The sequence below is a fragment of the Carassius carassius genome, chromosome 7 (genome assembly GCF_963082965.1).
Source record: "Carassius carassius chromosome 7, fCarCar2.1, whole genome shotgun sequence".
NCBI classification, from domain to species: Eukaryota; Metazoa; Chordata; class Actinopteri; order Cypriniformes; family Cyprinidae; genus Carassius; species Carassius carassius.
Window position 1 is genome coordinate 33,650,452 of NC_081761.1, and position 271,957 is coordinate 33,922,408.

A 271,957-nucleotide genomic window follows, 5' to 3' on the forward strand; every position below is an offset into this window, starting at 1 on the left:
AATTTGTTAGTGAAAATAGGTGCTTAAAGGGTTCATCGGATGCACTTTTACTGTATAAGTTGTTTGAACTGAAATGTGTGTTGGCAGTGTGTGTACACAGCCACCTTATAATGCTAAAAATCCAACCAATGTTTTTTTTCTAAATCTCGTTAAATCATTTCCCCTTTCTCAAATCGAGCCGATCTCAGATGCCTGTCTGTGTGATGTGAAAAAGGGTGTTGTTTTACACTACCATTGAGAAATTTTATCCAAACTATGTTACATGCTTTTCATTAAGATGCCAAAAATCATATCTATCCTTGTGTGTGATCTTGTAGATATCCTTTGATGAGGTAGAAAGTCTGACATCATTGTGCCACACAAACTGTCTCTTTCTGAATGTCAGCAAAACCATGGAGTTGGTTGTGGACTTCAGGAGGAGGCAGCAGCGGATCTACACCCCACTCATCATAAAAAGGACCCCACTGGAGAGAGTGAGCAGCTTCAAATACCTTGCTGTACACATCTTCGAGGAAATGATCTGGACCAATCACATTCAAGCTCAAGTTAAAAAAGCCAGACAATGACTGTACCATATGACACTCCTGAGAAAATTCAAGGTTTCCACTGGAATCCTGAAAACTTTCTATATTGGAGCTATAGAAAGTGTATTGACTCATTGCATTTCATCGTGGTATGGAAACAGCTCAGCCCAGGATTGTAAAGCCCTGCAAAGAGTAGTGCGTTCAGCTGAGTGCATCTCCAGAACTGATCTCCTCTCTCTGCAAGACATCCACACCAGGAGATGTAAATCTAGGGCTTTTGAGATCCTCAAAGACTCCACCCACCCTGGAAACCCATAGTTTAATCTGCTACAGTCAGGCAGACGCTTCCACAGTCTGATGAAAAAACAGAGAGGCTCAGGAGGAGTTTCTTCCCTCACGCTATCAGACTACTGAACACTCAGACTCTGGTAGTGTAGAGTTACCCAATAAATCTCTGCACACTGCACTTTTTTGAGATAAGCTAGCTATGCAACTCATCCTCACTGCACATTGTTTACATCTCTACACATCATCTGTAGCAGTTTCTGTGTAGCATCTGACACTTCACTTGTGTAGTAGTTTAATGAATTGTGTATATTTAATTATTTGTATTTAATTTTTGGCACAGTCTAAAAAGAGTATGCCAGACCTACATTTCACTGCTTGTTGTATGTCATATAACTTGTACGTGACAAATAAAATCTTGAATCTTGAATATCAACTTGTGGAAAATGGGAATCTAATGACTCCTTTAACCTTGTTGAATTACCAGCATCAAGAGGTCTGTATTATAAGATAAAATATTGTTAGGCCTAATCATTTTTAACACTAGTGTATGCAATCTTTACAATCCGGTTATCAAACTTTGAGGTATGTCTAGATACAGTATCAAATAGGCTGATTGTGATCCTGCAATTTTCTTGCAATAAATATTAGATACACTTAAAACATTCATACTTAAAGAGATCCACCAATAATAGGAAGAAAATATATTAGGGAAAAATATATACATACTTATTTTTTTGCATTTTTTCTTTCTTTTTTGTTTTTTTGCTGTAACATACTAGAGCTTGGTGAATGCACTCATACAATGTCAAGAAAATATACAATTATAAGGCTACTCAGAAAGATTCTGTTCACCAGGAGTGCTTCTCTTGGCCTCTAAATAGTTTTCCTGAGTGACAATGATTCACTGACAATGATCTGTGTGGACTTTTATTTGTGTCATCAGTTGAGATTTGGGTTGAGGTCATTTTTTAGAAGTCTGAAAGCATGATGCTATTTAAAAAAAAAACTACATATGTTACAATTATAGGTGCACATGACTTATAAATACACTACAATTTAAATTGTTTGTATCATCATAAACGATACAGCCAAGCAGCTCTTATTATGATTCCATTGTCTACCATAATAATGAGTAAGTCTTTTTTCATTTCAAAATTAGACCTGGTATGTTTGTTCATGAATGAGCCAGTCATAGTGAAAGTGTGAGGCTAGAGAAGAAAAAAAAAAGACAATAAAAAGATTTATATCCAACCGTAACCATGTGGCTTCCGTCTAATTTCTTTGATATCTTCAAATCAAAATGGCTACACAGGAAGTTGGCTTCCTCTCTCTACATTCCACCACCACAAAGTTCAATTCCTATTCTAGATTTAATTCTTTTTAAGAATCTACTGTATCACATAGCGGTTCTTTATAGATTGTATTATAATATTATAATCACAATAGCTTTACTATTGTTTTTCTTTTTTAATAACAACTTAGATTTTTTCATACATGTTTAGACAAGCCATCGTACAGTGTCACCTCATTCAGCAACCATTAAAGGTCAAAAAAAGGTTAAAACCTGTATTTGACCTTTTAGCCACACCATTTGTTTATCATCTGTCCACATACTTACTGTTATAGAACAGGAAGGTGGTCATGATGTTTATATGCATTCCCCTGGTATGTTTTCCCATCAAAGAGCTTTCAATATCAGTTGATCCCACTCGCCTGACGTCAGACGTCTGTCAGTTTCATCACACCAAGTCCAGATCAAAGTGGATTACACAGAAGAGTTCTGTTTTCTTTGAAGGCAGAAACTCTTGAGAAGTTAGAAACTGGTTGAAGAACAGTACTTCCCCATGAAAATATATATAAAAAAACAGATATTTCTCTTATCTTTTCTTCACGCTTACTGGAGGTTCATGCACAAATATTCATTCACGCCGGCCTCATGTAAACAATTTCCTCGTAAGTGTCTTTTTTTTATTATTGGAAGGGTAATCTGGGTTGACAGCTTGTAGTTTATGGCAGTGGGGAAGGTACGGTATGGGGTGAAAGAGAAAAGCGGACGAAACGAGAGAGAGCGGTGCGCCTGTGGTCATATCAGTCAAGCTGGTGAACATGCAGCCTGTGGCTCAGCCGAGAGAGGGAACACTTAAATATGTTCACCAACTATTAGCACATCACTGCACACTTCACTGCCAGAGCGGATGGAATGTTCCCGAGGTGAAAGGGAGAACCGTAAGTTCTAATTTGGCAGCAAGATTTCCAAACACTCATTCTAGAAGTCTGTACCAGATGCTTCTACTCTCTGCCTCTAAAACATCTGTGTTTCACAGGTACTTTGAAGCTGAATATAAAACGCATGTTATGATTGTGGCAATTCCCCTAATTTTCTAATATTTGTGGGTCATGAAAAGTCACTTCTAAGCTCTTCTGGACAACCACGCTTGTCAAGTTCCAAAAAACATAATTAAAGGTAGTGACTCATGCACTATACTCTAAGTCATAAAGGTCCTTTAGATTAAATAGAAGAGCATTGCACTAACAGTGGCAAGATCTTGGGTTCGATTCTTGGGGAATGCATAGATGAATGATAAAATGTGGATGTTAAGTGCCTTTAAGCTTTTTTAGATAAAAGCATCTGCCAAATGCACAAATGCATATCATTAGAAAACGTGAAATATTTCACATGAGTTGCTCAGACTGGGGCCTTCTCTTTTTTTGTCCTTGCAGAGTTTGGTAGACATGGATGTGAAATGTTGTTGTATGGCATAATGAAAATGAAAGCATTGAACACACACGTAGACTCACGAAATGGCTCGTGCAATTACACATTTGATACACACTTCTAAGGAATCTAGTTGAGCAAGGAAACTAGGTACATTCTAGTTCAAAAACACTCAAAATATAATTAAAATCTATGAACAATAAAAAGACAGCATATTAAATGTTTTTATGTTTTGGTTTATAATTTGTTGAGACTTCCATATTATTACAATAAATAATTATCACAATATTTGTGAGTCAAACTGACTCTTACTTTAATACAAACCACCGAAGTCACAGTGTGAAAAATAGTTAATAATAATGACTTTACTAAAATAAACATGATAAAATCACAAATATATTTTTACAATATCTTGTACATATAAAACAACTGTTAAACTTTTCAGTGTTATTTTCTGCTTGTACTTTTGTAAATGGGTCTTTGCTCTTAAGTCTATCTAGGCTTATTATTTAGTTTATAAGTTTAACTGTTGAAAATATACTTAAGTTGATTTATTTTTACTCATATTGGTGTGTACTTTCACCCATGTGATATAGTTAATATGCGTATATGTAAATAACTTCACTGTAACTTTCTGGAATGATTAAAACTGTGTGGAAAACATTTCTGACACTTGTACAGGCCCTGTTATAGAGTGCATTCAAACAGTCTTACTTCAATATAACACTGACAGTTAGTATGTGGCCAACTTGAGAGGACACCAAAAACCAGGACTGTCCCCTGTAAACTACTGTCAAGCACTTAACAAGCCAGCGGATAACATCTCTCTGTCTTCTTGGGCAAGGTTAGCATTAGCATAAGCACTGATCCGTGAGAGCCCTGTAGGAGTCATGAGTCAGGTAAGAATGACTCTTTGTGTCCCCACAGGCAAGGAGAACAATGTAGAAGTCCTTCACAAGCAAATTACGCTTGTACGAATGAAAGAGTGCCATCATATTAAGAAACTTTTGAGTTAGCTAGATTATTAGATGGCTAGTAGCATTTTAAAATCAAGCATCCCCACCCCCCCTTTCACCACGCAGGCCTTCATTATCCTGCTGTGCTGTGGGTCAGGGGTCTGTTGTGTCCGTGGCTAATCGCGCTAATGAACGCTCTGCTAATCGGCACTCTGTGACTGCGCAGGAACAGCCACATAGCTGCAGGTGATGATCAGAGGAGCCTCATAGCAGTCGGAGACCTTTAGCACAAGGCGAGCAGATGTCAACGGGATGAATGAGATTGGCATGAAAAGGCCGTGCCGCGCCACACTGCCACTCGAGGGCATGTGTAGACAGACAGGAGGCATATGGACGACAATGAGGAGGGGAAATATTTAGAAAAGCACGAGTGAAGCCACTTGACGACATGCCAGACGCCAGTTTAGGGTGAAATGTTACTCAGGTTTTACAACAGCGGTGTTACTATGCAGAATTTTTTTGTCTTTTTGAATGTTAAAACAGTAGTGTCACAATGTAAAATAGTCCACATTTAAATATAAGAAAACTGTAGTCTAGTTTAGTTTTGAATTTAAATCACAGACTGCATCCACCTTTTTCCTAAACGCGGAAGTAATGCTATGGGTCAGACTTCCATTTCATTAGCCGCTATAGGTAAATAACGAGGAGAATAACAACATACAGTAAACGGTAAAATTGTTAGCAGTACAAACTAGTGTGTTCTTAATTAAGATAACAGATTAAAATAATATGATAGGACACAGCAATTGTCAATATCAAGCAACAAAACAAACTGTTTTGTACCTCTGAAAATAGCTGGACGCAAATGAGACCGGAAGCTAGACCCATAGAATTTACAAATGTCGGCGCACATTTTTACGTCAGGAAAAAGGTGGATAAAAACATGGACGTAGTGTCCGTGACGCACCCATAAGTTTCCGAAGAGCATTTTTGAAGCCAAAAGTGGGTGGAGGCGGCCGTCGTCACCTTGGCAGCGTGTCTAGGAAAATCACTTCTGGAAAATCCAAAAAGGCGGGAGCTGGTTGCTGAAACCACGCCCACTTAGCGGGACGGCAGTGTCAGCAGCGGCAATCCACCTGTCACTCAAGTGGCCGGGCCCTTAATTATACAGAACTTTAAGGCTTAATATAATTTTAACGGATGATATTTAAAAAAAATTCACCCCACCTCACAGTTGTCATGAAGGGCAAAATTAGCTATATAGACCAAAATTATTTTTTGAAGCAGGCTGTAAACGTTTTTTTCTGCTGTAAAGTAAAGTTGGGCATCTTAACATTGGGAGTCTATGGGACTGACTCCCTTTTGCATTCAGCCTCAAGCGGCCAGTCGGAGAATTACAGTTTTAGTCACTTCCATTTGGGCTTCATGAGAGAGAGCGGGAGGTTTGCCGCTTGATTTAAATACACCACCTTGAGGTTTCTTCTTCTTCTTCTTTCAACTTAGTGGTGGTTGGCAAACCAACTTATAGTGCATTTCCTCCACCTAAAGAAATTATGCAAAAAAAAAAAAAAAAAAAAAAAATTCTTAATTTATTTCTTAATTCTGAATTGACAAACCACTTATACCTCTTAACTTGATTTGAGTATTAACCTTTCATTTTTATATCTGGTGCATTCTAACAGAACTTGCTCTACTCTCTCTGGTTTTTTTAAATTTGGATGAAATCTTAGAAAATTTTGTAGGCGTTGGATGAGATAATCCTACTCACAATAGCGATTTAAGAACAAAATTGGACGAATCCCTTTAAATATATCATCTGATCGATGTCTTGAGGTGTGGTAACCATAGTATAAGCGGAATAATTGACGACGGGCCAGAGGTGTAACAGCCACGACGCATCACCACCTCGAGTGTGCATTATTTTGCCAGTAGGCTAATTCAACGGCCCGTCGTCAATTATTCCTTACGTGTTTTAGGTGATGAAAACAATGAAAACTACATGTGGTTTTGGAGGGAAGTGAGAGTGAGTACCTAAAGTCTCAAATCTTTTCTACTTTCCCAAAAGGGCGTTACCCAAAAATAAGTAAGGCAAAAGAAATATATAAATAAAAGCAAAAATGTTTAGGTTATGTATTAAATGTACGAATATGTATGCACTCATGGTATCTACTGCATGTAGACCTGTATTTGCAAACTGAAATTATTTTAATCTAATTAATGTTGGTTCTTGTAGTTTATAGGTAATCTATTGAAGATAATTATGTATTCTTTCAGTTTTATTGTTCTTAATTTAGCATCTTCTAAAAGTTAATTTGAACCTTTTTTCTGTGATAAATAATCTGAATTGCTGTATCATGCCAGAACTTGTTATGACTGAATTCCAGACTGCACTGCACTGTTTATTGGCTTAGATTCCGAGAATTATAGGGAGCTTTGCCAAAAAGCAGTGATCAGGAAATACTGCTCCACCCAGTTTGATAATGGTTCACTTTTTTGGAATTTAATAATCACATTTTGTCTTATTGAAAGGTCAGAGGTCAAGTGTTGTTTGACCAGGGACTCAGGAATGACTACAGGTCACCAACAGCTCATGAAAAATGATGTCATTTTCTGATGATGTGAGATCAGAGTGTATCAGTGAGTGTTTATTGTGAGTAACATCCCACACACACCCAAGCAAATGGCATCACATGCATGTGAGAGACTATTCATACTATTGAAAGCACAGTCACTGTTTGGGTTCCCTTAATTTTCTCTTTCTGTGACACAAAGACGCCCCCAGACTTGGCTTTACACCAAATGTTCGAAAATTTTAACAAATGTTTTCGTCTTTGTAATGGCATGACTTTTGTTAAAGTTGACGATTAAGATGTTTTAGGTACAATAAAATTACATCAGACACTCTTTAAAGATTTTGGATATTTCCAGACAGCATTGCTTCTGAAACAGCGTTGCAAGGCTGTACCTTAATGATTGTTAAAAAATACTTTCTGAGTGGCAGCCATTGCAACTGACACTGCAAGGTAGTCTTGAAATATATTTAGCTCTCTGAGGTGTTGGTGATTTCCCTCTGTGTTGGTGCTCTGTCGGCGAAGTTTCACTTAAACGCTGTTGGTAACTGTAAATTGTAGGGCGGACATGCATATGAATGCATGCACACATTTGTAGGAAGGAATATTTATATTCTTTCCATATCCATGCACAGTGACAGAAGCACATTGGTCTTTATTTAGGGCCACAGTGTTGCATCACACGGTGTTGCAACTAGAGTTTTTGTTATTCACTAATCGTACACCCACCCAAAGAGAAAGGGAACAAAAGGGGAAAAAAAGGAAAAGAAAAACAGAAACGTGCTCTTTAACCACCCCAATTAGCCATTAGTCTGGCTTTTTTTCATAACTCTGGAGTGCTTCCTCTTTTGAAATTAGCAGAAGTGTGTGTGTTCCAGCACAGCCCTGACTACAAACACAAGAACACACCTTTAATACTCTGTTTAGTGTTTTAGGATGCAAAGGTTTAATATTGCATTGTTTAATTTCATCGACAAAATGTGTCAGGATTTCATGCAAAGAAAATCGCTTGTCTGAACACCCTTCTTAAACCTGGTTTGCTGGTATTAATTTATCCCAGTCTATCTGTCAACATGGTTTTAGTTTTGGGGTTCTTTTTCTTTTCTGAAACCAGTTAACCAAAATGACAAAATATGCACAGTTTGAGCAGGAACTGGTATTAAAGAAACAAATACGGTCATTTTTTCAGCGTTCCCGATATATATCCACAAAAGACAATGACCTGCCAAAACAGTTAACACCTTCAAAACAAACTGCCCTCTGACACATCTCGTTTTATCACTTATCTTCTTCATGTTCTGTAAGTGAGATGCTCAGAAGACCTGTCTGATTGTGTTTTATGGATTTCTGGCCCTGCAGACTCATTAGTCAATATTATAAAACAGTGAAAGCCATTTCCAGAAACTAGTGTTAACTCGCTTCCCTGCAAATGGGTTTCAAAGAAGTGTGAGTGTCTATGTGTGAGAGTTTGATGTATAGAAAGAGTGATGTCTGGAGGAAGTGTGGTTGGCCAGCCTGCATGCACTGCATTTAGGTGATGCATTTGAAAAAGGATACACGCACTCACATACACAAGCTATATATATACTACGCAACGGAAATAATTGACAGAGCATTCATAAATTCGAAGTTGGAGAGTAAATGTGATCCACATGACCTTATAACACAGTGACCTGCTAATTAAAAAACAATGCAAATAGAGAAATGGTGTACTATGCACAGAGTTCTTAACAGCCAATTGGTGAAATAGTGGTATTGTTATTATTTTGTATAATTCTTTCATCATCATCAATCATTGTATGATTCTTTAGTCATGCAGAAGTGGTTTCAAATTTAACTTTTTCCACTTTAATTTTCCTCTAGATTTTCTCCAATCTTCATCAAAATTAGCACTCGTGACAGTGCCACCTATTGGTCAAAACAATCACAAAAACAGGCAATACTCCAGAATGCCTTAGCCTAAAATTGAGGTCCCATATTCATTTGGTTGTGCTAAGTTAAACCATGCCAAATTTGTCAAGATTTACCATATTACAGCATACTGCCAAGTATTTTTTTCTACTCTTTCTAGGAGAAACATTTGTTTGATTTGTATAATATAGCCTGTTACATACACACTTAAGTTCCTTGAATCTGAACAAGCCTTATTTCCCCACAATGACAAATCAAAACATGCAAAAATAACACATGCGTGTGAAACTACAGTAAATATTCACCTTTTCCAGAGAATGATTTCACTGAGAAACCGATGTGATATCAGAAGCATAAAGGTGAGCAGTATTCGGTACTGATCTCATGTGTTACTCATCAACGAGTGTCAGAATTACTGCGCTGTGCATCTGCTAATAAAGCAGCCATGGCCTGTTCGTATGTGTTTCCCTGAGAGCGTTCTGTGGTAACACTGGTGTGACCCAGCGGTGTGCTTTCAGATGCTCTAGTCATCTCAGTGTGGTCTGATCGCCCAGTTTGAGTTCCAGCAATGCATCTTCCCATAACCTGTCCTACATGTGGGTGATTCTTGCGAAACGTACCCAGGTTGTGTTTAAAAAACTGCATGAAGAAAATTAAGCCCTTTTAGGGTTTTATGTTTATGTATTTAACTTTTGGATTATTTTAGTCAGCGTAAATTAAGGCATTACAACAAATACAACGATTTTTGATCAGTTTTCTTCAGATGGAATATCATTTCCTAATTCTTGTATTTGGTGTGTTTATTTTCTGGTTAAAAACGACCTTAACACTTTCTTGTCTGGTTTTGTGAGATTCACTCCTGCACGTACACACAGAATACCATGTAATCAGATCGGTCTGTTTTACTCACCCTGTGAATTTCCTGATATTCACGCACACACATACTTGTACTCTCTGTCTGTTTGTGAGTGTGAACAACAAGAAAAACGCAATGTCACATGTGGTTATGTTAATGTGTGTGTGTGTGGGTTTTGTCGAGAAACTAAAAGCGCCGTTCTGTGTGTGAACTGGCCCGGCTGCTGCTCTTCCACGGCTGATGTCTGAAGCTGTCAGAAGTCTTGATTAACATCAGGGTGTGAGGTTCAAGGCTGCTGTGCTTTCTACAGCTTAATAATTTCTGATTTCTCTGTATCCCTCTCTGTCCTAGATCTTACTCATGACATGCACGCTAATGTGTGCAAGAACATCCGCTGCTCGAGTGAACATGAAGTACTTCACCGCGACAGAGTTTACATCAGGTTACGAAAAGTGCATTGCAAGTTGAATAGATTGCGGTTTAAATAAAAAAACAAATACATGGTGCTGTATTGCAGAATTTGATTACATCTCCCAGAGGAACAATGGTAATTTTTTAAGAGATAGCTGTATCTAAAATTCAAAAGGATAGTATATCTGACTGTTTTTGCTTATAAAAGTCATGACGCTCCAAAACGAATTGTACTCTATTGACTTTATGGATAAAAAAGAAACATTGACACGGTTTTCAAAATTTCTGATATCAAAATATTACAAAATCCCAGAGCGTTAGAACAACATTTGGGTGAGGAAACAATGATCAAATTTCCTTTTATTTTTATTTGTAATTTTTTAAATTAAAAATCATGGTTTCAAATTCTTTTGGTTAACGTTAAGTAGCCAATCTGTCAAAAATCACCATGTCACCTCCTGTTCCTCCCTAAATTGTGGTTGATTTATACATACTCAGAACATGTCTCACAAAAATGACCAAAAAGATTTTAAATTGTCAACCCCTTTTCCAATAAACTGATTGGATGGATGCATTATGACCAAATTTGACTTGTTTGGGAACTTATCAGGTATTTCTTATGAATAGACAAAAATTAGAATGTTGTTGACAAAATGGATGTGGATAACTCGGATAATTTGATCCTGAGAAATTTGATGTGAAAGGTTTGAGTTTATATTGAGATTTTTAATTGCAGACTTTTTGAATTTTTCCAGGCTTCCAGGCTTTTGATTGCAGACTTCTGTATATTGTCAAAAATAAGAATAGTTGGAGACTTTACTGAGATATCTTTTGAATCTTCTGAAACAAATTTGTGATTTATTATTTATATATTTATTCATTAATTTACTCATGAGGAATATTTAGAAAGGACAGTAAGGGGTTTAAGCAAAAGTCTTCATTTAATCTCATTGCTGTCTCTTATGAGACACTTCTAGGACATTCGAAATATTTTTGTTAAGTTTTCTTAGTGGTTAATTGTGTTTTCTAACTCATGAAACCCTGAGAGAGTTATCTATAAGCCAGCTAAACTGTTTGGTTATGCCAGAATGTCCCTTTTCACACCACAAAGGATGACTAAATATGTCAATCAAGCTTGCATATTTGGATGAGGAGCTGCAGAAGCAGGTGTGGCTCATCAGGGCGTGTGGTGTGTGGTGGTCTCGTGAGAGAGGTGGCATTTCTCAGAGTGAGAAAGAAAGACGAAAGCGCTGAGAGCTTTTAGTCAATCAGACCACAGGACACTCAAAACTGTCCGGTACTCAAACGGTTAAACAGCTCTTTTTGTATCGCTCTCCCTGTTCACATTGTACAGTCAGTTCATTCACCTTATAAGGAATCCGTCAGCTTTTACAGTAAGAATAAGACAGACAGACAAATGTGTGTTCTTATGTACTGGAATTGTTGTTGTTGTGGTGCTGGTAGTTAACAGGTTTAGGCTAAAGGTGAGAAAATGAGAGTGTTATCTCTTGAGTTTCTCAAATCCATCAGGGTGGCTTCTTCATCAGAGTGCATTTTCTAAGCAAGTAGTCCACAAGATGACAGGTTTAGGGGTGAAAGGTGTCACCTCTGCATCACTACTGACATGAAATGGAATTTCACAAGTAGTTTTCAAACAGCTTTCTTGATCTCAAATTAAAAAGAGGAGTTAAAGTCTGATTTTGTGGTTGCTGTGGTTTAAAATACATTTTTTTATCATAATAATTCAAGTGATGAAAGATTGTGAGATGTCTGTCAGTAATCAGTGTTTAGTATGCTGTAAGGGTAGCCATAAATGTTTCTAAATGCTTAAAATTTAGACTAGAAATCTTACAAAAAAATAATCAGTTACATGATTTTAATAAAGTAATTGAAATAGTTACTCTGCTTATTACATTTTAAATAGGGTAAGGTGTAATCTGTAACCTATTGCATTTACAAAGTAACCTTCCCAACACTGTGTGTGTGTGTGTGTGTGTGTGTGTGTGTGCTCTTGTTTTTGTGACATATCAGGACTCAACTCTGTATAATGACATGGGTATGACACAGGTATTACAAGGAGAGGGTGACTTATGAGACATAACCCATGTCCCCATTTTTCAAAACGCTTATAAATCATACAGAATGAGTTTTTTTTGAGAAAGTAAAAATGCACAAAGTTTCCTGTGAGGGTTAGGGTTAGGTGTAGGGCCATAGAATATACAGTTTGTACAGTATAAAAACCATTAGGCCTATGGGATGAACCCACTTTTCACAAAAACAAATGTGTGTGTGTGTGTTGGATTATTAATCTAAACTGAATGGATTCAATTTTGATTTCATCTTGGATTAAGGTAATAATGGGCACTACAGCTTTAAACATTTTCCTTCAGTCTCATTGATGTAACATTCCAATTAAAAGTGAAGTATCGGTGACATGCAGCTTCATGCAGGATGCACCAGATGCACACAGGAGACATTAACGCACCCTTCACAGTGCTCACTGCTGAGAGTGGGATACAGCGATGCTCTGTTCCTCTGCTAATTAAACCGGACAAACATCTGTCTGTTAATTTGCATCGGCATGGCTAGCCTTAACAAGCTGTAACGAGCACCTGCATAATTGCCCAATTATAATCAGTCTTCCTGTGTGCAGTGGGAGATGAGCAGGGCCTGTGGCCGTCACCAGTAAAGCAATTGTCCAAAAATTCACATGCTGAACTGCCAAGAACGCTTGAATGAGATACTATTAGTTGTTATATGTTAGAATCTCAAATTGTTTGCTGCTAAATGCAGACCTTTGACCATGTGTATTAATGTGCTGGGTTTCAGAATAATTAAAGGGGACCTATTATGCCTTTTTTACAAGGAAATATAAGTCTCAGTTGTCCCCTAGAATGTGTCTGTGAAGTTTCAGCTTAAAAACACCCAACAGATCATTCATTACATAATTTTAAAAATGCCTATTTATTTTCTGTGCACGTCTATTTAAATGCAAATAAGCCTCTGCTCCCCACCTCCTTTAATATTTATATAATCATAAAATATTTGATCTGATTAAATATCATATTATTAATATTACTATTGTTATAAAAGCAATAAGTTATGAGAGTCTTACATTTGATTTGATTTCCTCATGTTAATTCACCTGTATGACACTTGTGTTGACAGTTGATCAAAAGAAGATGCATCACTGATCAGATCATGAAAGTGACGTGCAGACTGACGTCGAGATCTGAGAAAAGTTTTCTTCAGTGTTTTTCGTGTACAGTATTTTTTAAGGATGTTGACGCACATCTGTCTTACTATTAACCTTCTTCAAAGATGCACAGGTGTATAAATACATATGGTTTCTTTCCATTCAGTCATGGAAACAATGATCTCAATATGATTTCTTTAATATATTCTCTGAAAATACCGCAGTTCCCAATAGTTGCACAGCAGATGTGTGAACTTTGCACATTTGGTTCAATGTTTCAACAGGTGAGAGTTTTTTTATTTGTGGTTATTGACGTCAATAGAGGACGAGAGATGAGTTAAGCAATCTGTGAATCAGACAGCTTCCTCCAGCAACTTTTTCTTCACAGATTGACATTGTTTGCACTCGTAGGGAAACCAGAGGTGGTTTTGCGCTGTATATAGCCATATACTTTTATATAGTTTGCGTTAGAAGGAGGAAATGGCAGAAACAAAGTCATTGTTGGGGCTTTTAGTTGGAATTCTTCTAAGCCTCATTTGGATCAATAAAACATCCTGGAAAGAGGGGTTCCAATTGTCATCTTTTATCATTATATTTCTATACATGGCTTCTAGGAATCTGCTTCTGTTCTGTCTTCCTAAAAATATACTTCCTGCCACTTGTTGTCCCACTTTAAGGCGCTCAACTCAATTAATTCGCACGTTTGCATGGATTCCAGTCACACCGTATTGCGTTTCATGCCTGATATTGGTTGTCGTGTCATTTGTGGAAGAGAAATGCTCTGTGGACTGTGCAGAAATGGTTCTAACTGTTTCCTTTGTGTACAGACGACTGTGTTTCGCTTCCTTTTTCTTTGTGGCGAGGGCCAGAAGAGAGAGAGAATGCCTTTTGCATTCCTCAGAAACACTTCCTAAATCAACGCTCGAAAGAGGGTCTTGAAATATGTGTCCGAGGATATGGAATAACTGACCAAATGGTGTGATGCACACTCTGTAGTATATAGTATGTAAACTGCACATAGTGAGTGTACACTAGTCTATGTTTCTTTATGCATGAAATGCCATTCATTTTCCAAAAAACGCTGTATCCCGATGAATACAACAGCAACAGATCTTTTTTTTCGTATTGTGATGTACATATGACAATTGCAGTTAGTATACAGTATTCTGTACAGTATTCAGTAAACCGTATACTAGCTTTCTAATTCGAACACTGCCTGTATCTTCATGTTGCTGTGGTTACTGGCCTGTGAACATGAGTTTAGGGATTGTGATTTAATAGAAGAAGAAAAAAACACGCAATAAAGGAGGAAATATCAGATATAATACAAACAGGTTCAAGATTCTCTGCCGTCACATTGAGGCGTGCAAACAATCCCCACACTAACTCCTGGCAGATCAGAAGTGTGTGGAAGAGGGTGCGTATGCAATCATGCACACGCATGTCTGGGAATAGGCTCTCTGACGCACTTGCTCCTGAACACCAGCTGTAGAGCCTTGGCAACGTGATGCCGCGCTCCAGATCTCTTCTTCCTTCGCATGCCTAAATTGATTTATGGGGTACATCATTTGAATCTTTTTTTAGTTCATGCATTCTTTTTTTCCCCCTCAGGATCAGGCTTTTATTTAGTAAATGCACCAGTCTGTCTCGAAACAAAGCACCATAAGCCAATTGAGCCAAACAAACAGCAAATATACAGCAATAGCTGTGAACCTTGTAAACTTCCTTTTAAGAATAATGAATCAGAACATGATTCAGTTCTTGCCTTGAACAAAAGAGGAATTCATTATTTAATTTAAGAAAACTTTGTCAGGTCTTTCCATGTTTAGTTCGAGGTACTTTTAAATTTATTTTATTTTATTAGCCAAAATGATTTATTGCACTTGAAGAATGCATTTTATTTTATTTTATTTTATTTTATTTTATTTTATTTTATTTTATTTTATTTTATTTTTTTATTTTATTTTATTTTATTTTATTTTATTTTATTTTATTTTATTTTATTTTATTTTATTTTATTTTATTTTATTTTATTAGCCAAAGTGATTTATTGCACTTGAATAATGTATTTTATTTTATTTTATTTTGTTAGCCAAAATGATTTATTGCACTTAAAGACTCTTTTATTTTATTTTATTTTATTTTATTTTATTTTATTTTATTTTATTTTATTTTATTTTATTTTATTTTATTTTATTTTATTTTATTTTATTTTATTTTATTTTATTTTATTTTATTTTATTTTATTTTATTTGTCACATTACATGCCTAGCTGAGTGGTTCTTCTCTCAAATAAGCTGCCGTCTGGAGTGGACTGCACTTTTTCACCATTAGTCAAAATTCAATCTATATAAAGCTTAATCATCAACTCCTCACTTTTATGGGTGTTAAAAATGATGAGTATTCTGCTTTCTGTGCTTTCCTGCCGCACATCCGCCCCCGTGCATAGCGCTCAGTTTTCCATTATTCCTCACCTTACAATGCTACCCCAAGGAAGCAATTTACAACCTCAAGATGTGAGCGAGATGCTGCATGTTATAAACGTTTCCCTTGGGATTGTTTGTTTTGCATTATTGCCACTGGAAACAGAACTTTATGAGCCTTCAGGTTTAACAACAGTAAAAGTGGAATCAGACCCATGCGATGGCGATGACCTCACTCTGAACACGAATCATGGGCTTCATTACAGAACTGACTGAGTGCCGCGTTCTTTCGGTTAGAGCAAAATTAAAGCAGCATGAGCTGGTTAAGCTGATCTTAGAACAGCGTAAGAAGAGCAGCTAGCTGCATGGTTAACCAAGCTTACCTACCAGTGAAGTGTAGGGGGAGAGCTTCTCTGTGTAAATGTTCAGGCCTGGAAGTCCCAGACCACAAACCTCCCCAAATTCCCTTAATCCCCCCAGGTGAGGACGTGGGCGGGGGGTGGTGGGGGATGAGCTGGATTCCCCCCTCAAAGTTTCCCTTAGCAGCAATGAAATCATGCTTCAATTGTTAACTAGTATTCTCAGGACGGACATAGTGCCGTGTCGCAGGATTTGGCCTGTGCAGCCTCAGGGCTTCCCAGCGGAGTCAGACAATTCGTTTTTTTTTCATGTGTGTTTTTGTTTATGCTGTCTGGGCGGCTTTCATCAGTTCAAAGACTGTCTGAATATTTGAGCATATAAAAGAAATACTCTCCTGTTTCAGTCTGCAAATGTACGTGAGTCGAAGTGAGTCACTGGCCTTCCCCAGAGCTGGACTGCTTAAACCGATCATGTGTTCATGTGTTCTTGCACTGTAGCCCTACAATATATCCACAGCATTACATATGTGTGTGTCTTTGAATGTGTGCATGTCTATATGAGAAAGACAGGGAGAATATGGCACATTTCACAAAGCATTACGAAACTTTATGTGTCATTGTTTTTTTTGTTTTTTTGTTTTTTTAAAGCATAAGCACAGATGTTTTGCTATGTTTAATAAATAATTATATGAAATATAATTAATTACTTTTATTTTAGGTGTCTGCATTTCTCCTTAAAATAATGTCTTCTCAAAAGATGAAAATAAAATGTAATTACAATTATTTAAAATTAAATATATCTGAAAAATGGCATATTTAACATTTGTCATATATATTTTATTCATGTCTGAAATGTATAATTACTTGTTATAAAATATAATGTGAAAATATAATCGAAAATTGAATTGAATTGAATTGAATTTTTTTTCATTTTATATTGTAATTGTATTTTTTTATTGCAATATATTACAAATGACAAAATTTGGCATATAAATATTTTTATTTTATTTTATTAACCAAAGTGACTTATTGCACTTGAAGTATGCATTTTATTTTATTATCCAAAGTGACTTGCTGTTGAGGTTTAAATTAAATTAAATAAATTAAATTAAATTAAATTAAATTAAATTAAATTAAATTAAATTAAATTAAATTAAATTAAATTAAATTAAATTAAATTAAATTAAAACACATATATGTGATCTAAAATGAATTGTAAAATATAAAATTACAAACCTGCAACAAAACTGCAATATTGAAAAAAGATCTTAATTGAAGTTAGACTACATGTATTTTTTTAACAAAAAAAACTTTTTGTCTTTATTTGTTGTTTATATGTAGTTTAGTTGTTTTAGTTTTTCTGTTTTTTCACTTGTTTATCGCTATGAACATAGCAGAGGTAGCAATCAATCAATCTTACTTCCTGTTGGTATGTCCTTCATTTTTGTCTTTAGCTCATTTTTGTCTCACTGATCAGACAGAAGAACGTTGTGGTGCGTGTGTTTTTATGTAAACATGTCTCAACTAATGCATTCAGCTCTTTATATGAAGAGACACTGAAATATGTGTTCAATCCAAAATACAATCACATGTGGCCAATTTAGTGACTCATCAGCAGCTGTAGACCCTTTAATCATGAGAAGATCTTGACTCTCTTCAGAACATCAGGGTGTCAGATTTTGGAAAATAGAGCCACGTGTGTGAGACTGACTCAGGAATGTGTTGGCATTGGAAAAATGTGTGGGAAAAAAATAAGTCTGATTGGATCCTGAGGTGTAAATTGTTTCAAATCAAACCATTTGGGAGGCCTGCCAAAAAAACGGCATTGAGAGCAAACGCAGCAAACAGCACGTGTGCTTTTGGGAAGAGAGTGGAACATCTGATGACTTCTGGAAATGTCAAGGGGATTTAAAGCATGTGGGTATTTTGAAAGCTTTTTTGTGTTCAGTGCATCTGATGGAGCTTTAAAGCTCATGTTTTGAGACTGTCTTTATTCTTGAGGTCCTTAAGAACCCTGTGACGTGTGCTTAAAAATAACAAATGAATGTTACTTTCCCTTGACATTATCTTAATATGTTCCTCTGAGATTGGTAGAGACCCTCGTCATCCAGTAAGATAATATTTTTAATGGAGGATCCTGTAGATGAGTTTGTGTCTTCATGTGAACAGATTTGGAGAAATATATTATTACATCACTTGCTCACCAGTGTATCATCTGCAGTGAATGGGTTCCGTCAGGATGAGTCCAAACAGCTGATAAAAACATCACAGCAATGCACAAGTGCACTCCAGTCCATCAATTGTCAATGTTAATAAGAAACAAATCCCTATTAAGAGATTTTCAACTTTAAACGGTTGTTTCTGATCAAAATAATAACGCTTCCTCCAGTGAAAAAGTCCTTCCCCTGTTGTCCTTTCACATCAAAATCCACCCACATATTTGTTTAGAACAATTCTGGATTGTGTTTGCTTTAAAACACTGATTGATCTGCGCATATTTCTCTCCTGATTCAGACAGTTTGAAGTTAAAAACAGCTTAATCCTTTAAGTCACCTCCATTTTTGAACATGGACATGAAAGTGTCTAAATTCATGAACAAGTACGTTTTGTAATATGATTTTGAAGTACCAATTCCATGGTAATGCAACTTCCGATTTTAAAATGGTTTGAATTTTGGGGTTTTAAGCTTTCAAGTGATATATAATTTATAAGTGACAAAGGTCAGAACTCCTGTTATGATGTAGATTCTTGAGGTGCACTCTTGTCAGAAATCAGTCTATTACTGTTCTCACATAACCTGTTACAAAAACAGTGGTAAAATCTCTATTTAGGAGTCTTAGACCTTTCCAACGATATATAGTTTGTCACGATTAGATTAGTAAACCTCTGAGGAGACGGATGACCGTTATGGACTGGAGTGGTGTGGATTATTGTGATGTTTTTATCAGCTGTTTGGACTCTCATTCTGACGGCACCCATTCACTGCAAAGGATCCACTGTTGATCAACTGATGTCATGATAAATTTATCCAAATCTGTTCCCATGAAGAAACAAACTCATCTACATCTTGGATGGCCTGAGGGTGAATATATTTTCAGCAAATTATTATTTTTGGGTGAATACTTCTCAACAAACACGGGTTTGAGAGCAAAATGGTAAAGTCGACATAAGACTCATCCCTCCATAATTTATCCTGGAGACTGGAAGACAAACCGACAGTGACAGTGAGCAATTGTTTGGAGCACAGTCGTGCCATGTTTGTGACCAACAATGTGCCTACAGCATCTGACAAGTGCTGGCAATACTCCTTATAGAGAGTGACAGACAGCACAAAAAACCTCTGACTCTTCACTACGTCAGTCTGCGTGTCACCACCACCTCCCTAATGAAGGGTACATAGCAATTCTGACAGCATGCTGGGTGATGTTTACAACCTTTAAAATGGTCATTTCTCCCATCGTTTTGTTAACCCTTATAATTACTTCTAACCAGTTGGATACTATTGTCTTGTTGGAACTTGCAATTTTAGTCTCTCTGGAGCCTGTGGTGGAAAACTAGTAGATTTGATTATTCCCAAACTGAGGATGTAGTCTAAAACAATCTTTTCTCTATTTTCGGTGTGCTTTAAATTTAGCTGTCACCTCTCTCCGCTTGAAGTAGATGAAACAGGATGTTTATTTTGTTAATGGGCTGTTCAGGTATGGTGAGATCCCGTTTTTCGGAATTTAACTACTTAGAGCTTGACGCTGTTACAGAAAAAAAACAACAACGGAAAACAATTGCATTAAACTGATCAAAAGTGACGGTAAGATTGTGTATAATTTCGTTTTCATTGAAGTTTCCATTTATCAAAGAATGAAAAAATCAATCAGTTTCCACAAAAATGTTTTAAACATTAATGAACAGAAATGTTTCCTGAGCAGCAAATCAGCATATTAGACTGATTTCTGAAGGATCATGTGCGCGCAAGAGGAAGTAAGTGCACAAGACTGTCAAGATTTTAAAAACGCCAAAGCTAAGTGCCCTTAAAGCACACAGAATCTACACAATCCAGAGCAGTATTCAAAGCTTAGTGTATCCCATCATGCATCATGTTGTGGAAATAAATCGCAAGACTTTTTTTCAAGATCGCGAGAGGTCATGGAAACCCTTTCCAATTTAAGTTAAATATTAATAATAATTAGATATTACATATAATTTGGTAGTAAAACAAAGTGCGTAGTCTGGTGAGCAGTCTGTATTTCTTTTGTACATCATTTGCAACTGCTTTTTATCACTTAATTAAAAGCACCAGAAATTAAAGTGTGTCCCATCACGGAATGATAAGTTTGACACACATTTGTGGTCTTCATCCTCACTTGAACACTTGGGCCAAATACAGGAAATACGTCATATAAGTAGTCAAGTGATCAAGTGCAAAGCCTGCAAGTGTGGGTATTTGGACAAGGCATGAGAGTAATGATGCTGAAAAAACTGCATAAGATGCCACAACTTTTTTCATCTTGAATGAATTTTAAAGCAATATAATAATATTATAAATGTTGTATTAATTGATAAGAGGCACTTCATTATATTTGATATTTTATTAATTTGATTACAGAAACTTGTAAACAGGGTAACGCAGAAATTGAATGCAATGTTTTCTTAATCTGCATGTGGAGAAAATGCACGCACTGTAGATGCATGTCAAGCCAGAGATATCTGTTTGATGCATGTAAAACAAAAATGTAAAAATACATCTTATTTCAATGCCATACTTTAGTTTAGGTTTTTTTCTTCTAAGAATACATATTCAGGGTTGACGCCATATTTAATGGTTCACAAATGAAAGCAAGGCTGTGAGGGACACGTATAGTCTTTTTAATTTGTTGTGCTGTTATGTTGCTGCCTGGGTGCTATATGTCTAACAGATTATATGTGTATCCCTCACAAGCTTGTTTCCATTCGCTTAAATGATACGGCGTCTTCCCTGATTAAGGTCCTTGAAGGCTTGGCGCGTTTGGTTCGAGCAGTAATTTACAGCAGTAATGTTAGTTTGGCGATGTTGTGACTCAGTCATTTTCGCAATCCCCACCACATCTGTCTCAATAGGTTTGACGGGAACCGGGCGTGTTTTAGGGCTTTTTCTTTTCAGCTATATGAAGAGCAGAGCCGGGTCAGCCAGTTTAGTAAATGTTTGTGTGTGTGAATGTGTGTTAACTGTCTCTGGGTCCGTGTCTAATTATCACTGCTGGCTTGTAGAGAATTAGACTGGGTGCACACACAGCGGCCTTTTGTTCCTTGGTGTCTTATGGGATTTACGTGTAAAGTAATGTGTCGTCAAGATGGAAAAATAAGAGCGTATTGCTGTATTGAAAGTTATAGATGGATATCCTTTTGTTTATATTATTCATTACATGCATTACTTTTCAAGGCAGCTGCTTCTTCACCTTGCGACTAACAGTTTAAATAAATATCTTATTAGTGTGGTTTGCAGCATCAAGGCAAGAGTCATAATTATTATTGCTCATGCTTAGGGTTGGGGATTAGAACAGTATTAAACTTCAGTGCATAATTTGCATTGCACTGTTTGTGCTACACCCTTAAAAAAATAAGGGTTCTCTGTTGGGTTTGATGTTTTCATGAAGAACCTTTAACATCCATGGAATCTTTCAACTGCAAACAAGGTTCTTTACAGGGAAAAAGGTTCTTTAGAGGTTTCCTTTAAAGGGTTCTTCTGTAAAAATATTTAAAAAATCTAGTTAGCAAATGTAAAAATCTTATAAGCTGTTTAATAAAGGCAAATCTGCAGTGAGGTACCAGTACAAATAAAAGCATAAATATGGTGACAGAAGTCTCACCGTTAAACCAGAAAGTGATAATAGGAACACAATAATCACACTTTTCTATGCACATTCAATCTGAGGAAGTGTGTGTTAGTTAACACAGTTTGTTTTCTTGGTGAAAAGGTGAAGGGATTATAGGGATTGCAGCTTTTTATCCCAGTCATGACATCATTTCTGGGGCAGTGTGGTAATTATGATGACGATTATTAATTATAGATGATAATCATCAGTGATTCCTGCGCTTATAGATAGGTGCCTATGTTGATTAATAACTATGCTTCCAGCTGTTCTGGGTGGTTGCTTGGGTGGTTTGGGGGATTATAGTGGTTGACTAGTAGTTCAAGTTGATTACTAATGCAAAACTGTCCATCCCTAATCAGTATTTAGGTAAATAAATGTATCTGTGACTTTTTTTTAAATAGAAATTTGATTTTAATAAAGAAAAAAAGGCTGCACAATAAAAATTTTAAATAATGTATATATATATATATATATATATATATATATATATAGAGAGAGAGAGAGAGAGAGAGAGAGCGAGAGAGAGAGAGAGAGAGTATCAAAATGAGAAATAATGCTATTTTATATTAAAATGAAAACATGTATTTAAGAAAAATATAATAATAACCGTCAATAGTAATAATAAATGATGAACAAAATAAGAAATATTAACATTTCATATTAAAATAAAAAAATATATACTTATTTAATTTTACACTGCTACTCTAACATTACATAACTGATATAATGACTTTGTTTATGCTGCTTTAGAGTTTGGCTAAACTTTGATTTATAAATATGACTTATAATAGTAATAACAATAATAGTTTTTTTTTACTCTAAAATAATAATTACAGTACTACATTTTAATTTAGTTATTTTATTTTACAGTCCTACTTTAAAATTACAATATAAAAATTTTGTACTGTATTAACTTAATTTCTTCAGCATTTGCAATTTAATAATCATGCTATCCATATTATAATTTTTTTGTAAGTTTTATTTTGTCTCAATGATATTGAGGTCTCTTTATATGGACGCGGGACCCTTCTTCAAAGTAAATAAAAAATTTTTTGCTTCTTTTATCATTTTTTGATCATTTATCATCTTTAAAATTGCTTTGAAAAACAATATCACACCTCTGTTCAACAAGACTTGAGATTGCACACAAGCTCTTAATACTGAGGCTTTGGGGTTTGTTTAAATCTTTAATCCTAAGCATGAGCAATATTGAGGATTTCCTCAGCAAACATCGCTAATTACATTTGCAATCAGAAAGTAGATGACCTCCGGATCATCTCTCAGAGGTGTTTGTGACCCATCGCTGCCTTTCATAAGTTTGTGTTTCTCACCTCCTGTCGGGCCAGACAGTGGCATTTTCAGCATGGATATTTCCTCCCTCCTCCTGAGGAACTGTTTATGTTGTGTCTTAGATGGGATTTTTCCAGTCAAGAAAGGCTATTTTGGTCAGAGAAACTGACTGGCGTGGGTGGGATCGCTGAAGAGCAGCACCCACTCGCACGCCCTAGGGAGGTGAGGAAACAACTTTAGGACATGAACCAACATGGGTGAGACATTATGGAGTGTGCAAAAATAGACACGTTTCCATTCCACCTCAAGGTGCCCTCAGGGCGGAAATTACCGGATAGATTCTCTGAGGACAACACCAGATGAAACAATACAGCAGAGAATTGGAGGAAAATAAATCAGATGGATCAGTCTTTTTGTCATGCATCTATTTTGCAGGTTGACTCGAATAGAAAAAAAATTACATTTTAGGCTCTTTTTTTTTTTTTACAATATTACATTTTTAACACAATATTACATTTATTAAGAAAAGACTATATGAAACCTCCCAGAACTCAACCTCCACAATTAAAAAAGACCATTTATCAAAACTAAAATCCCAAATGGCCAAATCTTCAGAATCCATAATTACGAGGAACAGACCCATATTCAAACCTTTATTGAATAATCTTCATCTCCATCCTTAGCAGTGACAATAAATATCTAAACATGCATTTGTTACAAGAATTTGCTAAATTGTCAAGAAGCTTTATGGCAGTGAAATTAAATGCTCATACAGCACAATCCCTGGTGTTAAATTAACACTGCTGGGTGTCTATATGTGTCCACACAACATAGTGTTAAACACGGTGTAACACTGAAGTATTGTTAAAGTTAATGGGGTAATTAAGAGAATAATTAAGTGATGATTGACCATTATTGAAGACACCTGATGTTAACAAGCAGAATCCCCAAAGAAGAAATCAGTGTTTACTTTAGTCGACATTTTAATAATACATTTTATTTGGCTGCTATAACTGAATTATAACAGCCAGACTTTTGCAAAGAGCAAAAGTCATCTGGTGGTGATTAATTAAACTTATGCGCAAAATTGGAGTATTGCATAAAACCATTAAAGCGTTTTTTTCCATCCAGTGAGTTGAAGAAAACAAAATTGTCACTTTCTAATTAACTTGCGCTAAATGTAACAAAGAAAAATGTTATTTGCTTCAGTAGGAGAAGGCACTGTATAGAAGAATTTTTTTATACAATAAATTTGTGCTTCAGAGCTCGCGGACGAAACGCAGTCATGTTAGTTTATTTTCTGAGACCACTGTTTGGGAACACAGTTCTGGAAGTTAATTATAACAAAGCATTTTTTACACGACTGTGCTCAAACATTTTATAATGACAAAACTAGCATTTCAGATGCTGTGCAATGAGATTGGTCCGTTGGCTGGTCCAGGAATGCGCTCCCACCATAAAGTCACATGTCTTTTTGATGCATATTAAGCATGTTATGTTATGTTTTTCTTTATATTTTAAGTAATGGTTATAGTTAGGTATAGAGTTATGAGTGGGATTAGCAACTCAAGATATACTTTTAATGCTATATTTTATAATTTTCCTGCACATGTATGTTATTTTTATATTCTTTCTAAAATGGTTACGTTTAGGCTTAGAAGACTAATATAAAACCGCACCTTTTAAAAAGTTGATGGAGTGTGTTTTTGCCATTATTTATGTGTCATAGTTTAATATAATTAATCAGTCTCTTTCTCCAGCTTGGTGTGCCTCGCACACTCACTGCATGCTCCTGAACGACACCCTGTTGTGTGTGATCATGGGTGGATTTCAGTTTTGCACCAGTTTTGTCTGTGCTTCACAACCAAGAAAACACTGCATATATATAATATCACAATTTATACTTACACCTGTATAAATAACTGTGCTCACAACAGGGTCAGATATTGACCAGGATATTATTATTATTTTTTATTTATTTATAGTAAAGCAGTTGTTATATTTCATTAATTACATTACCTTCTATATTTGAAGTCTGTATAATTTTATAGAACCTCCGATTGAGCATTTATTTCATTTAATTGATTTAATTCAAGTGCATTAAAATCAATTCCAGTTAATAAAAAAGTCAGGCAAGTTAGATTCATACATTGTGTGTGCATGTGTATTTGAGAGTGCCGGTGATTGGGAAGTCTGTGTGTGCGTGTGTGTGTGTGTGCGTGTGTGTGTGTGTGTGTGCGTGTGTGTGTGTGCGGTGATGTTATAATGAGGTCACCATTCTACTGACTCAGGAATTATAATATGACACACCCTAATACTGACAAGACAATGGCCTTTCAGCCTTTAATCTCTCACACACACTTCCCGACGTCTACGAGACTTAGCAGAGCATTCTATTGGTATTCAGTCCTTCCTCAGACCACTGCCTGTGGGGTCTTTAGACATAAAGACCTGAAGCTGTATCCTCCGATCATGATGCTGATTTTGGGGTCAAGTATCCATCTGTTTCCATTTCCATCCATTCTTTAGTTTTAGTAGCTTTAGTAGATTTAGTTTGAACTTCTTAAGATGTGTAGTTAATTTCACTCTTATTTGCGATCTATTGTAGAATTTTAACAGTTTCTTGTATTATTTGCATATTCTAATTGGTCTTTACTTTCTAATGCAGCATTTTATTTACACTGATCCAAAGCCTTAAACTTAAACTTAGCCCAATGTGAACACTATTCTATTGCCGTGTTGCAAACATCGTGTCTGCCTCTGAGTTTAATTTTGATGTCACTTTAATTACCATTGTACGTTGTTGTGCATTGTGTGGTAAACCTGACTGGTGTCGGCATCCATGTGCCTCTGCTGTCACATCATCAGATGTGTGTTGGTCTTGTCTCCACCAAGGACAGCTCAGTTTGACACATGAGGTGCGACCGAGCCATGATTGGCCAAGTCACATGTCACACTCAAGTCCGGCTGCTCAAGTCAAGTCACAGATGATCTGATGGAGATGTACACAAAGTCAAGACAAAGTCAAAGGCTGCATGGGGTTGGGTTGAGACGCGTGGGGACTGTACCTGCCATTTACAACAGATTCTCATTAGGAGGGTATGCAGAAACAATCACAGTAAGCTCAAGTATGCCGCATTTAATGGTTCAGCGATTAAATGGTTAATGCTTAATCTCTGATGGGCGAGAGGAAAATAAATGACATGCTTTTTCATTTTTGGGTTAAGCCACACCTGCAGAATGCTAAGTAATGGAGCTTAATTGCAAACAAAATATGATGGAACAAAAATAAAATGATGTTTTGTTATAATTATATAAAGATTATTGTTCAGTAAAAGTTAGTCCTGCTTTGTCTGAATAAGTGCAAGCAGGCGGTGTCAGTGAACATGTTCCTGACACATTGAGCCTTGGTGCTCATCCAAATGGTCCAGGTTCGAATCTGGACTTCTTTTACCTCATTAGGTTCTTGTTCATTTCTAATGTACATGTCTTAAAAAGAAATGAAGATGAAGAAGGATATGAACTGGAAGCCAATTGAATTCATTTTTAAGTTTATTGAAAGTATGAATCATAAGTGACTCGGTTTAGATCAGGTTGACTTGAGCCACACTGTCTGTTGTGGACAGGTGACAACAAGTTCAGAAATAGTCACATTCCAATATTGAGTTTCATTTATAAAGGTGTCTCAAATTTTGATTCCTGATTTTTATTTCTTGACATTCAAAGAAACCTCTCGATGAAACCTCACAATAAAAGTAGAGTCTATTTGTGCTGTGAAATACTACTACTACAACTACTAATAATAATATTAATATTAATAATAAGTCATTTAAAAAAAAAACAGAAAATACTGTGGGGTTCTAAAGACTACATTGAAGAGCAGTTTTTATTTAAATGAATACGCAATCACTATTCAGAACAGCTAAAAATTAATGTTTGACTATATCTAGTGATATCGCATTGAAATATCTATTCTTTTGTATATCAAATAAACAATTTATTACATTTTTAATCAGTATCATCAAATTCTGTTCACTGATGTAAAAAAATATAATTTCATACATTTAAGTTTGCATTTATTTTACATTTGAGAAATGGAAATGCAGTTGTTTATTTGTGAGTGAGAACAAAGAGAAAGCAGGACGCAGACTGATAATGACACACAGTTACAGTGATGAAGCTGGACAGCTCACAAACTCACAAACTACTGCTGAATCACTACTAATGTCACTTTAACCAGGGACAGGGAGACACACACACACACGCGCACACACACACACACACACACACACACGCACACACACACACACACACACACACGCAGACATTTGTTTTTGTGAAAAGTGGGGACATCCCATAGGCGTAATAGTTTTTATACTGTACAAACTGTATATTCTATCGCACTTCACCAACCCTACACCTAACCCTAATCCTCACAGGAAACTTTGTGCATTTTTACTTTCTCAAAAAAACTCATTCTGTATGATTTATAAGTGTTTTGAAAAATGGGGACATGGGTTATGTCTCATAAGTCACCCTCTGCTTGTAATACCTGTGTCATACCCATGTCATTATACAGAGTTGTGTCCTGATATGTCACAAAAACAAGAGCACACACACACACACACACACACTGTCTGCACATATATCTAAATAGACTAAGTTTATAGTAAAGAGGAAAGTATAGTAAATACTTTAATATGCCTATAAAAATGGTCCCAAGTATTAAAGTCACACGTAAGTCACACAACTGTTTTAATATGATAGCATAATATTACTAGATAGCATGTGTCAATAAATGTCAATAAATTCTCAGAAATAACTTTTCTGAGTCATTTTTGATAAAAAAAAAAAAATATATATAAATGGCTAACACTCATATTTTGATAGATTTCAGAAGGTAGAACAAAACACACAAATATTTCACAAGAAAATCTTCACAAGATATTTTGCCACTCAACTATTTTTCCATAACAGTGTGTGTGTGTGTGTGTGTGTGTGTATTAAGCAGGAAACAGTGGGTGTATGGGCGTGTTTGGCAGGTTCGATGTTCATACCTGTGTAGGTGTGAAGTTTGATAGTTACAGTACCACTGCAGTTGAACTGGTTTAGTTAGAAAAAACAGAGGTTTGTTATGAAAATAGCTGCTTTTCACAGAATCCCAAACATTCCCTTCCTTAAAATAGAGATTCCACAAAATAAACGTCTTTCCTGGGATTCGCCTGCATTCGAAGAGCACTGAGAGTGTAGCCATTTTCCATTTCTGGGGTTCTCAGAGTGAAAGTCACCATAGTTTGTGAAACTTGTGATGAACGGAAACTACAGCAAATATAATTTTTGCCCTGCAACTGCAAACGAAAAAATTACGGTAGCGTTTCAGTAATTTTTCCAAAAGCGGAAAACAAATCGAGCGATTAAGTTGGTCGGAAGAGAGAAAGCTCTCCCTCAATTATTGTTTTAAAATGCCACAGAGCAGCTTGAACTAGTTTTCTGTAATTTGACTCTTTCAAGGTAATAAAACACAAATCATAGTGTTTTAAATGCATATTTTTCTAAATGAAAATATAAAAAATGCTGTATTTATAATTTGGAAATGTGTCATCACAGTCAGTGAAAAGGCTTTACAAAAAGTTGAAATGCTGAAAATTTTGGGTCTCCACTTTCACCTAAAATTTGATTAATTTAAGATGATAAATTCGACAAATGTATTTACTTTAGCGGTATATTCAGTGGAAAATTCTACATGTTATGTGTTAATAAGCACTGTTCTTTTGGATGCCGAGGTGGGGTGTCATTTTGTCCTCAGGCCGCTGAGGCGAGGTCATGTGATGCTGCTCCGGGGACGTCCGTGTGCATGTGTAAAGCATGTGTGTGTGTGTGTGTGTGTGTGCATGAGGAGGATGCTGTCAGTTCACATCAGCACACCTCTCTGGACACATGGGACAGGGGGACACTGACCCTGCGGTCACCCAGCTGCAGTGAGGGGCCTCTGGGGCTCAGGACGGCCCACGTCCCCCTTCAAGAGCCTCGCAGCTGGATGACTAGGAAATATCTTCCAGTGTTTCTCAGTATCTTGTTCAGAAGTGGAAAGAGTGCTGTGTACAGACATTTGCACACTGTGCTATACTTGGAAAACTTTCATTTATATTTTGCTCTAAAAATAATTTTCCTTATTTTTATTTTTCCTATTTCCCCTTGAAATGTCCATTAACTTAAGATGTCCTTGCCAGTATTTTCCTATTTTTTTCTTTGCATTTTTATTTTTTTACCTTACTGTGTTGTATTCCCTAATACAATATATGAAAGCAGGTCTAAGTAGCTATCCTCTTTAATTAATTGGTTGCTTTAAGGATTGTTTGATGTTTTCACTGGAACACAATGTTATTAAAAAATGTATTCATAATTTTTATTTATTTTTATAGGGTAGGTAAGATGTCAAAAAAAAAACATGCAATGATGTTGAAAATATTTACTTTTTATTTAATTTTATATAAAATATAATGAAAAATACACAAAATTCACAAATTCACATTTATATTATTATTAATATTATGCATTTTTTATTTTCTTGAAAATCTTTTGTTGAAGAACTATAAGCAGACATTTGTTAGGAAATAAAAAACATATATATATATATATATACTGAAAAAAAACATTAGACTTATACTACTCTAATATCATATTATAGATGTAAAAAGATTTTGGCCATAGATCTGCAACTGTTTGGACCTTTTCTGTCACAGGATTGTCTCTGTCAGCACCAGCAGCAGCAACTAAATGAAAATAAACATAATAAAGGCAAACGCTCAAAACATGTTCTGTGATTAAATACTTGCTCACACAAGTCACAACCGAATTCCATTACCTCAGTCTCAGCTAGTGTTTACAAACATGGAATGCACAATCCAGTTTATGTTTATTTGCCAATCACAGCACTTTATCATCATCAACCCTTGAAATCAACTGGGAATTTTTTACTTTTAATTCCTTCATTCAGTTTATTATAGCTTTCAGGCCATCTGTATACTGGTGCACCCATATGTGTAGCCAAAATGATATTTTAACTGACACTGTAGTTTTCCTGGAACAGAAAACCAAAAATATTGATGACTCATCCTGCACTTGCTGATGAATACTCATAATGTCACATAAAACACTTTCTATGTTTAATGTCTAAAAGAATCACTTGCGTTGTATTTAAGGCACATTTTTTAATGAGTTCACGCATTCAAATTAAACCCATGAACTTGTTGCTAGTGCTCTGTTGTTTGAGCTACAATAGTGTTCGATTAACTGTTAGTTCAACTAGCAACAGCAAGTGGAAAATCATGGTTAAAGACTGTGATGTAAACGTAAACCTATAGAGCACTGCAGGGGTCTGCCGTTATCACTGGCCAAAACTGAGTTCATTTTTTAGCATGTCTAGTTCCATTGTCCTGAAGTCAATGGGTTTTTGAATGGCTTTTTGGTTAAAAGACTGAAATAAGGTCTGTGGTTTGCACAAATAAAGATATTTTCATGTGTTTTTCTACAACATAAAATGGATCAGTAATAACCCCTGCTGAGTTTTCTTAAAGCTTTAACTTGCATTAAAAAAGTCAGTTGCTAGCAGGTGGCTAAAGGAAAACAGAGTTTTTCGGGGGAAACTCACTAGTCCATATTCATAGCCTTATTGTGTTTTTAATCATACTTTTGCTATTCTAACTAACTGTTCTAACTATATATTGCTATGTATGGCGATATTCCTGCCCCATATCCTGTTTTAATAGGAAGTCCATCAATACTGGAAGGAAAGGGCATTTCGTTTTCTTTTTTGTAACTCTTTTCTTCCACTATTCTCTATTCTCTAATTACTGTGATATCTAATGAATCTGTTTTGTCATTCTCAAATATATGAGCTGGTTGTATGTGCACACACTGGAGTGGGTTTATGGTGCTTTACGATGTTTGCTCATGTTACGGTGCCCGGAGGGTGAAAGTGTACCGCAGGTGTAAATCTGAAAAACCTGCAGCGCGCGCACACACACACACACACACACACACACACACACACACACACACACACACACACGTATGAATCAACATGGGGGAGGGATTTGTTTTCAATTTGTTGCCCTTGCCAGCCTTCTTTTAGCGCTCTTATGACCTCATGTCTAGGAAGGGGTTGTTTTCTGCTGTCTGTTTCGCTCTCTTGCACACACACACATTGATTTAATCTTACGGCCGTGTGTCATGTACGGTAATACGTGGGCATGCTGGCATGCTTCCAGGTTGCTTGTTTCATATTTATGCACACTACCAGTCAAACAGTTGGACACACCTACTTATTATTTTTTTTTAAACATTTTAGAAAGTGAAAACTGCAAACCACAAATAGTCTATCTCAGAGTTGTGGAGTTTTTCTTTACACAAAAAAACTGAAATAAGTAAAAAAAAAGAAGAAGTAAAAACAGTAATACTGTATATAATTAGTTCTACTATTATATATTATACTATTATAAATGTTACTACTATTAAATATAAAATGTAATTTATTGCTGAATTTTCAGCATCAATACTCCAGTCTTTTTTAAATTTTATTTTCTTTTTACAAATTTATATGGATTATTTGATTTAATAGAAAGTTAAAACCTGCATTTATTTGACAGTAATCATTTGTAACACTTTTAGCAATTCAATTCATTCTTTTATTATGGAAAAAAATATTCGGACAGGGCGTCCAAATTTTGACTGTTACTGTATGTGATATGTTTCTATGACTATGCGCACTGTGTGCATACGCCTACTCTCTCTTTGTTTTCTGTTTTGAGTATTGACAGTAGGCTGTCCGTAAACAGTAGGGGATGAACAGAAAGCAATTTGCTCGACAATGAAACCTTGTGAGCGTCATTATGAATTACATGGCAGCCAACCTGTATAAAGTGAAGTATTAGTATGAGTAATAAATGATGATATGTAGAAAACAGACAATACAGTTAATTTAATACTAAACTTTCTTTACTAAGTACTAAGGTTGCTCTAACCAATGACAGGAGTCATTGCAAAGTTAACATTAAATCAAAACTTAGACTGTTTACTTTCCTCTTTGTCTCGTTACGCCTATAAAACGATTTTCCTTTTTGCCTTAACAAGGATATTTGGTGGTGTGTTCAGAATTCTGGTTCATAAAGCAGTTGAGCACTATGTTTATAGTGCTAGGTGGTGCTAGCGCAGTGGATAAGACACATGTCTTTGGTGTGAGAGACCCGGGTTCGAATCCACTGTGAGACACCAATGTGTCCCTGAGCAAGACACTTAACCCCTAGTTGCTCCAGAGGTGTGCGACCTCTGACATACAACCCGAATTCCAGAAAAGTTGGGACGTTTTTTAAATTTTAATAAAATGAAAACTAAAAGACTTTCAAATCACATGAGCCAATATTTTATTCACAATAGAACATAGATAACATAGCAAATGTTTAAACTGAGAAAGTTTACAATTTTATGCACAAAATGAGCTCATTTCAATTTTGATTTCTGCTACAGGTCTCAAAATAGTTGGGACGGGGCATGTTTACCATGGTGTAGCATCTCCTTTTCTTTTCAAAACAGTTTGAAGACGTCTGGGCATTGAGGCTATGAGTTGCTGGAGTTTTGCTGTTGGAATTTGGTCCCATTCTTGCCTTATATAGATTTCCAGCTGCTGAAGAGTTTGTGGTCGTCTTTGACGTATTTTTCGTTTAATGATGCGCCAAATGTTCTCTATAGGTGAAAGATCTGGACTGCAGGCAGGCCAGGTTAGCACCCGGACTCTTCTACGACGAAGCCATGCTGTTGTTATAGCTGCAGTATGTGGTTTTGCATTGTCCTGCTGAAATAAACAAGGCCTTCCCTGAAATAGACGTTGTTTGGAGGGAAGCATATGTTGCTCTAAAACCTTTATATACCTTTCAGCATTCACAGAGCCTTCCAAAACATGCAAGCTGCCCATACCATATGCACTTATGCACCCCCATACCATCAGAGATGCTGGCTTTTGAACTGAACGCTGATAACATGCTGGAAGGTCTCCCTCCTCTTTAGCCCGGAGGACACAGCGTCCTTGATTTCCAACAAGAATGTCAAATTTGGACTCGTCTGACCATAAAACACTATTCCACTTTGAAATAGTCCATTTTAAATGAGCCTTGGCCCACAGGACACGACGGCGCTTCTGGACCATGTTCACATATGGCTTCCTTTTTGCATGATAGAGCTTTAGTTGGCATCTGCTGATGGCACGGCGGATTGTGTTTACCGACAGTGGTTTCTGAAAGTATTCCTGGGCCCATTTAGTAATGTCATTGACACAATCATGCCGATGAGTGATGCAGTGTCGTCTGAGAGCCCGAAGACCACAGGGCATCCAATAAAGGTCTCCGGCCTTGTCCCTTACGCACAGAGATTTCTCCAGTTTCTCTGAATCTTTATGATGTTATGCACTGTAGATGATGAGATTTGCAAAGCCTTTGCAATTTGACGTTGAGGAACATTGTTTTTAAAGTTTTCCACAATTTTTTTACGCAGTCTTTCACAGATTGGAGAGCCTCTGCCCATCTTTACTTCTGAGAGACTTTGCTTCTCTAAGACAAAGCTTTTATAGCTAATCATGTTACAGACCTGATATCAATTAACTTAATTAATCATTAGATGTTCTCCCAGCTGAATCTTTTCAAAACTGCTTGCTTTTTTAGCAATTTGTTGCCCCCGTGCCAACTTTTTTGAGACCTGTAGCAGGCATTAAATTTTAAATGAGCTAATTAAGTGGATAAAAGTGTAAAATTTCTCAGTTTAAACATTTGCTATGTTATCTATGTTCTATTGTGAATAAAATATTGGCTCATGTGATTTGAAATTCCTTTAGTTTTCATTTTATTAAAATTTAAAAAACGTCCCAACTTTTCCGGAATTCGGGTTGTATGTGGCAATTGTAAGTCGCTTTGGATAAAAGCGTCAGCTAAGTGAATAAATGTAAATGTAAAATGTAATAGTGCTGGACAGAATTATTTATGACCTGTACATCATAGTTTGTAAAATGTAAACTGATTGTCTGTCTTTGCATTGATGTTATATTGTCTTTTTTAAAATCCACAACCCGAACAGCTTGAGATTCCAGAGTTCTCGGTCAGTTTTCTGTGATTTTTGTCTGGGAATATGTAGGAGAGGTCAAGGGTCAGGCATGATGAGTGAGTGAGTGACACTCCACCTCAAACCACTCAAAACCGCCTTACTGATAATTTTACACAATTCCTCCTCCTCCCTGTATTGCCTATAAGAGAGAGAGAGAGAGAGAGAGAGAGAGAGAGAAGTACCACTTTTATTTTCAGGAAGGAAGCACATCTGTGGAACTGTAACAGAGACAGAAAAGCGGAATCTGTAAGGAACATTTAAATATAGATGCCCTTCGCTCCCAAAACACGCACCTACACCCACGTCTATGCCATTTCTTTAAAATACAGTCTCCTAGAAATGATACAATTACAATTTTACAACAGCTACTAAGATTACTTCAGGGTACAAGACCTCAGACAATTAAATATAATGAGCTCTCTTTATATCATAATACATAATCATCATAATCATCATCATCATCAGTGTTTCAATCATACAATAATTTTCAAGTGGGCTGTGCTCCAAAGCAACAACAACAAAAAATCTCCATTTTCAAAACCAGTGTAAAAGCAAGGAGAAGATGTTTTTCAGTCAAGCGATCTGAATTGGATTTGAATTTTTTAAAAGGGAATTCAAGTGGTAGATTCCAAATGCAAAAGTGTTTTGTATTTATTTTCCCTGTTTGCATTTCATAACATTATTATATAGAGTTCTAAACCATTAATCAAACCGACCAGCCTTAAGTGGAATCACTGCATCATAAACACTGACTTAAAAAATAAAAAACTCTAGAAAGACAAAGTATTCTGGTCTTTCTGAGAAAAAAACAAAACATGCGCCATTAAGTCTTTTGAATTAAATAGTATATAATACCTATAAGAGTCTAAGATAACAAGTCTGGTACTCTTAGATAACAAGTTTTCTATTGATTTCACAGAGAAGGTTAAGCCTTCCAGGCAAAAATGTAAGTCTGAACTGTTTCAACTGAAATAAACTTGCACTGACTAATCTTAAAATATATCAGTGCATTTTTGTTTTGTCTCAGGATGCACACCAGTAATGTTTTTTTCTAAAGCACATTTATAAAATATATACTTAAATGTCCAAATTGAACTATGGCCTAATCATGGATTAGTCTAAGCCCTGTCTGTGAAACCAGGCCTTTTAAGTTTATTGCAATACATTCATTTATTTATAATTATCTTTAATATAAAGATAAAAAAGTAAAAATAATTCCGAAAATGAATGATTTTTATTATAAAAATCTATTTTTTTAGCTATTAATCTCACAGAAGTAAAACTGTTGCAAAATCAAAAATAGGTTTTTATTGATGTGGTTATGCCAGACCCCAAAGTGACACAGACTTTCTTTGTTGAATCACATCATCAAACCATAGAAAACCAGGCTACATGCCACCACTGAATTCCCCACTGCTGCGTGTAAAGAGTCAGACGTCTAATGGCTTGTTGTGTCTGAATCCATCCGACAGACAGTTACAGTCTGTTTACTTTACAGCACTGATAAGAGCAGTCAAGCACACAGACTGAAAAAATGAGACTGTACTCAAGTGCGTATTGATAAGAAAGAGACGGAAACGGGACAGGAAAGTGTGTGTGAAAGCAAATCGGCCTACTTGGCTGAAATTGAAGCTTTAATTGCTGGCTGGCTGGCTGGTTGACTGACAGATAGACAGACAGGTACACAAAGAGTCAGCGTTGTTCGAGGTTGTTTGCAGACAAACAGGTGTAGTTTCGACTAGACAACCTTGCAGGCTGTCTAGTCTGGTGGGGCTGGACGACAGTTAAACATGGCAGTGGAGAGAAAGTGTAATGCTAAAGTCCACATACACAGACACACCCACGGCCACATCCACATAGACACACGCACATCCACATGCCAACACTTAGATACACCCATTTATCTGAAAACAGTTACACGCATTGGTACTCGCACATGTAAACAGTACAATAATAGAAAAGAAGAAGTGCCTGTGTTTCTGTGAGAAAAAGAGATACGGGTAAGATGTTTACTTGCACGAAAACCACTCTTAAATCACTGTGTGGAAACAATGATGTAGTGTTTGTGTATAGGATTATGTGAGTTGCTGCTTGCTTTATAATGGCTAGTTTGGCTAGCAACACCACACACAGATTAAAGACAGCGGTGGAAAAAACTTAAATTTCCGTAGAAACAAAGGGGAGTTGAGAGACCTTCACTCAGGGTCCTTCCTGACTAATGAAAGTCATGTTTTCTATAACAGCAAAACCACACACTGGCTTATGGGTAATTCTCACATTGCTCAGATATGCCGTGTAACCCATCAGGTATGTAGCTGTTTGGTGTGACTAAAGCAATGCATCGCTGTGGTGAGCTAATGTAGTAATTGAGTAATTTTCCCATTCATTTTCGTTTACGGGGCACATGAGGCTATTTTTTGTTTTTAACAAGAAGAAAAGAAAAGATATAGGCTACAGCCGCTCCTGTGCTTTTTTAAATAGCATACCCAACCCCTATGTTGTGAATTAAACATTTAATAGTAATGATTCAGTCTTATATATTTAAAAAGTCGTTTCCTGTGTTCTGAGGGAAATTGGCGGGATTCATTGTGTGGCGGCATTTCTTCCATAGCCTTGATTGTTTTTTTTCTAAACGTGTTAATTTTCTCAATTCAAACTCTAAAAGGTACAATGGTATAAAAGGTTACTTGATTTTCAGTCTAATTTTAACTTAAGACGTTTCTTTAGAGCGTTTGAATGAACTCTTGAAGCATCATCTTGGTTCAGCAGCGCACCCGTGTGGTGACATTTAGTAACAGCTCGTCTTTATATTCCCCTCAGATTAAAAAAATCGACTAAATCTTCGTGAATCAATATTTCTTAATACAGCTCTTAGTGAAATTTAATCTAATTCACAATAAGAGTATTTTCAGACCACAAATGCTGGTTGAGAAGTTGTCTCTACTACTTAATCTACTCATCTCTAAAAGCTTTTACTCATTTGAAAACACTCACTTTGACTCATTCAATAGTAGGCCATGTGTTTATTCTGTTCTGGTCAAAATAAGTTGTTCTCCTCTGGTAACTGCCAGTTAAGTGTTCTAGATGAAGATATAGGCTACTGATAATGTGAAATCTTGATTGAGAAAAATGGTGGGGTATTGGGTTGACAAACGAAGCTAGATAATTGAGAATGTTTTTGTTGACAAAAAAGAAAACAGTAATTCCGCTAATGATTATCTCTTCTTGCAATTATTTGGACAGTCATCATCAAAGAAGAGTCTGGATTAAGTGTCTTCGTGAGTCCCAGATTCAGTGAGTTCCAAGAAGTGTGTCTGTAAACCTCACCTCATTTCCACCCCTCATCTGATACACACGCATGCACAGACACAAATACCCAAACATAGTGTGCACTGTGTGGTTTGTGGTAAGTTTATAAATGCACTGCAGCCTAGAGAACAGGGGAGAGTTGCAAACACCTAACACATATTTTCATAAAAAACACATTCCTAAGAACACCCAGTTCTTGTTCTCATCACTCTGGTGAAGTTCTTAGAATTGCCAAATTGACCGCAAAAACACACACACACACACACACACACACGCACAGCTTTCACATGCTGTCCACACACTCTAATACAGAAAATTTGACCTCAGAAGCCTATTTTCTTGCTGTACATATTCACTTTGAAATGCCTATACCACTAGGCCCAGTGTGTATGTATTTATTTATAGGCTTTTTATATGCCTTCTTTGATGACCTGAACATGAGGTTTTTTTGCAGCAATGCCATAGAAGAACCTTTGTTTTGTTTCCTCAAAGAACCAACAAGAAAATGTTATTTCTTAGTCTAAGGAACATTTTAATTATCTGAAGATCCCTTTTCAACTTTCAAGTGCAATAAAAAGGTTGCATGGATTTTAAAAGTTCTTCATGGAACTGTCAATGCCATAACCTTGATTTTAAAAAGTGTGTGTGTGTTTTCTGGTCAGCATCTCTTCTCTTCTATTCTCTAAATCCTCTTCTGTGTTTTGATTTCTCCTACACAATACAGTTGTCCTGCTGGGTCATACACATAAAATGTTTTTTACTCTGTGGATACCTGATGTGTTCAGAACAGAGAACACAGGCGAAGAAAACAGTGTGGTAAGCCAAGAGAAAAATCCATACTGATTGATAAAGGATGTGTGTTATAAATAATAATTTATAAGTGTCTGTATGTGATAACAACACCCTGAGCTGGTACACTGTACACAGCAAAACAATGTATGTTGCTTGCAAAAAAAAAAAACAAAAAAAAAAAACGTTTTGTCAGAATATATGGCTAGTTTTGAATCTACACTGGAATAGTGGAGAAAGATGGCCACAGATAAGCCATTTACAGACAGTGACCACTGCCTCTGAATAATGACTGACATTAGTTTTGTTTGCTATTGGCTTGACACATTTATTCTATTGTAGGTCACTGACTCCACCTTGAGGCTTTCTCTGTAACTGCAGTCAAAATGAAATTTATCTTTATGGCTTCAAAACTCATTTGAGTGAGTTGCGTGATCAGAATAAATGTAATTACTAGCCTAAAAGAAATTCAGACACGAATAAAAGAGCGCATCTCTCTTTTTTGTTCAGCTCTCAGAGGCCAAACTCGGATGATTTAAAGATATATAACAAATGCATGGCTATAGTCAGTGTGTGTGTGTGTGTGTGTGCGTGTGAGTCATTAGAGTGTATGTGTATCATTGTGCTATGTAAATTATTTGATCTTAGTGGTCAGATATCAGAGAATGAAGCGAGAGATTCAAGCCATCGTCAGTCATTTCTCGGCCAACAGAGAATGTCTGCTGCTCTCAGGAGGGCCTGGCTTTGCAAGGACAAACTAAGACAAAATGATGAACTTTTTGAGGTCCATATTATGCGTCCTACACAGGGATTGGTGAGACACTGTCACTTGCTCCATCTGCTGGACAGTGAATGCGTTAACATGCACAATTTTGCTGAGAGGGTATAGTCATTATAAAATACTGAATAAGTATGCAGATAAGTAAATGTCAGAAAAAGTTCTGCCCAAACTAAGTTTTTCCAGATAGTGTATTGCCATCTGGTATTATTTAAACAAGATAAGTCATCATGTCCTCTGAAACACACGTTGTTGGATATTTCTTCTTTCTTTCAAAAATGGATGTGTTGTTAGGGTTTTTCAGTTATAGTGGAACATTTTGTTTTGAACATTTTAATGCCTTATACCGTTAGATGTTTGATGAAAGATTCATTTCTAATAAGAATTATGTGGCTTAAATCAAAGCTGCAAATAAATGGAAGTTCTGGAGAAAGATCTAGCTATATCAGGTTTGGTCAATCTTTTTCTTTAATTAACAAGTCCCTTAGTTGCATTCCCATGGGATTTTTTTTCTTCTTCTTCTTTTATTAAAGGTCGTAAATATGATTCAGACCACTTGTCATGTACAGTGTAGCCTACCTGAAGAAACACTTAACACTTGAGCTCAACATCTGACTTCTGTTTGAACTTCAGGTGAGGAAGAGCTTCGGTACCCGTGAGAAAGAAACCATTTACTCAACCATAAACACATAAGTAAGTGATTATTGTGCATAATGGTTTTTCATAGTGAAATATCGTAACTATATTAGTATCAGTGTTCTTGTTCAGTATAAAAATCATATCTTGTTCAAGTTAGCCTATTTTTGTAACGTATAATAGCCTATAGGCTATACATATAGGCTAGCCTACATACAAAAATAAGAATGAAAGTTGTAAAATGAAGACAAAAAAAAAGGTAAAATCACACAACAGCTAAGCCTTTCAGTTCCCACGGGGAATAGCTAGAGATGAAAGGTGCACTTATCACTACCTTACGAAAACTCACCTGCACTCTCAGCCGTTATTCAGACAGGTACAATAGCTATTTAAATAATAAATAGCTATAATAAAGCAATGATGACCAATCATCAAAGAACCCGTTGAGAATATATAATGGTCATCTCGGGCTTAATGTCCACAACGACAGCAAGGTGCCCATATACGGGATCTTGAACCGCGAGATTGCGAGATAACGAACGACTTTCTTCAGCGATTTTTTTTTCTTGAGTGACAGAAATCGAATTTCGAACTCTCTATAGTGTGTAACATTCTTTAATTAACAAAAATGACGTTTCAATTAAGCTTTTTTATTCTGTTGTCAGTGGTCACTTTGGTTGGCTCTTTTTTCCCTCGCAGCGCTTTTCAGCGGGACTTTCACCGACACGTCGCGAAAGATTTTGAATCTTCCGGGAACGAACCAGACGAACCTCTTCGGGGATCTGTCAGGGTTGTCAAACTAAGCCCTCATTCTCTGCGACGGGCAGCCGGTAGTCACGTGTCGCCCAAAAACTCACCGGGTAGAGGCGCGTTCCCCGCGTTCTTGGCTCTCGGACGTCCCGGTCCATCAGTCCTGTCCCATAACAGACCTGCGGTCCTGCTCCCTCCGGTGAGCGCGAGCAGCACCAGCGCAGACGCCCGGAGGAAACAGGGGCTGGAGATGTGGCAGAAAGTGATGCACAAAAGCGAGCGAAGCAAAGAGGCCATGGCGTTACGCATTGATCCCAAAGACATGAGCAAACAGAGCTGTGCCACAGTGCCCTTCACACAGGTAGCTTACATTCATTCATTCATGCATTTGTTCATTGTATGTATGTAGGTCTATGTATTTTATTTTTTAAAAAGGACGAATATTTTTTCATATTTAAATATTTCATATATTTAATATGTGTGTGTGTATATGTATGCGTGTGTGTGTGTGTGTGTGTATATATATATATATATATATAGGCTATATATATATTACAAATGATCTATTATTAATTAAGTGTTGCCTTATTTGGTAAGCAATATAAAGACATAAACAAAAATCTCTATTTAATTTAAATGCATTGCATTTGTTTGATCACTTTAAATTAAATTTCTATAAAAAATTTTTTTTTTTTAGCAAAAAGCATAAAAACAGTAGGCCTATAAGCCTAAAAAAATAAGAAAAGTCCAAATTCAGTAGCTATTAAATTGAGTGAAAAAGCATGCTTTCATTTAAACGGGTAGGCTATTAACTTGCTTGTTCTTGAGCCAAATTTTTCTAAATGACTTTTTCTTCCTTATAGCGCATAACAGAGGACGGCTGTGAGAAGGTGACGGTTCACAATAATCTCTGCTACGGTCAGTGCAGCTCCATGTTCGTCCCGTCCAGCGGAGAGTCCCGTGGACAGCAAAGATCGCAGTGCACTCGATGCAGTCCTTCTAAATCGCGCTCTGTGCTCGTACCCCTGCGCTGCGGGACAGAGGTGCGCGAGAGGCGAGTCGTGATCGTTGAGGAGTGCAAATGCGAAACAAGCAGTGAAGAGGTCGAAGTTAAGAACACGGAAATGTTTCATTTATAACAGACATTTGAAAGTTTTTTTTCTAAAACGTTCTAATATTTAAGTGCACCGATGGTGTGTATATTTATAGGATTACCAAGCCACACAAATGTGGAAGATCCGTGTCGTGTGTCTAAAGAGTGACCGAGATTCGGTTCAGAATGTGTTAAACACGAGTCCCTGGGAATACAGGGAAAATCTTTCTGTAAACTGCCGTCTGTTATTCAGCGGTATCGTTTGTGTTAACTAAAATGACAATGCTGCTCTTGAGTTTATATTTTTTTTTAAGAATTAGTAATTTTATGGTTACGTGTAATTCCATAGCTGTACCGATAAGTGTCGCTGTGGCATGCATATGATTTCAGCATTTATTTAAACTTTAGTTTATTCTGTTGTGTTTAGAAAAAAAAAAATTGAATTGAGGTACATTGAAACACATTGCAGCGAGTGTAAAAAGTGGCCTGGTTTACTCGACTTCTTTATACACAGTATTAATCTTGCGGATAAAAGCATATTTGGTTACACTTTATCTTAAGATGTCCTTGTTACAGTGTAATTATACATTTAGGTAACAAGTAATAGTAATTCACTACATGTACTTACTAAATGGTTAGGGTTAAATTAGGGTTTGGCATAGGGTTACTTGCATGTAATTATGCAGGCTATGCGCAAATTTATTGTTATTATAGCATAGCCTAATTTGTAAGTATGTAATATGTGTAACAAGGAGACCTTAAAATAAAGTGTTACCATATATTTGTTGTATTTTGTGAGACGTAGGCTATTTGAGTCTGGTAGCATTATCAGAGAATTTAGTTCTTAAATTCGTGAAGAAAAAATATAGGCTAATCAGTTAAACTGTATAAGCAACAAATATAAAAGTGGAGTGGTATTAAATGTAAAAGGTGCTAAATAAATAAAACATCTGAAAAAAAAACCCATAACCTAAGCCTGTATGTTTTTGTTTAAATGCCCCCTAATTCATTTTTATTCATAACAGCAAACTAAGCAACCTCCAGAATATGTATGTACTGTAGCTTCTGTTCTTTGTGTTTGCTATTGTATTTTATTTATATGTATTGTCTGCTAATATCGACAATTGTTAGCCTGTATATTATTGAAAGTTCATTAACCAATGGGTTCTATAGCTAACTTGGGGTAGCTAGAACATACATTTTGATCGTCTTGCAGCTTAGGTAAACAATAAAAGCAAGAACCTAGTTTGCTGCTTTAATGAGATTATCGTTTAACATTAAAATGCACTTGTAAGTCTCTGTTGCTGCCTAAATCACAAGCTTTTCAAAACTGTGGGAATCGTCCTCTCTCTATAAGAACAGCTGCAATGCAGTCCTAAACGTGTCAGAGAAAAATACAAGTTTTATTAATTGATTTTCTGGCACCTGGCTGGAAAAAAGGTAGAGTTTACTCGTCCTATACGAAAAATCGCAGGAGGGAGAACAAGGGGGTGCTTTAAATCGCCTGGCAGTCTGTCAAAACTTACTGAAATTTAAATTGCGCGCGAAATAGCGCCCTCCATCTACTCCTCGTGTGTATTGTGAATTTTACTGGCAGTTCTGGTCTACGTCAGTCTGCTATATGGGGATAATTAGGTAAATTTAAGTAAATTAATAATTTATTAATATAATTAACCCGCAAGCGTCTTAGTAGGATATCTGTGAGGGGTTGAGCAAGCAAAGAAAGGCGGGAGAAATACGCCAGAGAAACGCGCCATTAAAACTGCGTTAGAGGAAAGTGGTGTGTGGTTAGTGCAATTGCTAGGTTGACATTGCAACCCAGGGTGGCAGATTGGTGTGATAGGCAACTAGGGAAATTTGATTAAAGCATTACAAAGAAACAAGCTTTTATGTTTGAAGCTAATATTAATAAAAGCCTGTGTTTGCATCATAGACTGTAAAAAAAGATGGACGACGCCCCTTCGCTCTCTTCCATTGATGAGAACTGAAGCCGCCAGAGTCCCGATATGGCGCTGACATATTGAACTTGAGTCTGCGCAGTAGCGATCTCGGGACCAGACATGCGCAGTATTGAGCAGGAAGTAAAGCCGTGAAAATCAACGCGCCGCCCTCACTCTCGCAGAATGCACTCATGGAGAGTGGATTCTGCACACTTTTTAAAAAATTGATTGCAGTACGACAAAAGGCTTGTTAAAATAAAGTAAATACAATATCCACAGTCCTCCGAAGATCCCGAAAAAAATGTCCGTTGGTGCTTCAGTGACTACTTCGCTCGAGAACCTGTCAATCACAGCTGTCAATCATGACGTTACACCACCGCATCACGTAACTAACTAAAAAACAACTTATTTTTGAAACAGACACTTGAACTTACATCAGCGTGATAAAAGATACAGCAAATGAAAGAAACCACCTTTGGAAAAACGATATTTGAAGTGTAATTTAATTGTTTAGTTTGTCTCACATCCCGTTGAAAAACATGGGGAGGCGGGACTTATGACCTATACTAGGACCAGCCACCGGGGGGGCGATCGAGACGTTTTGGCTTCACTTTTTAGGGCTTGTGCGGCACTCTTGGTTTGCATGAACAGCAGTAAAAAAACTAGTAGCCTATAACTTGTCACTCAGCCCATCTTATTGTGTTTGTTCAGCCTGGTTTAGTATTCAGTCACCACACACATGCCCAGCACTGAGTATCTCCAGAGAGTGGACCAGTTGGACTTTTGCATATTGAACCTTTTTAATAACGTGGCACTGATTGAGGCCTTTGAAATGCAGACTTGGGTCTGAAGCTGGTCCATGGGTGAATAGTGGATTGGTTGGACCTGACAGCTCTAAGCATGGTGAGAGGGGCCACGTTCCTGCATGCCTCAGGGTCTTTAGTGTGAAATGCCAGGGTAAACTTAGAGATGGTACGGTTGCAATGAGATGGATGTGGCATGGATGCCTAGGAGCAGCTGGGCAAGGTTGGCACATGATTGCTATTGGGAGTTTGTGCCGCAGGGCACCACCAGCTTCCAGTGCTTTAGTTGAATCATATAATTCTCCATTACAATTGTACATTGAGTTGCCTTCAATTCACGTCCAACCTGCAAAACCCAAAGCAGCTGTATGTAAAAGCACAGAGGGCCAGGGTTTTTATAGATCACATTAATTCAGTGTATGGCAGCAAGTTAGCTAACTGTATCTAACTCTAAAGAACATACATAGAAAAACTCTCTGCTTTAGAAGAAATTGAAGTAATAATTCATTTATCACATGTGAACTGTGTATTTACTTACCCGCATGTTGTTCCATTTCCAAGTTGTAGTTTTTTTTTCAATGGAACATAAAAGGAAAATTGGAAAAGATTTTTATGTCTCTGTCAAACTCAAAAAAAAAAAACATAAAACACTATAAAAGTATCATAAAGGTGTAGACAATGTGACTTGCTTACACATATTCTGAAACCAATATGCAGGATCTCAAGATTGCAAGACAAAGCAAGTTTATTTATGTTGCACATTTCATACACAATTTTAATTCGAGTCGAGTTTAAAGTTCCATTTATGAACACAAAAAAGTAAAATAGATTTAAAATAGATTTAAATACATTTAAATATAAGGCCATAATTGCAGTTTATGTTTATTCACAGAATCCGGGTACTGTAAAAGCCTCACTTTAATTTCTCACTCACTCTCATGTACAGTACATGCACAAATGCATGCGATTTTCGGTATTGGTCTTTGACCTGCAATGTGCAAACATATTAATTAGACATTATAGATTAAAGACTGTGAGATGCAGTTGATGTCACATACCAACTCTAATTGCATTAATTAGAGTAATTAAGGCCAGACATTTGGCGAAAGCATCTTGTGTAACCCTGCCTGATGTCATATTTTCCTGTCGTCTGCCTCACCGTGCCATGTTTCCGAGCTCAGCGTCCATGTGTGCCGGTGTCTGCTGGCATCAGGATAACCGTGTTCATTTACCCTGAGAGAGCAGGAGACATACGCTCTGTTATGGCGCCTAGTGAGCTGCCTACATAGCCCGTATTTTAAGGCATCATATGTTCATTTACAACATGAAGGCTGCTCCAGAAGGTAGGCAGTGTAATTCTGCTGACTTCTTAGATATGTATTTTATCAAAAGGCAGTCAGACAGTGCTCTGTGATGAACACTGAGAAAAATTTATTCAAGATGATAGGCATACAAAAACAAAGCATTGATGAAAAATGGTCCATGGTCCTTCTATGGGTTCTTATAATGGTAAAAATAATTTTTAGATTATTAAAATGCTCTTCACATTTAGAAAAAAAAAATAGTTCTTGTAAAAACTGATCTCTAAAAGGTTTTCCTGTTGCATTGCTTCGAAAATCCTGACTTGCAACATTTATTTTTCAGAGTGTTGGTAGTAAACAGCAAGGCTGCTCACAATGATTTGGAACAGATGCATAGAAATGTAGCTACTGTAAACCATTAGATTCTAGTGTCTGGGAGAGAAAATGTACAAAAAAAGAAGCTACGGAGTGGAGAAACTATGAATTTCTTCCAGGAATGTATGCCAGGTTTTAATGGGGAGAAGCTCATTATTTGTCTTTTCCTCAGCTCTCGACACATGGCTTTTGAGTGCACAAGGGGAAAGAGGAAAAGGAAAAGGAATTCTCTTTAAGAATTCATCACTCTCAGAGATGCAGGAAGTGCCCGTGGGAGCCATTTTGTTTCTCAAATTGTGCTGAGCAGAGTGCAGTGAAGAGAGAAAATCTGGGCACAGATGAGCGTGCATTCTGAATGTCACTCGGACTCCAGAGAGTCTCTAATTGATTCGGAACTTTGATTCTTCACTCGTTTCGAGATCACAATGCTCAGAGAGTGGTAGTGAGTGACACAGCCGCAAGCTTTTAAATGTCTTGTGTTAAACATGGCACAGATGCTGTGCAAAACTTTTTTTTAAAAGAGCTGTGAGAATATGGCAGATTTTGGAATAGTGTGCTAGCATTACCAATTTGCAGTACATAGTATCTACACTCTTAAAAATAAAGTTATTATTTTTATTTTATTATTGATAACTATGGTTCCGTGAAAGAACCTTCAAAATCCATGGGAGCTTTCCATTCCACAATTGCTTCTTAACAGTGGGAAAAGTTTCTTCAGAAATAAAAGTATTATAAAGTTTTAAAATGTTCTTCACAGGAAGAAAACTTAGGTTCTTTGGGGAACCCAAAATGGTTCTTCTATGGCATTGCTGCAAAATCCTCCTTTTGGAACACAGAGTTATCAGTTAAGTAAACAGAATACAGTAGGCTATATACAATGCAGTATTCACTAAGTAGTAACTATGCTAACTTTCTTACATTAACATAAATAAAACGTCCATTCAAAGTTGTCTGGTCTTTAATAATGTCTGTGAAACATTAGCACGAACACATTCATTATACTTTTTACTTTTTATTTTAAATGTCATTATATTTGTTTTGGAACTTTCAGAGATTATTCAAAAACAATGTTACCTTATATTTGCGAAATAAAAAGTCCAATGTTTTCTCAATTTCTGTATCCTTTGCATAACCAAGGAAAGGTTTTGAATGCTCAGAGAACATTCAGGAAAAACATTTCTGACTGAATTGGAACCGTAGCAAAACATTCTTAGAACATATTTTTGTTGGACGCTATAGTATTCCATTCCAAACACAACCTGTGACTTAAAATCAAAAGAAAAGTACCTTTGCATGATGAAAGTGAAGGACTGGATGTGAATTTGCTACCAAATAGAAAGAAAATAAAAGGTCTAATTGTTTGAAATGAAATGTTCGAGAGATTCTGGCCTGCTTTACTGCTGGATTTCATCCGTCCACTGCGCCTAACTCTGTTGGCCAGGCTGGAGTAATCGTTCCGCCAGCCTTGCACTGTCTGCATGAAGATAAATGAGACAATTAGAGCTTCTCTGTTATCAGTTAAACATCCAGGACGGCTGTTTTACATCAAACACTGCAATTGTGATTCACTGTGAATCCAGATTCTTTTGTTCAGACTCCCATCGGGCACCAGTCTAAATTGGGAATGCCAGTTTTAGGTAAATTGTTTTTTGGACATTCATGGCCAATTTCAAATGTTTTCGAATCTTTTTGTGCTTTGTTTTGGTTTTGCTACAGTGATTGCCTAGAATTCAAGCTCCCTCACATACATGCACACAGAAAGCATATATACGGAAGTGGGAGAGGGGTCTCGGGCTACAATTTAGGGGGTGCAGGTGGCGCTAAGCCGGTATGGGCTCTGCCCGCTGTCCCTGCACGATGCCAGCATGCTGCACGCATACAGACACATACACAGATGATGCCAATACCATCTGTCATCGGTGAGAACATCTGCAGCTCAAGGTGCCCTTGTCACCCATAGTTAAAGTAACGAGAGGGAGAGAGAAAATACAACTAGATCTTATTAGGATCAAGTAAAATCCAACTCAGCTGAAATAAACCTACATCATGTTTCAGGAATTCAATTTTCAATTCAACCCTATTACAAAAGTCATTGGAAGATACATGACTATCTTATTAATTGGAAATATAATTTTTAGCAATAAACCTAACAAACCGAAATGCTGTCTCATTCCAGCCACTATGGACTGAAATCTTGTTTAGACTAAATCTGGTCATTGTCTTATTATTATTATTATTATCAGGATGTTTGCAAAAGCTTCCCTTTCACGAATGTTCCATATTTTCAGACTTGAAGACATGCAAATATGCCCATATGAAGTAAAACTATAATATTTAGTTCCATCCATTTTTTGAAGAAGAAATTAGTTAAGTTTTTTTTTTAAGTTTACTATCATGTATTACCTACAGTAAAGTAAATCTATAATAATAACTTATGATTTAGAGCGCTCGCGACGGATTTCCCGGGAACTTTCCGTCATTCATTAGCGCGCGTTCTACGTCATGCTCCTTTAAAGAAGTACCGGCTTCTATAAGGTGTGTATGGTGTTGAGAAAGGCACAGTAGACTTTTTTTAGGATATCTGCCTTTTTCTTTTCCCTCGTTATTTATACAGCCCCACTTAGGAAGCCGTAGTGTTAAACCGCAAGTAACCTGCAGTTTTACGCTTTAACTGACAGAGGGCTGTACATTAAACAATGAATGTCTTTAAATTACATAAATAATTAATATGAATGAAATACGAATTAATTATGTTTTGTTTAATATATAATTCACTTCTGGGAACAATTTATCTAATCAAAACAACATCTAAAATCATACGCACACTTATTTTTAGGCATAGCTACTTTGTCAATGCATTCTTTTGGAAGGTTCTTCGTTTTTTTGTTTTTTTCTTCTGATCCTGTTTTTTTGTTCCTTTAGAAACACAGATGGTTTCTTTTTCATCTCTCTATCTCACACACTGCCTCCCACCATCCGACAGGTGCAGAATAAACACCCACACACATGCAGACATTATCAATGACATACGTCTCCTGAGAATGACAGTCGTCCAGGGCATTAAGACTCTGCCAGGCTGAGTTTGGCTCTGTAGGGTGAGTCTTTTGATAGAAACACCTGCAAGATGGCTGAGTTTATCTGTCTTTAACGCCTCTCCTGTCTTTGGCACGCACTCTATAACACGTTGGAGACAGGAAAAACAGGGGAGAGGGGGCTTTTATTCTGCTTAAGGTTAAGTGATCAGTAAGACTGTATGTGTGTGATGGGGGTTTTTGGCCTGAATACATCTGCTCTCATATACGCACCTCCTGATTAAGTGTTTATATGTTTTTGTATGTGGATATGTGTATATATGAAGTGTGTGTGAAGCAGATGGCATGGCTTGGTAACTATGCCAGTCTCTCAAATATATTCAGTGTTGTGCTCCATCTGTGACCCTGCATGCCAAGACCTGGCCCGACCCTAAATCTTTCTATTTAGGTGCATATAAATGACATTTTTATGTCCCCGGTTTTAATGATATTCTTTTTCTTTCTTTCTTTTTCTTTTAACACATTAAAATTGTCTTGAAAACTTTTCCTTATAGTTTTTGTCCTACTTTTTACATACTTTTAATCAGTTATTATTACTTTGTTGTCCTAGACCCAGATTTTCAGTCATAAACTGTGAAAATGTATTGTAAAATAAATTATATGTTTCATAAAGAGGGAAATATAAACAAACAAACCATAATTAATATTCATTATGTATGGTTTTTAAATAATTGTCTTATATTTTCAAATTACTGTCCATGCTTTGTGTCCACATGGCATAATTTCCCTATAAGATGTATTATTGTTTAATTAAGGTTTTTTTTTTTTTTTTTTTTTTTTGGTGTACCTGGTTATCAAGAGAAAAAAAACAGTGTCTGTGAAAATCTTGAATTGAAAGAAATGATATGTGAAAAAAAATAAAGACAAATTAAGGTAAACTTGTGAACAAAATATTTTAGTTTTTCCAATCAAACTGTTATTTTGCTAAACTATGCAAATAGTGTGAAGATATTATTTAAATTAGGCTATGTGTATTTAGGATAACCTACACATGTGAGTTATAAGAAAAACAATTTCAATCCCAGAATTCTATTAAACTGAATTTATTATTTGAGACTGCCATCTAATGTTGCTCATTGTTATTCAAATTAGTAATAATGTGAAAAGTGTTGTAAGAGTTTCTTCTTCTTTTTCTACTTAGTAAATGCACAGAAGGCCATAAAAAGAACCCAAATATGAAACTAATCAGCAGATAGCCAAACAGTTTGACTTCCTTAAGTAGAAAACCTATCCAATTTTATATAGGTTACATAAGCTAACCTATATATAAGGCCAAAATACAGAAAAATAACCACATCCATGACGATAAAAAAATAAAAATAAAATAATAATAATAATAAAACGAATTTAAAGGGGTTTGGACTCAAATCCTGAAAAAGTGTCACGTGATTGCATTTGCACAATCTTTCCCGCCGGGATCAGAGAAGTCAACAGGTGAGTCTTGAAATGATTAGTCAAAGAGCTGCTTGTAGAGCTCAGTTTTCTCCATCGTCCTCCTCACACAGTGAATCTAAAGGCCTGTGACCTGCTGAGGCCAGTTATTTGTTGTTCAAAGGTGATATTATTAACCATTGTCGCTTAAAACTACGAGGTCTGTCACGATTAGCTGTGGTGAGTAAATAAAACACTAGTCAGTCACTCTGACGATATCAAACTTAGTGTAGCTTGTCTGGAATAAGTTTCAAATTCTTTGACTGTAGTCAAATATCCATTATTCATTGAATCGTTGTACCAAAAATATATTATACACTTTTATTTATTAATATAAAAAGTCGAATGTTGCATTAAATCCATGAATCCCCGAGAGGGCGCCAAATACTATTTTGAAAAGAGTTGTCACAAATACGTTACTACAAAACAAGCAGAAATGTCACCCCTTCTCCATTTATTATTTATGATACTCTGACAAGTGAGTGTATTTTCTGTGAACATTTATGGTTACACTTGTGAGGAACAATAAAAAAATCACTATTTGGAGCTCTAATAAATCTGTCAAACCATGTTTTGCTTTAAATCTACTGATGTCAGTAGGCTTATTAGAGGGTTAAACTGGGCTTTAGCATATGTAATCACCATCAAACACAACATTTGCATCTACTGCATGAGATGTGTCACTGAAGAAACATCCATGTGAATATTGAACCCTCCTGTTTAAGTTTATAATATTTCGATAGACCTCCATGTTTGTGGAAAAAATCATTTAAAATATATTTTCCATTAAATTTTTTTACAAGGTTGCCTTTATTGAAAAGACCCAGCTGACAGATATTTCTAAAGATTTAATCTTTTTTTTATATTATAAAATGTATGCAAAAATATATGTACCTGCAAAAATATATTGTTGAAAAAATGTGACTACAGCATTTGATAGATTAAAAAATATATTTGAGAACTATCTGTTTGTTGGAGCAAAAATGGCTGTCAAGTCTCTGACAATAAACAGTATATGAGGAGTTTATACACTTATGTTTTAGGTGTAAAGGTTTATGAAAGTAGAAGAAATCTTGGTTTGACCCTGTAAAAGTTGAACAATAAAGCCTTTTGATGTTTTAAGGTGCGTTTGTTTGTGTGGGAGCTAATATAACGCGGCCTAGTATTTTCAACATTCTGGGCATCTAGAGTGCCTGAGACTTATAGGAACCTGGCATAAGATTTTACAACACACACACACACACACACACACACACACACAATAGTCTGCTTTATAAGGTGCCCACGATACCATGGCAACCCCCATGTTCTCAGCGAGAAAGGATACCGTATGCCAAATAAATACCATGGTAACTTAAAAAAGAACAACATGTAGCCCAGCAACCTCTGAAAGTTATTAAGGGAAATAAGTGGATACAGAGAAATTGATAGGGTGTTAAAAAGAGACGTGGAGGGGGGAAGAGAAACAAGGACAGAGAAACAAATCTGACATTTTAGTGTATACTTATTTCTGGGCCAATTCTTCATTGTATCAACTAATGCTGTGATTCTGTAATAAGGCCATGATTAAATGTGTGTGTATCATGCATTGTTGGAGTTACATATGTTTCCCAACAAGGCCTCCCAGAGGTCTTATTACAGAATGTTTATGACTGCATATGCATGTAAAATCAGGGATTTTCAAACTTTGGGGAAAAAAAAAAATCTATATATATATGTCGATGCCCCCATTGTAATTGGAAACCCTGCTATATATTTTCATGCATAGAGATCCATTTATAATATTGTAAGAAACTGTGTGGTATTATAAAGAGAATATGTTTCCAAAATTCAACTGTACAAAATCCAAGACAAATAATAAATATTATATTATAAAATATTAATTCTGCATTAAACTGAAAACAGCAGAATCCTCTTTGTGTAAACTAAAAGTTATTCCCTAATGTAATATTAGGTAGAAAAAAAGTATTTATGGGGATACATTTTTTCTACCCTAATATTACATTAGGCAATAACTTTTAGTTTTGTAATTTTTATAGAGCTTTTGATAAATTTCCCCCAAACTTAGAACGATGTATTCAATCTATCTATAAAACGTTCATTGCCTATCAAAAGTTAGGTACCAGTAAGATAATTTTTTTTTAAAATGAATACTACTTTTATTAATGCATTAATTTGATTTATCATGTTTATAATCTTACAAAAGATTTCATTTCAAATAAATGCTGCTCTTTTGAACTTTATAAAAAAAAAAACCCTGAAAAAAGAATCCTGTTTTCACGAAAAACACTGTGCAGAATTGATAATGGATTCAACATCAATAATAATAATAATAAACATTTCTTGAGCTCTAAATCAGCGCATTAGACGCTGAAGACTGGAGTAATGATGCTGAAAATTCAGCTTTGCATCCCAAGAATAAGTTACATTTGAACATATATTCAAATAGAAAACAATTTATTTTTTAACTGTATTTTGGATCATATAGCTTTGGTAAGCATCAGAGACTTATTTAAATAGTAGAAAGCTCTGTATGAAAGCAACTTCATTACTCTGTGTTGGCAAAAATTGGTGTGTATTTACAGACACTTTCTTACCAGAGCTCTGGTTGAAGTAAGTGCATTTGTTGAGGTGTGATGATTGCTGGAGCTGATCGCTGGGGAAGCAGTTTAACAGCAAGACAAAAACCACAGCTACTAATAAGAATGTAATTCCAACAAGACTGTAATGCGGCTCAATGAAGGAAGTGTCATGTTTTGTTGGTAGGACTAGAGTGTGAATTTCCAAAACTATATGTTTGCGTTTCCCATCTCTCTCTCTGTGCCTGTGGTTGTATCTTTCCATATAGCCTGGAGTGATATGGGCCTGGTGCCCGCTCTCAGCTCTCTTTGTGTATGTGTGTGTGTGTGTGTGTCCGTTGAGGCACGGGCAGATTAGAACAGGAACTGCTGCCACAAATGCACCCTGTCTAGTGCTCTTTAATTCCTCTAAATTAGCACCTCGCGCCAGGCACTTTACACACTCGCGCACACACTAAGCAGTGCCATGCTTTTAACTGCCTTGATAATCACAGCGTTAACTAATAGTTTTTCTCTCACGCTTTTCTTGCTCGCGCACACAGACCCTCTCACACATTTTCACTAACTCTTGGCGTCAGAGGAGTTTTTTCTGTCCTGTGAGATGTGGCTCTCAGTTAGCGGCTAATGTGAAGCTGATAGCGCCGTACGCTCTGATGCCCTTTAATTCACTCACCAGTGCTGAACTAACACAAGACCTCTGAGCTACAACGAGCCAAAGTCTCAAATCCTTTTAAACCATACATGTGTTATGTGTGCATAAAACTCTCTAAAATCTATCTATCTATCTATCTATCTATCTATCTATCTATCTATCTATCTATCTATCTATCTATCTATCTATCTATCTATCTATCTATCTATCTATCTATTTGTATACCTACAGTATCTATCTATCTGTCTGTCTGTCTATCTATCTACAGTATCTATCTGTCTGTCTGTCAATATCAGGGTTTTTGCAAGAATATGAAGAGGTTCATTGTTGTCCATATAAAGGTCTGCAAATTAAAAATAGATAAACAAGTAGTCTCAAATCATCTCAAATAGTTTGAGAGAATAAGCATGACAACATTTGTATGTGAAATGATCTTGTAAAATATAATAATAATAATAATGTTTTTGCTTGCAGGAATTTTTAGATTTCTTTGACTATATACTGACACCTGTTGGCGTGGATGCGGTTTTACTAAGAGTTGCAGTATTTACAGTATTTTAAATTGCAAGGCATTGTTGGTCATGTGACCACAAAATAGTGATCCCTTGTATGTTTTTAACCTAAGCGACATGCATTGTATTCAAATCATATTTGTTGAAAGCCATATTATTATTATTATTATTGTTATTATCATTATTGATTAAATTCTGAATGAAATATTAAACTTGTTCCTAAGAAATATGCTTGACTCATTGTGTGTGTGTGTGTGGGAAGCAGGCTGCATGTAGAGATCTATTCACTAATCCCCACTGTCCTCTGCATCTGCACACACACAGTGCGCTATCTGAGGCAGCAGAAGGTCTGGGCATGAGTTTTGCACTGTTGGCATCGCAGCCTGGGCACTGGCACTCATGAGACTGAGAGAAAGCTGGGTGTGGTGTGTGTGTGTCTTAGTATACTAATGAAATTAAGGGAGGTGGCAAGGAAACCATAAAATACACTACACATAGCATACATACTAAATTACTGTTCATTGCACAAGTGACTGAGACAATAGAGAGAAACAGTGAAATGCAGTAAATGGTAAAGTAATTGATTGTTTGGCTGAGAGACATTAATAAAACAACACTAGTCATTCCTTTCACAGTTCTATCTGATATTTGTAATCTCTCGCTCTCTGAGAGGGCAGATGTCCAGGTCATCCAGCAACAGCTGGCTCTCCATGTGCTGTGACCAAGTGTTGGAGGGCCTGCGTGTGTGTGTGTGTGCGGTTTCCGCAAGTCATCATAAATATTCATTGTCTCAGTGAAATTTTATTGCCAAATGATTCTCTCTAATGCCAAATAATTAACTCTTTGTTACTTTTGTTCCATTGCTCTCCTCTGTAGCGCTTTTTTGTCTTTATATTATAACATAGCTTCTTACAAATACTATAAAAATTTAACACACACACACGTTTGTTTTTGTGAAAAGTGGGGACATCCCATAGGCGTAATGGTTTTTATACTGTACAAACTGTATATTCTATGGCCCTACACCTAACCCTAACCCTCAGAGGAAACTTTGTGCATTTTTACTTTCTCAAAAAAACTCATTCTGTATGATTTATAAGCGTTTTGAAAAATGGGGACATGGGATTGTCCTCATAAGTCACCCTCTCCTTGTAATACCTGTGTCATACCCATGTCATTATATAGAGTTGTGTCCTGATATGTCACAAAAACAAGAGCACACACACACACACACACACACACACACATATATGTGTGTATATATATATATATATATATATATATATATATATATATATATATATATATATATATATATATATATATATAAATAAAAACAAAAACATTTTAAAAAATGAAAATATAGAAGCTTTGGAAGTCAATATATTAATATTATTTATTTAATTGCCATATTATTTCTTTTTGCAGTTTTAAATGCACATTTGCATATAGGTATGTATTTACTGTGTAGTATTGTACAGCCTTTTATAGTACTGCTACTACAGTTTGATTAAAGGCCAAAAGAAATACCAGTTTCTCGATGTTCGTTCTTGGTAAGTGGCTCTTCAGACATCTTGGAAGATCTTTTCCTTCGACTGTACAGTTGCTGTCAGGAATACAAAAGGTGGAGACAGAAATGGCAGTCAGGAATGTTGATTTAACAACAGCAGATCAATACATATGGCTCATGCAGAAATGAATTCTGATTGATATGATTCACTCACTCACTTAATCAGGCCCAGATGGAGAGCTGAAAAGAAAAAGAGCTAAAGCTCACAAAATAGAGATGAGGAATGGAGTAAAAAAGAACAGAAGACAACAGAATCTAAACCTGTAAAAGACAGATGGGGAGAGAGAACAGAAGGGCAAAAACAAACAAAAGATGTAAAGGCCAGGAATTTTAGGAAGAGACCGGTAAGAATAAGAGGGAGAGGGAAAAAAACATGAAGTCAGAACAGGACATCATCCAAAAATTGAGAAAAAATAAATAAAAATCTTTAGAACAAAAGCCTCCCAGTCAGGAGTTGCAAACTCAACCAAAACTTCAGCTATATAATGCATTTATTAAACCAATTCTTGCATTGTTGCACACCAAGTACTGCACTACAGTCAGCCAAGAGTAAAACAGCCATGTTTACACTGTATGCCCTTGAGTAAAATCTGAACAATAGTTGACAATGTGCTACTACAAAGTAAAACAGAAGGGCACAGTGTGAAGGAACATGGAAAAAAAATCTATTTCAGTGTCTTTTTTTTTTTTGAGATTTTTTAGTAGATTTGAAGAGTCAAACAACATTCAGTTTCAAAATTTGTGTTACGCAGGTTTTACAACCCCTGGCAAAAATTATGGAATCACCACACTTAGATGTTGTTTACCCAAATTTTTTACTTCATAACAAATGACCGATATCACACAAAACAATATTTGATTAGTAAATAAATTATTCTGGTAATGTGAAACATACCCCCCCCCCCCCCCCAAAAATAAAAATAAATAAAGATATTAAACTTTGAATGAAAACTGGTTTTCCCTATCAAGTAGAGGAAAAAAATATGGAATAATCTACCAAAACACAGTTAGGACTTTGTTGCTCCTCCTCTTGCTTTTATGACGGGTTGAGTTCTTTGGGGGCATGGATTTCACTAATGAAAATTAATTTTCTTCATCAGGCTGGTTCCAACTTTGTCGAATAGTGGTTGACAGATCAGCTTTGCAAGGTGGAGCCTTGTCATGGACCAGTTTTTTCAATTTCCACCATAAATTTACAATCGGTTTGAGATTCAGACTTTTTGCTGGCCATGTCATTGAGTTGATATGCCTTTCCTGAAGAAAAGCTTTAACACTCTGCTCTGTGGCAAGATGCATTATCATCCTAAAAAAATTACTTCATTATCAGCAAACATCTTTTCTATTGATTTCATTGTTCTTTTCATTTCTATTGAGAAAAGTGTCCAAAATTTCAGTGTACACTTGTGCATTGACTTTTGAGGTAAGCTTTGCCATTTCCCCTGGTCCTTTACCTGACATGCAACCTCATACCATGAATGAGTTAGAAAATTTAGTTGTTTTCTTCAGGAGGTCATCTTTATACATTTAATTGGAATGGCACCAGACAAAAGTTTCAGCATTATCTCCTTGTCCAGTGCAGATTTATGATTCATCACAAAATATCACTTTCATCAAATCATCCACACTCCATGACTGCTTCTCTTTAGCCCACTGTTTTCTTCTGTTTAGGTGTTCATGCTGGTTTTTGTTTGGCTTTTCTATATTTAAATCCCATTTCGTTCAGCCGATTTCGCACAGTTCTGTCACACGCATTGACTCCTGTTTCCGCCCATTTGTTTTTCGTTGTGCATTTTCTCTTTCAAAGGCAAATTGCTTTTCTAACCTGACGCTTTTAGGTCTTCCTTAGCTTGCCTGTATGTTGTCCATGTGTAACCTTTCCATTTTGTTTATACTTGCACCAAATTTTAGAAACAGCTGACTGGGAACCTCCACATTCTTTTGCCACACTCCATGATGGATTTCCTTCTTAAAGGAGTTTTATAATCCTTTCCATTGTTTCAACCGTCAGCTCTCTTGTTGGTGCCATGTTTCCTTTCAATTAGCCAATTCCAAAAGCTCGTTAGGGTCTGCAAGCACTCATAATTAACTACAGTACATACTTAACCTTGAAGAATCAAGATGGCGCCTGCGTGTGTGGCGAGCCGTCTGCCCTGTTCGTTTTACGTGTTGATGTTGGCTGTTTTAGCTATTTTAACATCATGTTTTAACTACTGTGAACTCTACATTGTTAACTGCTGACTAATTAGCTTTTTAGATATGTTCCAGTATTTATTTCAGAAATGCAAATTACAAGCTCCACAATTCCATATTTTTTTCCTCAACATTGAATGATTCCATAATTTTTTCCTCTACTTGATATGGAAAACAATTTTCCATTGATTAAATTTTTTGAGGTATGATTCACAAAGTGTTGAATTATCAAGCAAAAATAGTTTTGTGTCAAATCTGTGATTTTGTTTATTTGTTATAAAGTCCAAACTTTGGGTGAACATCCTCTAGGTATGGTGATTTCATAATTTTTGCCTGGGGGGGTAAACGTAAAATATTTTATTGAATTTTATCCTGAGTTTTTTGCCGTAAAGATAAGTGGAAGCAGGCATGGTGTTAAATTGCACAAACGCAATTAGTATTGTAGTTTATTTTTATTTGTATTAGAAAGTTGCATATGTGTGTGCATAAGTCCCTCACTTCAATCTGTCTTTCTACAGTCCTTTCAATCTCTACATAAATCTGCCCCCCTGAATGTACACATCACAGTACTGTTGCTGTCCTGCATCCAGTGATCCTCTTTCACATGCCGATGACCCCCAGCATCTGCCTGAATGCCCTCGGGCTAGGCTCCCAAAGACCCCAAAGAGCCAAAGTCAACGCCCTCGACTGTTCTACAGTGACCGGAACGGTGGCGTTCACCCAGGAGCCCGACCTCTTGCTTCCCAGACTCTTCCAGAGGCGTTCACCCAGGAGCCCGACCTCTTGCTTCCCAGACTCTTCCAGAAACAAGGTAACAAGGGCCAACCGAGACAATGAGGACACTCGCTGTCATCAAACAACTGGTTTGTTGATCAACCCCATGCGATGGACCAGTAGGAGGCAAGAAAATTAATAGGCATTGGAACAAGTAAAAAAAAAAAGTTTGAACTAAATGAATTGTTCACAGTAGCAATGTTGTGTTTTGCTGTTGGTTTTTAGCTGTAAGCAGAGGACAGGAGTAAGCAGCCAGACATATGCCATGACCCTGGGTGGATATCGGGCCAAACGCCATGGGCAGTGTGCTCAGCTGATAAGGTCACTTTGTGGTGATCCAGTACAACAGAACATGATTTGGCTTTTAACGAACGTCCTTTGTTAGAGTTACTTGAGGAGAGCTGGTGGTTCCAGGCTTACCTAATCACAGACAGGCCTCGGGTTAAGATTGAACTTTACCATGAGAGTTGTATGAGATGCACTTGGTTTTCGGTGAAGATTACTTTGCTGCAGTGTTGATGTATTTTTGAAGGCCAACTTGGAAGTTAGTAATATCCTGGACAAAAGCCCAATATATTTTTTGCCGTTTACTTTTAGATTGATTTAGAAAATTAGCTCTGTTACCAGCAAAGTTACATGTTTTGTTCATCATGATAATCTTAACAAATAAACACAACACTTATGAATTTTAGGCCTACACAAACAAAGCTAGAAGCTAAGCAAAGACCTCGGTTGCATGACTTCAACAGCTTGGAGCCTCTCTTTTAGTCTTTATTTAAAAATCTTTCCCCTAATAGTTTGAGTTAGAATCGTTTTCTAAAGTGCAATTATAACAGTGAGGCTGTAAAACATTAGTGTGTAGATGAGTTTTCCCATTCAGCATAACATTTAATGTCCCGACAACCTCCGTAGTCTCATTTATCCACTTGTATGTTTAGGTATATTTATGTTGTAGAATAAAATATTTTGAGCTTGTGTAGACCACAAACCTTTTAACCATAAACCCTTTCAAAATACCTATTGACTTTGGATGATGGAACTGGAAATTTCTAGGTTTTGGCCAACAAAAATGTCATCCCTGCTGCATTCTATAGCTTTACATCTCACCTTTTAGACACCAGATGCTCAGTTAAAGTTTAAATGAGTGCAAAGATTGAGTGGCCGTGTTATACATTTTACCAGAGATCTATGCAACAATAAGAATGTGCTCGTTGTTCGTGGTGCATTATTTCAGTAGTTGCTTACGTAATTGAACTGGAACATGGACACTGCAATGGAAAGTGACACAAATTGAAACATTACGCCCCCGTAGAGGCATTTTTTGGAAAATTTATCCTGTGGTTATAATGCAGTCTGTGTGCGAAAACAGACGTGTTAAAGGAAAGAGAGATTATTAGTGCATACTCAAGAATGTGTGAGAGGAGTAAAACATTCAATATTTTTGTAGCTCTGCTATGAAAGAATTATAAAGAGGTTGGGATACAAATGTTGGTCATTTTAATATTCTGGGAGACTTGTAAATTTTCATTTAGAGGTAGATTTAGGCTGAAAAATGTATCTCGAGTCACAGCATTGAAGCCTTATTTTGCATCATATTCCTTCTTTGGCATATAAAACTGAAAGTCTCTAGCTGTTTTTGAGGTCTACAGTGATGTTTGACGAAACGACACTCGTGCACGTTAAGGCTGAGGTCACGTACGTCGAAACCACTCTGATTGCTGTAGACCAGGATTCTGCATAAAGATAGGTTATCCGGACCAAAGCGCCTTCGCTGTGGTCTGTGGCTTTGCCAGAGTCTGTGGGCTGCCGGGCAAATCTACAGCTATCAGACCACGAGGCCTGTGGTGGTGAACTGGAGATAAACGAACCGCTCACCACACCCCTCACTAAATTTACCACACACACTGCCTTAAACTGCTGGCTGTCACCTGAGGTGATGCTTTGTAGTTTAATCCTTTTTTCTAAAGGTTTGTTGTGGCTGAATCCATTGCATTAAATGTCCTTTCTTTTTCAGAATTTAATTATTAAATTTACGACTAAAAATGATGTGTCGTTTCCATTTCCCACAATAGCTATGTAACAGGATGTATCCCCATGTCCTGCAGTGAATTATAATCTAATTTGTGTCAGAGCTGTCTTAAATCCGTTTGCACTTTCTGAAAACGTCCTCTTTTAGATGAGAAAATGTTAAGAGCAGCAGTCGGAGCCAAGACTCGCATTCTTGCCACTTTGTTGCTTGGGAGTAACTGTGTTTTTCTTGGGTTTTCTGGCTCGCCCTCTCTCTCCGGCTTCCATTTCTGCTCAAAGTGAACAGCAGAGGACCGTTACAGAATACCAAGAAAAGAAGCGGCAGGGAAAAAAAGAAAGAAAATGTTTTGTAATTCAAAACTGCACTTAGAGAGCCAGATTAAAACAAGAGAGGAGAATCATATGCCAGTTTTCTTGTATCTGTCACAAAAAAGGTTAAACATCAGGAGCCAACAGCTGAAGTCATTTTAGTTTTTTCATTTTTTTTCAGAAATTATTTTCTGTCTTTGTGTATTTGTGACCATACATAGCTGCTACATTGATAAGTTTATTACAAAAAACTATAATTTTAAATAACATAGTTTTCATCAAAAGAGCAGTAATAATTATTAAATAGCAGTAATTAAATTTAGGCTATTTGAAATTTTGTTGAATTCTTTTTTCATGATCTTAGCAATTTATCTTTGGTAAAGCTGACAAATCTGTCCTGCACACTGTAAAATTGATGATGATGATAATATAGTTGTATAACTGAGTTATAATTTGACATAAAAAAAGAAACTGATTTGTCTTCTGTTTTGAGGAACAGGCCATCCATTCACAGGAATCTCTGAGTGAACCACCATATTTTTATAAAGTTTGTTTGGCTGTTTGTTTTATTTTGTGATGTTTAGGTCATATCTACAGCAATATTTCACTGCTATGTGTTACAATAATAGTATTTAGTATGTAGAATGCAGTTTTATTTGTATTAATATCCTTCAGTCGTCTTGTGGTCATAGTAACATATTTTAATGGTTCGCGTATGTAGGATGTAATTTATAATGGAAACTGCTTGTAACATCGTCACTGTTTTTAATGTTTCGGCAGCCACTGATGTGTATAGTGTAGTTAAAATATCATATCTGAGCACACCATATTTTTTGTGACCCCTCTTACAAATGAGTTCTGTTGAGGTCCATTCAGGTCAGAAGCACAGCACAGGTTTCAGTTTCTGCAGCAGCCTGCGCTGCACTGAGAGCCTTTTCAACTGTAGTTTATTACAGCTGATGTCTTGTCCTCTGCCAGGTATTAAAACAGCATGTCTCAGCCGACGCTGCATTGCGGTCACATTAGGAGGTCCTGTGGTGAGCAGGGCAGCGCTAGACTCTCATTAACTTGAGCTGAGATTTCAGTGATGCTGAACCCGCTCCGGTCTTACTCTCGCTCGCGCTGTGCGAGCGCAATTAACGGAGAGCTTGGTTCGCTCCAAACTCGACCTGGAACGCATTATTCGATCGTTAAAAAACGAAGTTTACTGTTGGTTCTGATTGTTCCGTGTGAACTAGAGCCAGTGGGGAAGGTTTCTCACAGAAGCTGCAGTGAGAAGTTTTGTTTTCCGCTCCGTCAGAAGGTCGTCTGCCACTCAATGCAATAAACTCACATCGGGCATTTAACAGTTCCACAGATCTCGATTACAAGGTGATAAACACACCTTTTGATGATCAAAACAGAAGCTGAATTATCTTCTCGGTAGCAGTGCATATCTATTTTCTACTTCCACTGGAGGCGTCGTAATTATTGCTGAAAATGATTAGACTTATTCCTCATTTAAATCCCCAGCACGGTTAAAACGACATAATATTGGTCTGTATACGAAAATATTTTCGAAGAGATTCAACACTGTTTGCATTTGTTTTATGTTATAAGTTATATGCAGAGAATTTGAAAATAAGCATAAATGTTTTATTAGGCAAGGGTACGTTTTTTTTTAAAACTGTTTGCTGAAACGCATAACAAACATAAATCACTGAATTCCCCAATTTGTGGCATTAAAAATGTTTTAATTTGGCACGAAATTTAAGTCATTGTTCTTTGGTGTTTTTTGGGTTTAAATTTATAAAAATGTGGGGTTTTGGATTTATTCAGTCTGTTAAATCGTTCTTTCTTCACTAAAATTAATTATCGATAAAAATAATTAGTAGGCTACATTACTATAGCATTATTTTGTATAATCAATTTCTATATGTATTATACAATATTTAAAGTGGATAATTCAAGCTGCACGGAATAGGTTTTTTTTATAGATATTATAATTATGATTCTAAAAATCTTGTGATTCATTTAGCAAACCATTTTTAGTATTAATTTGGTTGAACTTATGATTAATTAGAATTCATTAAAAGGTTAATCATCTTAAAATTCGTTAAAGAGTTTCAGAAATGTTTTAAAACCGAGTACTATAGACTATGCATGCTTAAACTAACGAAATCAAGGTTGGTCAATAACGAAGGATAAAACCAATCCGTTAAACATTAAACTAAATTTATACGGAAAAGACTTATTATGACTAATGCAAAATATTTTTTTCTTCACAAAGACTTCTTGTTTGTCGTTTCATACTGAACAATGAGAGTAATGGCAAGTTTAATAAAATATTATGAAATGCTAAACGTTTTTCATTTTGATAAATAATCAGTTTAATTTAATTTTTAACATATCTAGTGGGTCATAAAGGAAAATCTAATATATCAACAATAAAGTATGAGACGCTTATTTAAATATTTAAGGACTTTATTAATATTGTTTTATTTATTATGTTATATGAGCATATATTAGCATAAATTAATATATAGTCTATATTGTTACCAAATAACAAGAACTCATTTATTCAACTTATTTATTTACCATTATTTATCAACATAATCTTTCTATTTACAGTCTTAATATAGGCTACACAAACAAACAAAAAATAGCAAATGTAAAAAAAATAGCCTACAATTTTATCCAAAATCAGTGTCTCTATATATCATTTAGTTCTTACGAATTTTATCAAAAACGTTTAAAAAACAAAATGATCATTATAAGCTATATCAACAATAATTATATAAATGCAATGTAAAAACCCTGTTGGTTTTATTTTATTTGTAAGTGAAGATTTGTAAGTGAAGTGTCGTAAGCCTAATACATTTTCTCTATATGGGTGTTAGTATTTGGGGAAATAATTTAGAAATCCACAGTAGTATATAATAATTATTTTGTAAAATGAATTAGTAATGCACAGTATCCCTCGTGTGGTTCTCCTCTGATCTTGTTCAGGTCACGAGGAAAAGATTTTTCGATCGCTGCGGAATTCACTGCTGTGAAGAAACTTTGTCTTATTCTGTTCAACATGCATCATAAAAATTTATTCATCTAGATTCATCCATTTCTATCAATGTTCATGTATTTCAATCACAACTGTAGCTAACTCTAATATGTATGGCTCTTGATCAGCCAGTAGAAAATAATTTAGCCTGACTCCACTGCTTAAGCACAAATCCAAAGGACTTGTAGGCTATATTCACAATATAACATTGAGGCTAAATGAAACCCTTTCTGAAGAAAAAAACACCTGTTTGGTGTTTGCTTGAGGCGTTTCAGAAGGAACAGAATCTGATGGGTGGCACGAGACACCGGCTGAACCTGGCGACCATAGCCCCATAATTCAGCCTATCTATCCCCTCGTAGACTACTCGACGTGTAGGTAGTGAGAACCGAAACCCTCCCCTCTCTTGTCTCCTAAATTCTCAAAGTATCCTATATTTTCACAATAGATGTTACGTTCCAGCGGTGTTTGAAACAACGTTCCAGTAGCCCAGCCAAAACCAGTCAATAACCAACATTATTATCTAACAGTTTAGTCATTACTCACTAAATCTATATTGTTGCGAAAATGTATCACAAAAATCTACGTATTTTTTTTTACTTAAAGATAGAGGACAGTTAGACACCTGCACTAGGGGCGCCAAAAGTCAATTTGGCTTCTGCTAGCCGAGCCTTATTCTAAAATTACAGACAGAAAGTCTCTCTAAAAATGTCGACCCCCCCCCCCATCCCCAAACTCGCTGAATAGTTCGCGCACTGATCCTCTTTAGGCTAGAGCAGGCAAGATAGTGCTCTAGATATTCCTGTAGCTACTTCCTGCACTTTTGGTCGTGTTTTATTTGAGTTCTTTCCCCGTCTATCCCTGTGTGTACTACAGTCTGGCTCGGTGTTCAGCAGCTAATCCGCGCCGTCCATGATTTTCCCACAGCTCTACTAATGCCCCAAAGCCGCAGCTGCCACACGCTGCCAGTTGCTACATTGATCAATAATTTACCAGCTTGACGCCTCAACGACCCGCTACCCCCGTGCAGCCTCGGGTCGACTGAGGCGACGACCGATATTTACTCACGCGGAGGGGACGCTTATTCTCCCGTGCTTTAAATGCAGCGTCAGTAAGCATTAGCCAACAGGCAGGATCCCTTCGGTGAGTCTACGGATTAGACTGTCGCAATGTGCGCTGCGCGTATTGGTGACTGCAACGGCATTTGAGGACGCCTCTCGCGTTCATCTGTCCGGGAACAGCGGGGGTCCCGTTATGGTGCGGGAGATGCAGTCAAGGCAAACAGGAACTGACTGCAGGACATAAAGACGAAGAAAATCACTCACGGTCACGCAGAACGTCTTCGCACGAGCGGTTCTGCGTACACCGGCGCTCGCGGAGAATTTCAACCGAGCTTGTGAACTCCCCGGTCGGTGCCGCCAGCGAGGCTCCATCGTGACCGCAGGAGAAATATATTTTAAACGGAACGGTTCACGGTATACGAGCTGTGCCCAGGGTCGGCGGTAATCCATCGTTCCGTAAAGTGTCGGAGAAAGCTGTTCTTTTACAGACGGTACAAACTCTGGGAAACAGCCCGACTTGTTGAGTTCTTTTTTCGCTTCCGGTATCACCGGAGAAACCGACTGGTGCACCCGCTCCCTCTCCTTTTTTTTTTTTTGGACGCGGAAGGTTTTAAAGAAAAATGGGTCTTTGAGGAGAGCTGGCAGATTCCTCTCAACTACAATGGTACGTGCTATGAGAATCAATATCTTTCCCACTGTTTGCAGAAATCCAAGCCAACAGATTTCAAACATCGAAGCGCAGCTTTTTAGAAATAATAAAAAAGCGCAATCTGATAACTGTTTGTCGCTCAAAGATACAATTCTTTCAAACAATATAAGGTTAATAGCTTTTATAATAACATTGTTGTGTAGCTGTTTAGAAAGTGCTGTTAAATACCAAGAATACTTAATTTAGTTTTTATATGTCTAGCAGGAAAATTATAGCTAATAATAATAATAATAATATAATATTAATAATAATGGCGAATATGATTCATCGAAATACAAATACAAAATAACATTACATTTAGACAGTCTTATCTAAATGTAACAGGTAATTATTATTATTATTATTACTATTATTTTGCATGTCATGAATCTTGATTGTAATGTTTTCTTTTTTCTTTTTTTTTTAGGGTCATTTTAGGTTGTACTTCAGTGTTAATTTTTAAGTAGTCAGGGAAGGTCTAAATCCACATCATACGCAAAACTAACTCAATTGATATTAAAGAGATGGATATGTATAAAACCAACTAGTAGGATGGATTACTTATTTATTTTTGTATGATGTATTTTGCAAGATCTTATAGTAGAGGTTTTTGAGAGTATTGTGTTTGTATTTAGCATGCAGGCCAATGTTGTGATGTACTGCTTGAAATACAAGTAGTTTTAAAGATATAGTATATTAGATATATATAGTACTATCATTGTAATGTGATGAAAATGGGTAGAACATCTTGGCATGTCTGAATTTGAGATTTTCAGTCCCAGTTTTTCAGCTCAACAGGCAGTTTTCAAACAGCCGGATCTTAAAATGAGCTGCATTATTCAAGATGCATGATTCAGAGCCATTTGTGTTCTATATAATCAAGTTATATGAAAATAATACTTGTGATTTATTTCTTTAAAAAAAATTAAGACTTCAGTTTTTACTCACACCTGTGTGTGTTCAGAGGAGCAACATTATTTCCAGTTATTTGTTAGTTTAGGACCTGCATGCTCTAGTAATTTTGCCGGAATAAATATTTGCACAGCAAGCACATCAGGCTGTGTTTAGATTGGGAATTTTAAATCAGACCTTAAATGCGAGATTGACAGGCCTTTGCAGGCTGAAGGGGCTGGATCTGAATATGAAACACCACATTTGCCTGCAGCAAGCATTTTTTCATCATGACAAATCTTTTCAAAGCATTGAACATCCTCTTCAGCCAAGCACACCTGTGAGATCTACGCAATAAAGACATGCAAACTAATTCTCCACGAGCGAGGTCAAGCACTCAAGTCAGATTAAAGCGTCTGGATGGCTGTGAAGTGATGGTACACCGAACTCGGTCAAATTAGCGGTTTAAATGCATTTTGCAAACCTGTTTGCAATCTCATTGGCTGAACTTAGTTACGGAGACTCGGCTCAGGCTGTGAATTCCAGAGCCGTCTTTTCTAGATTGACTGGTTGTCACGATGCCAGGGTTGCCATGGATGCAGTGCCCTGCAGTGATTGGTGGACGGCTGCATGAACTTGTTTCTGGGTGTAAACTTCTTATGGGAGGACGTTTTGTGTTTGTGGCATCTGTGTTGGCACATGAGATGCCATAATGCAAAGCCACCTACTTGCTTTTATTCAGCTCATTAACAGTGATGAACATGTGCAGACGAACACCGCAACACTACTGCACACCTGCACACACTCACACACAAATGCTCATGCGTATGCCCTCATAGACTTCCAGTGAATGCATGCATGTGTAGATACACCTGGAGCGCTCACAGAGGCCCTTACAAGCACGTTACGGAGAAGACAAGCCGTGAAAGTGGAGATCAGAGGTGCCGGGTGCAAATCGGGTTTGGTCTGAGCCAGGAAACTCGTGTCAAAACCCCAAACAGAGCTTTAATAATTAGCAGCTTCTCATTCATTCCAGATTCTCTCTATCGGTCTGTCTCTCCATCTTTCTTTTTCTCCTTCTGCTATTGCCTCTGAGATGCTGGTGTGAAAAATCACATTTTTCCAACAGTTCTCCCTGAGGTGCTACTGGCAGACACACAGAGAAAGAACGCTTCATCCTTTTATATAGCACTCGTTCTCTCATTACTCCTCCTTTCTCCTCTCTTTTTTTTGACTCTGTCTCTCTTTGATGCGGTTGCCATAGAGGACAGGTTTATATGCGGGCTGATTTGGCTCGGTATTGCCAGCTAGTCAATCATAATGATAAAAAACAATGGTGCTAATAGTAATTGCTGTGTCATTTGACAAACAAAAGACAAAGAAAAAAGGGTGAAAAAAAAGGAAAATCAGTGGGACCTGTGCTGATTGTTCTCGGGCCAGCTGGTTTTTAAATGTGTGGAGGATGGCCAGGTGTGTGCGTGTGTGTGTGCGAGTGAGTGAGTGGGAATGTTCTGTGTAAAGTTAGCAGATACATATGTAGACTCTGTGTTGGAGGGAATGAATATGTGAATTGCTGTGGTTTTGTTACTATCACTATTGCTCATGTTTTGAGGGATTTCAAAACTGCAAAAACTGCTTAAACCCTAAATGTTAAATATTGGTGCGCAATTTTGGTTTGTTGTGGAAAGATGTGCTGATGCTTTATAAAAGGCCTTAAAACAGGTAAAAAAATAATTTATACATTTGAGGTGCCCGGACTATAGCTAAACTTTAAAAACAAATTCAGAAAACCTGTTACTTATAAATGCATTGGTTGCAAGTTGAAAATTTAATGAAATTTTGGAAGTTGCAAATATTTTGATGAGTTCTGTTGACACAATGTTGATCATTACATTACTTTACAGCTTAATATAGTGTAATTTAAACTCTTTTTTTATTTTATAAGTTGTAGTAACATAATAATTTTTTTAGAAAGTTTTTAGTGTAGTGGCCAAGAGCCATTTGCAGCAAACAGCTTAGGGTTAGTTAACCCCAAAATGAAAATTCAGTCATCATTTACCCATTTTCAAATCATTCCAAACATGTTGGACTTCTTTTCTTCCGTGGAAGACAAAAGAGGATATATTTTAGAAAGAAAAAAAAAATCCTTTTTGTTCTATACAATGAAAGTCTTTGAGGTCTAATGTTTACAGGTTTGAACTATCATGAGATTGAGTAAATTGATCAAAATGTTAATTTTTAGGTGATCTATCCCTTGAAGTGACCACTCAGAATACCCTAGAAACTGCATTGCAATGCATTTACCAGTTTAACGGACCGTGTACGGTCACCACACAAATTTCCTCTAATCTAGTTTAAAAGCAAAGTGTGATTTTCAAATAATATTGGCTAAACCAGTGACATGAAGTTTGGGTCCGAGAACACCAGTTTGTCCGAATAAGTCGAAGAAGATTTGAAAGTAGTTTGAAACAGTCAACATTTTTTGCAGTTCTGTTTATCACTGAAATTACACCCTTCACTCTTAAACTTTAGACCACAAAAGTGTGTGTCCGTGTGTGTGTGACAGAGAGAAACTTCATATTTCAGGAATTTAACCACTTAAGCATTCCACTAAACCACAAACGTATTGCCTGCCATATGCCTCCAACCCGTATAAACCGCTCTCTCTCTGTCTCTCTCCCCCATAAGGACCTATGGAGGAACCCCCTCATTTGATTCCGTTATTCCCACCAATTAAACATTTTAAACAAAGAGCTCTATTTATCGGTGAGAGCGAGGAAACTTGTCGTAATTAACACATTTACATACATCTCCATTGACTCCAATTAGGTCAGAGGCTCCCAGAGCCGCTTTGAAATGTCCCTCTTTTCTCTGTGCGCTTCGCCTCTAAAATGTTAATTAAGAAGAGGCTTGAGATTCTGGCTGAGGGCTGGCCATATGGACCCTGCATATGCTCCATATGCATACAGCCCATATATAATTAATAGCTAACTACAGAAAAATAGGAGCTTTTTGGAGGTGAAGACGAGGCTGAAGGTTCCTCCTCTCAAAATAAGGATAATAGCGAAATTCTGAGTTCCTCCAGGCGCCAACATAGACTTCTGTTCTCCATCTGTGGACAAGACAAATGAACGGATGATCTCAGCACGGCGAAATACGGTCGAGTTGAGTTTGTTCAGCTGGATTGTGCGGCCTGGCCTCGCTGACGGCTTTAATTTGCTGGTTTATCTTGGGGCTTGAGAATCAAGTCAATTAAATTAAGAGAAATTGAATGAGTCAGTGGAACGTTTTCCATTTTCTGCTTCGGTTCAGAGTGATGGGAGCCACTGGAAAGAGCGCATGGTGAAATCTGGTTTGCTGATTTCCTGGAACATGAGAGTAATCAATACTCTGAAACTAAACAAAAGTAAACACTTGAGTCAATCAATACCTAAAGTCCACGTAAAGAAATCAAACCGAGAGCATTCAGAGTTTGTCAGAGATTTTGACATTTGTGGAAGTGCTTAAAGCTTCCACTTGCGTCACTTTTTGCAAGACGTTTGGGCTTTTGGTTAATGCTCTTTAAATGACAGTCAGTTTTTTTTTTTTTTTAAGAACTGGAGAGCTTTACAAAACATCAGTGAAGGGCTCACCTGCTTACTGCTATTTGCTGCCCCATAAAATGCTCCTTCCCACAGCATTCACTCTAGAGCTCTTCTGTTTTCAACCACTTTCTCAGAACAGCCAGAGCCGTGAACTTGCCTCTGAGTAAAGTGTGCTTTTTAATTGTTCTTTTTAACTATCAAAATGCATGTTTATGTTCTAATAAAGCCAATCAGCCATTGTTCCGTGCTTGAATGAGATTTTAGCGCGCTGTAGCTAAGACCCTATAAAAGTGAGGGAAAATTGGGAAAGCCAACGTTTCATTGGGTGGATATGAATAGGCTTTGTTATTCACCACTGCCCGAGCCTAGTGCCAATGCCTGGGACTTATTATGAGCGAACTGTGTGTGCGTATATGGGCTGGAATGGATGTTGATATGTATTTATGCTCACAAACGCGCATTTGTGGTTAAAGTTTATTGTTCATATTTGAACATTTATTATTGTGTGTGTGTGGATGGTTGTTGAATGAGGTACTGGTTGGCTCTCTGGATACCTGCAGTGGTTTATGAAATTACTTTTTCAAAAGGTTCCTTTTGCTTTTCTGTTCTTTTTAATGGAGATCTCTTGCATTTTCTTGCATTTATAGTAATTTTCCTTCCATCTAGAGCCATGCATTCCATGCAAAAGAACATTTAGAAAATTCTCCAGAGAGACATATAAATGAGCATTATTAACATATTAGCATATTAACATATGCTTAAAGCTTTTAAATCTTGAAATAACCAATCTTACCTAATGCGTTAAAATGCACTGCCATTCAACAACATGAAAGTCAAGTTGTAGAAGTTGAGCTAAAATCGGAGTGCCATCAAACGTCATCTCAGTGTAAGGCTGATTTTGAGTTGTTTGGTTAATATGGATATTACTTAAAAATGTTTTACATACTTTGAATTTGCTATGTTGTTTATGCTTTTAATAAGTGTATAGCAATTTCAGAAGTGAAGATGTTTTTTGCAGTGCACAATTATTTTTCAAAGTAAATGAAGATTATTGGAGTACATTTTACAAGAAAAGACTATTTTTCACATTAATTCAAAAAGTCACTAGCCACTTGTTTGTAATAATTTGTGAAATTTACTAGCTATTTCTACACAAAATCCTAAACAATTTCTTTTTTTCACTGTATAGGCAGTACAGTTGCCTGTAGCCACTGATCTAGAGTCAGTGTTCGCTTCTCTCTAGTAATTAAATTCACATCTAATCAAATGGAACACGGAGAATAAAAAAAGAGTTAGAGACCATGTGATTTGACTGAGGTATGTTCCAATGAAGTCTTATGTTTCCAGCTTTGTTTTGGTCAGATTTATCTGACAAGAAGTTATTTTTAGTTTGACCCTATTACTTAATTTTTCTGTTTTGTGTTTGATTACAGGCCACAGAATCGTATTTGGTGCATGAAGGTCCCCATCGAGCCCCAGGCATCTCAGAGTGTTTCCTAGTGCCTGAATCCTACAGGGTACAAGCCATTTTCCCATTTCTTTCTGTGTTATTGTTGTTCATATTATAAGTTTCTTGATTTTTCTGAGTGTAACATGACAAACTGAACTTTGATTTCTTTCTCATGGTTGATGTAATTAATCTGCTTTCAGGGCAGACTGAGTTGGACTTCAGATTGAGATAAGATGAGTTGGAATCGGTTAAGCAAACTATCAAACTCAGATAGAGCAGAGATATAATCTATAATGCCTTTGATTAATTTTCTCTTTCATATCCCGTGTAGAGAGAACGGTGTGTATATGTGCATCATAAATCTCATCGCTCATTTATAATCATGTACGCTGCGTTTATATCATGGTTAGCGTTGAGAGGAATGCAGAGTTTATGTGGAGAAGCAGCTGCAGGAATTATCTTCATAAAATATCATCAGGATTATTTAACTGCCAGCCACAAGGCAATGGTTAAAAGCAAAGTGTTTGTGTTTGTATCGGGTTAAAACCACACACACGGACTATATCGCTTGCATATGGTTCTCTTATGTGAGTTTGAATGGAAGTCTTAGCTGCTGCAACCGCAACTCGACCGTGGGTCTGCTTTACAAAGAACTGGGGGTGTGTGTGTGTGTGTGCGTATGCGTGCATGTATGCATTTGTATGTGTGTGAAAGTATGTGCGCGCTGAAAGCAGAATCGTTATTTATGCACCTTGTGCTATTTTGTAGAGTAATGGCTGCAAGATCTGTGTGCATGAAGCACGAAGACTGTGGTTTTGGATTTGTGCCTTTCAATGTGGTAATGCCAACCTTTGTGCCCTTTTTCTGACTTTGCTCTTAACTCTTAATCTCAGTGTTTTTCTTCATGTTGTTGTTGTTGTATATCAGCTGTTTTGCAGATGCATTTTATCACAAGCAACATACTGTATTGTTGAGTTTGTCCTCCAATAGTGATCCATCGGTATCATGGAAATCATAGGTTCATGGGTTTTCTGTTGGGGAAAGTTACTTTGAAAAGTAATGCATTACAATGTTGCATTACCGCATAAAAAGTAACTAATTGTGTCACTTCTTATTAAATATAATGTTTTTTTTGCATAAACATATGTATAGGTTGGTTCAACAACATGAATATTAATAAATAAATATTAATAAATATATATATATATATATATATATAAATTAATAATAACAAATTCCCTTAATAAGACCAGTTAATTTAGATTTTACTTTTTTCAGTGCATCAGCATTCAGTTTCTTGTAAATTATTGAAAATAAATATATTCTTTACTCGTGTCAAACGTCAACCGATTTTAAATCCATTTTTCAACTTGTAGTGATAATTTCTAAAGGGGATGGTAACCTGCAACTTCATGGTGTTTTTTTCCTGTAGTCCTGGATTAAATTGTGCCATAATTGGTAAGTGCCCTTTGTGGTGTTGGCTCAAGCGGTCTATGAGAAAGCAGGCCTAATAAAAGAGCAAGCTAATCTGCCTCTTAAAGCTAGAAAGCAGTGGCACAGCAGAGTTTCACGGCTGGAGAAGGTGCAAGATAAGCATAGTTGAGCGTGCCGCTAGGCAGCCTGGGCGCTGTGGTTTGCCACAAAACAGATGTGGATTTAGGAGACCACCCTGCAATACTGTGATGCAGGACTGGGGGCTATAGATAAGTCATAGAATAAGAGAGAGGGGGAGAGAGGGGTTGCTTACCTTCCATTTACTGATTAAAATACAGATTGCAGTAGTGATGCACAGGGGAAAAAAGTATTGCAAACCGAAAGCAGCATTTGAAAAGGCCACTGACACAAAGAATGCAGTCAATCCTGCTGCCATTGATCAACCTGTGCATATTTGTTTAGAATTGCACTCATTCCCAAAGCTTAATGACTTTAGTTGAATTGTTTAAAGTTTGTTATTTATAATATTATAGTCATTAATGACTGATATATGTAATACACATTTATGACAATGCAAAATTAGTAAAAATTAAAATGTTCACCATGTTTACTCAAAATTACCTAGAAAAAAAATATATTTGAAACATTATAACATGTAAGCCACCAGTAGTAAATGATAGTATTGCATGCTTTGGAAACTAGTGTGATGTTATGGCAATGCTAAATCTGACTACTTCCCAAAAACTGTGGTCTAAATGACATGGGTGCATTTTATATAGGCTACCCAACTTTTCTGTCACTAGATGAATGCACGTCATCTGCAAGATTACTGAGAATGAGAAACTCCCAACTTAGTTGTTTTATCAAATGGGAAAAGGTTGAAGGGGAGAACAAGAAGGAGAGAAAAGTTTTTTTCCTTCCTAAAGTTTGAGCTTTCACTTTCTGCCTTCGAGGCGGGGTTAGCGGCGAGAGCAGCATGGAGTAAGCGCAAGGGGGGACGGCGAGCGATTTCAATGCAGCAACGCGGCGAACTTCCACTCAACTTCAAAACACGATTCATTTCCCGCCTCTGAGATAACTATGTACTCTCCGTACTGCCTGACACAGGTAAAATTCCTTTATTTAATCAATCAGTCGGGTCTGTGTGTGCTATGCTGCATTGTAGCTCCGTTGCCGTGTCTTGTCTCCTCTATTGCTGCTTAATAAATGCATTTCAAGTTATACGCTGCGCTTTTTAGAACATTCTTTTCGGCCGCGCGTTTATTTCCAGCTTCCAGCTCGCGCGCGGAATTGTTTCGGAACTCCTCTCGTGCGTTTCATTGCACATGGGATCGAAGAGAAAATGGCGCTTCTCTCAAATCTATTTTATATAAAAGGAGATGGGCTTGACCGGAGAGAAAGCGCGACTGGCATAGTAATCGGCTCGAATTTGTTGATGTCAAACTATAAAACGTTCTGGTCTGATTTCTTGAAGTTGTTTTCCCAAGCTGTGGTGTTTCAGGAGATGGCCCCGACGGTGTGTCCAACAGCTGCCGTGCATCAACGTCTCTGCGCTCGAGCTCAGAGGCACGAAGGGACATTGATCTACCTGTCCTGAGTGAGAAATGTTACCTAAATGTGTTAGCCTTTATGTGCATTTCAGGGATATGTTTCGCTCTCCTGTAATAGTTTAGTAAGCTTATTTTATTGTAAATAAATGGACCGAGGAGAAGATGTTAAAACGCGTTTGCTTCTAATGTGAAGACTTCGGGAAAGAAATGCCTTTTCGACGTTATGCAATTTGCTATTTTATGCATAGGCCTATAAAACTTATGATATGCTGTTTAAAAATGATTTATGTTGTCTAGTTCAACATATTCATTCATAATTTATGAACCATTTTTTCATAATCTTAGGCAGGTTGCAAGCTTTATTATGTGAATCGATGATACGGACGCTGGCCTATTATAGGCTAATTTTTATGATCTTGCTGTTTGTACAACACATAACACTGTATTTTAAAAAAGTACTTTCAGGATACAATTAAATGATTCCTTTAAAAGTTGAATGACAATAGGCTGTAGCCTAGGCCGAGGTTCAATAGGAGGAATTGATGCCTGACTTGATTTACAGTCCCCAATCTTTAAAAAAACACTATTCTCTTTGACTGTCTCTATACTTGGCAAGAAGTCAGATTTTTGCAGTTACAAAATATTTTACTAAACGTTCTTAGGTCACAAAAAGTTTTTTCTTTGATTATCCTACGAGTTTGTCTTATCTAAAACCAGTCTTAACTCGCTTTAATTGTTGGCTACATGTAATGCTTAAAAATATTAAGCAGTGTTGAATGTGTTCGTAGTCTTATATTTTATCACAGGTGTCCGTTTTGGAAATTATAGCCTATAGCCTACTCTGTCCCTGACGGCCTACACAAAGCCTATTTTGCACAAGCAGTAGCCTATTATTTTTGAAGAAGCATTTGTGTTCCTCATAGATGCGTGTATTTGAATAAATAATTCAAAAGTAAATTGAAAATGTATTTGCAGTCGTGCGCCATGTGCGCGCAGGGGCTTGAAGGAGTCGGTCCTCTGCGGCTGTAATCTCGTCCATCTCGGAGAGTCAGTTTGGCCCGGGTTCGTGGCAGTCGCTCTTTCTGGCTGTTAAATATTCCTGAAGCAGACATTCGACAGGTCTTTAAAATAACTTTCCTTTAGGCTCAGACATAAGTAATTGAATTCTCAATAGATAATGTCCTGCAGGCGTACCTAAACTTATTCTATCCGGTTCTTATAATTAATTTCTTTTTTCAGTTTCTTCATTTTTAAAGGATTTTGGTCTTGGCTTCAGTTTCTTGGCCGCAGATAGGCCTTTCTCCTGTTCCCCACACGCAGACTGGGTCACGCCAAACTGTCGCTGAATCCAAGACGTCTGGGTCTAAAATAAATCTCCTTTACTCTCATTTTGCATAGTCGACGGCTCTTGTTTTTGTGGCGAATAATTGTTTTCTTGCTAATTAGGTTTTTGTTTTTAAAGCAGATACAAACTTGGTCTTTTTTTCAATGTAAAATATAGGCTTGAACGGCAAGCCCTTTGTGAAGTGTCTGCAACCGGTATGCCTATTATTGATATTTTTTAAAGAGGTACATGTGTTAATAAAAATGTAGGCCTATGTGCTTTTTTTATTTAATAATGCTAAAGAAAATGAAAAGAGTATTTGCAGTCCTGTGCCAGGGCAGCTTCGAGCAGGGCCTATAGTCCGCGCACTCGTTCAGTAACGCATTCAAGTCTATAGCTATCAGGCTATATTCCTATTTTACTGTATTTATACTAGTTTAAGGCTGTGATCTATAGGTTTGTTATTCATTAAAGCTGTTGTTGTTTTTTTGTACTTCTGCAGCCGTCAATTCAACAGTTTGAATATTTCAATATTTGTTTATGTCGGTATAACCATTTTTAAATTGTTTTAAATTAAATATTTTAACCAAGGTAAAAATAAAAATTATATATATATATATATATATATATATATATATATAAAAGCCTACACAATATGGTACAAATGCAAATATTTAAAGGTAGGTAACTCAGCTTGACCTGAACTGTTGCCCATTCATCAAAAGGTCAAATGATGTAATTTCTTCTAGATATGTCCTCTGTTTTATAGCTTTGTTGTGATATGATAAAACATGTCTCTGGTTTGGAAGACAGCAGTGTTTAAATTTTAAGGCTTTAAAACAAAATTGCATAGTTGCAAAAATTATTTTCAAATTATTATTATTATTATTATTTATTTTTTTTGTTAATATAAAAAAAATCGCTTTTAGCCTCAGAAAAGAAATCAAAATGACTTTCTGAAAAGTTTTCATTGTGTAATAGGCTTATATTTAAGCAGGCCTAATTTTTGGGGTCATTTACAAATGTAGCCTATTTTCTTTTCTTAGTGAATCCGTTTGTTTGTAAAAAGTGTTTGTCTCAGGAGTTGATTTAAAGTGTTTTTTTTTTGAGTGTTAAATTCGCAATTATTAGGTGTAAATGTTTTTCTTTTCATCTGTAACAAAGTGTCTCAGACGCACCTAAGTAGGGAGTGCATGTGGGGCAATAAAGGCCACGGCTTACGGGTAAAACCCCAAACCTTCATCACAGTGATATACAGCGTCCTCGTCTTGAATCTTTCAGGCCGTCTTCTTGGCATCAGCTCGACTGTGATTTCGATTGCGGCGATAAAAGGTCCTTCAATCGCGCCACGTAGTGCGTGTTAAAAGGAATCCCTCCTTTGTCTCTTGTGGCTTTAGATGCGATTCAGATTGCAGGCTGGATAAATCCTGCGGCAGGCCACGTTACGCGGAGTCAAAACCTGGGTGAGGTTTGGCGGTTTATGGGACGTTTATGTGCCTTCACAGAAGATGGAGACAAGGGGAGAGAGGGAGGGCGCGGATGCTCTCGGTCCCACTCTAACTCTGTCCCGAGGTTTGTTTAGTCGTCTTTCTTCTTTAATTACGGTTAATTATTAAAATAAACGAGGACGCACACGGCGCGGCAACAAATGTAAACAATAACTAATGAATTATTAATGTTGAAAGGTTTTCTGGAATGGACCGAACAGGTGGGGAATCTCAAGCTTCATACTACGTAATGGAAGTTAAGCATGGGTTGCCAAATGTTCCGCGGTGCAAAATGTCTTTTGGGGAGTCTAAAGGCCTCGATAGGGGCCTTGCACGTACCTCAGGACAAGTGGATAGTATTAATAATGTATCTAAAAAAAAATCTACAATTTTTATTTTTTTATTTTTTTGCCCCAGCAAGGATGTATCTCGGATTTGAGGACACTGAGGTTTAGCCCTGGGTGATGGAATTTCCTAAAGTTTAACAAGTGCACTTTAATGTGAATTCATATGTGTATTGATGTAAAAGGAGGCCTTGAGGCTAAAGACAGATATTGATTATTATGTGGATCCAGGGGCATTTTAGTCTGAATAAACAATAGTGATGTTTTCAAATGTTACACCCTCAAAAAATAAATAAATAAAGTTTCCTTTTTTTGCTTCTGTGGTTCCATGAAGAACCTTTGCAAAAGATTCTTTATAATGGCAAAAAGTTCCTTTGGATTATTAAATGTTCTTCATGCTTAGAAAAACAAAATGGTTCTTTTTAAAACGATTCACTGAAACGTTTTTTGAGGAACCCAGAACGGAACTTCCATGGCATCGCTGTGAAACCCCCCTTTTGAAACCTTTTTTTAAGTGTGGAGTTTCAGGCATACATGTATCTTCAAATTAAAATATTTGTACACATTACTGACAGAGCAAATGAAACTTAATACATTTAGAAATAAATATCAAAAACCAATCTTAAATAATGTAATTTAATTTTAACTTGCACCATCACAATCATTAGTTGACATTGTCTTATACTGATTTTACAGATATCTATGTTGTTAGACTATATTTGATTCTTTATATTGTGTATGTTTATTTTTATCTGACATTTTAATTTGCATTTTGAATGCATCCTCAAAATAAAATAAAACGGGGACTCTTCCTAACACTAATGTTGGGTTAAATGAATCAATTTCTATTGCACTGTTAACAGACTAACTTAAATTTCTAATGCATTTTTCTGTTTTTGTTTTATAAATCATTTGCTCTATATACTGGGCTCAGTTTAGCAATGAAAGCTCACTTCTTGAGCGATTTGATTTTAACGAAACCGAGAATTGTTCTTACATTTGGTTTCAGATAAGCCTTGTTTAATTCACCTGGACTGAAGTGCTGCTTTTGGCAGGCCCCACTCTTCACTCTTCATCTTGATAGATATTGCAGCGTTCCTAAACATAACAGAGCAATTTAACGATAATGACTAATGCTGTTTTTCTGCCCTGTTTACCTATTGAATTTCCCCTTTCTATAAGGGTCTTTTTGGGATATGGCTCTGAGGGAGAAAGACATTGCATCAGACATGCACATTAACTACTCTTTCCTCCAGTTGTCTTGCTCAGCCTGGCAGGGAAATGGGTGAAACGGGAGGCTTTAAATGGAAGAAAGTGTGCGGGAATTGCAGAATATGCTTTCAGAAAGCAGAAGAGAACATGTTGGGACCGAGGCAGCAGCCCTGGGGAATACCATTCGATCTTTATCATAGGTTATTTCTATCAAGAAACCAGAGCATCTGCATGAACGTCAACAACGTTAAGAGTTACCATGAAGTCTTTGGACAGTGCAAATTGTTAATAGCTTCAGATTCTTCATGCATGAATCATTTTATAAAGGTGCAATGGCATTCCTCCCTCGTAGCCCAACATGACCCTGCTGAAGTTCTGCTGGCATAACCGTTTGGTGTGGTAACAATATGCAAAGATACGTTATATTTATGATCCTGGCAGACGCCGTCTTACCAAAGCGTCTTAGAAAATACATGTGCTATGTTTTAGCTGGCAGCAAAAGATGCAGCTCAACTGCTACGATGAAACCTCAGGTTCTAGAAAGAACAAACGTGTCCGCTGTTATAGCAAAAGTCTTACATTCTTAAAAATAAAAGTTCTTTATTGGCATCTGTGGTTCCATGAAGAACCTTTAACACCCATGGAACCACTAAAGGTTCTCTATAGTGGAAAAGAATCTTTAGATCATTAAAAAAGTTCTACACTAAGAAAAATGGTTTCTTTTAAGAGCTGTTCTTTGCTTGGAATGTTCAATTCTACTAGATTTACACTTTCATGGACACCAGGATGATAATTACCATCTTTTTTCCTTTCATTTCACAGTCTGTCTGTCCATGGCTCGTTTTTCAAGCTTTTTTAAATCTCCATCATCCATCACTTATTAACTTTGCATTTTAGTTCTGTAGTCATCGTGGAGTCATCGTGCACATACTATATGCACACACAAAGCCAAGCACATATTACTCAATATGTTCTCATAATCACTTCACTTAGCACAACTGTGTAACAATGGCGTCTTTCACAGTGGTGACCGCACTCTTGAATTTGTCTCCTCTCTTTTTGCTCATTTAAAAAGAACTGGCAGACTGGCCCAATACTGTTGTAATTCGCTAAAGCTGTGTGTCTTTCATTGGCCAGAAATAACCAACTTCCACTGAAAGGTCATGGTCAGACTGAGGCCAGCACAAGCATATGTTTTTTTGCTTTTATGCTAGGTCAAGCCTTTTCTTTACTGTTCATAATTTAACTTCAGGGTGAAAGACCTCAGGGTAAGTAAACATGTCGTAAATCACGGCTAAAAAAACATAGGCTTTCGTACATAAATAGAAAAAAGGCACTGATATTTTATTTTTTGTTTATTTTACTAAACTATTTTTTTTTTTACTGTTTTCATTTTATTTTAATAATGCCTAAAAAAAATTTTTTTATTCCTTTTTATATTAATAATTCTTACATTTTATTATTCATCCTTTCTATTCTATTCTATTCTATTCTATTCTATTCTGTTCTTTTCTTCCTAGGCTTGAAGGCAACTCCTCAGTAATATTTGTATCACAGTGTGTATCACAGTTTAGAATGGCAACTAACCACAAAATGAGAAAGAAAAGTCCAAGAGCTGCAAAAGGGGTTTGTAAAGGGCTTTCAGACGACGACGGCGTGTGTGAGTGTGTTTGATGAGCCCATGGCTCTCAGTGCAGGTGATAAATGGAGTGTTTAGAGCAAGTGTTTATAGTAGCACAGTAGCTTAAGTGACCTGCTGTACTGATGGGCCTAAGACACTCAAGGTCGATTATTTCTGTCTACAGGCTGTGTGTGTGTGTTTGAGATGGGTGTATTCAGTATGCTCACAGTCAGTTGGCATCTATGACTGCAGCTCTGCCACTTGTTATTTTTTGAGTAGTGGTCTATGCTGTAAACTATATTGAGTAAGCAGATGCTAAGAAAGTAGCTTTTTTGTTTTTAACATTTTGTGCTTCCACATTGACGCAAATTCCTTGCACCGTTGCCGTGGCTTTCGCTTGCTCCCCGTATTGTTGTTTGGTTTTTGGAATGCACTGGTGCTGCACCACAGGCAGGGAAAAGACCTGACAACAAACCTTAACATTACAAGACTTTAACTTGCCTAGGAAGATAAACTGAGAAGAGTAAGAAAAATGAATATGTTTGCTTGACAGCAGATGTTTTTTTAGGAACTATGCAGCATAACACCCAATGCACAGATCTTCCCAAAGTCATGCAGAATTTTGCATTACTTTGCTATGAACGCTGAACTGCGATACCCGTGAGTGCTGTGATCTTGGGAAAAATAAAGCAATTAGTCTTTTCTGTCATTTATGCAAACATTCCACTGGAGCGACTGTTGAATGTACACATATGCTCCGGGCTCTTGCCATTTGTGAAGGTACAGTGGGCACTCGTATTTGTGCTATAGCAAGATTTATGAATTGATTACAGTCTCGAAAAACAAAAATATGGTTTACGCCAAATGTAGTTTATTCCTGTGATGCAAAGCTGAATTTTCAGCATCATTCCTTCAGTCTTCGATGTCACATGATTCTTCAGAAATGCTGATTTGCTGCTCAAGAAACATCATCAGTATTCAAAGCCTTGTTACAATTTCAGGATTTTTTGATGAATAGAAAGTTCAAAAGAACTTCAAATAGTAACATTCTACAATATAAATGCCTTTACGGTCCCTTTTGATCAATTTAATGTGTCCTTGCCATGTAAAAGTATTGATTTCTCACTAGGATTTGTAACAGCCTCTATCACCTCAAGCTTCCATGCATGAACTCAATTAACATTAACAACTGTGTTAATAGTGAATATTTCATTGTCATCTTGTCAGCACAACTTTAGAGCGGTCAGCGTGTGAGAAATGTGCCGCTGCGAGCACGTGTTGTCTGACCAAGGTGCGTCCTGTAATCCTGTGTAATCTGGCTCCGGTCTATTAGCGATTAATTGATTGCGATATCTAATCTGAACGGACTATTATTTATGATGGTTATCATCAAAATTGCCCGTAATGGCAGATAATTATGGCCAGATGTGGTCAATCTGAGATTAGCTTTTAAAGTCAACACACATTACAGTAAACCATCGCAGATGTGGAATATGCACACACACTCTCCCCTTTAACCTAAGCATCATGTTTGTGGAATGCAAGAACATGCGCAACTCCACTTTCTCCTAACCTCAAATGAAAGACATTACCCCTTCTGAAGACAAACACACACAACACACACTCTCCATCACTACAATAATGCTTATTGTCAGAATTGTATACAGTACTTAATATTTCCTGTTTAATTTAGCCATTTTTGTTTCAATTTACGACTTTCTTAGTTATCTCTTATTTTACACTTACTGCTGCATTATTGACGTGCTTGCCAACGCTAGCATCATTTTTACTGTTGCTTGTATTTTTCTTCTGAATAATTCAATTTTTTTATGGCAGATGATTCTGATGTGAAGTGGAAAGGTTCCATAGATGTTAAAGGTTCGTTATTGAACTATAGACATTTTACATTTAAAAGTGTTTAATTTTAAAATGTAGAAATCCTTTCATGATAATAAGGGTTAAAATCTAGTCTTGCTTTGATGGAGGTGCCAGAATATCATAGTGTGACTAGTGTGCCACATAGCATCCATCTAGAACACCTTAGCATTATGTTTGCAAATTTGACATGGACAAACTTGTTAATATTCTGTCATGATAGTAAAGTGCACTAAATTGAATGCCTTAGATGATCTTGGATCAGTTACACACTCAGTGTTAGGTAATGCATGACAGTATTCTGTTACTTGAAAAGTAACCAGTTGCATTACTTAGTTACTCTTTATGAAAAGTAATGCATTACATTACTTTTGTGTTACTTTTTTTTCTCCTGGGCTGGACTTGCTTATGTTTTTTTTAACAACCAACATGACAAAAGTAATATTTTTGGAAACTGTAAAGGCCCTTTCACACAAAAAGTGAAATAAATAAGCCTCAGGCTGATAGAAGTGCTTACTCCCAATTTCTCTCGACCCAGAGACAGGAGAGCTGTCAGTCACTAAATTGGAAAACAAAGTAATTTGTGTTAATTATTTGAAAAAGTTAGTCAAATATTTTGACGTACATTAAAAAGTAATGGGTTACTTTACTAGTTACTTGAAAAAGTAATCTGATTAAATAAATTGCATTACCCCAACACTGGTCACACACACACACACACACACACACACTAAAATAGTGTAGTATTTCTTTTGAAACATCTAAAAATTGATGTCACAAATAATTACAAAAAATGGCAAGTAGAACAATTTAATTTTCTTGAAAAATGTATTCCAATAATCTTTATTTGCAACCTCTAAAAATCTTTTTTTTTTTTTTCAGCATAGTTGATGTTTGATCAGTAAAATGAGTAAGGTCATGATTTAGGTTTATGAGGCTGGATGCAGATCAGCGTCAGTGTCACCGTCACTCTGTGGATTTAGGGAGGAATGTGGTGGAAAGGGAGGGCTAGTGGTTTTTAAACGATTGGAGAGAGCGATGGCGGTTTTTAAATGAGTTCAGGGAGGGATGGTGGTTCTTAAAGGCGTGGAGGAGGTGATGTTTATTGACTTGTGGACCGCTGCAGCCATAGAGCGTTACTTAGAAGAATGGATGGCAGCGGTCCAGGGATGGAGAGAGAGACGCGGCACATTCATGCAGTATGTGCACATGTGTGTGTGTTTAACACGTAAAACTAATCAAGCTTTGTAACTTAAACAGGAATGAGACCAAGGGTGAGTGTTAAAAAAAGAGCAAAGTAGAGAAACAACAGTCTCCTGTAATCCCCCTGTGTTAAACAGATGTTTATTTTGTTGTAGGGTGTTATAAATGGGTGCAGGAGAAGTGGTGCCTGTTTCCTTATTGGGAGCATTTACATGGTTTAACTGTTCACACACTTACATGCTTGCTCTGTTCCAAAACCTAATGAGCTGCCTATGTAGCCAGTATTTAAAGGCATTAAAAAAGTAAGATTCTGTGTATGTTGAGCGTTTTAAATCAGTGAATGATGAGCTTCACGGTGGTGCCTTAGAAGGGAGTTCCCTATGTAGACAGCAAGGCTGATCACTACGTTTTGGAACGCAATTTTATTTTTTTGTCACTGTGTGCATATTTCGTAAAGCTCATTTGCTGTGAAGATCTCTGACATACTGAGATGTGTGTAGAGGCCTCTTGGCAACTGAACATAATTTCTGTCAACAGTTTTTATATTATATCAAAATGTGCCGACACAAAATACAATTGCATTTGATTTCCACAGTTTGCAAATAATGTGCAGCTGTTTATTTTCTTCTCCCTTGTTCCCTTTGGAGGTATAGGTTTCATGATTCACAGTTGTGATTTCTGTTTATGTAAGTAAGCTAATCAGGGCACATCTGTAAACAGATGACTGCGTTCAGTGTTATTGCCCATCTAAACTCATAAAACAAAAGAGCAGTCAACAAAATGTAAAAGATTTACAACTGAACCGCAATTTCTTTAAATGCAGTGCAATTAAAATGCTAGCATATAGCATCTCAAAGGTGCAGTGTGTAATTTCTGCACCCACAAGCGTTCTGTAGAGAAACAGATTTTTAAGAATACCTTGTAAACCTTTAAAGACTACAAGGTTGATAAACAACAGTTTTTGCTTTTTTTTGAACCCATTAGCCCCCATTATTTCAACTAACTAAAGAAAACATGTTTAACATTTAAATTTCAGATGGAAAACTACATTACCCATGATTCCAAAGAGAAATTTCTACTAATCAGAGAACTGCAAAAAGTCAAACTATTTAAATATCCATCTATATATGCATATTTTCCAATGATTTCAAAATATATTGGTTCTGTATACATAATTAACATCTATAAAATCAATAGTTTCATATTTCTCTGTTGTTTTTAAGTTGACCCTGTTATTCGCAAAGCTTTGTTAGAGTAGTTCTTTCGCTCATTAAAACCATTTACAGTTCTGCACCTTTTTTGTCAGATTTTCAAATGATTTTTTAAATATAAAGGTCTGTGATGTTATGATTCACCTTGTAGTGGTTTAGTTTGGTTGAAAACAAATTCTTAATGAAGATGCCTTAAAATTCTTCTGGGATAAATGAATGGCATAAGTTGGTGGGCCTATCTGTTCATCTGACCAATGATACAAGGATGGAGATTTTGGGAAACCTGTTTGAAACAGCCATTACACTATTGTTGCGGTTCTGTTTGGAGCACTTCTGAGAAATGTTATTGAAATATCAGTCACTGCAGCCACTAAATGCCTCAGGCTTCCCACTGTATTTTTATTCAGTAAACTAGCCTCAGTGAATCAGGTCCGTAGCGGTGGTGTGACTCGGGCCGTGTGGCGCGCTGCCAGCTTCCAGCCTCACTCCCGTGATATGTGTGTTTAGACTGGCTTTCACAGAGGTGGTAAAATCCAGACCTTAACCTGAAGGCATAGCACAGTCAGTCCTCTGAGTTATGCCAGCCTTTCACCAATGCCGCCCACCACAGGAAAGAGAGAGGGGCAGTATTTAAAGGCTCGCTCGAAATGTTTTGGCAGGGATGTAATCGGGATCTTGGCATTGAATGCAGGCTCAGCCTAAGGAACTGGGTCATGTTCGGGTTAGCACATTTGCAGTGTCTGCTAGCATACTCTCAGAGAATTACTAAATGAGCTCAATATTTGGCAGCGCCTGACAAAGCTTATCGTTACTCTTGAGTCGGCCGTCAAGGAGCAGAGTTTTAAGTGCGTTTTATAATTCGCAGAGGATTTTGTGATGATGTCATCAGCTCATTACAGTTGGCGTTGGATCAGTTGATTCATGAGCATTTCGTAATAGAAAGAGATCACAGGATATTGGTGGAGGGATGTTCTGGGATCAGTAAAAGATGTTAAACTAATTCTACAACCGAGGTCAAATACTGATCCTGAGCATTAGCATGAGCATGGTTCTAGTTTACCTGTACGATAAGGAACTTTTGGAAGCCAGCGTTTTTTCTTTTATTATGTTAACATGTTGTCCTTATCTCCTCCATTGGAAGCACTCGTTATTCTCTGTGTACAGACTCTGTTCTCAGGTAACACAGCTCGGGGGCCACTTTAGAAAATGCACATTGTATAAAATGACTTGATAATTAATTTGGGTTTAAAATATGCAACCAACAATTAAGACGTTGATGGGTGCCTTTTTCAGCGGCCTTGTTTTCTGAATTATTTTTCTGCATGGGTATCAAGACTTTAAGCCATGAACCAAACCAACAAGCTCTGAGACGATTCATGATGATTTGACTCAAAACAAAGTGTTGAAATGCAGAAAGATGACCAAGAGTATAAAATATAAAAATAATATTTTATTAGGAGAATAAATTTTATTAAACTAATTGCAAAATATTCAGAAATATACAAATTAGCTGTTTGATGGTGTAAAGAGTGGGTGGTCATTTCTCAGATTTTTATTGCATTATTTGTTTCTTGGTGGGGTATGACTGGTATTGTTTTTAATGGGGAATCTTCAGTCTTCAAATCTTTGTTTTTAATAGTGTAGGTAAGTTTTCGAAAGATGCTTTTAATTTTTTCAGAACAGTATCACTGAAGTGATTTTAACATGTAAATCATATGTAAATATTTTGAATACTTAATATTAAGAAAAGCAAATTGACTATAATTGATGTGTACATTGTGAAACCTATGCCCCGTCTGCAATGCAAACAAATGGCATGCATAGCATGCAATCAGCAAGCACGTTGCAATAAAATCCTTGTCTATTTGTATTTGGATTGTTTTGCATGATACAACACAAACGGCTCACAACACGAAAAAAATAATTTGTTAATACATAATTTGTTTTTACAGTTGTGCTGTAGATTCAGTAGCAGTATTTCAATACAGTGTTGAGTGCACATCAGCAGACATAAATCATTTTGTTTCTGTTTCTGTGTTTTTCTTTCTTTCTTGATCTTGATTTCCAGCCCTAATTACATTAGCTGGCTAGTATGAGTGTTTTCTTTCATTGTATCTGAGAGGTAAGGCCTCGAGTAGAAGCATTGATATGCACATATTGGATTTCTTAAAGGGATGCAAAGGAATGTTAACCATATTATCCCACTTAGAGGCTCTTCAGGTTGCCAAGTTCTGTCTTGGGATCTCAGGAACTTTGTGCATTGTGCTTGCCATCCCTCACTAGTCTTCTCTGTGGTCACAATCCTATGGAATGCATCTGAATTGTACGGTTGCCAGATATTATCGGTTTGATCAATGTCTCATGCTCCTAAAATTCACCTTGCAGTGTTTAGGTATTTTGTTCATTTTATCTCAGCGAGTCAGGAACTCAGAAACACAACACTGTGCGTTTTATACAGTCTTTTAAGGGGCCGGGACAGGGCTTCGTGTAATTTTTACTCCCAAATTCTGTTCTCTGGCATACGTCCATTGCCACACCCCATCAGCATTTAAAGAGGTCGTTGTACAGTTGTTGATTTTCAGTGCTGGAACTTGAAGTGCTGTGAATGTACTGGGTAAAATCCCACAAAGGGCTCAACGGAAGAAACCGGATCAGGCCCTTGGGTACTGCGGCGAAGAACTTCTCTGTTCTTCAACTGGACAAATTGTTCATTGAGCTTCTAGAGCAGATGCTAAATGGAAAAGTTCACCTAAAAATTAACATTCTTTTATCATTTACTCATTCGAGTAATTAAAAAAAATTATTATATTGTTTCTTTAAAAAAAAAAATCAAAAAGGCATACTGAAAAATCACTTTAGAATACAATGCCTTCCACTGAAGATGTGGTTTGGAATGACTTAGAATTGTTTTGAATTATGACAATTCATTTTTCTGGTGAACTATTCCTTTAAGTTTATTATAGAAGGGTTGTGTTTTGGTTAACCAATGTCGAGTTGGTCTCACCAAGCTAGCATTTTTCTTATGTCCAGAGAAGCCAGAGCTTTCCCTTTCCAATCTTTTTTCCCCCTCATCTCAAGAAATATCTGTGTACACACGAGATCATGAAACCAACACAAACGATGTAGTATACATGCCAGACTAGTATGTAGTGCTGTAATTCTGCCACAGAGATGCACTAAAAATGGAGAAGACGACTTGGACTATGTGCATAAACCTTGTGCGTGGTATACAAACAAACATGGAACGATACATTTATTAATCTGTGTTAATGTTAGTTAATAAGTAGGGGTTCACGATAAATATCGGCCAATAATTAATGCACATCTCATCAGTAAAGTCTGTTTTCTAATCAGCTGTAAATTCCATCAGGTTAACAACGGATGGAATTTACCGCTGATTAGAGAACCGACTTTACTGACGAGATGCGTATTAATTATCGGCCGATATTTATCGCGCACCCTTATTAATAATGTCTTATTAATAAGACAATCGTTCAGTGTTTGTTCATGTTGTTGTTACTTTTACATGATGTAGTGGGGTCTGACTAGGGGCCAGACATGATGTAAGAGTGCCGTTTTCAGATTTATCCACGCTGGGACCCGGTTTATAAAAAAAATATTGGTTTCACACTCCCAAAACGCCAATCTGAATTTTTTTTGCATCTACAGCTAAATGTGTCTCTGTGTATATGGGACCTAAGATTCCTCCCTTTCTCAATTTCACTTTTTCTCTTTTGTTATGATTAATTTGAAGTCTTGCACATGCACGCTTAAAAAAAAAAAAAAGAAAAAAGATGCATTTTTTTTTTTAATTATACAAAGATCACGTTTCAAGAAAGTTCAATTTCAGTTTTTAAACTTTAAATTGTCATGCTTAATTCAGTGTGTTACTTTCCATTTCTTATGTAATTATATAAATGGTAAAGTATAAAATGTACTAACAGTTTCTAAGCAAACATTTCTAAACCACATTTTCTTTCAGTGCAGTTCGGACTAGCTTTTAAAATACCTGGATGGATTCGTGTATGCAGTATCAACGATAATCCTCCTGGCAGTATGAAAAATCAAGCATAATTAGTCCTGAATATGTTTGCCGAAGAGTAAGCGGGCCAACTCTTTTTATTTATGTTTTTGTGAGCGTACCTTCCCACAGGTGTCAGGACCATGAGACCTGAGCAAACATGCAGGCCAGTGCAGCCAAATGGAGGTCAGGTTCTAGCGTGTGCACTGGATTTATATCTCTGCGCTCTGGAGAGAAACTCTGGTTCCAAAGACAAGATGGAGGAAGAGGTCGTGCTGTAGAATAACTCGAAATGCCTTTTCAAATCCTTAACTTTTAAACTGCAGTAACTGTTTCTAAAAACCTCTTTGTAACTTCCTCTTTACTTTGTGTAGAACTAGGACTACAGTATTACAAAAACAGGCTTATTTTACTTGAGTTTGTACTTTTTTTGTTCAAGATTTACTCTTTGTCTCTCTTGCTTCTGTCTGTCCATTTCCTTCTAGGTTTCGTTTTGAGAGACCACAGATGAGGTGGTAATGTGTTGACGTGTATGGCTCTGCTTGTGTCTTCAGGGCTCTCTAAAGAGCTCCAGCTGTTTCAGATTTTGTTTCCAAGCTCTAGCAAGCTTTTTTTTTTTGAGTGGATGATGATGACAACGATGGTTGTGGTTGTCATGAGAAGAACAACCGCAATATGTACATGTATGTATGTATGTGTGTGTGTGTGTGTGTATGTATACAAACAGGGAGGCAGTGAAAGGCACAAGCAAAGAAGCGACATTAACTTTTGTGCAGAATACTAATGCACTTGCAAAATGCCAGTAAACACAAACAACACTTTCTCCCTCTCCCTTATAAACACACAAATTCTTATCCCAGCTGCAGTATGTGCACACACACACATTCCCTCCCCCTGGATTAAGATTACTATAATGGGAAAGCCCTCAGTGCATGCAGTGTTACCCTCTCATTACCACTGCACCTGCCCTGAACTGACAGAATTAATGCTGGACAGCTCTTAATGAGAGAAAACGGCTGACAGATGAGACGAAAACTGACACAGAGAGAGTTCACTGTCACAAATGAAGCAGAAACGATTTCTGAACTTGGAATTTCACGCAGCAGTCAAAGTTTCAGTTTTTATTCATTAATGTGAAAAAGTTGAAATCTCTTCTGCTCACCAAGGCTGCATTTATTTGGTCAAAAATACAGTAAAAACTTTTAATAATGTGAAATATTATTACAATTTAAAATAACTGCATTCAATTCTCATCTAATTTAATATGTAATTTATTCCTGTGACACAAAGCTGCATTTTCAGCATCATTACTCCAGTCTTCAGTGCCACGTGATTCTTCAGAAATCACTCTAATATACTGATTTTGTTTGTTTTTGGTTCTCTTTGCATGTTATCTTATTGTTAGTGATAAAGAAAGTGATATTGAGGTTTTTATTAAGACTTATTTTTATCATATTTAATAATAAAATCCTTGCAGTTATTTCATAAAATGTCTCAGCCAAATGAATCATTTTGCAATTTTGAGAATATTATAATTTTAAAACTTTAGAGAAGTCTTGGCAATAACAAATAAACCATTTTCTAGTAAATGGTGGGTAGTGTTTAATTTATATCTCAACAAAACTGTGATTTATGGAGTCTTTAAATAGTGACAATGGCATCATTTATTTAAAAAAAATATATACCAACCACTAATTATTAATAATTCATTAAATGACCTTTTCTATCACAAACTCAAATACATGCTCCTCCATCAGCTCTTTTTTCTCTTCAACAAAGGGTTTCCTCACAGGCATTGTACCTCATTGTGCACATGTATGAGCATGTCATGCAGCTAGTGGCCATTCACTCTCATCTTTGCCATTGTAGTGTAATTATATCCAGTCACCACAGAGCGTGTGTGCGTGTGACCGGTGAGGCATTTGTGTTTTGTGTTCGTGTTGTTGATCTAGGGCTAGCACTTCTACTCGTTTTCTCTAGTCATCCAGAAAAGTAGTGGACTAGTCAGCGAGCCAATGTTTACCTTATTTAAATGTGCTGCCATGCAGCTGAAGAGTGCGTCTGTGCAGCTGAGATTTGAAAATAGTGTCTAAATTGACACAGGCCCAGCACTGACTAGTTGTAGAAATAAAATGAGAGTCCAAACAGCTGATAAAAACATCACAATAATGCACAAGTAGCCCACACCACTTCAGTCCATCAATTAACATCTTGTGAAGTGAAAAGCTGTGTTTATAAGAAACAAATCCATCGTTAAGGCATTTTAACCATTGCTTCAGGCCAAAATACAATGCTTCTTCTGATGAAAAAGACCCTCACCTGTTGTTCCCTCGCATTAAAATCCACCCACATATTGATAACAGTTTTGGACTAATTTTCCTTGTGCTTGGTCTGTGCATATTTCTCGCCTGATTCAGACAAGATTACTTTTTTTTTTTTTTTTACTGGAGAAAGCAACAGTGTTTGTTGTTAAACTGTTGAAATATTAGCTTAAAATCTCAAAGGCTATGTCAAGTAAAAAAATTAGGAATCCCATACTTTAACATGTTGCAAGATGAATGTGCATGCGAGAGAAGAGTGTATGTTTTGTTTACACTTGAACTGCTAGTTGAGGGTTTGTGGGTATTTAGTGCATTTTTGTCAGTTTGATCTTTGCACAATTACTGTAAACAACCCTAAACGCAAATGCAAATTAAATTTGACAATAGCATTCATTAATGAAGAAGTCTTCGGTTCGGTGTAATAGCGACATAACAATACAAGCTGGTGAGGAAAAACGTTTATATCTGTGAATACAGTATAGCATGAAGATTTCCCATTAAAAAGATGTGAGACATGAGTTTGATAAAATAATTAAAAATGAAGTGACAGAAATATAGGGAATTAGAGTGATCACAGGAAAAAAAGACAAAGGACATGACCAGTGTGTGTGGGGCACGAGAGAAGAGAGAGTCGGGGAGAAAGATGAAAAGAGAGATAGTGGCAGAAAGACAGGAGGTGGTGGGTGCCTCATTTGCATAAAGGGTAGGGCACGATGCCCAGTTTAGGAGAAGGGTTGGCACCTCGCCTCGCCAAGTGGCGGAGGTAAAGAAAAGAATGAGAATAAAAGCGAGGGTGGAGGGGTGTGCATTGGGGAGCTCAGAACATCTCTAGTTTAAACCTGGCCCTTGGCACTGGAGCTGCTGAAATATCAACCATAATTACATGCAGTTGTTTACAGGTTGTGACTGGATGTATATGCTGGAACCTGACTTCCTTATGACTGAGTACCGAGGTGATTCTTGGATGTCGGTCTTATGTTGTGTGCAAACCAGACAACGACAAATTATAAGGCTCATCCATGTAAATATGAGTTTCTTTCATTGGCAACTGACCATGATAGAAGTTTTCGTTAGTCGTTGGATTTATATGTGTGGCATTTTGATGCATAGACTCGCTTACAGTTGCATTTTATTTACATTGATGCATTTGATTTTAGTTGCGTTTTATGTTGTGAAGTAGTATGGAGAGTGGAGGGTTTTGCTTGAGGACATTGCTCTTACCAATGTGTTGGTCTATCACTGAACAGAGAAGGATAGTACTTTATTTAATTAACTTTTTTTTTTTTTTTACTGACTGGTAAGGTGTGTATTTACAGTAAAATGAAGCTGATGTCAGAGTCTTGACAGAGTCTTGCTTACTTCTGATAGAGCCACTGAATTAAAGGGTTAAATGAATATTAGCCCTTAAATTACTCACCCTCAAGTCATCCTTGGTGTATATGACTTTCTTCTTTCAGACGCATCCAGTAGTTATATTAAAAATTGTCTTTGATCTTTCAAGCTGTTTAATGCCATTCAGCGGTTGTTGCATGCATTAGTCCAAAAGAAGTTAAATAAAAAGCTCCCATCCTTAATAAAAAGTGTCTCACACAGCTCCGGGGTGTGAACAAAGTTCATGAAAACTGTTTACAGAGCCTAGAGCTGCCACAGAAAGAGGTGTGATTTCTCAAGACAACTAATTTTTCTCTATCTTTTAAGTAGTAATTGCTTACAAGGTCTATTATTGCAGATTTTTTTCAGGTTGTTCACTCATGGGTTGCATTAAAAAAAAAGAAATTGAACAATATGGCCTGAAATTCTGAAATATTTAATTTTGAAAATGTTGATTACTTTGATTTACTTAAAATAAATATTTTTTTTATATTAAGCTGTTACGTTTACTTCATGAATTCAATATAAACTAAATAGATTATGTCAAAGTGATGTCATTGTATGGTTTTACTTGTTAGAGGTACAGATATTTATTGAAAACTATATTATTTTCATGTTCATTTTAACAGTAGTTTTTATTAAAGGTGTTAAGTCCTATATATATATATATATATATATATATATATATATATATATATATATATATATATATATATATATATATATATATATATTAGTGCTTCTAATAAAAAAAAATCAGTGTACTAGGAGAACATGTTTATCTGCTTAGTTTTTTTCCCCTGCCCCTATATCAGAAGTCTTTCCATTTAATATTAAAAATTTTATTTGCCGTCTGTCTTTTTGAATCTTCTCTCTCTCTCTCTCTCTCTCTCTCTCTCTCTCTCTCTCTCTCTCACTCTCTCTCACACACACACTCACACACACACACACACACACAGACACATTGAGAGGGCAGAGTGCAGTGCGCTCAGAGTAGGCATCAATATTTGGTGTGGCTTCGGAGTCAGATCGGGTGTATTTAGTCGCTGGGTAAGCGTCTCAGTGCTGGAGTCACACCGTGCTCGTCTCGGCATGTTTTCCAGTTTACACTTCATGAGTCTGCTGACTGATCTCACCGACCCAGTCCAGTTCTCTGAGCTACCGACACATGTTCCCGCGGACGGAAACACCCTCATTCATACGATGAATGCTTCTACTTTCATAACGGTATTTAATAGACGTATCTAAATATAAATCAGAGTGTTATTATTCTTACAACTAGGATCATGTAATAGACATAGGCTACTGACACCTGAACAAACGGTAGTAGGCTAGATTAAAGAATCCAACTCGCATCTAAATGTTTATAGGCTTATGATAATAGCCAATTTAATTTACTGTGGTAGGCCTGCTAAATAACTGTCGGGGGATCGTCTTTTGGCATTTATTCACTTATTATTATAATTATTTTTTTAAGAAATAGGAAATAATTTATTTGTGTAATTTATAAAGTGAAAAATAAGTTTATATATATATATATATATATATATATATATATATATATATATATATATATATATATATATATATAAATAAATATATAAATATTTTTTTTTTACGTTTGGGTTGGTCTTCTACGTGTGGCGGTCTTCCTCTAAAGAAACCTCTGAGGTGCTTGAGGTATTTTTTCCTCTTAAGCACAATGCTTCTCAACAGATTTTCTGTGTGCATTAAGAATATTTACTCGTGGTGCTGAATTCCCATAAATTACTCCCAGATTTTTACATCTTGGAAACGCGTCCGTTTATAAAACTGAATTAATTCCACATAAAACACCGCAGCTCTCCAAAACACCTCTTGGATAACGGTTTTGTTTTAGCTGTCTCTGATTTGTAAGTAAAAATAATGTATTTTTTAATTTATTTGATCCTTAGGTTATATGCTTTGGCTAAAAATCTTAACTTGGGCTAAAGGAGATGCTTGCTTGCTTTTTGCATAGCCTGATGAAAAATATTTTCTAAGCTAAAGCACTAGGCTGTATTTACGCATGTAGATTAGATAGATTATAATTTTTTTTTGTTTTAAAACGTAAAATATGTTTGAACTGGTTATCCTTAGGCTATTAATGGTAGGCTAGATTTGTTGAAGATTTTAAAAGATGCTTATTTAAACATTAAATAGTTTAATAGTAATATCCTATATTATACGAAGATATATGAAGAAGTTTAAAAAGAGTAAAACAAAACAAAGAAAGACCTTTTCTTTTTCTTCTTTTTTTACGTCCCACTCAGCCTTAAATTCAACATGATTTGCCACTGCACTGAAAGTTAAAGAAATTAGTTATTAAATTAGGTTTATAGATAAAATATGTATTGGATGCACAAGGGACACATAAATATCGTTTTTAAAATAGTTTACCACCGTGTTTTGATTTTTCATTTGTTAGCCTACATGCCCCCAAGTTACGTCGGCTGGTTCCCAGTTCCTGAAATATATCGTATGTTTTCTTCGATTATATAATCGATTTCGTTTTTTTTTCTGTTTTTTTTCTTCATGTTTGTACTTTAAACTCTGAAGAAAAAAAACTTCAGTAGCTATATGTGCACATTATGGTGTTATAGCTATGTTCTTCAGTGATCTATGAAGAATTATTTCCCTCGTGTTGTGAAGGTATGTTCACACAAGTTCCATTATATTTTGTGGAAAAATATTTCTGGCAAAAAATCCCTATAGTTCATGTCAGATCTCCCGGCTCTCGCTCATCATCATGTGCTTCGCTCCATCCGCAGCCTTTTTTTCCTGTCTCGCGCCAATGTGGCGGAGCTCGAGCTCCCGCCACCGCGATTTAAAAAAAAACCGTTAGACGGTTACAGGTCTGTCATATTAGGTGACAAAAAAATAATATATTGTTTCTAAAAAGGAAAGAAAAGAAAGCAACGGAAAAGAATAAAACACATTCATCTTAAAAGAAAAGACTGAAGGCCAGAGGTAGGCTATGGCATATTTTTTAATAAGTCTTTCTTTAGAAGGAACACATTTTTGTCGTAATTGTCATTGAATGTCATTTGTTTTCTTTGTCGGTGTTATGTAAAATATGTGTTAGGCACTTTATATATATATATAAATATAAAAAGAACCTAACTAACTTATTGGCTTTGGCTATAATAAAAGGCAATCACGCAAACTAAAACATTTAAAAATGATTAATACTAACGTTAGCCTACTGTTGGTAATGTTAGACATTTGATGAGCCCCCAGAAACAACAACAACAACAAAAAACGAAACATTACAAATATTCATAAATGTGGTAAGACTCTGAACTTTTAAAATCTCAGCCTTTTTCTCTCTTTCTCTGGAAGAAGTAGTCCTTGCTATACAGAAACAAAAACACACAAGCAGCAGAGTGAGAGAGCCTTTCGTAGAAATCTCTCTTTTTTTTGTCCGTGTCTCTCTCTCAAACTTTTTTTTTATCTTCCTCTAACGCTCTCCTTTCTTTCTTGCGTAAAACAAAGATCACTGTTTAGAGAGGAGAGTGTCACACAAAGATAAGATAGGCTGTGGTATAAAAGAAGTTTGAATAAGGGCATTCGGCATTGAGCAGATCCAGCAAGCTTGCGGGGAACATGAGCAAACGCTGTTTTATTTGCCGTTTATGGCTTGCATACTAATTTAATCTCATGATAACAATATGCTGTCATAAAGTTTGCTTCATCCAGAATTCTGTCAGATTTGCTGCAATCATTCAACCAATAATTCAAGCAAGAACAATGAACTTGTTACTGACACTTTTCCCCCTCAGGTTATTTAACCTAGACACTTTCAAACTCTTTGTTTGCAGACATGGAAATTATTTAATGGAAATAAATGTGTCAGACACAAAACCCATGTAGTCTGTCAAACCAAATCAGATACGAACTGTAACAACATGCAGTATGATTGCAGTTTTGCCTACAAAATGTATAGGCAAAACAAAATATCAAGACATCTTGCTTTGTACACAGTCAACTGATATGAATTGTGTAGAACTTTCCTTTAATTTGGATTGGAATTATGCAAAGTGTTTGCAAGCCCTGGAACATTCACAAACAAAATGACACACCAACCTGCCGCTCGGCTTTGTTTGTTATGAAACGCTGCATTTACATAGCAGGCGCCTACTGGCAACTGCAGAATAGTCTGCAGTGAGTTGCTTGAAGAATGAGGCTGCTTCACCCGGTGGTCTCAGATGGGCCTGCTGGTCGCCCTAAGGTGTCTCGTAGCCCTGAGAGAGTGGCATATGTCGCGTAAACTCATTGTAGGGATTAAACCAGATTAAATCACTTGATACAAATCTGCTCAAGCTAGCGATTTCCCTGGCTCTGTGTATGGATCATAACGGATCATTGCAAACAGGGATTGACTGAATTCCTTTAATATGTTCATCATATCATCAAACTAATAATAGCTTGGTACAGGATTGCATTGAAGGTTTTGTATGCTACGGCTCAAGGCCAGTGTGAGAGAGTTTCAGGCCAGTTCATGAAACTGTGACCAATGCTGTGTTGTCATTACATCTGGTGTTCGTTGATAATGTACATGTGCCGTTGCAAACTTTAACATTTGGTTTTCAGTGATTTATTTATTATTGGTTTTGCAGATCCTGCTGATTTAAATATTCAACATGATGGCTGGTTTATATGAGGATGTTGAAATTGAGAGATTGATTTGCACTGTTTTTGGATGCATCAGTTAGAATGAATTCAGAAGAGTTAATAAATCACAGTATGTCAGAGTTTTCTTGTGAAAGGATTTTATAAACTTAAATCTGGCATGGAGTTCCTTATAGCAATATAAAGCAAATTAATCTTATTATTATTATTATTGGTAAAGTATACTTATGATATACAGTACAGACCAAAAGTTTGGACACACCTTCTCATTCAAAGAGTTTTTTTTATTTTCATGACTATGAAAATTGTAGATTCACACTGAAGGCATCAAAACTATGAATTAACACATGTGGAATTATATATGGAATTATATACATAACAAAAAAGTGTGAAACAACTGAAAATATGTCATATTGTAGGTTCTTCAAAGTAGCCACCTTTTGCTTTGATTACTGCTTTGCACACTCTTGGCATTCTCTTGATGAGCTTCAAGAGGTAGTCACCTGAAATGGTCTTCCAACAGTCTTGAAGGAGTTCCCTGAGAGATGCTTAGCACTTGTTGGCCCTTTTGCCTTCTGTCTACGGTCCAGCTCAGCCCTAAACCATCTCGATTGGGTTCAGGTCCGGTGACTGTGGAGGCCAGGTCATCTGGCACAGCACCCCATCACTCTTCTTCTTGGTCAAATAGCCCTTGATGCCTTCAGTGTGACTCTACAATTTTCATAGTCATGAAAATAAAGAAAACTCTTTGAATGAGAAGGTGTGTCCAAACTTTTGGTCTGTACTGTATGTGTATATTTATTAACTTTTCTTAGGTTGGGATATTTGGCATTTATATTATTTTTTGGTGAACGATACTTAATGCTAAATGAAAAATAGAAATATATTAACATTTTACAAATTTTGCTGGTTGGACTTAGGCTACTGTTGAAAATACTGGCAAGGGAAGTTAGTTAATAGTTGTTTGATAATTGCTGAGTCCTGCTATAGCGTTGCTTTTTTGTAAAAAGCATTATAAGGAGAATAGTTTAGTTTTTCATTTTAGTTTTTTTTTTAAGGAAACAACTATTGAAACACTTTCTTATAAAAGGATTTTAATGTGAAATACTTTTTTGTTTTTCTTTAAAAAAAATCTCTTTTTATTGTGTCCAAACATTCATGTTTTTTACGTGGTCACATTCTCAGATAAAGTTCAGAGAGAGAATGTTGTTCTGCTGTGGACCATGTCTCTGTCTTTGCTCTTTGTTTGTGTGCTGAATCTAAAGGCAGCTGCTGGTCTGTAGCGTCTGCTGGGAGTTCTGGCCTGCGTGTTCACACGCCGCTCAACAGAGGGAGGGGACAGCGCAAACGGGCACACTGCTGTGCGCTTGCTTGATGGAGGTGATGGCAAGTGCATTGGTGAAAATGGCAAAAGTGCATGTGTGCATCTGAGCTCGGTTCTTGAACACAAGAGGGGGAAAATGGAGGTAAATTGGGGTGGGAATGGAATACGGGCGGCGCCGCTGATTGGCGCATGTAAAATTAATGTGCTCTGGACTTTGCAGTTGCACAAGATAGGAACTTGTTAATTTGGCAAAGTAGGGAGCCAACCCACTGACCGAACTCTACACTATCTCCCCCTCGCTCCGTCTCTTTCACCCTCCCTCTGTCCCTGCCTCCCTCCCATTCAGCCCTTCAAGCGTGCGTATTGGCTGAGCGATTGGGCACCCGGTGCCAAATAGGTGGGCTCAGCTTCGCGCTGGCACACTCTGAAGCAATGGATAGGAAAAGAGCATGGAGAGGAAAAGAGAGATAGAGTTGGAGAGGAAAATTGGAAAAAAAAGAAGCTTCTATCGTGTTTGCCAGCGGTCGTACATGCTCTTCCAACATTGATTCGGTTCTCTCGTTTTTTTTTTTTTTCGCTCTCCATTCGCTTCTCTCTACCCCCCTTTCTGTCTCTCTCTCTTTCTCTCTGTCTATCTCTCGCTCTCTGTGTGTCGAATGCAGAGCACGCATATCTGAACAAACACCACTTACTGCTTTGCCAAACATTTTTTCTCTTTGTTGCGGTATTTGTGTATTTATTTGTGTAATTTTTTCTCTAACAGTGAGTACAATACTTTTTGATTATGAGCGATTTCATTGTCCGCTTTCTTGTGTTCATATGTAATATTTAATTTTTGGTTTTGGTGGTTGGCAAAATACCCTTTTTTTCTCTCTCTTGTTTCCCCTGTTTTGTGTGTTAAATATTTCTCTCTTGCATTTTTTGTTTTTGTATCTCCAGAGCTGTCACTGATTTTCATATTTTTTCTTCTCTCCTGTTTGACTGGACATTTTTACAAAATTTTTACTTTTTTGAATTTTTTTCCTTTTTTTTTTTTCTTTTGCAACAATATTAAAAACTCTGATATTGTGCACTGAATAATCGGGGCATGTAATGTCGAACTGAGTGTGAAGAAGACATTTCACTCGTTTTTCCACTCCAATCGGCCAGCAGGTTTATGATGAAAGTGCAGAATGGTAACTACAGCTGCTTTATTTAGTTGTTTTGCTGCATGTCTTGTGCATTTTGTCTGTGGCGTGCTGCTTCTGTCTGCCGTGTGGCGATGTAGTTTGGATCAGGACGTGCGGTAGCAGGGCTTGGCACAAGCGACAGTGAGCAGCTGTTGTGGACTCTTTACGTCTGTCCCTCAAAAACATCATTGTCTGTTTTGAACTGAGAAAAGGATCTTTTGAAACAAAAATGTCAGTGTAAAAAATGCAAAAGAAAATAGTGAGGTTACTTAAAATTTCAGTGTGTTATTGTTTTGTTTTTCATAATAGCATAGTCTGTAGTTTTATTATATACTATGGCTAGGAATTGTTGTTCTTAATTCTAAACTAGAATAGCATTGTCTGTTATGTGATGCTTATGACAAATGTTTATGTGTATGTGTGTGTGTGTGTGTGTTTGTCATCCTGGCAAACACGCACTCACACGTTTCCCTTACCTTCCTTCACAAAGCGCCGCTGAATCATGCTCCGAGATTCTAACGTCTTCTCCCCTTCCCTCCTCTCCTCTTCCCTGCTTCCCGTCTCTCCCTCCCTCTCTCCATCCCTCCAGGATGAATTCCATCCCTTCATCGAGGCTCTCCTCCCGCACGTGCGGGCGTTCTCCTACACCTGGTTCAATCTCCAGGCCCGCAAGCGCAAGTACTTCAAAAAGCACGAGAAGCGCATGTCCAAGGATGAGGAGCGCGCTGTCAAAGACGAACTCCTGGGCGAGAAGCCCGAGATCAAGCAGAAGTGGGCGTCGCGGCTGCTGGCCAAATTGCGCAAGGACATCCGGCCCGAGTTCCGTGAAGACTTTGTGCTCACCATCACGGGGAAGAAACCGCCGTGCTGCGTGCTGTCCAACCCCGACCAGAAGGGCAAGATCCGCCGCATCGACTGCCTGCGGCAAGCCGACAAGGTCTGGCGCCTGGACCTGGTGATGGTGATCCTGTTCAAGGGGAGCCCTCTGGAGAGCACAGACGGAGAGAGACTGGTCAAGTCCCCACAGTGCTCCAACCACACCCTGTGCGTGCAGCCGCACCACATTGGTGTGTCTGTCAAGGAGCTGGACCTGTACCTGGCCTACTTCGTCCACATGCCAGGTAAGTGGGTTATGCTCTCTTTCTCTGTCCTACAGCTACTGATACTTGACCGTGATTATTTGAGAGGGGTCAGAACTAAGGGTAAGATGACACCCACATAATCACCATCACATCCAGCACACTTATAAATGCTTGCTTTGAGTGTCTGTTCTGCGGCCAGAGCTGAAATTATACCTCAAACAGGTTTCCCACTTCATGGAAGAAGTTAAAGTTGTGATTTGTAGGCATGAAAACATTCAAAGTAATTTTTAAATATAGGCAAATGTACAGTATATATTTAGTTTGCAATGTATTTGGCTATGCTCCTATCGAACTGCATTCAAATCTCAGGATGATTTTGTGCTTTTTGGAAACATTTGTACAATAATAATAGCTACTACTTAAAGTTGTGATTTGCAGGCATAAAACGTCATGCTTTTTAAAAATCATGTATTTAATTTATAATCTCGTTGGTTATGCTTTATATGGAAGAAATCCTATCCATCTGCATTCGACTCTCAGGACGGTTCTGGGGTTTTTGGAATCACTTTTACAGGCACAAGGGCCGTTTTAAAGTGATTTCTATGCATTAAAAAGTCAGAAAAATGTAATGTCTTTCTTAAAAAGCATGCAAATTGATGTATTTATAATCTATGTGGTCATGCTCTTTATAGAAGAAATCCTGTTCAACTGCATTCAAATCTGAATGATTTTGTGCCTTGTGGAGACAGTTGTACTTTGCAAGGTTGTTAAAATCTTTTAATTCTAGAGATTAATAAACATATAGTAAATCCTTCCCAGAAATTTAAAAATACTAATTAAATGGGAAACCCTGCTGAAATGTGAATAGCTCTTGATACATTTCTGCCATTGCGCATAGTAATTCATGAGGTACTTTTATAATTATTTGATGTTTTATTGTTTATAATAAGATGCTTTATTTTTGTTTTGTGACTGTGTTTAATATAAATGTTATGTTGGTTGTATTCACAAGAAAACACAAGACGGCTGGCCTTTTCAGTTCTTTGGTGCCATCTTGTTTTCTCATTGGCAGTGTGTTTTAGAGTCGTATCCTTTTGGAGCGAGTGTGTGTGTGTGTATTCATGGATAAGTTACTAGCACAGTCTCATACGTTTACTGCCAAACAGTGTTTCTGACACGGCTAACTCTCTCAATGACGCACACAAGATCTGAATGGCCAAACACACTCAGGCCAACAGATCCATAATCATGTGATTACAAATCTGAAATAGCTTTTTTGCCTTCTTTCTGTTTTGCTTTTGTGACTAATTCATTTTCATTTTGTGGTACTGCAAATAAACCACAATTATTGGGGAAAAAATTGGCATATTTTCAGTTAAATACAATAAAAGAGCTGTTAACAAAATATAAGCAGCTGAACAGTTCCCTGCCAGTCTTTCAGTCTCTCGGTCAGCTCACGCACTGGTTCACTCTGTGCCCAGCAGGGTTGGCCATAGCGCTGCCCGTTCAGAATGTTTGCCGCTGTGCTGCGGTCTTATCTTATCAGGCTAATTCCAGTGTGCACTGCCGCTTTTATCAGGCTCCAAATAGCCTCGCCGGAGACTGGCACCCTGCAGGGCAGCCATGCACAATCCCGGGGCCCGTCGCATCCTGTGCCAGAGCTCAGGGGGCCTTTCTCAACCCCAGACACACACAGTCCCCATGTGCCGCTGTGGTTAAGGGCATTCAGTATTTTTTTTTAGCTGTTACTTTATTCTTGATTTCAGTTACAGTGCATTCCTAACTAACACCACAATTATCCTAATTTGAAATAAAATATCTCTGCATTCTTTGTCTTGAATGCTACAGCTCAACATTTAATTCATTGGCTTGCTTTTTGTTTTTGTCCTTGTGTTTGTTTATTTGCAGCACAAACTCTTTGTTTATGGCTATTAAATGTGGCCTTCGTTGTCACACTCTCAAATCGAATATTCCTCTTTTGTGTCAATAAGAAAGCAAGAGAGAACAAGAGAAAGGACAGCTACGGGAGTCGCTACAGTAATTGCTCTAGTTGGCACTATTGCGACGCCGTTGGTGCGGTTAGATGCGTGTGTGTGACTGAGTGTGTTTGTGCTCGGGGCACTCATTTTCAGCTCTCTTTTTGGGGATTTTAAAACACAGAGATGTAACCATTTAATTCTTGATAATGCTGTGATGGGTAGCTGGAGAGTTCATCTTTTTCATATTAAATGCTTTCCATTTTAAATGCCTAGGAAATTGATCACTAGAGTTTGAACCGAGGCTGAATCTTTTACCAATACCCTGTGCTTGACAGGTTTTTGGGAGTTGACTTGAAAATGTTCCATACTTTGCTAAATTTAGACTTTGAATGAAGTGCGAAATGAATTGGTTATTTCTGCAAGACCCTTAAGTTGTAATCCAGGTGTATTGGAGGTAAATGTGTGTTAAAGGTGTTTCCATTTAAGAATGGTGATTATGGGGAGAGTCGTCCTAACAGAGGGAAGTAGTTTTGGGTAAAGACAATATTAATTTTATATCCAGGGCTTTATTGTTAGTGATGCTAATATATCATTATTATGAGAACATAATTTAAAGTTTTCCCTACTTTAACACTCCACACAGGAAATTTCATATTTAACCATTGAAGAGGTGTGAAAAATGTGCTTTCTGCCATTTTGTGCATTTAACTGCAGCTCTTTAGAAATAAAAAAGCCTGTTAAATAAGAAAAATCTCTATAAAACATCCATCCAGCTAATACATTTTTTTTCCTGCGGAATAATTTCAGTATACATAATGATAATTATTTTTTTTAACTTCTTACACAGCAAATGATTAAAAATAAATTAACATTTTGTTATCTGTTAAAAAAAAATTCTTGATTTAGTAATTATTACTGTTTTCTAATTTAATTTATTGTAATTTTCTTGGACTTTAAGGCTTGACCCGTTTCTGAAATGAGCACATGCGTAAGAGCGTGCAGTAGTGATTTCTCTCTGTCTCGATGCGGCATTGTGGGAGCGTTTTGTTTGGAAATGAAATGTTTGGAATAGCTGTTAAACACATTATTTCACTTCCAGCCAGTGTACATAACGCGTCTCTCTTTCTTTCATCACTCCTTGCACTTCCAAGTGTCTCCTCTCTCCTTCTTTTGTCACTTTTCCTGTCTTCCTGGCTGTTTCTGAAAATCTGATAGACTGTTGAAATGGAAGGAAAATTCACCTCCTTGGATCATAGGTCAGATATTTATTTATTTATTTATTTATTTGTGTGGAGAATCTCCTTGCATCATTTTCTGTAATCCTATATTTGTTCTATATTTAGGACCGCACTCTGCTCTGACTCACCTGGGCTTTGGGTTTATTGCTTAAATATGTCACTGCAGCGCTATTAAGCTTCTGGCATTTCTTGACTAGTTTAAGTGATCTTTAAGCCTTTATATTTGATTCATTCCAAGAAAGATGTGAAGTATAACCGTAGATCTGCTTGTAACTCTGGGTTTTACTTTCTCAGCTCCCTACTCACCACAGACATTTATGGGCTTTTTAAAGAGCACAAAGGAAGGATTGTAAAAGTGAAACATGTTAACACAAATAAACCGGTATCAGCTCTATTGAATGAGCACCTGCTTTTAACTCCACATGAGGGACAGACAGAGAAGGAAAAGTTGAAAAGCTTTTTCTTCTCGGTTGCTGCTCTTTCTTTGTCTTATTTTTTTTTTTTTTTATATTAGTGTCAAACATAAAATCTGTTTATCTACATTGTGCTAGACAATATATTATTGAATATTTACAATTTATCTGAGATGATTTTGCATATGGTATATTATTTATCAACTTTTTTTTATATCAGCCCTTTCGTGTCCCACAACATGGAAGTATGAGAAATCTATAATATAGATTATTTTTATAGAGTTTTAGAAAGATCCATTAATTTCTGTGAATCAGATTCAAATTTTCTAAATCAGAATCTATTATTTATTTGCATATTTATTTAGGCCATTTATTTATTTATGCAGTCATTTCATGCATTTCTCATACATTAAAATGTTTGGTAACACATATTAAAGAGTCTTTGTTACACGTTACATGTAATATTATAATAACAATAAATTATGCATAATTATGTGCAAGTAACCCTAAGCCAAACCCCAATCCTAACCCTATAGTAAGTACATTAATATTACTCCGTACTTAAATGTATAATTACACTGTAACAGGGACACCTTGAAATAATGTCAACAAATGTTTTAATACAAATGTATGAAGGTTAATGTTGTTTTACACATTGAATCATTATATTGCATATAATGCATATAAATAATTATTAATTAGTCAATATTATTTTACTATTTATTTTCTTATTTTAAACACATTTTTAAAACATTTATAATATTATTGTTTTCGTAAATCATATATAATAGACACACTGTATACACACACACACACACACACACACACACACGTATATATATATATATATACACACACACATATATATTTATATTTAAAATATGTACATTTTTATTAAAAATATATACATTTAAATTAAGTGAATATATCACACACACACACACACATTTTCAAAACCATTTGCATATAATATATTTTAGCTCTAAAAAATAATATTCTAAAAAAATTGAATATTCTTAATGTTTTGAAAATGTTTAATTAAAATAAATTGTAAAATTACATTTCCTATTATTGTCGGAAGGCTGAAAGATTTAAAAGCAAAAAAAGTGTGTTTGTGTGCCTCGAGAGAAAGCAAGAGAGAGGGAGATAGAGACAGTAATATGGCCCACTCACAACGACTCTGGTTACGAATCAGAGAACACAATGCCGAGCTCAGTAACAGCACAGGCCTACTCATTACACACACACACGCAAATACAATGCAACAGCCGTGGAAAGTTGAGCCATAACTCCAGTCTATAGGAGTAGAAGTTCTGCATTAGTGCAGTTAGATTGAATTCTCATGGAGCTCATTAGATAAAACCTCTTTAGGAAGAGGAGAAAGGGATGATCAAGATCACCAAGGGGCAAGAGAGAGGGAGATGGAGAAAAGGCGAGGGAACGGGGGCAGCCTCGTCTGCCATTTTTTGGCACCATGTACGGTGAGCTCTATGTAGAAGGTGCCAGAAGCTCATCGTTGCCAACCTCTCTCCCTCTGATCCTTTCTTCCTCTCCCTCTCCCTCTCTTTTCACCCATTCTCTGCTGCTCTCTCGGGGGGCTCAACCCCAGCATCGCCCCTGTCGTCTTGATATGTCCTCCTATTTTCAGCTCAACAGTTACGTCAATTATTTTTTTATACAATTAGATTTTTGTTTTGCATATTTGTGTGGACGTGTGTGTGGGGAGGTGGCGCTTGTTTGCTTGCTTTTTTTTTCGTGATCGACTTTGTAGGACATCGAAGGCATTTTTCATCTGTCTCATTAATAGTAATCTGGATTCTGATTCCACTTAGCAATTCTGATTCATTTAACGCTTTTAATAAATAAAGTTTTTAAAACAAAATGTCATTGAATAAAGTTATTCAATCATTTACATATCAAAGTAAATTGTGTTTAAACCTATTGTATAATTATATTGCTGCGTTATATATAGGCTAATTATTAATATTGATTATGTTTAAAAGGTTTAGTATAAGACTGAAAGTGGCTTGTTCAGTGAGTCAGTTATTTCATTTTAAATGATTCACTTAATGAATGAGTAATTTTACTGAATCAGACGCATAACTATAACTAGTCTTTTTAAAGTGTTTATTAAAGGTGCACTTTGTAATTTTGTTCTTGCAAAATTAGTGCAGCATCATGCAAAAGCTTTCAGGTGATTCAGTTTTGTTCCCTGAGATTCTATTGAATCATATTTAATTGATCCCAAAAAGCTATCTCTGTTCCCTTTGTAGAAATGCACTTTAATCACAGTCTTGATTAATTAATTTCAGCAGTAAATGTGTCTGAAAACCAAATGGTTACCAATACATTTTTATTTTTTTATAAGTATTTGGTCATATGATATCAAAATGTCAGCCATAATGAGAAGACCCACTTATGTAGAATAAAATCTTCCCATTAAGATATAAAATTTAAAATCTGTTTGTAGTACTGTAAAATGTTTTATTGTGGAAAAAATTGCTGAGTGCACCTTTTGAATAAAACTGGCTTTTAAGCATTAATAAGTTGCCAACTAAATTTCACTGTTCATGCTGTATGTTCGTTAAATTATTTTGCTGGTATGCTGTACATTTTGTTTAAAAACCAAACAAAAACAAAACACCACAGGTTTTTCAGAATAACCTGAGCTGTTTCCTAAAGGTCAGTTTCTGTTGGTGTCCCATGGGCGTTAATGACTCCAAACTTTTCCTCCTCCAGCAGATGCACAAAAGGCTCAAAACTCAGCGGCTCGTCTTCCTCAGTGAAAGGCCGAGCCATCATAAATAAATTCTTTCTGGTGTTACTTACCCAATGCGAAAGAGATAAGGTGTGTTTTTTTGGAGCTCCTATAGTAAGGCAAAACGGTTGACAAGCACAACAGAAACACAGCGAATCAATTCTGGCATGCGTTTGTGTGTAAGGGAATAGGCCTGGAAAGCAGTTTGGACACAGATCTAGGCCGCCCGTCTCGGTGAGCGGGAAAGAACGCAGAGAACAAGGGATGAAACCGGAGAGAAAATGCCAAGGAACAGGGGGATGGGATAACAAGGGAAAGAAAGGCTGTGTGTGTGTGTGTTTCATAATAAGAGTGTGAAAAATAGGCCTGTAAATGAGAGTGTGTAAAGCTTCATGGCTCTCAGCTCCAGAAAGCCCCATTCATCAGACGGGAGCATCTTCCCGCTCTTAAAACAATGAAAGGCAAACCCCCCCCCCCCCCCCCACTCTGTCGGAGCAAAGGAGAGTCTGTCGTTTGTTTACAGAGATAACAGGATAAACGAGAGAAAGAGAGAGTGTGAGAAATAAAGTGTGTGTGTTTTTGTGTGCCGAGACAGAGGGACCCTGTATGCCACCGGATGAAGTGATGGTGGGATAGCGCATGATTAGTATGTTAATAGGCAAATATATAAAGTGTCTGTGTGTCTGGGTGTGTTTGAATTAGATCACTCCGGGCCTTATACATATGCATCCACATACAGAAGTGTTTTTGTTTGTGCATATGGGTGTGTTGAGCTCTGTGTGTGCTTAATTATGAGTTCACGTAGAAGAATCGGTGTGTATTTGCATGCGTGCATGTTTCGGCATACATTTGGGAGTGTGTGTGTGTGTGTGTGTGTGTTTGAGGCTTTGGCACCTGTTGGTCTCAGTGGGTTTCCTACTTTCTCTTTTTACATACTTTTCAGCAAAGGTTATGCTACTTTTATCTATTAAAAACATAAAATGGCTTGACAAGATGTTCTGTGTCCTGTGATGACACAATGTTAAAAGAGGCTTTAGTTACATCGCAGCCTTTAAATGTGATTTTGATACTTGCTGATTGGTCGCGGGGGAAGATCATTCTCAGTCTATAGAGCAGGATAATCATCGGTGTTTTGAGTTTTTTCCCCTAGAAGAGAAAAGAAAACTATCAATATGCACTTTGTGTCACATTTTGATCAATTTAATTCAAGCTTGTTGAATAAAATAAAACCTTACCAAACCCAAACTTTATTATATAATCAATATATTAAAACAAAAACTCTATTCTTTTACTGCTTTGCAAACTGTTTTCTATACTCCAGAAATGCAAACACATTTTTTTTTTTTTTTTAGTTAACTTTTCTGGAAAATATTAGATTTTTAGCATGAAGTCTGTAACAGAGTTTTCTAACAAAAAGCTCTGTGGCAAAATGACAGCGGTCCCACACAAACACATGCTCCGCCTCCACAGTACGTTGGCAGTGACAGGATTGGCTCTGATTTAGACTGGTGTCAAGGCAACCAAATAACCCAACATACCTTGTCTGGGCTCCATTCAGGGTTCTATAAGGGCAGCGGCAGTTCACATGGAGTCTGTGGCCGAGCGTTGGGATAGACATCATTTCTCTCAGATGGGTTTTTAAGGGTAATATCTTAAGCACCACATCAGTTAGAAAGAGAGGGAGAGCGAAATATACATTTACAAATATAGAGGATTTTCAGTGTCACGCATATTTATGTTGCATGGCTTGTTGCCCGGAGCTGCCTCCTACACGTGAGAAAGCAAGAGAGCACGTCCATAATAAACGACTGTACAGTACTCTATTTTAAATCGCACCATTCGTCTCGCATGAATATTCAGCTGCATGCATATGATTTGCAATCTTTCTGTCACATTAAAAACTCTGCAGCCATGAAGCAAATATCCATCTGTAGGGTACTTTTAGTCTCGGAGCCAAACTAATACCACCTTACGCTATTCACACAAGCTTTCTGGATTTCATCAGAGCTCAGAAACGTTTATTTATTTCACTTCTGCACTTTCTCCTTTTGCAACAGGCACTGGGACATTAACACTCATACACACACACATTGTGCAAACAAAGATAGTGGTTTTGCATGGCACAGTTCAAGGATTTTATTTGGTTTTCTGTAACTGCAAACAAATTTGAATATCTGTCTGCTTCATCCGCTGAAAGCCAAATATTCACACTGACCAGAAAGCCCTCAAATGATTTGTAGAAATTACAGTTGCGTCGTCTGTGAATAATTCTTATTTTGAGCATAACTGTATGTACTGTATGTGAGGAGAATGCAGTAATATTTATTCCGAGATATTCAGCATAAACACTCATATGTGTCTGTATACATATAGACTGCTGGGTGGTCCCCAAAAATTTTGGTTATTTCACGGTTTGCTATCCCTGTGGAGACATTTAGTGAAGGAAAACTTAACACACACCTCTACACACAAGGCCTGTATGAATGTGTGTATATGTGCAGGAGATCTGGTCAGGAAATTTTAGCATTACAGTATAAGCGTTTGGCTTTAAATGATGCTGAGCAATGTTTAAGCATGCCACACACACACACACACACACACACACACTCACACACTCTCACACTCTCACACACACACACACACACACACACACACACACACACACACACACACACACACACACAGGATATTTCACATCTGGCAGGGAGCATTTGCTAGTCTTATTTGCAGAATACACACTAATAGTCTGGCTGGCTCTTTATGCTAGTATGTCACAGGCTTGTATGTTTAGAAAAAGCAGAAGATAAATATTATACATTTTATTATACGTAAGCCCTTCATATATTTCTCTCTCTGGCCTGTAGCTCATACGATGTCTATCATATGACTGAGCAATTTTTAACAAAAACCATTGTATCTTTACTATTCAAACATTTGGGTAAAATGGAATATTACATTTTTCATTTCTTTTTTTTTTATTCGGTTTTTATATGAATATATTTTAAATGTAATTAATTCCTGTGACGTGAAGCTGGATTTTCATTATTACTCCAGTCTTCAGTGTCGTATGATCCTTCAGAAATATTTTTTGATAGGCTACATTTTTTTTTCAGCATTTGATGAATATAATTTCAAAAGAACAGCATTTGTTTGAAAGATAAATATTTTATAGAAACATTGTCACTTTTAATAAATTTTAACGGTCTTTGCTGGAGAAAAGCATTACTTTCTTTTTAAAAAGTCACCCCAAAGTTTTAAAACGGTCGTGTATTCTCAGCCTTCAGTGTGTTTGTGTGTGTGTATAAAATATGCAGTTTTGTATTTTATTTATTTGCAAAACGGTGAGAGTTTGGATTTGGGTTAGTCTGTATAAATTATAATTAGCTTGGCTGAAAAACAAAAGGAGTCTTTTAGACAGCTAAGTAAACGTATGTGCTTGTGTGTTTGTATAATCCTATATTTCACCTTGGAGTTTCGTCTTGGAAAGGATCCCTTGATTAAAGGAAGTGAAAGTGTTTAAACATACAGACAAACACAAGAGTGATATCTGGATCATGTGCTCACAGGCTGTCTGTGTGTGTGTGTGTGTGTGTGTGTGTGTTTTTGACCTCTTAAGTGTATTTGTGTCTGTGTGCTGATTAGGATTTACTGGCTTTTCATCTTCAGAACTCTTAATCTCCCTCTGTTCACATTCAGTTTTTTCTCTCTTTGACACACATTCAGGCGTTTGACGTATTCACACAGGTGCATATGTATGCAGGAGTGCCTGAAGGTGTTCTGTCTAAGCCAACTTGGGTCATTTAAGGTTGACATAGTTTATGAGGAGGGTGTGACTATTTAGCAAGCTAATAGTGGACTTTTGAGCATGTATCTAATGCAAAAAAGAATACAATATGCAAAATCCTTTTAACGGATATCTTGACATACTATATTGATAACTTCAATTTTTTAATATATAACAAGTCCATTCTATGAGTACAATCTTTTAAGTGCTCAGTTATAGTAAGAGTTTTATTTTGAATTGTAGAATGATGAAAGTTGTAGCACATTACTGTTGAGTTGGGGAACGTTTTTGTTTTGGGATCTACAGTAGCATGTTACCTTGATAGTTCTAGAATATTGATATCATGAGTGTTCTAGAACATTACTTACTCTAAGAGTTCTGGAGCATTAGTCTGTGGTTTCTAGAATATTGAGTGCTGCAAAGTAGAATTTACCATTACTCTAGCAAATTACTCTCGGGGGCTCTGGAAAATTACTCTTGAGAGTTCTAGTATTAAGGGTTGTGAAACATTATTATGAGAGGTTACTTTGAGGATTTTAGAACACTGAGTGCTGTACAGTGCATTGCTCTTAGGGTTTAAAACGTTATTCTGAGAGTTCTAGAACAGTACTCTGAGAATCCTAGCACATTACTCAACATAATTAGAGAGTTCTACATGAATCCAAGGGTCCTAGAATACTTGAGAACATAATTCTGAGAGTTCTAGAGGTCAAGTTGATTGTAGAATTCTCAGATGGGGTGAGTGTAAGCATTCAGTGTGTGTGTAACTGCAGCTGTCACCAGAAAATACTTGTGTGTGTCTGTGTGTGAACAGACGTTCGTGCCTGTAGGACTCAAACACATGGGAACCTCAATATTCTTTAGTAAGTATCAGAGCTCAACAGGAGATGATGGATTTTAATCCAGTGTTTAATCACACACAGATCTGAGTGAGGAATTCTGAGAGCACAAAACACACATCACCCCTCTGAATATTTACAAGTCAAAGCTTGACATGGAAGGAAGTCAGACTGAGAAATAGAGAACTGGAAGGTTAAAGGCTACGGTTAAAGATCTGATGAGAGAAATCAGAGACTGAATTAAGAGAGGTGGAGAACGTGACGAGCACTGGTGTCAAAGGAAAGTGCTGTGTGTGTGTGTGGTGGGTTTTCTAAGGTCACAGTGCAGAATATCACACTGGAATGTGGAATGCTGAAACACTGCCAACACAAGCACATCAACTACACACACTGTACTCTCTCTCCACTCCCCGACTCTTGACTCAGTCATTTGTGTTATGAAAAGTGCTTTAGTACGTGCGTTATGTCCAGTCTGAGAGCTCTGTATACGTTATACATTAGGCACAGTGTATCATACACACATACTGGATCAGACCGTGTGTCAGCCACATGCTCACACTGCAAGAGTCCAGGACTGCTCTTCATTTACAATATTTCTCTCTCTGCTGTTTGTTTACTTTGCAGGTAAATCAGATGGTGCACACACACACACATTTGTTTGATGTTCTCCAAGGGCTCCGGAGACTCAGTGTATTTTTTTCTTTCCCATTGGCACAAGCCAAAATTTTGTGGTATAAAAAACAGCAGTGAGCGCCTTTAAAAAATAAGGAGAGATGAAGGAAACTGTAAAAAATTGGCGTCTCCTGCCAAGAAAATGTTCCATGCGCCCTTAATGTTATAGCCAAGGAGGAATACAAGTCAGAAGGCACATTTGCAATCGATTTAGTATTCACAGAGCGAGCTGTGAAGCACAACGTCTCTGGACAGGTAGGAAAGGTACGAAGGATTAAAGAGAGACTGAAACTTTGGTATTTTAAAATGTTTAATTATACTAAATGATTTTACCATGCTTAATCTTCTTTTGTAAGTGTGAGAGTGTCATCTATTACGCTACTACGATCACTGTGTATGTGCACACAACGCAATACTCCAGTTCCCCCGTTTGAAAATATAAGAAAAGGCTTTAAAAATACTAATTCTTCTGGTTTAGTTTTATGTTTAAATGTACAATGCTGGTAAAAGACTTGGACAAATTTACTCATTTAGTTAAATATTCATTATTTTATACCATTTTTTTAATGTTTAAATAATAAAATAATCAAAGCTATAAAATAACAAAGTAAATTAATTTATATAGATACCATTGGAGTTCGAGAAATGAATACTTTTATTCAGAAAGGATGCATTCAATTAATCAAAAGTGACTTTTCATTTATAATTTTACAAAAAGTGCTGTTATTTTGACCTTTATGTTAATCAAAGAATCCTTAAAAAATTGATCACAGTTTCCAAAAAAATATATTAATGTTAAAATATTATACATACATATATTTGAAGACTGGAGTAATAGCTGCAGAAAATGCAGCTATGCATTCACAGGAATACATTTTTTTAAAATATGTTAACATAGAAAACAATTCTTATAAAAGAGAAAAGAGACTTCTTACAAAAACATTACAAAATTTTACCAACCCCAAACTTTTGAATGGTAATTTTGTAATTTTGTATGTCATGTAAGCAAAATTTATGTTTGCTTACAAAACTAATTTTATGCATTTAAGCTTTTTGAAAAAGAAGTCAAATGCGTCATAATCTTTGACCAGAGGTGCACATGTGTACTGTAGGTATATGTGTGTTTTTTAGTGTGCGGTGGTGGCGTGTTTTCTCCGTAGGTTCAGCATGATGATGATTTTCCATACCGTAGCGTCAGATAGCTCCACATCTGAGAAAACTACTCTTTCCATGTGCTTTTTCACTCTTTTGCTCACTCTCTTCAGATTTTCTTACCTGTGTGTGCGCATGTGTGTGTCTTTGTGGGTGTACTCGCTGTAGGCGGCTCTTAACAAGCAGGGGACTGCTGGCACCACAGGGGCTCCTTGTTTGGACTATGATTGATTCTTGCAGTTCATATATATGTTTATGTATGTGTGAGAGAGAGAATGGTAGTGCTGCAGAAGATAGTGATTGTGCTTTGGCTGTCCCAGATGAGAGTAATTTATACCTGCTCACATGCTCAGAGGCTTTGCAGGGTCTAATGAAATCATCGAAGGGGGAGACATCTGAGAGGAAATAAAGCAAAGTAAAACCTACAGCCAGTTTGTTTCTATATAACACAGCACTTTCATTTTTTTCTGTTTGGACTAAGAGCTCGGAAAAAATGACTGGAAGGTCGGAAAAAAGAGAGTTATAATGTACAGCGAAAGAAAGAAAGAAACTCTATGCTGCAACTCCATGAAGGACACAAATAAATAGTGCCTCTCTTGTGAAGTGCATGCAAGACTATACTGAAACAAAAAGTAGTGTTGAAAAAATGTTCACTCAGAAATTCATAGTAGATTTCACAAATAAATGCAAAGAATCAGGAAGTAATGCATTGAATTAAATATGAATAAAAAGTAGAAAAACTGAAACATGCTTCAAAAATCTGTTTTATCAAGTGTTTATTATGTATTAATATTTACATTTAGTTTTAAATTTTTAATTTCATGTTAATTTTAGTTTAAATCTTAAAAAAAAAATCTGTTTTGACATTTTTATTAGTTTTTTTATTTTAAAATGTCTATATATATATAGTTTTTGTTTATTATATATTTAGTTTTAGTTGTTTCAGTAAATCAAGTTAAACTAAAGTAAAAAATCTTAAACTTTTCCATAAAGCAGGGTTTCTCAAAGTGGGGCTAAAGGGGTTTGGCTGACAAAAAAGTTTGTGAACACCCGCCGTAAAGCATAACGTGTGAGGCCTTAGTAAGCAGCTCAGTAGGTTCCGTAAAAAATCCTTGCTGTAAATAAACAACAAACAGGACAAGAACAACATGCCCGAGCGTGAGTGTTGATGGTCTGTCGGCTTTAATCAGAACAAGTGTGTGAGTGTGTCTCGGTGTCACTGATGACTGGCAGTGTCATCCTTCCCAACACAAGATGTCTTTCTCTGGACTGTGCTGTCCACCAATCACACATTTGAGTCGTTTGTTTTCATTGCAGCACATTTCTCACTGTACCCGTCCTCGTCTGCAGTCTCTCACAGGAGTGACATCATACGCACACAAGCAGGAGGGTCTGCGTTGCTTCACTGTTTGCTGTTTAACGCTTTCTTTCTCATTTTAGCTTTGGTAAAAATTAGGGCTGTTAAATTGGAGTCAGAATGTTTTTTAAAGGATGCATTAAATTGATCAAAGTGACAGTAAAGACATTTGTCAAATAAATGTTGTTCTTTTGAATTTTCTGTTTGTCTAAGATTCCTAAAAATAAAGCAATCACAATTTCCACTCAAATGTGAAGCAGAACAACTGCGTTTAACCTTGATAATAATAATAATAAATGTTTCTTGAGCAGCAAATCAGACTGAGAGCAATGATGCTGAAAATTCAGCTTTGCATCACAAATATAATATATTCAAATAAAAAACAGATATTTAAAATTGTCCTACTATTTAACTTTTATTTCTATATTATTACTATTTATTAAATATTAATAATATTAAATATTACTATTAATATTTTTATTTCTACTATTCTTTTATGGTGTTTTTGTTCAAATAAATGCAGTCTTGGTGAGCATAAAAGACTTGTGTTTAAAAAAACTTCTACTTCTACAAATAAATTAATGAAAAAATCTTACCGACCCTAAATTATGAATGGTTGTGGAACCCGATTTGATCAAATAAATTAGCTGCTAAGAGGGTGTTTCTCTGTCATTTACTTATAAACAGAACCTGTCAAAGTAATTTAAGTTAATTATTTTCCTTTCACATTTAAAACACTTAAGAGTGTTAAAGGTAACTAATTAATTGCCTGTTAACATGTTAACTGTCACAACAAAACTATTTTGAGCTGGTATGCACGTTAGATGCCTCGTATTCTGCTAACAGTTTACATAAACCACATGATAATTACCTCTAATATTCTGAAGGGAAAGCACTCTGGAGGATGATATAATTATAGAGAGCTGCATGCAATTAAATATTACGGATCGGTTGATTTTGTAAACAAAGCCTCATAAGTGTTGATCTCTTCAGACTATCAGAGTACTGGAGGAGTTAATTTTAAATTATTTTACAATAATTGACTCATCCTCAGACGTTGTGATTGAAATCTGTCTCTGAGTTTCTCAGGGGTGATACTGACTGAACAAACCATCTAAACTGAGCTTCAGAGGACAGTTAGGAGACACTGTTAGATGTCAACATCCTCTTGACAAGATGCAAATATGTCTGCCGTCACACAGGTGTCCACTCACCCTCACAGCTGCTCGAATTACAGATTCCTGCTCTTCTTTCCCATGTGTTCCTTTAACACACTTCTGTTTACGATCATATTCATTAGGACACATTATTATATTTCTCCCAATGAGCCACCACAATGCAGTCCCAGTACCCATCTTAACTGGAGGACCAGTCATTTTGGTTTCCTCACTGGAAGCGTAATGCTCACATCGGTTGTGTATTTTTTGGGATCTGTGTGTTATGTAATACGGTGCTGTGTTAGGGTGAAAGTAATCCCCGCTCTTGTTTGAAGAGTGTTTCCCTGGAGGCTACTGAGGCATGTCGTGGGGTCAGAGGTTAATACAACAGCACGTGTGCGGGTCATGCCGATGCGTGTTAACAATAACAAGCTGAAGGTCAAAGGTTAAAATCGCTGTTAGGCATGGCAGCTGTGTGTGTGTGTGTGATAGGATAATTACTACATGTCAGATTTTTTTTACAAGCTTTTAGTAGATGTATACGTTTTCTGAAGAAAGGCTGTTCATGTCAGTGTGAAACTCACCACATGTGTTACTGTATTGTAGTCTAGGGTTTTCTGGATTGTTGCTAGGTGTTTAGGGCCCATTAACAAGTCTATATGATATTCTGGCACATAGAAATGGCTTGGGTCCCTCCTTCATTGTGAGTCTTTTGGCTGTTGTAAAAATTCTGCCATGTAAAAATTGTAGGTATTAAGTTCTCAAACATTTTGATGCCATAATGTGACCAAAGGTATATAGGCTGTGATGTATTTAATTTAATATACAAAATATTTTAAGATATTTTATATGTGAAATGTTATTGGAAAACCTACTTTCTAAAATGTTGACATTATTGTTTCTTCCACACAGCATTATTGTTAGTTATAAAAGAAAAATGAAACATGAAACTATTTTTGTTAATGGAATTAAATGAGATTTCTAATTAGTTTTTGGATGTAATAGCACAAATTATTTAGTTTGTTCATTTATTTATTTATTCTAATCATTTAATTGATTTGTTTTATTTTAAATCACTTTTTTGTGCTGAATATATTTATTTTAATACATTTTTATTCACATTATTTCTTTAGTTTTTACACCAAATTGAATAAATATAATTATTTAAAACTAATTATTTAAAACTAATTATTTTACACCAAGTCACAAAGTTCTTTAGAAAGCAGAATGAATGTAGTGTTGTGAATTTATTTTTATTTTTATACTTATATAATATAAATATTTTATACTATATTTATAATGGTCTTTGCTGAGCATGTGGCACTGACTCACAGCCTGCTTGGGATCCCTAGATCCTTGTTTGAAATCCCCCAGGATTTGGAAACAATTTGAGGTATAATTCATATTTGTAGCACAAACCGTGAAAGATGTGCTAATGTTTAATACACAGGGTTATTATTAATATTTCAGAATATATATTTTTCTCTCCCACACCCTTTTTAAAGTTATGTTCTGTCTTTGTTCATTTATTATCATTGTGAGGAATATAGATTTGTTTCATTTCTTCAGGGACTTGTGTGTATTTTGGCTTGATGTAGAACATCCATATCTCTATCTAGTCTCTGCCTTTTCTCTCTTTTTATGTGTGTTTGTAATATGCTGCAGCTCAGATTGAAAACAGATTTCTCAAGGGCCTCCACTAGACAAGACCCCCCCCCCACCACCACACACACACACACACACACACACACACACACACTGCCATAATTGCACAGTGTGTCTCAGCTTAGTGCCAGTGGTTTGGCACTAGATTTAAGCTGCATGTGTGTTTTAAAAGTGCCAACATGCCCAGTGTTATTTTTTCTGTATATCCTCTCAATCCTCCCAAATGATAGACTCCGCCACAATCACGCAAACTGTGCGTGTGTGTGTGTTGCGAATCGGTCTTACCTAACTGTGTTAGGATGTTATTTAGGTTGAGCTCTGATTGATTGAGATTTGAGTTATGTAGCTAAATCCTCCATTAAGGGACTAAACACCCTGTAACCTTTTGACCTCACATGGACGTACACAATCTCACACCCATTTCAGAACCAGGACCCTGCAGACCCAGATCAGCAGATCAAACATCTCAAATAACCTAAAAACCACTGGTATGGCTGCAGGAGTGCTGATTAGTTGAGCTCTGATCATGTGATGTGTCATTGGTAAAGATGCTTAGTGAGCTGTGAGAGATCAGTGAGATCAGTCAGTTCTGTGTGTGTGTGTGTGTGTGTGTGTGTGTGTGTGTGTCTGTTTATAAAAGTGTCAGTAAAGAATTGATTGTGGCTAGTGAAAAACAAGATGATTTATGGTTTTACAGGTGTAAAGACACGGATGTGAACACAAATTTATAAAAGCTTAATTGCACATGTTCTAAAATGTCAAACTGCATTTATGCATGTGTTGTTGTGTTGCATTCCTAAAGTTGCCACGAGGGGCACTATAACGGTAGTGTAAATTATTGGCACCATCTTTTATAGCTAGTTTGCTTTACGAACATTTCAAAGAGAACTCACTTGAGTACTGAGATTTGTTACTTATCATGCAAGAATGCATTAGGCACTTGCAATGTTTGCATACTTGCGTGCAAATGTTCTTTGTAAATTTTTAGCATTATTTTAATACTATTTCAGTTTAACTTCTGTTTCAGAAGTGCAGTATTAGTTAAAAATGTTATGTAGTGGTCACATTTCGATTGTATTTTATTTTAATAGATTTTGAAAAAAAAATATATATATATATATATATATGTAATATACAAAAGCAAGAAGAAACAATTTATTTAGACTCTGGAATAGTCACACTTTATTTTGTTCAATTTTTTGTACAAAAACGTTCAAATTACCATTGCATGTCTGAAACTTACCTGCATTACATGCTATATCGCCATCTGCAGGTGGCATGTGACCTGATTTCATGTAATGATGATGGTTGAAGAAAACAGATTTATTGTGTATTATTTTATTAGTTTTTAGTTGTTGGTCTAATTTAGTTTTGTTTAATTTACTTCTGAATATGTTTTAAACTCACCATAGGTTTAGTATGCACTAATATGCCTAATGTGAATGAGTGAGTGATAAAGGGTGTGTTGCAGTGTGAGAAACAAGTGTGTGTGTGTGTGGTGTGGGGGGGGGGGGGGGGCATGAGACGTCTGTCTGCTGCTTTGAAAGAGTGTGTTCATCAAAGATGAAACACGGAAGGAAATGAAGGAGTGTGAGATCTGGACATGTTGGGAGACTTCTGTGGTCTTGCTATTGGCAGACAAATGTTTTCATTTGTCTACTCACACTGCAATAATATAACCATGACTAGAAAGTGAGAGAGAGTTGGCTTAAGAAGACATTAGATATGTAAGTGCCAGAAAACTGTCTATTCTCATCCTCCTGTATTCATTTATATTCATATGTGTGGGAACCTAAACTGCTATAATTGAAAGTAGCTATATACACAACAAATGACTAATTAAGAGTAGATAACTACTTTGAAGCTATATTTTGGAGGGGTGACATGTTTATTTATTTATTTATTTATTTTCAGTTTGCTTGGGTGTAAAGTTGCGTGTGCAAAATAATGTGCCAAAAACAGTTAAAGCAATGTTACTTGTTTGGATAAGTAACTTGTACTATTCTGAGAAAAAAAAAAGAGAATTGTAAGAAGAATTTTGAGATGTAAACTCAGAATCCCTTGGTAGAAAGAAGCTTTAATATTAGTATTAAAGTTAGTAGTTTCATTACTTAGCTATTTATTTACTCCTCAATAGCACATTATTTTCAAAGAAAGATAGGCTCTAATGTTTTGATTTGCCTCGCTACTCTCATGCCACTTTCAGTGAATGTTTCATTGAAGAGAAAGTATCATTAAGGCATGTCCGCCACAGGACTATGAGGCAGAACCCACATTAAAGTTCTTCTCTAGCAGCGGTAAGCAAGCGTGACCAGTCTATTAAGGCAAGACACTCAAACACGGCTACAGGATCAGGGCACTGACACATAGACTGAAATATTTCTGTGTGTGTGTGTGTGTGATAGGGCATCAAAGAGTCTGGAGGAAGTGCATTATGAGCAGCACACACACATACACATCACATTCAGGTCAGTGAGGATACGGTTCCTGCTTCCTCTTGTCTCAAACAATGAAAGCTTTATTACTGGCCAGAAATATTTGGAGAGAGAGAGAGAGTTTATTCAAAAACTTGTGTGCTTACAGTTTACGCAGAGAACATACAAATAAACATATTTACAACAATTTCTTCCTTGTTTCCTGCTCACTAAATATATTTCCTCAGGCACCATAAACTACCATTCAAACGTTTGCAGTTGGGAAGATTTGTAATGTTTTTGAAAGTGTCTTTTGTTCACCAAGGCTTCATTTATTTGATCAGAAATACAGTAAAACAGTGATATTGCAAAATATTATTACAATTTTAAAAAGCTGTATTCCATTTTAAAATTAAGCTTAATTTATTCCAGTGAAGCAAAAGTGAATTTTTGGCATCATTACTCTTGTCTTTAGTGTCACATGATCCTTCAGAAATCTTTTTATCTTTAACATCAATATGCTTAGTATTTTTGCAGAAACCATGATACATTTTCTTTCAGGGTTCTTTGATGAATAAATCCAAAAAACTTGTTTATTTGAAGTCTATTTCTGTTAATGTTATGAATGTCTTTACTGTCAACTACTTTTGATCAGTTTAATGTGTCCTTGCTAAAAAGTATATATTTCTTTAAAAAAAATAATCTTACTGACCTCAACTTTTAAATAAAAGCCATGGCAGTAAAAAAATTAAAATGCAAGCACTAGATATTTGAATAAGTGCCTCTTGATATGCAAGTTAAGTGTTGCATAAATGGCCTAATATTTTCTTGTGGCCATTGTACGTACCATATTTCAGCAAAGGCGATTTGCACCCTAAAGCGATTTTCCTAAAGAGATTAGCAGGCTTGCCGTGTTCTATTGTAGATAGTTTATCTGCAAGCAAAACAATTGCACTATTCATCCTACAATCTGATTTGATGCTACTATGTGCAACAACACTCCTGGACCCAACACACATATTTAGTTTGCTGATTTCTGTGTCTACATGTGGGTGAGTTTGTAGTATTTAAAGCATATTTGTGTACTTTTCTCCATATATTTATCTCTTCCAGAGCTATAAGGCTCTTACATGCCGACAGACTAGCATTTGGGGATAAGTTCAGTAATCACACGCACCTCCCCTCAAAGTGTGTTTTGTAGCAGTGTGTTTGTGACTGCAGGGTATTACGATATTTTATAGCTAAACCTACAGCAGATCAACGGATACAAGCCATAAAGTATTAGATTGAGTGACTGACTGTCTGCAGGGATAAAGCCCAATAACACTCACATAGATTCAGCCTGAGCCCATATGCAGTGTGCCTGAGCAAAACGAAAGGGAGAATGGTGTAAAAGAAGTGGAAATCTGTGAGTTTTTGTCTGTCCCAGCCATCCCAGGGTCCTCAGGGACTCTTGAAACATTAGTGAGGTAAAGAGAAAGACGTGTAGGAGAAATTGAGTGCAATTCAGTACTAAATGTGTTAATGGGTCCCAGCTGCTCTGATCGGAGAACCAGAGAACTCAGAGTTTCGAGATTCCTGAACTCAGGGTCACTTTTGTTCTAGAACTTTCTGTCCTCTTATTCAGCAGAGACGTCGAATGGAGTAATTAACTTGTAGAATGTAATTACCTCAACTCAAAGCTAATGAGAAAATGATGAATCCTTGCCGGCCAGCTAAACACATGCCAGAGCACATTTTCTAATAGTTCTGTAACTAAATCTAAAGTAACTTCACACTCACAGACTACTCAGAATTTCAGCTTATATAATAATATATTCAAATAAAAAAACTGTGATTTTAAATTGCAAAAATAATTAACAATATTTTGTATTTTTGATCAAATAAAGGCATCCTTGCAAAGCAGAAGAGACTTCTTTCAAAAACATGAAAAAATCTTAGATTACAAACTTTTGAATGGTGGCGTCGCAATAAATGGACAAGGATGGACACCCAACAATATGGCAATGATAAGACGAGCCAGTTAACAAGCTGGACACTTGACTTGATCATAACCTCTCTCGAGCCTCAGACAGACCCTGTGTTACTCTCTGTCTCTCCATCTGATTTCACTTATCTGGCAGTTTCGGTCTGAAAGGATACTGATGGCCTAATAATCCTGCTTTCCTGCAATTATCTCTTTTTTTTACCTCTCATTCCATCTTCAGTCCCTCCCCCTCTCTCTCTGTCGAAACCCCTGATGAAAAAGGGGAAGCGAGTGGGACGTTTTTCTGCAACAGCGAGTGTGACAGAATTCTTGCGCTCTCTGTGATAATCTGCAGATGTCGGTGTGTCCGACGAAAATACTAGTCCATGAAAAGAACAGCAAGGAAGAAAACGAGGGAAAACCCAGCGTCTCGGCCGCAGGGTATGTGCGCTCGCTGCCAGTGAGGTGAACGCCACCCAACTAAAACAGAAAACTAAATCACTAAGCAAATGTTTAGATGTCTGAGCTGCATCTGGTGTTGCGAGCCGAAAGGTTGGACTGCTGCTACTAGTAGCTGAAAATAAATCAAATTGCATAGATCAGATCAAATTAAGAAATACAACTGAACTCTGGCAGCATTAAACAAATAGTTCATCCAGAACAATTAAAGTTTAGTCATTATCTGCACCTTCATGTTGTTACAAAAGGAGATTTTTTTGTATATAGCTTTTAGTGACCTCATCTGTAAAAAGTATTCATTCATCACAGGTCTCACTAAGGCTGCATTTATTTGACAAAAAATACAGTAAAAAGAGTAATTTTGTGAAATATTACTACAATTTAAAATAGCTGTTTTCTACTTGAATATATTGTAAAGTGTAATATATTCATGTGATACAAAGCTGGATTTTCAGCATCTATATATATATATATATATAGGATGCATTACTGTGATGCATTATTTTGAGTTTTATTTGATGAATAGAAAGTTCAAAACAAACAGTTTTTAATATAATACATGCTTTCTGAATTAGTGTATAAATGTCTTTACAAAAAAAGTCCATACAGTCACAACAGATTTAAACCAAATTTTGATAGATTTTTTTACTCAGAGGTTTGGAATATCAATTCTTTAGTAACACTATGAAAAACATACAAATCTAAGTACAAAACCTACTAAATGTAAACTACACGTTGCCTGCACTCTGTTTCTGATGATCATTTTTAGAAGTGGTCATGCTCTGGAAAGCGATGTGTAGTGATATATAGCTCTGGCAGTGCATGACATCTGGGCTTGTAGGTGTTTCTGAGGGGCGGTCTGTCCTGCTCAACCTCAAGGGCTGCTGAGGGCGGGAATAGAGCCGGTTCATTTGAGGTTATTGTGATTCGCTTCATGCCAGATGATAGAAAGCACCTGCCTCCCAGCTGTGCTCTACTGGCCCAAGAGTCACAGAGTTGATACATCTGTGGCCTGTTTCTGGACAGAGCAGATGTCTCCTCCTCTATTCCTCACGTTAAACATTAACCTCACTTCCTGCTTGCTTCTGGGGGGGAGAGGGAGAGGAAAACACACACATTATAAATAAAAAAATAAAATCTGTTTATATTGTGTCCTTTCTTCTGATGTGATGCAAATGGCTGAAATGAATGTGTTGGACTTGACTCAGTCCCAAATTCTGCTGCAAATCTCACCAGGTAAAACCCCTGGCATCAGTGTTCATTGTGTAATCACTTTGTCAGCTATCATGGGTACATGGGTCGAGATTCATATTTTTTTTTTTTGCATCCAACACACACATACTGAGAGTTTTCGGGATTCACTCCCACTTTTAAATATGGTTATCACACCAAAACTTTGCAGTGTGTACGTGGCTTTTGTTTCTAACTGCAGACTCCCTCTGATTCAGCCTCTCTCTCTCTCTTTCTCCTTCTTCCAACGTTTCCCCTTTTTTCCACATAAAGCTGTTTTTCATAAACTAGCCTGGAATAGCAGTCCCTGAGGCTGAGGCCTGAAACACTAGCTCTCTCTGAGCTTTCTCTCTGTGTGTGTGTGTGTGTGTGTTTGTGTGTGTGTGTGGAGGCTGAAACACTAGACTTTTCTGAGCTGCTGCCAAACAGATGCAGTCACTTGCAGTTCCACTAGAGAAACCTTCATGGCTCTTTCTCTCCCGTTCTCTTTATTTCTCCGAATCTTGAACCCCCATTCTCACATCAGCCTTGTAGTGCCTCTGTTTGTGACAGATTTTCAAACAATAACTGTTTGCTTTTTTATGATCACTCTGCAGCTCGTAAATATCAGTCGCTCATGCAGAATGATTTTTAGACGTTATTGGCGGTGTTTGCAATCTTTGTATCTTTCATCAAACTGCAATCATTTGCTCTTATTTAGAAGAGACCTAATGTTTAACCCCTTCCATCCCACCACTTTTCATGATCCAATCAGTTCATAGAGATTTCTTTGTTAAATATAGTGATTCCATCACATTATAGTCATCATATTATAGCTTTTTAAAGATCAGATTCAGAATGATGATCAAATCATCCTACCATACACCATTGAAAACACAGGAAGCCGGAAAAAAGTGTCAATGGTGGGGAAAGTGTTAAGGAACATGGTCTGTGATATTGGCCTGCAGGTTATTAATCCTAGAAATTATTATTTTTTATATTTTATTTTACTACTCACATTTTCTTTAGGACAAAATTAGATTTAACATGTTACATTTGGAAGGGCTCCACAGGCCTCCTCTGAAGCCTGGGACCGTCCTACTCCACATTCCTCAGACCGGCTGCCTCGTGTCAGGCAGCATCTGAGAAGAGAAGGTCCTGGATCAGATGAACAGTGGGAATCTAGACGGGACAAGCTCCTTATCTCATTTAATAAGATAAAAGCCGAACCGCACACACACACACACACACGCACACACTGAGCTCAGGTCAGCACAGAACAGCTGGTCTTTAGACTCTGACCTGTGTCTGCACTTCTTCATCGAGATGTTCGTTGTATTTGTTTACATATATGCTCAGATGTTCGCTTGTTTTTAGGACTACTGAGGATTCTGGGAAAAGCTTATTGGATCCTCTAATCGTGTTCTGAGGTTATTTATTGCGATAGCACTAAAAGATCATAGCGCTAAGCGCATAAACACACACATGCAAGCATTTCGCCCCAATCTCTAGTGGATAAACTCATGTGAGGCCTGTGTGTGGATGTGTAAAAGTTTCTTCCCTCATCCAGCTGTCACGATTGACAGTTCGCTAACCCCCAGTGACCTCAGATAACCGTCCGACCCACTGCACCACACACACTCATGACATCATTGAGCATCTGTGTGCTCCAGCTACACAATGCACAAAGAACAGCAAGGCAAGCAGCTCAGGGGGCGGGTTTGGATCGGAACCCCCATATGTCATTGGCCCTTGCAGTCGGTTTCCAGCTCTGTGATTGGCTGGAAAAGGAACCCCCACCTTCCACATGCAAGCATGTTAGGCTTCTGGCTCTGTGACTGGAGGTCAAAGTGTATGTGTGTTCATGTATCAGTGTGTGTCTTCTGTCTGTTATTCTGTTTGTTCTCCTCCTCTATTAGTTGTCTGTTCGCTCTGTTCTCTTTGTCTAGATGTATGTTGTGTACTCCTCTCTTCTCTTCACTTTCCATGGCAACAGATCCTGTCTGCCTTCCCCCTCCTTATTCTCTCTCCCGGCTTTTTTGGCAGAACCTTCTGTTCCCAGACCTCCTTCGGGCTCTTTCTCTTTGTATCACTTTCTTTCTCTTTCTGTGGCACAAAGTGGCGTTTTTATATCACATGATCAGTTCGGTGGATCTCTGTGGCACTGTCCAAAAAAGATCTGCACATTTTTGTGAAGATGAAGAGTGCTGGCCTGTGCAAAACTCACCGCTATGAGGATAGGGTGTTGTTAGCATCGAAAAGTTTGGGCTCAGTAAGATTTTTTCTTATTAATAGTTTTATTAATAAAGGATGCATAAAATTAATTTAAAAGTGACAGTATAGACATTTAGAAGATTTCTATTTCAGCTATATACTGTTTTTTTTACTTTCTATTCATTGATGAATTCTGAAAAAAAAAAATCTATATTACATTTTACAATATATTCAAATGGAAAAGGTTATTTTTATTCTAATAATAATTTACAGTATTTACTGTATTTTCTGATCAAATAAATTCAGCCTTGGTGAGCAGAAGAGACTACATTCAATAAAGTTTTGAAGAGTAATAGGGCTAGGCATTTGTTCAAATCACTAACTTTGAGTGTTGGATAAACTTGGAAGTTTATGAGTCAAATTGTTATGCACTACAAATAGTTGATAAATATGGTGAGTGTTGTAATACAGGTTATGGTGTGTGTTTTATACCTGGTATCCTGTTTAGCCCTTCACACAGTGAACTATTGTAAAGCCTGTTTAACAGTCACATCCTGTCTAGGTCACGGGGTGTTCTGTGTTCTGTGTTCTGAGGACACACACTCACACACATACACAAATGGATGCACATCCTGCTCTATCTGGCCAGATTTAGCATTAGATAGTAAGTCTGAGGAGCGTTATCAGCGTATTTCTCTGTTTGCATTGCATAAAAGTGTGTTTATGACTATCATTTATTGGACTTGTGCTTGCACTGTGGGCAAAGACAACCACAGCGATCAAACCACAAGTGTCAACAAACTGTTTATTTGTATTAACACTGAAAGGTGATGTTTGCTGATGTGAAATTGCACACCTGTGACTGCCCTGAAATGGCCCAAATCGCATCACCTGCTGTCTCCAAAGCTCTAGGGCCTTTTGCTCTGCTGTTTATATGTCTGACTTCCTCACTGCACTTAGGAGCCCCCTACTGGGCAGAATGAGAATAGACTTAAAAAGCCTGTGATGGGTAAACCTCCCAAAATCATGTCCAGGTCATAATTGGAGTGAAAAGTGAAAAATAAAATAATGCAAAATTTTATTGAGCGTGAGGAAAATTTTTATTTTTGCGTTATTGCAGGTTTTTACATAATTTCATGAAAATTAAGAATTCTCCTCCACTCAGTGGCTCAGTATTGTGGATATATATTGCAAATAAATTACATTTGTATGAGTCTAATGTCACAATAATCTATTGTTAGTATTGATATAAAATGAAGAAAGTTAATAAAAAGGTTAATAATGATACTATTGCAAAATTTTCTAATTTAATGTTTTAAAATACAATTTATTTCTGTGATCAAAGCTGAATTTTCAGCATCATTTCTCCAGTCTTCAGTGTCACATGATCATTCAGAAATCACTCTAAAATGCTGATTTGATGCTCAAGAAACAGAAACCTGTGGAAACCTTTTTTTTCAGGGTTGTTTTTTGAATATAAAGTTCAAAATAACAGCATTTCTTTTTTAAATCATGTATCTGTTTACTGTCTTTTTATTAATTAAATGCATCCTTTCTGAGTAGAAGTATTAGCAGTCCTCATTTGTAAGTTGACTTTGGATAAAAACGTCTGCTAAATGACTAAATGTGAATATAAATGTATTAGTACGAGAAGAAAGAAATATATTTTCTTGGTTTTTAAAAAGGAATGCAATAGAAAGAGTTAAATAGAACAAAATAGTGCAAAATAAGTTCACTTTTTTTTTTTACAAATTACAATCTATCTCTAGATGATTATTTTCACTTCTTTAGTGATTTGAGTAACACAGTAATTATTATTCCAACTTCTCTCTTCTTTTTCTTTCTTTCTTTCTTTCTTTCTTTCTTTCTTTCTTTCTTTCTTTCTTTCTTTCCTTTTTACTTTCTTTCTGTCCATCCTTCTCATTCTGTCTTTGTGGACGAGGATCCTCCTGGGGTTCCTTTGAGATCTGATGTGCCCATCTAATCAAAAGCCTGTAAAGAGCCCAAATCACGTCGTCTTTAGCCAGGGTGTCTCTCGCTGGTGTGAGTGTGTTAAAGCTATTTATGTCAGCACACTGATGGAGACACTTGGATTTATGTGTGGAAGATGCATCTTTATTTTTCTGCTCTCTTCTCGTCTCTCTGCCTGCATGTGCCTCTCTCCATTCTCCATGTGTGTGTGTGTGTGTGTGTGTGTGTGTGTGTTGGCAGACTCTGGCTGCAGACGGGCACACAGATGGGTGACAGGCTGTGCTGAAACCACTCTCACGCACCTGCTCCTTCATACATATACTTACACATGCATACATAGAAAAATGTACACACACAAATGCACATTGAAAAACAGCTTGCTTTTAATGAAATAACCTCACAAATGAGTTTACGTTCGTTGAGCTTGTTCCCAAAGCTCTTCATGTGTAAGTGCAGACAGATGTTTGTCTCTGCCGACTCTAACTCCCGAGCATCTGTAATCCAATAGCCCAGTACCGCAGTATACGGATGTCCTCCAGCTATGAGATATTTCTCATCGTGACACTGAGCTCAGGATGAGAAATAAATAATTAGAGCCGAAAGAAAGCCGGAGAATGATGACTATTGGCTGATAAATGAGTGTGGAGAGCCGCAGAGTGAGAAGGCAGAGGGGATTAGGATGCTTTGGAACACTTTAAGAGCATTATGGATTAAAAAAAGGTCAGAATGTTTAGCAACATAATGCTAAACCTCTTAAGCGAAACCCAACTGCATGCTGATAAATGGGGACGGAGGGAGGGGGCGACGAAAAAGAGGCTGTATGGGGTTTAACATCTGTTTGGGACTGAAAAAGAGAGACATGTTTGAAAGACACGGAGAGATCCGTTTTTATAGGAACAAGCATACATGCACCTAAAGTCATTATACATTATAATAAAAAGAACGTGTATGGACATCTACTCACTCATAATCATGAAACTTGATGCAACGTGCACCAAAATTAAATTTGACAGCTGCAGCGGATGGAAAGACTGTGCGTGAATAAAATTATGTTGAGAAAAAGTTTTAGTCTGCTCCTCACACAAAGCTATCATTATAACTTGAGAAGAGCTATGATTTATATGGCCCACTTTTATCAAATTAATAAGCAGCTCTTTTAGGAAAAAAAGTATAAGACAGGAAGTCAAAGAGATGACATGGATGCTTAGACTGACATGAGAGTGAGTAAATAATGTTCAATGTAGTTCACCATTTTTAGATGACACTAAAGTCACACCTGCTAAAGGTTATTCAGTCTGTTAAAATGAAAAATTCTCATGTCGCTCTAAACTAGTAACTTTTTCTATGGAACAAAGTGTATATGGAACGAAAATGCATGAGAATAACTGCCTATGAAGTTTAGTAGCACATTTGCTTGTTTTACACTGCTGTTCAAAATTAAATTTCTATTCTAAAAGCATAGCAAGACAACATTTGCCCTAAAATGAGAGAAACAGAAATAAAACATTTTTGCAAATATATATATATATATACACAGCAAGGGCACATTAGATTGATCAAAAGTGACAGTAACGACAAAAGATTTCCATTTCAAATAAATGCTGTGCTTTTTAACGTTCTATTTATCAGAGAATCCTGAAAAAAATTATCATTGTTTTCAACTTTGATAATAATCAGAAATGTTTGAGCAAATCAGCATATTAAAGTGATTTCTGAAGGATCATGTGACACTGAAGACTGCAGTAATGATGCAGACAATTATGCTTTGATCACAGGAATAAATTACATTTGAAAATGTTCAAATAGAAAAAAAATTATTTTTTGTAATTTATTTGTAATAATAAAATTAGTTTTGGGGGTTAAATGATCTAACACGTTACAGAGGTACTTAAAATAGTATTTCCCCCCTTTTGGTAGTCTTTCCTCACCTACTAGAGCACACTTGGAGAGTCAGGACTGGTAGCGATGCCATGAAGCTGCCCTAAACGGACAGTACATATAGGATGAATATGTTTTTGGTAATTTGTGTGTTGGTGAAATCAGTTACAGTGTTTACAGTCTGCACCAATCTGACCGAATGACTTGTGCACTCTTTGTGGCATCGCTTTTACTCTCACTCAGACAGGACTTGGGATGCTGTATGCCATGTGAAACACAACCTACTGTACACATTTTCCAGCCTTGTTCATGGGTTTGGACCTAAGTTTATCCTCTGTGTGTGTGTGTGTGTGTGTGTTGTCAGCTAGCAGGAATGTGTGTGCATCGCCAATACTAAGATGGCTGCCAAAGACTAAAATGGCTGCCAGGACTCCAGAAAAAGAGAAAGTGAGAGAGGAGAAAGAGAGAGAGATGGAGACAACACGCTAAATGTAGAGAAAAAAGAAACGGTCTTGCTCTTTCTCCTCTGTTCAGACTGCTGTTCTTTTGTTTGTGCGAGTGTATTAGTCCTAATCTCTACACACTCTATCAAATCATGCTGGCATGAGCCAGTGTGTTCCCTTATCACCTACAGCCGTCCGATAAACACCTCCACAAACACACATGCACACGCAGCCTGCCATAAACTGTGCTGATAACAGACACTTTCATGCACATGTACTCAGACACTCGTTTCTCATTTTTTCTCTCTCTCTCCTCTCATGTTCACACGGCTTGACAATGTCTGCTCGCAGTGTTGTTGTGTCCAAGTGCCTAAACTGAACAATCACTGAACAATCCATTTCCAACAGTAGTAATTGAATATGAGCCATTTTCTGCCATTTATGTGAATCTTTTCTCTGTTTCTCAATGCAGAATCTGGGCAATCAGACAATTCCAATCAACAAGGAGAGTCAGACATCAAACCCCCACCAAACGGTGAGAAAAAAATGAAATAAATATATATATATATATATAAATATAGTTATGCCATGAAAAATATTTTTTAATGTCTCTTCCAACACTTACCAAGTCTGCATTTAATCAAAAATAAAGTACAATTGTAAAATAATATTACAGTTTAAAATATTTTTTCTGTTTGTATGTATTTTCAAATGTAATTTATTCCTGTGATGCGCAGCTGAATTTTCAGCATCATTATTCCAATCTTCACTGTCACATGATCCTTCAGAAATCACTCTAATATCAGGGCTCCAGACTAACTTTTTTCACTAGGAGCACAGTGGCGCCCAACTGAAAATTTTAGGGGCACAACCAGAAAAGTTAGGGGCGCACACCGTAAATCAACATGCTAACCAAATCTACAAATTACCACTGTATTACTAATAAATACTTTAATAATAGATGCAGAAATTACAATGTGCTGTTTCAAATTCACTGCACTTTTGAAGATGCAACTGCAAGGTAAACTGACAGCACCATCGCTGTCATGACAGTACAAATAGTAAACAAAATGCCATACATTCAGAATAAAAAAAGTGCTTAGTAACAAAGTGCTTAGTAACCTGGCATCATATACACCTTAAAATGCAAGCACATGACAATGGTGTACAATTATGTCTTACACTGGACGAAAACACAGTTGCCTGAACAGTTTTTTCCCTCTGTCATCATCACACCTCACAGCTGAAGTATTATGACACCTTAAGTGATTATTTAAACTAATAAATATTCACAGTAAAGACAGCTAAAGTTCGTAATAGGTCTAAACAAAATGTGGATTAAAACATACCTTGAGGCACAGCCATTACGGCACCTTAAGTGATTATTTAAACTTATAAATATTCAAAGTAAAGACAGCTAAATAAGTTAGTGATATAGGTCTAAACATAATTTGAATTAAACTTACCTTGAGCATGTGCATGTTTCACTTCGATGTGGCCAATCAAAATATTCATTGGTTTCCCTTCGTTTAGGATCCTTGCGTATATGATTTAGCATTCCTTTGTTGAAACGTCGGTGTCCCCATCGATCATAACTGATAAATACGGAGCATCCTTGATTTTCGTGTAAGTCTTCCCCTTCGATTACTCCCAACGAATTGTGCGCATGCTGTATCGTTGTTGTATGTTTCGTTAAGTTTTAAGCCATTCTTCCTTTGAAGGTCGAGCTGGCATTTGTTTTAGGTGAAGGGTTGTTCCTCTTTAGCAATGAAGTAGGCCGTGTTAAATTTCAACATCATCTCTGCCTCACTTGGGCTCTGATTAACAGTTTTTTGTCTTCTAAAAGGAACTGGCAGTGGCGTTGCTTCTTGATTTATAAACATGTCACGGCATATTCGCGATGCTTTAGGCTGAGATTGTGTTTAATTAGTGTAGTGTGTTTAAACTGCAAAGTGCCTGTATTATCGGCATAAGTTGTGTTCCCCGCAGTTCTGGGATAGCTGCTGCAGTTTTTGCAGTTCGTATAGTTCGACTGCTAATAGTACCTCAGCCAGCTGAATTCTTTCAGCCAATCTTCTCGAAAATGGTGAGCGCGGGCTTTTTTCGCCACACCAACCTCTGACTCTGCATCATCATCCGACGGTGACACTGTAGACTCTGGCACTGGTACACTAGCTGCAGGTTGGAAGAACGAATCAATAGTTTGCTTGCTCATAGCTCAGACGCACGCACATATCAGTTAGTGATGATATTTGTCTCCGTTTCCTTCCCACAGATGTTTACGCGCGCTCGATTATCTCTAGGCCCCTCCCCCTCCACACATTTTAGCCACTTACAGTGGCCATTCCCTATTCTTCTCACACGCATTGGCCGCCTCACAGACAGGCATCACTCAATGAGACGTGAGTGTGTGCTCGCGTCTCATGAGTGTGTGTGTCTCTGTTTGCGTGCGTGTGCGCTCACGTCTCATTGATTATTTCATTGCTCATTTCATTGATCATTGACGTGCCCCTTCCACGTTTAATGTATAAAAAAATACGGAGGGTGGGGGAGGCAAATTTACTGGTCGCACATGTGCGACTGGATGTAAAATTCAGTCGCACACTCTCAAATTTTGGTCGCAAAATGCGACCATTTGGTCGCAGTCTGGAGCCCTGAATATGCCGATTTGCTGCTTGAGAAACATTTCTTATTATTATCAATATTGAAAACAGTTGTGCTGCTTAATATATATATATATATATATATTTTAATATTCTTTAATGAATAGGAAGTTCAGGAAGAACAGCATATTATTTGAAATAGAAATCTTTTGTAATATTACACGTTTTTATTCATTTAATGCATCCATGGTGAATGTTAATTTATTTTTAAAAAAAGAAAAAGAAAAATCTTACTGACCTCATACTTGAGTACCACAATCCCACAAGCAGGGGTTTTAGACTATAATTACGGTAGCTGGCCAGCTTTTGTCTGAAACACAAGATACTTGTTATTATTGTCTTTGTATAAATCATGCATTAGATTTTGATGCTGGATGCATGTGGTACTGGTCTCTTATCACAGATCCCAGATATCAGTTGGGTGAGGAATGTGAATTTGTATTGTTTCTGCAGGACATCTGAGTTTTCAGGACTGCTTTGTGACTTCAGGGGTGTGGAACGTAGCCGAACTTGTACGAGTGTCTCAGAGTAAGTACTGTAACACATGCTAGTGTTTTCTTAAATGAACAGCACACTGCAAAAACTGTTTTTCGCTTGGCCCAATTAACGAACAAATCACTTAAGTGTTGAATTCTTATTAATGAATCAGTGGAACAGTTTGGTAAACAGACCAAATCAAACCAAGCACTCTCACCCGCTCACTAAAGTTACTATGTCTGATTTCTGATTTGTTAGGTTACTGTCTTAGAGTTCTGTAGTTTTTCCCGTAGTTCAAACTTCAACTTGTTTGTCTCTTCCGCAGCCCCTGTTGCAACAGCATCAGGTCCTAATTTCTCTCTTGCGGATCTGGAAGGTCCCGGTTACTACAACATCAACCAAGTAGCACTCAGCAGACGTTCACTTGCCTCTCCTCCATCCACAAGGTGAACACACATACACCCATAGCCTGCTCTTTAGCAGTTTCAGTCTCTCTTCAGCAGAAATTTGATCTATCTTGCTCTCCTTTTTGTCCTTCCTTCTGTTTCCCCTTTGTCTGTGGTTCTTCTGGCTCTGTAGGTCTGAGGTGGAGCTGTACGCCAGTCTTCCTCGGAGGTACTTAGTCTGTCACAGTCTTCTGTATTTCTGCACTTTTTCTGTGTTTCTCTCTATCTGTCTACAGGAATCTGTCACAGGGATATTGATTAACCCCTCTGTTGGTCTCTCTGTCTGTCTCTGTAGCTCTAATAAGCGTAAGTCTATAGATGACAGTGAGATGGAGAGTCCTGTCGATGATGTCTTCTACAGTCGTTCTCCGGCTGGCACCAGCTCCCAGTCCAGCGGCTGGCCGAATGATGTCGATGCAGGTGAGCATCACATTGAAATATGAATGTGCCTTTTACACTGATGATGCTGTTACCGGAGTCTGGTCTCGGCCGTGGGATCTGTGTTACTGTAGCAGTCACCTTAAAAAAACAGCCTGCATTTCTACTGACCTGAGAGCCGATCAAAGACATAAATGACTGTGGTACAACATAAAATGTCCTTAAACATATGGTGCTCAAAACAGGGTTCCAACAACTCGTTACGGGAATTGTTCAACCAAAATTGAACAAGCTACGCAATATCATGCTTGTAATCGAAGGCGATATTGCGAAGCTTGTCAGTGAACTATGGCTCTGTGCAGTTCTATGATCCCAATTAATTATTCTGTAATAGGAGAGATATTGGCATGGCAGGCACTGATGCTAGTGGTTGATGATATAAGACCATCGAGATACCAGTTTAAAATTGAAACTGAAATCCTTTCTTCAGTGGAAATGTGTTGAATGGGGCCAGACTGGGTATCAGTTTCATATCGGTGCAAAAGGGATAAATTGCACTATGTTCATGATCTTCTTCCTCTCTCCTCTTGTGTTAACAATTACCTTCTCCAGTTGCAGTGCAGCACCACTTGACGAGTGTTCAAGAGAGGAAGATAAAACATGAAAATGATGGTGTGCAGTTTCCTTACCATGGTTAGAATACATACTACACACACTTACACGTGTACAGAAGTTTTGGGAGTAGACAGGTTAGTGTCAGGGCAGTAGTGCATCAGATATTGACTGTGTTGCTTGTTTAGTCTGTTTTTCACCCACTTTGTTGATCACTTTTTTGTTATCAATCTACTTTTAATGACAATTCTCAGTATTATTCATTATACTATAAAATGCTTAGTGTCAACAATGGGTGCTTTTGCCTTTGGCAGTATGTTAGACACTAAACTAAATGATCGCTGTGGTGACAATCAGCTAGTAGTGTTGGAAGAGCCCAGATGGGACGGCCGAAGTCAAAAACAACATACACGCAAACAAACTCTGAGAAAATGCACTACACAGGTGCACCTTCTGTCCACACATTAGCCACACACATATATACACACACACATGTACACACACTCTCAGTCTGTGTTCTGGTCCCAGATGGCGCTTCCGTGTGTATCTACAGTAGTGGGAGACATCTGCTCTGCATTTGTGTGTGAATGTCATAATCAGAAAGCAATGCTTTTCATTTCAAACCTTTTGAACGTTTTTAAGAATAGGGTTCATTTGTTGTACATTTATGCAGAGGTTTCCAGCACAAGAAGTGTCATTTTGTTTTGTACAATAATTTTTTCCCGCCTTCCTCTGATCCTTACACTGTTAACCAGTTGGTAAATGTTTGACTGGTTAGCATGGTGCAGTTAGCTAGTACGTCTTAAACTACCGTTCAAAAATAATTAATAGTTTTATTTGGCAAGGATGCATTAAATTGAACAAAAAGTGACAGTAAAGACATTTATAATGTAACAAAAGATTTCCAATTCAAATAAATGCTTTTCTTTTGAATTAAAAAAAAAAATCAAAAGTATCATGGTTTCCAAAAAATATAAAGCAGCACAACTGTTTCCAACACTGATTCGGTCACTGATGATAAATGGTTTGTGAGCAGCCAATCATCATATTAGAATGATTTCTGAAGAATCCTGTGACTCTGAAGACTTGAGTAATGATGCTGAAACTTTAGCCACAGGTTTAGCACAGCTTTAGCCACAGGGATAAATTGCATTTTAAAATACATTCAAATAGAAAACTGTCAAATTTAAATTGTAAAAATTGTTCCCAATATTAAAGTTTTTACTGTATTTTTGATCAAATAAATGCAACCATGGTAAATGTTTAGTTTTTAGTTTAGTTTTTTAGTTAAAAATAAACTAGCTGGCATTCACTAACGTTTTGCACTGAGAATCTTTGACTATATTATTTTTATAGTACATCAAATTTCTTATTTCAAAAGAAGCAGGAGGCGAGAGTGTGTTGTGTACACATTTTGTGATAAATATACATATACAGACTTAACACTTTCACACGCATTTGCACACTCCCACACACACGGGTGTTCTCTCTGGCACACACACGCATACACACATGCAAGAACAAATGCACTCAAAAGTGAACTGAGAAAGGGGAATTAAGCTGAAATGGGATTTAATGCCTTGTAATGTAGAGAGGAAAAAATAGCATCAAACTGAAGTGAAGTTTAAGCGTGTGTGTGTGTGTGTATGAGTAACACTGAGCAATGGGTGCCAGGAGTACTCTCTATCTGTGTGTGTTTTGGTTATCTTCCAATTATGAGCCATCCCTGCTCTGTTATCACTTTCTCCTGCAATTTCTCACCTTTTCATGTTATTTTCATCTCTCTTTCTTCTTTCTGGTGATGGATTGAACCAGCTGAGGTGTTGCTAATTTAATAGTTAAGGAACACTAACAGAAGACTACGGTTGGGTGGTATGAGGCTATATAATACACACTGTGTGACGGTAGAAATTTGTCAACGTTTGTACAGCTAGAGGTTATATTTTTATGGCTATTTGTGAACAGGACTGCTTTACGTTATTTACACATTAAGAGAGGCAAAGAAATGTGGAGGAATGTGAAAATACAAAGCAGAACGTGACCTAAACAAGTCAAGACGAGGAAAATCTTGTTTTTTAAAGGAGTTGTGAAGCGGAGTTTAGTTGTTTACACTTGGCAAGCAATGTCGCAACTTGTTCACAGGTGTGTGAATATCGGATATTTTGCAATGTGGTTCATCCAATCAGATTTTAGAGTCAGAACTATCAATTTGATAATATTAATTACACTGTTTTCAGTTATTTAATTTGAGTGTTTTGTAATGTGAAGCTGTTTTTGCACTGATGAATGAGAAAATCTTCATTATATTATTATTAGGTATTACTTTAAATATTGAAAATATTAGAACTTGTAGAACTCCAAGAAGTTCCAAAAACAATAGAAAAAATAAGAAAATATGATGAAGTATCTTTTGTTTTATTTACTAGATTATTCGAAAATTGACATTATTAAATAGTAATTAAAATATAAAAAGATATTCATTGTATTATTTTGCATATGTATTAATATTTTTATTAAAAAAAATAGGAGAACTCTTTGATCAAGTTCCAAAGAACTAGAGAACATAATCTAATATGAAGTATCTTTTATTTAATTAATCAAAAATTACCTAATATAAAAATATCAACTAAATGAAATTTAAACTTTTTTGTTGTTTTTAAAATTCTAGCAAAAATGACCAATACATATTGAATCCCTTCAAAACCCAACACTGATCATTTAAGCAGTAGTTAGTTGAGTTAGTTAGTTGAGCTGGTCAGCGAGTGAGTGTTTGATTGGTGTGTGCTGTTGATGTTGTTGACGTGTGGTTTCTGGCAGGGCTGTCCTCTCCTGGGTCTCTAAAGAAGCCAGCGGGGAAATTCGATTTCAGCGCCCTGTCAGCACAGACGAGGTCCCCCCGAATGGCCTTCACACACCACCCGCTGCCCATGCTGGCAGGCGTGAGACCAGGTGAGACAGACACACTCCAGCAGGGAGAGAGAGAGAGAGAGAGAGAGAGAGAGAGACAGAACAGAGGGGGAAAGGAGGGATTTAAGTATTAGATTGCAGCGTAGGCTTCTGATTGGTCCAAAAGTCCCATTATGGCACCACACTAGTCCAAAATTGCCCTCAGTGGCATTTGATTGGCTCTAAACAGTGGCGCGTTATTGATGGAGGCCTCTGATTGGCTGGGCAGAGAGACAGAGAGAGTAAGGAGCTGCCACAGTTCATGAACGACACCATCCATCCACGTTCCCTCTTGCTCTCCATCTTTTCCTCTCTTCTCTCATCATCATTTCATCCACAGCTTTTATCTCCATTTCTCAAGTGTGTTTTTCTGGATTGTTTCTTTGAATATGTGACCTATATTTTATTACATTTCATCATAGAAGATATCATGTAAAAAATATTCTGTGAAATCCTGTGCACGTACAGTCTTGTTTGGGTTAAAGAATTGAATCTTATCTGTTTTTAATGTATTTTGGTTCTTATTAACAGTTGATGAATGTGCGGTGTGGATGAAAACCCTACTAAAATACTCTGACAGTGTTTCTCACACCACTGTTTAGCTGTATTTGCTACTAAAATCTGTGTAGCCTTATGAGTGACTCTGAGTTGGTTCTTTTAGTGAATCAAAATAAATCCAAAAAATCAAGTTATTAATTATTTGTCTCTTACACCCCAAAACACCAAATAATAATTATTTTTTTCCACAGAAATGTACTATTCAGAATTCCTAAAAATTAATTGCAATTGTTAAAAGATTCAAATTGGAACCAGAATCCCTACTAAAAATATTCATTGCAATGTGACATTTTCCTTCATTCCCAGGACACTCGTACTGCTCTTTGTAATGAACGGTGCTTATTCAACAATTAAACAACAGTGTGCAGAGCTCTCATCTGAATGTCAGAGACGTGATTCGCTCATTTCATTCTCATTTCCACTTCCTTGTGAATTACCAGAGACTATTTGCCGATGAAGAAAAGAGAAGGAGAGGGACGGAGACGCAAATGGGGAAGCCATGAGGGAACATTTAGAAAGCTTCCCAATGCGTAACAGATGCATAGCCAAGAGAATCGTATATAAAAACTACGTTTAGCTCTCTCCGTTTTTTTTTTTAAATTAGCCAGCGAGCATGTTGCTTGTTATTCAGACATGCTGTCATTCATGTTGGCACAGAACAAAATGTGAGGGAGAGCATGTGTATGTTGGGGTGATGATGGGGTGGGGCGTGCTCTTATCATGCTCTTCTTGGCAGGCACATTCGGAGCGCCAAGAAAATCCCATCAGTCAAACGATGATATTCAGAGGCATTAAGACCGCAGTCTCACAGGCCGCTCCAAACGTCTCCATTCCGACTCAAAGGAGAGCGATTCAAAGCTCCCTCCCGTGTTCTCCCTGAGGTCTCGGATGTTTAATCCCATCCGATGGCCCTGGGAAAAGTGCTATCCGTTCAGGTCCGGCTGCAGCCGGTGAGCCCCAATCAAGTAAAGGTCAGCGGGACAGAGAGCGGCGGCTTTAAATGGATTAAACGTGCGTGTGACTATGGAAGTTTTTCTCCAGCAGACGCTTCTGGTTAGAATGTTTATGTAGAGTCGAGACAGTGGAAAAAGCAAGGTTTGCGTTAGGTTGGGAGACGAGGCCAGACTGCATGCACATGAGAAAGACAGTCTCACTGCTGTTTCCTAATGCGTTTGTGTGAGATATGGATGGATGTTGGCCACTGTTGTGAAAGAGATACTGTGGTTTGCTTTTGTGAGTGATGAATAACTCTTGTGAAGATTGAGAAGATACCGATTTGTTTTTGTGTGTGAGGGCGTTTATGAGAGCGTGTGTGTGTGTGTGTTTTTTGGCACCCCATAGCGCCTGGCTCCTGCCCAGTACCTAATGAGATTAAGAAGCACAAAAAAAGAAAGACTGAAGAAAAAGAGGGAGTTGGAGATGGACAAAAAAGAAGGACAGGATGAGATAGATAAGGAGGAAAAGGAGTATGGTGAAAATGGCATTTAAAGAAACAGTTTAGCTAAAAATGAAAATTGTGTCATTTACTCATCCTCATATTGTTCCAAACCTGTATGACCTGAATGTCCAGGCTGCTCTTTTTCATACAGTAGAAGTAAATGGGGGCTAGAGCTATCAGAGTGCACAAATGACAAAAGAAAAAGGCACTATTAATGTAGTCGATTCTTCTGAAGACATACACTACTGCTCAAAGGTTTGGGGTCAGTTTTATTCAGGAAGGTTGCATTAAATTTATTTAATGTGACAATAAAATAATTTAGCAAGAATTTAATTCATATAAAATACAGTTCTTTTGAACTTCCTTTTCATCAAAAAAATCCTCAACTTTTCAACATTGATAAGAATGAGAAATGTTTCTTGAGCAGCAAATCGGTATATTAGAATGATTTCTGAAGATCATGTGACACTGAAGACTGCAGTAATGATGCAACACAGGAATAAATTACACTTTAAAATATTTTTAATTAAACATGAAATTGAGAGGCTTTAAGGAGGTTTCCTTTAAAAAGTCAGTTCAGTATAAGTTCAGAATTCTTAAAAAGTAGCACATGAATCAAATAAATGACTTTTCTGGCACTTTTTCTTTCTTTTTGGAGCCCCAATTCCCATTCATTATATGGAAAATACCTATGTAAAAGAGTATGAATAAATGTAAAAAAATAATAATAAAATAATAATAATGTCAAAATGTTACTTTTTTTGTTGTGAGCTATTCTATTAAGGTTAGGACATTATTTAAAGATAGACAAAGTCAAAGAATTTAGGTTTATATGAGCACACAAATTCTAAAATCTATAATAGTACAATACACTGTCTCTCACACACTTCACTCACTCTTTTTCTCTCTCTTTCTCAGGGAGTCCGCGTGCCTCAGCCTCTGCCCTTCATTTTCCTGCTCCCTCCATCATCCAGCAGTCCAGTCCATACTTCACCCACCCCACCATCCGCTATCACCACCATCAGGACCCACTCAAAGAGTTCGTCCAGTTCGTCTGTGCTGATGGCTCAGGGCAGCCGGGGGCACAGGTAACACACACACACACACACACACACACAACATCATGATTCACACAGCACCAGTGGACATACACACACACACACGCTGACCCACATCTCTGCTAAAGTCCCTCTCTCTTACTCCTCTCTTCCTTTCTCTTTCTCTTCATTATCTAACACTTGACAGTCTCCGTTTATCTTGATTTGATTTCAGTTTCATCGCCTCATTTGTTATACAAAGTGTCATGAAACACTAAAACACTCTTGAAACAGATGTGGTAGTGTCTACAATGATTGCATGTTATGTTTTTTTTCTTTTTTCTTTAAAATCAAAGATTCATCATATGGATATGATGTAGATCTGTATCTTGAAAATTATATGAAAAGTGTTGCAGGACACATTATAAGCAATATCTAGTCATTACTTATATTAAATTATATTATTTTCCAAAAATAAGATGAAACTACATTTATGGAAATGACAAGACTTAACAAGAATGGAAATGTTATGTACATCATATTAACTACTATTATGATGCTTTTATGTCCTTTTTGTAGCTCTGCAGCCCCAGTCCCCATTTTCTTATTTACTGTAGTATGGATTATAGAAAATAAATATTTAATTCAGATATGATAACATGATAATGATAACATTATTATATAATAATAATTTAATAAATGTAATTTATAAATATTCTGAATTTGAAAATTATAAATAAAAAAAAATGATGTAGGTTGGAGAGAATGCCTTTAAAAAAAGAAAATGCAGTAGCATGATTATCTGTGGAGACTGGATCCGTAAAGTGAAAAGAATCCATTAGTGAAAATAGGTGTGTGTTTGCTGTTCCCTTTGTTTTTGCATTTTCGAAACCGATTTGAACTAAAATGACATGTTTCATGACACTAGTTAACTCTGTGTATGTTTATTAATTTTTTTAATGTCTCTGTACATTTGTAACATTCCAATCTCACCCTTTGTGATTGCATGCCTCCACATGTATCTTTGTGTGTGTGTGTGTGTGTGCCTCTTTCACCCCCTTACCATCTGTATGTGTGTGTGTGTGTGTGTGTGTGTGTATCTGCAGCCTAACGGGAGCGGTCAGAGCAAACTGCCCGGCTCCTTCTTGCTGCCACCTCCTCCGGTAGCGCGGCCGGTGCCGATGCCCCTCCCCCTGCCCGAGCACAAACCCAGCCACACACACCCCGAGAGCGGAGTCGGCTCCCCGGCCTCGCCCTGTAAGTGTCCGCTCAAGCACCAGACCCACCAGAGCCCTCGAAAACGCCCCATTACCACTGCATCAACTCTTTGAGTGATAGAACCACGTCTTTTTACCATTAGGCCCGTAACATACCCTACGCAAGTACGCAAATAGTTCTAGCTGCGTTTGAATAATTGAAGTGTATCGCGGGCAAAATATATTTTACTATCAGTTTTCTCATAGTTATTTTAAGTAGTTAAACTATTTGACATGTTTATATTCAGCTGGATAAAAAAAACATCAGCTTTAATGAAACTTTCATGCCCCCTCGAGTACCCAAATTTGTTAACGCCACAATAACACACTCTAATAATATGTAAAAGATCATGCATTCCTGTTTGCATACTTGCGTGTAGTATATTTCTGGCTTTAGATGCCCTGCTCTTCTCCATCTGACTTTTTTCTTTGTTAATTTTTCTCATTCGATTCCCTTTTCATCTTGCTTTTTCATTTAGTTATCCGATTGCAATCAGTCACTGACTTTTGCAATTGAATGGGGATGGAGACACCCCGCTGCCTCTCATTGGCTGAAACCAAGCAAGAACATCAGCCAATCATTCCCATAGATCAGCCACCTTCCTCATCACTCTCACTTTTCATTTTCCTTTCCTTCTTTTCTTTCTTCAAGAGATCAAATTCAGGGCAGCTGGCATGGACTCCAAACAAACAAACAAAAATTGACGCCCCACATTCAGCGAGAGCGCCTTTCCATTGACACTTCAAGCTAAATACAAAAAGGAAATGTGTGTAGACGTGCAGGTGAAGGGATTTGTAATGTGTCTGGCAGTGTGTGAGAGCGGCGGCACTGGGTTGTGGGTCTTTGCTTGGGATGTGTGTGTGTTGGGTGCTGTCAGCAGGGCGGGTGGGCAGGAGAAGGAGCCTGGTTGAGCAAACCTTTGAGAAGATCACCCCTTCCTTTTTTTTTCCATTCTCTCTTGTGAATTTTCTTTTTCTTTCTGTGTTTTTCTCATTCGATCATTTCATATCTATGGAATGGTGTATCAGTCTCAACATGTTGTAATTCCTCCATTTTATACCTTCCTTTTTTCGGTGCTTTTCCACACAACAGCAGCTTTTTTCAGTCATATTAAGAAAATCACACACACAACAAAACACATTTTAACACTTCTGCAAACATATAAATGCTCCTCATATCCCATGGAGTCCACTCCGCAAAACTGCCCTGAATTTGAATTTTCAAAAATGTTTTTTTTTTTTTACATTTTGGCGTTTTCAACTAAAAGTCAGATTTGTTTTTTTGCTCAGTTCAGATGGCCCCCTCCCCAACCCCTATACAACTGCCCTGAATTCAATATTTTAATTTAAAACTGAATTTTAAAATGTTAGAATTTTTTCAGTTGTCATTTTTAAATAAAAGTCAGATTTTTAAAAAAAAATGTATTCTTCCTCCCAAATCTGCGCAACTTTTACCTGAACAATTTTTCCTTCAAATCCTTGATACCAAACTGCAGTTTAATCTTCATTTCATCAATACATGGCACCAGCAAATGTGTGAGCTCATACTGAGCGTTCAAATTTAGTTATTATAGTACTCCAAGGAAAGTACTCTTACTACTGTTAAAGTACAGACATAGAACTGAATTTAAAAAATGATTTCAGATATATATCAGGCATTCACTCAGTCTGCCGTTGGTCCAAGAAGGACTACAATACTTAGAGAAATCTATCCATTTGCATTCCCATTCATCTCAATGACAGTTTTTTGGCTGGTGCGCTTGCTTATGTTTGATTATGGGTTCTTAGTGCCAAGCCTTTCAGTAGTGAATATCCTAAGCTGTGTCATTAAAGGAAGCAGAAGACATAAAATCCATTAGATGTTTCCAAAAACAATCGGTCAGCAGCATCAAAACATCTACTAGAATTCAAGATTTACTATTTAAGAATATTTTACATTTTAAATAATTTTAATATAATTAATATTAAATAATAATTCCAATCTGTATGTCCCATTCTTGCTGGTTACTGACTGGTAAACGTAAAATGTTGAATGTTAAAATGGACAGTTTGCTTTTGTAATTGTGTAGTTTCTTAATCGACCAGCAGGTGTTAAATGGCCAGTGCTATCCAGCCAAACCTTGACTCCTTGACTTACTCAGACAGATTGCAATCCCATTTAGTGCCGCTAATGTGAACTTCATCTTCAAGTCACTTGTTTATTTTACATTGTAGTGCCCGTAATTAAAATACAAACTTCTTATTGAAATCTTTACAAAACAAACACAAGCATCACAGCTGTGAATGCTGACAGACGTGTGTGTGTCCCAGCAGCATACCCAGCGCCAGGCTCCACAGCTTCCAACAGGTTTGTCGGCATCGGATCACGGGACAACAACTTTCTGAACATCCCACAGCAGACTCAGGTACATGCATACATGCAGATTCACTTTAGGAACGAGTGGCATGCTGTTGATTAGCTTACCACTGATAATGTGTGCATAAACAAATTAGAAACCTATAATACAGTTTCACAAGAAGCTTTGCAAGCAAGCCGCGGAGCATTTTGTCCATTTTTATTTTTAAACACAAATACATGCTGTTGCACATTTTTACGTTTAGACCCTCGGGTCTGTTCGTGTGGTAGGCTTCAACTGAAAGTGTATTTACTGTAAAAGCATGTTCTGTTTGTTTATACACGCTGAGGGATGAGTTTGTGCTCATCAACATCATCATGCTAAAGATGTGGTGTGTAGACATTAAGTCGAAAATACCTTAGAATATTCCTTTAAATTGAAAATAGCAGCCTTTTCAGTCTATCCATCAATCATGTGTTTTTGATCAGCGAGTATCGTGGGTCTGAGTGCTGTTAAATGCGTGTGGTTGGTAGCAGTCAGCGGCTCTCTGGGGGCTTGCTGAGGGACACGCTGATCATTTCAGATGGATTTTGTGGCCGTGTTCCCACTTGCTCCAGCCACAAAAACCACAAGCACTAACAATAAGAACGTACACATGGAAACAATTGTTTCCTCCTCCTCCTCACTGGTTCCAAAACCAAATGTCTTATGATTCATCAGATTTATTGTGTAAGAAAATAAGTATGACTTTAAAGTGTCTTCTTTTTTCGGTCAAAAAGTCCTGCATAAACATTAACACACTTGCAGCATCCAAAATGTACACTTCTGCCTCATCTGCGAATGGCAGGTAAATTTAGAAAATCTCCCAGCAATGAAAGTCTCGTTTTGCATTACTTTTAATATAATTATATACAGTAACTTTCTAAGATTTGTCAGTCAGTCTGACATTTTTCAAATGGATGTGCTGTGACGGACTGAGCATTGGTCTAGTTCAAATGTGTTAAAGTAGTTTTAACATGCGATTCTATGCAAGAGAGAAAGTCTGACATACTGAGGAAAGAGAGAAAGAGAGAGGGTGTCACGTCCAGACTGTCTGGTTGCCCTCAGCAACCAGACATGATGTCATAGGTAGTTGAACGTGAACTTCAACAGGAGAGAACTTAAGAAAATGGATGGACCCCACTACTGAGGATTACAGCAAGAAAGAGACAGAAAGATAATACCAGTCCCGCAGGGAACTTTTAGTGAGTCAAACATCAGCAAACTTCTCAAGTCAAGTATTTCTCTCTAGATACCATACTAAAACCAGCAGGGGACGATGTTAGCTTTGTTTAAACATTAAATTTGCTGGGGGAAGCAGAGACGCTGAGTTTTCTGAGCTGGTCTGTAGAAGTAGTGTGAGTGTTTATATTGTGTCCACTGTACTCTAGTGGTTATTCTGAGAACTGTCACAGTGCACTGATAAAAATGTCAAACTGTCAGGAATGGTTCACTCAACTGTAAAAATCCCTTCGAAGTGTTTTCATATAATGTCCCTACCTTAATGTCATTCCAAAACCATACGGCTTTCTGCCTTTACCAACTTTCAAAAGTTGTTAAAAAAGTCTCTTATAAATACCACGGATGCATTTATTTGATCAAAATGACAGAATCAATTTAATTTCAAATAACTGTTTTCTATTCCTGTGATTTAAAGCTTCAGTGTCACATGATCCTTCAAAAATCATTCTAATGTGCTGATTTGCTGCTCAAGAAAACATCATTATTAGCAAGGTTTAACATTTTTGTGAAAACCTTGCTTATTATAAAAGTCTGTACTGTCACTTTTGGTCAATATAGTGCATGCTTGCTGAATAAAAATATTAATTTATACTCCAAACTGTGTCCAAACGTTTGAACACTGTCATTACTGAAAACTATCCCCTCAAATCCGTCCACTGTATATTTCAAATCTCATGCAAGTCTGTGTATATTCAAACATTGCACACTTTTAACATTAAATAAATTCTGTTAAAATGTTTTAAATGGAAGAGAGAATGTTTTGGGACATAGGTACATGAACAGAATTTCCCTGTTTGAGCAAACAATTTATATTTCTTTAAGAAAACTCTTTTACTCAGACATTTAAAATGTGGTTATGAAACATATTAACTAAGGCTATTTGTAAAATGACTCTCATTACTTTCCTTTTCTTTCAGTCATGGTTCCTTTGACGAGACTTTTCATAAACCACACAGACACACATCCACAATGAAAACTGGAAATGGAGTCACAAAGCTAAGTATGGAACTTTCCCACACGCCCCCCTGTAAAGTCTCTCTCACACACAAACACATGCACAAATACACACACCATTCCCAAAACCGCTGACACCCTCTTTGGATCAAGGGATCTGGAAGACTTCAGCATTACCCTGCCCGTCTGGACAGCTCAGAGAACCAAACAAAGGAACAACAAACCGACATCTTCGTTGTGTTCCCGAGACTTCCAGTGCATTGACTAATTCCATCTACCTTTCTTTAATTTGTTCATCCCCCAGTCATATGCAATGGTGAGGAAATCCATCTCTTCCTAGTCAGAACTCTATTCATGAAATCATTGAAAAGGGACATTTGAAATGGACATGTAACCTGGATGATGCCGGACACGTGTGATTGGATGGAGCCTTCTGATTGGCTTAGGCTTACACTTCCGAATCTGGATTTCCTGATTTCAGTGACGCCCTCCAGTGCAGTGTGAACTCGGCGTCCTCTCACTGTTTACCAAGCAATAGACTGAGCGAAACAACAGATAACACTAATGTGATTAATGAGAAGGGATGACAGTAGCTCTGTCCTTAGAGTCAGGCTCCATGTTTTGTAAGGTAAAACACACAGATGAGTACCAGCAGAGCAATACACACACGTCACGTCAGCGACAGCACTACACAACATCATATAGAGTAGACAGACAGCTGATCACAGGAATGGGAAGGGTCAAGCACGGCTGACTGTAATGTCAAGCTTGTGACTCAAACATTTTTCATTTTGTAGTGTTTATGAATTAAAAGGCCAGTGATTTGAGTCATAAAACCCATTGGCATGAACTAACGAGGGTTTTTAGCGCATCCATCACTGACCTCTTCACTACCATTAGTGCTTGTTTATCATATCATATCCTACAGTCAGCCCTGCACACAAGGGCTTCTTCTGCTTTACTTTGCATTTGGTTTTGCAGTACTTTTTTTACTTTTCTTTTTTTTTGTGGATGTCAAAAAAATTTAGATTCAGGTCATATTACCCCAAAAACAAATTAAGACAGAAATATGATTTAAAAAAAAACTTATTTAATTAATAATTATTTGTTGCAAAATGGTCAAAAAAACCAAGCCAATATTTTTTCTGAAATTCTCATGCAAAAAATTAATGAATACAAATAAATAATAATAATAACTTTTTCATCCATAATTTACTTTTACTAATTTACTAATGAGAATTATGGATGAAAATGCTTAATTGTCATACAAATATTGTCACAATGCAAGGAATCTCAGTGAGCCAAAAATAGGCTTCAATTTCATTTTGTAAAATTTTTTTTATTTTTTATTTTGATTGTGCAATGTGACCTGGTTGTGTTTTTGTGACATTCACCCTTTCACTTGTGTTTGATTTCTGGTTTTGTGCGATTTTAGTTTGCATAAAGTAGCTAGCCGCTTCTGCTCCAGCAGATCCAACTGCATGTGGAATTGTGCTTTTTTGTTTTTCGAGTTACAGGTAAAGATCAGCTCTCCTTCAACTAGAATGTGACTAACAAACAGACAATCTCAAGTTTTCCTTTTAGAGCTTCATTAATTAGATGTTTTTGATGGCTATTATATCAACAGTGCTGTGCCCTTCCATCACTTTACAGTTCGTTCATAACTTTACTACAGCTTTTTTTTCTGTTTCAGTACAGCCTAACTCGCACGACAATCTACTCAAGGCTACCATTTCATTTAGCCTATCAGCACATTGCTCAACTAAAGTACATACATGCACACATACACAAACATTGCACTATGACACACACCCACTTCCTTAAAGGACAAAGGGAAACCTTTAAAAACAAATCCCTCTATCAAACATGATTTTACAACATGCACCCTATTTAAAGTACAGCATGTTTCAATTTTAGATGAACTCAGAAAAGAAAATGCTTGTAACCACTGACCTCACTAAATAACTGGACTGCCTGGCTGTCAATCACATGGTCAGGGACTCTGATTGGCTGAGAGCTGACGATTTCATCATCCACTTGAAACACATCAAAGTGCCTCGGTGTCCCCTTTACATGCAATTCAGGGTCTTCACTTCATGTATAAGCTACAGAAAATATGTACAATATGTATCATGGGCTTGGCAAACAACATATGAGCAACTGCAAACGTCATATTTAAAGATAGATGTTATCCAGAACATATCGTACTCATACTGTGTGTGTGTGTGTGTGTGTATATATATATGGACATATGTATAGTTCTTCCGCTGTGAAATTAGCTCTATGGCAGTCTAGTTATTTTTTGACCTTTGACCTGAGTCAGTGATGTCATTGGAAAACGTCCAAGCATATGAAACCCAAAAACATCAGATCATCTCGTCAGAACCAACAGGACTGTCAGGTCAGGTCAGTGCAGATCAAAAACAGGACACAAATACACCTTTAGAACAGAAACAGAAATTTTCAGAGAGAAAACAAATTCTCTTTGTTGAAAAGTGTTATTATTGAGAGAGAGAGAGGGGTAAAAAAAAATTATATGTGGACTGAGCCGTGTGCAATGTGTTGGGTAGATATCTGTGTTTGTCTTCAGATTTTTAAGAAAGCGAAGGAAGTGAAAAAAAGAAAGAAAAAAAAAAAAGGTTGAAGTCTGCAAGCTCCTGGACTCTAAACACGAGGGCCACAAAAAGAATCCCAGTCTCTGTAAGCGTTAAAGCGGGGAAGTTAATTTTTACTTTTCAATTATCTTTTTTAATGTTTTATTTGCAAGCTTTTGTTTTTAAACTATTTTAGGGGTGGGGGCCGAAGGAACGATTTTACAAAAGCAAATGTATTACAATAACAAAAAATACTGGTGCTTCTGTTACTCAAGCGCAAATAATACCACACCAGAACGAGACAAGTTTAACGAGCCTGTTTCTTTCTTCTTCTCTTGTATTTACCTAGGGAGTTCATATTTTTATATATATATTTTGGTTCTGACAAAAGGCATTTTGCTACAACCTTTAAGAGAGCAATGCCCCTTCTTACTCTTCGATAAATGGTGCATTCAAGTTTAAGTTGGTCAGAAAGATTGTGTTTGAGTTGAACGCCGCAATGAATGCAGCATCTGTAATTAGCGATAAGGTTGTTAAAATGTATGAACTCATTTTTTCCATTTGCAATAAAGTTGCATAATAAATTATGATAGTACTCCACCGTTGTAATATAATGCATAACAATTGCACCTTCATAAATTGAATAAAAACACACATGATGCAAATTATTTGTTATTTTGGAGTTAAAAATTACTTTGCAACTCATAAATACAAACTTTCCAGGAGGACTTGAATGCACCTAAATACCTGATGAATATGCATAAAGGCGTGTTTTGATTGGAGGAATCAAAACCAGAGGGTTTGTCACATACAATCAGATCACATTTGCTCCAAATCTCTGCTTCCTTTAGATGAGATCGTGTCGATGTTAATGTTAACGTGAGTAGGGTTTCATTAGTCGTAGTTTAGAGCACACAAGGTTCGAGTCGAGAGGCAAAATAAATATCAGTGTGCCACGGCTGCCCCGTATTGTCCTGGAAACACTTCCTGTATGTAAATGAGCTCCCATAGTGTTCGTGCTGTAGTGTATAGGTGAGCATTTAAAGGTTGTCCCATTCAAAGTGCCTTTTGTTCACAGACACCATCTTGTAAATGATGAACACCCGTCTCTCCTCTTTCTGAGCTTTCTCAAGCTGTATTCACAGTATATAGTACTACAAGAAAATGGATGTGATTTCGTTCTTTTTATTGTACAATGATGAAAAAAAAGTTAAAAAAGCAAAAAAAAAAAAAAAAATTTGGGTCCCTTTTTCTCTGTACCTCTGTCTTTATTAGTCTCTCGCTCTTGGCACCGTAGATGTCTATCCTTATCTTTCCTCCCTCTTTTGATGAAAGAGTTGGAAAAAAAAGTTGAATCTTTTTCTCTTGAGCAAGATGTTGTAAACTCTAATGTTATATCCCTGTCTGTATGCTTCACATGTTTATATCATACACGTCTCGCTCTTCGGTCAAACGCAGTGGGCTCTGAGTACAAACTGACCCGGGACCGACCCGCTCACCCTCCCTTCATCTGAGACCAGCAGTACCGGTGTGTCTTAGGAAGCGGTGAGGTCCTGGTGCCAGATCTGTTTGGCTGTCGGTGGAGAGCGCTGGACCAGAAGATGCACAGTCGTGTTTGTTTGTGTTGTATTTATTTCCATTAGTCTCGCTTTTGACTCTGCAATTAAAGCACCTTTTTAGTGGTTGTTTGAGGCCAGCTGTTTAAAGAACTTGACTGATGATTTGCCAATTGCACCTTATGCACCGTTTAAAACAGTGCACTAAGAATAAAATGCCCTGCATTTAGAAGTACTGATCCAGATGTGGCGGCAGCTTTGTTGTCAAATCCCAGCTGCTCCACTTAAAATAATTCAACCCATGGATTTTTGTAAGCACCATATTAATCATAGATAGTAATGTTTCAGCAGTGAACATTTTTTATCGGATATAAAAATAGACAAAAGTAAATGTTGCATGAAAAGGATGATAACTACAAAGTTTTAATAATCATTCTAATTCTATTAGAATAGAGAAGTCCACACTTAATTACGTCAATTGTTTTTTACGCATTTTTTAAATATTTCAATTAATGTGCATTTTTACATGCACACCATGCTGAAGTGATTAAGAGTTAGTAGCACTAAAATCTGAATTATTAATCATCCCTCTGGTTTGTGTCAGTATTATGAAACTTTAGTTGCATTTATTTATTCAGAATCTGCCCCGATTTGCTCATGCAAAATTGCAGCTGTACACGTTTTTTAAATATCTACTGTCTCTGCTGTCGATGTGGTTTTGATTTGCTTGTGTTTTAGTACAGCTAGTCTCTGATCCAGCGCCCTCCACAGAGCCTTTGGCAATCTGCATGTGTTATTTACAGATTCTTTTCCATTATAAAAAACTAAAATGTTTGTAAAGAGCAGCACCTGATTGAATAAATGATGTTCTTGACTGTACAAAGATTCTGATATGGGTTTGTTTTATGGTAAGAAACTGACGCCACTCCAAAACTTTTCTTTGCAATGAGATTTTATTGATCCCAGGGGAGTTCAAGCTATAGTAAATTCAAATGATTAATTACTAACAAACAGGCCTACATGGACTCTGCATCCACAAAGCTCTGCTGATTTCCACCACATGTTAATACATGAAAGAATTTAACAATACATTATTCAGCAACCAAAGCATTGCATGTAACAAAAATGACCATATATTTTAAAGTCAGACTTCATGTAGGCCTGCTGATAAGTAAAAAAAAAAGTCTACTGTCTGGCAGTTTGGCTACTACATTACAAAGGAGCGTTTCTTTGTTATGAGCAAAAACAATGTAAAGGCTCTTTCCCTCCGCTGAACCTGCTTTAAGAGGTGAATGTAACAAGACTTTACTCTCAATACATGAACAGAGGAACCCATTGTCAGCTTTACACCAATATGATTCAAGGAAATCTCTCTTTGACAGGACTTAATCTGGTGCAGTATCACCATGCTGTAACAGGTCTTTTGGTTTCTGAAATGCAGTGAGCTCTAGTGTGCTAAAAACCTCTTGTTGGTCCTCATATTAATATAAGCAAAGCTAATGTCATGAAAAATTATCCTTATTTGTTTTGCATCAACGGTTAACGGAAATCAAAGTTTAAATAAGAAGCTTTTAAAGTCAACTTTACTTTCTTAAAGCATATATGTATGAAATTATGCACAAATTGTATTGTAAATAAAAAAAAGCTCTATCAAAATAATTTAAAATGTCAGGCATGAAGGAACAAAGCCTTAATTTTTGAGTCCCATTCTACAGTTTGCTTAATTCAATTTCTTGTTAAACTTACAAATGCAAACAGCTTTCGTGTTGACTTTAAATAGGACAAGTGATCTATTGAATTCAGGTACATTCAAAACGATCATCACTCGGATTACGTCATTCTACATGATATGGATTCGTTTACAGAACGTTGTTTTACTGAGAATGTTACAGAAAGGCTAAAATTTGCACTAATTGTTTCATTTTTGGGAGAAATACAGAAATAGCTCTGATTTTAGAGAAATATATAAAATCCTCCATTAGACATATATCATTAATCCTTTCCCCAACTAAAAACAACCAAGCAAATGCGTATGCCCACATCTAACCTCCTCACAACGCATAATACTACTATGAGACGTTTGCTTTCAATTGATGCTGATTTAGTCAAATATTCCCTAAGGGAACACGCATATACACGTGCAAGCACACTTCTTCAACATGCTAGAGTGCATTCAACCCAAATGCTGTCAATTCCATTGGAATTTGTTCACCGAGTGATTGCATCCGCCCCATCCCCAACCAGTCTGCGAGTCTCCCCTTGACTTGTAAACTCAAAGAAATAATGGGGGGAAACCGGTGTCCCGAGTAGATGCAGTGCTTGTGTGGTGGCAGGGGGGGGGGCACGCAGGCTCTCCGCGACTCTCACTCGTCTTCGAAATTCTGATTGAGCAGGAAGTTTGCAGCCAGGTTCTCGTTCTTCTCACAGGCGAAGTACGCCTGGACCACAAGAGCTTCTGAAAACCCCAGAGCTTTTAACTGAGAGAGAAAGACAGGTTAGATTAGATGCTTTCCATTTGTGCAACACTGGGTTATAATAGTTAAAAAAAATCTATATCCATGAATTATTTATTTATTTATTTTTTGGTATCTGAAAAAAAAAGTATATATAGATCTACTAGATATTTTTCAAAGTCATCTGGTTGGTAAGGTACCATTTCTCGTTCTCATCAGTGGTGTTCACTCACCCTCTCGATGGCTTCTTTCTCCTGTTGCGTCACCTGGATGTAACTCTCAGGAGCCGCCTCGTCAGCCAGAGCACCCAAATCAGCAAACTCTCCACCCTCTCCACCCTCGACTTCACCCTCACCCACCGGTGCGTTCAGCATCTGGATGAAGAGCTCCTGATGCTGGCTGATTTGCTGCCGTCAATGAAACATGTGAGTAAAAGACTTGAGAGCGTACACAAACAGACTCTGAGGCTTTGTGCTGGAGATGTGTGATCACCTGCAGGAGTTGGGGGTTCTCCTGTCCCAGCTGCTGCAGGAGGGCTGGCAGTAAGGACGGGTTCTGCTGGATCACCTGCCTCATGCTCTGGAACTGCGGCTGAGAGCGCAGAAACTCCAGTGGATTCTCACCTAACAAAACATCAGACACTCGGTCAACTGTCCAGTCTGTCTTCATGATCGGGACGGGCACTATACTGAATACTGACAATATATTAGTAATAATGCAATCATTTAAATGTGCATCTTATTTGAGTAAAATCATTAAATGGCTATTAAAAGTGATTTGCCGTGAACAAAAAAGTAAATGTAGTAAAAATGGCATTAAAGTTTGTCTGCTGGATTCCTCTGAAACTCTGATTCAAATTAAGTATATTAAATATCAAAGAAAGTATATTCATAAAAATCTTATGCATACAAATTCTTATTCAATTAAAACTGGAAATTACTTTAAATAGTTTTTGCTTGAAAATATACACCACCATTCAAAAGTTTGGGCTTAGAAAGATTTTTTTTAATAAATGTATATTTTTATTCAGCAAGGACATAATAAATTGGTCAAAAGTGACAGTACTGGCATCTGTAAAGTTAGGAAAAAAATCTAGTTTAAATAAATAAATCAGAGAATCTTTCATCAGAGAATCCTAATCATCAGAGTCAATTCATCAGAGAATCCTAAGGAAAAATGTAGTATGGTTTTTTAACAATAATATTAAGCAGCAGAAGTGCGTTCAACATTGATAAGAAATATTTAAAGAGCAGCAAATCAGCATATTAGAATGATTTCTGAAGGCTCACAGGAATAAACTGCATTTCAAAATATATTCAAACAGAAAACGGTGTGATAATATTTTGCAATATTTCTCTCTTAACTAAGAACCTTTGAGAACTCAACATTACATACTAAACATTTGAACGGTAGTGTAGATTGCTTTAAAAAGGAATAAAGACCTTTGTAAGCACATTTATTTACCTTCTGCGGGCTGCGTGTCTGTGGGGAGCTGAGCTGGAGCAGGAGTAGTTTCCTGCACTGGGACAGTAGGAATCCCCTGAGACGGGACACAACCGTGCATCAGATACACAAACATGCATGGAGATCTCTTCAAAACATACACAAGTATAATAATAATAATAATAAAGAGCAAGTGTGAATGGTGTAATAAATACATTTGGAAAGCATGTATTTGTACAGCCACACTCACATTGAGCAGATACTCCACAGCACGGTGAGGGTTGTTATAACTGGCCTTGAGTGCCGCCACCACTTTATCTCTCTCATAGCCCATAGACATGATATTTGTGAGCATGGCGTCATACTCCTGACCTTTGACTGCAAAACACATGTGCATGAACATCTGAGAGACAAAAACCATCTCTACACATTTACTGCAAATAAACCAGGAAGATTTTCAGAATCAAGCTGATGAAGATTTTCTCAGTACCTAATGTTGAAGATGCATCTTCCCCATCAGCCCCGAGACCTGAGGCACTACAAAAACAGATTATGATTTAGTTATCGCAGCAGTCGGCTCTAAATATATATAAGTATATACACGTGTGTGTGTGTGTGTGTGTGTGAATATACATACATATATATATATACCGTGTATATACTTTTTTTTTCTTTTTTTTTATTAATTATTTTAGATTTCTAAATAGATATTCAATTATTTGTTTAAAATTCTATTTAATACTTTATTAAAACAAATATGATATTATATTAAATAACCATGGTACCATCTATTTATTTTGACTATACAGTTAATAAACCCATTTTATTCTTTACTTTTTATTAGCAACATGATAGAAGCAAAGTAAAACATAAGATTATTTATAACTAATAAATTGCTTTTCACTCTTACATAGACAATGATTAAAAGCAGTCAGCCCAATCATGCAAATATATATCTCCAGTGATATAAACAAGTGTAGAAACATGCAGAGTTTCTGACAGGAATCCTGGTTGAGTCTCACCGCTCAGGGCTCTGTGCAGGCGAGATGGTTGCAGGAGGGTCGTCTGAACACTCGTCTCTGGGGATGGGAAGGGAGGCAGGAGCTGGAACGGGAGGAGGAGAGGAGGAAGAGGAAGGCGCAGCGGCAGATTTGGGTGGTTCTGAGGGTGCAGTGGGTGATCCTGGTGCTTTTGTCTGGACAGAAGAAAAACAAATATTTTGATTGTTATTAGGGATGCACCAATATGAACATTTTGGCCAATACCGATAACCGATAATTCTTTAATTATGAAAGCCGATAACCGATATGTTGGCCGATAAACCTAAATCCACATTTTTACATAATTTTTGAGAGCCTGATTAGCAAAAATTTCTCATTAAAAGGCATTAAACACTTCAACATAAATCAAACATTAAGCAGCCTTACAAAGAAATAAAATAATGCTTAAATAATGGAAACAAGTTACTGGACAACATTACTTGCGTGTAAAAAAAACATAAGGCGATAAGACGAAGTGTTTTGAAAGAGGTCAAGCATGTAAGGACTATAGCCAAAGATACTGTCAAAATCAATAACTTTTGTCATCATTAAGAGTATTTGGCACCTCCAGTTAATGTAGGCCTGTTATTTTCTGGCTATTATTATAAGGTTACTGTTATTATTAAATTAATATCACAATTAATCACCACATAACTGACAACCTGTAACTCACAGCCTGAAGGGCTGAATGAACACCGGTAAACTGAAGTGCTGCCATATTATTTAACTCAAGGAAACGAATCATATATTAACACGGGCGAACAAAGATTCCCTTAAATTATTTTATAGTAGCTAATAATCTCATTATAATATGACAGGCTTGCCCTGCACATGTTGCAGTTCACTGTATTTTCATTATTGAAGTGTTTCCAATGATATTTCAAGTAATTAAAAACCATCATGGTGAACAGCAGCACATCTGAAGTGTGCAGGAAATAATGCATTATTTATCGGTTGTAAGATATCGGCCAAATTCTCTTATCGGTTCAATAACGATAACAGAAAAATTAACATTTATCGGCCGATATCGATATGGTGGCCTATATATCGTGCATCCCTAATTGTTATCTTAATTCAGACGGTCAAATCTCTAAACTCTGACCTTGGACACCATCACCACCACAAAGTTCTTCTCATCGATTTTGTATTCCTTGATGGGCGTATCATCCTGCAGGATTTTCCCAGCGTAGATCAGCTTCTGTCCTGCTACTGGAAAACTTTCTCGGCCCTTCTCAGCCTCAATCTTCTCTTTCAATGCCTTCACCTGAGTCAAAACCATAATTATAATTAGTAAAATCAACCTCATACATTTATGTCATCAAAGGAAAATAGCACGTGGATATTCAAGCAACCAGACACGTTCTGACAGCTATTTCAACCCTGTCTTTTTTAATAATACTATTATAATCTTTAAATATATCACACTGGACCACAAAACCAGTGATAAGGGTTAATTTATTTATTAATATTTATACATCTGAAAGTTGAAAAAGTAAGCTTTCTATTGATGTATGTGGTTTGTTAGGATAGGACAATATTTTTCTGAGATAAAGCTATTTGAAAATCTGGAATCTGAGGGTGTGAAAAAAAATAAAAAATACTAAGAAAATAATCTTTAAAGTTGTCCAAATGAAATTCTTAGCAATGCATATTACTAATAGAAAATTACGTTTTGACATATCTATTGTAGGAAATTTACAAAATATCTTCATGGAACATGATATTTTCTTAATATCCTAATAATGGTTTTGTGCTCCAGGGTCACATATAATCTGTAACTCTAGATTATTCTATAGTAACGTTACATAAACCTGACAGACCAACTATCGTGATTACATTTGTTTATACTCTACTCTACAGACAAGTATCTATCTATCGCCTTACACGATCAGTTGATCCCAAATGACTCATTATGGACTCAAAAAAATCCCCTTAAATCGCTATAAATACGCTCCTGTCATGAAGTTACTCACTCAGAGTACATCTACTTTGTTGTAACGTATTTAGACGAGCGAAAGATAGCGCGTAAATACCGTCTGCTCATCGTCGATGTCTATTTGAATGGTCTGCTGCTGCAGAGTCTTCAGTGTGATCTGCATAATTGCTCTGCCTCTGTCTTGTCCTTTCTTCTTGATTCGGGGTCTCTGAGCACTTCTATATCCAGAGGAAATGTTTGATTTCGAGGCGAATGACCGGTGTTAATCGTTTGGAGATGTAGCTCTCTAGCTAACAGGCTAAAAACACGCCTGTGTCAGGGGCGCTGCGTCATTTTCTTCGGCGGTGGCGCGTGGCGGAGCGGACGAGTGAGCTCAGACACAGCGATACCCTCCGGATCTAAGCGGAACGACACTTTGAGTGCGCTTTTTACAATTATATAAATATGACCTTAGACATAACATGGACATGGATGAAGATTTCTTTAATTTAACTTCATAGTCGTGTTTTTATAGAAGTCTGTTTGATCTTCCTTTTGTGTTTTATTTATGTATTTATTTAGTTAGTTATTTCCCACTAAACCAGATTCGGCTCTGCACTAAACACCAATACAGAATAAATATTTTAAATAAAACATGTAAATATATATTTTTTAAAATATCGAAATAAAGAATGAAAGTATTATACAGAGTTTTTTGTTGTTTGTTTGTTTTTATAAATAATAAATAACTTCTGCTAAATAACTAAATGTAAATAAAGAAGATAGTATCAAGTTCAGTGTTTTACTTTTCAGTTATCTTTATTCAGTTAACTCTTTTGCATATGAGGTTTTATATCTTTTTTATATAATAATAATAATATCAGTCAATAAACAGGGTTTTTAAAAACGTGGTTTAAAATGACTCATTTTGGTTTTGTGTATGTGAAATTTACCGAATAAAAGCATAAGATTCCCAATGAAAAATTAATTTTATTGAATATATTAACTATATTTTTAATTCAAAGTACTTAAAAAAATTTTTGCACGATATACAAAAATAATAGTTAAAATAAAAAATTACAGGACCGGAAGTGAAGACTTTAAATAACTTCTCGAATCATGTTAGACACACAAAAGAGAAATGGGTTTCCTTGTGGTCAAAAAATGTGTAGTTTCAGTGTTTGCGTCAGCGTTCAGTGCAAAAACTACAATAACCACAATCCACAGATCAACCCACTTCCGGTCCAAGAGTTTGTAAACAATGAAAGAGGATATGGAGTCGTCAAGAGGTCTTACCTAAAAATATTGCTCTGTACAGGCCATAATAAATGGATATTACATGTCATACCTGTCGAGCACACCCGTTAGTATTAAACCAACCTGGACGTATCGGTTCTCAAGGATTCCCGCTCTTTTAAACGTCCTTCTTGTGTGTGTGAGAATCGGACCGCTGGCTAGCGACGCGGTTGTTTTTCTACACACTAGACAGACATCAGACACAACGGCCTGCAGGAACGACGGACCCTAAACACAACCGAGGACTGGCGAGTCTTTCAAAGGCCACCTAGACGTGTTTCTGTCGTGTTTGTCGTGTGGTGCAGGCTCAGCTCGATGGGGAACTGTCTGTCTTCTCAAGGCGCTGATGATCTGTCCCTGCTCAACGAGTCCGAGGGGGCGAGTCTGCCCGGAGAGCCTCCGCCGCCCTACCAGGTAAAAACAAACTACTAGACCACAAAAATGACTTTCTGTTGTGCACAACACAAGCTAGACTGTAGACACGCTGGGATCGTGTTCGTAACCGCAGTGGGTATTCAATTGTCTGATTCTCGATCTAAAAAAAACAGGAAAAGTTTGCTGTAAGCAGGTTTTGAGAAATCCAATTCTTTCATCATAGATATGCATCTTTGGTATTGACTGTGATCTCTGACAGAGAAAATGTACCACGACTGTTTTGGACAGTGCTTTAGGTACTGCTACAATGACATTATAGGTTATAATGCCATATTAAGCTATAATAATAAAAAAAAAGGTAAATAAATATAGTTTCTGGGACAGATCATGTTTTTGAAAGCATGTCATATATTTGAAAGAAATGCTTCCTTAAATTACAACAAGTCTGTAACGTTACTCTGTGCTTGCAAATACAAAATTGCAACATAACAGTTTCTTTTATGGCCTTTTAAATAAATAAAAGACATTATTTAATTTAATTATTATTAAATAAAAGTGCATTATTTAAGAATTCAGAGAATGTGATATAAAGAATAAAATATATCCGTAATACAGAAGAACACACACACACACACACACACACACATATATATATATATATATATATATATATATATATATATATATATATATATATATGTATGTGTGTGTGTTGCATTCAAAACTTTCTTGCTTTGTGTTCTCATGTTTGAAAGAAGTTTAGAAGTCATCATAAGAGCAGTCTTAAGTATATACGTTATTCTGGACGTCTGAATGCAAACTTTTACTAAAACGGTTAAGAGAATAATCATGTAATTTTATTTTTATGAACATTTTGGATTTTGTAAATAAAGTAAAAATATTATAACATTCTAAATTTGTATTAATGAAATAATTAATCTCCCTGCCCCCTGTCATTTCCATATAATATTAATCTAAAATAAGAGGGAGAGGGAGAGAGAGGGCAAATAAATAAATAAAATGCATCTTTAAAAAATTCAATCAATTAAAAAAAAAAATCATTAATCCTTGTATTTTTCACATACAGCATGGATATATCTTCTAATGGCTGCAGTTACAGGATAGTGTCTACAGGATTGTTATTTCTTTTATTTTGTTAAACTACACACTTTTATAAAATACAGGTTCCAAAAGAGGGTTTTCACTGAGATGCTATAGAATAAACTTTTTTTTTTTTTTTTGCAATTCTTAAAAATATTTTTTTTCTTAGTATGATTTTAATAATCCAAGAAACCTTTTTCCTCTATAAATAACTATTTTGTCTCTTTTTTTCCCTATTTTGAAAAGATTGCATGGTTGTCGATGCCTATAAAGAACCTTTATTTTTAAGAGTGTGAAGCTCTAATAAGCCCTTCTGTGTTCTCCAACCACATGTGGATTGTATTAATTATCTGTGAGCAAATGCTCTCGTGACCCCAGGAGCGGGCGCAGGTGCCAGTGTACCATCCCACACCCAGTCAGACGCGGCTGGCCACTCAGCTGACGGAGGAGGAGCAGGTCCGTATCGCTCAGCGCATTGGCCTCATCCAACACCTGCCCCGAGGGGTCTTCGACCCAGGCACAGAGCCATCCGACAAGAAGATCAAAGAGTGCGTGGTGTCCCGAAAACACGTGAAAACTAGTGCTGTCAAATAATAAATTGCATCCAGAATAAAATTTTTGTTAACAATATATGTGTGTGTGTGCGCGTGGTGTATGTATATATAAATACACACACATGCATGTATATATTTAAGAAAAATATGTTGTTTATATAATAAATAGATTTATATATAATATATATATATATACATAAATACATGTAAATACTAATAAGGTCAAACAGTTAATCGCATTCAAAACTAGTTTTTGTGTACTATGTATATTTATTATGTATATATAAATACACAAACATACAATATATATTTTTAAAATATTTATATATATATATATATATATATATATATATATATACGTACATGCATGTGTGTCTATTTGTATATGCATAATAAATATACACAGTACACACGCATATATTATGTAAACAAAAACTTTTATTTTGGATGCGATTAATCGTTTGACAGCACTAGTGAAAACCACTTTCAAATTTAGCCGGCTGTATGTAAAAATGTTTGCCCTCTGCCCACAGGTGTGTGATCTGCATGATGGACTTTGAGTATGGCGACCCGATCCGGTTCCTGCCCTGCATGCACATCTATCACGTGGACTGCATTGATGCCTGGCTCATGCGCTCCTTCACTTGCCCTTCCTGTATGGAGCCCGTCGATGCTGCGCTGCTGTCTTCCTACGAGACTAACTGAGAGTGCCTGCTGAAAAACCGAGAGACGTGCCAATGAGTCTGCCAAGAGCCCCGAAATGTCTGGGACAGTAGATTGAACAAATGAAGGTGGTGTGACTCTGTGTCTGTGCAGAGACTGTAAAAATGTCCAGTGCTAAACAATAAAACCCCCTGGAAGGATGTTTAAAACCTCTCACTTGCATGTCAAAGCGCTTTCGAATACATATACATGTAATTGATGTAAAAGTTTCAGTGAAGCATCTCTAATGAAGATAGAGCTTTTCAAAAGCAAATTCGAATGAGGAAAATAGAGTTAGATTAATTAATTATATACCTTTTTTCCCCTTTTCTTTTCGTTCTAACTAAATTCATGATATGTGCAATATATATGTGAGAGGGACTCATGTCCTTCTGATTGGATGATGAACCCGCCCATCACTAAAATTCCGCCAATGAGATCATCCCTTCCTGAATTTGACAAGTCTAGAGGGCGGAGTTTCATTTCTGCAGGCTGTGAATGTCACAATTAGATTGCTGAAAAACCTTCATTACGTGAGAGAAACCGAATAAACAAGAAAACGTGCCATGATAATGTTTAAGCTCGTGATGCACTAACTGGTGTTTGAGGTGGTAGTTTTACATACTTTTTCTATAATTTTCTCCAATCTCTTTCCTCGATCACTACGGATGGGTCGTGATGAGGTTGTTTAGTGGTAGTTTTGCCTCGTCAGCTGCTGTTTTCCAGATTCTGGGATGTAAGTTGCCTTTTAACACTGGTATTGGATCATCTTTCCCCTAACTGCTTGTTTTTGGTGTTACATGTTGGATCCTGTTTGTCCCCACTTAGCTTTGCTATGCCTGTTCTTATTGGATAGAACCGTGGGGATCGTCTCCAGTAGTTTTCTTTCTTTATTTTGGAAGAGAATATTAGTGATGCAATCACCAAACTTTGTGCACCTTTCAAATGTTGCAGACTTAAAGTCAGCCTTTATAGTGGAAGCTTTAAATTTTTTGTTGTTGTTGTTTTTTGAACATGGTAAAAAATTTAATGGAAAAAAGCAGTACATGCTTCGGTCAGTTTTGATACTGTTCGTAATGTCTTGAGTCTTTTCTGTATGTTAGCTGAATATATGATCTTAAACCCTTCACAGTTTGAACTGCTTTCAAAATAAATAAACATGCTTGTTGATGCCATGTAAATGTACGTTTGCCAACAATAACATTAGCAGGCATACTTTAAAATGATGTGTTTTGTTTATGTGCAATAATGGCACAAGAATAGTATTATAATACAATAAAGGTTGCCAAATTCTTACACTTTTACATGTTTTGTCTGTTTCTGTCTTCCAAATACACAAATGACCAACGCACGAGAAATCACTGCTCACCCAACATGTGATATTATTATTATAAGTGTATTTTCACTTCCAACTAATGAGAAGTAAAACCTAAATAATCACTTCTGGAATATTCTTGTGCAATGAAAGCAGTTGGTAGAGTCCGGCTGAGTCATCAGTGCAATCAACACACTTCCGGTCGCAACTGGACACCCTAACGTGGCCATTTTGGATCTAAGTTCTGTTCTTTCTAACGCGGTGTTTCTGCTGTTGCGGAGCCAACATGGCGCAGTGTGCAGCTGCTGCTTTGGTGTATTCTAACTGACTTGAGGGCAAGATGGCAGCTTCAGTGGAAGACGAGTTTGAGGATGCGCCTGATGTAGAGCCTTTAGAGCCGACATTAAAGAATATTATAGAGCAGAAATCACTCAAATGGATATTTGTGGGTGGTAAAGGTGGCGTGGGCAAGACAACATGCAGGTGAGTGAATAAACCCCGAGGTTTTACAGCTGAGAGGCTGTTAGCTGTCAGTGCTGCTTTAGCAACAACATAGATTAGTCATGTTTTCTATATTACTGTATTACATTACGGGTGAAAAACACGCTGAAACGCATCAGTGTGTCTCTTAAAATGTATGCATAAAAACGAGCAAATGACAAAACAATTCTCTAAATATAAAACCTTGTATAAGTCGAGATGGTCATTTATGATATTTCAGGAAATACTTAAATGTAAGTAGTTTTTAAAATCATTTTCTGTAAGAATAATAACAATCAATTTATTTGATAAAATATTACAGAAAGACAGGCATGTAAATGAAAGCGGGTGATAATAATCATCTAAGCAGTTCATATTTATCATAAAATCTCTGCCATCTATGATACAGCCACTTTGTTATTCAATAATAATAATGTGATTTTTGCAACAGGTGTTTATAAATGGCAGAATTCACAAGTGTTTTCTTGCACTTAAGATGTTTCTCACATGAACTGATAGATTTTTTGTCATATTTAGTTTGCTTTATAAAGAATGCATACTCTATTATATGAAAAATAAAATGCTTAGATAAGAAACTTTATTGTCATTATAATAATGCAACCAAATTAGTTTGGTAACACTCAGAGACCATCCGATATTCAAAGTTTTCTCCATCTTAATATAATGCTGATTTCTTCTCTGGTTGTGAGTTCTTGTATCTAGAGTAAGTTTCTTTGGCTTGCTGTGTTGCAGCTGCAGTCTGGCGGTTCAGTTAGCAGCGGTGCGAGAGAGCGTCCTCATCATATCCACAGATCCAGCACACAACATCTCAGACGCCTTCGACCAGAAGTTCTCCAAAGTGCCCACCAAAGTCAAGGGCTACGACAACCTGTTTGCCATGGTACGTTCTCAACGGCACACACAGTTTGCTCTAAATGCTGTGTGTACACTAAAAACTGTGCAATGACATAGACATTGACCATCTTGACTTTCTCAGTCCATATGCACAACCTTGTGAAAGAGTTGCCACATAAAAGCAGTTCTATTAAATTATTCTTTGAGATATAGTTCAATATACCTGTGTTTATTTTAGCTCATTATAATCATGTTTAGGTGATGATGTACATGAGGTAAGACTCTGTTCTCCATCGTTGTGTCTCTCTATAGGAAATCGACCCCAGTCTGGGTGTGGCGGAGCTCCCCGATGAGTTCTTCGAGGAGGACAACATGCTCAGTATGGGGAAGAAGATGATGCAGGAAGCCATGAGCGCTTTTCCCGGCATCGATGAGGCCATGAGCTACGCAGAGGTCATGAGGTCAGACTCATCGACGACACACAGCATCTCATGTTGCACTATAATAGACTCATAATGCAATAGCTCTTTCTAAACTGCTCAGTTCAGACCAGATGTGGTTTCAGCCTTCATTAGCATTTCAAACACTTCTTCGATAAAGAGTTGTAAGTCAAGAATGAAACAGAGGGGCTCCAAAATGAATCACAGCATTACAAACTTTCCTCCAAAGCCTCCAAAAGACAAAGATAAAAGTGTGCGATGAATTACATAATTCAGTAATAAAAAAATAGTAAATAAAACCGTGTTTTATCTTGGCCTTTTAGATGACAAACCACCCCCAGTCACTATTTACACCCACATCCAATAGCTGTTTTAATGTTTTTTTTTTTGTTTATTAAAAAATATATTTAAAATATGTGTGGTGTATATATTCATTATTATTATTGACATATCTGTTAATATTATTATTATTATTATAGAAATAAAAAAAATTGTAGAAATAAATTTATACACTAATTTTGGGCCTTCAGAAATCATTCGAATATGCCGATTTAATTTTTTTAAAAATTTATCCCTTTCTCAAATATGAAAGTATTTATAATAACAATTAAGTGTCATTTTTAATGTTTTACAAGAAGTAATATTGTGAGATTATTATTATTTCTTTTTTTAAAAAAATATAACTGATTTCTATTTTGAATCGATTTTAAAATGTAACTCATTCCTGTGATATCAAAGCCTTGGTGAGCGTAAGAGACTTCTTTTCAAAAATATTACAAATTATAATCAGTTCAAAATTCTGACTGCTAATGTAAAAAAAAAAAAGAAAAAAAAAAAAAAAATATATATATATATATATACATATATATATAAAATTATGTAATATAAGTAATATATATTTTATATAAAATTTATTAATTTTATTATTTAAATTTATTAGTAATACAAATATATATATTTTGTCCCATTCTCTTTTTTTTTCTTGTGTAGGTTAGTGAAAGGCATGAATTTTTCGGTGGTGGTGTTTGACACGGCTCCCACCGGACACACTCTGCGTCTGCTCAACTTCCCCACCATCGTGGAGAGAGGACTGGGCCGCCTCATGCAGATCAAGAACCAGATCAGCCCCTTCATCTCACAGGTATCAGCACGGCATTCTGGGAATTGCTGAGTTTGTGATATAGCACTGGAGAACAGTGGAATATACAAGTGTATGGTAGAGAAATGTATATAAGTTCATAGAAAAAAGTGTGAATGTTTATATAAAAAAAAAAAAAACAGCAATTTGACTTCCTGTCAAACTTGTGCAGATGTGTAACATGTTGGGGCTTGGAGACATGAACGCAGATCAGTTGGCGTCTAAACTGGAAGAGACGCTCCCTGTCATCCGCTCAGTCAGCGAGCAGTTTAAAGACCCGGTGAGTGTCATGCCTCAGTAGTCCCTGTTAAAGCCTGATCAAAAATGTTGATTCCTGAATGTTGATTTCCGTTTGGCATACAGGAGCAGACGACGTTTATCTGCGTGTGCATCGCAGAGTTCCTGTCTCTGTATGAGACAGAGCGTTTGATTCAGGAGCTGGCCAAGTGTCGCATCGACACGCACAACATTATCGTCAACCAGCTGGTGTTCCCTGACAGCGAGCGGCCCTGCAAGATGTGTGAAGCCCGACACAAGATTCAGTCCAAGTATCTGGACCAGGTGTGTATGTGTGTGTTTATGACTTTGCATTTATATGGTTTGGAAACCTGTGACAAGACTTCTAGTCTTGGTAGAAAGAGTGGAGCTTCTTCACTGTTCCGCTTTGGTCTCAGTATCTTTATAGTAAATCATTATCTGTTGTTCTGACATCTAGCGCTGTTGTGCTACAGGCGTCCCACGTTTGAATCCCAGCTCGAGGACCTTTCCCGCTCCCGTCTGTTTACACTGTCCTGTCATTCAGATCGAACCAATGCATCATTTACTTTAGTTACATTTTATTGTACCTTCAGGAGTTTAAAAACGAATCTAATTTCTTCAACCTCTTCCTCTTTCCTTTCTTTTCTATTTCTTCCTTTACTTCCCCTTTCCTACTTTCCCTTTTCTTTTTCTTCTTCCTTTTGTTGTTTATACTTTTCCTTTGTTTTCCCTGCTCCTTCCTTTTCCCTTCATCTTCTCTTTTTCCTCTTTCTTTTTCCTTTAAACTTTCCTATTTTCCTTTTCCTTTTTCTACCTTTCTAAATTTCTACTTTTTTCTGTTCTCGCTACTTTTTCTTTACACTTTTTCCTCCTCCTCTTCTTTCCTTTCTACTTTTACTTTTTTCTTAATCCTCTTTCTTTACCTTCCCCATTTCCTTTTTCCCTGTCTGTTCCTTTTTTCTTCCTCCTGTTTACTTTCTCTCTGTACATGTTTCTTTCTTTTTCCTTCCTCTTGTTTTCCTTTCCCATTTCTTTTACCTCATTGTTTTTTCTTAATTCTTAATCCTTTCAATGTTTCTGTATTCCTTTTCCTTATTTTATCTCTTTCATTTTCTTTTCTTTCCCTTTTTTCTTGTCTTTTCTCTTCCTTGTCTTTATTTCCACGGAGCTGTTGTGTGAGCGGTGAGAACTTTCTTGCGTTTTCTTATTTACATTTCCTTTTTTCCTTCCAAAAATACATGGTTTAGGAAACAAATTGTTAATATAGTGGGGGTTGTGTGGCAGGATGGCGTCTCTTGAGGAGACGCCGCCATTATCACTCCGCAATGGTTTTAGATGGGTTCCTGAGGATAATGCCACAGTGGAGGATGTGTTAATTGCAGTTGGCGATCAAATTGGTCGTGAGAACATCGTATCTGCTTCACGGATGAATCAGGCTGTCGTCGTTTTTTTGAAGGAACAAAATTTAGTGAATCGTTTAATTGTAAGTGGCCTTACTGTTAAATATGCTTTTGTGCAACTTTCTCCAATGTATATATCGACAACAAAGGTTACAATTTCAAATGTCCTGCCTTTCGTATCAAATGACGTTTTGCAACGTGAGTTAGCATGTTTTGGAAAAATTGTTAGTCCCTTTAAATCTGTTGCGCTTGGATGTAAACATCCGTCGCTGAAGCACGTCACGTCTTTTAGAAGATACGTTTACATGGTGCTTGAATCGCCTGAGAATACACTGGATATAAATTTTCGCGTTTAACACGAGGGAAGATTATATATGGTGTATGCAACTACTGGCAGCATAAGATGTTTCGTGTGTGAAGACAGCGGACACAAACGCCTGATGTGTCCACATAAGAAATCAGGTGCAGAAAACACGGCAGGAGCAGAGGACGAGGGCGCAAACAATAGCGTTGATGCGGCCCAAGATGAGGTTGTTCCATTAGTTGAGGTGAGTGATGTGAATTCAGATGCTGTGTTACCGGCTGTTGACACTGAAAATGAGGATGTGGTAGCTATTGTAGGCCCAGAGATTAGCGCAACTGATCTGGTTGTTTCTGATGTTAACAATGAAGAAGTAGCTAGTAACAGCGGTACTAAAACGGGGGAGAGTGCAAATGCTGAAAATTAAATGTTTTCAAGCGTCTTGAATAATGAGGAAATGGAGGAGGAGCAGTCTGATGATACTGAGTCACAAGTTTCTATGTGTGAAAATGATGCTAGTGTATTTAATAAATCTCAGACAGTTTTTTCAAGAGTTTTTAATAAAGATTCGTTGTATAGTCTGGAAGAAATTAACAATTTTTTGGACGAAACGTATGGTAAACAAATTAACATGAATTATTTCTTCTCAGATGTAGACAAGTTTGTTCACTCTGTTAGTTTCTATCAGAAGACTGTTGGAGTTGATGAACTTTGTGAGAAGAAGCGTTTTCGTTTGAAAAAGCTTCTTACCACTATCAGAAAAAGTAAAGCAATGGGTAAGAGAAAGAGTAAATCCCAAAAATTCTAAACCATGTATTACACCGTGTCTTTTCTTTTATTTTCCATCTTAATTTTATATATGGAGGCTTTGAAGATAGGCTCTTTAAATATTAATGGTGGGAGGGATAGTGTAAAGCGTGCTACAGTCTATGAAATAATTGAGCAAAAAGAGCTTGATATCGTCTTTCTCCAAGAAACTCACAGTGACTTGATGAATGAAGTTGAATGGAATTTGTGGTGGAAAGGACACAAAATACTCAGTCATGGTACAAGTTTAAGTAGAGGTGTAGGCATCTTTCTTTCTTCAAAAATAAGGGCGGATATTATAAGTATAGAAGAACCAGTGAAGGGTCGATTGTTGGTGGTTAAAGCTCAAGTCCAAGAGATGCTTGTGTTTCTGATAAATATTTATGCACCAACGGTGGGACAGGAGCGCCTTAATTTTTTAGATATACTTAGTGAGAGTCTTAAAAAGTGTCTTAGTGAAGGATGTGTAGTTATTGGTGGAGATTGGAATTGCACTATTAATTTTACTATAGATCGTAATACAGAGGAACCTCATATACAGTCCTCAAGTGCATTGTCAAAACTTATTAAAGATTTCCAGCTTTTGGATATGTGGAGAATTAAACACCCAAATGAGAGACAGTATACATGGATTAAGGCTTTTAATAATCGAGTAAGTGCTGCCCGACTTGATAGATTCTATGTATCAAAATCTTTTAACAGTAGAGTAATTGAGTGTTGCATTTGTCCTGTGGGTTTTTCTGATCATCATTTAGTTATTATGACAATGAACATGTCAAATACACCTAGAAAATCTGCGTACTGGCATTTTAATGTAAAATTGCTGCAGGATGCTGCGTTTTGTGAAAATTTAGTTTTCTTTTGGGATGACTGGAAAAAAGAAAAGATTTCTTTTGAAAACTTGAAACAATGGTGGGATGTAGGCAAGACTCAAATAAAAAAATTCTGTCAGCAGTATACAGCAAACTGTAGTAGTAGAATAAAGAATGTGATCGAAACACTTGAAAAGCAAATTAATTTAATGGAAATGCAGTTGGTTAATGCACACAATTCTATATTGTACAATGATTTGCAAACAAAAAAGAGAGAGCTTAGTCGAGTCTCAAATGAGAAAGTTAAAGGAGCCTTGATAAGGTCCCGTTTCATGTCATTAGCAGAAATGGATGCCCCAACTTCTTTCTTCTTCAACCTGGAATATAAGGCGGCTCAACAAAAACAAATGCCATGTCTGAAACTCCCTGATGGGAGGATAACGTCTAAGACTGTAGAAATGAGAAACCATGCTGTGGATTTTTATTCAAGCCTTTATGCTGCAGAGAACTGTGAAAATAGTGACTGTATGACACAACTTCTTCAGGGTCTTCCTCAGCTGGACTCTGGCTCTAAAACTGTCCTGGATGCTGGCATAACATTTGAGGAAGTTACTGCTGCTGTGCGACAACTTAATTCAGGACGACCCCCTGGATTAGATGGACTGCCAGCAGATTTTTATAAAAGTGTTTGGGACTTCATTGGACACGATTATTTTGAGTTTTTATGTGAATCTATAAGAGAAGGTGTTTTACCAACTTCCTGTCAATATGCTGTCTTATCACTGTTACCAAAGAAGGGGGATTTAGCCCTTTTAAAGAACTGGCGTCCTGTTGCCTTTCTTACAACAGAATTAAATATTCTCAAAATGTCTGGCAAATAGATAAAAAAATGTTTTAGGTTTGATTGTACACAAGGATCAGTTATATTGCATTCCAAAACGGTCCATTATGGATAATTTGTTTTTAGTGCGAGACATTGTGGATATTTGTAATGGAATCAATGTAAATGTTGGTTTTATTGCTTTGGATCAAGAAAAGGCTTTTGATCGTGTGGATCACAATTACCTTTTTAATGTATTGAAGGTTTTTGGTTTTGGCGAAACATTTTTACATGTGATATTACAGATATTATATAATGGTGCATCATGCATGGTTAAGATAGGGGGCACGTTGAGTTGGCCAATTCCTATTTTAAGGGGTATTCGGCAAGGCTGTCCATTGTCTGGCCAATTATACAGTTTAGCAATTGAGCCGCTGCTTTTTAGACTTCGAGAAAGACTGTCGGGTTTTAATGTGCCTGGTCTATCTTTAGATTCAAGAATGTCTAACGCATTCTCATCCCAAGGCATCATATACTGACCCTCTTGACATTTCGTCAACATCCTACGCATATGGCACCCTCTAGCGTCAATATGAGACACAGATTATGGGTTAAGGTTAGGGTTAGGGTGAGGGTTAGGGTTAGACCGCTAGGAGGCGCCTTCTGGCCCATTTTTATCTGCTTCTAATATTGACGCTAGAGGGTGCCATGTGCGTAGGATGTTGACGAAATGTCAAAAGGGTCAGTACATGACGCCTTGGGATGAGAACGGTCTGGAATGTCTCTCTCTGCCTATGCTGATGATATTACAGTTTTTGTAAACAATGCTGAAGATATTAACTGTCTATCTGAGGTACTTAGACTTTATGAGAAAGCTTCATCAGCTAAAGTGAACTGGGCTAAAAGTGAAGCTTTTTGGGCTGGTAAAGGGGATTTTGAGAGTCTCCCAAAGTTACCTGGAGACCTAAAGTGGGGCAGAGAGGGACTTAAATTATTGGGCATTTTTTTTTGGGTCAAATGATTATCTAAAGAAAAATTGGGAGGGGCTAGTGGAGAAAGTTTGCAGCAAGTTGTCTAAATGGAAATGGTTGCTGCCGCAGTTGTCCTATAGGGGGAGGATTTTAGTGACCAATAATTTGGTTGCTTCTACCCTGTGGCATAAAATAACTGTGTTACAGCCACCTGTTGGACTTATTGTGGAGATTCAAAGGCAACTTGTGAATTTTTTTTGGTCTGGGCAACACTGGATTTGTGCTGCTGCGTTATACCTTCCAGTTCAATAGGGAGGCCAAGGATTGATCGACATCAGATCCAGAATCATGGCTTTCCGGTTGCAAGCAGCTCAGAGACTGTTGTATCACACGGATGCTTCATGGATTAAGACAGCTTCTGCTCTTCTCAGGAGGGTCAGAGGTATGGTTTTGGACAAACATCTGTTTTTAATGAAGCTCCAGAATGAGGACCGTGTGAATTTGACTGTTTTCTATAAGTCCGTTCTGGAAGCATGGAAGGTGTTCACCATTTCACGTACACCGAACACACATGCTGGATTATGGCTTTTTGAAGAGCCACTTTTTCTTAATGACTTTCTACCGTCAAGACTTGTGTCTGGACCCAGCTTGTGTGCATGTTTCACTGCTGCGGGATGTACAAAGTTGGGACATATTTTGACCAAGAGCTTAGAGGAACTTAGTGAAAGGACTAGAGTGAGATCTCTAAGATTGCTGAAACAAGCTACAACTGGAATTTTAAAGTCTTTGCAGGCGGACCATAAGGTTTTTACAAATGACTCTATTGCAACTGATCAATGGAGAAAGGGGGTTCCTTATGTTTTCTCTTCTCTGAATGTGACTATTGCTGTGGGAGAATGGCAAGATGATGAGAACTGTCTTTTGTCTTTTGAAACCCCTCGGCTTGGAGTTTTTGAGGAAGTGGGGAAAAAAGCCCTTTATATCTCCTGTGTGAAAGCATCCAATGCTGGTCGCTTGCATGGACTTGCTTCAAGTAAATGGACAGATTTTTTTGTAGTTCTTTCCTCCCCTAGAGGCTGCTGGCGGTCCTTATACAAACGCCCCATTGATTAAAGAACGGTAGACCTTCAGTGGAGAATCGTTCATGGGGCGATAGCCACAAACAGATACGCACATTGATACTTCTGTAGGGGTGGGCTGTCCCTTCTTTAAAGAGGTTGAAACGGTTTTTCATCTATTTGTACAGTGTGCTCGGCTAAACAATTTGTTTTCATTTTTATCCCAATGGTTCATTGAAATAGGTGAAGCTTTCTCTTATGAAATGTTTATATATGGTCCAAGGTATACGGAAAAAAGGAAAAGTCAGTTGACTTTACTCAATTTTTTGTCTGGTACAGCTAAACTTGCTATATGGAAATCGAGAAAGAATAAGTTGTCAGGATAGGGTTCTCTGGATGTGTTGATGATCTTCAAAGGCTTGGTGGCGGCTAGGCTTAGAATAGAGCATGCCTATTAAAAATGGTAAATTGTGTAGAATCTTTTGTGTATATATGGGGGATAAATGAGGTGCTTTGCACAGTAGATGATGATGATGATTATTTAATGCTTGCTTTTTAAAAGGTTTCTCATTTTAGCATTAATACTATAGCTGTTCTTGTTTTGTGAGTGTATAATATTATTGTGAACACATTATTGTTCTAAATAAAGGTGTATTTAAATTAAAAAATTCTCTCTCTCTCTCTCTCTGACTCTCTCTCACTGTCTCTGTCTCTCTCTCTTTCTCTTTCTCTCTCTCACTGTCTCCGTCTCTCTCTCTCTCTCTCTCTCTCTCTCTCTCTCTCTCAGATGGAGGATTTATATGAAGATTTCCACATAGTGAAGTTGCCCCTGCTGCCTCACGAGGTTCGAGGAGCGGACAAGGTCAATACTTTCTCCAAGCAGCTGCTGGAGCCCTACAGTCCGCCCAAAAAGTGACTGAAATGATTTCCACGGATCAAACACACACCATCGCATCCCTCGTCCCTGATACACACATCCCTCTGGTGTTGGCATCTCCTCACCTTTATTTTCCCCTCTCTCTTTCTCTCTCTGGTTTTCTGATCATGTCATAACTGACACCGCCATATTGCTCCAGTGATCCGTTATGAATGTCGGCCGAGAGTTAAAGGCCCTGTTTAGAAACAAAGTCTTGATGGTTTACATTGCTTTTTGATGATGTATTTAAGCTTTAGAAACACTCATTCCTGATGCGTGTTTGAGAAAGGAGATTCATATTGATATCACCACAGGAATGTAGATCTGGACTCTGATTCAGTGCTTGAACATGAGTTTTATTAGTGTAAATGTCTGTCACTAGCTCAGTTTTACCCGGCACATCTGATTTAGGATCAGTGAATGATACCGTAAACTTTTGTTTCAGATTCTGGTCAATATTAATAGTCTTTATTTTGGTTCCTGATCTGGGCTGCGTTTCCCAAAAGCATCGTAAGCCTAAGTACATCATCGACCCATTGCCATCAGTGGAGCTACAGTCAACTTAGGCTTACGATGCATTTGGGAAAGGCACCCCTGGTCAGTATTGATGTTCCATGAGAGGGTCCAAACATGGTGGATGATGCATATTTAGTGAGTTAAGGGATAGTTCACCCCCAAAAAAGATAATTTTGTCAAAAACAAGGGTGAGTAAATAATGAATACATTTCATTTTTGGGTGAACTATGCCTTTAAACGTAGAGGTAATCGACTAATATTTGCAGTGAACCAAACTGTAATTACTGTGTACAAACATTGTGATTCAATTGATCTAATTTAATTTTTGCAGTTAAAGTGATGCATATATATAGACTTAAGATCATTTCCGTTCACATAGTCTTTAACATTTATTTGCGACATGTCTGTTTCTGGTTCTGGGTTGTGAAGCATATGTGGATGCGTTGTTCTTCCTCTCACTTCTGTTCTTCTTATCATTTGGCAGTAATGTCTGCATGCATCAAAACACAGGAACACACACAGGATCAGGAGCTGGTTTAAATCTACTGCAACCTGTCTGTCTACAGAGATGACTATTAGACAAAACGATACCATGCTGGTTAAGTGTGTTTTCCTGCTTTTATCATCCTGTTATTTGCAGTGGGCTCCTTAGTTCATGAAAACCAGGTACAAGAACTCACAAGCCCGACCGAAAGATTTGCATCTTTAATCAGTTATTAGTCAGTTTTGCCAGTTTCTTTGTTCTCTTATAACTTGTTACTGCCTTTGCAAAGTTGGCTTCTTTTTCTAGAAGCATACCAAGTTTCAAAGCAAATAAAACACTATCCTCCATCTACTGCAGAAGGTGTTTCTGTTCAGTTATTTATGTGAATGCGAGACTTTTGTCTACCATGATTAAAACATTTTACGTTGCATCTAAACCTCTTGCATGCAAAATGCAGAACAGTTAAAGGCTCAAACACTGCAGCAGAGGAACACTGAAAAACATTCAACAACAAAAAAAGTACTGCAGAACCATGAGTTAAGGACGTTAGAAGTTATGAGTGGATTGCTTGCACTGTATGGGATTTTGTGTGGAGTCGGTAAGATTTTAAAATGTTTTTGAAAAGTTCTGTTCAGCAAGGCTGCATTTATTTAAAATCATGATCACTTGTGACCCCAGATTTAATGCAATAAAACTGATAGTGAAAAATGTTATAATTTAAATCTTTTTTTCATATATTTTACAATATAATCCTTCAGAAATCATTCTCATATGCTGATTTGCTGCACTTAAAAAATAAATGAATTTTGAGAGCAGTTGCTTCATATTTTTGTGGAAACATTTAATGGAAATTGCATTTATTTGAAATGGAATCGTTTTTAAATATCTGTGTCAACTTTGATTAGTTTTGCTGAATCAAGTGTTAATTTCTTTATAACAAAAAATCTTCCTGACCCCAAACTTTTGTTAGTCTTTTAAAGGAACAGTTCACCTAAAAGGGAAAATTCATGCTATTGGAAACCAAAATAAATTACATTTTCAGAGTATTGAAAACTAAAAATGGTTCATACACTTGTGCGCTAAAGCTAAATCTCAAAAATAAGAATGTTGTGAAAAAGTTTGGATGTGAAAGTTTTTTTTCTTCTCCAATGTCAAATAGAAATAATAATATGCATTTCATTCCGTTCCTCAAATTCACTGTACATCTTTAAAAGACGTGAATTGCACATTTGTGGTACTGTTTGATGTAGTGCTGTGTGGAGAATGACAGCCTGGTCTTTGACTCAAACTGTACAGAAAAGAGCAGCTTGGCACTCCACAAAATAACTTATTTTGAAACCCAAACCCTTTAAGAAGGACTATCATTCACACTCCTAGAAATAAAAAAAAGTTTTTTATTGATTGTTTCATAAAGAACTTTTAATATTTATGGAACCTGCACAAAATGTTCCTTAAAGTTACAACAACAATGTGCCCCCACTTATAAGCTTTTTAGCTTCTTTGGGGGACCCATTTCACTATACCTAATTTGTATTTTCTGTACCCCCGCTGTATCATCATAGAATTTGCTGGTATTTGTGAATAAACTTAAACTTAAACAACAAAAAGGTTCTTTTAAGAACTGTTCCCTGAATGCTTCTTTGGAGAAAACCAAAATGGTTCTATTGCATCACTACAAAATCGCCCTTTTGGAACCATATTTCAACAATTTAATCAGGATGAGGTTTTCCAGTAAGTCAGGATTTCATTCTGGAGTGAAGGGTTTGCCCGTGAGCCCTGAAGAGTTCAGTCCAGAGGCACGCATTGACACGTTTTCTGTATTTTGCAGAGATTCAGAGGCCACCTTTCATCCATGACCCTAACCAGGACAAACTAGACCCCCATAGAGCCGGAACAATGCCTTTATGTCACAGGTATTCAGAAGATTACAAGAGAGAACAGACTGAGTGTCTGTTCCTGTTTGTGATTTTACCACCCAACGTCTTCCATAAATTCAGAAGAGTCAATGACCTGCATTATGGTAGGATGAATGTATATTCCACAATGCATTCTCGTTTAACTTCTTTGCAGTGTGTAGTTTGGCTGAGTCAGTGTGAAATCCCTGCCTGTCGCTCTCCATCCGTCAGGTCTCTGAGGCGCAGCGGGAGTCTGCACTAATGAGCACCGCTGGAGCAATGCAGCACACATTAACCACATCAAATCAATTCATTTAATTAACTGAATGAACAAATAATAAATAATAATGAACATTTCATTTCAAGGACATAGTTCACAAGAACACTTTATTTGAAACATTACACACAATAATTAAAAAGTTAAAAGTTATCTTCCTCAACATATCTGTATTTAAATTATTTTATAGACTGTTTAGAGGCTTTTTATTTAACTATAAGAATTAAAAAAGCATGGTCTGTTGTAATAAATTGACTACAAAAATAATATCATAAAAAATTATATATGAGGCAACTTTTGACATGGAAAATTACCTTTAATTTATAGGCTACATAACCTTTGACTTGTTACCCAAGGGATTCAAATAATAATATAATACTAATATTTAAAAATGTCAAGGACATAATTCAAGGAGAAATAGTTTTCAACACTATCTTAAAAAAACTGCTTGAATAAAAACATTTGTGCAGTTGAGCATCATTGTTACAAAGTCGAAGCCCTGTGACAGTGTGTCCCGCCTCCTCTGCACATTCACACATACAGTTACATTTTTGTAAGCTGAGTTTTTGCAGAGAAGAGATCATATGTTTGTATGGTGGCATTTGCTTCTAATCTAATGCATCTGGGAGGATGCAGAGATGATGTCCTTTCTCAAAGTCCCACCTCCTCATGAAGGAGGTGCGTTTGACCCTCAAGTTCCTGGCAGGACATAATGAACGACAGTCTGTCTGCACACATGACATGCAGCTCCTCGGGAACATCCTGTGAAATATTTTATTCCTCTGAGGCTAAGGAGAAAAGGTAAGAACACTTAATAATTATGTTTACGTAAAGTTTATTTAATAAATAAACTTTATTCATTGTAAATACAATATTAAAGGAACAGTACTGTGACAATTTATATTGGTAATTGAATATGAGTTTATGGCAAAAATTATTCTTGCGCATAATTGTTGAGAACGTGTGTGAAATCCCGTGGAAAAATAAACACCTGTGGCAGTTCAGCATATTTTCCTGGAAGTAAGCGTATATGCCCACATTTACCTACTTCTGTATTTTAGATGACGAAGCGCTTGTCCCATGAGATCCACAGAAGGATATTTTCACATATGCACTAAACATAGTTTTATGCCATCCTCAGCCAAATACATAATAGTACTCAAAAAGACATCCCAAACATGAACAAACTATAGTTATGTATTTATAATATTTATTTAACAATATAATGGGATATTTAAAAAGAAATCTAATATATAATACAGCTTTAAATTGACTTTTCCATTTATTAGAATGTGTTTTTATGAGCAAAAAATTATGAGTATCATACATTTTGACACGATTTACACAATGGCAATTTTATAGCAAAAATTTTGTCAGGCATATTTAGATCAAGAATTGTTAGGTTGCATTAAAAGACTATAATTAATATAAATGTATTGAATATTTAATACAAATTAATTTGAAATCTTTACAAATCTTTTCCACCATCCTTTTAAACCACTAGGTTTTATCCATTTGTCAGCAAGAGGTTTTTGATCAATTAAAATATAAAAAAATTTAGTGTGTGATCACTTATTCTTTTATATATATTAATGTGTTCATGTCAGAATAATTATGTTGTTTCATTTTTTTCATAAATATATGTGACTGAATGACAATGGAATATTATTTTACCACTATGTTGACATTTTATTTTTCTCATAAGTTATTTGATAATTAAAGTTGGCACTAAACTTGCATTTAATATACTTTCTGTGTTACAGATTCACTTTTGTAAATTTGTAATAGTTTGTATATGAAGAAAAAGAGAATAATACGTAGAATTAAGAATAAATAAAAAATGGTATGATTATCATGTATTGAAAGATTATTAGACACCAGGTTTGTAAAATAATAATAATAATAAAAAAATCACTCAAATTACAAACTTTTATTTATATATTCAAATATCAATGAGACTGAACCACTCATCTGTTCAGCATTATATTATTTTTATTATTAAAACATGTGTCCTTTGGCCTGCTTTCTTTGTTTTTGTAATTTATTTTAACAAATGTATAAATAACTCATATCAAAAAAGACTCTTGCCTGTGTTGTGTTCCTGATCTTGTCATCGCTCCTTGTTTTCGTCAGGACACGTTGAGTTTGTGCGGGGCGTCAGTGGTGCGTGATGACCGTCACTTACACCGCAAGAGTGGCCAATGCGCGCTTCTGCGGCTTCTCCAAACTGCTGCTGGCCTGGAAGGGAAGCATCTATAAGGTCCTGTACAAAGAGTTCCTGGCTTTCTTCGCCATGTACACAGCAATCAGCATCACATACAGGTGCGCGTGGCTGTGATAATGTCCTCATCTCATGCTTTGATTGTGAGTTATACTTTACTTTTGTCATTTTCTTCACCAGATTCTTCTTTGCAGATGATCAGAAGAGATACTTTGAAAAGCTTTCTATTTACTGCAACAACTACGCCAGTCTCATCCCAATGTCCTTCGTATTAGGTATACGCACATCCACAGTATAACCACTAAATTCAGTCATGCTCAACATGTTTTAATGTCATCAGATGAATAAATATCCCTCATTTACGCTAACATCTTTAGTTCTTCTAGTCTCCAAGATTGCATTTATTTGAACAAAAATACAGTTAAAATTGTAATATTGTGAAATATCATCAAATTTTAAAGTAACTTATTTATGAATGTTTTAAAATATGATTTATTCTTTAGATGCAAAGCTGAATTTTCAGCAACCAGTCTTCAGTGTTAAACCATGATGTTGTTGTTTTTTTTCAGAATTCTTTGATGAAGAGAAAGTTCAAAAGAACAAAATGTATTTAAAATACAAAGTTTCGTAATAATGTATAAGCCTTTACTTTCACATTTAATCAAATGCATCAAAAAAATAGAAAAAACTTTTGAAAAGTAGTGTATAAAATGGTATTTTAAGACAAACTAGCTTATACAGCAAAACAACACAGGATTCATCATTGCTGTTTGTTGATGTTATTTTCCCACCAAAAATTATGTAATGTCTGGGAGGATGATGTCAATTCATTTTTCAGAAACATAAGTATATACATATATTCCCAAGAAAACTTGATTTTGTTTTTATTTTACCGCAGGGTTTTACGTGACATTAATAGTGAACCGCTGGTGGAATCAGTACACCTCCGTCCCGCTGCCGGACAGGATCATGTGCACGCTCTCGGGGGGCCTTCAGGGTGGGGACGAGCAAGGCAGGCTGCTGCGCCGCACACTGATGCGCTACGCCAGTCTGTCCGCGCTCCTGATCCTGCGCTCCGTCAGTATGGCCGTCTTCAAGAGATTCCCCACCATGGATCACGTCGTTGAAGCAGGTGACACTCTAGAGACACTCTAGTAACTGTAACAGCCTAGCAACACCATAGCAACTAGGGGTGCACAATAAATATCGGCCGATAATTAATGCACATCTCGTCAGTAAAGCAGTAAAGCGTCAGTTCTCTAATCAGCGGTAAGTTCCATCAGGTACATGATTGCACATAGAGCAGCTGTTACAACACAGAGCCGTTGTTAACTGACAAGCTGCGCAAATCGACATTCATTATCAGCAAATTGGGGTAAAATTCTTGACCTGGTAAGGACTCTAGCTGCTGCATTTGGGACTACCTGTAGCTTGTTTATTGAAGATGCAGGATAATCACCTAGCAGTGCATTACAATAGTCCCGTCTAGAGGTCATGAATGCATGAACTAGCTTTTCTTCATCAGAAACAAGTAACATATTTCTTAGCATGACAATGTTTCTAAGATGGAAAAATGCTGTTTTTGTGAGATAAATGATTTTCAAGTTGTTGTCTAATATAACACCCAGATATTTGACTGTATACATCCAATACATCCATCTATTTGCAAATTGTAATCCAAGAGATTCTGTGTACTGTTTTTGGTCAAATAAGTAATATCTCTGTCTTATCCGAATTTAAGAGGAGAAAATGATTGGTCATCCAATCTTTTAAATTTTTACAGATTAAATAATTTATATTATATAATTTTATTATAAATAATTTTACCAAGGGGCAACATGTATATTGAAAATAGCAGAGGACCTAGGACAGATCCTTGTGGCATGCCATCCTTTACTGTTGATAATTAAGATGACTCCCTGTTCAAATAAACATAGTGGTAGCAATCGGACCGGTAGGATCTAAACCATCTTAAAGCCTGGTCTTGAATACCTGTATTGTTTTGTAATCGATTTATGATGATCAATGTTGTAGAACGCAGCACTAAGATCAAGTAAAACTAGCAATATGTAGCCTTGGGCAGACGCAAAGAAGAAAGTCATTTGTAATTTTAGAAAGTGCTTTTATTTAATTTTTTTGCAGGAAGGAGCACAATTGAGCAGACACCATTTGTTCTATAATTTTAGACATAATTTGCCAGTCCACTAGGATCTAGTTGTGGTTTCTTAAGTAAGAGGCTTAATAACCACCAGCTTGAATGGTTTTGGGATGTGACCTAAAGATAACGACGAGTTAATAATATTGAGAAGCGGTTCTTCATCTACAGGTAACAACTCTTTCAGAAATTTAATGGGTACAGGATCTAATAAACATGTTGTTGGTTTAGATGCAGTGATAAGTTTATTTAGCTCTTCCTGTCCTATAGTTGTAAAGCACTGCAGTTTATCTTTGGGTGCGATGGATGAAACTGAAGTGTTAGACGCTGTAGAATCTACATTCAACCTCTACACAGAGAGGTTGAGATAAATCAGGCAAGTTATTTCTAAACTGTCTTTGGTGCCTGGAACAATAGTTCTTCCTGGACAATAACGCGGAGCCATATAGTTAATATCAGTAATACGCAGCTTGCACGATACAAGGAAATGGTCAGTAACATAATCGCTTTGAAGTATGAAAATGCAAGGAATAAAGTGCAAAATGCAAGAAAAAAAGTCAGAATTGTAAGCTGAAAGTTACAATTACTTTTTTGGCTTTCATATAAGACCCTGAGGAATGTCTCTCTCTCTCTAGGCTTTATGACAAGAGAAGAGCGTAAGAAATTTGAGAGTTTACACTCTCCCTATAATAAGTACTGGATCCCATGTGTGTGGTTCACGAACCTGGCTGCAGTCGCCCGCTGTGAGGGCAGAATCAAAGATGACAATACTTATAAACTTCTTTTGGAGGTAACTACACTCAAAAGGCCTTTAGAAATTTTACAGGGCAGTGTTTATGAGAGTATATGAACACTTCTAATTTCTAGTGTAAAAATATTCTGTCTTATGTGATGTTTTTCTAGGAGCTGAATGATTTCAGAGGGAAGTGCAGCATGCTTTTTCACTATGACATGATCAGCATACCGCTGGTCTACACACAGGTCAGATACATGCTTAAGACAAGAGACTCAGTGTGTTTTATGGTGAATATGAACAAGATGTTCTTGTCAATCACAGGTTGTGACTTTGGCCGTGTACAGTTTCTTCCTGGTGTGTCTGATTGGTCGTCAGTTTCTGGACCCGAGTCAAGGTTATCCGGGTCACGACCTTGACCTTTACGTCCCCATCTTTACTCTTCTGCAATTCTTTTTCTATGCTGGCTGGTTGAAGGTCAGCAATCAGGAATACTTTGATTTAAATATCAATTAGATGCCTCTTCCTCTTCATATATGTTCCTGTCCAATAACATATCATTCCGTGACTTATTTTAATCAATGTTAGCCATCATAAATGTTTGTTTGTTACATTGTGTAATTATTTGTCAGGTGGCAGAGCAGCTTATAAATCCATTTGGTGAGGATGATGACGACTTTGAGACCAACTGGTTGATTGATAGAAACTTCCAGGTTCTATTTACTATTTACGTACAGTATATCAAATTAATTCTAATTGTCTGTTATTGTCAAGAAACACACACTGGTTTGTTCGTTCACGCTGAGTCGTTCCCTATGCTTGTGTGTTTGAAAGGTGTCTATGATGGCAGTGGATGAGATGTATGGAGATTTGCCCAAGATGGAGAGAGATCGTTACTGGAATGATTCGAATCCTCGTCCGCCGTACACAGCCGCTACGCTCTTTGTGCTGCGCAAACCCTCTTTCCAAGGCTCCACCTTCGACATGGCGTCAGTGCTCACCAAACACAAATCTTTTCAGACCAGACATTTCATCTCAACTTTATGTATACACACACACACACACACACACACACACGCACACACACACACACACACACACACACACACACGCACGCACACACACACACACACACACACACACACACACTACCAATCAAAAGTTTTTGATCAGTAAGATTTTTAATGTCTTTTAAAGAATTCTCCTCTGCTCACTAAGACTGCATTTATTTGAGAAGCTGAATTTTCAACATCATTACTGCAGTCTTCAGTGTCACATGATCTTCAGAAATCATTCTTATATGCTGATTATTTCAGGATTCTTTGATTAATAGAAAGATCAAAAGATTTACTTGAAAACTGTACATTATACACTACCATTCACAAGCTTGGAATCAGTATAATTTTATTTTATTTTTATTTTATTTTTGAGGGGGAAAGAAATGGTAGAAATGTATACTTTTATTTAGCAAGGATGCATTACATTGATCAACAGTGATGATAGAGACATTTGTAATGTTACAAAAGATTTTGATTTCAGATAAATGCTGTTCTTTTCAGCTTTGAAGTCACATAAATACATTACATTTCAAAATACATTAAAATAGGAAGCAGTCAATTTTAATATTAAAAATATTTCACAATATTACTGTTTGATGTGTTTTGAATCAAATAAATGTAGACTTGGTGAGCAGAAAAGAATTAGCTAAAAAAACATTAAAAATTTTAGTTTTCAAAATTTTAAATGGTAGTGTACAATATAGAAATAAAGGACAATTTTGAAAAAGGGGAAAGAAGAATAAAGGAAAAATTTGTATGTATATATATATATATATTTTTTTTTTTAAGAAATACTTTTATTCAGCATATATGTATTAAATTGATCAGACTTATACATGGTTACAGAAATATTACTTTTGAACTTTACAGTAATCTAGAAATACTGAAAACATATTCAGTATATAAAATATTCAAATTCATATATATACACGTATATATATATAAATATATGATTCATATATATATATATATATATATATATATACACACAAACACACACAATTTTTATCAAATAAATGCAGCCTTGGTGAAAGACTTCTTTTAGAAACATCTGTAGTGTATTTCTTTGAAAACAATATTATAATGTTATGTTCTGAAATGATTGCTGAAGTAAAAATAAATGACTTATTTTTTCGGGGGGCATTTTAAATCACTAGAATTCCCAAAGAAGACATGCATTTCCAGCCTCTGAAGGAGATTGCTGAAAACCTGGAAGAATCTGTGACACGGAATCACAACCTCGCCCTCTTTAATCGGCTCCTGGGCTCCGCCCCCTCTCCCACAGGCTTCATGGGCGGAGCCTTACGGCGCACCTCCGCCCAGCTGCAGCGTTTGACACGCTCCGTCAGCCCAGAACCATCCTTTGCTGACGCAGAAGATGAGGAAGAGAAGAGCATGGGAAGGAGCACGGGAACGGCCGGATCCATGCCATCTGGACTCGGGCTGGACACCACCCAGAGCACCATCTGCAGCTGTGGAGGACTCATCAACACCTGTCCTCCGCTGTCCGATGTGGAGTTCCACACGCAAGGGGAAAGAGATGGAAGAGATGAAGAGAAAGATGAGAATATGATGGAAAAAGAATCACAAATGCCAAAAATCCCACCACCCACAGCACAGACATCTGCAGGGAGGAGGAGTCCTCTCGCTCTGGGACGAGTCAAGTCTCATTTCTGTGCCTCAAATGCCACCAACCGCTCTGTGCCCGACTTCTTCTCTTTTCAGCCAATCAGTGACCCTGTAAAGGTCATGACCCCAAAACCACAACCGACCAACAGCAAAGCAGAAGCAGTGTCTTTACTGACTCCCATCGCTTGAAGTCTCCAAACTCAATGTCAGTGTGTAGGTTTAGGGTCAGAGTTCACAGGGTCAGGAAGTAAGGTCAAACAGTGACCAAATACACCCACGTTGAGAAACATGATCGTGTTTATTTTCTTTTATATTAATACATTCAATCAAAAAGTGTGGATGCTCTTGTCTGAAGATTATTGACCTTTTAAACTATTTTTAGACTAAAAGTGATCATGTGACAGAACAATGATAATCAGCACTGAAATTAATCTAGTTTTTCTAGTTTCTTGAAAATAAATCGAGTGCATGTCTAGTTAAAATAACAACATGTGACAAAAAACAATAATGTAAATAATAAATATGACACAGGCACTGCTTTTATAAATATGAATAATAGCATTCAGATTAGGTTTGATAGTGATCCAAACTGTAATGATGGAAATGATCCTCATGTGGGCAGTATAGCAACAATGTAAGGCTTCTGGTGCTTTTTGATCCATAAGTGCAATATAAAAAAGAAACAACATATTAATAAACAAATAAAGCTAGACACAGTTATTCTTCATATTATAGTTTACAACTGAATGTAGTCTGCAGTTTGTAGTTGTACAATAGGAATAGAAAAAACTCAGATTAATACAATTTAATAAAAGTTTTAATTCAGTTTTCCAGCTTTCAATTATTCCACAACAGGATTCACTTACAGGAATGTTTCATGTCCTCATTATCAAGGTTATAAACCATTGTTATTAAATCATCATATTGTTCTGCCAGTAAGTCAAGTTATTAAAAAAGAAGCATCAGCTTTATTGAATGAAAATAGGAGCCACTATGCACATTTTTATATATTTTTTGTTAGACACTGAAACATTAAAGTGTTAAGTTTCTCTAGATACTAGTAAATTATATATTTTTATTAATTTAAAAAAGCACAGCTATTTATTTTCTTTGTTTTCACACCATTCATAAAAAATTCTGAATATTTTGGCAAATAATAAAGCACAAAGAACTTTGACAGATACAGAAAAAGAGAAATCAAATAGTTTATCACAGATTATTTTCATAAGGGTCTGTGAGATCAGGCAAGCGTCTCAAGCATTGGTAGACTTTCAAGGAAACAATTAAGGCAACAATCTGAAAAAAAGGGTTGAAATTGAATTATGAATACACATCGTCATGAAGTAATTATTATTTTGAATATGATGCCTTCAGGGAAATAAAGCTCTATCAAAACACGGAGAGATCCATCATTCCCAATATGGATTACTAAACTATACAAGAAAAAACTAAATTTCTGTCTTTCTAATTGTTAAAAGTTTGGGTATTTCAAGGGTCACATATTATTACCTCTATAATGCCGATCAGAAATGACAAAGCTCCAGATATGGGTATATTTTCATCAAACAGCACATGAATGCAGCCCCTGATTTCCTAAAACAGGAATTAAAGAGCTTCATGAAAATATGCTTTTATCATCTTTTTGCTGTATTTTTGGCACAATGAGATAGTACCTCTCCCTTAGCTTTGTCTTTTCCACATAATAAATGTGGATCATTACTGCAGCATTGTTTGGGATAGTTTGAGTTCTCCTTCACAAAAGCAGAACTTGTGAAGTCCTCATAGCCTTTGTATCCACAGCATTTTAGCTAAAATTCATAAAAAACGAAAACTGTAATATTTATAAGTTGGAATTCAGCTGACATGCATGCAGGCTAGTCTTACATTGGTCATAGTTTCATTCCATATGCGAGTGAATGATGGGTCTTGGCCATATTTCTTCTCAAGACTTTCAACGAATTTCTCCTTTAAGCTGCTCAATGCATTTTCCTTCTGTTGACCAGAAAAGGAAGGTAGGTTGGCCAAGGGTAAATAAAAAAAATCATTTTGATTTGATCAGAAAGAGTCAAAGTGTCAAAAAAAAAGGAATATACAAAAAAAATGATTAAAGGTAAAAAATTGCAAATGCTATCAAAATAACTTGACATTTAAAATTATTTTGAAATAATAAAGCAGGGAACTTGTTATATTTTGATAAAAGGTTTGAATATCTGTAATAAACCATGCCTCCTGTGTAATGTCAAACATTAGAAATATAAAATATAACTTTTAACATAAATGTGCTTGTGTGTGTGTGTATGTATGTATGTATGTATGTATTATCAGGGGACGTACAAGCCATAATTCATTCTGGCACTCTCACTCACTTACATTCTCCTTTCATATACCTTTTTTTGGTACCTATTACTTCCTGTTTAAGCAGGAAGTCACTGTTAGATGGGGAAATACATGTACAATACTTGTGCTGCATCTCAGTTTGCCTACTTATACTACATCCTTACAGTATGTACTCTTTTGGTGAAGAAAGTATACAATTTTTGAGTGTGAAGTAGAAGAGTAGGCAAGCTCTTGGACATACTATCATGTCACACAACTGCGTCTATAATCTTGTCACAGTTAACATCATCCAGAGGCGGACAGAGTACACAGATTCATTACTTGAGTAAAAGTACAGATACCCCTTGCTAAATTTTACTCAAGTACAAGTAAAAGTTCTACAGTCAGATGTGTACTTAAGTAAAAGTACTGAAGTACTTGTTTTTAAAAGTACTTGATTATCAAGATTTCATTTTCTAAATATTGCATTACTACTGCCACAGTGCTTATGTACAGAAACGTCTTACATGTAGTTATGAAAATGTTAATACCTTGGGGAATGTAAAAGGAATTGAAAGTAAAATCAAGTCATTTTCATCTTTTTACCATGTTGGTTTATTTAACATTTCTCACTTGCCCACAAGGCAATAGCACAATGGCAACGCTATGACAAACCTCTGCTAGAGTTTTAATGGATTCTATGCACCCACATTTGAACCTGACTGTGTAAAACACACCGCATACTCAAGAACATCAAAGAAAATGCTCAGCTTACATTAATGTATAATATTAGAAAAGAAAATTCAGCTAACAATTGTGTAGGAGTTTTTTTCTGTTTTTTTCCATCAATCAATAAACCTAAACCATCTGACACACCTCTGAACCTGAACGTGTTATACACGCAGCATAGAAGAGAAAATAATAATGATTAAAGAAAATCTGCTAATCAGCTGTGTTTAGGTCAGTGTACAAAGAAAGAAAAAAATAATTCAGCTCATTTGAGTGACAGTATTAAGCCCCTTTCTCTTACATTGACATAACGCAAACGCAGGAGAAAATGCTTTCAGCTGAATAACACCATTCTCACACACACACACACACACACACACACACACACACACACACAATCTATGTGTGACAACTCTGTGTGTGTGTTTGTGTGTGTGTGTGTACTGTACTTCAATTCAATCAAATGTCATGAAGTCTTTGGCGGAAAGCTGAATGTGATTGCTGATAGGCTGTCCAAATCAGTGGCGCCTGCACAATCCAATCACGTTTGAGAGGGAAACAACAAGTTGAGGGTTTCCGAGATTTTGTTCTTTTTTCCCCCATCCACACGGAGATGCATTTCTGTGAATACGCACAGATATTTTATCGGATAAGTAAGTCGTTTCTTCCACACGGATCCGGCGGTTTACGTTTTCGTTTGAGGAAACCGGTTTACACAGCTTACAGAATGATGTTTTCCATAATGGTGAAATAAGCATTGTTCTCCAGACTATTTCTAATAAGCGAGTTGAAGTGTTGTAACTGTATAGTGTTGGGTTTTTCTTGTGCATCAACAAAAAGCATTTTTGTGTATTTGTTTTAGAGAGGGTTTACCATTTTGTGTTTTTGCTTTGATTGTAACTAGGTTATTAAGAGGTTATTATTATTTAATATACTAAATTTCAATTTCATTGCCAGAACATTGAAGTATATTTTAGTTCACATTAATTGCTTATTCAGAAGTACATATTTACCATATTTCAAATCACATATAAAATATACTTATGTCCCACTTAAGTTGTTCAAAAAATCATTCAAAGGTTCAACTTATTGCATTTAATATAACTTTCAAATGTGATACACTTTAAATTAATTACAAATACAATGTACGTCAGCGGCGAAAATTACATATTTAATTTGGATTTATGTGTGTTCTTTTAAAGTATATTATTTCCGCAATAAGTACACTTTATAAAAGTATACTTAAAGTCCTCATGAAATCAAAATTGACTATATTTACTTTGTTCGCCTAAATTGATTGTTTTGTGCTGAACAATTCATCCATGCGAGTCAATCCACACAAAAAAAAACATTTTTGGCTTCATAATCTTTAATCAAAATCTGAAAATGCCCCTCCCCTCTGCATTGGAGGACCTTCACTGATGACGTAGGCTTGAGGAATTAGGTGTCTGCTTAATCCGTAACCACACCCCTCCAACTGACAGTAGACAGGCTGCCTGTGTGTTTGCGAGCATTGACAGCGCGTGAAAGGAGAGATGGCGAGGAGGTGCATTTTTGGTTGTGGAACTCCGTGTGTTCCTGTTCTTCATCTTCCTCCTCCTCCTGCTGCAAACTAAATTGTGGTGATTCAGGTGGCGAGTAATCCTCAACAACCGATTGTAAACTTGCGTTTAGATCTGCCTCCATTTTTGAATTAAACAACTACTTATCTAGATCCAATCAGGTGCTAGTTGGAAAATAAGCCACGCCCACTATTTTCCTCATTTATTATTCCGTTTCTCTCGGAAATACGTCACAACACTGGAGAAAAGTCGTTTGCAACTTCCGTTTCACGGGGACTTTAAGTGCACTTCTTTTTTCACAAAGGCGGAGACGTTTTCTTTAAGTATTTCAAGCATCGCAAACAATACATTTGTTCTGTCAGGAACAGTATTTTTTTCTGCTTGCATGACTATTCTCTCCTCTTTGTGTCTGTTTTACAGATTATAATATATCATGATGATCACAACATTTGTGTTAAACCAGATCCTGTCCGCGCTGTTTTTAACATGGTCTTTTTTTATTTCTGTCACTATAAATGCTGGCATTGCAAGATATTGAAAACAAACAAAACAATTTTAAAATAAATAAACCGCAAATCTTGAGTTATGAAAATAATATAAGGATATTCCAGTTGGTCTCTGGAACTGCCAGTCTGCAGTTAACAAAGCAGACTTCATTTCTTCTCTTGCTACTCATTCCGGTCTCAACCTCCTGGCACTGACAGAGACTTGGATCAAACCTGAAGATACTGCCACCCCTGCAGCCCTCTCCACTAATTTCACTTGTTCCCACACTCCTCGTACCACTGGGAGGGGTGGAGGAACAGGTCTCCTTATATCAAAAGAATGGAAATTTGATCTTCAGCCATCACCTACAGGTACTGGTTCATTTGAATCACATGCCATTACTGTAACCCACCCTGTTAAAATCCAGTTTGTGGTCATTTATCGTCCCCCAGGTCAATTGGGAAACTTCTTGGAGGAGTTGGATGTGCTGCTATCAAACTTTCCTGAAGATGGTACTCCTCTGGTACTGCTTGGTGACTTCAACATCCACCTAGATAAACCCCAGGCTGCTGACTTCAAAACTCTGCTCGCCTCATTTGATCTCAAGCTAGTGTCTACTACAGTGACTCACAAATCAGGCAACCAACTGGACCTCATCTACACGCGCTGTTGCTCTGTGGACAACTCTTCAGTTGCTCCACTGCACACCTCAGACCACTTCCTCATTACTGCTAACCTAGCACTTACTCCTGAAGTGCCTCACACTCCAACGCAGGTCACCTTTCGACGGAACCTACGCTCACTCTCTCCATCTCGCCTATCTTCTGTGGTTTCATCCTCACTTCCTGCACTCTCTCAGTTCTCTGCTCTGGACACGAACAGCGCTACGGACACTCTTTGCTCCACTTTAACATCTTGCTTGGACAACTTTTGCCCACTGTTGTCTAGACCAGCACGCACTGCCCCATCTGCCCCCTGGCTGTCTGAGGTTCTCCGTGAACATCGCTCTAAACTCAGGGCTGCAGAGAGGAAATGGCAGAAATCAAGAAACTCTACAGACCTCAGTGTGTATCAGTCTCTCCTCTCTTCCTTCTCTGCAAATGTCTTCACGGCTAAAACATCCTACTACCACAACAAAATTAACAGCTGTTGTGACGCTCGGACACTCTTCAAGACTTTCTCTTCTCTTCTTGATCCACCGCCACCACCTCCTCCATCGACTCTTACAGCGGACGACTTTGCAGTTTTCTTCACAAATAAGACGAGATCCATCAGCGGCCAATTCTCCACACCGCAGACTGAGGACAACTTCACAATGACCGATGCACACTCTTTCTCCTCCTTCTCCCCACTCTCAGAGATGGACGTCTCCGAACTTCTCCTGTCCAATCATCCTACTACTTGTCCACTTGATCCGATCCCCACTCACCTCCTTCAAGCGATCTCTTCTTCAGTCATACCTTTGCTTACTCACGTTATCAACTCCTCTCTTCACTCTGGAACATTTCCCTCAGCATTCAAGCAGGCTCGGGTAAGCCCACTGCTCAAGAAACCATCACTAAATCCAGCGCTTCTTGAAAACTACAGACCGGTATCCCTTCTTCCATTTATTGCAAAGACACTTGAGCGAGCTGTGTTCAACCAGTTTTCTATATTCCTTGTACAGAACAACCTCCTGGACAGCAACCAATCTGGCTTCAAAAGTGGCCACTCAACTGAGACTGCTCTGCTCTCGGTTACTGAAGCCCTGCGACTAGCAAGAGCAGCTTCAAAATCCTCGGTACTCATCTTACTGGACCTTTCTGCTGCTTTTGACACTGTTAATCACCAGATTCTCCTGTCCACCCTCAGAAAGATGGGCATCTCTGGAACAGCACTCCTGTGGGTTAAGTCCTACCTCTCTGACAGATCCTTCAGTGTGTCTTGGAGGGGTGATGTTTCAAAGTCACACCACCTTGCTACTGGGGTTCCTCAAGGCTCAGTACTTGGACCACTTCTCTTCTCCATCTACATGACATCATTAGGATCTGTCATTCAGAAGCATGGCTTTTTTTATCACTGCTACGCTGATGACACCCAACTCTACCTCTCATTCCAACCAGATGACCCGACGGTAGCTGCTCGCATTTCAGCCTGTCTGAGTGACATCTCTAGCTGGATGAATGACCATCACCTTCAGCTTAACCTTACGAAGACAGAACTCCTGGTGATTCCAGCTAACCCATTGCTTCATCACAACTTCTCTATACAGCTGGGCTCATCAACCATTACTCCTTCGAGGACAGCTAGAAACCTAGGAGTTGTGATGGATCATCAGTTAAGCTTCACAGACCACATTGCTACAACTACCCGGTCCTGCAGGTTTGCCTTATACAACATTAGGAAGATTAGACCCTTCCTGTCAGAGCAAGCAACCCAACTTCTTGTCCAAGCTCTTGTTCTCTCCAGACTGGACTATTGTAATGCTCTCCTGGCGGGCCTTCCTGCATGTACTGTCAAGCCTCTGCAATTGATTCAGAATGCAGCAGCGAGGGTTGTCTTCAATGAGCCAAAGAAAGCTCACGTTACTCCGCTCCTCATCAGGTTACACTGGCTACCAGTAGCTGCTCGCATCAAATTCAAGGTACTGATGCTAGCCTACAAGACGACCACTGGCACGGCACCAACTTACCTAAACTCATTGGTTAAATCTTATGTGCCCTCCAGAAGTTTGCGCTCTGCAAGTGATCGACGCCTTGTGGTACCATCCCAAAGAAGTTCAAAATCACTCTCAAGGACCTTTTCCTGGACTGTCCCCAGCTGGTGGAATGACCTCCCAATCTCAATTCGTACAGCTGAGTCTTTACTCATTTTCAAGAAACAGCTAAAGACTCATCTTTTTCGCCTGCACTTAACCAACTAACACTAGCACTTTTCCTTTTCTTGTCTTTTAATTAAAAAAAAAAAAAAAAAAAAAAAAAAAAAAACCTACCTATGCGTTCTATACTAGACTAACTGAGACTTGTCATGGCACTTGTATACTGTTGTTGTTCTCTTGTTGACCTGACTGCTTCTGTTGTTCTCATTTGTAAGTCGCTTTGGATAAAAGCGTCTGCTAAATGATTAAATGTAAATGTAAATGTAATGTAATATTGATGTCCCTAACTTGCAATTTACCACTTTATGACATAGACGCTTATTAAACGTGTATCTGGCAACAAGACCTGAGGCTGAACCCGCAACCTCAAACACAATACACCCAAGAAACGAGGCCATGTAACCTTTTCATCATGATAATATTTTAAACTAACAACAACAAAAACCCAATAGCTTACTGAAATGCTTCTGCGGCCGCCTCATCTACCTCAGCCACGTCGAACAGGACCTGTCCTGGTGCCCCTGATCGCGCCTGAGCTGGCTTCCCTCTAGTTCCTGCAGTAATGACGTCACTAAAACAGTTTTTGACTAACCTCTGCCCACAGGAACACACAAAAAAAGGGCTCGCACAGAGAAGGAGGAAGGGTTGCGTTTGAAGAGGTCATTTGTCGCCATGTTGTCGAAACGCTGTTATTTTCATCTTGGAGTCCAATCATCTTTGTTTGGGCTTCCCAGGGACGCTGTACTTGGAGATTAATGGTTACAATTTATGTTTAACTCGGTTCCTGAAAATTATAATCCACATGTAAAACCATGAGCAGCACATTTTGCTGAGGACAGCTTCCTCAATCTCAATCAGTTTAATGCCGGATTCGCACAAAGATTATTCTTGAAAGATGGAGCAGTTCCCTCTTTGTCTGGAGAAGGCGTTGTTTATGGACCACAACCGGTAAGTGTATTTTATTATTTAAGTTGGTGCGTTTAACAGTTTCTGTAACTTATTACACAAAGGGCAACGCTGTTTAGCTTTGTTAATTAGATGGTAGGGCTGTGCAAAAAATCGAATGCGATTTTCATGCGCATCTCGCCAGTAAAAACGCTCCTGTGATTAGAAGTACATCTCCAGCACATGCTCCTGCCCACTTGCTTTTCAAGCTAGCCCAATCGCGTTTCCAGGAGGGCAGCCTGCGCTCAGCTGCTGTCGAATCACAACACAGGATCCGCTGGCCCCATCAGAACTCATTACGTATTTCTGAAGGAGGGTTTTATAGAACAAGGAAGTCATCAGCCCATTTTTATGACAGTGAAAACATAGGTATACAGATAGGTGAATTGTGTGAAACATGAACACATGTTATATTGCACACTGTAAACACAATCAAAGCTTAAAAAAAACCACGAAAAACGTGAATATATATATATATATATATATATATATATATATATATATATATATATTGATTACCACAGAATATGGGAGGAGGATAAACACTGCTGCGATGACCTGGAGGATGAAGATGATAAGCACAACGATGAAGAACTGAAATGAAAGTGAAAAAGAACAGACAAATTAAAACATTCGGCTTATACTTGTTTATTTTATTATTTGACACTTACGACCAAGAGCATCCAGCTTTTTTTCTTCAAAGTGCCACAAAAGCCAATCAAGCCCATCAGAGCGAAGATGCAGCCCAGAGCAATCAGCAATGGGGCACCCATCGACAGGATCTTCGTGAATGTAGTACCATCGACTGTTGTTAACACTTCAGATGGCTTTTTGGTTATTTGTGACCATATACCGAATCCTGCAGTCGCACCCCCACCCAACTACAGTGTGTGAAAGAGAAAATGTGTATAATTTATTTGTTTGTGGGCTACTCACTCATTATTTACCAAATAACATTTACTTACAGCGAGGAAGCTGTAGAAGGTTGAAACCAGTTTTAAACATCCTGTCACCTTCATGTTGTTGTTGTCTGTGGTAAAAAGAGGTTTCAAGATGTTACTGGTCAAATGCTACTCCACTACAAGTAAACGTTGTAAAGACAGTTTTTTACTTATTTAAAAGACCGAAAAATACATGCTTTTAAAAGTATTAAGTATTAAAAGTAAAACATTTTATTTGTCACATTGTTGTACTTACAATACCTTTTCCCACTAATGAAACCTAATGAATACACTGAATTCTTATATATTCTTATTCTTATATTATACAGTCCCAATTTTGGCTCCAAAGTTGTAAAATATTTAAGTCAAACAATTTGGCCTTTGTGATAATTTAACTCGCAAAACAAACAAACAAACAAAAAAAAACCAAAATATTTATGTGCAGTGTTTTGACAATAAAATAATGTTCAGAATTATATTCTTTATGACCAGTTTTAGCAGCAATATATCAGTAGGTCTGAGTAGTAAGGTTCCCTATCTGTCGGTCACTATGAGTTAATGTTGAACGACAAATGGGGTCTCACTTAGGAGGCCAATCATCTCTGAGTTTAAGAGAAAATGCCAGTGAAAATCCAATCTCCTCAACATAAAACCTGAAGAGTGGATGCACCTGTTGCCTATTTATACCTGCTTGCATGGGGTATATCAGGTATGCAAGATCCACTAGCCAATTTTCATTGGCATTTTTTCTTAAACTCAGATATGATTGGCATCCCAAGTGAGTGTCGTTCGGCACAATGTCTGAGTTCCCTCCATCAGGGAATGAGGGTTACATACTGTATGTAACCGAGAGGTTTTTTATACATTGTAATAGCAACCATTTTTGATGGATATATTAGCCTTATATTTAACCATTTGTATTGCCGTAGTTTAACAAATATTAAACTATAGATACTATAAACAAGTAATTTTAAATGTGCAGTTACTGTAATTTTACTACAAATATAGTGAGAGAATAGTATGTGGATACTGTGATTTACCGTTTACCCCCCCCCCCTCCGGGGTACAGTACTCAAGTAAATGTACTTCGTTACTGTCCACCTCTGGTCAGACAGTTTCTAAGCTGTAAATTCTTGACTAGATAAATTAACTAGCTGATGGTCATTTATCAACACTTATCAATAAATGAAACATTGTTATAAATTTAGTTTGATCTGCTAGTGGTGAGTCAATTCCATTTTTTTCACAGTCACTTTCTATAACTCTCATTTGATGAACTTGCATCCTACAGAATTCAGATTTTGGTACAGAAAGAAGGACATACTCACATCAGTGTGATGCAGCCTGACAGATCAGCAGCAACATCAAACAATCTCTGAGTGGACAAGAGATTCTGGCATAAAAGTCATGGCAGCTCTTAAATGTTCTAACCACATCCACCCTTATAGAACGTGGTCACACTCTTTTTTTCATGCTTTGCATTTCCCACCTACACAAGATTCTTCTAGAGGTGCTCATGGCAGTTGTTTGCTCTATAATGCAATTGTATTTCAATAGTACTTCAAATGTACTGCACTAAAACGCTATTAGTGTAGCTTTTCTATGAAGGTAAAACAGTAGCAAAACTCAAGAGCTTGTTGATCTGAATGTGAGAACTTGTCATATTAGCATTTGTATTTGTAAGTTTAATTTTTTACTCACAGCTCTGGTATGTAAAGCTGAATATTTCAATTTGCACACACTGACAATCAAAACACTCGTGTTGTGAATTGGAAGTTGCACATTAATAGTTGCAAATGTGTAGAATGACATTCACACAAAGAAAATGACATACACAAAACAGTAGATGGGCATATGGATGTGTAATAAATACATGCATTTAGTTCTACTTTATTTGCTCAAAACAGTATTGCTGGTCATAATTGCTTATGTTTTTTTAGGTTTTACTTTTTAAGTGCACATTTAGACATTATCAAACACCCGATTTGTATAAGTTTTACTTTTTTAAATTTTTTTATGTTGTTCATTAATTTTATTAATCATTTATTAATCATATTAATCATTTTATTCATTAATGAAAATAAAATTAGGAATTTAACCCAATAATGAAGTTTAAATTATTTTTACAAAACATAAAAATAATAAAAACAACATAGTTATGTCGCAACTCTGGTACAACTATATGCTGTGGGATATACATGAAACATCACACAATCTGTGAGTGGAGAAGTGTTTCTGGCATAAAAGTCATGGCAGCTCTTAAATGTTCTAACCACATCCACCCTTATAGAATGTGGCCATGCTCTTTTTTTCATGCTTTGCATTTCCTATGTAATGCACACCTAGCCATGTATAAGCCCTTATTTGTGAAGAGGATTATAGTATATACTGTAAGTAGTAAATGAAGGAGGCACAATAACTGTGGAACACATATATTCTATATACTGTATCCCAACAGTATATTTACATATATTAGTAAATTATATATATATTTTTACAATTATTATAATATATTTTTTTAAACTTAAAGTTAGAATTTTTAACCAAAAACCAAAATGATAAAAGAGGGCAAATAATTGTGGTGAACTCTGTACAGTATTTAAACATGATTGTGCCTATGCTTTTTTTCAGAAATGCATGTTATTGGGCAAGGGGTAGTTGCATGGACTATCAGTGGACGGACAGAAAGCTCTGAGATTTTTATTATAAAGATCTTGTGTTCTGAAAATGAACGAAAGACTTGCTGGTTTTGAACACATGAGGGTGAGAAATTGATGACAGATTTTTCATTTTTGGGTGAACCAACTGTAAGGGAAACAGGTAAATTTAGCTCAAAGGGAATCATTTAAGATTCTAAAGGGAATTTGAACAGAATCACTGTTTTACGGCTGATCACTGAGACGGCCAGTGATTCATTGAACAAGCCGTTAAACATCAACTCTGCACTGAATATTAATATCCAAAGTATAATGAAAACACTATTAATTAGCACATACAAAATCGGCAGATTAAGAAATTACAAAACTTATCTCAGAACACAAAACTCTCAGACCGAAAATAAAAGAAACTAAAGTAAAAGAATAGAAGTAAAGTTTGACGAGACTAGGTGGTGTTTCCTCTCATTGTGGCTAAGCAGCAGCAGGTGTGCAGGCCAAAGCACGGTGGAACAGTGATGATAAAAAGCAAAAGCTAAGACCTGGCATGATTAAAAGCAAAAGCTAAAAAGCTAAATCAGATGGTGTCCTGTGTATTTAAACTGACACACACCTCAACACACCTCAAATGTTGTCTTGACCAATTAGATATTGGGCTCTATAATCCACCTGGCACAATGCGACGCAAGGCGCAGCACAAGTGTGTTTGCTAGTTTCAATCTGGCGCTGTTCGCATTTTCCCATCCACTCCACATCGTTTAATTGGCAACTGCATTTGGGCTCATTTTTGCGCCCATGGGAATGCTTCTAAAAAAGAGGTGTCTTCAGGCGCATTGCTGGCATATTGCTATTTTAAGGAGCTGAAAATAGACTGCACCATAGACCAGCTCAAACCTGGTCTAAAGTCTGGCGTAATGTTTTTTCTGTTATTTAAAGAGCGGATACACTGCTTATAAAACACAGGGATGCACAGCAGCACACAAACATGCCAAATATAAAAAATTAAAGGATTGCAATGCATAAGAATTTTTGGTAGGCTAATTAAATATATATATAAATGCCTACATGTCATAATGTATAGTCATCGCATATATCAGAATTAGGCCATTTGCTCGCACACGAGCAGCTCCGTTTCACCTCGGAGACACGTTCTGTCTTTGCACTTGCCAAATTCCGACATGTAAACAGCAAATCCATCATGGCACGAGTGCAACTGGCTCTTAAAGAGAATAGAAGATGAGACTCTGATTGGTCTATTGCACGTTACGCCCAAAAACACCCATTACTCATTAAGAGAATAGGGACAACCCAATTTAGACCATGCGCCCGGGCGCGCCAACCATTTTACCGTCGTTAAAATAGCAAAGGTGGATTAGGGCACATCCTGAGTGCACCTGCTCCATGCGCTTTACACTTTGCATTTAGATCGTTAAAATAAGGCCCATTGTCTTTGCTCGGCTCAGTGCTCATCTTCAGTTCTCTCTTCACAGCAGTTCAGTCAGTGTACTGTTTGAGTAAATGAATTACTCCGGGAAATTGGTTTGCTTTAACTCAAGAGGGAGTGTCAGCCACATTAAAAAAATTGAAGACGTGAACCGTTTAAAACGATTCGACAGTTCGATTTGGTGAACTGGTTCAAGAAGATCCGGTTACATCAAATGATTCGTTCGTGAACCGGATATCACAAACTTTGTTTTGAACTTTCTCACAACAGACACGGAAGAGAAGACAATGCTGAATAAAGTCGTAGTTTTTGCTATTTTTGGACAAAAATGTATTTTCGATGCTTCAGAAAATTCTAACTGACCCTCTGATGTCACATGGACTACTTTGATGATGTTTTTCTTACCTTTCTGGACATGGACAGTATACCGTTCACACAGTTTCAATGGAGGGACTGAGAGCTCTCGGACTAAATCTAAAATATCTTAAACTGTGTGATAAACGGAGGTTTCACTCGTTTGGCATGACGAGGGTGAGTTATTAATTACATAATTTTGATTATTGGGTGAACTAACCCTTTAATGACATTATTACCGTCGTGTAGGACTTTTCGCCGCATTTTGCGACAGGATACACACACGGCAGTGGTCAAACATTTGACAGCAAATAGAAGAACTTCAACACCACTATCGTCTATATGCACATATAAATAATTAACTGCACTTGAAGCTTTCATAAAATTGAAAGTGAAACACCCAAAACTGTATATGGCATCATCACAAAGAGGAACTAGAGGTATATGTTTATATTTGAAATTCCGGAGGGAACGTTAGATGGCGCCATGTGAGGAAGTAATGATGGGTGCCATTAATCAAACTTTGTACTATAATCATAGACTGTATAAAAACATGAATGTAGTGTCTCTGATGAATGTAGCCTCTCTGATGCCGTGGGATAGGTTGGCCCTGGCTGTTTAAACTGTCCTCAGGCCCTCCTCATCTCCAGCTCTGAAGGCAGCGTTCCAAGCCTTCAGGAGTCTGTAGACCTCCCCTGTCATCCACGGCTTCTTGTTGGCCTGGACAGTGATGGTCTTTGTGACTGTTACATCATCAATACACTTGGTGATGTAGGCAGTGACAGTCTCGGAGTTCTCTTGGAGGTCTGTGGTGTTATTGTATGTGGTAGCCTGCTTAAACATATTCCAGTCATAGGTGTCAAAACAGTCTTGAAGAGCCTCTGACAACCCTTCCGGCCACACTTTGGAAGTTAATTGTTTGTGAACTGGTTTGGCGACTTGGTCTGTCTGCATTAGCATGGCATTGCATGACATTAGCAAGGCATTAGCATGACAGTGATGTGGTCTGAGGCACCAAGGTGTGGTAGGGGGAGAGCCTTGTAAGCTCCTCTCTAGGTGGTGTAAACAAAGTGTGTTTCTACTCCGTGTTGGAAAGTCTGTGTTGGTGTATTTTTGGGAACACATTCTTTAAGTCTGCATGGTTGAAATCCCCAGATAAGATGAGAAAAACATCAGGTTGGGCTGTCTGCTGCTCATTGATTTGCTGGTACAGTTCATTTTGTGCATCGCTCCTGTTGTTGTTGTTGGAGCCGAGAGGGATGTATACAGCAACAAGCAGTATGGCTGTGTATTCCCTCTTTAGACAGAACGGCAGGCACTTAATTATCATAAACTCCACCAGGGATGAGCAGTGTTTGCAGACCACAACACCATCGTGGCACCACGCATCATTGATGTAAACACAAAGCCAACCGCCGTGTGATTTACCTCCCACAAAGTGAACTCTGTCCACTCGATAGCATGTCAGCAGATCAAGAAGAATAGTGCAGTCCGGTACACTGTTGCTGAGCCATGTTTCCGTGAACACAAAAACACAACAGTCTCTTACAGTCCACTGAGTTGAGCGTAATAGTCAGATGTAGTCCATTATACTGTCAAAGAGTGTACATTTACCAGTACGATGGTGGGGATAGCTGGCCTGTGTGGGTTAACCGTTAGCCTAGCTCAGATACCAACCTGATTTCCCCTCTTCTGCTTCCTGTCATACCGCTTGTGGTGCCTCCGCTGTGTGTGAGATGCAGTAGTGGGGGTCAGTGATGGTGTAGGCCTCCGGAGCAGAACAAGATCCTGCAGCTTAGTGCACAGAGTTTAAATATAAAAATGTGGTTAATCGAGCAGAAACTCGACAAAAACACTGCGACTCAAAAGACAAAAAACACGAAAACACCACTGATGGGAGAGAGATGCCGCTGCATGTGGATGTGCCGCCATCTTGGTTTCACCCCAAGTACACAGCAAGAGTGGCTTTTAGACAACTCTGTGAATGTCCTTGAGTGGCCCAGCCACAGCCTGGGCTTGAACCCAAATATTTCTGGAGAAACCTTAAAATGTGCATCTGCTGTCATCCAATAGGCTTGAGTGTTTATTTATTATTTTATTTTTTATATTTTTACAAAGTTCTGACAATTCTGTTTTGCTTAGTCAATATAGTGTATGGAGTATAGATTGATGTGGGGAAAAAAATAATAATTTTTTAAGTAGTTTAACATATGGCAGCAAAATAAAATGTGAAAAAAAATTAATGGGTATGAATACTTTCGCAAGGCACTGTTTATATAAATTATTATATATGTGTCTGTGTTAAATGTTTTTTTTTTATTCCTTTTTTTATATAAATCTATCATATAAAATTATACAAATAATAATTTAGTGTCCATAGGGAAGCAAATTTATTGAGTTTAAAGCAAATGGAAAAGTCAAATACAATATGACTTACTTTGAAACAAGTACTGTAACAAAAATGATGAAGACTGAAGATCATATGGACTGGACATTTCAAGAGCAGGCCTAAAATTATAATTGCCTAGAATGACGTAAAACATGATTTTGCATCCATTAAAATAACCTGTATACATTTCAAAGCTACTTCACAATGACGACCACATGCATTTTATCTAAACATGTCGTAAACAGACACTGCAGTAGTTTGAAACTCTCCTAAAACGTTGAGCATTCAGTTAAGATTTTCTGATTCCTGCAGGTTCATGCAGTATTTTCCATCATGATGTCACAGTTCAGTGTATTAGCAGCAACACATCATGCTGAGGGAAACCCATCCCATTTCATTCAATCCCTGAGCGGCCTGTTTAGGTGAATCAAATGATTCATTTTAAGGGGCTTATGCCGTATTCTTATTGTTTGTTTGGTATTCCATACTATATTTTGGCTGAACGCTTGTGTAAGAGTCTCTCTTCTGGTGTAAGTGTGTTAGACCAAGAGAGGGAATGTGTGCATGTGTGTGTGAAAGTTTGCCTTAAAGGAGTGTTTGCTGAGAGACAATCATTAACATCCACAGCTGCTCTGTCCATCAGGGGGCGTGTCTTGCAGACTTGGGCCTCTGTGATTGGTTAAAATGCTTGGGTCTCCATCCAAGCTTTCATTCATTTTGTCACAGATTATATCGACCAGCCGCTCAAACACCTGCTTGACATTAATGTTATCCTTCGCACTGGCCTCGAAAAACTGGAATCCTGCAAAAAGAGGCAGAAAAAATAGAAGAGATACAGAGTCATACAATAAGTGTGAAATGTGACAAAGATTGTATTTAAATAAAACTGTGTCATTTACTAAGTATTATTTTTTACAATTAGAATAAACACATTATTCACATATAATAAATATTCAGCATATGTGGATCATTTAAAAAAAAAACAGCAAATATTAGCTGAGCAATAATTATATGTGAATAAATTCTGCTAGTAATAATATTATTTTGATAAGTTTGGCCGATATATGGGACCTTTATTTTGACAGATACATAAAGGACCTATTCTCCATCTCCATTACTTTATTTACAGTTATAATAAAAGTAATGCAAATGCTATCATACTTTTTCATATACAGTCAGATATACACTTTTATATCATTTAATCAAGTCTCTGGATATCAAATAAATATTTAATGCCATAAACCTCACAAACGTTTGTAAATCCAGCTGGTAGGTCTTCTTGTGTTAAAATCATTATTTTTACATAAATTGTTATTTGGTTAACATAAGTATCAAATAATCTTTTTATTTTACAAACTTTATATCTTAAGCCCTTTTTCCATTTTTTTTTAAATTTTTTAAAAAATACTATGTAACTATACAACTAATAACTATAAATTTAATTTCAGAAAAGGTCATGCATGTGTTATTTGCTATATTTAAAATGGATAGTGACATATCATAAATACACATTTTATATCAGCCATTAAAAAAATCCATATTGGTCGATCACTACCTACAGTATAATACTACTACACGACATATCTAAAATCTATTTGGCAATAAAAGAAGATTCACTCCCTTTGAGCAACACATTTGCTCTCCTGTTCTTCCTGTCTTGTTTTTTTTTTTTTGTCTAAATAAAGCTCTGAAGCACAGAAGAAATTTAGTAGGTGATGGGCCATGTACAGGGTCCAATAATAACAAGCACCGCATGAGAGTAGCATTTGGCTTTAATTTAAACTGTCAGCTTGCCCTAAACTTAATTAAGGACTTAAACATTTCATAATTTAAAGAAATAGTTTGCCTCCCAAAATTAAAATAGTTAATTGTGTCAACCATTTTGTGTCAACCATTTTGTAGTCCTGTCCGAGTTCTTAGTGAAATACTTTATTCCCTACATTCGTTCACAAATTTTTACCCAAAATGCATTCTGATTTCTAGTGTACAACTGATGTACACCAAAGACTATAGAATACCTTGAAATACACACAAAATCAAAATTGACTATATTTATTTTGTTAGCGCACATTGCTATTTTTGTGGTGAACAATTCATCAGTGTTTATTTTTGTTCTCAGTATTTTAATAGTATGATTATGAACATAAAAGCATTACAAAACAAATAAATTATATACCATCAATAAAACCACAAAGCTGACGCGGAGGTATTTCATAATTACAATAAAGTAATTTTGAGTGTTATTCACTATTAATAATATTTACATGCAATATAAAAGTGCATATGTGACTATGTTTTTGCAACAGGTCCATGTCCAGTGTTGCGTCCGGTGAAGCAAGCAAGCGCTCATTAAAGGGGTCATATGATGCTTTTTTAAAGATTATTATTTTGAGTATTTGGTGTAATAGAATATGTTGACATGCTTTAATGTTCAAAAAACACATTCTTTTTCAAATACTGCACATTATTGTAGGTCTTCTATGCCCTGCCTGTCTCAAACACGTCGTTTTCTACCAAGTCCCTCCTTCTGACAAGAGCAATCCGCTCTGATTGGCCTACTGACCTATTCATTGTGATTGACCAATTGACCGTGTTGCTGTTCTTTTGTAATCTTAACAATTCCTAAATGCATCTACTTTCGGAAGGCCAAATAAAGTGCTTTTGCTTTCTCCTATATACACAAAGCATCTCCCTGACATGGCTGCTTCAACACTAACTGTGGTTACTGAAACCACTCCTTCTTTCTTTGCATGAACATTTGGGTGGCATTACGCAAATATTTCCACATGTTGACTTAGACATTTCTTTATTACATCTTTCATTTATCGCGGTCTCGTTTGTATCTGGCCAGTTTGAAGAAAGCCTCACCAAGCCTAAACAGCCAGGTGTTTGCGATGATGGGAACTTGAACAAACGTGGATGGGTGACATGAACGGAGATAGCTCCAGATCGGCAAAGTACTGTTAGGTTTCCCAACAAGGTCCATCGCCCAACAAAAAATTAATTTGCTGAATGCATAAACTGTAAATAATTACCATAGACTTACAGTCTAAATTAAACAGTTTGTAACTGTTATTAGACCTGTACACAAAACTTTGTATTATGCTTGCTATAGAGACATCATGTGCACTAGCCCTAGAAAGGACCATAAAAGTATTATAAATATGCAACATATGTCTATATAAAAATAATGGAGAATTAAATTTAATAGCCAATACATTTTTTTTTTTTTTTTTGTCAGGGATTGCAAAAAAGTTGATTTTGGAACCTCCATTTACAGGCTTGTGTGTATGATTGTTGTTTTTTATTGTCCTGTAACATGCCTAGCTCATTTGCCAGTCTCTGTCCATCCTCTCTGGACACCAGTCTGTCATCCTCCAGATCACATTTGTTTCCCACAAGAATCACCTGAGCGTTGTCCCACGAGTACGTTTTAATCTGAGTTGCCCTGGAAAACACACAAACACACAAACACAAATTCAGTCAGTTTCATGCGCATGAGCGCCCCCTTGAAGGTCATTATAAAATGTGCAGAATTAAAAAAAAAATGTATATTTGACCTTTCAATAACTCACTGTGGTCATAGCAGGATGTCTGACTGTAGCACTAAAATAAATAAAGTAAACTCACCAGTCTTGCACAGCATAGAAGGACTCTTGGTTAGTGATGTCATACATTAGCAGGAAGCCCATGGCCCCTCTGTAGTATGCTGTGGTAATAGTGCGGTACCTCTCCTGCCCTGCTGTGTCCTAAAGAACAACATACAAGAAATACAGCCATTAACGTCTCTATTCGCTATTCCTTTAGGTCAATAAATACACACACACACACACACACACACTCAAAATATAACTTATATCTAAATCATTTTTTCTCAAAACACTGTACAGCAGAAACCCAGCTGTTAAAGCGTTCGTTGCTTTTTTGTTTTTGTTTGAGTCAACAACATGAATATTTTTTTAAATGATTAGTTGCTGTTATTTCTTATCAGAGTCTTATATTCCAGTAGAGCAGTGATTTTGAAAAAGTGGGATATTTCACCATTAATTATAAGTGCAACAAAAAAAACAATATAATAGTGCATCAAAAAAAATTATGTAATATTCAATTACACAGACACACATATGTATATATATTAACAGACTCATACAGTTTAATGCAAAGAAAATAGCTAGTTAAAAATATTTTCTACACCGCTTTTCACTTTATTAATTAAGCAAATTGTAATATTTGAATTTATAGATTTTTATATTAATGAAACTTTGTTAAACATGTGAAATGCCATAGAGGACATGCCACATTAATTAGCTAAACTTCGCTTTTAATAATGTCGGTTTCAGTGGTCTGTTACAGAAATCGCATAACTAGTAATCATTATGAAAACTGATGGCTAAACAAAAAGCTGTGCTTAAAAATCACAGCAATACTGACGATGTTGCATAGTGTCATAAGTTCAAGTCAATTAAAAATATAAATATATGACAATTTGCCTCATGTCTAAATAATAAAATAAACTAATTATTCAAGTAAATGCCATGCAAAAAAGCAGAGTCAGAGGTTTAGAGTTTAACAGCCTCATTAATGTGGTAACTAGGCAACATTTGATTAGTTTCCATGATACTGAGAAGTCTTGACTTGATTTAGAATGCTGTGACCTCACTTATGTAGGTAACCATGGTAACCATTGGTTTGGGCAGCTGTTTGAGGCATGTATTGTACTTTAGGGAAAGACCCGAATTCAGACTAATGGGAGCTTGACAAAAGCCTGGGCCCCTTCTTTCAACAGAGATAAGATGTGCCACCTGCCCTTCACACACACGCATGACGCCTGACTTCACCACAAAGACAATTCAATCATATCTATAATCATTATGCCTACTCTGAAAGTTCTTAAAGCAAGCCTTAGAGTCAGGAAATGTTGATGAAATTTTTCTTCAACATCCATGACTGTGTCAATAATACAGCAGTTAAATGCACAGAGCTCTGATGCCTAATCTAATGTGATATATAATATTTGCTCTTCCTTCATAGCAAAATGACTCAAATTACTTTCGGTGTTGTTTTAAAATCAAGCACTCCTCCTTTAAGTAAACAGGGAAATGTATAAGTGAACACGCACCTACAGTATAAAGTACTTTCCACAAATAAAGTACACTCTGTTGTCCAAAGAGTTTATAAAAAGCACTGGATGCATAAATCCCTACTGGTTTTCTGTTAAGAGAACTAAAGAATATTAGATCAACTATTTTACACCTTAAGCTCATTTAATGAGGATATGCACCTTTTGAAATGAACTTAATTAACTGTAATTATTAATTAATTAGAAATAATACTTACATTTACTGAACATTTATAAAAAAAGAAAAAATAATAATAACAATAATATACGCACACATTTGAACACTTTAAGGCCGTATTTTTGACTTTATTAGTGTAACGTTTAATAATTAACATGTATGGAGACACAAACGTTACTGGCTTATTTCATACTGCACATTCTCATTGCTATAGCAATATAGTCAATGACACACACACACACACACACACACACACACACACACACACACACACACACACACACACACACACACACACACATGCATCAATTGGGACTGTGCCATCAGTGGTGCATCAGCCTATAAGACTTGACATGATGCAGTTTTTACATGCAACTAATGGCTAATGGCTAATGATAAAACTGGAGAAATATATATAAAAATAAAAAATACTCAAGAAAGCTGAATATCATAGAGACTTGATTGTGAACTATATTGACTGGGCCATCAAAAAACACCCTAACAATACATTACAATGTGCCAATACATCACTGTCCTGGCTGGTACCAAACAAAACTAGGTTTGCCTGTAAAAAGCTAATTATATTAGCTCTATTCTAGTCAGTCTCAGACCACTGCAGTCAGAGCCGAGTGGTCTATGGTGGGTTATCAACACACAAGTGCATTCTGGGAAAACAAAACTCAACACCTCTGAGGCACTCACCCACTTCTTTTCATCAACAGAAAGTACTGTTTATTCCTCTTTCGAGGAAGGCTGTGGCTGCAATCTGTCACACAGCAATAACCACTAAAATGACAACTGTATATTTCACTCTTGGCAGGACTGGGCAGTTGATATTCTGACCCACTTCCTGTCTTGGTATTGATTTAATTAGTGATTCAGAGCAGAAGGCAGATGCATGGCTGGTCTGGATGGTCAAAAAGCACACCCAATTTGATTTTATGTCTTTTATTTTCTAAATAGTTGCCTCGAAATGGATTTGGCCCTGTGTGTGTGTGCTCGCTTCACAAATAATGCATCAAATGATGGGGCCATCTGCTTTGGGTCATTCTAGAAGTTTTGTAACATTAAACTTCATTGCTGAAACACACACTTCACAGATTATCTTGATCAAGGTATCAGTAAGTCATGCTGACATATGATTAGCATATCCTCTTTTCACCACATCTGACTTTGGCAATAACATTTTTTTTTCTGTCTTAAGAATTGTAACAGAGTAAAGTCATGAAATTATTCTTCTGAAATAACTGCAATGACACCCAATGCATTACAACTATGGGAACCAAAGTGTTGCACCAAAAGTCTCACAGAGTACTGCCGGAAGTAAAAATCCTATTTGTTTTCTCCATAGGAAAACAACATATGAACTTTTTAAGATAGACCTACTTTGAGGTTGTTAATCGATGGTATTTGCTTCGGTTGAAGTCTTCAAGCTACATTTAAACTTATTTGTTTTTCAAATAATTGTAAAAAAAAAATTCTTTTTTTTTTTTACTCAATGTCATTTGCAATGCTTCATGGGACTGCATTTCTTTCCCTCATTAAAGCCATTAAATACACTTGTACTTTTGCCTTCTGTCTGACTTTCAAGCACTTTTTTGCTTGAAATCAGAGTTTGAAATGCTGTGATTCACCTCATAGCTGGTTTCTTTGGTTTATGACTTATAACTATTTTAATGAATATGAAGTTAAATCCTGGTCACCAGGGTTGCCAGATCTGTGAAATAAAACAAGCCCAATTGCATTTCCCCCTTCGTCGTGGATCCACTCCATTGAAATTGCATTCCCGATGGTGAACGAGAGATCACATTAACCCACGGGTTTAAAAAAACTACCCACAGCCAGAGGTGGGTAGAGTACCCAAAAACTGTACTCAAGTAAAAGTAAAAGTACTTCTAGAAATATTTACTCAAGTAAAAGTAAAAGTACTAGTCTTGAATAGTTACTTGAGTAAGAGTAAAAGAGTATCGGATAAAAAATCTACTCAAGTAGTTAGTTACTAGTTACTTTGGGTCATATATACTGAGCCTATTTTTATTTAGATATATAGATGAAATGTATGTAATGTATGTGTGCGTGTATAAATGTATATATTTCATCATCCTTTACTCCAATTTATGTAATTTATTATAAAACCCTGTCTGTTTACTTAAGTAACAGATATAGGTGTCATGCCATAACATATTTTTAATACGACTGACTTTATATTAAATGTGAATTTAACATTGAAAGTTAATGTGATTTAAATATTGCTACTAATCTTTCATTGTTCAGAAAGAGAGCAAATAACATTTACATTATTAAAGATAATTTTCACTGACAGTCTAGATTTCAATCACTCTCAGAAACTCCCATTAAAATCACTGAAACTGTTAACACTGTGAAATCAATATCTTATTTACAGATTCGTACACACATCTGCACTTTGTTGTTCCTGCGAGAGAATTCGCCAGAAAGAGGTATTCAGTCAGGAGCGAGTGAAGGAAGCACCGGCATTTCAGCGATGACTCATCGGAACACCTCTGATTGGCCAATGCTTTAATAAGCTCAAAAGAATCATGTGTGATTTGTTATAATGCGCAGCGCTGTATAAACGCATCTATCTCTGGCTCAGCGCCAGCAAGCGATCACAGATCTGAATTTAGCAGCTGACTTGCACCAGTGTGATTGTATTAAAATTAATAAAATCTTAATCGGCTATTTTTAGTCTTTTGGAAGCTGCATTCAACTTGACTCCCCTCTGTTATAAGCCACACACGTACAACAAACTAATGTCACAGTGGTATCGTGTACTGTAATCGAATGTAGCCCAAGTTATTACCTGTTAAACAGTAGACAGCACACGCGGTGTTCATCTAATAAGGATCTCCATCGCTAGCAAATAATAACCTTTGCAGATTTCAATTCAGTGCAGTTCCAGCCACGTTTTCAACGCTCTTTCTGTTCTTAAACGTTACAACTCCGAGTGAACCACTTCAGATGCTCAGCGCGTGCGGCAGGGAACTGAACGACTCATTCAAACTGATTCATGAACCAATTCACTCGTTTGCCAATTGGTTTGATCAAGCCTTTGAACAGTATTGACTCAAAAGAATGAATCATTCGCGAATGGGCATTGCTCATTGCCCAGAGAAAAGTAGACGGCGCGTTTGGAACAAACTGAAGCATTTATAACATTTATTGCATTAAGATAAAGTAACGAGAGGAGCGTCGCCCACAGTAACGAAGTAAAAGTACAGATTTTCCCCCAAAAATTTTTAATCTTTAAATATACTCCGAAAAGTATTCGTTACCCCAAAAAATTACTCAAGTAAATGTAACGAAGTAAATGTAACTCGTTACTACCCACCTCTGCCCACAGCAACTGTGTAAAAGAGCACAATTCCCGGACTTGGCAACCCTGTCGATTACACCAAGAGAGATAACAAAAAAAATAACAATAATGATAACTAAATGACCACCCACACCAAGGGACAATAATGTTCTGTTTCTTTCAAGTGCACACCGCAGTTTTGTCATCAGCTGCTTTAAAAGCTCAAATGCCTAAAAAGCAGGTTGGATTCTGATTGACTGAAAAAAAAAATCCCTCTTTCCTCTGAATTATTATCATATAGTTTTGGTGTTGCACACTATTCTCCACAAAACACCAATGCAATTAGTCAAGACCTTGAATAAACCAATATTTTTAGAAATACTACTCACCATCCTCATTTAACTCCAATGACCCATTTTTGAAACTCACCCATATTTGCAGTTTGACTCGTTTCTCATTGCGGTACACCGTTTTGACTTTAAAGTCGATGCCGACCGTGCTGACAAACGCTGAGGTGAAGGAGTTGTCAGCGTAACGGAACAGAAAACTAGTTTTTCCCACACTGCTGTTGCCAATGATGAGTAGCTTGAACATGTAGTCGAAATTCTGATCGGCTACATCCTTCTGCACCGGCGGCTGCTGACGGGTATCACTGGCCGACGCCATCTAGAGGGAATGAAACACAGACAAGTTATATAGTCACCATTTAGAATGAACGTAAATAATAAAGTTTGTCAAACAGAAGAAGAACACCTTCATCTGTCAGGCTCTGAGGCTCTGCTGTGCCCCTTTTGCCCTATTGATACTCTACTATGTAGTTAAAGTATTCTTCCAGCTCTGTCATCTATCTGTCTTTCTTTCTTTGTACATTAGAAATGCTGAAACAAGGATCTTTCCTTGATTAAAAGCCATTACAGCTGAGATCAGCTCAGCACAATTGATTCTGGACATATTAACAGTACTTAATGTGGGAAACACATAATGAGAATACCTTAAGGAAGAGTTCACAAAAGATAAATATTTTAGTATTATATACTGACTAATATTAATATTTTGAATTAGCATTTATTTTAATTGTTTGTTTATTTTTTTATCTATATTCATTTCAGTTTGTGTTTAATATTTTTATTTCACGTTTAACTGCAATTTTTTTAAGGTTAAGGTTTTGAGGTTAAGTTTCTGATTGTTTATTTCAGATTAATTTAAATTAATAAAAATGTGGCCCTGGACAACAAAACATGATTTATACATTATCTGAAAGCTGAATAAACAAGCTTCCATTGATTTATGGTTTATTGGGATCTGACAATATTTGGGCAAGATACAACTATATGAAAATCTGGAATCTGAGGGAGCAAAAAAATCTAAATATTGATCAAATCACCTTTAATGTTGTCCCATTAAAGTCCTTAGCAATGCATATTACTAATCAGAAATGAAGTTTGGATATATTTATGGTAGGGAATTTACAAAATGTATTCATGGAACATGATCTTTACTCAATATCCTATTTTGGCATAAAAGAAAAATCTATAATTTTGACCCATATAATGTATTGTTGGCTATTGCTACAAACATACCCATGATGTTGCGACCTACATTTACATTCAGTCATTTAGCAGATGCTTTTATCCCTTACAAAAAGGGACAATAGAAGCAATCAAAACTAACAAAAGAGCAACAATATGTAAGTGCAAATGACAAGTCAACAGAGACTTGGCTTATGGCTTATGACTGGTTTTGTGCTCCAGGGTCACAAATGTTCTCAAAAGTTTTAGTTTCAGTACAAACAATGTCCTTAACAATGACAATGCTGTACGACTGAAGATTGTCTGTGAAAAATGACTTAAATCCCAGTCTGTTCATCACACAAACCATCGTATGACTTGAAATATAGCTCATAAATGATATGAGTTACTATTATAATAATTTATGGCCCATTTTTTTAGGCTGACAGACCTACTGAAAGCTCTTAATGGAAAAGAGCAGTATTAAGACTCTTTGAAAAGTCTTCATTTCAGAAAAATGAAAGAAAACCTCTAATAACATGTGCCTTTTAAACTAAACAAGTATTATAACATCCTGCTCAAACATATGAGAAAGAGGTGATCACATCTACACCTGTAAGCACCTAAAGAGGGAGTTACCAGGATGTGACACACCTTACACATATGAATGAACTCAATGCGACTGTGCCACAGTGACTGAGCTCTAAATCAAATAAGGAATATCTTTTGCACAGACAAAGATAAAGATCTGATCTGATGCTTGTCGACACAAACAGCAGATCTGTCAAACACAATATCAACTCACATCTGTAAGTCAATCACACAGAAAATTGTCATTTGAACATGACAACAGCATTTTGGGATTAAAGGGGAAATGAAACGGCTCTAATCGCGCTTCCATATGGATATCTTTCTTGTACTATCATTGCATATCTTTCTTCTGTACGCAAATAAAGAAAAATGCATGTCCTTCGGGCACAAACATAATATGGTGACTATGACTAACCTTATCCCGCTTTTCTTAGAGGTGATTATTTTGTTCTGTAAAGTTGATGTTGCGCTTTCCCGCAGTTGTTTTCGGACATCCAGTCCTCGCAGATCCAGTTTCACTTTTCCCGCAAAACACACTGGAAAGAGTCCACTGTCCTTATCGGTTTAAAAGCCGACCATTCCCTTCCGTAAAGAGGGGCGTTGCAAACCATACGCTTGATGACTGCAGGGATCTGGCTGTCGACCAGGTTGTATTTGTGCTGACGACTTCACTGCGACTGCTGTTTCCAGATCAGCCAGCGGCCCTGGCGAGCGTCCAGCCTGCGCTTACAGAGCAACCAATCAACAGGTCCCCGGTCAGCCACACAGCTGCAGTCTCTTCTGCCATGTACATACGGGACATTCTGTCTAACGGGAACCATAAGCGCTTTTAAATGATTACAAAGAAAAAAAAAAAAAAATTATATATATATATATATACCTAACGTCAACAGTTTAATTACATAATTAAGCGTATCCTAACCTTTTTGGCCAATGTCATCAATATACACCATGTCTTTTTATAAGAATATTTTAAATGATCAATTATGTCATAAACAACTGACGGTTATTTACCAGTTATAATCAGCCATTTACTAAATAAATGATTGATATATTATATAAAAAATAATATATATATATATATATATATATATATATATATATTATAATAATAAAAACCTGTAACCTGTAATCTACAGTTTTACAGTTTAATTGCATAAGCTTTTTGGACAATGTGATAAATGTACACCATGCCTTTATATAAGAATTTAAAACTGGCATTTCTACTATATAAATACATGAAAAGTTATTTACCAGTTAATCACCTATTTACTATGTAAATAATTTATATAACATATATATATATATATATAACATATATATATATATATATATATATATATAAATATGTATATATATTTATTGGAAATAATAATAATAATGCAACTATTTATTTAATGCACTGTTTAAACTTTATTCAAAAGGAAACCCCAACATTAAACTCAGTTACTTTTATCATGTATCTATTTAAAAAAATGTAACATTAGGTGCACATACAGAAACAAGCTTATCTAAAATCTTCTAGTCACAAAAGAGGAACACAAAAGGCGAGTGCCATGAGGAATTGAGCAATACAAGGCACGGCTATGAAATGCACACTCACAGGTTTCAGCTTGCTAGGTTTTTATAATCAAGAGATATTATTTTAGCAGGTGGGTTTACTTGAACTAGTTTTTACTTAAAACTAGGACACATCTTAAAAAAAAAGTCATATTAACTGAACTAAGTTAAATTGAACTACATAATAAACCTTTCAAGTCCCCATTTTGCATAAAAAATGGGAAAATTGACATTAAGAGTCAGACAAACAGTCAAAAGAAAGAAAAAATTAGCTTTCATCTTATTAAAATAATCTTGACAAATAAAATGAACTCCATACAGAACTATGTAATGTAAACCACAAGGGAAAAAACAAGTGTAAAGCCCTATTTGTCCTTACAAGTCTTTATATTTAGCTGTCCATTAGTGCATTGAGGTTTGTGATTGGCTGGATTGTTGGCCTCCCACAGCTTCTGGAACTCCTGCTGATAGGGCCCCACGAGTTCCGGCTCCTCTGTGACCATGACGTTTTCTTTGTTGCTCTGGACTGCAGTTAGGGTCCAGTTGAGGGAGCCAGTGATCAATTTCCTGCTGTCCACCAATGCAAACTTATGGTGCATATGAACAGCTGAGCTCATCTCATGCCTCACACAGATGCCTGTAACAGAGGTCAAAAACAGATCGGAAATGATCAATTAGCACCAAATCCTCTTGCAAATTAACAACAGATGCGATTTCGACATCTATCAAACCCATCATGTGTGAATCATCTAGATCCCTTAAGTCTGCGCTAATGCATCATCACAGTCCGCAGTAGCTGGGTGTAACAGCTTGCAGAAGTTACAGCAGTGTGTACTGAAATAACACAGGTTGAGCCAGACAGAACATGTGTGAGCTGTAAGAATGACAGTTTTTACTGCCTGCAACAGTCGTGCAAGTTCTGACTATAAACCATTTCATACTGCATACCACAGGGTTGTGAGGACAGGCCCATGCTAAACATAATAAGGTTATGAAGTCAGTAAAAACCTTGAAAAATGGGGGAATTGTTTTTCTTTTTTAAATTATAGATTTTTTTAATTAGAAATGTTAATTTAATTAATGAAGATTAAATATATATATGACGATGATGATGAGATGTATATATATATATATATATATGGATGTCAAAAAACAAAAACGAATTTCAAATATTTGTTCAAAATGATTCAAAATAAAATAATTCAAAATAAAAATCCACATTCGAATGCAAAAACGTTATACTACTTTTTGCAAATAGTGGCAATTATCTGCATCACAGTATTGTAGCACATTATAAGACAGCATGCAATAATAACTTAAGTGTAGATTGTAGATGAAGTGGATACCACCTTATTGGGAAAATAAAGCCCTCCCTACGTCCTACCCTAATACTACCTGATACTTTATTTTTTAACTTTTTGATTATTTCCTTCATTTTCACTGAAAATAAATTATTTTCTGATGTGATTTGAAATTTGAAAAGGGAGAAAAAGGTTTGCCAAAAGGCAGATTCGAACCTGGGTCGATCGCGTCAAAATGAGCATGACCCATGTTTCACCATCTGCACCACTGGAGCTGGCGGCCATTGACTGTCTTTTGTAATCTTGACTCGCCCAATCACACATTGGTGGGCAGAATTAGTGTAAATAGCCTCTGCCAACAAGACAGGCTATTTGCACTTTAAATTGCAATAATATTTGACAAAATACCAGGGTTTTTTCTGTATTTTTGCTAAAATAAATACAGCCTTGATGACCACAAGAAACTTAATATAAAAAAAATATATACAAAATCTTACTGATCCCAAACTTATGATTGGTATTGTACTAGGGATGGGACGGTATGAAAATTTAATATCACGATTATAGTGACTAAAATTATCACGATTATCAATATTATCACGGTTTTGTTGAAACGAGATGAAAGTGTTCAAAAATAGTTGATGCTCACACTGAAAACATTTCAGCAAGTTTTATATTTAATAATCAACAAACAACTAATAAAACAAGCAACTCTATGCACTTAATTTAAAGAAAGATTAAATTCTGTGGCATTTCCTTCCTTACAATGAAAAGTGTAGAAGCATAGAAAAGCATAGAAAAGTCACTGACTTTCGCCATTCCTTCTCGAAAAAAAAAAAAAAAACATTGTGCGCTGTGCTTGCGTCAGACTGTTGCTGGCTGGACATGATTTAATAGTGAGTTATTAAAACCGCGATAATCAAACACGGTTTTAATGATAATTCATTTTTAAACGATATTACTAACCTTCAGCACATTTTATCACGGTTATCAATAAAACCGGTTATCGTCCCATCCCTATATTGTACATATACATACATATATATACACACACAATGGTGGCCAAAATTATTAGAACAATTAATACATTTCCAAAGATTAATTTTGCCATTAACTGTAATAATCCACTGAGATTTTTGTCTGACGACAGCCAGAGCTGCACACAGAGATCTGATCTCAACATCATCATCAGTCTGTCTGGAGGGACATGAAGAAACTGAAAAAACTGAGACAGACTCAATCCAGAAAAACTGTGGCAACGTCACCAAGATGCTTTAAGAAACCTACCTGCAAACTGAGACAGACTAAACGAATGTTTGGAAATGTAAGCTGCTATTTCCTACTGACACGCTACAGCAAAACATGGAACAAACTGACCTAAAACCATTTCACCCAACCCATTTATTCAACAACACACCTGCCTTACGGAGGGCACCGATCTGAGATCCAGTGATGGTCATGTAGTCTCTGTCTGTAACCACTCGCACAACGACTCCCCGTTTGTGCAGCAGGAGAATCGCCCTGCTCAGCTCCATGTGAGAGAAGGAGAACATGCACAGGTCCAGTGACACACGAGATGAGAGGAGATGAACGAGGAGCCTGGAGAAGGATGTCTCAACCCCATGGGGAAGCGGACATGCACTGAGGGTGGAGAGAAAAATAAGTAGTTTTCCATTTTCCATGTGCCTTTTTTCGTATTCATCATCATTTCCTATCAAAATGCTTTGCTACGGATGCGAAAACGCAGAAAATCTAACCTAATCCAATTTTTTTTGGCAGTGTGTAAATGTGAGGTCGTATTTATTTTTAACATGCAAAATTTCAGATGAGAATTTCAGACTCAGTGTGAAAGGACCTTCAGATTAGAAAAAGCTGATCAAACTACCAGGGGAAATGTTTATGGCGTATGAAGAGGTGCTCAACGCAGACTTGAGGTGAAGGGAAGAACAGAACTTCTTTCAGGGGTCCGCGAGAGTCTCTCAGACGCCGCTTCAGCCAGTTTAGCCACTCCACCCCCAGAATGAAAGCTACGGCTCCCAGCCCCAACACCTTCATCAGCTCTTTACATGACATCTGAGAAACAGAGAGAACGGATTAGAAAGTGAAGCAGCGTTATATTACACTTTATGAACAATAAAAAAGAAGAGACCGTACATTCCTGAAGTTGAACATTTTGTTCTACGGTTCCATTAACCACAATTGGGATCACAAACTCTCATCCAGTCGTTTTCCCAAATCAGGGCCATTGTCAAAGCCAACAGGTCCTGTATTGACGGAGCCCACCCACAGAAATGTTATTCATTTGATCCATGTTGCAAATTATTGCTCAGGTACTAACTTTTCTAAATCTGCAGTCAAATGATTTTTTATAATTGCCACTAAATTGTATTCCAGTTTCAGTAAACATTCGTCTTACTCCTTGGTTGCAGTCGTTTATATTCAAAGGTAACGTTACACGACTTACAACACAGTTATGTGGGAAATCGGTAGCCAGGCACGATTTTAGTTTATATAACAAAAACAGGCCTACTTTACAACTGCAACATATAAAGTACAGGCTATTAATGTTTCCTGTTTGTTTAAAGCAAATAATAATAGTAATAAAAATACGTTTTTGCAGAATTTGCAGATTGACCAATGAGAAGCAAGCATTCCAGAGCGTTAGTCCTTTGAAACGTTAGCATAATGTAATTGATTATATTTGCACATCTATCCTAATCTCCGAAATCATAAATCATGGTTATTACATAAAAACGGACATATATGACGAATGACTGTATTAACAGCGTGGTTTAATGTGTAATTTATACATTTTTGACAAAACAGCGTTTCAGAAAAGTTACTAATTTAACAAATTAAACTTACACTTATTTGTAGTTCACCCAGGTGCGTATTTTGTTACGAAACGCTTTTTATAGCACAAAATGTGTGAATGTTTTGATATAATACCTGTTGAGACATGTCTGCCAAACCCAGGTGACAATTGAAAGCACGTGCCACGCGCATGTTCTGTTCAAGGAGAATCACTCTTATGAGTCGAATCTTTTCAAAGAATCGTTTGAAGAGGTTCATAAAAGAGGATTAAATGATTCGTTTTCGAATCGGCCAGATAGTTTCTCGAATAAAACAATTTTCAGACTCGCTTCTTTCAATCACGTCCGATTTGTGTTTGTAATAAACTCAAACGCTAAGAGCGACATAATAGTGGGCGTCTGGAGTGAAAGTAGGATTTAATGAATGGTGGAAAACTCGAAATATAATATAAATGAAACATACTTCAATTAGTTTATGGTATGAAAGTTTTATCAAAGCGTTGGTTTGAATAAAACTGCATTTTAATGCAAAGAGCAAAACTGTTTCATTCAAGAAATTTAATTTTTTTGTTTGTTGTTGAACTTAAATTAGCTGCATTTAGATTTTATTTTATATTATTAATAATATTAAGTAGGCACAAAAACGTTATAAGCAACAATATATGCTCACACCATAGACGGTATAAAACTGTTTTCAAAGGAAGGACAGGTTTGTTTTTCTTCTTTCAGAGACGTTTAGTTTAGATGTAGGGTGAGTGTGTCAGTGGCTCCCCCTGCTAGTAGAGATTTGTGATAGCAACAGATTCACTTGTAAAAAGTAAAAACGAGAGAGCATGTTAGTTTGGTCAGTGTTTATTATCCGCGATAAAATATATTGTTTTATATTCAGAATGCAATACTGAACAATTCAAGAGAAGTTTGAGGAAGAAGAAGAAGTTTTGAAGTGCCAGAAAGTACCATGGTTCTACTATATATATATATATATGATACACTGTCAGAAAAAAAAAAAGAAAAGAAATTTATATATATATTTTTTTTCTGACAGTGTATCATATGGATTAATTCCACTGAAGGCTATTCTTTGAAGAACCTTGGTGCCATGGTCCAATATAATCATTCAGTATTATGGTAAAATCACCATACAATCACTGCTCATAATACTGTCAATAGATTTTGTAAGGATAGGACTTGCACTAAGGCAATCATGTTTTTTTTTGTTGCAACAATTAAAATGATAATAGTATTGAAATAGTGACAAACAATAGTTATATATGTGCAGCCACCGATACATTTTTTGTTTCTTGCTGCTTAAACATTTCAAACATTAAGCAAGCATATGCAAGCAGAGGCTGAAAAGCTCAAAAGTGTAAAATGCGCAAATTGCATTTCTCAATAACTTCCTCAATACTTTCAAAACATTAATCTATTTTTTTTTTAGTTTAATGACCCTACAGAATATATATTAACCACTGATGGCAAGGAACCAAATGTAGGAGACAGGGTCTTGTCCCTATTCCACTTCAGACAAATAACATAACCATTTTATACTTTCATTACATTTGTGTAGATATATTTATTGTTGTCCCCACATATAGACTCTAACTGATGATTTTTGGTTCATGTTTAATCACCTTTGTAACTTCTGATATTCTGAGACTAAAGACCAGTTACATCAAATTTTGAGGAATTTAAAGACAAAGGTTAATATATAAGGCAGACTATGACTGACTCATAATAAAGCACCTAAATCAGTCGATTTGGAGTTTTTGTGTGGTGATCCCCTTTAAACTAACCAAACACCAGCTTAATTGATTCTTTAATGAAGCACTGTATGCCTAATTCATTAGCCACATAAAGATGATTATTTGTTTTAGTTAAGCTGGTCTGGGATCAGGAGAAAGGGAAATCATCTACCAGTGCTGAATACCAGAGTGTAAGTGTATTAATGAACAAAATCAATGGCGTCTTGTTCAGTAGGCTTGGCGCAGTATTTGTGGTCGTACACCAGCCGTGAGCCTCCCATCGGGGTGAGGCCGCTCTGAGACGCCACTTTATTGGTTCCCATCTGCAGAGACACGGTTGTAGAGTCCACCGGGTCTAGATTCACGTTCTTTTCTGTCACCTGTCTCGCCGTGCCAAGAGCAAACATTCCAGCCTACAGCAAGACAAAGACAGAGTTAAAACAGTTGCAACAGTTTTGGAATTTTTAGGGCTTTTTTAAACTGTTCTGAACTTCCTAAATTGTTCAGTATTTTTTCAGTAGCATGGATGTTAATGTAAGTGTTTTACTGTAATCAGTAATCAAACCACACATGCTCCATTTTGCTATTATGAGTGTTGATATAAATAATAATCCTCAGTATCTGGGGTGGTGATGAACAGAGTGCTCATGTCATAATTACGATGATTTTGGCGTTAATGCAGCGTGTGGTCTCACCATGCTGGCACATTTGTTGGTGCCCATTTGGAGGTTTATAGTGGATCGATCCGCTGGTTTCTCCATGCCTATATTGGGATCATAGAGATGACGCCTGGTTCCATAGGAGGTCATGCCCTTTTGGCTGGCAAATTTGTTGGAGCCCATCTGTGAATTCACATGAAATGTATTTTATATACTGTTCAAATGGACACATTAAATTGATCAAAAGTAACAGTAACACATTTGTAATGTTACAAAAAATTTATGTTTCCAATAAATATATCACAGTTTTCAGACAAAAAAAAAAAGTAAAAAATGAAGCAGCACAGCTGTTTTCAATATAATAATATAAAATGTTTCATGAACAGCAAATCAGCATATAAGAATGAATTCTCAAGGATCACGTGACACTGAAAACAAATGCTTGAGATTTAGCTTTGCATGACAGGAATACATTACATTTTAAAATATATTTAAACGAGAAAACATTTATTTTTAATTGCGATAATATTTCACAATATTACTGTATTTACTTCTTTCAAAAACACTAACAAAGTCTTATCTCACACGTTTAAACAGTAGTATTTTTTAATAGTCAAACTGTAGCTACAGTACAAGAAACAATTAATGTGTTTTACATTCAAATCAAATCCAAAGTGTAGTATATTACATACTCTTGACTCCTTCGTATTTCTGTATAAATGCGTGACAAGGTTTTCTATTATTCAAAATATTTTCTGTTTCCTGTTGCATTGATATTTCTCACTGATGCATCTTATGTCAAGTGTTTGTCATGTGACCTGCTGGCTGATAATGCTATCCCCTGCTTTCATCTTGTCAGGATTGAATTTCCTTAGTTTTTTTGCTGCATACTTCACACCGATGTCACTTTTTGTGTAGAAGCCTTTAGTCTTCGCCTGGTTGGAGAGAGAACATGGAAAAAGACATTAAAGAAAAAACATGACACACACTATCTTTGGTTGTATTCACAAGTTGTGTAAGCTGCATATTAAAGAGTTTTATAATTATTTTCTTACCACTCCAGCCAATGCAATGAGGGAACACTGGACCTGGGTGTGGTTCATGTCCTCGAAAAGGTCATTGGCCTCAAAGATGTCATGTGGTTTCAGACCGTATTCACCGATGGCTCGAATAAAGTGAGTGATGTTCTCTAACTAAGAGAGATTGAAGGAATTGGTATGAAGTTAGGAATGGATACATCTCTATATTTCTCAGAAATATGCCTTGTATCATAAATACCACTATGCCATGTTCATTGTAGGTCAATGCCACAGTTTAAGTACTTTAAACAGACTGGAGTTAATGAGGTAAAATAGTCCATTCATTAGAAGAGTTTGACTCTTGAGCTGCATTCCTTGTTCACGCAAACTACTTTAAATTGCATGCTTGTTTTATCTTCTGTAACTATTTGCACTTTAAATCAATAACCACTTTGACAGTGCCAAAGAAAAGTCAGTTTGTGTCAGGCTTTTAATCAAGTGGTTTAATCCTAACGGCGCTTAGAGCTAAATTCTCTACCCATCTACATTCTCTGCATTTCTCCGCACATACAGTGGCATCTAGTACATGCACTAATCACATAATGTTTGTAAAACATCATTTGCATTCTTAAAATGGCAAAAATGCGGCTCTTAGTTTCCATTTCAAAACAGAAGTGACGTCCAAGTTGTCACCACTATGCGCACAAATTTGAGCAGCATGAGTGACGTCTCAAACTTCAAACATTGCTGACAGCCTCTACACACTACCTTGTGCCAGTTCAGGGTTGAATCATTGACCTTTGGAACAGATCCAGGTTGCAGTTTGTTGATCAGCCTAGTGATTATAAACACAAGAGCAATTACGCTAAGCTCAAAAATGATGTGACTGCAAGTTTTTTTGTGTGTGTAATTTATGTGTTATCCTTCCGTTTTAATCCTTTATAACTTTTGGCTTATTTCTACTTTTTACTAATTTGGCTTATCACTTTTGATTATTAATATTTAAATTGTCTCAATTATGAATTATTTTGTGTGTGTGTGTGTGTTACTGTCCCTAAATAACCATTGATTGGTTGTTTGGTAACATACCAAGTCACTTGTGTAAAGTAATGTATTTTTATTTCTGAATGAGCCTTTGCTGTTTAAATGGTAATTAACTGTCTTTCATTGGTGCAACTCACTCGCACAGGATCACGCCATCCTTCAGTCCCTCCATGAAGTTGTCAGGAACCGTTCGACCTGTGACCTCATGGATCCAGATCCTCAGGGCCTCCTCCGTCTGAGGGTCATACTTCTGTGCCAGCTGTTATGTAAAATGTTATATTTCCCCCCCACATAATTTACATTGTAATTTACATTTACACACATTGCTGTATACTAAAACTTTTCTAACGTTCTGTAGATGCAAGCTGTTTGCTAACAACTGCAGAAAGCAGTTATACCTTTAGAATTTTGCTTGTATCTTACTGTATTCATTTATTTTTATTGTTGTAAATTTAGCACAGTGTGTCTCTATTCTAGACTCTGGAAGTAAATTCAAGCATGAACACGATGGATATTTACACAAGCTTCCTGTTTTGTATGTTCATAATCATAATTACATTTCTCATAACAATGATGATACACTAACCCATAATTCTGAAAAAAATTCTCATCTAAATTAAGTACTAAAGTATGATATATATTATGGTTATACACTAATTTGGTGTATATTTCATTGATGCCATTAAATAGATATCATCCCTAAAGTTTCATTAACCATTCTTTGTTCACAGGATGTAATGCAAAAATATTTTTATGAAAGATATATCATTGCAAAAATAAGAGTTTTTTTGACAAATATTTTGGAAATTTAGCTGTTTAGTAACTAATACCACAATGGAAGTTTTTTTTTTTCCATTTATCTCAAAGTTGTCCTAAAGGTTTAAACTTTAACTTCAAGTTCATGTTACTTTTCTGAATGCAGTCCAATATTTGAACTGGATGTAAGTGTGAAAACTGGTTTTTTAACCAGTATCGTTGAAATGCATCGTTGGAATTCCACTGTAGCACAGAATTGCCATAGGGCAAAACTGTTGAGCAAAGTTGCTAAACAACAACATCTATTATACTTTGGTATGCAGTCAGGGCAAGTTTATTGAATTTGTATTATAAAGTGCTCACCTTATTCCTGACATCAGCTGAGAGTCCAAATGTGGGTCCTTTGCTGAACTGGGTGCTCATGGTCTCTCAAATTGAGTCTTGCTGATGCTCCTGTGATCTGTATGTATCCGCTCTTAAGCTGCGGCCAAGGAGTTCTGTTCTGATCTCTCTCCATCTTTTAAATGCCCGTCTGTCTGTTTGTTATACTGTACAAGTCTGCCCCTCATTGGCTAAGAACTCTTGGCCACCTGACCAATCATGAGCATGAATGTACTGCTGGCATGCATGGGTCAAATGAGCTCTAATGGAATAGTTTAACAAAAATGAAAATTCCAAACGACATATGTTTTCTTCTCTGCATTTGGTTTAATTCAAAATAGCAAAAGTAATAATAGTAAATTATTACTAGTGTTATAGTAAGCGTAATAATAAATTAAGCAGGGAAGGGCAGGGAGATGATGATTGGGTGGAGAGAAAGAGAGACAGATGGAATTTGAAGACTTTATTTGGTCATGATGGTCCTACAGCTTTCATGTGTTTGCAGACATGTTTATAACAGAAAGAATCCATTCCAAGTGAATTCTGAAATAAGTTCATCACATTAGGGAGTTTCTGTAACTATATGAAAAAGGAGGAAAATGAAATAGACTATATACTGTGTACTGTATATAGGTGAATATGAATTTGGTGGGTTACGTTGCATACTTTTATAATACATTTACCATAAAGGAAATGTAGGAAACACTGGATGAATGGATGACAAATAGCGAGAGATGTGTAGATAGGTGGACGGATGGATGACAAATAGCGATGGATGGATGGAAAGATAGATAGGTGGAGGATGAATGGATGACACGTAGCAAAATTGTTGGATGGATGGATGGATGGATGGATAGATAAGTGGACGGATGGATGGATGGACGGAAAGATTACAAATAGTGATGGATGGATGGACGGATGGATAAAAAATAGCAATGGATGGATGGATAGATAGGTGGATTGATGGATGGATGGATAGATAGGTGGATGGATGGATTGATGGATGGACGGATGGATGATAAGTAACAATTAATGGATGGAAGGATGATAAATAGCGATGGATGGATAGATGGTTGGACGGACAGACAGATGAATGGGTGGAAGTATGGAAGTTGCAATGAACAAAGTAGTGGCTCGTTCACACTATTTTAAGGAATGCACTCCAGTTAATTTCAAGTTTGGCGAGTGATGTTTAAAACCATTTTAGGGGATGAGGCCAAGGATAGAGTGGTCATAAAACAAATTAGTGCTGCATTTCAAAGATTACAATCCAAATAACATTAAGGGAATAGTTCACCCAAAATGACATTAACTGATGGACTGGAGTGGTGTGGATTATTTGTAGATTATTGTGATGTTTTTATCAGATGTTTGGACACTCATTCTGACGGCACCCATTCACTGTAGAGGATCCACTGGTGAGCAAGTGAAGTAATGATAAATTCTCAAAATATTTAAATCTCTTCATTTCTCAAAATTTTACCCTTTTCTATATTTTCAAGGTCCTAACTTCTTCAAGTGAGTTGAAAATTTTACCATTTGTGCCTGTAAAAAACAATTTTCCACCAGATGGCGGCATGACCAACCTTTGCAACTAGACTAAATGATTTTTTTCTTCTTTTTTTTTCAGTTCTATGAAAAAATGGCCACCATGTCATTAGCTCTTCACTAAGCTGCCTTACACAAAATTATTCTACATTAACATTACATTTATAGCAGTTCAACAGGAGGCGCCATCACAACCATCTTGCATCTGTCCTTCAAAACACAAAGCTGTCAACGACTGGGCCACACAGCCTACTGTATCATGACATCCCATAATTTCAAAAGGAAGCACAGTATGGATACTAGCATGCTGCTTTCACTATTTCTGCAGTAGGCATTATATATATATATATATATATATATATATATATATATATATATATATATATATATATCGCTCTTCTAAACTTATTATTTGATCGCAAGAGGCACAGCTGACACGCTTAATGTTAATTCTGAAATGATAACTGAACTAAATTAAAAATGCAGTGTCAATGAGGTCAGGTGACTACAATGTTGCATATACTACAATTGGCATAATGCATAGTTGCAAATTCCATTTTATTTTCAATGAACAGTAGGCAGTACAGATAATATGCTCTGCATTAAGCATTAGGCTAGCATTCTTTCTAAAATATAAAAAAAGAGACAGAGACTTTAGATCAGATCTGTGCCATGTATTCATCACAGTTATTTAGCACAAACAGTATTTTCCAGATCTGCCAAGTAAGCAATGACTTATTTACGCTGGATGAGTCGAACAGTTCACACTGCTGGGGTTCACCTGAGGACTCCATAAATGGTCTGTGACAACTAAAGAGCATCCAGTACAGTTCATTTCTTCTGCTTTTTTTCCATTTTAAATACTACAGGGTTGCTTACCTACACCATCCTGTAACATATGGTTATAATCAGCAGAAGACCGGGATGAATAATGGTAAAATATTGTGTAATCCTGCTGTGGCTTTGAAACAGGTTAAGACCGGTGACAGAATGTTGCCCAGCAGCTCCAAGAATCCAGACTTGATGTTAAGCATTACCAGGTACTTGTCATCCAGACAGGAAAAACTGTTTGAGTCTGAAACTTTAATTTACTTATCCAAAAACAATTTTTAACAATAGACAAAGCTAATGGTACGAGGCATCAGGAATCTAAAGTCAACTGTATAGTGATCCAGATATTCTGCTCAATTTGGGCTACACAACCTTGACTGCCATGTGGAAAAGGAGACATATTTTCCAGCCCAGATTAATGTTTCCTTGCCATGATTCTTCTTGACAGATGCCAAGGGTCACTAATGATTTGAAATCAGTCCTCTTAGACTAAAAAATAAAATAAAATAATAAAATTGAACAGAGTGGCAAAGAAGCCAGTTAGGGTTTAAACAATGTCTTGCCTTGAACACCAACAGTTTTGGGGTTGGTATATCCTTTTTAAAATGTTTTTGAAAGAAATCTCTTATGCTCATCAAGACTGCATTTATTCAATTGTTAGATAATATTGTGAAATATTATTACAATTTAAAATAAGTGTTTTCTGTTTTAATATTTTTATAATGTAATTTATTCCTGTGATCAAAGCTGAATTTAACGTCTCCAGTGTCACATGTTCCTTCAGAAATCATTCTAATATTCATTTTTTCACATTCATTTTGCTACATAGAAATTTCCCAACTATTTATATTTGAAATATAATATTCTGTAACATTATAAATAGGCTATCTTTAAGGTCACTTCTGATCAATTTACATCCTTGCTATATATATATATATATATATATATATATATATATATATATATATATATATATATATATATATATATATATATATTAACTCTTACTGACCTCAAAGTTTTACATTTGAATATTCTTTCTGAATGAAAAATTTAAAATTCTGAAAAAAAAATTATATTCCATACAAGCTCATTGATATTGAAATATGTCATATGTCATGCATATTCATGTCATATTTAATTTACAAAGTTTCTAGATGTCTGAGAAAATTAGTGATAAAAGCTTATATTTGACATCTTTTTCTAATTGAAAGATTTTTTTTCTCTTTAGAAATTATATGGTGTAGGTAATCAGTATAACACATTCAATTTCTTATTTGGCATGCGCTGTGTTTTATTGACAACATGAGCAAAACCTGATATCACGTTCTCCAGAAGTTCACCAGAGGATCTTGAGCTTCAATGCAAGGAAGAACATCTGGCCGTCTGTACAAGAAAAGCACACGACAAGTGTCACTGCTTATAAAAAAGTGCAGAAAGTTGAATGATTTTTCATTGTTGTGCACTGTTTGAAATCCTCAAACTCTGCTTATTTCATGGAATAAATTAAAAAGGTTTTCAACATGATTTCAGACTTTTTGGACCCCACTAAATGTGTGTTGTCATCATCTTAACATATGCTCCTTTAGTGAACCTCATCCAGAATGAATTACAGTTTACATTTGGCAATCATTATATTCCGAGGACGGTGAGCTGTGTGGGACATGTGATCCTGTTCAATACTTTATTGTCCACAAAATGTCTTTCCTTTTCAGAATGTTTTTAATTATTTTGTCTCATGAAAGTATTAAAAAAAATGCAGTTGTACCAATTTTCAAATTGACGATTCCAGTAACAATAAGGGCACTGTATTCATCTGAAAATGTTCAAGGAGCCAAAAGTTGAATTCATACCAACTGTTCTCTCTCATACAGAAACGAAGCACCATAAACGGCCAGATGTGCTTATTACTGCTAAATAAATCAGTGTCATATAAGATCCCACTCACGGGCTGAGCATCAACTTCAACTTCAATACCTTTATTTGTCCCCCAGTGGGGCAATTGTTTTGGGACAATTGTGAGGCAATTGTCCCAAAAGCTTTCAATCTCCAATCACTGTTAAGTAGCTATAAAGATCCTAATATTGTCATTTGAGTTTGAAATAGAAGGACTGGAAATCAGCTATACCTTCACTAAAACAAAAGCCCAGCTAAGAGGGAACATTCTTAGAACGTTCTCTCAACGTTATGAACAAACGTTCTTCCAGTAACCCTAATAGAATGCTTGTTCAAAGTTATCTGGTCTTTAAATGTTATTAAACTTTTTAACACTTTAGTTGGAAAGCATTTAAAGCATCTAGCATTTTTTTTGTTTACTACTTGTTCCAGAGCTCAGAGAATGTTCCCATAAAGTTTGCAAAAGGATAAAATGTTTTTGTTCGTTTTATTTAAAATATCTGTATGTTTAAAAACCAAGCATATTCAGAGATAATGTTTTAACTTAACTTAAAACGTTCTTAGAACATCTTTTCGTTGGCTGAGAGCTCAGTGAAAGTATGAGAAAGCATATTTTATGTTGCTATCACACATGATTTGAGTCTTATCTGCTCCTTCTTCATTTATACACACACCGCCCCCATCCCTCCAGACCTCACATAAAACCATCAATATATTATTACCTGTTCCTCCAGCTCCGTATTGATCTGAGTCTCCATCTCCTCTCATCTATTTCCAGCGCTGTGCATCTTTTCTGTCCAGCCGTAGTGAAGACGACAATAAAACCCTGACAGGACAATTCCATTGATTTCTGTTCTGGGATCCTCTGCGCTGTGCGTGACTGTTTGCGCGTGAGTGTGTTCTGGATATTAAGTGGCCGTTAGACGTCGCAGAATATATCGCATCATAACAGTTTATCTTCATGTATATGTATTGAGGAACTTGGATTTATATTTAATGTGACAGATTTGATAGATGAACGTTGCATTTGTCACGTTGGTAATAAGAAGTGCGTGTGATGAATAGGTGGCCTAAAATCCTGATTCTGATTTTAAAAGGAGGAATTATGACATGGATTTATAATGAAACATCTGTTGTGTATGCTTCTGTAAGCTTTGTCTTTCAAATCATCTGTAGTGCAATTAAAGGGTCAAAACGTGACTATTTTTCTTATAAGTCTTAATGGTTTTCTTATTTTATTCAGTTCTGACTTCTTTGCTTCATGCTGAATTTACACAAGCATGTTATTTAGATTTGATTGATTAAATAAATTATATTCTACTAAAATCAAAACTGGCTCACTTGATCAAAAGTTCAAAACAAGTTCAAATTGAAAAAATAAAAAGTGAGTCTGTGTTTCAGCATCTAAACATTTATTTTTTTTATTTTTTAGATTTTGCATATTAACATGAAACTTTGTCAGTCATTTTTATAATCTGGACAGAACCATGTAAATGTGGCTGTGGCGTCGCCTACTGGTCAAAATATATGTATAATTATAGTTTACAATAATAATAATAATAATAGATATTATTATTATTATTATTATGTTTTTAACAAATCCCCACTGACCTTATGCAGTGTTATTTCAGTATAAGTATTACTTATATGACTTTATATATTTATATTTCCAGTTTTTCTTTTAATTTTAGTTTCATTTTAATCATTTTATGTTCTTTTAAAAACTCTATTTATTTTATTTATTTCCACTTAAGTTTCCGTTTTAGTTATTTTAATAACTTCAGTTTATTTATGATTTTAAGTTCTAATTTTATACTTGTTTTATTTCAGGTTTATTTCAATTAACAAAAACAAAACGTTTTTCTTAATTTTTTTTTTTTTTTTTTACAATAACAACACTGATGCTATGACCAAATCAGCTCTACTTAGCTATACAGCATTTGTTACATTGGTGTATTTGGGCCTTTAATGTTTGCACACATGCACACATTTAGGAAAAACAGATACAAAGGCTAGGTTACAAAGCTGAAAGGTACATATTTGTACCCTATGCACATATTAGCATGTTGAAGGTACATATTAGAACTTTAAATGTATATAAAACCTTTTATAAAAACGTGCACATTTCCTAAGGTGTGATTCGGATCGGATAAAAGTGTAACTGCTGTAAATAACAGATCTTTTTTTGTATAAGTTCTTGTTGTGTATTTGTCTGATAAAGTTGTAAAATTGACTATTAAAACAACATAACAGCACAGAGATTGAGGGAAAGATGAATTTTCAGTGTGAGTCCTTTACCCACCCTAGGGAGGAGGTCCAAAAGTGACTATCCTGTTACCTTTTCTTGATCAGAGCAAAGCAGGTGGGTTTAAATTTGAGACTGGAGCAGGAGCACACACACAGAAACATACATTCAGGAGGCTGAACCCAACCATGCAACACCTGGCAGGGCTGCAGTTGAGAATTCACTGCACCTTCTATTTACTGCGGAGGAGGGACGTCAAATGCTAATCAGGTTTTGTTTAAAGCGGTCGAGTTTCTGAGCCGGCGAGCATTTAAAGCAACACTCCATTGTGCTTCAAGCCAAAACTCATTGGTATCTATTACGTGCGCTTCCTTCCATAGTCATCATCTGCTCTGTGATGTTTATGAGCCCTGAATGACGTTACTTTTTTGTCTCATTTGACTCTTGCTAGTTTACTTGCTGTCAATATCTTTTTTACTAGTAATTTGTTAGCCTTTTGTCAACATTTTGTTTCCTAGCAGTCCGATATAAACACAGCTGCATCGTTGGCCAATAATCTGATTGTATTTTTGTGGTTTCAATAAGTGCTTTCTGGTTTTGTGCATATTATGTATCAGACAGTCAGTGAATGGACTCTGGGCAGTGTGTTTGTGTGCCATCTGAAGCTGAGACTATGACTTAAGTGTATGACGGCAAACAGCTTCAGCATCTGAAAACAGGCACTGGAATGGAAAAAGAGGATGAAAAACTCTAACTTTGGCTCTTCTCATGTCAATCATGTCATTTCACTGTGGTGATGAACTCATATGACGCATGAGACAATACTGGATTATATACAGGGACATTCATGCATAAGCTGTCTGAACACTCACTCTTTTACTTATTCACAGAGAAATCACAAACTAGGCCTGCTACAAGAAATCCGTTCAGACATTTTAAAATGCATTTACAAAAATCGCACTTTAATTTTTTATTTACTTACCATTCACCTGTTTAGGATCAGTGTGATTTTTATAGTTTTTTTCCCAAAGAAGTCTCTTCTGCTTACCAGGGCTGTATCTATTTAGTTCCAAAATACAGTAATATCCCAAATATATTTACAATTTAAATGAAATGTTTTCTATTTGAAAATATTTTAAACTGTAAATTAATACTGCGATGCAAAGCTGAATTTTCAGCATCCAGGTGTAGTTTGTGTAAGGTGAGGGGTGTGGAGTTAAGAGGGGTTAATGGGCAGACTGATAAGATACAGCTGGCCAGCGAGAGGTACCACTGTTTAATTCAGGAAAACACACACAGACTGACCACAGTACAGGGGATTGTGTGTCTTTAGGGAACTGAACTACTCACTCATGACCACAGAAACCTCCGGAGCCCATATTGTCCCTGCCTGCTTGCTTTTTAATGAATCTGAGTAGTCTGCCTGCCTGTCTCCTGTTATCAGCTGTACCATAGCTTTCAGGCCGAAAAAAAGCTTTTGATATAAGGTCAGAGGTCACGGAGAGCGTACAGAAGCTTCTCCACCCCTGGTTTTGGGTCACTTCACATCAACAGTGCATTTGCAACAGAATCAGTGGACAGCGTGTCTGGTTGGAGTCTCTATTGGCGCCCACTTGCATGGGTTCAGTTTAATCACTTTTCCGTCATAGTTCAGTCGGTAATGGAAAGTCATTAGCCGTCTCATGTGGCCAGACTTTTGTAAAAAGTCTTGTCGACTTTGCGGCCGATTCCAGCCAGAATATGCAATATGCATGCAATAATCACACAGGCATGATAATGCATTTTAAAACACATAAAACAAAGTACAGGACGTCATACGCTACTCAAAAGTCTGAGTTTTTATTTTATTTTTTACTTTTATCCAAAAGTGACAGTAAATACATTATATACATCTCTTTTGAACTTTGTATTCATTAAAGAATCCTGAAAAATCACATAATATGTAGCACAACTGTTTTCAGCACTGAAAATGTTCTTGAGCAGCAAATATTCATATCAGACTGATTTCTGAAGGATCATGTGACACTGAAGACTGGAGTCATGATGCTGGAAATTCAGCTTTAGCCACATGAATAAATTGCATATTAAAATGTATTAAAAAAAAAAAAGCTAATTTAAGCTTTATTAAATTTTTTTTTTTTTTTTTTACAGTTTTTTAAATCAAATAAATGCAGCCTGGTGAGCATTTTGTAAGACACTTACAAAAGTGTTATAAAATCTTACAGAGGCCAAACTTTAAATGGTTGTGTATATTCTGTTAGTCATGTAGGATCTCACACAAACAACAGGCATCAAGGAGCCAAATAAGCACCACCCATGTGTTTGACTGGTGCACCCTCTCATTACCAAACCTACGGAACATTCGCAAGGGTCTCCTGAAGCAGAGCTCAAACAAAAAATAAGTGTAATGCCAAACGAGAAGTAAGTAAGATCATGCAAAAATGTGTCCTTTTCTATCGCAGAAACTGATGCTGTGTTCTTCTCGTGATTAGGTTTTTGTTTAATCACAGAGAGGTTTTTCACTTTTTGTTTATAGTGACTACTCTAGGAAGGAAGTGATCAGTGGTTATTTTATTTGTTTGATGTTTGTTTGAATGTGGGATCCAACGCATGGCCCAGATATGAAGGGATGACACAAAATAGAACCTTTTCTGGACCATCAAAAGTTCCACATTCTATTCCAGAACTCGAGAGATCATAATGTAGCAGAAAGCTTTATTGGGTGTGGGAAAGGAAGGGCCAGCCCTCCCACTTACAGCACAGATCTTGGAAACACTTTGTGCTTTTGTCAGAAACAGCTACTTCAGATCTGTTATGGTGCCAGATCCACCAAACTGCTACAGTAAATGGGTCATTTGCTTATGAGAGGTATCTGGAAAAATATTGCACATTAAAATACAACTTGAAGCCAACATGACATAAACTTGAAATCCTATTTAAATTTTCATCTGGCCACATTATTCCAAATCTAAATCTAAATGTTTGTTTATAAGGTTTTAGCAAAATGTTTTCAGTCTATTTTTCAAGATATAATTTATTTCTGATTTTAAAAAAAATGATCACAGTTATTAATATTAACTAAAACTATGAAAAACTGTTGTTGAAACAAATCAAACTAAACTAAAATAAAATATAAAAAACTTTTTTTTTCTCATTTTTTGTTTGAAGTACTGAAATATATTAAATATTAATATTAATATTAAATAAACTAAAATAATAAATGGAATAAAACTATATAAACATTAAAAAAAGAAAAATTACAGTAAATTTAACTTACAATAAAGTGAAAACAGAACATATAAAAAATAACTAATTCAAAATAACTAGTATGTCAACGATACTAAAATGACACTTATTATTACAAAATCACATTTGAAGCTATACTTTTTGGTTACACTTTATTTTAAAGAGTTCCCTATCTGTCGGTCACTACGAGTTATGTCAAACGACATATGGGGTCTCACTTGGGAGGCCAATCATCTCTGAGTTTAAGAGAAAACGCCAATGAAAAATGGCTAGTGGATTTAACATACCTGAGCCACTCCCCGTGCCAATGGGTATAAATAGGGCGGCAGGTGCATCCACTCATTTGTTTTTTGCTTCGGAGCCGAGTGGTTGTATGAAAGCTGTTATACTCCACAAAGCCATTCATCTGCTGTGTCGGGAAGCTGTTCTGGTTGGCAACTCGGAGATGTGGGAGACTGCTCTTCAGGAGCTGGCGAAGACAGAGCCACTCCTTCCCCCGGAGGAGGGCCGGGTGGAGAATCCTCAGTTTTTGTTTCTTTCTGTTCCACCGCTGGTCCAATGGCCGGCGACACCCACTTTTTCATAAAAGAGCAATTTCCCTTTCCTCCGAGTTGCAAGGCTCGCGGGTTGACGATGAGCGACGCACTGCCTCCTCATTCTCACCCACGACGCCCCCTTTCGCCAGCAGTCTAGAGGTTGCGTTCTGAGACACAACGCCTCTCCACGCATCTCTGGCCAGTTCCTCCAGGAACACGAGGAGTGTGGCTGTGATGACTCGGAACGCGATGCCTTCTGGGCCATCCGACGTAACTCCCCATCGCTGCACCACTGCGGGTATGTCGACGGTCCCTTTGGTGCCACTTGTACAGTTTGGGAGTGTGGCTTGCGCTGCCCAACCTGTCACGCCGGCTCATTCGGACAGTCCGACTCGGTTACGCGATTCAGTTTGCCCGGCGACCTCCCAAGTTCAATGGCGTGCTCGAGACTCCAGTGGCAGTCTGGGACGCCTCTGTCTTGCGCGAGGAGATTGCTGTCCTGCTGGCAAAGGATGGAATCGAGCCGGTCCCTCCAGCCGAGATGAGGACAGGGTTTTACAGCCCTTACTTCATCGTACCCAAGAAAAGCAGTGGCCTTAGGCCTATCCTGGATCTGGAGTCCTGAATCGGGCCCTGCACAAGCTCCCGTTCAAGATGCTGACGCAGAAACGCATTATCAAATACGTTCAGCCCCAGGACTGGTTTGCAGCGATCGACCTGAAAGACGCGTACTTTCATGTCTCGATCCTCCCTCGCCACAGACCGTTTCTGCGGTTTGCATTCAAGGGTCAGCCATGGCAGTACAAGGTCCTCCCCTTCGGGCTCTCCCTGTCCCCCTGTGTCTTTACGAAGGTCGCGGAGGGCGCCCTTGCCCCACTCTGGGAAGTGGGCATCAGGATCCTCAACTATCTCGACGACTCGCTCATTATGGCCCGGTCCCGAGAGCAGTTGTGCGATCACAGGGACTTGGTGCTCCGGCACCACGGTCAGTTGGGGCTTCAGGTCAACCGAGAGAAGAGCAAGCTCTCCCCTGCGCAGAGAATCTCTTATCTCGGTATGGAGTTATACTCGGTGAGTGCGACGGCACGGCTCACCAGCGAGCATGCCCAGTCAGTGCTGAACTGCCTGAGTTCCTTCAGAGGCAGAACAGTGGTACCACTGAAACACTTTCAGAGGCTCCTGGGGCATATGGCATCTGCAGCCGCAGTCACGCCGCTCGGGTTGCTCCATATGAGGCCACTTCAGCACTGGTTGCACTCCCGAGTCCCGCGATGGGCATGGCGTCACCATCACACCGATGTGTCGCCACTGATTCAGCCCCTCCTCGGACCTTGCCTTTCTACGGGTCGGCGTGCCCTTAGAACAAGTGTCCCGGCATGTTGTTGTCACAACAGATGCCTCCAACACGGGCTGGGGCGCGACATGCAACGGGCTGGCAGCTTCAGGGTCCTAGACAGGACCTCGACTGCTTTGGCACATCAACTGTCTGGAGTTGCTGGCAGTGCATCTAGCCTTACGGCAGTTTCTTGGTCTGCACGGACAACAATGTGGCTGTTTCGTACATCAACTGACAGGGCGGTCTACGATCACGTCGCATGTCTCAACTCGCCCGCCATCTTCTCCTCTGGAGTCAGGCGTGGCTCAAGTCGCTGCGCACTACCCACATCCCGGGGGAGCTCAATCGTGCAGCCGACGAGCTCTCACGACAGCTCACCTTTCCCAGGGAATGGCAACTCCATCCCCAGATGGTCCAGCTGATCTGGAGTCGATTCGGGGAAGCCCAGGTAGACCTGTTTGCTTCCCACGAGTCCTCCCACTGCCAGCTGTACTATTCCCTGTCACAGGCCCCCCTGGGCACGGATGCACTTGCACACAGCTGGCCTCGGGCAATACGCAAGTATGCGTTTCCCCCAGTGAGCCTGCTCGCACAGATGCTGTAAAAGGTCAGGGAGGACGAGGATGCCCTGGTTGAGCATCCTCCAGCACCCTCGGCAGTCAGACTTGGCGGAGCAGTCTGTCGCCAGGCCCAGTACTGGTGTTAGCATGCCCGGAGCTAGGTGTCCATATGGCTTGATTCCCTACAGGTAATCCCATATGTGTATTTTTCCATGGTAAGGTTTCCCTCCTGGCAAACCCATGTCTTCCCTTGACACACCCGTTCTGTCAGTCTCTTCTGGCAGCCGTTCCATCCCTAAGGTTCCATACTCTAAGGTAGGACCTGCCTCAGAGACCCCTTCCATATGAAGTAATGCCCCCTGGGTCAGTCCATATCAGTATCTCCACATGTCACCTCCCTACGGGTAGGATGTGGTCTCCGTAGCGACCTTTTCCTAAGGCTCGCTTCCCCATTGTCTTGCCAACCTGAAAGAACAAATAGGGAAGATTTGAAGCAAATATTTCTCTGAAGGTTGAAATCCCTTCCATTAACTTTATGTGGGCGGAACAGCAGTGTGGCCTTCTCCAGCAGCGATGTACTCACCCTTTGGCCCCTTCGGTACCAAGGTCAGTGAATTGGCGCTGGGGTTTTGGGAAGGTTACAACCTTAAGCGTAGCTTTTGTGGCATGCCACGGCTTGTCGACAATTGCATCGCCACAGGGTTGTGACAGTGTTCAGGTTGTGGCGTTTTCCATAGGACCCCATATGTCGTTCGACATAACTCGTAGTGACCGACAGATAGGTAACGTCTCGGTTACGTACATAACCCTTGTTCCCTGATGGAGGGAACAGAGATGTTATGTCCCCATGCCACCACCTTGAACCGGTCGCTGTTGCCGGGACACGTTCTCAGCTCCTCAGCATAAAACCTAATGAGTGGATGCACCTGTTGCCCTATTTATACCCGTTGGCACGGGGAGTGGCTCAGGTATGTTAAATCCACTAGCCAATTTTCATTGGCGTTTTCTCTTAAACTCAGAGATGATTGGCCTCCCAAGTGCGACCCCATATGTCGTTCGACATAACGTCTCCGTTCCCTCCATCAGGGAACGAGGGTTACGTACGTAACCGAGACGTTCTTCTTATAGTGTAATTATACATATAAGTATTGAGTAATATTAATTAACTACATGTACTTTATGGTTAGGGTTAGGATTAGTGTTTGGGTTAGTGTTACTTGCATGTAATCAGGCATAATTATTTGCTATTACAATAGTAAGTAAATGTAACTTGTAACAAGGACACCTTCAAATAAAGTGTTACCAACTTTTTGTACATATTTGTAGTTACTAAAACACTAGCAATGAAGTCGAATTGAAGTTGAGCTACCATGGTGTCCTGTCTGGTGGTGAAAGAGATTATGACGTGAACATGTCTGTTAAAGAAGATGAATCTTGGCTGAAGAACAGTTCTCATCAGCACTGACAGAGGAGTCAAAGGTCAGCAGTAGATCCTCTATCAGAGAAACAGGCACTTGTGCTGATCTATGGCCTGCTTCCCTGGCCAAACGCGAGCCAGTATCATTAAAAAGGGAATCGCTGAAGATTCTGTCATTCTTATATTTTGAAATTCTAAAGTTCCCTAGCAACCCTTCAGAACACAGTTTTCTAACATCAGTTTTCAAAGGCAAACGACTCCTTTTTTAGTCAAAAATACAAATGTCTAGTGAAGGTGATTGAATCTGTCATCTATATGAGAGATCTGGTCATCTTAAACTGGTCATCTGTCGCATGGGCTCTCCAAATATTCCATCATATTTAGCAAGCCACCACAAACCGAACAGCTGACTGTCACTCTGAGAATAGTACATAAGCAGGATGTGAGTGAAGGGTAGGAATGCACTTTCACCTCTGACCTCGAGGTCACCATGGCTCTCTCAGAACCCCGTGAAGAGGAAAGATCACGTGGCGATAGAACACTGTGGTTTTGTCTTGTGGGTGCTGTCTTAACTCTCATATACATTAATTTAGCATGGGATATCCTTAAAGGAATAGTTCTGCCATTATTTACCCACCCTCATGTCACTCCAAACCCAAGTGCTTGTATCTCCTCTGTGGAACAGAAGAATTTTTGAAGAATGTCCACATCCTATAATGATCTTACACATTAACTTATATTCCAAGCTCAAAGTTTTAAATGTATATAATTCATAATGGTAATATATATCTATGAATGATGTAGATTCAGATTCAGATAAATCTAAAATTCAAGATGTAAGGATAATTTTTAATAGTGATTTTTAGTGTGCATATATAAAGTAAAAAATAGCTTTGGACAAAACATAAGGGTGAGTAAATTATTTAAGTATAACTGAGATTCTATTATAATTTTTATTTAATAATATAATTTAATATTTACATTAACATTAACGCTTTTATCCAAAGCAACTTACAAATGAGGATAATGGAACCAATTAAAATTAACAAAAGAGCAATGACATGCATGTACTATGACAAGTCTTAATTTGCTTAACACAGTACATGTTATTAATTGAATAATACATAAAAAGAAAACAGATTGAAAACAAAAAATTATAAAAGCTAGTGTTAGTTTTTTTTTTAAAGAAAACAATCAGTAAATGAATAGAATACAGGTCTAAAAGGGACATTTCTTTTAAATAATATAATAAGAATAGAAAGTGCTAGAGTTAGAGGGTAAAAAAACAAACACACACACAAAAAAAAAAGGACAAAAGAGATGCGTTTTTAGCTGATTCTTGAAGATGGCTAAGGACTCAGCTGCTCGGACTGAGTTGGGGAGGTCTAAACAGGAGGAAACATTTAATTTAAAAGTCTGTGAAAGTGATATTGTGTCTCTTTGGGATGGCACAATAAAGTGGCTTTCACTTGCAGAACATAAGCTTTTAGAGGACACATTGGGGTGCAGAGCTAGTTGTAGTTTTGTAGGTAAACATGAATGCCTTGAATTTTATGCGAGCAGCTATTGGAAGCCAGTGCAAATTGATAAACAGAGGTGTGACATTTTTTTTTTGCCTCATTAAAAATTAAACTTGCTTCCGCGTTCTGGATTAATTGTAAAGGTTTGAAAGAACTGGCTGGAAGACCTGCCAAGAGAGCATTGCAATAGTCCAGTCTGGACAGAACAAGAGCTTGAACAAGGAGTTGTGCATCATGTTCCGAAAGAAATGGCTTGATCTTCTTGATGTTGAATAAAGCAAATCTGCAGGACCACAGTTTTAGCAATGTGTAATAGGATTAAGCGGACAAGTAGTAGGATGATTAGAAAGGATGAGTTTGGAGACTTCTGCCTCAGAGAGTGAAGAGAAGGATGTGAACGAGTGTATGTTTGCTGGAAGATGTGCTTGACAGATTGTGGTGTGAAAAAAAATTGTGCACTGATGGTTTACTTTTATAAATGAAGAACGTGGCAAAGTCGTCATCTGTTAGAGCTGATAAAGGAGGGGGAGGGGGAGGAGGACAAAAGACAGAGGAAATGTTTTAAAGAGCATGCAAGAGTACTTTAAGAGAATAAAAATGAAAAAAAAAAACTACAACAAAACTCTTGTTGTCATTAGTATTTTTATTTACCGTATTTTCCGGACTATAAGTTGCACTTTTTTTCATAGTTTGACTGGTCCTGTGACTTATAGTCAGGTGCGACCTTTTTATCAAAATTAATTTGACAAGAACGGAGAGATATAAACTAACAGAAAACATTACCATCTACAGCCGCGAGAGGGCGCAGTAGTCTACACTAAACAGCATAGAGCGCCCTCTCACGGCTGGAGACGGTAATGTTTTCTCTTGGTTCTTGGTTCTAAATAAATGCGACTTATAGTCCAGTGCTACTTATATATGTTTTTTTCCTCGTCATGACGTATTTTTGGACTGATGCGACTTATACTCAGGTGCGACTTATAGTCCGAAAAATACGGTATATGTCTATATAGTTCTTATAAATTTTGATTTCATTTTAAATTATTTCATTACATCAAGAAAATGAAAATGACAAAACACCAAATGAAAACAAGAAAAATTTTTGGCAACTAGCTTCAATAAAATGTTACATGTATATATTGTATATTTATATTTATTTTATATTTATTTTATATTTATATTAATTTTATTTTATTTCAAGTGACAAAATGTTTTATGGTTTTAGTTTTATAATAAACCTGATTTTAATGTATTTGCTGACTGTACTATCTATACTGACAGTTTAGAAAAACTAATACAGACTTCAGTATCTTTAAACTGATGAATCGTTGGAATTTTTGTGTGGTCGTCAGCAGGAATATCATGAATATCAGAGCACTGGGTACTTAAGGGACTCTCCAACACTTGAATGCTGATACTTGACCTTTAGTTTTAGGGTCACCGGTTGTTCTTTAGCCGAGGAGTGAAAAGTTTTAATCTGACTGAGATTTAGCACTAGTCTAATCTTGCTCTAATCCAGAGCTTTGACAGCAAGGAAGGCCTAAACGTCAGCCACCATGAAACACAAAGAGAGCTGTACACACACACAGGGTCTGATGAGATGAAGAGGCCAAAGCCAAGCCTGTTTGCATATGAAAGCAGGCAGTCAGCTGCAGAACAGGATAACATCTCAGCTTTCGCTGATTTGCCACTGGCCACTGGAATACAAAGAAGACTTTAGAAGAGGGAATCACTCAAAGACATTCCTCAAGTCCATTTCAGTAGAAAGACAAGAGGACTGGGCTTATGTTTCAGGACAGAAATAGCTGTTTTATTTTTCCTGGGTGTTGATTCCTGTGCCCCTGATGCGAATGATGCTCTTTTTATTCTCCTCAAGCCAACCACATGCTCTTTAATTAACTGTATTTGCATGTGCAGCTTTACAAAGAAGAATCTTCCAGCTCTCTGAAGAACATCAGAAACTTTAGATCCTCCTGGAATGTTTTGTACATTTGGCCAAATTTTCCACACAGCTTTAAGTCATATTTGAGTGGTTGTATCTTATAGAGATCATCCTGAGCTTTTGATACTTTACATTTAATGAAATGAGGAGATGATTGTTTATATTTTATTTATTTTCAGATTGCGTCTTGTATATAGACGTGTGAGGTAATTCAAATTAACATTTCAAAGCAGAGTTCTGTGAGTTTTACAATAAATCAGTTTTCTGTCCTCTGTGTTTTCGCTTACAGTAAAATCAGAAAAATTCAGAAATATTTTAAGAATTTAAAATAGGTGTTTTCTATGTAAATATATTTTAAAATGTAATATATTCCTGTAACGCAAAGCTGAGCTTTCAGCATCATTACATCTATGTTCAGTGTCACATGATCCTTCAGAAATCATTTGAATATGCTGATTTGTTTTTGCTCAGTTTCAGGTGGATAAACAGAAGATGTAAGAAATAGTAAAGGGGAACCATGTGTCTTTTTAATAGATTAAAATCATGGTTTAGGCTATCCACATCCTTATATAAACCCACACAGGCCACGTTAATCTATCAGGATTTGGAAAATACTGTAAATCCTCCATTAAATAAAATTTTATGGATGTTTGGAAGCGAGCAGCATACGATCTGGATTAAATCATGGTGACCGGGGACTAAATGGATGATGGCACACCGCAGTGGAACTATAAACTTAAACAGACAATTATTGATTTTGATATTTTTTAGGAATGAAGAGGCTGTCTCTAGATTGTTAACATTATTGCGACTGGAGAAAAACCTCTGTGTGGCAGCTTTGGTGGTCAGCATTTTAATATGGCATGGTGTGGGAGGTCATCCAGGGGTCAAGGGTCAAAGATTACCATGCTAAATGTCTCTATGACCCTTGCAAATTGATTGGTTACACATCAGAAAGCTTCAGCTCAGAATGTTAACTTCACATTTAGCCTGATTGGCACTAACAGCTACACTCCTTTCCAGTTAAAAGTTTTAAAGTTAGAAAAGAAAAAGTTGTAAAAGAAATCATAAAACTATGTATATAAACACACACACTGTGTTTTAGAGCTTTGCTCTTCTGAGAAATGAAATAAATATTGAATATTGAATTAGAAATTAAGATTATTTTAGTTGCCTATTCATTATATATACAGTGTATGCTCTTCTGGGAAAATTCAATGTATTTTCTACTTATTATGTATCTCTATACACTGGAAAACTTGCAATTGGTCAAAGAAAATAACCCTCCTCCATCCCCAGCTCCTCCTTTCGCCACAGTCAGGAATGTGGACATTTCTGGACATTCTCATATTCCTTGTTGAATCAGACTCCTTTTATCTCGAATAATGTGTTACACTCTAATATCATTGAATGCATTAGAGATATCTTCTTTGTTCTGTTCTGTTTATCCTTGGGGGTTATTATTGCTGCTTTCCCTGCATATTCATGACAAGCTTTTGCCCAGAACAGAACCATACCGCCAAACCAAACTGTATGCTAAGTGTCAATCATTTTGACGATAGTAGTCCTGAAAGAAATGTATGTGTACACTGTTCCTATCATGTTTATTTATTATAATGTTTGAAGAAAAAAAAAAGCTGCTAGCTGCTTTCAATATATATTTGGACACTGACAGATCAAAAAAATCTTTACATTCATAAATATAAATAATAGCAATTTACAGCAGAAGCAAAACTTTGTTTTCAGTCAGCAGATATAATGCATAGTACAGTATTCATCCCTGTATAACATCTCTAATAATGATTCTGAGAAAAATAAAAGAAAATATTTAAAGGGTTACATAGCTCTATTTCACTATGGAAACACACCTTTACAGAATTAAATTAATAATCATCTGTTATTAAAAAAATATGTGGAATTAGAAATGCATGGTCCAAAATCGAAGCCACAGAGTCCACAATAAAAATCTCAAACCACTTTTATGTAAACATTATAAAACAAATGTGTTTTCTTGCAGATGCAGAAAATTCCTTTTAATGGGCAAAGACACATGAAATAAAGGTTATATGTCTATTGCTCACTTTCTTTTCTTTCCTCACGTCTCATGTTTATTACATAAGAGTGGTTGAATGAGAACATCCAAGATTTTGCTCTTTTTGGCAGCAGTAAATCACAAAGAACAAATGTGTTTTTGAGCTGTATGATTATGGGCATCTGAAATAAGTGACCATTTAAGCAGCAGACATCACAGAGCCGGTATTCTGTTCAGACTGTTTGAGATAATTCTGAGTTGAATCCTTTGCAAACCAAATATATACTGTAAACTGCACGTTTTGAATGCACATGTATACTGTAAAATGCGTTTTAAAAGGCACATATATACTGTAAAATAAATGTAAAAAATGCATGCGATGAGGAGCAGTATGAAATAAAAATGTTTCAATGCAATAATCTGCAAGAATGCAATGATGAAAGTATTTTTTTGTGTGGGGGGTGGGGCTTTGTATTATTATTATTTTTTTTTAATCATTTTTATTATTGAAATTTGGCTTAAAAAGACTTTTTGCACGATTTGCATACTTATAAAATGTATACTATTTGTTGTTCTTGTATATATGTTGGTTTAGTTTAATTGCCACATTTTCTTTGAGGTCCCCCTAATTAAATTGTTAATTGAATCCAGCTAATTATCTCTAATTAGTAATCCAGAAAAAGGGTGAATAGTTGTCATGTGAGCACTAAAAAAAAAAAAAAAAAAAAAAAACAATGTGCTGAAATGTTTGCTTGTGCTGGTTTAGTTTTGAATTCATTTACACTGTACACTTTATGTTTATATAATAAGATATATTTTTGCTATACCCTTTTCAGCTTGGATTACATTGAGTGTGTGGCCAGTAATCTCTTTGTTTGCACTTGCCATTTTGTGTGTGTGTGTTTGTGTGTGTGTAATTAATTGTGAAATTTACTAGTAATTTCTGCGAGTACTCAGGGTGAAGATACTGAAAATCAATATCAATCAGTCATAAATTAAGAGTTTCATTGTTTTCTGCATTATCAGAAAGGGTCCTGCAAGTGTTTATTCCCAGCCAAAGTCCTGACCAGTCATCTGGTAGAACTTCATGTTGAAAGGCCTGTAGAAATCCCTGAGTCTGTGCAGCACTTCTGCTGGTATGTGTGGATGCGGTCTGCCTTTCGATTTCCCCAGGCATCGCGGTCTGCTGCTTCCTTCTGGCTTTTTGAGGCAGGGGAAGCCTTTAGTCTGGTTAAAGTAGAAGTGCTTATTGGTCACCACCCGTTTGAGTCCCAGGAAATCCTGCACCCGACCCATTTCTCCCGCGGGGTCCGTCACCAGCTTCTCCCCGCTCACAAAAAGAAACTGCGCGAGTGGGAAATACCTGAGCCAGTGCTCCAGGTGTTTGGCATAGATGCCGATCCTCACGGCGCTCCAGGACGTGTCGATCAGACCAGTGGTGGAGTTCTTGAAGACCAGATTCTGGAAGGACGGCAGGCCGGGGCTTTTGGTCAGAGTCTGAGTGTAGTCCGACACAGCCCGGGTCACGGGGTCACGGACCACCACGATGAGTTTGGTGCTGCGGCTCATGGAGAAGACGCGGGGCGCTGCTTCACGGGTGATGAAGTAGCTGGGTGTTTTCTCCATGGTGATCTGGCCATCTAAAGTACGTGGCATTAGATTCCTACAAAAGGAGAAACTGAAAGTTAGTCATAATAAAGGTCCGTTCTCTGATCAAACATGGTTTCTAAATACTCCTACAGAGATATATTATGTGAAATATATTGCCCTTTATCAAGTGATTTTGCCAAATATAATTTTCAAATATTTACAATCTCTGGGTAGATGCATATTATAATATATAAAAAATTCCCAAAGCAAAATTTGTATATGTACATAGTTGAATAAGATCAGGTATCATGTAGCAACTATATATGTCAATATATATGTAGCAATGTGAATTCTATGTAAATTGAATAAAATAACATCTGTGTTTATTTTTATTTTTGTAATAATTTTTTAAATACATATCTATCTTTTATATTTACTTATACAATATGTATTGATGGGTGTAAGGATATATTTTCATTTACATGATATACAGTGTACGTCCAACAATACATGCATAAACATACATATTTGTGCTAGATATATGTTAATATAAGAAATAGATCAAATAATTTTTATATATGTTTTAATTCACATGACATATTTCATATATATATATTACATTTGTGTATGGGAAATCCTGACATATTTTCAGTATGCATTAAATTATTGGGTTTCCATGTAATGCTAATTCATACGTTCAAAATTAAATTTTTGGGGTCTGTTACAAGACATTTACATGATTTAATATTCAAAAACACATTTGCTATTTTTTTCACACTGTACACTGCGGCAGTAGCTTTGCCTGAAACACCCTTTTTTTGTTTCCTGTCTCTTTAAATCTTGCTTTCCAAAAAAGCCAAGTCTGCTCTGATTGGTCAGCATGTACACTCTTTTGTAATGGGTTTTGTAATGGGTTTATAAAATAATATATATTTCTTTACTGGGTTCAGTACAGTCCATTATGGGATTGTTTTTTTTTTCTTAAAGGTTCACCTAAAAATGAAAAATGAAAATTATATCTACTAACTTGTGTTGTTCCAAACTAGTATTATACAAGACTTTATTTCTGTGTAAAACACAAATAGATCTTCTGAAAATGTCTTACATTTTTGGAGCAACATGAACATCAACAACAACAACAACAAAAAAAAAGACGTAAAGTTAATTTTTGGTGACCTGTGCCTTTAAGGATACAATGCTACTTTAGAATTTGGCTGAAATCATAAACATTTTCGTTTGCACCTAAATGTCATCTACTGTATGTTGGCAGGTTTTGGGACAGGTTTTTCATAGCTGCTCCTATGTCGTCCAAGCTAAATATTAAACTGTAATTTTAAGCAATAATGCAAAATGAAAAACCGTTTTAAAATTGACTCTGGAGACATGATAATTGCCACCATTTCAGCTCTCGCCAGCGAATGTAGCTGTCACATATGTTTTGTGATTTCAGATTCAGAGTCAGTTCATTATGATGAAAGATGTTCTTTTTATTATCAAACATAAAACAAGCAGTTCTCTGATGAGGCCAGTGTTGAATTACTCACTCCTTCCTGAGTAATGCGAAGTGTAAAGTGTTGTTAAATAAACATAAAAACTGACTTTATTAAAAACCAGCCTTGTGAAATAAACGTCAGCGAGAAGGGAGTTGATGATCTGCTATAAAAGAAAGAAAAACACAAAGGCATAACAACTCTTAGCAGTCATTTCCTGATGGGTTTTGTCCCCAGAATGTCTGTCAGGAGTCTCTCGATCACTCCAAGGCTCTTTAGTGCTGATTTGAGATCAGTTTTGCGAGATCTCGTTTAAAAGATGAGGATATTGGCTCCAGTAATGGAATAATATCCTAAATCAGCACAGAAGGTTTGCCTTTACCACAGTATATTAAATATCAAATATATATGTCATGTTTTTTTTAGATTTTTTTTTTTTTACATTTGCACACACACACACGCACGCACGCACGCACACACACACACACACACATACACACACCCACACACACACACACACACACACACACACACACACACACACACACACACACACACACATATTTAATTTATGAATTATTGTAATATATAAATATTTAAAATGTATAGTTTTCTATAATATAAATATAATTAAAAAATGTAAGTGTTTATAATATACAATCATGTAGTATAAATATAACAAATTTTAATATAATAAATACATGCATGTAAATATATTAAGGTTGTTGTTGGTTATAAGGTTCTGTTAATCTCTTTAATGAATGCCCTATAGCTCCAGCAAGTGGAAAAGTCTCTACACTGACTCTCATTATTTCCATAGAGTACATATGCAGTAGATTAACTCTTCACTGGTCTGTGATGGGGTTTGGAAAGCGGTCGCTCTCTCTGTCTCTTTCTCTGAGGCTGGCCCTCATCTCATTGCCATGAAGCTAATATTCAACTCTAATACAAATCATATTGCTCTATGAGAGCTTTACCACTAAGACTAAGACATCATGCTGACTGATGTGTGAAGGAGAATAAAGAGTAACTTTGAGAAATTGTATTTGCCATTTGACCTGCAATGCTCTTAAAGCAACAGTTCACCATAAACCATCCCTATTTATCACTATTTATCCACCCTGACATTGTTTAATTTGTATGTAATTTATGATGACTCTTCATGCTGCACTTGTTCAAACAATTATCCTTTGTGTCTGTTAAGCTCGAAGAAGGACACAAAGCATTAAAAAAGCCATAAAATCCGGCCATACAACTTCTGTAGCCAGTGTTTTGATTGTGTTTACATGATGCATGTTCCCAGCGCCTGCTTTTAGGGATGTGATCTTGAAGCATTACATGCAGAGCTTTTAATATTGAAAGCATGGCATGGTTAATGTCAATGTTGTCATTCTCACCCTGCATCTGAAGTGCAAGCGCTGTCTGGCTATGTACACACCGTTAAGTGCATGTTTAATTCAAAGTAATCAAGCTAATGGAAGCCATAATGGCCGCGGCCGTGTCTGCTGACATCATGTTTACATTGTGGAGAGCAGGCTGGTAATCAGTGAAAACTTTGGGCTTTTCTCAATTCACGCCAGTGGCCCACACACTCCGGTCCACCCGTTTGATCTCCCAATCCAAAGAAGCATCGCAAGATAAAGCCCTCATTTCGCCCAGGTTTGCAAATTCAGCTGACTCTGGCAACCTTTGATCTGGGGCCAGCTGTGTGCTTGTGTGTTTTCTTCTTTATCGGGTGGCTCGCGCCAGCTGCTGTTACCTGTGCGGTTGCTAGGCTAGCATCCACGCTGGTTGTTTTGATTACACCTAGCTTAGCGTTAGTGGTTAGCATCTGGACCGGGAATGTGAGCCTGGAATATGAGTTTATCAGAGCAGAACCTGGCAACAATTTACTTCTGTTTACTGGTACTGAAGGCATAGCTGCGGGTGGCCTGCTGCAAAACAATAGCCTCGAAAAATATCAACAACTCCATCCCTTTGGCATTCAGTTGGTATTAAATATGATTTATGTTTTAAAATGCATTCAAAATTTGAAGTGTGTATTTAGTGGTGTCCTAAACATCTTTAAAACAAAATACACCTGGTGAGCAAAAACAAACGAGATTTAGAAAATCTATATTCTCTGGTGCATTTTATATTTTGTTACTGATGAAATTCATAACATCTGTATAGGATAGATAGACAGACAGACAGACAGACAGACAGCAGACAGACAGCAGACAGCAGACAGCAGACAGACAGACAGACAGACAGACAGACAGACAGCAGACAGACAGACAGCAGACAGACAGACAGACAGACAGACAGACAGACAGCAGACAGACAGACAGACAGACAGCAGACAGACAGACAGACAGACAGACAGACAGACAGACAGCAGACAGACAGACAGACAGACAGCAGACAGACAGACAGACAGACAGACAGACAGACAGACAGACAGACAGACAGACAGACAGACAGACAGACAACAGACAGACAGACAGACAGCAGACAGACAGACAGACAGACAGACAGACAGCAGACAGACAGACAGACAGACAGACAGACAGCAGACAGACAGACAGACAGACAGCAGACAGACAGACAGACATAAATTATATATTTACTTGTATTGTAATTAATTAATCTTTACATTGCATTCATTTATAATATAAATGAATTAATTAATGTATTTATGTATGTACTGTATCTTGCTATGAGCTATCCAGATACTTTTCAAAATATTCCAATAGATGGATAGATAGATAAATAATTTATTTGTTTATTTATTTTGTATATATTTATTTGTAATTCTACAGTTGTTTATTGAAAATTATATTTTACATGTATTTATTTATATTTGTATTTATTTATACATAGCTAAATAGATTGTTAAAGAAACATGATTTATTTATTTTATTAATTAAATTATTTATTAATTTAATTTGAATTCTTATGAGCAATCTGCATCAGTTATATGATAAGAATTTGTTTGGTCATGAAGACTCAAAATATTCCTGAAATCTATTAATAAAATAACATGGTTTCTTTCTGGACATCACACAATTATACAGACTGACCATCACTGTTTGGATTTAGGTTTCTGCGGTGTGCTGTGAGTTACTTTTCAAAATATTCAAATACATTTTTGTACCAAAACATGTTTAACTATAAAAAAGAGACAGCAAACACAGTGCGGTAAGTCATGCCTTATTACACACACATACACAAGCTCTTCCTCCTAGCTGCTCGCACAATACACATCAGAACAGGGTGGGATCTTCTCTCCTTAATTTAAATGAACCACAGGATATAACCATTCTCCCATTATCAGAGGAAAACATCCAGACAGGACTGCCCCCTGTGTCTGGCAGCAGTGACCCGGGATGTTCCCGTCCTGATCTCTGCCACATCTGGCAGCAATGAGTCTCCGGGAGGAAGTTCCTTCCCATTAAGAGCTCACTATGGGCCTGATTGGGTGTGGATATTTTAGGTCTCTCAAATGTTACATGTTACAATAATGACATAAAAAGCTTACTTTTAATGAGTCCCTTTGTCTTGCTGTTCATACTGCATATACATCTATAAAATATAAAAACTTCTGGAAAACAAGATTGAGGTTCTTAAATCTTGAATATCTTTATCAGTATATATGTTTGACTGAATTTTCAAAATTAAATTAACTTTTTATTTTTAGTATCACTTATATACTATTATAGTTTTTGTTATTTGTTTTATTTTATTTTTTATATTTAGTTTTAATTTTAATTTGCTAGCTTTATTATTATTCTAATTTTTTAAATATTTTATTAATATTTATTAAAAAAAACAACAACAACAATGTTCATTTAATTTTAGTTTTTTTAATAGTACTTATAAATAAAAAATTGAACTAGGTTTTTGGATAATGTCATATAATGTTTATTTGACCAGATAATGTTTATTCTATTTTAAATTTATTTATTTTTTTGGTTCTAGTTAACATTAATTTCAAGTCACTAAAAATATTTGAAAACTAGATTCAAATGTTTACAATTAAGTACTGCATTGTGACTGGTCTCATGTTTTAAAAACAAAAAAACCCAGTAATATATATCCAGAATCCACTATGCATGAGATGAAGGAATCTCTGGTACATCGCTCTTGTTTGAATTCCACCAAAAAGCCTTTAAACAGGTTGCACTCAGACACAGCACTCATGAACACCATAGTGAGGACAGCAGGGCCTTCTTATTGAAAACACAGCGAGAACACAGGCTTGTCATTATGGAGCAAATGGAAGCTTCTAGAAGCTGTGGGAAGCAATTAAATGTCAGCTGGAAATAACAAGTAAAGCACCATAAAACTGCTCAAACATGCAAAAGGACACAAAGCAAGGGGCAAAACAAGCCCTTAAGAAAGAAAAATCACAGAGAAGAACTCCTGAACATCTCAATTGTTTCTCCTACACATCAATTACACAAAATGGATATTTCTTCTCAGAATGTGGGAGGTCCCGCATTAACAGGAAACAGACCAGTGGCAAAGATGTGTGTGTGTGTGTGTATGTGTGTGTGCGTGTGAGAGAGAGGAAGTAATTTCTGCCCTCACTATCATGTGGGAAAATCAGCGGAGCGGCTGTGAGCGTGTGTTTGTGTGGGTTAATCTGTGAAGCACCAGCAGGACGACATCCACAGATGAAGAAACAATAACACAAACCTCTGATAGATTTCAACACACTATTACCTCCCTCTGAATTCCATCTGAAATAGAGATCAGTTCACCCTAATCAGCTGGTTACCATCTAAATACCTCAAACATCTAAAATACCAAATACCTCACACAGTATTTGATAACTGTACACCAAAAAACCTCATAAAATTTCTTAATTATTTTAAATCATTTTAATTATTAAATGTAATTTATTTTATCTATATGTTTGTATGCACATTCACACCAAAATAATAATAATAAAAAGGATATATATATATATATATATATATATATATATATATATATATGGCCAATTGTATTGCATTGAACATAATTTTTTGAGTATTACTGATATATATATATATATATATATATATATATATATATATATATATATATATATATATATATATATATTGTGTTCATCTGTATTTTATTTACACTTATATTGTATTATATTTATAATGAATTATATATACATTGTGCATAATATTTACATTTACCTTTTATCTTTATCCTTTCTGTTTTCTTTTTAAATTCCTTTAAACATGTCTATACACACACACACACACACACACACACACGCACACACACATATTTAAAAGTAAAATAACTTGTATATATTTGTTTCATTTCATAGATAATAACAATTTGATTATAATTTGTGATTTAAATAAATTAAAAGTTGGTTTTATTTTAAAAATAACCAACTTCCTCCTGAAATTTGTTCAATTGTTAATTATTCTTAATATATACACACACACACACACACACACACACACACACACACACACACACACACACACACACATGCACACACACACACACACACACGCACACACACACACACACACACACATATATCAGGTATTATATTGCTATTATTACAATGGAATTATTTATTCGTATTGTTTATGTATGAATCACTCCTCATTTATGTGCACAAATTGAATATATTTAAAACAGCATCAAAACACTGAACTCACTGTATATATCCGCTTACAGTACATCCTCCTGATTAGTGTCTTGAAGCTCTGACAGGATGTGCTTCCTTTTCTTCCTGCTTTTTAATCTGCTTCTGAAGCTCCTAATTATCTATCAGACTGGCTGAAATTTCCAGATAGTGTGTTTGATGATGTGTTATGGATCAGTCACGGGAAACTACGAGGAGGAAGAAGACTTCTGCTGCAGATCACTGCTGGTCAGACTGGCTGGTTTGGTGAAAGTGATAATGATGGATGATCTAATGTTACTAGGGGGCAGCAAAACTGGCCATACGTTTTGTAAAAATAGCACATTATTCTTATTTGACAAGAAATCAGTCAACAAAATCAAATAAGCATTGCATTGCTGCACTTGGTTGCATCAAATTTTGCGTTTGAGAATCAGGATGTGTCACCATTTCTGGAAACAGTCCAGTATCAGGATATTGCTAAATGTTCACAAGCGTCTGGTATACATTTATGGTACAAATTTGGCAGGAAGACCCTGAGAAAAAAGACCTGGCACAGTTTATATTCAATGAACTATATGCTATGGTAGTGTGTGTAGAATACTATTTCTGTGACAAATGTGTAACTGACTGAAGTGATGCCAAAGAGCAGAATTACATTTATAAAACAGATGTAAATTTATATGTGATCAGATAGTATCTATAGCTCCTATAGACGTTACAATGCACACATGAAGGAATATAAAAGTAAAAACAGATCGTACAATGGAAATCTGTTCAAATATGCACCACACAGAATTTTAAGTGACTCAATATGGAGTGTGTAGCAGCATAATGAACCTTTAAGACCGGCCTAGAGGAAACCACATCCCTGGCTTGGTTAACGGCCCACCGTATGTGCAGCTTTAACAGTCAGTCGCAGGACTTTGAGCAGAAGAACGACTGCAGCTGCACAATTGGGAGGTTCTAGTATAATTAGTGTCTTCAAACACTCATTTTTTTTGCCTGATTAATCATACTTTTCTTGTTGAAAGGGCAGTATTCTAAAGAAATAAAGTGGGGTTTGCTTTAAAGCAGGCCTATATTTCAGCAATAGAAGACTAGGCATTTCTGCTGAGAAGTCATGCATCAAAAACAAGTTGTTAAGAAACTATCTATGCCATTGTGGGTTGGTGAACAACTTGGGACAAGCCAAAGCTTTCTTTCTCTTGGCCTCGTCTGTAACCTATCCCACTGAATACCTCCAAAGAAATGATTATCCAGTTAACCACATCATAAAAAAATCACAAGCAAAGCAAAGCTATACACTCTAAAAAATAAATTGGCATCAATGGTTCCATGAAGAACCTTTACCATCAATGGAACCTTTACATACCACAAAAGGTTCTTTATGGTGGGAAAAGGTTCTTCAGATCACTGAAAAGTCAAAAGAAAAATGGTTCCTTGAAGAACTGTTCTCTGAAAGGTTCTTTTATGGAATCTCTGTGAAAACCTCCTTTTGGGTTACTTCCTTATTCTTCATGACAAGGCTGTGCCATACCCCGAGGTTATAGAAAATAGATCTATCACTGTAGCGTGCCGCTGGTTTCTTCCACACCACTACCTTCAGTCCTGATCAATCAATGGCTAGTTTAATGTTAGAGACCCAGGTCATATGGGAAATCTAGCCTGTCAAATCAGCACTCTGGCATCATGATATATATGGCCTTAAAATCTAAATTGAATGTGTAATGCAAAATGTAAATGTATATATGATAGAAACAGAATAAATAAGCATTCCATGTTACACGACAACACTCACAAGACAACAAGGAAATAAATAAGCATTAGCTTAAAACACAGCTCTTAAAACATACACCTTTATAGCTTAACACCTTGGCGCGTCATAAAGAACGTCAAAAGCTGTAAAGGGCGGCAGCAGTTTGTCAACAAGATTGAATATGCACAGGTTAATTAACCGTCTCTATGCCTAAGTGCAATAAAGTTGGTTAAGGAGGAATCGATAAGAAGCACGTCCGCGCACATCATTGATTGGGAGGTGATTTTTATTCCAGACAGTGATTTATGGAGTCATGAAAAGGTGCAACCAGAATCAGGTAACTGCATTGAATGGGGGAGGAACAATTATTATGGGTTAAAGAACAGAATTAAAGAACATGTTAATCAGAACATACTAGAAATTCACGAAAAGATCCGATTTTTAAGATCTTCGGTTTATAATTTTAGATAAAATATAGAACTAAATTAAAATTATTTATTAAATTACGCAGTGCACCCTGAAATCAATTAATAATTATCATAATTAAATATTTTTGTATCTTTAGTATTTTTAAATGTATTTAGAAAATGTTCACTGTCGTGGAATATTATTAATTAAATTAGAAAAACTTAAAATAAAATAAATAATACAAGTAAATATTTGACTAAACACATGCATATAATATATGCAATATTTGTAGGCTATAATGCATTGATAATTTTTTACAGTGTGCAATATCTGACAAGGGCAACAGTCATGCGTTCCATAAACCTTTTAATGAGTAAAGTATATGAGCACCTGGTCGCTTACAAAGCTTGTATGTCTCTCTATCAACCCACTCACTCACTCTTGCTCTCTCACACATACACACAGTGGCCATGTGACAAAGCTCTTCCATGTACAGCTTCCAGCTGGCATTCACAAAAGCTCAGCTGTCATTACACATCTGCACACACAGAAGACCCGTGGTGTTGACAAGACTGATATTGAATTATACTTTACAAAAACCCCATACATGGACAGTTTGTTTACATAAGGCTGTCACCACATGCTGGAACAAATGTGTGCGCGTGTGCATGAGAAAGAGAGACAAATCATCAAACTAAACCTCAAAGTCACGTCACGAGGTATAGTTTCTTGACAAGAGAGGAAACGTGATTATTAAAGGAATATTTTCCCCCGTAATGAAAACTCTGTCATCATTTATTCGCTCTCTGTAATTTCAAACCCATAACCCCAAAATTTTCCTTTTGTATTGTGACAATAAAACAGAATATGAGTTGGCAAAGTGAGTAATTAATGACATAATTTCAATTTTGGGGTGAAGTGTCCCTTAAAGACATTTTTAAAGGGACGGTCCACCTGAAAAAATAAAAATAAACAATAATGTCATAATTTTCTTCCCCTCCCACACATCATTCCAAACCTGTTTGACTTTCTTTCTAGTCTACAACATAAAAGAAGATATTTTGAACAATGTTGGAGAAGAAGTCAGGTCCCCTTGACTTCTGTAGTATTTTTTTTGTCAATGGAAGTCAATGGGACCCAAAACTGTTTGGTTACCAACACTCTTCAAAATATCTTCTTCTGCAAAAGAACATCATACAGTATGGAACAACAAAAAGGGAAGTAAATGATGAACCAGCAATACATAGTCATTCCCATTTGTCTGATTTCTAATTGCGTGACATGGAGACGAGAGACGGACAAAGGTGAGAGACCGAAGCACTGACGGTCAATTCACAGTCATTTTATTGGCAGAGGGCTGAATGTCCTGCCAATGAGACACGGCTCTCAACTGGTTGGGTTATTGACAGGTGATGTTAATGAACCAAGTGGCATTAAAAGAGAGGAAGAATCAATTGCCGATCATGCAATGCATAACTGCTTGTAGGATGGTCTAAACATGCAATTTTGAAAGAGGCCCAAAAGAACTGATGAATGAAGAAATCATAGTGCGTAACTCCTTTGAGGAGTTAATTAAACCAATATTCTTTGCTGGAAAACTTTATGATGAGAGCTGCATAAACTTTATGTGCCTCAGATGCATGCATTTCAGGAGCGAGCTGCTGTCTACATAAATTACAATGTCTGTTATAAAATCGGTCTACTGTAAGATAAAACATCTGCTGGCTGACTTAATTACCACTCTTAAGATTTTAAGTGGGTAACTTGGATAAAGAAAATTGCAGTTTCTAAAAATCAAAACCATAGGGAGTGATTATATAGACAGATAACGCTATTATCTGTGATCTGTTTGTAAAAATGAATTAAACTTGTCTTTTCTCTTAAGAAAATAAGAATTACAGACCTTATGCATTAGAGAAACAAGTGCACAGTTCACTTCTCTGAATATAATTTTGTCTTTAAACTTATGTTTTACTGGTAGCTCCATGGAATTGCTGTTGAAGTGTAATTAGCTGGTGAAATGGATGTACGAAAGTTACATCACGCATGCATTATTATGCAGTGCAAGAAGAGCATTTGTGGTTAAAAAATATAGAAATGTAAATTTTTTTAAAGACAATGACTGATAGATAAGCCCCTTATTCCTTGGCTGGGATTGCGTAGAGCCCTTTGAAGCTGCACTGAAACTGCAATTTGAACCTTGAACCCGTTGACCACAATTGAAGTCCACTATATGGAGAAAAAGCCTGGAATTTTTTCCTCAGAAACCTTAATTTCTTTTGTACCGAAGAAAGAAAGACAAGTTGGGTGACATAGAGGTGAGTAAATTATCAGGAAATGTTTATTCTGGAAGTGAACTAATGAGCGAATCATTTTTAAATTTGTACGACCTCACAGAACTTTCACACTGTGGAAATACAAACTGGAGGACAAGGAGCCCAGTGATAAAAAGGGGCTACATAAGGTCTATCAAGGGCATTGGTTGCTAAGGAGTGGCTGTTAGCACATTGCTATGCAGTTACTAGGGTGTTCTGAGTGGATGCTACGTGGTTGGCCAGAGACAAATAAATATGTTTTTTATCATTTACTTTATATATATATATATATATATATATATATATATATATATATATTGTATTAGATACAACATATCTGCAAAAACTTTTTCTTGTGCTATATTTCTTTTAAATAACAGTTCTGTTACAAATTGCACAGGCATTCATACATTATAAGTGTGCCTTAACTGTCCAGCCAAACAGCAGCATGTTTTGAGGTAGCCTATCATTTATGGCTGTAGCCTACTGTAATGAAGTTACGTGCTAAATTCTAATAGCTACGTTTTGGTGTTTTAATAATCCTTAACCCTATGGGAAATTGATACAAAAAAATATTATTATTCACAACCAGCTCATAACAGGCGACCTACCGGTACCACTGGAGCCCCTTCTCATAGAACCTGTCGAAGAAGTGCGGCTCCGCGCCCACGGCTCTCACGTCTGGATGAACGCGCAGGAACTCCAGAAGCGCGCGCGTTCCTCCCTTTTTCACGCCGATAATAATTGCCTGAGGAAACTCTTTGGTCCCAAAGTTGTTTGACACGGAGAGATTGCTGTCATAAGCTAAACCTCGCTGCCGCTTCTCCTCTTCCACGTCTGTCGCATCCTGCTCGGGCAGTTCGCGAACGACGGAGCCGTTCCAGTGCGAGAGTTTCTTCGCTTCCTTTGGGAAAGGTTTGCTTCTGAAATTCTGATGGACGAACAGCTCACTCGGCATGGAATCGCAGTATCCGGTGAGACAGTAGAATAAATAGGTGAATATGAGGATCATGGTAAAGAGCACAGGCACCTTGGAGCGCGCTTTCAGGTGTCCCAAGTCGCAACTCGTTGTCCAACATCCCATGAGTGTCTTTGCGTCGCAAGAAACAAAACTTTAAACGGAGGAATCATGCCGTATTAAGTGTAAAATAACAGGGTTTTGTTGCAAGACTAAACATTTAGTGAGATTCACATTTTTTTTTTCGTCTCAGAGTCACTAAATCAAATGCACGCCATATTTGCGCAATGATGACTTATCCAGAGACGTAACATAACGAATTATAACTTTTCTTTATGTTCTTTCTGTTGGACTGATGGGACTTCTTTGGCTTGAGGTCCCGCAGTCGTGCTGCTTCGGGTGACCAGGGTTACCCATTCATCTCCCATCGATCCGTTTTGGGTACGTATCCACGCCCTGCTCTCTGAGTCCCACCCCTTTTGCTCAAATTACTTTTATGACTTTCCTACCTAAGCAGTTACAAATCCATTAACTACTGTTAAATCGATGAGAGCTAGAGCTTATTTTTTTCTGGATAAGAACAGAACAGGTCAAAGTTCAGAGCCCTTACTGCATTATAGAGATAGTGGAATGTTATCTTGGTATTTTTACGACATGTACTCTCCTTCATAGGTTGCTGCGCGAGGCAGCCCTCTGTCAGGACTCTTTTACACACAGATGAAGAGGTCAATCAGTGAGCAACACCTGTCCTGGAGGCCACACACTCCGTGGAGACAGTCTGTTTCTTGATCTGGTCTCTGCAGACTTAAGACTAAGCAAATCAGCATCATCTCAGGTCGCACAAACACACTGTACACTTTATTATTTCATAAATATTTTAAGCCATATAGATGTCATAAAATAATTGCTATTTGACAAAAACATGAAAAAAAAAAGAAAAAAAAAATACTATTGTAACTTTGCACAGAACCCCCTTTCTAAAATATATGGCTATATATTTTTTCAGACATTAATTTATACTGAGAAAATAGAGAAAGAAAAACAATAAATGTGGCATAAAGGCAACTTGACTAAAAAAATTAAACAACTGACTTTGTAAATTAGTAAAGTATTGTCTGCAAAATATGTAAGTGGTGGCCAGAATTATTGGAACACTAGTATTTTCACCAGCTGAAAAATGGTCAATTGTTTCTATCTTTTGCTGTAGTGTGTCAGTAGGAAACAGAAGAACTGGCGACATTCAAAAGATGCTTCAGTACCTGCAAAGCTACAGTACTGTTAAATACTGTAAAATGAGGATGATGTCAAAAATAATGTCAAAAATGTATTTTCTTTATCAGTGAACTTCTGTGAACTAAATTTATTCTGGATTGAGTCTTTCTCATTTTGTTCTTTTTCTTCATGTCATTCCAGACAGACTGATGATGATGATGAGACCAGACCTCTGTGTGCAGCACTGGCTGTTGTCAGACAAATATCTCACTGGATTATTACAATTAATGGCAAAATGTTTGGAAATGTAAACTGATATTTCCTATACTGACACACTACAGCAAAAGATAAAAATAACTGACTTGAAGCATTTTTAACTGGTGAAAATGCTAGTTTTCTAATATTGGTTTCAGTGCAAAAGATGCATATTTCAGTTGTCAGAAAAATAAGATTTGGCCTCTTTCTTGACAACCTGCTCTCTTGTTAACGCTACAGGACAGGTGTCATTATAGTCCAGACCCTAAGGAGCCTGCAGCAAGGCTAAAAACAACACTGTCTGACTGTGGCCAAACACTCTCTCCACATGTGTCCCCCGTGTCACACTCACCATTACGTCATAAAATTAGATCATTAATACTTTACAGCAAAACTCGGCTTTTTACTAGACAATGCTGGAGTCTTATGCTTAAAATACGCTTTAAATGTTCTAAAACATTGTAAGGCTCTTTGGAGAACCCTGAATTGCTCTTCTATGGCATCCAGTGCTGCGGAGTAACTAGTTACATGTAACAGAATTGTTATGTAATGTAAATATGTAATGTAATTAGTCAAGTAACTTTTATTTATGTAGCACTTTTAACAATACAGATTGTGTCAAAGCAGCTTTACAGTATTAAATAGGACAATAGTGTGTCAATAACGCAAAAGGACAATAGTAAACACTCAGTTTTCAATTAAAGGCAGTCCATCACTGAATTCAGTGATGTCATCATCATTAAAAATTTAATCATTGAATTAATCAAAAATCAAATGTAACCATTTACACTACTTTAATAAAGCAATTAAAATAGTTACACAATTTATTACATTTTAAATAGGGTAACTTGCAATCTGTAACCTATTACATTTCCAAAGTAACCTTCCTAACACCTAATAAAAATAGCCAGAAGGATAATTGGGAAGTGTTCCTGGCTACATATTTGAGTGAGGACCACCAGCGAGCTGCCACCCACAAACACATATCATAATCATGACTGAAGAGTGAACCTGTTCACTCAGCGTCTATGGTTTAAGACAATATTATATCATTATTTTGTGGTACAAATGTCACATAAAATGAACTCAAGCATACCCTGCGATATCAAGCACTGCGATATCAAGCGAAAGGTTGGGGGTTCGATTCCCCGGGAACACATGATAGGTACAAATTGATAGCCTGAATGCACTGTAAGTTGCTTTGGATAAAAGCGTCTGCTAAATGCTTTAATTTAATTTAATTTAATTTAATTTAATTTAATTTAATTTAATTTAATTTAATTTAATTTAATTTAATTTAATTTAATTTAATTTAATTTAATTTAATTTAATTTAATTTAATTTAATTTAATTTAATTTAATTTAATTTAATTTAAATAATGCATAATTCAAAATGCCTGTGAAAAAAATCAATTCAGAAAATTCCTTTATGTTAACACATACATTGTGATCTTTACGGGCTTTTCTAAGAATGTAGAAAGACAAGATTGCAAAACAAACCATATAATTATTTCAAAAAGCTATTATTACACAATCCTATGTCATGTCAGGCTAAATACATTATGAAACCATATTATATGTGACCCTGGAGCACAAAACCAGTAATAAGTAGCACAGGTATATTTGTAGCAACAGTCATCAATATATTGTATGGGTCAAAGTTATCGATTTTCTTCTATGATAAAAATCATTAGGATATTAAGTAAAGATCATGTTCCATGTAGATATTTTGAAAAATTTCCTACCATAAATATATCATATATAATTTTTTTATTATTATTATTAGAAATATGCATTGCTAAGAACTTAATTTGGACAACTTTAAAGGTGATTTTTTTTCATTATTATTATTATTATTTGTTTTTTGCACTCTCAGATTCCATATTTTCAAATAGTTGTATCTCAGTCAAATATTCTAAAAATAGTCCTCTCATAACAAACCATACATCAATAGAAAAATTATTTATTCAGCTTTCAGATGATGTAAAAATTTCAATTTTATTTTATTTTTAAATTGACGTTAAAGACTGGTTTTGTGGTACAGTGTCACACATTTGATATATCTTAAATCAGCAATACTGATCTGAGTCTCGCATATCATCACGCTTGTCAGAATATGATCAACAGCTACCAAACCAGTTCTTTCACTCTGAACTTAAGTGAACTTGTGGTGCACCTGAGTTGCACTTAGTTAAAACTAAATTCTGCTTTCAGTTGGTTGAATTTCTTAAAGAAAATGTATTTTGCCACTAACTGGCTGCATTTGTTTGCATTTAATTTAAAGGAACATATTATTATGTATGGGATAACACACCTGGGTTACCTGTCATATGCTTTCCATTCACAGTGACCTTCTGCACCGTGCACTAATTTCATGAGCAGTGTTTGCTGAAGCAACCCGAGGTCAAGAGCTTTCCTCTTGGGCAATCTGGTGATGGAGCAATATACTCATTTCAGAAAATCTCCACACCCTGAGTAACATCATAGCAAATACTAAATTGTTGGGTAACTTAAAGACAAAAAGCAAATACTTAAAATACGCCTACAAAGTGTTGTTGAACCAGGTTTCACTTTAGTCTTTAGACATGTAAGAAGTCAACATCATTACACATTTTAAAGCTGGCTAAAGGTGCAAGAGGAAATGCAAGTGTATGTAGCACATATACACACTCTTTACAGTTCAATTTGTCAATATTTTAACCCCTTGTGCATCTTCGGGGTAAGCTGTGTAAAATAGTACACGCAATAAAGGTCTTGGATGCAAAAAAAAAAAAAAAAACCCAATATAATGGTGTAGCTAAATAAATGTACTCTCTAATGTGATTATATAAATATCACTTAGTGACAAGTGCAGTAGGCTAAAGTTTATTTTGCACATTATTTACAGAGTATAGCTTACAATGTACCATAACACAGACATGCTAAAGCCCTATAGGTATAGGATTAGTGTTTGGGTGTGTCTGCTGCCTTGACGCATTTACTGCTTTGACGTAACTAACTATGTAGCCTATAACCTTATTGTTGACATTCTATAGTTGTATATGAACAATGTAGAAAAATAGTCTGAAATACTGGCCAAACAACATGCACAGGCTACACATGCAGTAGGCTACACAAACATCGGATTCAATAAAATAGGATTCAATCGATTTCATGCTACATGCTAGTCTTTATGCATCCTTAAACACTGTATAGCCTAATACTTACTACACTAACATCGTATAATGTAGGCTAATCAAACATATTCATAGACTAACACAGTTGTCTGAAGAAATGAAAGTAAAACAATACAAATGAAAAGAGAAACACAAATGTCAAAAACAAAATACCATAGTAATTTATAGTAAATACTATAGTGTTTTTGGACCATACTATAGTGTATTATACTGTAAATATTATATAGTATTTACAACACTTTGTTAATGAATGCTATAGTATAGTAATAACTATAGTGAACTTATAAACTGTAATGAATACTGTAGTATACTCTAGTTTTTGCTGTAGTAAACGTTAGTGTATTGTAATATAATATACCCTATATAAAACTTAGTGCATGTATTGGGTAAAGTAATTTGTTTATATTACTACAGAATCTATAGAATTACCATAAAAATTTTTACTCAACTACTATATTATAGTATGTATAAAATTGAACTGTAAACAACATTAACACATTTTAAAAATGTAAAACTAAACATTTAATTTTGTCTTGTCTGCATTATCTACAAGGTTAGAAAAACTGAACCTTATAGTAAAGCGTTACATGTTTTTTGCAAATGTCCTTAATCACCTTCAGCCAGATGTGGCATTTGTTTTCACAGCTGGGGAGGTGTTTCTTCAATATTGCATGCCTGCATTTACACACAAACACACATGCACATGCTTGCGCTCACATACACACTTATACTGACACTCACACACAATTTAATCTGCGTGCTTAATCGGTAAAGGGTGAATGAGGGCAGATCGCATCATGCTAATGGTTGAAAAACAACAGCACATGTGCAGAACTTTCCAAAGTCACCTGCCTCACAATGCAGAGGAGCTTGAAGAGATAAATACCTATTCTGCACAACACCTGGATATCATGGCATCTTAAGGATGCCAGCTGTGGCTCACCCACAACAGCTAGTTGTTGTAGTCTAACGCTTTGAAGGTGGAAAAATGTTTAAAGTGTCTAGCATTCACACACAAGTGAAAATATTGCCTGAAAAACACTGTGCCTCTGAGTGTGCGTGCCTTTCTTGGACCTCAGCACACTGTTTGCACATGAAAGCTGAAGTCTATGGTGGCAAAGCGAGTCTCTCTACACTGCATGGTATGGAAGGTCTGTGGTTAGCCTTAAGTATAGGGAAGACATGAATTACATTACAGTGGATGGGTGTAGCAGTCAAGAAAGAGAGGAGAAGGAGAGAAAAGTAAAGAAGGCAGAAAGAGACAGACTCGAAGGGGTTTTCAATGGGCATGTCAGGGCAGGACATCATCCAAAGCACCTTGAACCCTTAAAGGTGAAGTGTGTAATTTCTCTGTCTGAAACATAATTTCAGTTTTTAAACTTTTTTTAAACAAGTTTTAAGTTTGGTGTAATACTACGAAAGGTGCTTTTTTACAGACTTCTGAATGAACAGAGGTGGCATAAAAGCTAACTATCACTATGGTGTTGACAGTTTACTTTTTACACTTGATGCACAGTGATTCAGTAAATAAAGAATCTACATAGACGATATGTCACAATGAAAAGAATGTCACAAGGTTCACTTGGCACATTTTTAGTCTTTGAATAACAATGCACAACTGATCACGTGCACATTAAATTATTCTAAGATCATTTTTACATCTCACTGAAGCGTGATATATGTGTGTATGTCACTTGAGAGTGAGCTTGTGGTAATTTGTCCTGTATTGTGGTTATTACAGGTGTTTATGTCTCATGTTTATGTCTCTTATGTCTTTTATTCTCATGTGACAAGCTGTATGATTCAGGTTTCAGTTAATCTGCCACTAGTATTATTACATATTACAGAGAAGCCAAGCCTGCCCTCTTCTGGCAAACTTCAGCTTTATTGGAAAAACCCAAGACTTGCCAGTGGGCACAGACAGTAAGTTGGGCATGCATCTCTTAAAAATAAACAGGTGGCATCACTGAAATGCTGTTTTACAACATAAATTACACAGACAAACAACAAGAAAATGCTACACAGCAACAGTGGTATTGCCAAGCAGGATCCACATCCTTGTCCATCCTAGAAGAATACTTTTCTCAAAATGTAGTAATAGGCATCACATTCTTATCATAATTTGGGCCCATAAAGGGCACAGGGCCCTAATGTTTTTTTTTTAAGAACAACTGTGAATATTTCTTTACAAGGTTTTGGGGCCCTTAACATGCTCAGAAACCCTTGAAATTTGGAACACAATACATATATAGATACATAGATCTTATCAGCTCGAACAATTTGCGTGATGACAGTCAGTGCTCCACCCAACAGGAAGTCAGCTGTTGTGGATTTTGCCCCTAGGGAAAAAAAAGCATGCTGTGGAATTTGATACTCACCAAACACAACATGATCTAAAAAATTGAAGCTGGTAAATTGTGAAGGGATTTTTGATATCTCGAACAGTTTGGCTGTGGCTAGGCTAGGGGACAAATTTATGGCAAAAAGAGAAACAGGAAGTGTGTTATAACTTCAGCAAACATTGGATTTTGATCAAACATCAGCAGTTTGTTTGTTGAAGGAAGCTGATCACATAGATGTGACTATTATGCATAAGTTAGTGTCACCAACTGGCAGCAGGAAGTGTGTAATTTTCAAAATGTTTTAAAATCAGCCTCTTATTTTTACCTGAAGTGCAGATGAAGTGCAGATTTACCAAAACGTGGAAGATGTAAAACTGTGAAGGGACTCTTGATATCTGAAATACTGATGGCAATTCTTCAAACACAAATCTTTTTTTTTATTTATACTCCCCCAAATTGCTGTCATACAATTTACACCAAACTTGGTCTACATGATGCAAAAACACTGAGGAATCTAAATTGTGTACGATTTTTAAATATCTTAATGCCATAGTGATTCATCAAATAAAATGGAAAAAGTAAACAGAAGTTCTGTCATGACAAGTCTCTGAGGAATTGGCATGGTAATGTACATTTTGCATGTTAATGTATTTGGTCTTGGTGGAATAGATCTGCTACGCTGCTGCGGCAGAGCAAGTACAGAGACTTGCTAAGTGCCATGTGATAATTATGTCATTAGGACAGATTGAGTTTGACCTATCGGACTGCACCATCTAGAGTTTCATGCCAGAACTCTGTATTTGTCTTATAGCATAAAATATGAGATAGGAGCAAAATTATATTGCAATGCTATTGCATTCACCTGAGAAAATAAAGTTTGAAAGTAGACTTTCTCAGGGGAGCTCTAAACTTGAGTAAACCTTAAAGTATTTAAATACAATTTTCAAGACATTTCTTAGGTTTCAAAGTATGAAACAATACATTTTACACTACATCCACATCCACTGCTGCTATTCCTGTGTGAAAGAGGAACTGACTTCCAACATACACAAGAATGTCAAAATACAAAATGGTTCAAGGATTGTCACGTGCATCAAGCTCAGCCGTCATCTGATTCATGACGTGAATCAATGAAATTTGTGCAATCTTGTGTTTCACAATTCAAAATAAAGAGGTTTTTATGAATACATTTAGGGTTTACAGATCAGTTTATGCTGTTTTATATGTTTATAAAAGAATAGTTCCTTGCTGTAGAGAAAAAACAAAACAGGAGGGTTATTTTTAAGTTTTTTTTCTCCACAAAGTTTTCCAGAGTGCTGATTTGAAATTTAAATTGTAATGACAGGAACAGAATCTCAACCCAGGCAACACAACATAAACTTCACTGGTCCAACACAGGTTTTGCCACTACACATAAATGATTACTTAATTTAGACTAATATTGCCTATTTATTCCATTATATGTAGAACTGGTCTTTTTTCAATTTTATTAGGCCTTCTACTGAGTAGACCTTTTTCTCTAATCTATCAAATTATAAAAAATTTATTTATTTATTTATTTATTTATTTATTTTAATTGATACTGGCTATTTTCAGACTCAAGTTTAAAAATTAAGTACTGCAAGTTTCCACTGTGGGCAACAAAATTAAAGTCAATTTATTGAATAATTATACATTTTAAACATTGACCATTAATACGTATTTCATGTTATTCTCTAATCACTTTCAGTGGAAGCCTTCAGCGAGACACAACATTTTTATCACTGATTTTATCCAGTAATAAGTAGGCTTTACCGCCTCTTAACAGACTGACAAAATCTATTGAAATTTTGGCACACCTTATTCTCAGAGCTTTTGTTGTGTTCATTTTTCATCTTTTTTTTTTTTTTTGTCAAACTGTGCTTATCTATTTGTGATTCATATCTGTGGCAGGTGCTCAGACAGATACAACTCTCCTCCCAAGCACACCTGCTTTGAAGTGCAACCTACACACATATCTATGTGTGACTGTGCTGCTGCAAGACGGATGTACCTGTATTGTCTAGAGGCATGATATATCTTTGATCTTTAGTCATTTTAGTAGGCATTTTGGTGATATAGGTGACATTTTGTGCAGACATGGCCAAAAAGGGTATAAGCATATACACATACTGAAAATGGAATTATTTAGCTGTTTCTTTTTCTTCCTTATGGCAAACATTGCAGGGCATTGTCTCTCAGAGAACCATCTATTTGCCAATCTTTAAAAGAAAAAAACATTTCACTGCATTCATGTTTGGTGGTGTAGTGTGAGCTATTTATTTACTTGCTATTTACTTACCTTTGCCAAATTTCAATACCTTTTGGCCTTTGATGTTCATTTTGAAAACAGCATATATATATATATATATATATATATACACACACACACACACACACATACACACGATATGAAAGGTGCTATTTACAGATTTCTGAATAAACAGAGGTGGCAAAAGCTATGGTGTTGACAAAACACTTTTAACACCTGATGCACAGGAATTCAAAAAGTACAAATTTAATAAAAAAAAAAAAAACACCTACATAGACGAAATGTCACAATGAAAAGAATGTCACAAGGTTCCCTTGGCACATTTTTTTTGACTTGGAATAACATTGCACAACCCATCACGTGCACATGAAATTATTCTAAGATCATTTTACATCTCATTGAAACATGAAACAATGTGTGAATGTCGCTTGAAAGTGAGCTTGTGGTAATTTGTCCTGTATTGTGATTATTACATGTGTTTATGTCTGCTTTTATTCTCATGTGACAAGCTGTATGGTTCAGGTTTCAGTTAATCTGCCACTAGTATTATTACGGAGAAGCCAAGCCCTCCTCAGACCAATTTCAGCTTAATTGGAAAAACCCAAGTCTAGCCATTGGGCACAGACAGTAAGTGGGGTGCATAAACCTCTCTTGAAAACAAAAAGGTGGCATCACTGAAATGCTGTTGTACAACAAATTACACAGACAAACAATAAGTAAATGCTACTCTCATGATTCACAGGAGAGAGGAGGCACAGGAGAATTAATATAGAGTCTTTAATCATTCATAGGAATCATGAGGAAATCACACCTGTAGTGTAGGGGGAGATGACATTTAACAGCAGACACTAGAGACAGGGAAACACAGGGCTTAAATAGGACTAATAAGATCAAATCAACACAGCTGGAACTTAATGATCTAATAAATGAAACCATGACAAGAACAGGAAGAACCAAATAACTCAAAGAACAAAGAAACTCAGGTTTGAACGTCAATTTTCTCAGGGAGCTCTAAACTTGAGTAAACCTTAAAGTATTTAAATCTAATTTTCAAAACATTTCTTAGGTTTCAAAATACATTTTACACTACATCCGCAGTTACTCTGCCGCTATATCTGTGTGAAAGAGGAACTGACTTCAAAATTGCTATATGAATGCATTATTCCAGTGAAAGTAATAATAATATTTTTACTTTTCTCGTACAGCTTTGTATTATTTTGGAAATGGTCAGGATCCAAGCCAAATTTCATTCATTTTCTTCAAGAGACTAAAGACTACACCAGTTTGGAGAACATTGTTAATAAAAAAACAAAGAAGACTTCAAATATTTTTCAAGAATATGCAGTTTTTGATTTATGAATCAATGGTTTGCACATTTTGGCATGTTGTTATGTACATGTTTGTAAATTGTTGTATCCTCCTGAGACCCGAGAGTTTGCCTGGTGTGCATTTTATAATTGTTCTTGCTATTTGGGATATGTAGGACCTAATAAGTATAAAACCTAAAATTTGTTTTTGTACAGGAAGTAGTTTTTGCAGAAAAATATGTCCTCATACGAGTACAGTGGGTCTATCTTACTGTATGACACACATAAACTGTCTGTCTGGAATAGCCCCTATTGGCTGGTGTGAAATGCTGCAAAGCAGTTTCGTTCACTTTGCAAGCACAGATGCACATTGCATGTCATGCATTGCACATAGGATTTCCCAGTGCAGCCTTGTGCTCTGCATTCATGCATTTCATTCATAAGTTATGCTATGTCCTCGGTAGAGGACATCGGGACTCAATTTCTTAAAAAAAAAATGAAAAGACATGAATGAAGATGCATATGCAAAATCAATTGATTTTTTTAAATCACCGATACATTTGTAGTTTTCAAGATTTTTTTTTTTTTTTTACCAAACTTTGTATAAAGATGATTCTCAACTATGTTATAACAGAATGATTCAATATACCATTTTTATTTCTGCAAAATGTGTGTAAAATTACCATTAATGGGTTTTCTCATTATATACAATGTATCTATAAACTAAATCTAATTTGGCTATTAATGTGTTTTTGGGGCAACATGTAATGAAAAAAGAAGTGTAATAATGGGAGTAATAATTGACAAGATTTTCATAATAATATATATAATATTTCATAGAATATTGAAATATAATTTATTTCTCTTTTCATTTGTTATGTCTCCAAAAATGCGTAATAAACATGCTTTTAGTCCCGGTGTCCTCATGTGAGGACATGTATGAAATCAATGTCCTGTTTAGTAACAGAAAGTCATATTTTGATTTGAAACCCCATAACATTTTCCTGAGATGTTGATTTATGACACATAATTAAAAAATTAGACAGATTTAAATGATAACTACAAAATATTATCATATTTCCATAAGAGTGTCACTAAATTAATTTCAGACATTTTGATGACCAAGGAGAGGGAGTGGTCATGTGAAACATCCAATCATTTGGTATCTCTGAAAAGCCCTGAATGTGCTCTGTACGGGACATCCAGACTTAAAACTGTGGCATGAACAGTCTCAGAGAAATTCACAAAAATGTAATGTCCTCATATGAGGCCGCAGGGTCTCAAGAGGGTATATTTTGTTCCGTATATTTTGTCAGTAAAACATTAACTGAAGAGCAATCTGTTTAAAATTGAAGCTCTGATGTGGAGAGTGTAGATATGTTTGCTGTTGGTTATGTGGGTTAACATGGATTTATGAGCATTATCTTTACTTGTTTGCATGGCAGTACTATAGCCTAATGCTTTCTTTCGATTATTTCTAGTGGTTTAAGATTATCTAAATAGATAAACTATTCAGTGTATAATCCCCATTTTTACTACAGTAACCTCTTGGATTTGAAAATGAAATGTGTATGAAGTATTTAATCATAATAAGTTAGTTGTATTGGTTTAGTTATTTACAGTTTTTTTCAATTGTTTACATGCAATTTTGAAAACAGAGTTCTTTTTGTCAAAATAAAATCACAATTATCCAAACACCACAATCAATTAGCAAAATTCCTAGATTGTTTGCAAAATGACACACTTCAGTCAAAACATATACACATATTTGTGAAAATGCTATTTGTTTTCATTTAACCAACACAGTCATCAATGATCATTCACTATTGCAGCCAGTTTCACACTGCTGTGATAAATAAAAAACACATTTGTAAAAATTAAAAAAAAAAAAAAAATAGATTTTTGGCCAGACATTCTTACTGTATGTAAGAGATAATTTAGGTGACAAAAAATAGTGAGAAACTCACAACATTATTCATGATTTGTTTTGAGATATAAGGATAATGTAGACAAATACTGTAGGCCTACTATAATCTTACCAAGCACTGCACAACACTTGATGCTGCAGACTGAATATTTCAAGTATTTATTTAAATACTTACAGTATTTCTTACCATAATCAGTTACAGTAATCAACCAACAATGATATCAATTACTGTAAACAAATAAAATCTATAGACAAATATAAAATTACTGCATGAATTACAGTACATACACTTTGACTCTGAAGAAAAGTAAAGTAAAAGTAAACAGAAATGAAAGAAAACTACTGTAAAAGCAACAAGAATACTGTAACTATCCGTCTCTCCGTCTGGCTGGATCAGGCCATAAGATTTCATCCACATCACAGGCTATGTCTTCATTGGCAAGGCACCGGTGGAAGAATCGCCTTGTGTGACGAATCCACCCCTGCACTGAAGCTGCTTCAATAAGATCACATGCCTGTTCCATGGCCTGAATGAGGGGCAAACGGTCATAAGGCCGCAGGTCATATACCTTCCACCGCCACGCTGAAAAAAATTCTTCTATAGGATTCATGAAATGAGACATTGTCCCAAACGACAATGTACCGCATCTGGTCCACTTGGTGTAATGCTGTGACAATCTCATGCAATCGGTCAAGAAATTCAAGTATCAGATTTGCATTATAGGGTCCCAGATTTGCATGGTGGTGGAGGACCCCATTTTGTGTGATAGTAGCGCAAAGGGTGATGTTACCCGCTCGCTGCCCTGGCACATTGGTGATTGCCCTGTGCCCAGTTACATTTCTCCCTCTTCTTCTTGTTTTTGCAAGGTTAAATCCAGCCTCATCCACATATATAAATTAATGTTGAATTTCAGCAGCATCCATTTGCAAGACTCTCTGAAACACATTAAAGAAAATAGGATGCTATTCAATATCGATAGCACAGTATTTTTTTTTGTGAAAGAACATTATGAGCAGTGCATGATACCACACCATAGTCAGATGAACAATGCATACCTCCACATACTCATTGCACAGATGTTTCACTCTCTCTGAATTTATTAGTTATTGAAAATATTGTCATCATTGATGATATTGGCTTGGATTTCTCGTAGCCTGATACAATTATTGGCCAAAACCATGTTTACAATGGCGGCCTCTTGTGCACAACTAAACATAGGGCCCCTTCCACCTTGGTGTCCTCGACCCTCAATCCTATGTAAAAAAAAAAAAAAAAAGATAAAAATAAATTTGTCTCTTTGTCCAGCTTCCATCAGTGTCAGTCCATGGTTGATAACATGGTCAATAAGTGTTGCACGGATTTCTCGAGTCAAATTTGGTCCTCGTCTTCTTTGTTCAGGTTCTATCACCTCTTCAAGTCCTTCTCTACTTCTTCCTCTACCTAGGTGTCTTCCTCTACCTCTTTCTCCTCTTCCTCTACCTCCTTCTCCTCTTCCTCTACCTCCTTCTCCTCTACCTCTACCTCCTTCTCCTCTTCCTCTACCTTCTTCTCCTCCACCTATGCCTCTTCCTCTACCTCCTTCTCCTCTTCCTCTACCGCCTTCATCTCCTCTTTGAGCTCCCCCTCTCATTCTCACTCTTCTTCTTCTTCTAACTCCTTCCATTTTTGTTGGAGACAGGTGAACTCACCTGCTGCCTTTTATAGCACACCTGAGTGCTGCGTTTTCAAATTAGCACATGTGTGCTTCCACACCTGGTAGATGTGTTTATCCAATTCGTTCATTAGTGTGGTAATTGGCAATGCGGTGCTTTGTAATTACAAGGAAGTAACATCACAATCCTTATCTGTGTCTAAGGTGTGAAAATGTGTGTAGAGTTTTACAAATCACTGTGTGTAATGTTTTGCAAAAAGGGTGAAGCAGACATTGTGTGTAATGTTGTGCGAATCTGTGGAGGTGTTTTGCTCATTGGAGTAAAATTTTGCTAATTGTGTGGAAATTTTAATTTTAGTGTGTAAACAATCGTAAAAAACTGTAATGTTATTTATTAGTATTCATACCAAAACAAATACAATAAATGGATGAACCAAATTAAATTGTTCAGCAACTGTGTTCATATTATAAATTTGACCATAAGTGACAAGTGCATTGGTGTGAAAATACCATGTTTTATCAGATGATGTCTTTGACGTCAGTAACAAATAGGTTGTAGGTAGCATTAAATTCTTCCTTTTAAAGTTTAGAAGCCTGTATATTGTTATGCCAGCTATGCTAATGACAATAATAAGCTGCAGCTTACCGTAAAAGTGTGTATTGTATTTTCCCTGCTGTTTTGACTCACTATTATACATAGCATTAGGCATCTCTACACTCAGTATTATTATATAAATAGTGAACGAACTAAAAACAGAAGAGATCATTATACTTATCTCATGGTATCACGTTAAGCCCAAGCAATTCATATGAATTAATCGTGAACTGTGAACTTTGAACAAAGCCGAGTAGGCCACTGTAAACTGACATGGATTTCTTATGGGACGTATGTGACATCTTCAGCCAGTTTGGTCAATCTGGTTCCCAGGACACCAGTAATTAACACCATTGTTACTGCCATACTTCATAAGAGAGAAGCACCTAAACACTGACAAAAGATCGCTTTGTGACTTTGGGTTTTTGTTTATTTTCCAGCCATGGGTGGAG

At 36.7% G+C, this 271,957-nt stretch overlaps 11 protein-coding genes and 1 long non-coding RNA gene across 31 annotated transcripts; 5 read left to right on the forward strand and 7 right to left on the reverse strand.

The window, feature by feature from the left end:
• Positions 1-40,473: 40,473 nt before the first annotated feature.
• On the forward strand, positions 40,474-42,134 carry dand5 (DAN domain family, member 5). Its single transcript, XM_059553326.1, has 2 exons — positions 40,474-41,117; positions 41,620-42,134. The coding sequence occupies exons 1-2, from the start codon at positions 40,635-40,637 to the stop codon at positions 41,893-41,895; spliced, it is 759 nt and encodes a 252-aa protein (XP_059409309.1). The 5' UTR covers positions 40,474-40,634; the 3' UTR covers positions 41,896-42,134.
• A 13,786-nt stretch (positions 42,135-55,920) lies between these two features.
• LOC132144004 (uncharacterized) lies at positions 55,921-65,579 on the reverse strand. Its single transcript, XR_009434311.1, has 2 exons — positions 65,511-65,579; positions 55,921-56,365 (listed from the first exon to the last, which is right to left on the reverse strand). It is a non-coding gene; the product is annotated as an uncharacterized LOC132144004 (long non-coding RNA).
• On the forward strand, positions 65,209-152,298 carry nfixa (nuclear factor I/Xa). 18 transcript variants are annotated; one of them, XM_059554695.1, is made up of 14 exons: positions 65,211-66,167; positions 72,100-72,183; positions 100,823-101,354; positions 131,356-131,418; positions 134,000-134,074; positions 134,349-134,469; positions 134,603-134,638; positions 134,765-134,889; positions 135,460-135,540; positions 138,277-138,408; positions 141,320-141,489; positions 142,545-142,695; positions 145,008-145,099; positions 147,229-152,298. In XM_059554695.1, the coding sequence occupies exons 1-14, from the start codon at positions 66,165-66,167 to the stop codon at positions 147,241-147,243; spliced, it is 1,680 nt and encodes a 559-aa protein (XP_059410678.1). In that variant the 5' UTR covers positions 65,211-66,164; the 3' UTR covers positions 147,244-152,298. The 18 variants fall into 18 exon arrangements, with proteins under 18 accessions (XP_059410669.1, XP_059410680.1, XP_059410678.1 ...); XM_059554685.1 differs by having other exon boundaries at positions 65,212-66,167; positions 145,005-145,099; XM_059554686.1 differs by lacking the exon at positions 134,603-134,638 and having other exon boundaries at positions 65,209-66,167; positions 135,466-135,540; positions 145,005-145,099.
• A 1,224-nt stretch (positions 152,299-153,522) lies between these two features.
• On the reverse strand, positions 153,523-158,673 carry rad23aa (RAD23 homolog A, nucleotide excision repair protein a). The gene is made up of 9 exons (XM_059554701.1): positions 158,385-158,673; positions 157,454-157,615; positions 156,334-156,506; positions 155,802-155,848; positions 155,562-155,689; positions 155,333-155,408; positions 154,361-154,491; positions 154,102-154,275; positions 153,523-153,892 (listed from the first exon to the last, which is right to left on the reverse strand). The coding sequence occupies exons 1-9, from the start codon at positions 158,448-158,450 to the stop codon at positions 153,779-153,781; spliced, it is 1,071 nt and encodes a 356-aa protein (XP_059410684.1). The 5' UTR covers positions 158,451-158,673; the 3' UTR covers positions 153,523-153,778.
• An 824-nt stretch (positions 158,674-159,497) lies between these two features.
• Positions 159,498-162,468, forward strand: rnf11a (ring finger protein 11a). Its single transcript, XM_059554703.1, has 3 exons — positions 159,498-159,976; positions 161,417-161,586; positions 162,126-162,468. The coding sequence occupies exons 1-3, from the start codon at positions 159,878-159,880 to the stop codon at positions 162,295-162,297; spliced, it is 441 nt and encodes a 146-aa protein (XP_059410686.1). The 5' UTR covers positions 159,498-159,877; the 3' UTR covers positions 162,298-162,468.
• A 1,401-nt stretch (positions 162,469-163,869) lies between these two features.
• Positions 163,870-174,541, forward strand: get3 (guided entry of tail-anchored proteins factor 3, ATPase). The gene is made up of 7 exons (XM_059554702.1): positions 163,870-164,092; positions 164,843-164,990; positions 165,257-165,405; positions 166,375-166,525; positions 166,695-166,802; positions 166,886-167,083; positions 173,737-174,541. The coding sequence occupies exons 1-7, from the start codon at positions 163,950-163,952 to the stop codon at positions 173,863-173,865; spliced, it is 1,026 nt and encodes a 341-aa protein (XP_059410685.1). The 5' UTR covers positions 163,870-163,949; the 3' UTR covers positions 173,866-174,541.
• Positions 174,542-179,176: 4,635 nt separating this feature from the next.
• best2 (bestrophin 2) lies at positions 179,177-185,030 on the forward strand. Its single transcript, XM_059553327.1, has 9 exons — positions 179,177-179,359; positions 179,439-179,533; positions 180,157-180,390; positions 182,049-182,203; positions 182,317-182,394; positions 182,471-182,623; positions 182,779-182,859; positions 182,981-183,135; positions 184,362-185,030. Exons 1-9 carry the CDS (start codon positions 179,208-179,210, stop codon positions 185,020-185,022), a joined length of 1,764 nt encoding a protein of 587 aa, XP_059409310.1. The 5' UTR covers positions 179,177-179,207; the 3' UTR covers positions 185,023-185,030.
• Positions 185,031-185,991: 961 nt separating this feature from the next.
• Positions 185,992-194,752, reverse strand: LOC132143182 (tetraspanin-1-like). Its single transcript, XM_059553328.1, has 7 exons — positions 194,694-194,752; positions 194,400-194,609; positions 194,248-194,322; positions 186,718-186,825; positions 186,507-186,641; positions 186,343-186,426; positions 185,992-186,129 (listed from the first exon to the last, which is right to left on the reverse strand). The coding sequence occupies exons 1-7, from the start codon at positions 194,745-194,747 to the stop codon at positions 186,043-186,045; spliced, it is 753 nt and encodes a 250-aa protein (XP_059409311.1). The 5' UTR covers positions 194,748-194,752; the 3' UTR covers positions 185,992-186,042.
• A 6,735-nt stretch (positions 194,753-201,487) lies between these two features.
• On the reverse strand, positions 201,488-212,904 carry rab3da (RAB3D, member RAS oncogene family, a). Its single transcript, XM_059554704.1, has 5 exons — positions 212,635-212,904; positions 210,550-210,786; positions 205,141-205,259; positions 204,834-204,958; positions 201,488-202,312 (listed from the first exon to the last, which is right to left on the reverse strand). The coding sequence occupies exons 2-5, from the start codon at positions 210,784-210,786 to the stop codon at positions 202,125-202,127; spliced, it is 669 nt and encodes a 222-aa protein (XP_059410687.1). The 5' UTR covers positions 212,635-212,904; the 3' UTR covers positions 201,488-202,124.
• A 765-nt stretch (positions 212,905-213,669) lies between these two features.
• Positions 213,670-218,128, reverse strand: pld6 (phospholipase D family, member 6). Of its 3 annotated transcripts, none has more exons than XM_059553329.1 (4): positions 218,030-218,128; positions 216,966-217,153; positions 216,498-216,721; positions 213,670-214,416 (listed from the first exon to the last, which is right to left on the reverse strand). In XM_059553329.1, exons 1-4 carry the CDS (start codon positions 218,084-218,086, stop codon positions 214,145-214,147), a joined length of 741 nt encoding a protein of 246 aa, XP_059409312.1. In that variant the 5' UTR covers positions 218,087-218,128; the 3' UTR covers positions 213,670-214,144. The 3 variants fall into 3 exon arrangements, with proteins under 3 accessions (XP_059409312.1, XP_059409313.1, XP_059409314.1); XM_059553330.1 differs by lacking the exon at positions 218,030-218,128 and adding an exon at positions 217,235-217,687; XM_059553331.1 differs by lacking the exon at positions 218,030-218,128 and adding an exon at positions 217,239-217,686.
• Positions 218,129-219,529: 1,401 nt separating this feature from the next.
• On the reverse strand, positions 219,530-223,887 carry cnn1a (calponin 1, basic, smooth muscle, a). Its single transcript, XM_059553332.1, has 7 exons — positions 223,477-223,887; positions 222,495-222,616; positions 222,082-222,148; positions 221,350-221,487; positions 221,113-221,229; positions 220,331-220,477; positions 219,530-220,048 (listed from the first exon to the last, which is right to left on the reverse strand). The coding sequence occupies exons 1-7, from the start codon at positions 223,534-223,536 to the stop codon at positions 219,836-219,838; spliced, it is 864 nt and encodes a 287-aa protein (XP_059409315.1). The 5' UTR covers positions 223,537-223,887; the 3' UTR covers positions 219,530-219,835.
• An 18,096-nt stretch (positions 223,888-241,983) lies between these two features.
• Positions 241,984-257,147, reverse strand: si:dkey-121b10.7 (heparan sulfate glucosamine 3-O-sulfotransferase 6). Its single transcript, XM_059554705.1, has 2 exons — positions 256,403-257,147; positions 241,984-244,266 (listed from the first exon to the last, which is right to left on the reverse strand). The coding sequence occupies exons 1-2, from the start codon at positions 256,873-256,875 to the stop codon at positions 243,648-243,650; spliced, it is 1,092 nt and encodes a 363-aa protein (XP_059410688.1). The 5' UTR covers positions 256,876-257,147; the 3' UTR covers positions 241,984-243,647.
• Between the last annotated feature and the right edge of the window lie 14,810 nt (positions 257,148-271,957).

Coding starts and splice junctions, on each gene's coding strand:
- dand5 (XM_059553326.1), top strand. CDS start 40,635: ATGACGTTTCAATTAAGCTTTTTTATTCTGTTGTCAGTGGTCACTTTG. Junction 41,118..41,619: donor CCACAGTGCCCTTCACACAG/GTAGCTTACATT, acceptor TCTTCCTTATAG/CGCATAACAGAGGACGGCTG.
- nfixa (XM_059554679.1), top strand. CDS start 94,183: ATGTTTTCCAGTTTACACTTCATGAGTCTGCTGACTGATCTCACCGAC. Junction 138,409..141,319: donor GCTGGCAGGCGTGAGACCAG/GTGAGACAGACA, acceptor TCTCTTTCTCAG/GGAGTCCGCGTGCCTCAGCC. Junction 141,490..142,544: donor CAGGGCAGCCGGGGGCACAG/GTAACACACACA, acceptor GTGTATCTGCAG/CCTAACGGGAGCGGTCAGAG.
- rad23aa (XM_059554701.1), bottom strand. CDS start 158,450: ATGCAGATCACACTGAAGACTCTGCAGCAGCAGACCATTCAAATAGAC. Junction 155,690..155,801: donor AGATGCATCTTCAACATTAG/GTACTGAGAAAA, acceptor TGTGTTTTGCAG/TCAAAGGTCAGGAGTATGAC. Junction 153,893..154,101: donor AGAAAGAAGCCATCGAGAGG/GTGAGTGAACAC, acceptor TTTCTCTCTCAG/TTAAAAGCTCTGGGGTTTTC.
- rnf11a (XM_059554703.1), top strand. CDS start 159,878: ATGGGGAACTGTCTGTCTTCTCAAGGCGCTGATGATCTGTCCCTGCTC. Junction 159,977..161,416: donor AGCCTCCGCCGCCCTACCAG/GTAAAAACAAAC, acceptor TCGTGACCCCAG/GAGCGGGCGCAGGTGCCAGT. Junction 161,587..162,125: donor TCCGACAAGAAGATCAAAGA/GTGCGTGGTGTC, acceptor CTCTGCCCACAG/GTGTGTGATCTGCATGATGG.
- get3 (XM_059554702.1), top strand. CDS start 163,950: ATGGCAGCTTCAGTGGAAGACGAGTTTGAGGATGCGCCTGATGTAGAG. Junction 164,991..165,256: donor ACGACAACCTGTTTGCCATG/GTACGTTCTCAA, acceptor GTCTCTCTATAG/GAAATCGACCCCAGTCTGGG. Junction 166,803..166,885: donor GCGAGCAGTTTAAAGACCCG/GTGAGTGTCATG, acceptor TTTGGCATACAG/GAGCAGACGACGTTTATCTG.
- best2 (XM_059553327.1), top strand. CDS start 179,208: ATGACCGTCACTTACACCGCAAGAGTGGCCAATGCGCGCTTCTGCGGC. Junction 180,391..182,048: donor GGATCACGTCGTTGAAGCAG/GTGACACTCTAG, acceptor CTCTCTCTCTAG/GCTTTATGACAAGAGAAGAG. Junction 182,624..182,778: donor TCTATGCTGGCTGGTTGAAG/GTCAGCAATCAG, acceptor ATTATTTGTCAG/GTGGCAGAGCAGCTTATAAA.
- LOC132143182 (XM_059553328.1), bottom strand. CDS start 194,747: ATGAAGGTGACAGGATGTTTAAAACTGGTTTCAACCTTCTACAGCTTC. Junction 186,642..186,717: donor GGAATGAAACTATGACCAAT/GTAAGACTAGCC, acceptor TATGAATTTTAG/CTAAAATGCTGTGGATACAA. Junction 186,427..186,506: donor AAGACAAAGCTAAGGGAGAG/GTACTATCTCAT, acceptor TTCCTGTTTTAG/GAAATCAGGGGCTGCATTCA.
- rab3da (XM_059554704.1), bottom strand. CDS start 210,786: ATGGCGTCGGCCAGTGATACCCGTCAGCAGCCGCCGGTGCAGAAGGAT. Junction 205,260..210,549: donor GAGTCAAACTGCAAATATGG/GTGAGTTTCAAA, acceptor GTTGTTCTTTAG/GACACAGCAGGGCAGGAGAG. Junction 204,959..205,140: donor TTCTATGCTGTGCAAGACTG/GTGAGTTTACTT, acceptor TGTGTTTTCCAG/GGCAACTCAGATTAAAACGT.
- pld6 (XM_059553329.1), bottom strand. CDS start 218,086: ATGCGCGTGGCACGTGCTTTCAATTGTCACCTGGGTTTGGCAGACATG. Junction 216,722..216,965: donor CGCCATAAACATTTCCCCTG/GTAGTTTGATCA, acceptor CTCCACCCTCAG/TGCATGTCCGCTTCCCCATG. Junction 214,417..216,497: donor CGGTGCCCTCCGTAAGGCAG/GTGTGTTGTTGA, acceptor CCTCTGTTACAG/GCATCTGTGTGAGGCATGAG.
- cnn1a (XM_059553332.1), bottom strand. CDS start 223,536: ATGAGCACCCAGTTCAGCAAAGGACCCACATTTGGACTCTCAGCTGAT. Junction 221,230..221,349: donor TCATTGCATTGGCTGGAGTG/GTAAGAAAATAA, acceptor CTCTCCAACCAG/GCGAAGACTAAAGGCTTCTA. Junction 220,478..221,112: donor ATAGCATTATCAGCCAGCAG/GTCACATGACAA, acceptor GTGAATTCACAG/ATGGGCTCCAACAAATTTGC.
- si:dkey-121b10.7 (XM_059554705.1), bottom strand. CDS start 256,875: ATGGGATGTTGGACAACGAGTTGCGACTTGGGACACCTGAAAGCGCGC. Junction 244,267..256,402: donor AAGGGGCTCCAGTGGTACCG/GTAGGTCGCCTG, acceptor CTCCTTTTGTAG/GAATCTAATGCCACGTACTT.